Source organism: Solea senegalensis, linkage group LG1 (assembly GCF_019176455.1).
Source record: "Solea senegalensis isolate Sse05_10M linkage group LG1, IFAPA_SoseM_1, whole genome shotgun sequence".
Lineage (NCBI taxonomy): Eukaryota > Metazoa > Chordata > Actinopteri > Pleuronectiformes > Soleidae > Solea > Solea senegalensis.
The window spans coordinates 26,972,538-27,260,895 of NC_058021.1; the positions used below are offsets into that span (position 1 = coordinate 26,972,538).

General features: G+C 42.1%; 9 protein-coding genes across 14 annotated transcripts in view; 5 read left to right on the forward strand and 4 right to left on the reverse strand.

Moving 5' to 3' along the window:
• tmem108 (transmembrane protein 108) overlaps positions 1-163 on the reverse strand; it is a 51,229-nt gene extending 51,066 nt beyond the window's left edge. The window contains exon 1 of one of the 2 annotated variants that reach the window (XM_044043722.1): positions 1-160. This exon is cut by the window's left edge and continues 387 nt beyond it. The gene's annotated coding sequence lies outside the window, so the exon portion shown is untranslated. The other variant, XM_044043740.1, reaches the window with a different exon arrangement.
• A 2,065-nt stretch (positions 164-2,228) lies between these two features.
• topbp1 (DNA topoisomerase II binding protein 1) lies at positions 2,229-15,726 on the reverse strand. 2 transcript variants are annotated; one of them, XM_044041011.1, is made up of 28 exons: positions 15,311-15,726; positions 15,004-15,097; positions 14,765-14,899; positions 14,513-14,656; positions 13,679-13,860; positions 13,289-13,482; positions 12,701-12,877; positions 12,413-12,582; positions 11,711-11,874; positions 11,181-11,419; positions 10,758-11,083; positions 10,205-10,377; positions 9,853-10,064; positions 9,331-9,641; positions 9,064-9,243; positions 8,803-8,930; positions 8,598-8,721; positions 7,381-7,539; positions 7,191-7,287; positions 6,884-7,085; positions 6,569-6,798; positions 5,743-5,885; positions 5,479-5,575; positions 4,278-4,441; positions 4,052-4,180; positions 3,864-3,953; positions 2,612-2,773; positions 2,229-2,414 (listed from the first exon to the last, which is right to left on the reverse strand). In XM_044041011.1, the coding sequence occupies exons 2-28, from the start codon at positions 15,088-15,090 to the stop codon at positions 2,286-2,288; spliced, it is 4,548 nt and encodes a 1,515-aa protein (XP_043896946.1). In that variant the 5' UTR covers positions 15,091-15,097; positions 15,311-15,726; the 3' UTR covers positions 2,229-2,285. The 2 variants fall into 2 exon arrangements, with proteins under 2 accessions (XP_043896946.1, XP_043896941.1); XM_044041006.1 differs by having other exon boundaries at positions 10,758-11,086.
• A 1,395-nt stretch (positions 15,727-17,121) lies between these two features.
• LOC122770741 (dnaJ homolog subfamily C member 13) lies at positions 17,122-46,593 on the reverse strand. 2 transcript variants are annotated; one of them, XM_044027834.1, is made up of 57 exons: positions 46,426-46,593; positions 43,769-43,849; positions 37,044-37,119; positions 36,036-36,185; positions 35,578-35,619; positions 35,280-35,480; positions 34,957-35,163; positions 34,579-34,674; positions 34,342-34,433; positions 33,976-34,142; positions 32,815-32,894; positions 32,545-32,714; positions 31,610-31,709; positions 31,402-31,509; positions 31,135-31,290; positions 30,974-31,030; positions 29,895-30,016; positions 29,622-29,697; positions 29,387-29,482; positions 29,154-29,294; positions 28,337-28,354; positions 27,399-27,481; positions 27,134-27,287; positions 26,911-27,014; positions 26,652-26,811; positions 26,499-26,561; positions 26,308-26,409; positions 26,113-26,217; positions 25,701-25,903; positions 25,524-25,608; positions 25,279-25,433; positions 25,145-25,190; positions 24,911-25,065; positions 24,627-24,828; positions 24,420-24,535; positions 24,212-24,290; positions 23,978-24,113; positions 23,681-23,865; positions 23,527-23,601; positions 23,308-23,427; positions 22,312-22,707; positions 22,114-22,227; positions 21,840-21,956; positions 21,517-21,694; positions 21,339-21,430; positions 21,153-21,252; positions 20,969-21,043; positions 20,771-20,883; positions 20,518-20,687; positions 20,359-20,401; positions 20,101-20,274; positions 19,833-20,012; positions 19,567-19,707; positions 19,334-19,477; positions 19,138-19,237; positions 18,808-18,912; positions 18,193-18,253 (listed from the first exon to the last, which is right to left on the reverse strand). In XM_044027834.1, exons 2-56 carry the CDS (start codon positions 43,834-43,836, stop codon positions 18,857-18,859), a joined length of 6,744 nt encoding a protein of 2,247 aa, XP_043883769.1. In that variant the 5' UTR covers positions 43,837-43,849; positions 46,426-46,593; the 3' UTR covers positions 18,193-18,253; positions 18,808-18,856. The 2 variants fall into 2 exon arrangements, with proteins under 2 accessions (XP_043883761.1, XP_043883769.1); XM_044027826.1 differs by lacking the exon at positions 18,808-18,912 and having other exon boundaries at positions 17,122-18,253.
• A 2,807-nt stretch (positions 46,594-49,400) lies between these two features.
• On the forward strand, positions 49,401-58,056 carry lztfl1 (leucine zipper transcription factor-like 1). 3 transcript variants are annotated; one of them, XM_044046691.1, is made up of 10 exons: positions 49,401-49,673; positions 50,088-50,212; positions 51,054-51,248; positions 53,473-53,530; positions 54,171-54,242; positions 54,350-54,415; positions 54,507-54,584; positions 55,531-55,707; positions 56,302-56,405; positions 56,964-58,056. In XM_044046691.1, the coding sequence occupies exons 1-10, from the start codon at positions 49,671-49,673 to the stop codon at positions 56,980-56,982; spliced, it is 897 nt and encodes a 298-aa protein (XP_043902626.1). In that variant the 5' UTR covers positions 49,401-49,670; the 3' UTR covers positions 56,983-58,056. The 3 variants fall into 3 exon arrangements, with proteins under 3 accessions (XP_043902626.1, XP_043902627.1, XP_043902628.1); XM_044046692.1 differs by having other exon boundaries at positions 55,549-55,707; XM_044046693.1 differs by lacking the exons at positions 55,531-55,707; positions 56,302-56,405; positions 56,964-58,056 and adding an exon at positions 54,725-55,524.
• Positions 58,057-66,637: 8,581 nt separating this feature from the next.
• Positions 66,638-69,149, forward strand: ccr9b (chemokine (C-C motif) receptor 9b). Its single transcript, XM_044020313.1, has 3 exons — positions 66,638-66,743; positions 66,883-66,941; positions 67,763-69,149. The coding sequence occupies exons 1-3, from the start codon at positions 66,662-66,664 to the stop codon at positions 68,822-68,824; spliced, it is 1,203 nt and encodes a 400-aa protein (XP_043876248.1). The 5' UTR covers positions 66,638-66,661; the 3' UTR covers positions 68,825-69,149.
• Positions 69,150-85,451: 16,302 nt separating this feature from the next.
• gli3 (GLI family zinc finger 3) lies at positions 85,452-194,116 on the forward strand. Its single transcript, XM_044028941.1, has 15 exons — positions 85,452-85,481; positions 106,953-107,126; positions 128,440-128,661; positions 145,143-145,248; positions 164,326-164,531; positions 168,072-168,233; positions 172,879-173,080; positions 176,403-176,622; positions 177,654-177,767; positions 178,618-178,758; positions 186,844-186,993; positions 187,102-187,266; positions 187,372-187,662; positions 188,593-188,986; positions 189,913-194,116. Exons 2-15 carry the CDS (start codon positions 106,994-106,996, stop codon positions 192,252-192,254), a joined length of 4,848 nt encoding a protein of 1,615 aa, XP_043884876.1. The 5' UTR covers positions 85,452-85,481; positions 106,953-106,993; the 3' UTR covers positions 192,255-194,116.
• A 3,023-nt stretch (positions 194,117-197,139) lies between these two features.
• prpf4bb (pre-mRNA processing factor 4Bb) lies at positions 197,140-205,592 on the reverse strand. Its single transcript, XM_044037465.1, has 16 exons — positions 205,522-205,592; positions 203,860-203,938; positions 202,497-203,632; positions 201,951-202,121; positions 201,573-201,731; positions 201,254-201,335; positions 200,893-201,094; positions 200,008-200,081; positions 199,785-199,875; positions 199,509-199,656; positions 199,258-199,395; positions 199,007-199,160; positions 198,429-198,543; positions 198,186-198,337; positions 197,961-198,047; positions 197,140-197,371 (listed from the first exon to the last, which is right to left on the reverse strand). The coding sequence occupies exons 1-16, from the start codon at positions 205,578-205,580 to the stop codon at positions 197,168-197,170; spliced, it is 3,051 nt and encodes a 1,016-aa protein (XP_043893400.1). The 5' UTR covers positions 205,581-205,592; the 3' UTR covers positions 197,140-197,167.
• Positions 205,593-212,415: 6,823 nt separating this feature from the next.
• pxdc1b (PX domain containing 1b) lies at positions 212,416-223,718 on the forward strand. Its single transcript, XM_044045002.1, has 5 exons — positions 212,416-213,153; positions 220,406-220,497; positions 220,595-220,712; positions 220,845-220,956; positions 221,411-223,718. Exons 1-5 carry the CDS (start codon positions 212,898-212,900, stop codon positions 221,532-221,534), a joined length of 702 nt encoding a protein of 233 aa, XP_043900937.1. The 5' UTR covers positions 212,416-212,897; the 3' UTR covers positions 221,535-223,718.
• A 1,015-nt stretch (positions 223,719-224,733) lies between these two features.
• Positions 224,734-263,155, forward strand: LOC122772689 (protein disulfide-isomerase TMX3-like). Its single transcript, XM_044030904.1, has 16 exons — positions 224,734-224,818; positions 225,093-225,150; positions 226,749-226,788; positions 227,444-227,567; positions 228,425-228,470; positions 231,632-231,712; positions 232,161-232,260; positions 232,509-232,586; positions 232,778-232,844; positions 239,051-239,149; positions 242,782-242,839; positions 243,061-243,114; positions 247,957-248,013; positions 251,919-252,048; positions 254,393-254,461; positions 259,717-263,155. Exons 1-16 carry the CDS (start codon positions 224,785-224,787, stop codon positions 260,026-260,028), a joined length of 1,407 nt encoding a protein of 468 aa, XP_043886839.1. The 5' UTR covers positions 224,734-224,784; the 3' UTR covers positions 260,029-263,155.
• The last annotated feature ends 25,203 nt before the right edge of the window (positions 263,156-288,358 follow it).

Genomic DNA, 288,358 nt, shown 5'->3' on the forward strand with positions numbered 1-288,358 from the left:
AGGCAGCGTGATTTTGATCCACGGCCACACTGATCCGTGAGCGCTGGTTACAGCCTGGTGCGCAATTAAGGCGCGCAGGACGCCGGTGCCACCCACTACAGGAGGGTTTTCAGTGGCGAGTGTACGGACGGGGAATTTTAATGAGGACTGCTGCAGTTTCCTCCCTCCTCTCTCTCGCCCCATCCATCCATCCTTCTCTCTTTCTTTCTCTGTGCACAACTCCACTGCCCTGACAGGAATATCTTTAATTTATCTCTCTCATACACACACACACACAGTGAGAGAAAAGTGATGCGCCTCGTGCGAACATGAGAGGACAGCGAGGAAAGTCAGCAGCTCAACTTCAACCAACACCTGTTGAATGAAAGCATACAATTCAGAGAGAAAAGTTCACGTGCAGTGAGATCTGTGTGTTTCTCTGTGGAGTGAAAGGATGAATGACTTTGTGAAAAAAAAAACAAAAAAAAAACACAGGTGGATTAACAGCAGCTCATTATCAGCACAATCGTAGAAATAGAAGAGAGCACAGCAGGAGACAAAAGAGGGATTATGTGATTATATAGAAACACACAAACACCAACAAATAAGTACTGAGGATTATAAAGTCAGTAAAATATAATAATTACACTTCATATTATTTAAATATTTGTTTAACAATACAGCAAACACACAAACTAAACATCAGTGTGAAATGAATCTGCAATTGTAGGTTAAATAATCATTACCACAGCTTCACAAATAGCAACATTGATTGTTTCATTTATTCCATAATTGATCAAATTGTTTATACACATACATATATGTATATATACCTATCATTTTAGTCCTTAGCTGTGATTAATCAAATGTTGTGTTTTATTGTAAAATGAGGAGACCTTCCTAAAAGTGATTTAGTTTGATTTATACAATTATATATGGTAATAATACAAGAAAACTGCAACTAAATCAGAGTAACAAACAGCATAACTGATTCTTAAAACTAGTACCAAATTACTATGAAGAGATACAGTAACCTTCTGTGAAAATACAACTAGAACAGTTATTTAGTGTAAATATACAAAGTGCTTTGTAAAGAAAGTAATCCATCTATACATGTGATGCATGATTATTAATGCAAACATCTGAAAACCAAAAGTGAACCAGCTCACCGTGTACTGCCACATACAGAATATGATTTTTCATTCAGGGTTTCTTGACCTGGAAGACTGCAACGCACATTCATCTTCATCATCACTTTTTCCCTCACTGAAGTTTTCCGTTCATAAAAACACAGAAAAGTGTGAAAAATGTCTATTGGTGTCAAATCTAATCCAAAAATGACATTTGGTTTCCATCCACAAACCAGAGATGATCAATTTACAGTCACTGACAAGCAAAAGAAACAGGAATTATTCACATTTAAGAAGCTGGAATCAGAGTTGTTTTCATTTTGTTTTTGAATAACCCACTTAAACAGAACTAATTTATTTACAAATTGATAAATTATCGATTATTGGTTGCAGCCTGAAGCAAATGTTGCTTCATTTTTACACACGATTGGAAAAACCAGTGGAGAAACTAAATGTATCTTCATATACATTCTGCTTCCCCCTACTGCAGTTCCAAGCTCCTTCTCCTCTAATCCTCCACCTCACTAACATCAGCTCAAACCCTGCGTCTGTCAGCTCCTTCACCTACTCTCAGGTTAAACCACTTATCCGTCCATATGGGAGGGAACTGAAAATGAGCATCACTGTATCAAAAGCCTGAACCAACACCAGGTAAACAAAACATGATGTTTTCAGAGTGCTGGAGAACAACAGCAGATACAGGAGGCTCAGAATCACTGCATTGACAGCTATCTCGTTATTACAGAGGCCATTTCTGTTTTCAAACAATCAGTTTAACACTGCAGGAAGTCAGACCAGAGAATTTAGAAAATGATAAGATACATAACCTTAGATTTCCCAATACATACAAGAAGAAATCACAGACTCTGTCGTTTGCTTGAATCCTAAAAGGGAAGCTCTACTGCCCTCTACAGGAAAATATAACTGCATCCCATTACAAAACATGACTCCACATTTTCTCCAGACCTTCACTGAGTCATCAATCACAGCTACAGTGTCACAGTGTGCAGGCAGCAGCACCTGCAGAGCGCTGATGTAAAAATGACAGACTGACAAAAACCAGTGCTGCATTTATTTTATTATTTTTAATGTGCAATATTTATTTTCAGTTTGAAAAAAAAAAAAAAAGAGTCTAATTTTACAGGGATTATGAGGACAATATTTTAGAGTTACATTTCAGTTCAGGCGGCTCTTTTTCAGCCTGGACGTGTCGACTGCTGCTTTACGTTTGCGTGATGGAGTATCGGGAGTTTCCTCGGGGGGAGCTTCAGTCAGGCAGTACGGCTCCATAGGTGGAGTCGGCTCCTGGAGGATACGGCAGAAAGATGAAAAAGGGCAGTGACGGTGCACAAAGACCAAGATTAAGCAGCATTGCACGTGAGCCAAGTATATAGAGGAAGTGATTCTTAGGAGGAGAAAGTAATTTGAAACACTCGAAAGCTACTACTGTACATTTATTTTATATAAACATGACAAATAAACATTGAGAAGTCTCTGTTCACCTGCATGAGGTAGTCTGCGATATATTCTGGCTTCAAACATGTGACTCCTTCAGCTGTAGCCTCTGACACGTTGACTCTAAAGTCTCCGGGCTTCAGTCGACTAAAATCAGCAAACAGGTGAGTGGCTTCTTTGTACAAGGATGGGGAGGGACTGGGCAGGACCTGGAGACGAATCACAGAGAAATTACCTCCCCAAAAAAAGCAGACGTTTTGATGTAAATATCATGCTTGCTGTCGTCATTGATGTTACAATTGTGCCAACTTGAACAGAAATGATGTAACATTATCTTTATGTTTCGTCCTTCATCTGAAAACAGCCTCTGTCCAGCAAAACTATCAGACCTGACTGAGGGAGTTTACAACAGCAGAGCAGGAACAGTATCTGATCTCGCATTATCCGATCCAGGGATATTGACAAGTAACGGACCAATACACCACTATAGAGTGATGAGTTTAGACGAGGGAAACAGCAGCAAGCGAGACAGCTGATATCATTAAAAATGGATGATTTTGGTTTATAGATATTTGTAGAAACAAGATATTTGAGAACGTGATCATTTTGAAGTTTGAGAAACACTTAACATATTTCAACATTGTCTGATAACTATTGATTGATTATGAAAATAATCATTAGTTACAGCCAGAGCTGAATGTTTTTTAAAGAAATAAAAAAGCCTTCAGATTTTCCAGCTTATTAAATGTAAATATTTTCTGGCTCCTTGCTCCATTTAACAAATAAATAATTAAAACTGAATCACTTTGGTTTGTGAACAAAGCAGGGGTCAACATTTTTCAACATTTTATGGACCAAACGATTACTTGACGGAGAAAATAAACGACAGATGAATTGACTATGAAAATAGCCTGCTGTCAGAGAAAGAACATATTGTTTCTCTTCACAACAACAAAACAGAGGCAGAATAATCACATCAACAACAAAAACAATCTCCAAAAGGTATGAATTGCACCTTTTTCCCCCTTTTGAAAAATTGCATGTGGAGGATAAAGTGGTAGAAGATAAGTGAGGGTGAATGAAAAATTGCCCCAGTTTAGGAAAACTAACTTACAACCTTCATCCACCATCCCAACACAAATGTGCAAATGTTCTGGTATAATTAGCATCTTTTGCACACAGAGCCACAAGTTGATTAAAGATCTTCCTCATTTATTTTCTCACTGATGTGGTGACTGCAGTAGCAGGTAAAAGGACACACAATGTCAGATTTACTACAATAAATAAACAAGCACCGACCTTTGCTCCACCAGACTGCAGCAACCGCCTGAAGCCTGATTCTCTGCTGTGGTCAATGTTTAGCATGACTGTCCATCCACTGAAGGCACCCTGAAAAAAAATGCATGTTTATTTGGGACCACACAATAAAATAAACTGTTCAGGGAGCAGATAATAAAATACGAGTGAGCCCTGCGGTGAATAAGTACCCCTCGATCACAGCTTCCATGCAGGGCTTTCCTCCAGCGCATGGCGGCTAAAGCTAGTCTCCTCTGCTGGGAGTTGATGGAAGGCAACGCGTCCAGGATTGAGCCGCTTCCCCACTCATACTCATCCTCCTGGAGCAAGAAACACAACAATAACTCATATCACTGATTGTTTCATCGCAGTCAAGTGAGGAGGAGTGAAATTGGAGTAACTCATTTGAATTCTGACCTGGATGTAGTGACCCACAGATCGACAGGCCTCCAGATACGAGCGATGCAGGATCCATTTACCGGCTGCCATCGCTGCCAGGTACTTCTCGTTGCGCAGAGGAGTCCCCACGATGATGTGGGAGCAGCTGGGGTCAAAGGACTGCTTGTCCAGGACGACACCACCTAAAGTAAAACACAGAAACTCAAATTCAAAATGACACTTGGTGTCAACAATCATGGCTGTAAAAAAAAAGTAGTCTTTATACTGTGATTTGGGTAACAATAGTTGGACGTCTTGAAAGCGTGTTTTCTCCCCCAGAACAGTGTTATTTTGACTTGCTTGATGAACAGAAACAGCTAAAAGTAGCATTTGCCAATTTATGTTAAAAAATGTGTTCATTAGTGTTTTCTTCAAACCAGGGATTTTAAAAGAAATTTCACATTTTCTTTTGAAGCTTATTCATTTCAGGCTAAGGCCCCAGTGTTTTCTTTTCTTACAACACTAACTTAGTGAACACAGAGTAGACCAAGATGGAGACTAAAATAAAATGTACTACTTGACCTAGTCATATTTATTGTGCTATTGGAGGGGCAGCTAAATGTAGCAACTAAATGAGTTTTTGTGGTTTCTCTGGTTTTGAATATGGTTTTGTATGTTGCCGTTAAACTATTTTCACTGTCATGTTGATTGCTTTTGTAACAAATAAGTACCTCTGACATTCATAAATATTAGAATTCCAATACATTGACAGGTTTTCTCAATGTCTCAATGTAAATGTTCTCCTGCCTGGTGCTCAACACCTTAAAAGAGAATCGCAATTATAGAGACCATCGACTTGAAAAATACACGTAGGATCGCTAAACAAATCAAATCAGCATTTAAGTACAGTGAAAGGCCCGAATTGTAAAACAAGCTGTCGTCCCAGCACCAAGAAATACAGACTGATGACGCAACTACAAATGAGATTTAAAGAGGAGTAAAGGCTTCGAAACTGACACATAAATGTGAAGTTATATGTTGGATTAATGCTCTATAAAGATTGAATTTGTTACAACCACTGAAACTCTGGCTCATCTGATGATGCTCACATTCTGCTGGAGGAAATATTCCCATGCAGAAAAGGCATCTTCACTCGTACTCTTCGGGAAGGTCTTTTTGGTTTGTTTGTTTGTTTTTAACTGCAGAATGATGGAAAGTCCTAATTAGTCAAGAGACTCACCAAGCTCCTCGATGAGTTGGCTGTAATCAATGCGTTCCTGAGGGCTGAGGGAGGAGAGCTGAAATCTGGGTGGCTGCTTTTCTTTCTTATGCTCCTCCTGAGAAAAACGAAACACGCTTTTGGCTCAAGTGAAAAAGATGGTACGGGGTGCAATTTAAAAACAGTACACTCTGCAAATCCAATCAGCTGTAGTTACACTCAAACCCATGCTGAATAATGATATTAATGCATCAAATGTGTTCATGTGTAAATTTAAATCCTCACCTGTGGCTCTGGTGCTACTGGAGGTTTGGCGAGAGGAAAGGCGATGCTGGGAGCGTTTGGAGTGAGGACGTTATTTTCAGACTCTTTTGATTGAGGGGTCGTCACTTTCTGGCCCATATGCTGTTCAATGACATCACAAGCAGCTGGAAGAAGAAAGAGTAAAAAGAGTATACATGTATATCCCATGTTTCATGACTAACTGGGAGTCCATCCTTTCTTTCATCAGTACGGCTCTGGCATGAAAAGATTTTATTAATGTATAAATCTGTTGCTAGGAAACAAAAGCAACATACAGTGTAAACAGGAAGTCAGTGTAGCTTATTACTCATGCAATTAAACTTCCAAAAATGCTGTGTTCCTAATATTATTAAGCAGACCCTCACTGATGAAAATAAGTTGGGCAAAACAATAGGAACACATTATAGTATGTCATTTTATATTTAACAGTCATAGTTTACATTATGATTGAATTTGTATGGGGTAAAATGTCATCAATATCCAACTTATTCATAAACTAGTTATTAAGAAAAGATTGTTTGGTCTTGTTTTTTATTGGATTTGTGCATAAAGTCAAACTTCAGTATACTGTACATGGTGTAATCATTTATTATCTCTGTACCAAGAAAGATATGACCTGTTTCCAACATGTGTTCATGACACTTTTGCCATAGAGTAATAAAATTTGTCTAGACCAGCAGTACATGCTTCATCTTCTTCTCCTTTAATCAAATCTCATTAGGAGAAAAATCTCCTGTTAGTGATATTGTCATAATAATAAAGTGAAGACGAGACGAGCAGTGGGTGCAACTGCCTTCAGACGTCTTACCCATCTCTACCAGCTCAGAGTCAGTCATGGATTCTCCATTCTGATGACTGTTTTCTGCAGTTGGGGGAGGTGGAGGATGGAAAGGCTCTGAATGCTGTGAAGGACTACCAGGCCACTGCAAGTTATCAGCCAGCTTTGCCCTCTCTTTCCTGGCTGTGGGGTCATCCCACACTATCTGCTCACTCTGGGATGGCTCTGTGTTAATGTCCATGGCTGCTTCTCTGGAAACCCTGGAACGAGGACAGACCAGGAACATTTACACCAGGGCCAAAGTCTTAACATGCACAAGATGGAGGCCATGCTTTGTTTTCTTACCTCAGGGCCTCGAGAGTTCTCCTGTTCCCACTGCGTCCAAGTCGGCTGCCATCAGGTATGTGGGGCCTTGAGTCGGCCCCGCCTGATCCTATCCTGGCGAGTCTGACTGAGGTTCGCCTGCCTGTCGTCAACGTGGTGGCTGTCATGATCTCTTGCAGCTGTCTTTGCAGGTTCTCTCTCATTTCCAGATTCTCTGAAATATCTGGAATAGAGATCCTTAAAATAAATCACCATGTACTGTAAAAAAAGGGGGAGGGGGCAAAAGCTTTATGTAAACAGATGAGACAGATTAGAGAGAAAAACTCACCACCCTTTTCTGTTGAATCATTCATCTCCTCTTGATCCACACTTCCATCACTTACGCGACGCAAGGTTGTAGCATCTTCTGTGGTATCGTGCTCAGGCTGAGGGACAGACGATATTTAAGTGTGAAACGACAAAGGATATAAAATATTCCTGCAAAACACACACAGAATCTTCTCATCCTTAACACTCACTTTGTTGTCACTGGTCTCTGCGATGTTTCGCAGTTGTGTACGTGTTAAAGGCGGAGACTTCTGAGTGCTGTTGGGCACCTGGCTCAGGTTCAGGCTCATCTTGGGGTTGTAGGTGAAAGGATACAGAGACTCCGGCACGTGTCTCGCCTCCTCAGCACACTACACAAACAGCATGGGGATGATTGTTAATTAGTGGGGAACATTGAGTCATGACTGGGATTATAATTATTTAATCTAAGTGAGCAGTGCTTAATATGTCAGCGGCAGCAGGAGGCACGGAAGTGAAGCATCCAGGAAAATTAGATCCCAAATTAAATAAAGTGTATTCTCATATCACTCGATGTACCCTCTTACAGATATTTGTTTTAAGTGTACATGGTGGTTTAAAACACACAGCTTAAATTCTGCTCCTTTTCCTTTTCAGAATGTCTAAGAATTTAGTAGAGGGGGACCAAATTCAGTCTCCTGTTCAATGATTCCTATTCCTTTTCTGGTAAATTCAGCATGAAATCTTAAGTGTTATTTGTGATGAGCATCAAAAATATGGACAAATCATCAAGTAATTTTAAAGTTTTTAATTCCCTGAACATATAACCATTTAAAGACTTATTTAGTAAACCTCATAGACCATATTGTATAGAAAAAGTGGTAAAAATTGTCCAAGTGCAGAACTTACAGACACCACCTTCAACCAGGCACCTAGTGGATGGTAACTGTCAGTCACATGGTGTCAAGTATGTGCCATGCTTAATCACATATTTTTCTCTACATGGGAACAAATTTGGCTTTGTGTTATATTAAAAGTATTTAAACTAGTGTTAACACCATTAACTACTCGGGAAAATGTGTACTGGAGTATTTTGTGCAACAAGCTATTTTGCCCAGCTGTCCACGGTGTACCCCACCTATCGCCCTATGTTAGCTGAGATTGGCACAGCACCCCTCGCGACCCTCCTGAGGATAAAGCGGTAGATAATGGATGGATGGAAGCTATATTGCCCCCTTGTGGCTATTCAATAAAATATCACTTCCAGGTTGGACTCAAACCGCAAAAGATTACATCCACATTATATTTGTGTTCTATGGTAAATCAGAAAATCAATCACATGTAAAGGCCTTTGCATTTGATTTGTTTGTAAAAAAATAAATAAATAAATAAAGTTTGATTGACTGATTAGGGCTTGGGTTCTATTTATATTTGCCAGTGGGATTCTTACAGCCTGTAGCCAGTGCTGAGAGACCATGTGCAGTCCTCTCTCCTTCACTCCTCTGTACTCCCGGTTGTTGTCTCCCACTCGACCCTGATAGATGTAGTGTGTCACAGTATCATCACAAGCCCACCTAAATGGAAAGATATTTGAAAAGGTGTTTGTACCATGTCCGCACCATGAATGCATGTGTGTAGTTACATGCGTCACGTACCTGAAGTCAGCTCCAAGTGAGGCAGCGATGGCATTTAGTTCACCTTGCATTTTGGCCAGCTTCTTTCCCACACAGATCACAACACCACACAGGGGACCAGCTTCTTTCTCTGGAGCCTTGCAAAACACCTAAATAAATAAATACATAAATAAATAAATAAATAAATAGGACTTAAAATGATCATGACTTGCAAAAAGAGGTGCTGCTAGTCAGATAAGAATTTATTAACTGTATTGTTTTGTCTGTTTGGTTGGTTTGTACCTCCTTCTCAGCTGTCTTGGTAAACTGGGGGCTGGCTGAGACTGCTTGCATTTCCTGGTGACGCACGCTATTAGCCAGAGCCACCTTCAGGTTGCGGTTGATGAGATCTGTCAGTGGGGTGTCAACCATCTCTGCTGGCTTTGATCTCCCACCTGGAGTCTCCAAAGCTCCTAGTGCATCCTTAATAAAAGAAACAGTCCATTCATTATTTTTTAATCAAAAGATGGTACTATAACTCTAAATAAAAATCATTCAGACATTCCTGACCTTGACATTAAAAGATGGCCTGAAGAGCTGGTCTCTGCTGAGGAAACGAGAGGGAGTGTCCAACTGCAGGGAGGGCTCTTTTTGAAGATTGTTTCTTCTGCTGCCCTCCTGATTTTGTTTTGGGGTGCTGTCTTTGGGCTTCATCTTGTCCACAACAGAGCGGAACACTTTGCTCTGAAAGCGACCTAAATCCAGAGGTGTAATGGCTTTACCACTCTGGAAACCCAGCAAAGGGATCTCTGGAGACGGATGAGCCGGAGGCAACATGGTGGGTTTCTGAGAAGCACCGACAAAACTCTCCTCCTCCCTCTCTGTGGCACAAGAACATTGTGTCAGTTTGGATGCAAAACTGTCAGCAGTGAAAATAGAAAGCAAAATTAAGTAGTAAAAGTAAGTAAAAGATACAGCTAAGTATCACATGACAAGTTGTCTGTCTTATCCATTACACTATGATGTTGTACTTAATGTCTAGCCCATACAAATAAAACATAAACATACACAGTGCTACCAAACTCATTTTACCTGGCGACGGCGGCAGGTCCACCAGGAATCTCTCCTCTTTTGCTCTCTGACCGGTCCGAGCTGACTCCAGTATCCAGTTCATGGTGACAGCAGGGAGCCCCCATTTCTTTGCCGCCTGGTACTTTGTGCCTTCAGGGCTCTGCAACACCAGATGAGTGCTGGCTAACATGCCTTTCTTCTGGTTGGCCAGGCGTACAAAGTAATCCTGCACACTGCAGGTGGTGGGAGAGAAGAAAAGTTGGAGACTTATTAGCTAAAGTAGCTCAAAATGAGTGGGAAAGGCCACATGGGGGTAAAATTATGACAGAACCATGTCAAAAATGGCTTATGCGAGTTGTCAAGAGAGTCGTACTTGGCTCCAAGGTGCTTAGCCAGCTCCACCAAAGATTCTCTCTCTGCTCCAGTAAACTGACTGACGGAGAGTACACAGTCTTTAAGAGGGAAACGTCCGTCCATCACAGGAACGGGGGTGAACAAAGGGTTGGAAGAAAGCTGCAGAGCACACTCTTTCTCCACACACATGGCCTGAAAAGTAACAAGAGCAACACACGTCAGAATTTAAATGTACAGAGAGCATCCTGCATGATTTTCATTATTAGATAATCTGAGAACCTCAGACATATTTGGTCGAGACAAAAAATATCCAGAAGGAATCTTAAGATGCCTTGTTTTTCTGACAAATATGAGGAAGAAAAACCCCAACAACAAATACCATTTATTTGGGAAGATGCCATACAAAAGTGATGATCATTTTTTGTTTTTGGAACTATTTCCTGTTGTATATTTCGCATTTTTATTGTGCTGTTTAAAGGTAAACAAATAATATCTTCCATTTATTTACACATTACAAATTATGCATTAATGCTGTCATCATCCAGCCTACACACCATGGGTGTGAATCTTACCAGCCAAGTATCAGTGACCACCTCGTCCACTGTGGCTTCTACTGAACAGCCCAAGAGCGGCACCACGGCATAGTCGGCCACAACCCGTGTGCGACCCGTCAACATCCTCCCTCCATGCTCTGTCACCAGCAGAGAGAGCTGAGCTTCCGCTTCGCTGCCGAAGCCGACAAGGAGGAAACATTTCCCGGCAAATAGTCCAGCCTCGCTGGCCTCCTGCAGGGTCGAGTCTGGCTCTTGTTCTCTGGTCTGGTTCTGTGACCAGGCTTCAGCTTGAGGCTGTGCAGTTGTACTTGTGGATTGTCTCCTGTTGCTCTCTGGTGGCATGTCTACTGGAGGATAAAAGCCCAATAAGATATAACGACCAGGCTTTATATGTCTTAGACATAATGACACTATATAAACACGTGAATAACTGACACATACCAACTGTCGGATCATCATCCATGTACTGTGATAACAGATCCTCCTCTGCTTTCCTGGGTGTGTTAGGACTGACGGCAGGAGGAACAAGTGATGGCCGGGAGATGGGAGTGTGTCGGACTGGCACAGAAACAGGGGCCACAGCAGGGGGCAGACAGTCAGAGTGGAAATAGCCCGATTCTGGGACTAAACTGCCCTTAGTGAAACTGTCTAGCAGCCACTGCACTGTTACCACATGAGGCCTGGGAAGTAAAAACAGAGACACTTTTAGTAACCTTTAAATTATCGAAATCAGCCATTTCCCAACTACAATTTTGCAGTCTAGTTATGGAAACAGTTTTTAATGTTAAAGATGCTTAACTGGAACATCAGTGTCAATGTAGGCTATACTTATCCATTTTAACATTGTATTTGTATTGTTTCTGTGTGTTTAGAAATCCAGACATTCAGTATCTTTAAAATCTGTTAAGAATAAAACTTTAAACAACCCATATATTGAACTGGTGGGAGTAAATGTTCTGTGTCCTACAGACCTGTGATTGGCTTTGGAGACAAAGTTCTTGAGGTCCTGATCCAGCTCTCCCATGACCACATGTGTGAGTTCCTCACTGGGCTGGCTGAAGTGCAGACCACCTGCCGTGTTCACAAGACGCCGCAGTTTGTCCAGTTTCTTGCCTGGCAGGCCGCAAAGGTACAGCTATACAACATTTTACATGTGAGAAATTAATCAGATAAAGCCTGTGTCTATAATACATCACATTATGGTGCATCTATAGTGCTGCATAACCATAGTTATAAGAGCTTGCACTGATTTATACTAAGTAGTCGGAACAGCCCGCACTGGTGCCCATATAAGTCACCTGCCAACCTGTTGGACAGATATGCAAATAAAAGCCAAACATACAGACACCTGTTGCATTTCCTAGACAAACAAAGTCAAAGGCAAAACTGCACACATTGGTGTGTTCTTGTTACAGAACATTTAAGTGTGTAATATACTATCATGGTTGCCGTGGTTTTTGGAAACACACCTTGAAATGATGATGTGATTTTCTGACATTTTATGGACCAAAATGATGACTCAAAAGAATTGTTATGCAGCTGTAAACTGTAGATGCATCATAATGATTAGGTGTATAAGGTGTTATAATGCATTAAAGAGAAGCGTGACTCAGATTACTCTTTAACATTATCAGTCAAGATTCAAGAAGAATCTTTTTAATATTTAAACTTACTTTACAGCCGTCCAGTAAATCATCAGCTGGACAGACAGTGAGGTCCAGGTTGTCAACAGGGTCTGGAGTCTCCAGGCGACTGATGGTGGTGTTGTTGGACAGGGCCGTGTCCTGAATCGTCATGCTGGTGTTGACAGAGATGTGACTCAAGCCCAACAGTGATAGACCAGCTGGTGTTAAAAAAATGATAAATGATTTATTATATTATTAACAGGTTTGATGATGCAAATCAGAAACAGTAACACAAAAGTATTAAATGACCAACTGCCTCATCCATCTGTGGCTCACCCTCCTTTTTGTTGGTACCAGTGGGGGTGGAGGTGTGCTGTCGAGTGGACTTTGATGAATTGCGTTCCATAGTGTATCTGCTCTCGTCTTGACAAAAACCCTTCTCGATGCTGTCAAACAGCCAGTGCAGAGACACGCAATATACGTTCCACTTCCGCGCACACTCGTACTTCGGACCTGCAGTCAAACACAAACACTCAAACTAATTCTCCAAGTCCATGTAAAGCAATGAAAATATCTATCTGATTAAAACATATACTGTACAGTAAGTTTGATAATGCTAAAATTGGCTGGTTATTGGTCCCAAATCTTACAATCATGAGAGGATAACTTCCCTTAAAGCGGTATATTCCATATTCCACACATTTGGATGCTAGATGTGTGAAAATAAGTTAATATTTGCCAATATATTTTATGAAATGATCATCAGTGAGCTACTAGCAATTCCTACTATTTACATATTACTATTTTTTAATTATTATACAGATTGAATAACTCATGCAAATAAAAATGACAATCACTAAGTCCTACAGAAACCTTTAATTGAGAGAAAAAGTGCTTATAACACTAAAACTGCTGGTGACGTACCTGTTGGTTCACCAACTATGAGGTGTGTACACTCATTCATTTTGAGCTGACCAGCATAGTTGGCTCCGTGCTGTTCACAGAGCCGCTGCACCTCTTTGCGCTCTGTACTGGAAAGTCCTGTCACACACACACTACAGCCTCGCAGCACTGGACACAGATAGTCCTCAGTGGGTAAATCTGTATATCTGAAAAGACTGAAGGAGAAAAAGAAGAAAAGACAATTATTTTTTAGCATTTCTTATTATATTTTAATTTATTAATTCCATGCTACACTTATGATAAATGGATTACATATAGTGTAAGTGGAAAAAAGGTGACATTCAGATAATGGTTAAAACAAGACATAATGCAAATATCAGGGTGGATATATCAGTGAAATTGAGAGTGTACCTGTCCTGAGATTTTTCCCAGCAGGCTCTGACCCATGTGGGCAGGAGGATGGGTTTACCCAGGCTGGCAGCGACCAGGTATTTCTTGCTGCCAACTTCTCCTGCGACCAGGTGTGTGACAGATACATTCAGGTCAAGATAAACCCGTCCACCCATGAGTTGCACCAGATCCATCACTTCTGCCTGTAAAAAGGCAGTGAGCATTACCGTGTAAGGAAATTCCAAAAACATACTTTGGGATTACATGTGTTATGTCAAGTTATTTTCATGTTAACACATGAACATGCTACAAACGGATCCGGTCCAGCCTACATCCAGGACATGATCAAAACCTACACCCCAGCCTGCCCACTCCGCTCTGCATCGACAAACCGGCTTGCTGCTCCCTCACTGAGAGGATCACAGAGGCACTCGCAGAACTCGAGACTGTTCACTGTCCTCGCTCCCAAATGGTGGAACGATCTCCCCATCGACATCCGGACAGCTGAAAGCCTCCACATCTTCCGACGCCGACTAAAAACACATTTGTTCCGACTCTACCTCGACTAAGACGCTTTGGATAAAAGCGTCTGCTAAATGACATGTACTGTAATGTAATGTAACACTGTGTCCTCTCAAAGCATACAACTATAATTTGTAAATGTGAGATCACCTTAATCACAAAACATTTTTTTGCAGTTTTCACAAGCAAGTTTTCTACTGAATTGTTGTATCACAAAAATTTAACTGAATCAATTCAAAACATCCAAACCTTAGACAAACTATCAATAACCCCATTGTACTCATTACATTGTACTCACATTATACAGAGTTATTTAATGCACAGTGAACTAACCCGTGTTACTTTTTCTAGGCTGGTGCAGGAAACGGTGACATCAGCCATGGCCATGTTATAGACAGGCTTCTCTGCTTTGGGGACACAACGTTGCTGCTGCAGGCAGTACAACACCACCAGTGGACTCACGACTCGGCAGCCAAGCTACATGACAATTAGATTATATTGAAAAAGACAGTATAATCAGCATTTAAATATTTCACCAAAGCCATTAAAATTCTGGGTGTAGATTTATCAACGTATGAGTCCCACCTCCTTGCAGTGCAGAAAAGCTGGGGAGGTAAATGCGCTGAACACAAACAGAGACTTGTCCTTCTGATCCATCTGTAAAACAGCATCCTCATCGATGGACTTTAAGTACTTTTCAGACTGCAGCTCCAAAATGGCCTGTAAAACACATAATAATAATAGTTATATTATCAACTGCATACAAAAGGAAGGACAGGAACCCAATAACATCAACAAGAAATGAGACTGAGAGTAGAGTTTACCTCATAAGCCTTGGTGGCATACTCTGATTTTTGGCCTTTAACCTCCACAAACTTCACAATGAAGCCTTCCTGGTCTCCTTTGGACATGGTCAACCTGGATAGGCATAAGTGCAGGAGCTTAGCATAAAGAACAGTGGCTGGAACGTTTACAGAAATATGCAAGAACTATGAGTCAACATCTTACATTTCACCGACCTAATAAGAAACCGCTATAGACTGAGATATGCAGTAATTATAACATTAACTTAAACGTGTCTGACTAATTGTTCTTGTCAACAAAATGTCAACTAAACAGATAACTACTCACCCCTTTATGGCCTCAGGATGTTAATACATTTAAATCTGTAACTATGACAGCAATGAGAATGGACTCGTAACTAGTCATTGAGTCATTAGTTTAACAGTTCTATGACACGTCGCGAAGAAAGTCGTCGAAATAAAACACTTTCTCTAACGCTAATAATAGACACAGCCTGGACTGACGTACATGGAAGGAAACCAAGCTAACATTCAAACTTGGAGTTGAAAATACTAAAAAAACAAACACATTCTCCAAACCATAAGCTAAGGTTACTATTCTACACGTCTACGATGAAATTATTTGCAATGTTTACAATAATTTAATGTATAATAGCTAAGCGAAATTGAAATTGATTCTTTGTTGATGTTGTTCGCGCCATCTGTGCACTTTCCTGTGTTCACTGTAGATCTGACCGTGAGGAACAGGGCACCGGTAAAGAAAGGTTCCGCTACAGAAAAAAAAAATACTGCTGTGGGATTTTCAGCATTAAGTTAAATGTATACTGCCTGTGGGTAAAGTGTTGTCAGTCAGTCAGTCATCATCTAACCGCTTTATCCTCCACCAGAGGGTCGCGGGGGGTGCTGTGCCAATCTCAGCTACATCGGGCGATAGGCGGGGTACACCCTGGACAGTTCGCCAGTCCATCGCAGGGCCGGGTGAAGTGTTGATATACTTTAAATTGCAGAAAGTATGGTCATCTATGTATCCTTCATTAATCATTAATGTGTTAAATATGACCATAATGTGTGTTTGTAACCTTTTTATCTATATCACAAACATTATGTACATTTAAGATCAAAATCCCTCCATACATATAATTGTTACTATATTATTTTCAAACAAATGGTGGACTTTTTAGGATTAAGTCTTTAAACTGTATACCTGGTATACCTGGCAAATGACAGTTTAAGAAGATAATGGAGATGGCAAACAAATAAATTAAATATAATATAAATATATTAAATAAAAATATTAAATATATATAATTTCATGTACAATTAGTTGTGATAAATAACCAATCATGAGACCCTTTTTTGTGTGTCGTCTTAAAATTTTAAGTTGCCTACACAATTCTACATGTAATCTTTAGTTCAAAGTTGTATCTATTCCCAACATGTCCTGACAGTTTATTTGATTAATTAACTAAATGCAGTGTCTTATTTATTTAGAGCTTAAACAATTACTCGATTAATCAATTACTAAATTAATCGTCAACTATTTTGATAATTGATTAATCGGTTTGAACCTTTTTTCATTTGTCATTGCTTCTTAAATGTATTTTTTTTACCTTTCTTTGCTCCATATAACAAAGGTTAAAACATTAAACATTAAAAGTGAATCATTTTGGTTTGTGGACAAAACAAGACAGAGAACATCCAGGTTTGACAAACACTGATTTTTTAACGTTTTCTGACATTTAATGGACCAAACGATGACTCGATCATGAAAATAATTGTTAGTTGCAGCTCGACTTATTTCAACGTGAAAATGCATGGACTCTGTTGCTCTGACTTATTGTTGGTCAAAGGTATACTCTGTACATAGAAATAAATTACAAAACCAATTATTGGTCCAATTAATATTATGTACAAAAAAGTCCTATAATTATGCAGGAAAAAAATACTTTTGAGTTGGAAGTATTTATGTTCCAGATGTAATGTAGATGATTTTTATGTGATAACCTGGGTTTGAGTGGGATATTATAAACGGAACATATGTGATTCATTTTCAATTTAGCAAAGACATTATTTTATGCATCAACTCTTTCAAACATTTCGACACAGCTCACACGCTTCATGAGTTCAACAACACAGATGTAAATTCAAAAGAACAACACTGTGGGTTCCCTTTTATTCTTAAAATTTTATGTACAAGTGCGACCGATTTATTTTTTTTTAATGTACATTCAATATAGAAAGTTTATATACGTAATATTACATTTAACATTTCACAAATTGCACTAGTCTTTCACATAGATTCATAATCAAGAGTCAACATCATTCGTCACATCTTAGCAGAAGCTCATTTCCGGTGGTTATTATTCTTTATAAATATTCTAGTGCTTTTTGCATTCTGGGGGGAGAAGTAGAATCACTGTAAAAATGTGAGGCAGGTGGGGCAGCCTTCAAAGAGAAAGCAGAATTAAGTATTTAAGATCAGAGGAATAAGAGGCTGAACATTTCGGGAGCAGATCAGTCAAATCTTGAAAGAGGGGGTAAAAGAAAAACCTGACCAAACCAGGCAGGAGAACAGCATTAGTCTGAAGGCTCCAGTGGCATCTGTTTTATGGTGCTTTAATTTAACATTTTCCTTTTCCGAATAGGAATTAATTACATCAACAAATATTAATGGAGGAGGTGGCAAGATCCTCTGCACAGATGCATCTCACACAAGGCCAGCCTTTCACGTAGATGGGAAATGGAGATAAGTTTAGCCAATCAGGAAATGACGAAAATGAATAGGAAAGTGGAGAAGAGAAAGGTTGCCAATAATAACCCTCAGTCTTTTCATGGAGGAAAAAAAAACAAAGACAAAAAATCTAGAGTAAAAAATATATTCATACAAAAAGTAAACTCTTCTGTGTCATTGGAAACAAGAAAAGTAGCACAGAAACAAAAATGTGGTCATCTGTTAAAACAATTTCTAAGTGTTTATGAATACTTGAGTGCCATTTGTACAGAGGGGAGGAGAGTGATCCTGGAGGAGGTGTCGCAGAGGCGGCGCACTCTCCTCCATCTTTCTCTCTCTCTCCATCCCCTCGTCTGGGGAGCTGAGCAGTCCTTCTCTGAGCTGCAGCTGTGAAGCTGCGAGGCACCCTGGGTGCCTGAGCGTGACCATGTTTGTGTGTTCTTCAGCCCTGGTCTCCGATGACGTTGTCCACAGGCGGAGGGACGCTGGACATTACCGTGGTGCCAGTTCCTGCTGTAAGGTAACCTGCTACTCCTGGACCTGCAGATGAGACAATGGCAGATTAGATTCGGAGCAGGGCTGATGTGTGAGGATATTTAAAACATTAATGGTCAGCGACAATGACGCACAGAACTACAAAGACATCGACTACTGCAGTGATTCCCAAAGACAGATGTGTCACTGGGAGAAATTTTGCAAACTTCTAGTTACGACGCACAAAATGAAATTCTAATAGATGAGTTGCATGAATGTGTAAGTGAATGGCAATACTGCAGTGTACCACTAGTAAAGCACAAGACCATTTAAACCCAATGTAGACAATACTTTTTTTTATTGCCCACAGAGGGCAGGAAACCCAGAAGCCTTTCCAAAATATCACATGGGGCAGTAAAGACATCATGCGAGAGATTCAAGGGCATTGTTGTCCACCAAATGTTCAAGTTTCAAGTGAGACTGAAAAAATGGTGGTTGAGGTACGTATGACACTTATCAGCATTACAAAGATGGAGGGGTGGAAAATGGAGCGTTAAGTGATAGTTGCAGATGGCAGTTAAGAGGAAGGGATTAGTGTTAGGAGTGAGGACAAAGACTACCTGCATCAGAGCAATAAAGAGGAGGGCTGTGAAGGCCCAGCTCAGAAGTCTAGAGCCCACCTCGCAGTGGGCTGCTGGCAGCCAGGAGAGAAGGAGTGGAAACCCCTGAGAAGGATATATGAAGGACAACAAGGCAGGGAAAGGACAGAGCCAGGAAGTTAGAGAGAAGAAGGATCGCTGGGTTTGAGTACAAGTGAGGAGTCAGCCACGAGGTTTATAGGATAAAGCAAAGCAATCAGATTCGACAACAGCAGCACAGAGACAGACACTTAAGACTGACTTAGAAAGACATTAAGAAAATGGCAGGTTAAGTTCATGAGATGGCTTTACCTGTCAGGTAGCCTGCAGTCTGAGACTCTGAGATGAAAAGATCATGTTTCTGGTCTTTGAAGGCACTCCATACCGAGGACTTCGCAAGAATTTCATTCACCTGCAAAGCAGTGATTGGAGCAAGAGTTATTAGGAGACAAATTACTGAATAGACAACAGCAATAATTATCCAAAGATTTGATTGATGATATTTTACCTGTTCGCCGTACTGCAGACTGCGAGTCATGGACTTAAGGGCCTTTACTATCTGGGCCTTGGTAGCTGAAGGGTTGTCTAAAGTCTCCAGACCGATTCCTTCCAGTAACTTCAGAAGGTATGGAACCAGCTCCACTCTGAGAGCCTGTTTGGTTTGTTAATAACATGTAGTATATTTAGGCTACACACTCTTAAAAAGGATAAAACAAAAAAACTATAATGGTGAGGTTTTACCTGAGCAACCAGTTCTGTCTGCTCTTTCTGGAACATGCGGTTTAGGGCTTCACAAGCTAATCCAGCCATGTCTGCCCGAGCCTTCATCCCAGACATGAGGGGGCCGATGGTCTCCAGAGCAGCCATGGAGCGCACACACAGCTACACACAACATGACAGCTTGAGTCAATGCATCATCTTGTACAGAAGGCAACGTCTACACAAAGTAAATCAATCAGTGCTGTGTAGAGAACTGTAAATTAAAGTGAAGTTAGTAAACTCTCTACCTCATTGTCTGACAGCACGTGGATGAGGCGGATGGCACTCTTGGGAATGGCGTTATTCTTGTGGTTGAGTGCTGCCAGGATGCGAGGCAGGTGACCCAGAGGAGGAACCTGGTCAGCCAGCTGGCTCTGCGTGCTGAAGAGACACACTGCTGCCGTAGTAACGGTCTCCAGTGCCTCCCCCTGCAGGACAGCACAGATCAGTCAGTAAAGGAAGCCATGAGAAAAAAGAGAAAGATAAAGTTTTTTTCTCTCAATAAAGCAAGCTCACATTGGGATTGTTCTTCTCCAGCAACTCAGTGAGAGTCTCCAGGAGAGAAACCAGGAACTCCCGAGGTTTGCGAAGCACCCAGCCTGGCTGGGCGATGAAGATTCGCAGGAAGACACCACCAACTTCGAGCTCACCCTGTCCTGCTCCACAAGCCATGGTGAAATCCTCTGGTAACTGAACACACAAGCCGAGGAATTATTGTTACTTCAAGTCACACAGGTATTCAGCTTTATTGCAACAATATATTATTTCACCTACTTTCCAGTTCACATCAGGATTATCCTTCTGTTGTTTAAAGTGCCTGAAAAATATTTAAAATGGCATTGGGAATCTTATAAGCAACAGCTCCTCATAATTTTATATAAATTCTCAAGTAGCCATCAAGGAAATCAAGTGTCATCAAATTATTTGTCATACTCGAGCATCATCTCCCGGACTGTTGTGGACACTTTCTCCCTTGAGTTGTCATTCCAGATGAGTTCAGGGTTTTCATGTGTTCCCTCAAATATGTGCACTGCTGCCTCTGCGTTGTCTCGCATGGCGTCCATGAACACACCAGGCAGGAAACGCATCAGAGTCAAACGCACCTGGCAGAGCATCATTAAATATAGAGAAGTTATTACATTTATTTAATTGATTTATATTTTTAAATGTGTGTATATAATCTGACCTTTGGTCCAACCAGCTTGTCTGAGGTCATTTTGGAGAAGAGCTCTGCGGTCTGTGTGCGGACCTGGGGATGTGTGCAGTTACAGAAGAGGTCCAGCAAGTATATCAGGGCACCTGAGGACATACAGTTGAACATTACCATCGTAGCTGTGGGGATTCACATAAGTATGAAGCACTCGACAGGAAAACACAGAATTACCTTTGGCCATAGCCTCTTTGACTATCTTTGTGTTTGAAGTCAGTGCATAAAGGGTTTCCAGAACAATCTGCCTGCCTAAATAAAGTAGAAGAAGAATTTTAGTCAAAAAAAGCACTAATTAAGTGTAGAGAAAGATGAAATCCAAACTATAAAACAGGGAGAATTTTTTTTGTCTTTTTCTTACTGGAGGGTAACGAGTGTAGCAGCAACAGAAGGTTGGACAAAACGAGAGATTCGGCAATGTTGCTCACACATTCTTGGTTTGATGTCACTGTATTCACAACCTGCAGAGGAAAGCAATATCATCAAATATAGTGATTTGAGTACGCAAAGCTTTTTTAGAGACACAGTAATGACCGTTTCCCTGTACCTCCAAAACCAGCTGTTGCACTCTACCAGCTCCATGAACCCGCAACAACGAGAAAAGCAGCTTGAAATGACCAATGCACTCCGACTCTGAGCCTGTAATCAGACAGAGATGCAGTTCATGTTAAGAGAAGAAACATGTCCCATAAATCTACATTTTAACATGATGTGTAATTTCTCACCAGGGTTGTTCTTGATGACATTTCGTAGAGCCTCTAAAGCCATCTCGGCAAAACGGAGCCTCTCAGCGTGCTGCTGGGACTCCACCTTGTTACTCTGACTCATGGCCAATAAAGTGTGGAGGTACTGGGCCTGGGATCCCACGTAGTCCAGTAAACTGGCTGCAAATGCTTTGGGATACTAAAACGGAGGTCGTAAAACACAATGTTACAGCATCGCAAAAGTGTGTTTCGTAAATAAAAACCCACTGTATGATGAAAATGGTTGTTAAAAAGGGAATTCACACTGGTCATGATTTGTTTCATGTATCAATCAGTCTACTCACCTCAAGTGGAAAAGATGGCTGCTCATTGTAGACCCGCACAAAGATCTCCCCAACTATCAGCTCTTTGCTGTGATCACTAAACACAAATTCTGCACCAAAGCTTTCATCGTTTTCACCCTGTAGAAAGACAACAGAGAGGATACATGGATATATAGTAATAATAGTAATAATAATAATAATAATAATGATACTAATTATAGCTAAATTCAGACTCCATAAAGACCAGTTTCACCAGTCCATCTATTTCTATTGAAACATTAGCCTTTCTTATTACCCTCTTGATGTTTCCCTCCTGCTGAACCTCCAGGAACTCCATCAATTCGGCTCGTGTTCCATTGTTCCAGATCAGGTAAGGGTTTTCTGAGTTACTATTTAGCAGCTTCAGGACCTAAATGGAAAACAAAAAATATAGAAGCCTCTCCTTTTTCTCTCTCTGTGTGAATAAATGCTTCATATCGTCTGTTTCACTGACCTCAGCAGGAGACCCTGTTCCCAGCTTCCTTGAGATGTACGGCGTTAACATGGCTGCTAAGCTCTTACGGATGGTGGGGTTCTCAGGAGGTGTGCCGTCGATGCCATTGGTCTCTGAAACTGGATTGTTACCCTCTGGATTATGTGGAGTTGGGGAGTAGCCTGCCAAGCGGCTGAGAGCTACCAGGCTGAGCTTGGCCAAGCTGTTTGCAACCTCCTGCTGGTTTGTGTCCTGGCTGGCCTGCACGCCGCTCTCCTCCAGAGTGTAGTCGTAGTTGAAGAGGTTCACCAGTAGGTGCCAAAGCACACCAGCGTGGTACAGATGGGTCTGGAGGAAGAAATCCACTGCGAAGGAGCTAACGCACGTTACACACAGCGCTGCAGTCTTTGGGAGACCCTGAGAAAAGGAGAAAGGAGGACACATGAATCACTGCAGACATGAAAAAAAAGCCTCACATCTAAGACACTACTACCAGTATTTTAACTTGTAGTATTATTTTACCAAAACCTGACCCACATAAACACACCAGGTCTGAAAGATGCTAAAAAAGCGTTTTCACAAAAAGCTGTATTAATAAAAGAGTGGAAGGTCTTGCAGTCATGTTCACGAGTGAGGGGAAAAATGGAGCACGAAACAGAAAGTCAGATTGAGACGGCGTCTGCAGTAATGTGGATGCAATACCAGTCTGCTGCAATGAAGAAAGAGCTGAACCAGAGGGCGAAGATATTAATTTGCTGGTGGACAAGCGGCCAAAATTAGTTTTCTCTGGAGGGTGGAATGGCTTGAGGAAAGAAACTGTTATAAGTCTAACAGTATGCAATTTTATTGACCTATATCATCTTACTGAGGGCAAACAGCCGATGGCTGAGAGAGAACCTTCCAACATCTATGGTACATCCATCTTAGACAGTGAAAGGAGATCTGGCTTGCTTTCTCAATAAAGAAACAATAGAACACTGGGAAGACAGAGGTAAACAATAGATGAAAAACTCTCACCTTTCCATAGAATAAGATATGACAAAGGTCCCTGATGATATTCGGCTGTTCGATGATCTTTTCCCTGCATTCCTCAAATTGCGCTGCGACACTGTAGCACTTGCAGATGTGCCCGCACACCTGTGTCACATTCACAATGAAACAGAAATGATAAGAGAGGGCACAATCCTGATCTACAGAGAGAGGCAACTGCATGTGCATAAAGACCCGGGCTTTTACCTGCACAGCCATGTCATCGGGTTTACTGGATGCAGTTAATACACCAACACATCGAGAAAGAGCCTCCAACAACACCTGATTAAATGCAAACAATTTAGTCAAGTACTTAGAAAGCTATGATGTTTAATTTTTTTTTCTTAATATGCAGTTTTACCTCAATGCCATTCTCGCGGCGCAACTCCTCTGCATTTAGAGCAGAGCAGTTGACCGTGTGAAAGGCCAGTTCAGCAGCAGCAGGGAGGAGAGGCGAGGTTTTAGAGAACAGCTGATCATCTGCCGTCTCCATTGTGATTGTTTTGATGAGCATGGGGTAACCAGCATATTTGTAGGGTTCCAGTTCTGTAATAAAGACAACGCATTTGGTCAGAGGGAAACAAATGAATGCATTTCTTTTCAGCTAAACAGTTCATTTAAGATGAATAAGTAGAAAGAGCAAAACCAGACGTTATACCTTGTTTGTGTCGGTTGAACAGGATGCTCTGGGTTTTGAGGATGAGGATTATGTTTTCTGGGTCGGGCCCATCCAGGATTCGGGCAGATTTTGTGCAGAGAAACTCATAGGCTTTGTTGACTTTCTCAAAGGTGTCCTGAAAAAACAACGGGTGGAAAACAAATATGAGGTTAAACTTAGTACTTTGTTGCTGTAAATGCAGTAAATAAATAGTACATAGACTACAATACACACCCTGCCCTCTGGGTTCTTGTCAGGATGGTACTTCTGAGCCAGTCTGAAGTAAGCTTTCCTGATTTTACTTTCCTCGTGCCTGAAACAATAACCTCAATGACTCAAACATAAACATTTAAAGAAGGATCCATCGTATATTGTACAAAATGTTACTGTCCAACATTACATTTCAAAATGCTGAAAAAAGAAAAGAAAAAAGGTCACTCACTGCCCCTGTCCTTTGGGGAGGTTCAGGACTTCATACGCATCATCTACAGACATAGAAGGAGGTTTCTTTTCCACTTCTCTCTTCCAGGCTTCAAGAGTGTCTTTCAGCAGTTTCACCTGTATATACAACAGGTATTATATTAAAAGAATGTTTCAAAGAAGAGAGCATGAGCTGTACTATATAAAGAGGTAAAAAAAAGGGACATACAGCATCTCGAATAGGCCAATTGGGGAATCGGATGGTGTCGCACAGATGTCTGAGGTAGTAGATGTTGCAGAAGAGCTCATTGTCCAGCTGAGGGAAGCTGATCACGGGAATGGGACAGTACTGGTAGAGGGCCCGTGTGTTGCTCTGCAGCCTGGGGCTGAAATCAGCTATGTGGGCTGCAATCTTCTCAATCATCATGCGCCTTAAAAGAGATCAAACACAGTATGAAAATTCCCTGCCTTTTAGAGTGGACTATTTTAACAAGACAGAAACTAAATGTTTACCTCATCTCGCTGCTCCAAATGGCCTCAGGTGTATCAAACTCTCCAAGGAATATCTCAGAGAAGCGCTCAGCCTCGTAGTTCTCAAGGTAACACACCATTGCCTCCGGCAGAACCGGTCCCAGGATACTACGCTGCACAATGTCCTGACCCTTAGACTGCGGAAAAGGAAACTGATAAGAAACAATCCATTTGTTTAAAACTGTAAGAATCTGAGACTAAAATAAACCAATTTACCTCCTCCGATCTAAAGGCTTGTTTTAGATGGGTGTACTTCAGGAACCTAAAATCACAAGAATTTAACAGTGTCACTATTGTGGTTGTTCTAAACAGTAGTAAATATCAATTAAGTTTGTCAGAATTGTGTTCACCTTGCTACAGGAAGCACATTGGAGCCTGTGTACATCATGACGAAGAAGAAGATTCCACATAAATAGAGACGCTGCAGATTGGGGTTGTCTTGCATCACCAGGTACAGTACATTGGCAACTTTCTCTACCAGGATGGGGTCAAAAGTCAACAGCAGCTGGAGAAGACAAGGAAAAGACCATGGTGACGATGTTATTGAACCTTTTTGATTGAAACAATATATAGTAGACTCAATGTGTGTAATTACCTGGACAATATGTGGTAGACAGGCATTGTCACTAATCAATCTCTTGATTTTAGGTAAAGGACGGATAATGGCATTATCTTGGTCCCTGAGTAGAAAGGAAATAAATAAAAAATGGGTGAAATGTGTCAGATAACAGATGCACAAACACAACTTGAAACATTCTGTAAGGTCCCAAACCTGCTGGGGTAGTAGGAGCACATGGTAATGAGCATGTTGAGGATGAGTGTGGACAGATCGGTCTCATTCATAACTGCTTGTCCTGTGGCCAAGAGGCACCATTTCAGCTGAGGAATGGCCTGCAGGGGGCGCCACCCATCCATGCCCTGAGCCCAGCAGCGTGTCTTTGCCGTCAGGACGCCTTGGCTCCAAAACTCCTGCATCTGTAATGCAACAAAAAAATAATGCAAGTATGAAAAACACACAGTAAAATAAACAACAACTGCAAGACACATACAAAATAAAACAGAAAATACATGGGTAATACAATGATTGTTTTGGAAATATTCCTATACGATACTGCATTAGATATTGATAAGTTGTTAACTGGGTTTCGGTTGATTCTTCAGTAAAAGCAGGTAAGATTACATACCTCCTCAAAACTAAAAGGTCCTCTTCTTTCCTTGTCTGCGTTACCAAAGTACCACTCTTTCTCGCTCTCTCTCTTCATGTCCGGTGAAGCCTCGATCACATTACTCTGCAGAAAAGAACAATTCTCTATTTCACACTCTGCACAGATTAATTACATAAAACATAAAGAAAAAACAAACGGATGTGATGTTTTTACCTGTAGGGGCACAGTAGCTCTGCTGGTGTGTAGATGAGCCAAAGTCAACAGGTCCACCAAGATTCGCACGCCATTCGAGTCCATCACCTCCTTCACATTTTTCTGCACAATAAAAATGCAATTACAATATGAGAAAAACAAAAAGCACACATGTTTGAACAGTGAACATACAATGCCACGTGTTAACTCACTTTGTTGAGAATCAGTTTGTTGAGGAAGACAATGAGTCGGTCTCTCTCCAGTTTGTCTGTACACTGTAACCACAGAGGTGGGTTTTTTTAAATGTCAGCATTAAGAACTGTTGCCATGTAAACACTTGGTCGAGACGTTTTTGGTATACTTACTCGGTCCAACATGCCCACAATGAATTTTGTATCCGTGAATGGGCCAATTTCCTCGTAACACTTGCCATAGACGATGGCGAGAGCCTGCAGGCACAGGCACTTCATCGCAACTTTGGGTGTGAGCAGAAAGCGGTGGTAGAGCTCGTTGAAGAACTCGTATCTAGGAGAAGAGAAATAAAAACATAAAAGAATATGTTGGGGTTGAGATTATATTGATAATATTAGTGCAGTCTGCTTTGCTGTCGTCTTTTCAACTTACGATCTCTTGATGGCATTCGATTCTTCATTTTCGTCCTCCTCGAGCAGCAGACGCAGATAATAATCCCCAATCTTTATCTCATCTGAAAGGCACTCATACCTCACCTGCAAACAATCATTAGAACCCTCTATTTATTATTTAGATTGTATCACAATGTAGTGGTCCAAGACATGACCAGCATATGGGAATTAAAAAGTGCGACATACTCGAGCTGAGCACAAACCTCAAACTCCTGGTGGTTCCAGGAGATGACGGTGGCACTGCCCAGCTCACGGTCCACGTTGAAGGCGCGCATCTCCCCCTCAAGAGCGTCCCGCAGCTCCTCCCTTGTCTTTAGGTTCCAGATGAGGTTGGACCGAGCGTGGTCCACCTGGAATCTTGAGATCAGACCCAAAAAAGCTAAGATAGTAACTAAAAACAATGAAATAAAAGCAATCCCTATGCACACACAGGGATTCCCATAGCTGCCTCGATGAGGCAAGTTATACCTGTAGTAGAAAAGCTCCCAGTTGGATTCAATCTTTATTCTCTGACGTCTTTTCCTCAAGATGACAGGCTTTTGGTTTGGGTTCTGACAACAAATGAAAACACACAAAACATTAACGTTCCACATCCCTTTCTCATTGTTTATAGCATTTGATATGTGTTATTTTTCAGCTGATAACAATAAGAGAGTTTATTAGTTCAAAGGGTTGACAACATGAGAAGCATTTTACACAGACGAAAACACCACAAATAAATGGCACCAGTGTGGGAAGAAATGGAACAAAAATGTTTTTGAGAACGGACAAAGTCTGATATTAGAACAATGGAAAAAATTAACACAACATGTAAAAACCATGTCAATAATACACCAACAGAGAAAAAAGGTTTATGAAACACAAAAACCAAGATGGAATCCCAGATTGTGTGTGTTTTGCAATTCCTCCTGGGGGAGCCAAGTCTTTTAAATGAGCTTTATCTGTTTTTTCAAATTAAAAACATTAGTGTTACCATTTGCTACACTGGCTTAAGTTACACATAACTAATTTCTTGCAGTTGCAGATTTTCTTTCTTCCTAACCAAAGAGCAAAAACTATAATCCAAAAAATATAAATCTAATACATGATTGAAAAATTATGTGGGCAAACTATGCAAAAGGTTTGCCATTTACGGCAGTTATAGTCTCAAACTAACTGAGGCCAACTGGTAACTTCAACATGTCTGTTATTGACAGTAGGCCAAGAAAAAACAAGTAAATCTAGGCTCTACTGTGCAATACATTCATTTATCATAACATGTTTCCAGACATGTAAGGAAAGTCATCATCACCGGCTGAAAACCACACTCAATATGCCACAGGAGAATGAAAAAAAAATGTTTTGGTCTGGAGAAAGAATAATGGAAAGAAAAGACAGCATGGATCCCATTGGTCAGTCCTACTTACCAGGTTATTTCTGTCCTGCTGCATTGTTTGACAGCAGTGAAACCACAAAGGGGAGGGGAGGGCAGAGACAACACAGAGAGATTATTGTTCTTCAGATCAAACAGAGATGAATCACAACAGGGTCACAGGTCACTGGACTATTCATATTGTGACGCTGACATAAATCTGTCACTAAATCAGATTTATTAGCTAAAAATCTAATGGATTAATTTCAAAAAAACTATTTAGGAAATTGCCATCACCGCATTAACAATGTGTGCAGCAAATGTAAAGTAACAGCTTAGGAAATATTCAGTGAATGCAAGCCAATCAAAACACAAGTTGATCAGCTTCTGCCATTTGGAGCAATTCAACAAAATTGAGAAGAAGAAGAGAGACCAATGACATTCAGGAGAAAAAGCTTTGACTTGAAGCTTTATTTGAAGGGAGAATTGATTCTGAAAAGCCACAGAGCAGGTGAAGATTAAACCACATAGGTTTGAATATGTTGCTGAATATCTACATGTGCTATTTGAATAGTAAATATGCAAGACAAAAAAGAAAATGGGAACATTATTTTATCTTGGCGTGTAAGAGCTCCACAAGGTCAGGCAGCATCTGCTCTGGCAGCTCTTTCCAAGCAAAGTGCAAAACAGCCACAGCTGAATAAGGTACTTTATTGAGGCTCGTCTCTGGATTCCGCAGGACCGTTCAGCATCAGCAGAAAGAGCAACAGCTGGAGATACCAGGGCAGCAGCAGCAACAGCAACAGCAACAATAGCAGAAGCATTGACTTATCAGCTCTTTAGTCCATATGCAAAAGAAAATAAAAGCTCACCTCCTTCTGTGCTATTCCCATCTTATCTCTCCAGTGCATGAGCACGACATCAGCTTTCTCCTTGGCAAACTTTTCCACCTCTTTAGCTGCTTTGCCCGCGATCCGCTGCCAGTCAGGCACTTTGTTTCGGTTTAGCTGGTCCTGTGGAAAGGAAATGAGAAGCAAGAATTACGTTGAATGAAAGGACTATTCTTGTTGGAGGGCTTCTTGTTCCATCTACACAGAATTTATACCGTGGCGATTTTCAAGTTGTCCCGGATGTGCATTCTGTCCACATCTTTCTCTGGGACTGGGTCTGGACTTTCCAGGTAAGCCAGCAGACCTGTTGGCTAACAGCACAACGCACAGAGACACAAGTGAAATGGCTACAAATATAAACAAGGCGTGTCTAAGCAGACAGGAATAGCACCGTATTTTTGTCTGTACCACCATCATCAAACCTATTAATTTGAACATTTGAAGACCTACCAGTATTCTTTTCAGGAGGTTAATGGCAACGGGGTTTTCTGCTGTCCACAGTCCCACCAGGTGACGACTCAGTTGTCTGGTGAAGAAACATCTGTGGTGAGTCGCTGAGCATTTGTGTTATTTGACAGAGAATGCCTTCCTGTGAATTTACTGTAACAACTTTAACTTCTTTTGTTAAACATAATGAATATTTCTAAAGATTAGGAAGAGTATTTCAAATCCAATCAGCTCAAGAACTGTGTCTGTCTAAGTGAGTTAATATAGAGGGTGGACCTGTTGGTGAGCATCCTCTGATCAGCGCTGATGGTGAACAAGGACGTGTGTAGGTGCCTTGGAAGAGCACCTTCACTTAAGGCCAGCTCCTGCATCTTGGTAGCTATTTCCTTGTCTCCCTCCTATAAGAAAATGCAGATGTATTATTCATTATCAATTAATCACAAAGCAGGAACAGTAATGAGACTGGAGTTAGGCAATATTGTAAAATTTGCCAACCACCCACTGTAGAGTAGGTGTACGTGTGGGCGATTTATTTACAGCTGATCTTCTTTCTACTAACAGGTAAAATAAGAAAAAAGTGCCTGTTTACAGATAACAGCATCTGTTATCAACCAAAAGAGGTGGTTATACAATGATGGCGACACTTTTTTTCTTTTTATGCATTTCCCACATAGTCATAACCAACCATTTCAAAAACTATTTTAGAGTCTGTGCTTGGTACAGTATGATATTGAGGTTGTTGTTGTTGTTGTTTTTTTCCTTTTTCTGGGAAATAATTCTCTGCATTTACCCCATCCTAGAATTAGGAGCAGTGGGCAGCCACACTGAGCAGTGGCCAAGGAGCAATTGGGGTTGGGTACCCTTTTGACCTGGTGGAGACTTGAACCAGCGACCGTCCAGTCACAAGCCAAGTTCTCTTTCCACTTGGCCATGGGCTGTCCATCGTGGATCATTTTGGGATTCCTATTTTTCTTTTCCTCACATCCAATCCGGTGATTCTGACAAGAATTTAACCGATACTATTGATTTCAGGTCAATAGTATCGTATTGGTTCATCCATAGTTTTTACCCAGTATGAATTTTCAGATTTGTCCAACGACACTGTGGTCAAGTAAATTGGCCAAGTAAATTACTGACAGAGACAAAGAGAGTGAGCAGACAGTGAAGGGATAAGTGAATGAATATATAGTATAATATACAATATATAATTCCTTCTAAGATACTGTTTGGTTATGGTTATTAATAATGCCATCACATGGAGAAGAGTAAAATGACAAACATAACCCAAAAAATGTCCCTCCAATTACTGAACCCTAATAAGTACTGTAGCATACCTAACTCAGGGAAAGACTTACCTCAATAATGGCCTTCATAACCAGCCCAGCTCCCTTCACTATGGCCATAGAAGGATGCTACAGAAAAGAACAACATAATTGAGTGCACAAGTATCACACAGATTATATAAGATCATCACTATCATGATTAGTTTTATTTAACCGTATGTGGTGTCAGCCACCTGGAAGAGTTTGAACAAGGTGCGTCCATTTGATGCAACCATTTCAAGCAGCATGTCAAACTGCTGCCCCTCAGTGGTTTCACTGTAGGGGGCGCAGAGGGCAAACGTTAGGAAGTCCAGTAAGGAGCTGATGACCAAAGCTCCCGTTCCATGGTCCTGGAAAAAGAAAACACGAGAATTGCCGGGTCAAACTGATGAAATAAAACTTTTAAAAAGACTTCATTCCTAATTATTAGTCGATGTTGAGACAAGAGGAAGAACATGTACCACATTAGTGATGAATTTTTCAAGGAGGTTTTCCAGGAACTTTTTAGACGACAGCAGAGAGGCCTTGTTCAGCTGCTCCTGCCTCAAGTCATAATCATCATGCATCGGCTGCAAGACAAGATGGAAAAAAAGGCAGGAACTAATTCAATCAAATTTTATTTGATTTATTTGTCTGTAAAAATGTGTTGAAATATTTCATAATACTTACACACATAAGGGCACAGAGCATGTCTATAGCAGCATGTGTCACACTATTGTTGTTCCTTTTTAAAGCTTTTACCGTCTTCACTCCCAACTTTTCCCTAAACCTAGAATACAAAAACATGCATTCACATTTTTAGTAAAAATAAGACAGAATAATAAAACTACAAATACTGAATTATTTAATGAGTTCTGGGAGTGGATACACAAAGAATTCACTGCTTTACAAGTGGCTTGTTGTTTTTCTCATCATCCGTCACATTTTTCTCTTGAACTACAGAGGGTAATGTCATTAAAGAGGGTTTCCTTAAAACAAAAATAAACTATTTATGTATTTATACTGATCTGAATCTTGTGGCTTAGTGAAGGAGACACTCAACTACTGCAGCAATGATTTTTTCAGGAATGTTTCTGGCACATTCACATAATAGAGAAAAGGAATAAACAGTAAATGCACTTCCTCTCATACATCTCAGTGACCCAGGAAAGATTCAAATGTTTTTCAATACATGTGATCTACAGAAACGTAAAGGAGAAAAAGAAGAACGGCAGATATTGAAAGAGAGAAGTTCAGCCACAGCAATAACAGGATGAAACGGCGCGAGTGGGAGGTCAAGACAAATCAAGGCCGACAGCTCAAGTGAACAGAGTGAGGTGATATAACCTTCCCTGCTTCTGAAAGGATTGAGATGAAAGCAGGACGAAAGATAAAAAGAAGAGTAGGCTGACCAACAGACAGTGAAGAAGCAGTCTGGAAAAGAACAAGGATAAGATATTGACACAAAATGGCTGACTGAGATGTGTGTGTATTCATATATATGTTGCATTTGAGAGTCCAGACCCTTGACCAGACCTTGAAATGGCAGAGCATGCCAGCTCCCCAGAAAAAGTATATTAAAAAAGATGAAGAAAAAAGGAAATATGCACATGCTGCATCCTTACTTAGGCAGTTGGGTGAAAGCCTGGAAGCCAGCCTTGGAGGCTACCAAGCGTCGAATGGCCTGGAAATGGCTCTCCAGCTCAGTATTGAGAGCAGGCAGCTCAGCCTCCTGGGATAACAGAGCCAGGATGGCATTGTTGATGAGCTTCTCTTTGTTTTCAGAGAAAAGACCCTAAAGAGACAAGAGAGACAGAGAGAGAGAGAGAGAGATGTATGAATGGATCCAGACTGGGCAGATGTGTAGACAGATCACACAGGAGCTGAAGACTCACATCTTGGGTTACTGCGTGCAGCACTCCACTGTAGGATATGTTGGCGTTGAATCTGAACACGGCATCTGCAAAGTTTCCATCTGAGCAAAGGAAGGAATGGAACAAATTAGCAGAGGAATATACATCACCTGAAATGTTTTGACAGGACTTAGCGTCTACAACCACGTAAGCAGCTGTGTGAGGCTGTGCTTACACACAGAATAAATGTATGACCAATTTTTTCAAGGTGCAGAAAGTGATCTTGAAAAATCAAAGACAGAAAGCCAAACAACAAGTTATCTCCTGTTTGTGAGGCATTTCCAGAATTCCCAGATTATTTATTTTAGAAGATAAACAAGTCGTTAAACAACCATCTGGATTTTTCAAATATTTAAGAGCCATTTATCTTCTGATAAGCTTAGTTTAGAATACCAGCTCTAATTCCATGGTTACTCATGAGACTCTTTGACAATCACAGTAGTGCACTGATGTACAGTACAGTGCAAACATCTTAGGGAATTATAGTTCATGTTTTAGCAATGCTGTGATGACCATACAGTGCATAGTATTTCTCTAGGAACGTATTGGAACACAGCCAGAAAATACACAAAACATGAACACAGATTTAAAATAGAAAACAAAAGGTTTATGTGAGGAGTATTTAGTGAACCCCACTCTTACACTTGAGCAGTATCATGACCCTGGCTCTCTTAACACTGAAGTGAAACCCGAATTAATGTAAAAATTATTTTCTTTCTTCTACTATTTTATGTCGATAAATATCTGCTGTAAAAAAAGGTCTATTACACAAAATGTATGCCTGAGCAGTGAGCAATACAAGTTTTGACTCATTGAAAGCACTAATATACAAGACCAACTCAACTTAACCCTCAGACTTTTGCACAGTCGCACTACATGTGTTGGCATAATAACAATGGTCACAATTAGCAATCTATTACCTTGATGTTTGGCAAGAGTGATGTTTACCTTGCTTAATCTTAGTGTACTAGCACACTGTCAAATACTATTTACAACAAAACACAACAAAGCTGAGCCTGATGGGAATGTAAATTATGACTTAATTACACTACAAACCAAAAGTACTGCGCAAACTGAAACCTTTGTCATTTGACATCAATACTAATGAATTCAGCTTCATGGAGATTAAGGGGTCTGACTCACTAGGTGGCGCTGCCAGGAATTTCAGATGCAAACTCTCCACCTCCTCATCAACAGGCATGCTCAGTAGGCCCCATCGCTGCCCTCGTTGCGTGGGAGCCATCTTGACGCAAACGTCCCGGTTGCCTGACGCACGCACTCCATCAAGGAGGCTGGCTAACAAGGAGTCCCTGCACACACACAGGAGTACACGCAAATGTATTTAAATGTGTTACACTGATGTGCTGTGGGACAGCAAAGGTGTATGTACACGTGTCAATGCAACTTGACAACTTGAATACTATTTACATAGTACAAGGAAAAAAAGGTAAACAAACTAAGGCAAACACAATCAAAAAAAAAAAAGACATATGCATTTCATCTGTGTACCTTTCTGTGGAGGAGAATTTCCTGATCTGGCCCCTGATGAATTCAACTGTAAACACCTGGGGGTTGTCTACGTCACAAATGAGAGCAAATACCTGGGGTGGGGGGGGGCAATAAAAGACAGAAAACATACAGAGAACGCAATTAATACATCATGAAAGAAAGGAGAGGAGGAAAAAGTTTCAAGTATTAACTTCACATGTTTATCACTTGATGTCACTAAAGTTTACGTGTGTTTACCTCTCCAAAGGGTTTGATGGTAACTATGTTGTATGAAGCAGGGTCTCTTTCCACTAGACATGTCTCTGTCAGTGCCAGAATACGCCTAACTGGTTCCTGGAAGCAGAAAGCAGAACGCATGTAACTAACAATGCTAACAATTTAACTAACAATTTAAAAGCAGAAATATGCAAAGGGAAAAGATACTAATTAAGTTGCTGACTAAATATTAACTCAGTCCATCCATCCAATTACAAATATATGTTGGCACAAGACATTGTGGTACATTCTTTAACAGACATCACATTAATGATCTACTGTTAGATTCCCAGCTCCAACTCTAAGAATTACAACCATATTGCACTGAGACACAGAAAAAAAAAATCAATGTGTTCTGACCGGGTGGCGAGACGTGATCTTCTGTACTACGAACTCAGCCAGCGAGGTGATGCTCTCATCCGAGCTGTACTTCCCCAACCTGTCCGTCACGAAACCCTCAAAGGTCAGAGCCTCTTTCCTCACCCGTAGTGTGATGCCAATAAAATTCCCAGCATGCTCTATGGCGGTGCGGATGATTTCCTCTCGGTGCTCCGAGGCAAACAGATGCTGAGAGAAAAGGACAGCACATGGGGTAAAATCTTAACTTTTGCTTAGACATCACATAAAACTGCACTGACGCACATACGCAAAAATACACACTCATGCACTCATTAATTACATACCAGTCTGCTGAAGCCTCCATAGATGATGCAGAATCCTCCCTGATAATCAGAGAGCTCGACGAAGCCCTCTACATTCCGATAGTCATAGGAACATACTACTCGGTTTGTGTGGGGGTCAATCTGGTCGATGCCACCCGGGGTCACTTCTAAACTCACAGGCTTTCGCGTGTCACTCCAGTGGTGCTTGTAGCAGTTGTAACGCTGTTGGAGAGCACAAATGTTGCAAGACGCCACTCAGTTACACGTCAACTCAAATCGATGACTCATTACTTTCATTTTTAAAGATCACAGTACTTACCCTGCCAGTTATCTTTCCCTCTGAAAACTCTGTTCTGAATCTCTATAAGGGAAAAAAAAAAAGAAAGAACGGTATTGAATTTAAAGTAAATACTGACACAAACTGTTTGTTTAATTACTGAAGTGTAACACTTGTTAACACTCATCCTGTAGGGTGTATTGAAACACCTCGGGATAATGAGCTTATTTCTTAATCTGCTGATTCACACATGTAGTGAACACAGCGTATGAGTCAAAGGGCCTGTGATTTGCAAGCACTGCAAACAGAGCACTGTACATGAAGCGACTGCTTTATAACCAGCAGAGCAAAACGTGTTGCCATGACAATGTGTGAAAGTAAGAATGTGCAATGACACCAAACACCACATCTGGGATTCTGTGATATATTTTATGAAACCGATTAGTCTGACTGAATGATGGTGGTGGTGAAGTGGTGCAGCTGGGACTGTTTTTCCTCACCAGTGCTTCTGTGAGCAGCTCCGTCCGATGCTCTGTCGAGAACTTGAGCGTTTCCGACTTCTTGCCGCTGCCTTTCCGGAATGTGAGGCTGAACTCTGTTCCCTGACCTTTTCCGACTGGACCGATGCCGCAGATGTCTCCATAAGGCCACTGGTGAACACAGCAGCACAGATGACGTCACATAAATAAACATGGATAATGCATAAAAGCCCAATTTATACTCCAAAACACTTGTACTTGTAAATAGTGCCAGAATTGGACAAGATATATCACAGTCTGTATCCATGAAGACAATTCATCTTCAACTGTTGAAACATATTCTCCCTGTTTCTCACTTGATTTGTTCAACATCACATAGACCACATTTGCTGGTCCCACTCATGTTTTGCTCTCAGTAAAAGGAAATTCAAAATCATCTCCTAAATTATATCAACAAGTTGATTGAAACCCATTATTATCACAACAAAAGAGCTGACAGTACCAATCAGGATGCTACAATGTAAACTGGTGATTGAATAGCCATCTGGACGTGTGTGATGACACAGACACAGCTGAACTCATCTGCTGGAGCATAAATTGAAAACATTTTCCATGAATCGCTAGGTTTTGTTGAGCTACAGAGTATAGATCACGCTTGTCTCTCTAACAACAATAACATACAACATTTAATTAACATAACACATTATTAAATGTCTCTGTTTTGACTAAGGAATGGGTAAATTACTGATTATCACACATTCCTCATCAGCGTAAAACTGTGAAAAGCAAAGTGTTGCACATTCACTGTATTGCTAAGAGCTAAGCCTTTTAATGAATGAGGAAAATTAGCAAAATTAGTTAAAACACTGTATCTCGGCTTTTCACAAAAGATACATCACATAGATTTTTACTGGATTTTAAATGGAGCCAAGAAAAGCTCATTCAACAGAAATCTATTGCCGAGAGCTACAGTGAAGATGAAGCTCCTGAATGACACCGGCGTTCTGCTTCCACTGTTTACATACTGACCTGATTGGTTACTTCTAGTGTGGTTGGGTTGTAAGTGGTAATGCCATACGTGCCCACAGAGAAGACTCGCTTATACCTGGAACACAAGAAACGGGATGAGTCAGAAAATCTGTTTATTCCACATAAACACCTACAACAGCATAACAAGTCACTTCATATCAGCAGGGGACGTGGGAAACAGAGTGTGTTGTGTGGTTTATCTCATCTCTTTAATTAAGATCTGCTAAAACTAACTGGAGGAGATTATACAGTTTTATTACTCCTCTTAGTTTAAGTTAATAATGACAAGAGCAGGCGACATATACTGGAGCTTGGTTACCTGATGATGTAAACCATCAAGCATTATCATGATAATTTCCCCAAATGTCGAGTCAATAGCTGAGAAGAGGCATGTACGATTAAAAAAAAAAAACAGGATGAGAAAAGATTGCGAAAAGAAAAGATGAGTTGGTGTGGAAATGACAGGAAAACAGGAAGCCCCGAATTCTTGCAGTAACCCTTTCATTGAGAGCACTTCCAGTTTAGATCCGGATATTCGCCACATTTTCTCTGTACTAATCATATTCAGTCTCTCTCACTGATAAAATGACAGACCAGTGAGACCAGAGCAAACTTATTATATGATAGCAGTTACTGCAATGAGTTCAATCCAATCTAGCTTTATGTGTACGCAAGTGAACTAGCGTTCATAAAAAAAAAAAACAGAACATGATAAAATTAAAAAGAACAGCTATATAAAAACCAACACTGACACGTCCAACTACAAACACACCAGGCGCATTCCTAATTAAATGTTTTTAACAGAATAAAGTGGGGTCGTCCTAACATGGAGAGGTATTTATTCATTTGTGTGTTATTTTAGTGTCAATCCCTGACATTGAAATGACACACACAAACTCAGTGTTATGGGAGTGGGTTTTCTTTCACATAACAGGAAACAAGTGTAAAATTCCACTTTGCACATCTTTCTGCATGTTAGGTTCCAGCAGATTTAAATCATTCTGCTTGGTGTTTCAACTTCAAAATTATATTATTTATAAAAGAATATGTAATATATAAAAATATATATGTATGTAATGTTTGGAGAGTATTTTGTTAAAATTGAAGCTAAGGTGTTAAATGACAGAGTGGTGGAATGTTATGCGTATTGTCATCCTTGTACAGCCTGTTCTTTTAGCACCTCCACTGCACAATGAACATGCTGACTCAACTTCTTTCTGTCTCGTACATCCTCATTAGGATAACGTTAAGAAGTCAGGTCTGGTATGGTGATGATAACATTCAAACAACTGTGAATGTACCAAAACAATGCAGAGTAGAAGCAAGTCAAATTTAGGGGTCATCACCCCAAAGGGAGAGCAAGTCGAGTGTATTGCTTTTATCAACAGTTCTACAAATTACTACTATGAATCAAGTTATATGGGTCCACGCCTCCAAAAACGTTCTGCAACCGGATTGACTTGACTGTTGCCTAGCAACACAAACAATGCCCTACGCACAGGATATGCCCACAGGTTATGTCCACCTCTTTGATTCATGTCCATTTATTCATTTTATTTGCACATTTCCATTAATTGGGCAATCAGAGATTGGTTTGTATTCTGACAAGTTAACAGCATCGTTTCCTGCTCTCAATAGATGGTCACCAGTAAAAAAAATTTTTTTATGAACTTTCTGATATGCAAGACGGAACAAGTTTTTTTGTATGGGCTATATTTTTTGTGTTCACGACACATTATACGCCATCATGCTTATATTTAGTATCACACCTGTGCCCACTCACTTCCTCGCTGATGTCACATAAGCACAATGGGAGGTTTGCACGGAATTATCCTGCTCCTTCTCCTGATGACCATTCATAATATAATTCCATTTTCTGGAAAAATGTCTTTATAGCATACTTTTACATCAGTGTAGGTCAATAGCATGCAATATTCAGTGAAATTAATGATTATTATGAACACATGTGAAGCGGCGTCAAGCGGCCCAGAGCTGTTTTACTTAATATCAGGAACGCCTCTAGTGCAATGCAATTACTTGCTCACACTGGTCCACACTAACTTTAGCATTCGTATTTGCACATGAGAAACACACAAACAGACAAGCAGAAGCCTGAGGCAAGGACCAAGTGGGATATCAGATCCAAACTAACGGTACAGTTAGTCCCCTTCCTTCTCCTCAATTATACAAATGCTATGTCATTTTTAGACAGTATCCTCTTTCTTTTCTGTCACTGGCCTTCTCTCTCCGCAGTTATGCCATCTTGGGCAGCAAAGTATGAGAGCACAATTGATGCCGATCGCTCTCTGAGCAAGTCCATACACATTTTGACCTTGGTGCTAAGTGGCAGGCTTAATTTGGGTGTCAGCTCAAACCTTGTCAATTATTCATTCACTGTAGGTCGATTTTTTTTTACCCCCAATTCTATATTCGTAGGCATCTGTAATGACAATTTAACACCTTGATAACAAAGCAAGTTACTACAGCAGTGTACAGATTATAGAAAAGACTGCGCTAACAACCTATTTCTCTCTTGCACACATAGATTATGTGTTGCCATCATATTAAATATCTTAAAAGGAAGCAGCCTAACAAAAGCAAGTGTAACAGCATTCAGATGATCACGAAGACCATACCTTTGAAAAATAACCAAAAAAGACGAATTGCTTTGTAGTAAGAAGCAAAACAAATGAGTAGATGGACCTTTGTCTACAGATATGTAAGCTAAAATGGTGTCACCCCTTCAAGAAAAATTGAGGGATGAGATGAGAGTATATTAGTATATATATTAAAATGTGAAAGGAATTTAAGTAACCATTGTTTTGCATTCTCTAACCCATCTATAACAAATCACATACTTGACATTACAGCTAGATTTCTCTGGCTGCAAGGATTAATCAATAATTAATTGATTACAAAATGAATAAACTATTTTGGTAATCGATTGAATAGTTTGAGTGATATAAATTCTCAAATTTGTTGGCGTCTTAAATGTGAATATTTTCTGGGTTTGTTTGGTATCACAAAGAAATCATTAAAACCAAAACAAGACGTTTTTGACATTGGGGAACCACTGGTCAACAGTTTTTGACGTTTTCTAACTTTTTTTGGACCAAATAATCGATAGATGAATAATTTATGAACGCTTTTTTTTTCTTTGCAGCACTACAAACTTCCATGAAAACAGATGTGCAATCTGACAGCAGGTAATCCATCATAGAGCATACATGACTTTTATGCTGAATTGCAAAAATAACTGGAATAAAAGGTAACAAAAAACAACTAAAATTCCTCTCTTCCTCTACTGCTGTTTATGTTTACAAATTGTTGGCATTAGGTTCCCTTTATCAAATATGAGGTGAAAAACAACAAATGATGTTTTAAAGGGTGCTTTGCATTAAGTAAAACAAACTTTGCATATGTGCTTAGAGCTTGTGATGAAATCACTTTACTTTTCATTCAGGAATACTGTACACTACAGCATGTCTTTTCCTTCTGCTTGCAACGTTTCATAATATCACATTAAGCAACTTCCTGTATTGGTCTAAATCTCAACTGCCTCTCCTCTTTCAACGCCATTGATAAGAATTGGACTAATGTGGGTAACTAAAACTAAATTTCTCACTACACAACAGGTTAGTTTAACAATAAACAAATATATAAAAAAACACTGTCTGCTGCATAATTGTCAAATGTAGACTGAACAAAAACAGAGAGTGAAACATAAAGCAAAATAAATACTACACAATGGTGAATAAAGCGGCTGATTAAAAATACAGCTTGAGTATTTCTAGTTCCCGGGACAATAAAAGTAAGCCAAGCAAAGGCAGCCAAGCAAAGGCCTTCATTATCATGTTTTACAAAAGAAAACAATTCTTTACTTTGGTGTCATTTTAGTGTTTTGCTTGTGTTTACAAACTCCAGGATGAGACATCAGTATAAAATCACAGAAATGTTACTTATTACGTCAAAATCTAATAGAATCTACAAATAAGAGTCACAAGACCTGAATCAAAAAAGATCACAAGCACAGGGAGAAACGGAAAGATCCTGCTCCCACACTAAAACTGGACAATCTTCAACACTTACTGTAGGTTTAAATGTTGCTGAAAAAGCTATTTTTACACAAGTTCTGAGTGTAACTAAACACTGAGAGATCTTATTACATACGATGCTACCATAAAGTGTGTGGAATAAAGAAGCACTTGTTTTAGACATGTCAAAAGGACATGAGACAGAGTGAAGTGGAAACTACGACACCTTATTAAAAAGAAAACAATCCATTGAATTTGCTGCAAAACAGATGACCAGAAACGTCAGATTTGTCTGTCTGATTTTTAGTCCACTTAATTAAATAATGGACACAAATTTCTCACAAATTCTTGAACACCATTTACCACGCTGCATACCTATAAAACCCATGACCAAACTGTCAAGTAGGCCAGTTAGCAATAATTTACAACCAAGTGTAGACAAAAGAAGCCCACGGTTTTCAAGTTTGGTATGAAACAAGTTCAATGAGGAAATCCTGACATAACTCCTTTCTGTTTGCCCTTTAAAACTCAACACTTTTGTGCAGAAATGTGCAGAAATGCAGATTATTCAGACAGAGCAAACATATTAAACTGCATTTGACCAAAGTATGTCTTTACACAAGGGCATGAATTACTCAGCTAGTGGGAGAAAAGCATGATATGACCCATTCATATGAGGCTTCTGTCAAAAAACAGTCTCTACATGCAGACAGGCATTCATAAACATCAAGGTTTCATTTTCATTTCTCTATGGAAGTTCTATGCACGTGCTCCCTCGTCTTTCTCTTCCTCTGTCAAAATATAGTCTATTCAAAATTCTCAGTGATGACTGTCCTTCCCATCAGAAGAGAGAGTCCATAAATAAAAGTATAAGTGGAAGTGCAAGGCCCTCGGAAGATAGAAAAATAAAAAAATATCTTTAATTCATGAAAAACTTAAAAGATCAAAAACCAACACATTCCAGTGCCCAGGGTGCAGAGTGTAAGAAATAATTCTTATATTGAGTTAAATGAAGATGGAAAAAAATTGTTAGACATTTTATAAAACTATTGACTATTTTGTCAGCATCACATCCAAATGTACAGCGACACAACAGCACCTCCGCTAAAAAAAAATATAGTGGATCAGATGTGAAGCCTTTCCTTTGGATTGCCACTTCTACTTTATGGATTCTGGCTTGTAAGAACAGTCGTCAATGTGCATTTTTTAGAGCCACCTGATTTTTACTGATGTTTAGGGACCCAATGCAGCACTCATTGCTCAGTCAAAATATATTGGAATGTTAATTTAGGATTTTATGATAGCGAAGACCAAATGTTCAACCCATGTGAGGAGCAGGAGGAGGACACGGGTCTTGCAACCAAGTCAGCTGACACACATGGAATAATTAAGACAAACCACCAATGTGGGTTTACTGCGTTGTTCAGGATACAGCATCAGTCTCCACACAGTCTGTCACATACACATCAACACTCGTCTCTGCTGGACACTTCAAGAGGCATTAGTAGGATGAAGCTCGGGTGGTGGCTAATGCTCTGCAGCCCTGGTTAAGTTACCGAAGTCAATAGAAGGCCTTAATGGGGCCATTTAGAGAGCAGGTATTGGTAATATGATCCCACTGGCTCACTGCTCCAACTGGAGCTTGTTCATTCTATTAGGTTTGAGGACTAAGTAGTTCAGTCTAGATTTAGGTCTACACTGACTTAAGTATATAATATAATAAATATATAAACAGTTATCTATGATCTATAACAAGAAAACAAATGGGCATCTTATACACAAATAGAATTCAGTTACATAATATGCATTACATTTGATCAACTAAGGATACAGTGCGTTGGCTTCATTCTAATATGATACAACAAGGGTTCTCAAAGACTGGATCAGGACCCACTGATGGGTCACAAGACATTTTTTTTAATAATTTTCCAGAATTTTCCCAACCTTAAAGATTCATAACTTGTTAAGTTGGAAATTATTCATTAACCAAAACAAGTGTGTGAACCACCAATTTAGTCAAACAAGAAGAAAACGGTACCAACATCAGTAGAACAACGGAGTTCTGCGTTGTGTTTTCTATTTTTCACAGCGTATGTTTTTGTTAGCTTCAAATCTGAAAAGTTGCCTTATTGGTACAATGTTATGTTTGTCATAAAATAATCTAGTAAACTGATCTTCAGCCACCCACTGAATTTTGGTTTTCAAGATTTATTAATCCTATTCAAAATATAATACACTGTAATAGGCTAATTCATTTAAAACCTAGCTTGCTACTGGCATTTTTACACAATTTAATAATAATAATACTAAGAAGGGGGAAGAATATCCCTACAGTTGTGTGAATAAATGTGAGTGTGTTTCTCTATAATTAATGGACATCAGTATATAGATTTCCTCATCACTCATGGTTGTATTTACTCTCCATATCTGTTTCTTGAGGAGATATTTTGCAGCTGCTCATACAACTGCTGACCAGTGTTCAAAAGGCTTGCTATCCTAAGCTGAGATAAGGAAGTCAATACAATGGAAGCACTGAGTCAGATTTTCATGAGTTTCCCAAACCTCCTTTACAAGGTGATGAAGACAAGAGGTGAGGTTTGTATTGTCTTGTAAACTAATACACAGATGTGAAAAAGGACAATGATATCAGCCCTGAAATCCTATCATTGAGGCTTAAAATGTATGTCTTACTTTCCCCTCCAGGAGTGTTTGGTTGTGTAGAAGCAGGCCAGGTCCTTGTTTTCTTTGACGACATTCATCTTTTCAAAAGACCTAAACACAGACAGAGATAAAAATAATAAAAGAGCCTTTACAACATACAGCAAATATTCAGAAAATAAAAAAGTGAAATACCTTTTGAGCATTACATGGGAACATGGTTTATATTTTGTTACACTTCAGGAAATTAGCTTGATCTAGGTTAGTTAACATATGACATATATGCACCTTGACTTTTACAAGTCCTCAAGTTTATATAATACATGGCACCATACTGCTACACACTTCACACTGTCATTCAACATTTTGCATCTCAGATGAAGAGACCCCACCAGACACTCCCACAGCAACAGAACTAACAGAGCTGATTCCACTCATTCTTCACTCTCATTACCTTGGCTAAAAGCCATAGCATCAATGCAGTTTCTGGACTTGCAATTTATTACAACCCTCCCCTTTTTGGTATCTCCACTCATCTCACACCTGGGATAGAGTATGTTTAGCAAGACTAGAGAGGAACTAAAGGTCTTCCACTCAATGTTGATATCATTGGCAGGAAAAAATACAGTGGGCTACTGTCAATAAAGTGCAAAGCCTGCATGGCTTATTGATCCACTTTAGACAAAGAGACCTGGTGACTAATTTCAATGAAAAATCATTGTAATGGGAAGGAGCTTCCTTCCCATTTGGTCACAACACAAAGCTTATGGAAGATTAATAAGTGTGATACTTTGTGACAGTTTGGTTCAAACTAATCAGAGACTAAAAAGACAAACCACTGCCCAGACTTAAGCAGACAACAGGGAGAGAAAAACTGCCTCTCCTGTCATTATTGCAGTGATTTGCTTTTGGCGGCACTGTGACAAGGGGAACCTGTGTCAGCACTCTTCCAGGATCCTGGAAAAATCTGACTCCAGTTTTCCTTCCTCTCCATTTAATAACCAAAATGAGGCAGGGAGCAGAAAAATAGGTTCACATGATGGAATGCACCATTCATCAAGAGGACAAGTGTCTGGTGTTTAAAGAGAACAAGACACAAATAGAGACTAGTCTTTGGTGCCGCAATACTGGTTGACAAAAAAGCAGACAGCTGGTGAAAGGAGCAATATGAAAGCACAGAGAATGATATTTGCTGCTGCCATAGAAAGCAGTGACGTTTTTAGTAGATTATTGTGCTGGCAGTTAAAAAAAAAAGGCTGCTTCCAGGATTGGGTCATGTGATTACCCCTCCTAGCACTCCCTGCCTGTATGCAGATCAATAGCAAATAATTCAAAGGCTGAGTTTGGAAAGTAAACCTAAAATGAGTGTATTACCACAGTTTTCACAACTTTTTAAGCTATAACAATGCATAACTTGTTGCCATTTGTGTTAAGCTGTTATAATGTGTTGTGGCTCTTGTGCACAACCAAACAGCACTGTTAACAAGACTGAAAAACTGATAAATTGCAACAAAAGGCATTGTTTACAGGGTATCCAGTGTACAGGGCATCACCAGCTTTGTTGTTTTTAAGTCTGTCAAATTATGTGATCATTGACGGTTTGAAATTATGTACCAAGAAGCCTGAGTCATGCTATTGTTCATATTTTCTGGACATGTGATGGAGAAATAATTATGCTGTTCTCTGGAACAAACAAATCTTATCATGGCCTAAAACAACTGCACAGTGCATGTCATAACTAATTATCAACGCTGTGCAAACATTATTTTGTCAGAAATTTATAATTTCATATAAAAACCTTATGTATGTTCCTGATTTCTTATAGCTGCTGGATCAGCTGTTTCCCTAAAGAACAGAATACCAACAGGTACAAAGGTTAAACTGTCATGTGCTATGACATCATTATATCTCCAGTTAAATTTGTGTTGAACACAAAGCCACTACCACACCTAAACATTCACAAAATAATAAATACAATGAGGTCAATTGAAAAAATAAAGGCATCTGATACATCAGAATCAAATTATCCAAATCCCCCTCATTTCTGCAATGTGGTTTCCTTGTTTAACACTTTCTCTGTTGCAATGCCTTCTCTCTTCATTAGCCAACTATATGAAGCAATCTCTTCACCAAGACAGGAACCTTAACCCTGAAGCTTCACATAAAAATGCATTAACACACTCACTGCAAATTTCATATACACTTTCCTAATTAATCAACACATGCATTCAGCTATACAGCTACAATCAATACAATTACAAACACAAAAGATTAACTACACCTGAATATATACAAGGCTAGCTCCCAATATGTCAACCAAACCCATGACAAGCAGCATGAACGTTACCTGGCTCTCAAGTAACTAGCCAAACTCTGCTTCATTGCAGCAGGCCTACGCGATGTACAATGAGACTAAAAACAAGCACGACAGCTCTGTTTTAATGCTGTCGAGACTACCGCCCCATCTTATCTGAACCTCAGATAACAGCAGATGCATGTGTTATCGGTGTTTGTTTGCCAAACTCAGAAATAAAGGGGTGCAAGCTAATGTTTGGTTAGCCAAATGCTATCAGCTAACTAGCATATCACTCGGGTTTTGTGGAGAAGCGAAGCTAAGTCGTATTAGCAGCGGGACTCAGTCAAGCAAACATGGAAGAGAGCGAGTGGCAGGTGCTAACGGGTGCGTTTACCTGTCAGTTCGATAAAGGGTGTTATTCGTAGGCGTCCCTCAGCCCCCCACCCTCCTCTGAGTGCGGCCGCTGTTTCTCACTTTTCCCACTATGATGATGAAGTGCTCAGTTTGCGCCGTACTGCCCCCCCGACAGCGTTCAGGACGCTGCCATATTCCTGCTTCCTAAACTGAGCTGCTGCGCATGCGCGAGGCCTGCTGTCATGCGGCTGTCAGCTGATTGGTTTTGTCCGTACGCGGAATTGCCGAGGTACCTGACCCGAGATCAGTTATTGTATCACTTTTATATGCGTTTACATTAATGAATGAACCCGAAACAGACCAGGGAGCGTCCAGTCTGGTCATGGGGGCACTGGCGATGTGAAAAAATGTTCAACTATGTGGGGAAATTAGCTTAAAATCAACGATATTCAAAATTATATTTAACAGAATTTGTGTGTGTGTTGTGATATGAAAAAAAAAATATATATAGATAATAACATATGGACAACTGTAATAAACACACACACATATGCATATCATTTACATTAAATTAAATAATTTTGAAATAAAGTTTTTTATATATCTATAACCTAATGTATATTATCATTATTATTAGTAGTAGTAGTAGTAGTAGTAGTAGTAGTAGTAGTGTGATGATGTACTCCTATCCATTTTCATTATTTAAAGGGTTTTTTGTTTTGTTTTTAAATTGTACACTTCTAGCATCTCGATATAAGGAGCTTGATGTTTTACATCTGAAGGTTGATGCACTTATGCTATCTTGCTATCTGTTAATGTGACTATTGCCCCCTCTAGTGACAGTTGTCTTTACTGCAGTAGTAATTTAAGTGCAGTATTTTACAGTACTCTACTGACTAGACACACACACACACACACACACACACACACACACACACACAGGTTTGCACATTTCATTTGGAAACCTTAACCATAACCAGTGAATGCTTAGCCCTAACCTTAACCTAACCAATCTACAATTCAAATCTTAGTCCTAAACTTGACCAGTTCTTCAGAAATGAGGTTATGCCTCATTAGGACCAGGTTTTGGTCTCCATGAGGACGACTTGTCCTGACAAGGTCAGTGTTTATGACAGAAAAGCTCATAAAGAGGTAACAATTACAAGACACCACGTATAACTTCTACTTTGCTCAGTCCTAACTAACTAACAATGTACAAATGTCACTCTGAAGAATAGTTTTATTGTTTCTACAGCTTTACTTGTTTGTGTTACACTTTTGTTCATGAGCATCCCTATGCAAACAAATGATCTACAATTCTACTTCTTTAAAAATTTGTTGATGTAGTTTCTGGACCAGCTGTTGAACATCAACATCCAATACTTCTGATTCGGTCACAAGAGTGAAATTATAGTAACACCAACAGAGGTGCGTCTCAAAAACCGCCTACAAACTGAAAACCATGATTTCTAGTCCCTTTACATATCAAATTCCAGGTGACTCACCGTGACTGAAGGTAAAGGGGAAACATCTTGGCCTCTGTAACTGACTGATGTTGCACAGTGAAGTTGAGCGGGACAGCTAGAGTGGTCACATTATGAGGCATCTGATGAGCTGACCAACCATGTGCTGCCCGTTAGTCTAATTTAATTACAGCTAGAGAGACATGAGGAGGGAAAAGAGTTTCCTTCTTCCCTCTTAGGACCTTAACACACAAGATGGATAATAATGTCCTTCAAGCTTCAGTCAGAGGGAGTAAGGAAGCATTGCAACATTATCTCTATGAAGATTTTATCCAGCTCACATGGACCCACATGAGTGGATAATGGCGAAATGGCCAATGTGCCAATAAAGGCTCTGCAATGATTTGAATGACTTATCTGTTTAGCTTTATGGATGCTGCATGATCAATAACAAAAACAGTTTAAGGAGAATAAAGTAGTACAACAAAACATACTGACAAAGGTATAGATTGTGTGTCATCTTGTTTTCTTTGGAGAAATCCAACCTCAATTTGTTAAGAGGTCATTTGTTTAGTGCCTTCTTTGGAATAATTATGCCATAATGAATATATCATCATCATCATCATCATCATCATCATCTACCGCTTTATCCTCCACCAGAGGGTCGCGGGGGGTGCTGTGCCAATCTCAGCTACATCGGGCGATAGGCAGGGTACACCCTGGACAGTTCGCCAGTCCATTGCAGGGCCACACACAGATAGAAACAAACAACCATTCACTCTCACTCCTATGGTCAATTTAGAGTGTCCAATTTACCTAATCCCCACATTGCATGTTTTTGGACTGTGGGAGGAAGCCGGAGAACCCGGAGAGAACCCACACGCACACGGGGAGAACATGCAAACTCCATGCAGAAAGGCCCTTGTTCCAACCGGGGCTCGAACCCGGGTCTTCTCGCTGCAAGGTGAGAGTGCTAACCACTATATCACCATGTGGCCCCACATAACTTAATGTAAATTCAAAATATAATACTCTTATTCTGGCAACAGTTTAAGACTTATAATTTAGGTGTTACATACAGGAAAATATATATTTATTAGAAACATCATTTCTATAATACAGTCTTATATTCTGATTTCATAATTGCGTTCAGTTTATCAATTTCCCCCAGGGATTAATAAATTATTCTGATTCTGATTTACATTAGTATATTACCCATTTTTTATACTTCATTATTATGGGTTTAAGAAATTCAGCCTCCGCCAAGACAATTCCAAGTGTTTTATCTAATGATGCTCATGTACCACTGGTGGTACTCGTACCACAGTTTGAAAACAGCACAGCAATTTGACCAAGAAAACCTGCATGTTATGCACAGTATTTATTACTTTTTAATGTTTCATTTACACTTTTAAACATCTAGAATAAACTAATAACATTGTTATTACCACAGTGTAGCCAACAAATGACCTACATACGGTAGTTGTTTTATTTTGTACATAGTGCAATTGAACGCACCTCTCGTAACCAAGGTGATGACGCTATTCTCCGTTGCCAAGGCATTCTCAGTTTAGACACAAGCGGTGTAGCTAGGCTGGCTAACAGATAATCTTAGAGCAATGAACTAACCTCCGTATAACGGCAGCGTTTTAACGAGTTCAACTTTGAGTTTGTTTAGACGTACGTCTCTAGATAATCACATTTAGCTTGTTGCGATTTCGCATCGTGGCCTCAAGTAAAGGTTCAATCATCCGTTTTCCGTCGCACCAGAAGACTGCGAGCTAGCTAACTTAGTTAGGTTGACGTTAGCTGCACAGCCACCATGGTGAGTAGTTGCTAATGCTGTTATCTACCGTCTATGTCCGGCCACCTGTTAGCATGCTACATATTTAGCACTGCCATGCGAAATTCATGGTTCAATAAAGTTATACACAGTAATGTGTGCGTGTGTGTGTGTATGTGTTTGTTAGCTCGCGTGAACAGGCCCTGTTTTATATGAAAGTCCTCTTCGAGATAGCAGATCAGCTAGTTTTGCTTGCTGTAAAAATCTCCCTGAGGGCCACAATACTGTTTTCTCCACTGTTTTTGTTTTATACTGACATTACAACCTTTATTGATGTAAGAAAGCCTAATTTAATTTAAAAATGTATGTTAATATGACTGGCAGCAGCACATTTAACCAGTAGTCTGACGTTACAGTGTAATTAAATTGTTCATAACATTTTAATGCTCCACATAGGCTGAATTTGGGTTCAACGAACACCATCAGAATGAGGTCATCAATTACATGCGATTTGCACGTTCAAAGAGGGTCCTGAGGCTCAAGACTATTGATTCTTGCTTCGAGGAACTCAAAGACAGCAGGTAATTGTTCACACTTAAGTTTCTGGTGTCATTGTTTGGTATGTAAATAGAATTGTAAATCACTTAAAGGTACAGTGTGTAGAGTAAAGCAACAGTTATTTGTGAAGTGGTAGGAGGCAGCTGAATATTCCTCACCTACCCCTCTCCTCCACCTAAAACTCAAAAGATTATTTAGTTTTGTCCATTGTGGGCTATTGTATAAACATGGTTGGTTAAAATGGAACTGATCGAGCTCCTGATATTATATGTAAAAGGCTTTTTCTGCGGTTAATGAAAAACAACATTTTATACAATCATGAGATTATTCACTTATTACACTAATATTAAGGACAACCATTTTATCTCCAGTTTCCACCAAATAAAGATAATTTCACCTAAACTTTACACACTGGACTTTTAAGACGCATACTTTCAACAAGGGATGGGCATTTATTGACTTGGTTATAAGATGTTGATTAGTGACTGTGACAATCCACTGTATATTAAAAGCGGCAAAACAAATGTTGTATATGTAATGTAATGTTGTAATGACCGCATTTATGAAAACACATCTTTCTACTCCAATCACTACCTTATTTGTGGTGCAGCTATTATCACAAGGTGGCAGCAGCAGCAAACATATAGTCAGTGTACTGACATGTACAAGGTTTCTTGAATGCATCTTGAAGCTGCTCCTCTAAACAACATGCAGTAGACCCTGCGCTACTTCCACTGGAGTGTAGGGTTTTCAAATATTCAATGAATAATACCAAGGAATATCTGTATAGTATTTTTGCTGGAAATGCTCTCAACAGCCATGTACTGGGTTCCCGCATGTGTGCTTGTGTGTTTTTGTGTGAAGGCTCGTGGATGAAACCTTCACAGTGGACGAGGTGAGGGAGATGCTGGACGGGCTGCAGGCTGTGGTGCGTGGGGAGGTGGAGATGGAGCTCATCAACACAGCCCACACCAATGTGCTGCTGCTCAGGCAGCTTTTCTCCCAGGCTGAGAAGTTTTATCTTCGACTGCAGAGTGATATCTCAGAACTGGAGAATAGGTGAGCAAAAACGAAAAGATCCCCCACACTTGGAAGATGATGTGAAGATACAAGAGGTAGAGTTGTAGTTATTAAGGAATAATACCATAATAACCTTTCAGTATAATGTAGGTCAAATTCATGATTATATGTTAGTGTAAAGGACTGGGTTCGGCCTCTTAACTTACAGCTCACGTTCATATTACTTTGAATGAGGGCTTTTTTTGTCCACAAACCAAAGTTATTCAGTTATTCAACATCAAAGAATGATTTATTTGCATTAAGGAGTAAAGAAACCAGAAAATATTCACATTTAAAAAGCGGAAAAATCAGAGGGCTTGTTTTAATTATTGAAAAAAAACAAACACTCAAACTGATTAATCGATTATCAAAATAGATGACGGTTCATTTAGCAATCAAATAATCTTTGCATCCCTACTTTGAACCGTAAACCTTTTCCTCCTCAGTACTGGAGCTTAAAACCTATATTTCCACGACTTTTTATGGTCAGATCAACCAAATTTACAACATATCACATCTTTTCTTAATAATCCCTAATGGTGTTAAAAATCCACCAGTAAGACATTGTCTTCTTCTGCTGAATAATGTCTATACCATATATGAAAATCATAATTTGACGCGTTTAATCCTTCATCTTAGCTAAGTCACAATAGGTTTTGGTGATGATATTTTTTAATATACATATATATTTACATAGTCATTATGTGGAGATCTTGGTGGTAGTAGAAATTATTCAAACGAGAATGGGTGTCATTATATACACGTTATGAACACACGTGATGACATTATGTCTAACCAGAACTTAAGTGAGAGCAGCATGGGCATGTACGTGTGACACCAGTACCTTAGAAGTCCTTGCAGCATCTTCGCTAGATTCTTGATCCATTTTCGGCAAAGTAGCACTCAGTGTTTTGTTATGCAAATACAGCCAGGCCTCAGAGAACAGGTGTTATTTTATTTAAGATAACAATAATTAACAGTTTAAAGGAACGTGTATGTGAAAAATAAAGTTGTACTGAGTTGTGTATAATATTGACTTTGATGTTCATATTTGGAAGTCAAATGGAACGTGTCCTCCTCTTACTGCACCGTGCAGCGCAATGCAATAATAATTGAGAATTATTATTATTATTGTTATTATTAGAAGAAGAAGAGGTTGACGTCGCAGATTATAATTCAGCACAAGCCTTGCTTAGTCAAACAAAAAGGACAAAACATTTACAAACATCTACATTTGACTTCTTAAAAGTAAAGGACCATTTTTGAACCCTGTGGAACGCCACAGTACATGTGAAATTGAGGTGAACTTTTGACCTCTGGAGCCTTATGTCATTTTTGTTTGCAATTTGCATGTGGTGGGTGGATGATGGGGCCTCAAAGATTTTTTTTGTTTGTTTTTTGCAGGGCTCAGCCCTACGTGACAGATAGATACAGTGTCTAACGTGAGGGATACGCCTCGTGTCACAGTCTACGTGTGCTCAACTGCATAGTTAAAAACCACATTTAAGCTACTTAGAGAGCTGCTCTGTTCACCACAGGCCTATGTCTTTTAGCAAGTGTTAAACTGCCATCAAAAACAAGGGTGTTTTATTTATGTTGCCAAACATTCACAACCGCCAAATACTTGGGAAGATGACAGTTTGTGCAAAGCGACGGACAGTCAGTCACGTCAATCTGTTCATCTCTTCATTTTAACTTTACTTTACTGAGCAAGTTAACATCTGTTGACATTTATCTGGGCTTTTTATGCAAAGTAGTTGAATGAGAGGCTTTAAAAAAATGCTGGTTATTTCTAAATTTGCATGACTGGATTTGTGATATTTCAAAGATAGTGTGAATGACTTGTGTTTTTAAACATTTTTGGGAACACTTTGTTACAGTACAGTAACAACACAGTATATTAGTACAGTAAGTATCATCAGCTATTATCTACAATGAAAATAACATACTACTGTAATACAATCTCCCTCTCACCACACTATTGCAATTCCTATTGCTGTAAAGTACATTACAAAAAGACAATATTACATCTTTATAACAAAATGGTTACCATGCTTTTACTGTACTCTAATGTTAAGTATTACCCATTTTTATCCATGCCACAAAGAACAACAAAGATAAAATAAACATCTGCACTGAAAGAAAATCAACCCAGAATTTCACAATCTTTACTTTCCTTTATGTTCTTCCCTTCCCTTTTCTTTGCTCGCCTCTTTTCACACAGAGAGCTGTTAGAACAAGTGGCTGAATTTGAGAAGACTGACTTTAAATCCACGGATAAGGTGAGTATCGAGTGCAGCTCGGTCATGTGTCGACCTTAAAACATCACCAGTGCCAGAGTTGCCATTAATCATGTGTTCAAAGAAGTGCACATCCACCCACATGAAGCTCGGGTAACCTGAGAGCAGCGCAGCACGCCTGTACAGTCAACGCCGTTTTGTATGTCAGGCCAGCTGCCCTTGATCTGAAGCCGTGCAATTCAGAAGTAACACTCCTCTGTGGTCGACATGTGTGGGTTTTTACGCGTGTGATTAAAGGAAAAACAAACCGACTTTGTAATGCAACACGCTCTCACGGGTTAGAGTTAGGGCACTTGACGTCCCCTAGATGTAGCAGTAGAACTTTTTAATTGTCGCACAGATGCAGGCGGCGTAGGTTGGAAAAGTCAAACAGTCGCGCACAGCAGTGATTGAATGAGCGCAGACGGCAGGAACATGCCTGTCCCACATAATTCACATATGCAGGAAAAAGGGAAAAAAATATACATATAAACACATGGATTACACAACATGGATTTTTGCAGGTTTTCTTTTACTCAATTTACTGATTTAAAACAAAACAGATTTGTTTTGTCATCATAAAATGTCATATTAGTGACATGTGTGTGTGTTTGTTTCACTAAGTTTTTGCTTTGTTTACCAGATTAACCAGGAAATAAGCAAACCCAAGTTGGCGCCGTTGAATGAAGGTGGGGTTTCTGAACTTCTCAACAAGGTAAAGCAACTTTTCATGTACCGACTCATTTCAGGACATCGCATCATCATCATCATCATGATGAGATTCACGCGCTCATGCAGAATCTCTGCTCAATATTTCCTCAGGAGATAGCGAGACTACAGGAGGAGAACAACAAACTGAAAGCAAGGCTGCGTTCTATAGAATCACAGGTATATAAAAGCAGACCACGCACCATATTCAGGTCAACTTATTTACATTATTAACCTCCTGCTCTGGTTATTTCCCCCCCCCCTCTCCCAGGCCATGAGTGCACTAGATGAGAAAACCAGGGCAGAGAGAGCTTTGAAGGATCTGCAGAAGGTGCAAGGTGAACAGCAGGTACGTACAAGTAACGTCTGTGTTGAGTTTTTCCATTTCCATTTTACTACTTTCACTCCATAATATTTATTTAACATCTCAACACTGTCTGTCATTGTGCTTCTTTGTGCTCACTTGGATCTGAAATGGTACGTATCTAGCTGATGAGAGTGTTTCTAGTGAATAGGAGTAGGAGGTGCCCATTCTATAGTTTAAACATTCACTTTAACATAGATAGATTCCCTTTTTTTAATTTGTATCTAAGCTGTACTTCTGTCTGTGCCTGAAGCAAAAAGTAAGTAATGACTGAAGAGGAAAAAAAAACACAGTCGTCATAGTAATACCACCTGTCACAATAGACCAAAAAGCTGTAGACGAGTTTATAACACATTCAAAACCACACATAACACGATCTCATAAATGCTGAACACTATAGATACACATGATTTCCATGTTCTTTTACCATTAGCACTAATATCACCACATTTACCTTGTCGCAGAGCCCTTTACTTTTTTAAAAATCATGTTTTTAAGCTCGGTTTCTTGAGTGTAAACTCAGGTTTCTTCTATTGAGAATGTCACTGATGTCAATGTCTAAAGCAGTTTCCCAAACCTTTTTAAACCTTTTAACATATAAATTGCATAATATCGCTTTCCCCACCGGAAACCGGAATAACTGGAGTGATACTCACTCACTGAAAGGCCCTCAGTTGAATCAGTATTTGAACCGGTGACCTTCTTGCTGTGAGGCAACACTGCAGGCCACTGTACCGCCCTGTGAACCCAAATGTTTTTAGCAGATCAAGAAATCTCTATTCGGACCCATTTTGGGCTCCCAACCCCCTTCTCTGGGAATGACAGGTTTAAACAGCTGTTTTTTTTTTTATTGTGCACACGACAGTGAACAGAGCACTATTTGTGCATGTGTCTCATATTAATCCACCGTGTTGTTTGTTTTTGCTTCCAGCTTGCTGCTCAATCCCAGGAGATCAACAGTCTGGAGGACACAGTGGCGTCTCTGAAAGACGACTACGAAAGGTCGCTCAGTGCCAACGCTGCGTCCCAGAAGGACCTGCAGGAGAACCTGGTGTCTGCCAGGCACGAGCTGCTCCGAGTGCAGGAGCAGCTGTCCTTGGCAGAGAAGGTACACGGACTGTGGTCTCGACTCAGTCGTGACACGAGCGATCACCTCGAGTTAAATGCCCCAAGGAAAACATGTTTTCTGACTGTGATGCTGAAGTGAAAACAGTTGCTTTGAGTACTTCCATCTTTCAATTTCATGTCTCTTATTAAGGATGATGTCACACAAAGTTCTTTTTTAGTGGTTGAAGGGTTCGGTTTGTTGTTTATGTTGCCATGGCCAAGTCTGATCAAACCACACCCACACAGTAATGGTGATGATGTCAGTTCCTGAGAATGAAAGTCAACATGTGCACATTGAAGAATTCCTTTGCCAGGACTGACATTTGGAGTTCATTTTGATATGTATCCCTTTATTTATTTAGGCGTGTCTCCAATAGACTGATTAATATACAAAGAAAAAACGTTTATATGCTGAAGCTTATTTACTCTTACTCCTCTGGTCGTGGTGAAGTAAAATGAAGTATATATGTTTATTTCCAGGTCTAGTTTTTACATATTTCCATTAACTTACATTTTAAATAGTACAATGCTAGGTTAAACCAGCTAAGCTTTCATACCATTATTTTCATGCGTTTATTCTGTCTACGTTGTTTAGGAGTTGGACAAGAAGTTCCAGCAGACTGCAGCGTACCGCAACATGAAGGAAATCCTGACCAAGAAAAATGAGCAGATCAAAGAAATTCGGAAACGGTTGCAGAGGTGAGCTTTTGTCAATGAGGAGAAAACACTGCCAACTCCAAACATTATTCATTTATTATTTATTCTGCTCTTTGTTCATGTTGTCATGGGCCATTGAAAGTGCTTGACTTTTGTGCAAGAACCTTCTGTTTTATACGCCCTGCACTGCTTGATGTACGTAGGCTAGGCCTACACGGGACGTCATGTCGTAACCTTGTAGCGGTGTTGTGGACACTGTCCACCGTCTCTCTCCACCGTTGACGTGAGATTCCATGCAGAACCATGTAAGCCAAGAGAGAGCACATGACGTGATGCCTGGGAAATGCAAATTCCAACATCTCTGGCTCACCAAAGAAAATTGCAAACACTAATTTTGACCAAGAGCCCAAGGACAATCATTTGTCCAGATGCAGAGTGTGCTGCAAATCAATAAAAGTAGACGCCAGCAAAACTTGGAAGCAGCTCTTCCAAGTTGCATTAGTGCCTCCCTTAACCTTTAACCTTTCCCTAACTTTAACCTTCTGGCTTCACCGTCAAGATTCGCGTCTAACGTCACATTTATCCCATTGTGCGTTTCAGATACGAGCCCAGCGAATGAGTCCCGTCCCAGAACATCTGCTTGAGCACGTGTTTTTCGGGCTGTAGTGGAGGACCAACGTCTCTGACTGTGGCTCGGACGATAAAACACTTAAGACACAGAAGAGACACAGAAAAAAAAGCATTTTCCGTGAGGAATTGTGCTTCATGTGGCATCTTTTTTTTTTTTTTTAGTAGATCCAGGGTTCAAGAGCGGGAAGGTTGAGAGTAAACCCATATGAACACACAAATGATTTAGTAAGAACAGATTTGTTTGTGGACAAATCAAAACATACGACAGTGACATCATTATTAGATTTGGGAAACGCCCATCGACATGTCCTGAACCCCAAAAAACGAATCGGTTAATCAAGACGATTACAGAGAGATGAACTGATGATGATTTTTCTTCTGTGCTTGTTTTCTGCGTCTCCATTTGAAGCGGACGTCCGTCACTGCTCTATGCAAATGCTACCATGTCCCTGTTTGAAGAGGCCTTGTCCATTTTTCGCACCGTCTACAGCTTTGCACTCTGATCTATTATCAGGTGGATGTCAGTGATGTTTTGCATTAAAAGACTGGGTTATTGGTTCTCGTATCATCTTAATTTTAGTCATTTGTCTCTGTATTGTCGTTCAAGCGAACCCTAAGATAGTTTATAGTTTGTTATTAGAGTAATGCTTCCTCAATGGTTTAAAGGCATCGCTTTGATTTTGTTTTTCCACTAAACATTTCATTGCGTCATACAGAAAGCTATTTCCAATGATCTGACATTCTGTGAAAGTCTGATCATTGGAAATATACAACATTTCTTGTTTTTTTTTCTCTCTCTCGCTCTGCTCTTGTGTATCCAATGACATGAATAGTGACCTAGATTAAATTCCCTACTTCCCTAAATGAAGGGAAGTATACAGAATATTTTGTCTGGTAACTTCTGTGTACTTTCTGTTATGCTAAATAAATAAAAATGAATATAATATACATGATGTTCATGAAGTAATGCTCTTGTAGAGTGTGATACATCAGCCCTACAGAATATTACACTTAGATGTGTGCATTGTGCGAAGTACGAGGAAATAAAAGCTGTTACCAAATACATTTGTGGTTATTGTAAAATTTTAATTTTAATTTTTTAATTGATTACATCATAAACTTAAAGCACACTTTTACAAAAATATGTAAAATATTGCTCTGACACCTAAAACACTGACTTAAAACAGCACAAACGCCGCCCAATATTAAAGTTACTTATCCTGAATTATGATCTATGCCTTTAGTCTAGTCAGTCTCACTTCGGTTGTGAGTCTCATTTGATTTGAACATTTGCTTGTTACGAATTATTGAATGGATCCAAATCTTTATTTTTCAGATTGTTTATATAGGTGTCATTCCTTTCACTAAATAATTAGCTGTAAGCTTTGTCATAAACTTGAGAAAATTTGCCTCTGATTTTTAATTATACGTTTTCCAATGACATAGTTCTCAAACTGTGGTACGTGTACCTCCAGTGGTACACAAGCTTCCTCTGGTGGTGGAAATACTGCTACTTTTTGCTACTGTAAATAATAATAAATGAAATAATGATCTAATTGCACTATACCACTATGTGAAGTATATGTGAGGAATAAATCTGCCCCCCGTGAAAAGGCCGTAGCTGACTTTGCACGACGTATTTACACCAATATATTTTAGTTGATAATGATGTTACTTCGAGATCTCAATATTTTCTCACGTGGTACTTGGTATAAAACGTTTGAGAACCACTGCATTAGCCGAAGTGCTGCAGAGAAATACAAACTATAAGCAACGTCTGTCTTTTTTTCTTTTTTTTTTCCACTATACATCTTGTCATCACTGACCCCAGATCAAAGGGAAAAGCAATGTCGCGTGGGATGACAATTACAGTAAGTCATTAGAATCCAGGTTGAAAAACGCATTCATTCTGACTCACACCACACGATGAGTGAGTTCTGAGACATAAACACAGGTTTGCAACGTCAGATACTTTTCAAATATATATATATATATAAGCATGGTTTTTTTGGTCTATTTACTCCTTGCATTTACACACGATTAGACTCTCAGTTGCAATATTTGTCACAGCTCTCATTGTTTTTGTGCCATCAGAAGTTGCTGCTGCATCAATACAAGTTCAAAGATAAGAAATAGACTATGAACTGATTCTCTGCACTGATTAAATGTTAGGAAAGTACAATAAGGGTAAAGATGCATCCTTTAGTTGTTCGTTTCGAATGTGCACAATGAATACTGTGCAAATGTCTCAAGGCCACCACCAGCTTCAAATTCTTTCATTTCATTTCTTTCACAAACTGATATTTAAAATGAAATAGCAAGGAAAAACACAGGTTTTTACCAACAATTATAGCATTGTCAAAACAAAAAATCTAATGGCTGCCTGTGTCCTTTGCACAGTACTGTAGCTGCGTTCTCTATTCAGCCGTTTCTTAGTCTGTTGTAAATGTCGCGTATGTGAAGTGCGACAGGAGCAGAGAAAGAAAGTGGTCACTAACCAGTTAACCGTTGTTGTTTTCAGTGAAACTCTTCAAGCCACAGCTTGTCCTGACTTAAACTTGGTTTGGGTTTTTTTTTTAAATCAGGTGCAGTTGTACACTCAAGCTTTGCTATCTATTGGTGCAGAAAAAGGAGGCAGAGGGAAAATACGACAAAAACAAGAGCACCGTGAACTGTTTGAGGCTTTGAGATTTACTTTTTGATCCACTGGATCCATAAGATTTTCTGTTAAGATTTCGCAGAGGAATGAACATCTGAACTTGTGAAATTGCACTAAATCATGTTAAATTTGCATACACGTACTAAATTTCGTTCAAATCCAATGACTTGAGTTTTGCTGGAGATATGATTCTTTCCGGTTTTGCCCATTGTAAGAGACGTGGTATTTCCTGAAAACAGATCTTTAAGATTAAGATAGCTTTTATTTATCTCACAGTGGAGAGAAAACGGCGTTACAGCAGCTCAACAATAGATAATAGACAAACAAATAAACAATATACAAGTAAGCAATACAAGTAGGAAAGAAATTATTTACATATATATATACATATAAATATAAATATAAATATACATATGTAATAAGGTGCAGTTTCTCTCTGTAGTAAAAATATACAATGAATGTAAACATGGCGTTTACATTCATGGCGTTTGTGACAACATCTGTGTTTAGATTCTTACCAAAAATGAATGTGAACAAACTTGGGTGATCACCTACCCATCATACAAATATCAGATTGATACGTCAAAAAAACTGTAGAGAGGAAGTTGCTTATAGAGAAGGACAAACTTACAGATAAACCCACGCTGATGAAAACATAACCTCCTTGGAGAAGTTGCTATTCTGCTGTCTCACTTCTCATCCACTTGTTTATCACTATACCAAAGTCATTTGTGTGCTTGCGTGCGTGTGTGTGTGTGTGCATCTGTTTCCTTTTGACAGCAGCTGGAGGGTGACTGCCATGAGAAAACGAATGACGGGCCCATCTCACAAAGGATGCAGATGCTGATGCTGAAGAGTCGTCTGTCGATGTGTGAAATAAATCACAGCACGTAGCTACACAGGAAGTGGTGTCTCTAGTTTCTCGGGTTCCAAGCTAAATGTCTTACTGCCACGAGTGACAGTACTTTCCCACAACCTGGGCCAAGCGTTAATACACGTCTGTGCCAGTACTCATTCACAGCAGCAACTTCCTGTTCCCTTAGACAAGGCATCAAAGGGGTTTTCTGACTTTCAATAGCAAGACAATAGATTCTGTTGTTTGGCTTTTCTTCAGAATCATTGAGCAACCACTTGAGAAATCACGCACCTCGTTGCTGGAAATGAAGTGATGACCCTGGCACTGTGTTAAAAAACCCCCGAAAACAACAAATAGAGGTTTAATTCATCACAAATGTGCCCCAAAAATGCTTCCGCGCTCTTTGGTTTGAATATTTCCCTCAATATTAGGATCACACAGCTTCACAAAGAAAGCAGAGACAGAATATCATCCATCCATCCATCCATCCATCCCAAGGGCTGGACAGTAATTCAATAACAATATATAATGCAACACGATTTTCTTCAAGCTTAAGGTTACAAGAGCTCAATATGTGTCGGTGCAACATTCATGTGTTGACCTGGGACACTTTGATGTATAATATAATTATCTCTTTCATGTTTTATCCCAGACATGGGAAACATTTCTGTCTTATATAGTGTTTGTAGTTTTTGGTCCTTCAACTTTCACTTGAGAGTTTATTATGATAATCATCAACATTGACGGAGTGTAAAATGTCTCTTGTGATACTTTTTTTGGCCATATCGTCCAATTCTATCTATACCTGTTGCCTTTTGAGGGTGAAGAGGGGAGTTGGAGCCAATCCCAGCGCAGAAATGTGGGTGAGAGGCAGAGTACACCCTGGAAAGGTCAACAGAAAGGCATCAATCAAAATTGGATTTGACCTGATAACCTACAAGGGTACATTCTCAGCGTCACCCAGAACATGTCACGGGAGAAAGAATGTCCTTTTTATCTTTCAACATTTCAGTGCACTTTCAATGTTCCAGCTTCAGGTCCAATACTGAGCCTCCAGATACTCTGCAACACCTCAACAGCACAGAGTACGTCATCGTCACTCTGAAAATGACTACCTAAGCTTGTGGGATTTCAGTTTGGGAAACAAATAATAAGACGGTGTCAGTTTCAGTTGAGTTATAGGTCAATGGAGCAACAGCTCAAAGCCATCTATTGTTCACCTTCCTGTCCATTATTTTTTGGTGTTTTTCTCAATTTCAAAGGACGTCACTTACAAAGAAACATTGATAAAAAAAAGGAAGCTTTATAGATTAAGTACCCCAAAAAGTGAGGCTCAGAAGAAGTACAAATATGTGTTGATGTATGTTTTTTTTCCTTGAAGAAGATTCTAGCCCATACATGACCTACCTTTATCTCTATTTTGGTGGTGTCTGCACCTCTCTTTATCTCCATCTTATAGCTTGCTGGTGTAGGCCATGACCAGCGTTTGTGGTGGCATGTTGAAACCTTTGTGATCATGGTTTTGAATCAACACATGTAGCAACTGCACTCTATCACTTTGTAATCTGAGCCTGTTAAAGACAAGAAAGTAGAAAAAAAACGTATTTCTGGTCACTTCTGAGAATCACCACCAGATGCTCATTCTTGTCTTATTTAGTCATTTTGTGTCTTCATGCAGCTACACAACTTGCTGGTCTGATCAGTCTGATTGCAAGGTTTCCCTATTGGTGTATGCATCATATTGTGCTGATGACTAATTCATGGCTCCACAAACCATTGCAGTCCCCATAGGCCCAGAGAACTGCCAGGTTGTCAAAAGTGCACAAGTTATATCAAATATAGTGTAACATAGAACGTGTGCAGTTGGGAATGTATTTATAGTTATTTATTTTCATTCAATGGTGGAGCATTGTTATGCTAAGATTTAGGTGAAATGACAAATTTACAATGGAAAACTAAACACATTTTGAGTTGTAGTGATAACTGAAAGCTGCCATAGGTTGTCCAACATGCTTGGAGGGGGAAAGGTGAGGCAAGAGATGTTAAGCTGCAACATGTAGTTTGCACCAATCCATGTTGCTAAATCCTACACACTGTACCTTTAATTGTATTCATATGTGACTGTAACAGGTTTTGTTTTAGTCACTCTTAAATTATAATGGGTTGCACCATTTTTATTAGCAACTGCATAGAGCTTAGGAATGACTTAGTATGTACACCTACCCCATAGGTGCTTTAAATCCAGCATAATCTAGACAGCTGTCAGCAGAATGAAAGATTAGTTGCTCATTAAGGGAGGATGATGTCACTACAGGAGGAGGAGCCTGTCACACATTCACACGAGGGTTCCAAGAGACAGTATCTACCCTGTGGAGGAGATATTTAGTGTTTCAGACGAGACCAAATGCTCAGTCTGCCGCCATCTCTTCAGGTTTGTATTTGATTGGGAGAGTTTGATATGGGGTCCATGGGGAGTTCACAAAAGCACTGTGTGCCACACATGACGAGTAACCACTTCTGCTTAAGACGGTCTGGTGCTGTGGTGACCTCAAATGACCTGGGGGCCAATGAGCATCTAGTCTGGTCAAGAGGGGGCCGGTGAAAAAAAAGTGTTAAGTAACAGGTGGGCAATTTGATCTTAAAATTATAAAACAATAATCCACCATGATATTTCACTGAATTTCAAAGTAAAAGTGCTTGTTTTGACATGGAACGACACATACTTCACAATAATAACTACATATATCAAAAAAGTTAATCTAAATGTAACTCTTTAATAATGTAGACAACTTTAATTATAAGACCAAACAATCAAATCGATTAGGAGGCTACATGTGGGCCGCAAGCTTGACACAGGCTTTAGTGGTGGTTTAGTAATTGCCAAAACCTGAGACCTGTGCCAAATTGGTTCACCCGGGCCCTTTTGTTCAAGTCACTTATGTTACGTTTCCTTTTTCAACAAACACTCAACAGTAGATGCAATACTCAAGGAAACTAACAAAAAAACAGCCTCTGAAAACAGAGTTTAAGGTATATTTCCAGCCACCCATCAGGTTACAACAAACTACAGGAGTCACTGAAAAGGCTGGACCACTAAACAACGTAAACACCCACAGCGCGCTCTTCTCTCGCTGGCAACACAAACCCAAACACAGAAAGGAATCAGGAACCTCCTTATATCAGGCAGGTTAATCAGCCTCAGCTGTGTTAACTCAGCTAATTAGCCCCAGCTGGTGCACAGGTGCAACCTCTATTATCCAAACAAAAGAAAAGGTCTTTATGCCTTAATTTCATTTCTAAATCCATGACACTTTCTCATTTTTGACGTTGATTTAAAAATAAATGAACATTTAGATTTTAAGACATTTTTTGTGCTGGAGATGTTATGATAAATGTGTATAATTGAGGACACTGGCCAGACTGTTTGCCTCTTGACCTCAGCCCACCATAGAGTGAACAGGGAAAGGCATGCAGAGTGAATGAATGAACCCATTTTTGTCCTTTTCTCCTCAGCTTGGGATCTGATGCAGCATTGTCTTCTCTATTTTTGTCAACCAATGACCGAGGTTTCACTTTGACTCGCTTTGCTCTCTCTGCACACTCTCCTTTTCATGTGCTCACAGTTTCAGAGTCCTCCATCTGCACTTTTTGACAGTTAGTGTGTGAAACCTCACCGTCTGTCATGTTCCTCAACAACCTGTAACTAACAGGAAAACGCTGGCAATTCTCACGACATGGCCGTTACCCTTGCTGTGCCACACTGCCATCTAAACCACGATCCAGTGGCTCACACGCTCACCCTGTCACACCAGGTGGTCCTGGTGACCTGAGGCTGAAAAAAAAGGGAAGAGGAAGTGAAACTGTGACAAGATGGTGAGAGGGCCTGACCTTCAGAGCGACATGACCAGAGGCAAAACAGCACCTACACAACGTTTGAAAACGCAGCGTTGGCAACTTCACGTCTGACTTGTGATAGTCTTTGGCATTGTCTTAATGGAGAAAATATAAAGACAATGTAGGAGGTTGTTTTTGTTTCAGTGTTGTCTCCTGATATGAAAACACGAAACGGATCGTTTCAGTGAATCAGTCGGTGCAAAGGGGAATTTTTGTTTTGCCATGTATCGACTGTGTGGTCAGCTGTGAGCATGTGACTTTCTGCAGATTTCTTCCAACAATACGGGGGGAACTTTGTTGCGTCACATGAATTCCCTTTTATCTCTGTAGAATATCTTGGGAAACATCACATTCAATTGCACTCTGCACACAGGTTACTTTATGACATGGAAGGACTTTCCTGTGTCTAGACATTTACCAGATGCACATGAATGCTGCGAACCTCCTGTTGTGAGATTTGACTGGGCACGCCACTGTGAATAAGGTCATTCATTCATTCATTGTCTACCGCTGTATCCTCCACATGAGGCTCACAGGTAAGCTGGACAATTCGCCAGTCAAATCTCAGTGCAAACAGGAAGAGACACATTCACTCTCACACTCACACCTAAGGCCGGTCACTTCAGAGTGTCAAATTAACCTTTGCATGTTTTGGACTAAAGGAGGAAACTGGAGAACACCCACACACACACACAGGGAGAGCATGCTATCTCCACACAGAAAGGCTCTCGACCTTCTTGTTGTGAGGCAACAGTCGTTACCGCTAGTCGGCCATGTGAGCCCAGAATAAGAGAGCTTGTGGTTGTTCACAAAGGGTGACTGGCACAGGACTTCAGTCTTCTTGGTGATGGTTGTTAGGCCAAAGTTGTGATAAGCTGAGGAGAAGAGGTCCATACTGGCCTGTAGTTTGTCATTTGAACCGGCAACCAGAGCACAGTCATAAGCAAACAACAGTTCACGGACAGTGACTTCCTCCACGCCACTGTTTTGGCCTGCAGGGATTGAATAAACCCCCATCAAAACAGAAGTTGACACTAATGCTGAGGTTTTATAAACAGTAAAAATAATATATATATATATATAGATCTATCTATCTATCTATCTATCTATCTATCTATCTATATATCTCTATATACATATATTACTGCTCCTAAAATATGTTTACATGAGAATAAATGACCTGTGTGTATATAGAGGAGTGGAATATGGAATATTTAAGTGTATAGACACTTAAAATTCAAAAATGAGACTGAAAATGAAATGAAATCAGACTTTTATATGCACTTTATGCAGGGGTGTTGTTTTAATGGAGGCCACTGTTTTGTGCCGCCATGTTTATACAGCCAGAGTATGCGTTTCATGTTTTAAAGCTAAAGATTACCACGCAAAGGAAGATGAAGCACATATTTCTCTGATGGGTGAAGGCCACCATGGTTCAGGCAGGAGGGAGTGTAGGAATCCTCCGTTTGTTTCATTCTACAGTCTCACCATTAGATGTCACTAATTCTACTGGACCTTTAAGTTTTCTTGTCAAATAATAGGAATGTGTTGTTTTTTATATTACAGACTGCAATTATGTTACCTACAAACAGTATTTAGTGCTGGAGTTTTGATTTTTGTGTCTATGTTCCTGAAAAACATTTATTATTTATTATTATGATTATTTATTACTTATTATTTATTTTCATTTTCAATGAATTTTTCCTTGCTAAAAGACTCCTGACCCACATAGTGCCCTCACAGGCCACACAGGTTGAGCCTTTGACAGTGATTGACTGTTTAAAAAAAAAAAAAATGGCACTAACACCATCACTGCATCGTGTACCTCCAGGTTTCGGGCTTTAATCACATGGTTTCCAGTTTCGCGCATCACTCGTCGTCTGTGGAGTTAAGTGCTCCACCTGTGTACACATAATGTGCCAAAAGAAAATGGGCTCCAACTTGAAACTTACTCAGCTGTGGAGGCAATGTGGGTGCATTGTTTTGGCTTAAACCTGACGGCCATGGTCGAGGAGGCATAGAGTCTACAAGTCACAGCTTCCATGTGAAAGTGACTCACTGCTGTCAAAGATTGTGCTTTGAAACCAGTCGTCTGTCAGTATGTGATGCTTATTTAGATGTAACGTAGTGCAGGATATCTGCGTTTGAAGAGAGAGAGATGCTCAGCACAGGGGGATGTGTTGTTCTTTCTTTACAGGCAGTGATAGTATATCAACACGTGATCATGTGGTTAAAGGGAAACCATATAAGCAAGGGAAGATGTGTTCAACTTGGCTGCACTGTGGTGACATAGCAACAGCACTGTATCTGAGAAATAAAGCTCTTCATTTTATCACTGACGGTAAGTGCTTTGTTGCAAATCTCGACATGTTTACAGTCGATTTTCTATTTAACCTTCAAGATTTTTTTTTTACAATTTCTGCAATATATCTTATTTTATGTTGTTATTTTAATTAAATCTGATCTCTGATTCTTTGTAGATAAGATGGACGAGCCCCTCACCAATTTTGGGACCTCAGAAGCTTATTATAACGAAACTGTAAGTATTATTTTTAGATAATTCTCTGTCATAAATGAAAAACAAGGAAGCAATAATTCAGACAATGACCATGATCTACTTGTGTGTATGTATTGTAAAACTAAACAGAACATAGTTCATAGGCAAACTTTTGAACTTTTAAGTCAAGTATTTCAAGGCAGGAAAGAATATTATAAAGCTTGAAGTTACTGTTATTAAGTTGACATTCATTCAGTCATTATTTATCCATCAAACTTATATAGTACTTAATAAACACAATATAGAGTAAACCCTTCATTGGTTGTTAATTGTCTATAAAAAAAATGGGTAAAACCATGCAATACATGATCCAGGTACAGTACATTTTATCTGACTCAGACATCTAGAGCATTCAAATGCTGCAGTAAGAGGCACATCAGCATCATATTTTCCACTGTTACACAAACCCCAGCCTCACCCCGCTGTTTATCTCTGCTCTACATCTCAACTTTGTGCATCTGGGGCACTGACTTTGGTTTTGGGGCCCCTTTCTGGAGCCCCTCAGGATCGTTTATCCCCTCGCTCAGGTTTGGATAGCAACAGGAAGTTGTGCTGTAGTGTGGTTTCTCCTCCACAAACACGACATCTGCACCTGACAGCAGTTTCTCATGCACGCTCTGGTTAACGTGTACGTCACAGAGAGTGTACAGTGTCATTTCAACATGTCCCCAACAAAAGCACGCTATGTTTTGAAAGCGTGAAAGCTATTAGTGAGTTGCTATACAGAAAATTAACCCCCCTGACAGGAAATGGGAGCCACTGCCACAAATACCATATTGTCTAATCAAGGTTTCTCCTTTCAGACGGATGACCCTCTTGACTACATTTACTATGGTACAGGGCCGACTGAGAACGCGGGGATCTGCGACAAACAGTGGGTCAGGCAGTTTCGTGGGCAGTATGAACCACCTCTCTTCTGGATCATCTTCATTCTCGGTGCTGTGGGTAACCTGATGGTGGTTTGGATTTACACAACTGTGCGCAACCGCCTGAAAACAATGACCGATGTGTATCTGCTCAACTTAGCTGTGGCTGACCTCCTCTTCCTGTGCATGCTGCCCTTCTGGGCCGTCGACGCCACTAAGGGCTGGGACTTTGGCGACGCTCTCTGCAAAATAGTGTCCGCCATCTACAAGATCAACTTCTTCAGCAGCATGTTCTTACTCACCTGCATTAGTGTGGACCGCTACATTGCTATTGTACAAGTCACCAAGGCCCAGAACCTGAAGAAAAAGCGACTTTTTTACAGCAAACTCGCCTGCCTGGTCGTCTGGCTTGTCGCTACTCTCCTGTCCCTACCCGAGTTTATTTTTGCTCAGGCAAAGACAGATTCAAATGGACAGTCTTTTTGCAAAATGGTGATGTGGAACAATGAGAAGAACCGGACTAAGATCCTGATTCTGTCCCTGCAGATCTGCATGGGCTTCTGCCTTCCTCTGCTGGTTATGATCTTCTGCTACTCCGTCATCATTCGCAAACTCCTGCAGGCCAAGAGCTTTGAAAAACACAAGGCCCTGCGCGTCATCTTTGTTGTTGTGTTAGTGTTCATCCTCTCACAGCTGCCTCACAACAGTCTGCTGATAATGGAGGCCACACAGGCAGCCAATGCTACCATCACAACATGTAACACGCTCATTTATTTCGATATAGCAGGACAGGTGGCCAAAAGCCTGGCATTTACTCATGCCTGCCTGAACCCATTCCTCTACGTCTTCATTGGAGTCCGGTTCAGACAAGACCTCCTAAGGATTGTGAGGACGTGCACTGGTGGTCCAGGCTCAGGAGGGTTCAGTAAATCAAGTTCGGCTCCCAAACGTCCCTCTGTCATGTCAGACACTGATACAACCCCTGCCCTTTCCATATAAATGCACATTTTCCTATAGAGACCTGAATTAGACACTTGGTTTTAACATCATTTTCATTTAGTTGAAATGCATTACTTAGCAATAGAGCAATGACACAATGATTTAGATCATATTATCACATTCTCACAGTCACCAGCCCTGGAATCACTGTAAAAATTGTATATTAATGTAAATACTGTTTTACTATGTTTTTTTTTGTTTTTTTTACATTAATCACATTGTGTGTTGGTTGTGTGCTGTTGTTTCTGAATTTAAAAAAACTAACTAACTAACTGTATTTGCATTTCAGTCACAAAACCTCAATTAAAAATCTTTAAAAAATCTAGGGGCCGCTGATACGTCTCTTTCATCCGCCTTCATCCACACAGCACAAAAGCAGACGGCAAGGAAGTGAATCAGTACTTTCAGTTACATGCTCTCAAATGATAATAATGAGATCAGCATTTTCTGTGCGTATGTAGGCTACTATACGTGGGAAAGTGTTGGAGCGCTTTCACTGGTGAAGCTTACGCGTTGTGGTGGCAAACACGCTTGTGCATGTGGCTCGTCTGATCACCAGTGTTTTCGTTATGAGTCGATGTCCTCCTGCTGACAGTCTGTGCCACCGTCTGCTGCCGACTCAACTGTTGAACACTGAGTTTGCATATGACTCTGCAGTTTCACAGTGGATGACAGTGGACAGACAGACAGACAGACAGACAGACAGATAGATGCCACTACCTCAAAAGCTCCCATGTATATCCACGATTTCATTTTAAATCTAAGAATTTCAGTTTGAATTTTTTAAATGCTTTTCAATTTTCCTTGACGTCAGACTAGTTTCACCAAAAAGTGACACAATTAATGCCATAAAAGTCTAAGCGGTGAGCTCAATGATGAACTTAATCGCAGCTTTACGACGTCCTGCTTCGACCTGATATTAGGGTACACAGCAGAAGGTGCAAAGTTGAGGTCCTGTGGTGGAAGTCACGACCACAGAATGAGCAAAACAATCTCAAAGAGTACTGTATTCATATGTCACTTTTAAAAACAATGTGACAAAATGCATCCCATTAGTATAAAACTGTAAAACTTAAAGCAGAAGAACAGCAGAATAATAAACCAGGTTAACTGATGTTGTGAAAGTAATGAATATATGCAAGTGACTTCAAATTTGAAAGAGATTTTGCTTGTCTGAGATCGAGAGAGAGGAGACTCCACAACAAGGGGAAAAAAGGCCCAGTCCCCCTTGCTTCCGAGAGCTTCCGGTTGAGGGGAAAGAAGACCCCCCACTTGAAGATCTTAGATTATGTTTTGGCTCACTTTTTTTCCAGGTGAAATCCAGTATCCAGTAGTAATGCTATTTGTTAATCCAGGTGCAAATCTTCACAATTTAGTGTAAAGTATTGAAATTGTTGATGTTATGATCTACTGCCTCTCTGGTCAACACCAGCTACTGCATTCAAGTTTTGCCATTGGCTTTCCCAAGCCGTGTTTCCACTGAGTTTGGTACAGTATGGTAAGTATTTTTTTTTTTTGCTTTGCCATGAAGAATAGTACCAAAAATAACCCCAACTGTTCCATTTTTGGCACTTTTCCCTACGGGGAAACAAAGTTAAATGGTACGGTACAGTCTGGGTGGAGCTAGAACAGCTCCACCCACGGCAGTCGGCTTGATTGGGCGTCACACCAATGTTTCTGTAACGCCTGCAGTCTATTTTCATACAAATCTTGACATTTTGTTGAGACAAACAGCCACAAATCCAGCACGAGAAAAGAGCTGCTGGATGTCCATCATTGTTGTCTGTTGTGTCTCGCTGGATGCCGTCGCTGCACCAGTATGACGTCGCGCTACGTTTCTCGCTGATGCAGCCAATCGGGCAGGGCTTTACCATACCAAACTGTACCACACAGAACCGTACCATGATGGAAACACAGCACAAGTTCACTGGTTCACTCTCTTGTCACTCTCTTGTCCAACCAGCGTGATGTTCGTCTCACTGAGCACCTCACACAGCTGCAACACCTTTGTCAGATTTCACTATAAGACCCAACTCCATGCTCTATTCCCTACGCTTACTCCCTCTTCCTCACCCTCCAGCCACACTCCTTGGCCTTTTTAAAAGCCGAGCAGCAACGCAAGAAACTAGAGACTAACAGATACAGAGGCCAGATAAAAATGATGTTAATTGTTGGAAATGAAATATCTTCTGCAGATATTATCATGTGCCAACAGAGAGTAAACAGAGGTGAAGTATGAAAAAAAAGAGATGAGCATCACTTGTTATTGTAGTTGTGGTGACTGAGGTTGGCCCCAGACATTTGCAGCATGTACCTGCTGAGCTCAGGTGAGACCACAGACGCAGCCTTTCACTCGCCACCTTTGTACATATTTCTTTCTGTCACGACAGGAAACCCGTCAGTCAAGTCAATAACAACATGAACAAGCTGAGGCCTCACGGTGGATGCTACCAGTGACCCTGGCAGATGTTTCATAACGTTTGCCTAAACACGGCTTCAGTTCAGTGTGCCGTAACATAAAACTTTTGACTAGATTAACCAAGAGATTTGCATCCCCATCTCAACCCTTTGTGCTTATGCAGCACAGAGCTGTGCCGCAGGTGCACCCTTGATAAATTGCCATGGGAATAATACACAACTCCTTATATGGACATCCTGGGGGTGTGTGTTCTTGAGTCTTAGTTATAATTCCTTTTACATCACATTTTTAGTAGTGATATAAAGTAGCAATAGGTATGTCTATAAAATGTATGGACATTACATTTTTTTTACATTATCAGATTGTCGAGGTTGTCCTGAAAAAAAAAAGGATATAAAACACTCTATATTGCCCATTTGTATAGCCTCTGTATATACTGTACGTTTAAACATAGTAATGGAAAAAAAAGCGATGATGACACAGTTACAGTGAGAGTAGTGGTTCTACTCTGCTATATTCAGCAGCTTCTACTGCAAATTAAACCACAGTCTATGTTGTAACATCAGCTCTTTAAATCCAAGAATCTCTACCTCTTAGATGTAGGTATAGATTGGATCATTTGTCTAATAAGAGGATGGTTAAACCATTTCTTGGGATGGTTTGCCGGAACATTTTTGATATTTTTCTACACATTTTTCCCCCAGCATTTTTTTTGTATGTGATATAGTGGATGAATTGTCAATTTTGGGACTTAGATAGTGTTTAAATATGAAAGTAAGGGGTTAAAACCTCTCTTTGGGAACTACTAAAATCCTAAAAAAAATTTTTAAATCAAAATGCAGTGTAGGCTGTCCTTGATTGCAGGTCTGTGGTTATTTTAACCACAAGGTGGTGTAGCTTGCTCAGCAGAGAGAGCCTGTGATTTTGGTCTCAGCTGCAATGACACTGCTCAGAAATGAAACTAACGCCACCTAGTGGTGGTTTGAACGCAGCAGCCGGTCCAAGTCTGAGGGGAAAGTTCCTGCAGCTTGTCACAATCCTGCTGAGGAATCTCATTCAAGAGCTACTGACAAAAAAAAAGAAAGAAGAAGTTTGATTTGTCCTGCATCGCTAAAATTCCACAACCCTCATTATCTCACAGCTCTGAAGCACCACAGTGATCATCACCAGGGGAAAAAACAAGGGGGCAAAAAAAAAAACCCAAACAGGTCTGAAGTGTATTGTCGTGAAGAATGTGGAAGACTCACAAGTGGAGCAGCACCTGTGGTTTTGGGAGCATTCCATCCATCTTTGTGCACAGGGGGAATTGTGAAAGTGTGTGTGTGTGCACCTGAAGAAGATGTGTGAGCGTAAGAAAGAGAGGGATGAATGGAGGAGGCTGTGAGTAATAGTAAGCATATGTGACCCACTGATACTGAATGGGCCTGGTTTCTGTTGGCCCACGGTCCTGTCAGCGCTGCGGATCGGGCACTTTTTCTTCCTTAAAGGTGCAGTCTGTGACACATATGGGAGGGAAAGTGAATACACTGTTTGTGTGAGTGCATAATCACTTTAAAATATTTTTATAGCTTTAGAATAAGCCTTTAACACAGGGGTCTCAAACCCAGGGGCCACTGAGCGTCTTGTCTGGTCAGTAGGGGGCTGGACAAGTGAAAAAAAAACGTTTTTGGGAAAGAAATATTCAGGTGTGGGCAATATGAGCTTAAAATTATAGAACAATATGCCATTTTTAATTCCTTTTTTTAATGTATTGTATTGCCTTGTGTGAGGACTGTACAAATAAAGTCGGATTGGACAAATTGGAGAGATTGGCATTTGTTTTAATATGCAGCAATATCTACTTCACAATAGACAGAATATTTATGATGCAATATTAATCTATTCATTAAAAAACTTGATATCATTTGGAGGGCCACGTGTGGAGCACAGGCCGCAAATTGCTCTAATATATATTTGAGGTATACAGGCCTTGCTTTTATGGAGGCCAACATCTTGCGATGACATGTTTCTGCCACAGATTGTGTATAAAAGTGGTCTATCATGTGCTGCTGAAATAAAGGTGGAACTTGCGATTGACACCATCAACTCCCCCAGAAAAGAAGTTTACTGACATTATAAATCAAGTGGAAAGTAGAAGTGTATTTTATTTTCTTGTAGCCTTATGGTGCTTTTCACAATACACCAGTCTCCTCTGTTAAATATTGAGATTTAAGAACTGTCGTTGCTAAATGTTGCCGATTAACGCATGTTTTTGGGTATTTTTAAGTGTTTTTAACTGATACTGAAACAATACAATGTATTTTCCTGGTTGGAGTAACCTCTCCAACTAGAAGACTTTATCCACTCTCTGTGGATTCTACAGCAACACGAACAGACTTCTGTTAAGTGTATTTTGAAACGAGAGCTTACACGGTGAATGGCGGTGAACAGTTTTGCCCTCGTAAACCTAGTGCATATAAACCAACAAAGAAGAAAGAGGAGACAGCAGAGAGAGTGGGAGAGTGGAGTATGCAAAGGCCGCCGTTGTTCCTTCATGAGCTTTAGAAAGCAGGGGGTGAGCAGTCTGACCATTCGATATCACTAATTCTTACAGAGTGGACCTTGAAGAAGCTGCATCAGGAAAGTGGCTCGTTGATAACGTTTTGAATCATATTTTGAAGGAAGGAATAATAAGAAATGCATTGAAATCAAATGAAAAAAGGAAAGTCTCCTCGATCCAGGCAGACAGCATCTTCATATACCACTCCATTGTTGTCAAAAAAGAAATGTAATGGAACTCGGACCTCCGCAATTCCAGCCCAAACAGGGAGCTCCTTATCATCCGCCTGCATCTCTCCCACAGCTAATATTTCACTTCAGCTCCCGGGCCCACAGAATGAGAGACGTTTCCATTTCATGTCAGTCATTTCCAGGCCTGTGTGTTACCTGTGCGGTGATAAGTGTTTGACTGACTGGGAGTGTCGTTAGTCACTGTCCGGCTCCGAGTGACAGCTGCAGATTGACGCTGATGATGAGAGGAGGAGAGGTGTGTTCAGCAACAACAAGGGGAGGATGAAGAAAGAAGGGGAGGAAGCGCATTTACACACGTGTGATGACAAACCGTGCGCAAACATGCCAAGCGCATCAAGCTGGATTTGAAAAGGGAATGTGGTGCTCACATGTGTTTGGATACGTATTAAATGTTTTTATTTAATGATGTCATGTTTCCATTTTTTTCATACAGCATACTAAATAAATAACATATCCTAGATAAATGTCAAATTATGTGCACTATACACATGAAGCCTGACAATTTGTCATTATTTTTGTGAATGAAGTAGACTTTGTGTAATTATTGTTATGCAATTTAATTTTTTTTATTTGTTGATTTTTGATTGCTGTATTTGTATTTGTGGTGCCAAAAAATGGTCGTGTCGACCTCTGTCGAAACGCTTGTCGACCTCTGTTTAGTGTATCTTCTTATTTATTAAGATTTTTTTCAAACTAAAATGAACACGTATTCCCAGGATATTTAAACCAGGATTTATTCCCAGGATATTTAAACCAGGGTGAAACCACTTAATAACAGAGCGTTGTCAGCGGTTGTGTACAACACAAAAAGAGTCAAAGGAAAAAACATGACATAGTCCACCTCGGACACCGGAGAATTTGGTGTTTTTAAACCGTACACAAATGCTTTAAAACCTTGGCCCTCAAGCACCACCTGAGAAAACTGTTGAGCTCTCGAAGTAACACCATTATCACTAATGTTAAAGTGGTATAGTGAAATTAGATAAAGATTAAGAGAGAGATAAGGTTTCATTTTCTATGCACTTTTCATGCATAGGAAGCTCGCGTACCACTGGTGGTACACATACCACAGTTTGAAACTCATGTGCATTATTAGCACTGGTCAAACACCATTTCAAATGGGGATTAAACAGGTTTTGTGAAGTCTGAAGACACTGAAAGCTTTAATGCATTGCATTTACTTACACCTGGTATGACACGACCTTTAAATAACCCCAGTCATGGGAGGCAATAAAGATGGTAATGACAAGGAAAAAGAAAGTGAGCAACACTTTTTTGGAGTCTCTCAAAGACAAATTACAACACCCGCTGTTTGATTCCGCCATTAATCTCAGCATGAGTCAACCTGGAAGGGGAAGAAATGGGGAAATAATACAGCACTACAAGGCCAAGAAGTTCAATCTCAGGACATCTCTGGAACATGTTTTCACCCTCGCAGTCTCTACTCTTCCTTTTTCACCCGCGCTCTCTTCCAAAAGCGAGGCAGTAAGCTGTAAGATGGATGGGCTGAGCGTTGCAAAGGTTTCCAAAAGCGAAACGCAGTCTGACTGCTGCTCTACCTGAGGAGCAAAAACAAAAGAGTCCTCTCTACCTGTAGGACTGTGGGAGTCGAGGCTTTGATCTGGACCAGAAAGAGAGAGTAGTTTGATGAAATATTGATGCTTTTTTTTAACTGTGTCCTGTGGGAGCTCAGTCTGCGCTCAGGATGTGAGCGCTGATCCACACAGTACTTGCTCCGCGCCTCGCTAGATGAGAATGGACTTGACTACGTAGGCTCAAGGAGTCTTATTGGTCCTAATGGTTTTGATGATGATGATGATGATGATGATGATGATGGTGGTGATGATGATGACCCCTCCCCAACTCATGGCCTTGAATTTTCTTATCATCCAAAGCCCTGCATTCATGCGTTTAATCACTCGGCATGGACGTCAGAATTCACACAGTGTGTTCTCCGAGTCTTGACAGCAAAGCGTGTACCTGACTGAAATCTTTATTTGCTGTTGGATAAGTCATTGTTTGCCCTTGAAACAAAAGGTGGTCAACAGCTAGTCATTCCTTTACATTTTTTTCTTTGACTTGATCATGCAAACACAGACACAAACACAAACACTTCACGGCAAACGCATAACGGGGACAATCAATCAGCGCCTTTACCTGTGCAACCCCCGATTAATGTCAGTTTAACACGTTTGATGGAAGATAATAATAATAATTAGCTGTAACTTTCTTTCCTCCAAGTGAATGTAAGTAAGTGAGTAAGATTGTATCAGTTTGGTCCATATAGGTTGCATTGTTGTTATTTCATTCCAGACGCCTGTAATTTAGCAAATGAATAATAAGAAGAATTCTCCTTCAGCACCACATTTCAAACATTTACTGTCCTCCCTTAGCCCCCGTTTTTATAAATATAGAAGCATGTTGTTGCCTTTTTGAGGGGTTCAGATTGAGGATCTTGTTGGTATGGCCCTGTATATTCCCACATTTGACTTTTATCATGTCTCTGTTTATTAATTACTTCCTCTCAGCTTTTATATTCTGTTGTGAGTTTTATATCTAAAATAGTTTTGTCTCCTTAAATATTTGATTATATTATATATATCTTGACCGGGACGAGAAGAGATCTTGTATCTCAATGGGGCCTTCCTGGCTAAATAAAGTATAAATTATAATAATAATGGGTTATTTCTTGAACATTGAGAGGACTGTCTTCCATTTTTCCACACATCATCACAGTAAATCTCACCCTCTCTTTGCTCAATTTCATTCAAAGCAGCTAGAGTATATATATAGTTTTATAGTTCATAAAAATATAGAATCATTATAGGTAGTTATGTAAGTATAAATCCTTAAAATTGTTGGACAATTGGCTGCATACAACAAAGTGACATTGCTGAAAGCGTTGTTAAATCTGCGGTGTGGAAGTCTTACGTCTGTCACACTCACACCGCACTTAGCCTTTCAGCTCCCTGCGACTTTCTGTGTTATTTGGAGCAGTGTTTGGAGACTTGACCACATCACTATGCTGCGCACAAGAAGCGGTTTGTTTTATGTCAAGACAGACGGCGGCGGCAACGGCACCGTTGCACTAAGTAAAGTGTCGCTGCTTCAAACAGGTTCGAGAAAGATTGAAAGCACAAAAAGCGCTTTCAGACAGGAAGCGGCTCTGGTTTTGGCTCTGGTGTCGTTCTGGAGCATCAGGACCTTGGTGCTTTCTGGCGAACCAGCCCACATTCCACCCAGTTTAAGAGGAACCAAAGTGGAAAATCTCCATACTTCCTCTACTTTCCGCTCGTCTTCACAACCCACAATATGACACGCATAGTGATGATGTCACGGTTTGGCGAGGGAGAACCACATTTTGTTTTTTATTTGGCTGCAGCTGAGAATCAAAGGCTAGAGTTTCAGAAGTTAATCCCTCTGCTCAAAAAAAAGACATATTGTTCAGCAGTTTGATGAAATTTGAAATAAACAACTCTTGTCCCCACCTTCCCCCGTGCTGCAGGTGGTTACGCACAAACACTCCCACAGTCAGGTCTGATAGTATTGCTTGACAGTGTGAGTGTTTTCAGATAAAGGATGCAGTATACACATAACATTAGAATGTTTTGTAACATGTTTTTATTTAAAGAAAAAAAGCTTTGATCACAGATATTCAACATACATCTTTTGAATAAATAAATAATGAGAATAAACTCAAAAAGCACACCTCAGATGTTACACTGAAAGGATAACATTACAATGTTAACAAAAAACAAACTTTAAACCTCTTAATCAAAACCAGAAAATGTTAATCCCGGGCATTTTACAAATGAAGAAGTCATATCAGAGGAAGTTTCATGCAAATGGTTTGTTGACGGACAACTTTCACATCAGCGTTGTAAATTTAAATCCCAATAGATTTGCTGCACGTGTTTTCATTTCAGTCCAGTGTCAGACCGTGTAACGCGATTCCAACTGTGCGCTCCGAAAAGTTTGATTTGAGTTTGTTTGAAAGTGACCCACATTCCTCAAGCAACAACGATCTCGGAGCAAGAAGGCGAAGACGAAGAAGAAGAAAGAATCTGAATATTGATAATTGCCCTGAGTGCTTTTGTCTGAAAGTTAAGAGGCCAACACGCTGCAATCAGAGTAGAAAAGAGTGTGGAAAATGAGGAGGGGAAAAAAAAAAACGGGGTGGGTTATCACTCTCCCATGCTCACGTCCATATACAGATAGACGGCGGGCATAATGACTTATGTGGAGAAAAAAAAAAGCCAAATTATTATTTAAACTTAAAGGAAGAAGGAGAAAGAGGCAGAGGAAAGGGGTCGAGGGGAGGATTGTATTAGGAGGAGCCAGGGGCAGAAGATAGTCTGGGAAAGGTCTCGCGTTAAAGTGGAATTAACATGCCTTTCCATTGGAGTCCATTAGATAATCATATTCATACCACACAAGGCTCCAAACCCTCTCTGTTTCATTATTCCCTTTTAATCCGGGCCTGATAAGGGGGCGCAGGCGTCGTGGTTTTATTATGTCGTCATTTGGAATCCCACATGAAATCCCCACGGGACGTTATCACGGGGAAATTGCTTAAATAGCCCAAGTGGATATACTGTAGTTTTTTTTTTGCGTTTATTATTTCTGACGGATTGAAAATAACCGCAAATACTCCTTGCATGATTATCGGGGTGAAGGGGAGGGTGAAAAAGGGTCTTATCAGTCATTCACACTAATGGCCCACTCAAGCCACTTGATACCTCCGGCAGTGGGGGGAGGAGGATGAGGAGGAGGATGAGGAGGGAGGTGCTGTATTTACTGTCCTGTGTGTACAGGTACAGTACATGCACACACACAGAGAGAGAGAGAGAGAAGAGGGAAAAGAGGGACGTACATGAATCATAGGCTCCTGCCAGTGGAATATAGAGGTCACCGAAGCTGCACCTTTGCTGCCAAATGGCAAACAATCCCAGTGTCGGGTCACACACTTAACACCACTTGTATAGATAGAGAACAAGCAAAACAGCCTTTATCAGACAGCGACAGAGCAGATACAGACAAGACAACGAGTGAGTGAGACAGTGGGCGGAAACTGCGAGACAGTCGCAAATGTCCAGCACGTTGTGGAACAGACTCACATCAGAAAAGAACGTGCAGGATAAATGGACAATGTGCAATAACACGCTCCACAATTCGTATTGTGGGCACTAATCTAATGTAAATGTAAATGTCATGTAGGCTACTATATATTTATAAAGCCCAACAACCCACATGTGACCAGAGTGCTTTACAAAATAACAGCGTTACGCACACAAAGCAATAAAAACACAAAATATAAAAACAATTTATTTGTTGTAGGTGTCAGTGTGTGTGTGTGTGCTATTATTGTATGTTTATTATTGTTTATTGTTTATGTTACCTCAACCAGCCTATGGGGACAACAGATGGAAATACAATCTGCTGCACAAACATGTGAATGTTGTGCCTCTATTTTCAAAGTAAAATACAACTTAAATTGAATTAAACTTAGAGTCCATACATTATATAATTAATACAGTATAATAAGTTTATTTTGAGGAAATGGAGTTAGTGTGCAGGCTCTAACTTCAGCCCTGCACCTTCAGAAGAAAATATGTGATTTCTTGTCATTTCATTGTTATTATGGCGTCCACAATTTACACACAGTTTTCCTCTTTTGAAAGTACTGCTTATTATTTACACCTATACTAAAAATAAAGATACAATACAATAATTGCCCAAGGACCCTATAGTTTTCTCAAACTGTTCAAAACATAGAAGTTACTTTAAACTAGTGGCAGAGAAAGTAACCTGATCCATAAGTTAAGGTGTAGCCATACTGACATTTAAAAGACTATATTACAAGTAAAAGACCTGTTCATTATGCACTTTTGGATCTAAAACCATAAACTGTAATGGAGAACAGGTCTCATATATAATCAAATCTGCACTTAGTTATAGCAATGGATTAAATATCCTTAAATCTTTAGTTTTATAATAATAATAATAATAATATCATAATAAAACTTGCAGGACTCTAAACAAGGTTACAAAGTGCTGTAAAAATGTTTGGCAGTAAAATAAGAGAGAGAAAAGGAGACAAAACAAGATCATGTGCTCTGATATCTTTCATGGCGGCGAGTAGATTCTTGTTGGTGTTGGTCAGTGTCCAGAAAAAGCTTCCTCGTTGATCCATTTCTGGTTGTTTCGTCTTTTAGGAAACAGACACACGGAGGGGGAAACACGAGGAGCGAGAGAAGCCGTCTGACATGCAACAAAAGGCCGAGGACTGGTGTCAAACCACGTGCACTGCAGTCCAGCATGGAGACGCGTCTTAACCACAAGGCCACCAGATGCCCCGTCGCTGCTTCTCCTAATAACCCACAGCTCACTGTCTGCACGTTTCAAAGGGAATCTCTCTCTTTGGTAGGAACTCATTCCAGATGAGTAAAGATGTTTTGTTATAGTTTAAGCAAATGAAACCATCAAAACCCTTCAGATCTCTTAAAACAAGACAGCACAAACCAATCACCAATTATCTGGGAGCTAAAGAGGCAACGCAGCATTTGTACATTCGTATTCACCTCTTGTGTCACAAACATCAAAAATGGGCTAATTTAGAACAAAACTGTTGTTCAAAGTGGAATGAACCAATCACCGACAATCCAAAAATCCAGCGTTTGAGTTAATACACAAGTGTCAAAAATAATAACTTATAACTTATACAAACTTGTTTTCACATCTTAGATGTGTGTTGGCTCTCAGACACTGTGCCTCTAACAGTGGAACGCATGACCTTGCGTTTGTGACGGAGAATTGTTTTACTGTGTTTTACTCATCATTACCGTCGTCTTAAAATACTGCTCAGCTGTGAAAACGGCGGGATCGTGTGTCATCGCTCTGCTCGTGCAGCCGGTGTCTTTCCTCTTTTTTTTTGCTTTTTCCTCTGCAGCCGTCACATCTGCGTGGATATAATGTGCTCGCTCTGCTGTATCCATTTCACAGTGACATCTGTCCAGCAGCGTGGAATTAAAGGCAAAAATCCAAATGCCTACACAACAGTCTGCCAAATATTGATTTACTGTTACTTGTGTAACATACGTGGACACACTGCGAGCGCCACATATCAGTCGAGTGAGGTCACGAACTGAACGCCGCGAAACACGCTCCGTTATAGTCGGTTTGTTGTTTGAGAAATAAGCACAAAGGCTTGGAGAGATGTTGATCAATGCGTTTTCCTTCGCAGAGGAAAGTGACAATATAAGAGTGTGGGGTTGCGCCACGCTTGTGTGTGTGTGTGTGTGTGTGTGTGTGTGTGCGGCGTCTACCTTGGTCGGTGCACCTCCCTGTCTGTGGATGGAACAAACAGTAGTTCCTTCTTAATTGGGGTGAGATCAGGGGCTTATAAAGGGGCCAGGAAGGGACCTGAACCCCTTTCTTTCTCCTCCAGAATCGCTTTGGCTACAGAGATGCTTTTGATGTGTGCTTTGGCTCTGTGAGTCCTACTTTGGAATATGTTCTTGGGAGACCAATGGTTACTTGCCTCCAGGCGGAATCTCAATCCCTAGGATCCTGGCCCTCTTTGATGAAATACTTTCGGGAGCCGCTAACCCCACTGATGCCCATGTGCTCCCCCCACCTCCCTCCCTCCCTCCTTCCTTCTCCTCCCTTTACCCTCTTGTTCTCCCCCCACCTACCCACTCTCCCCTCCGCTCCCCCACCTCCACCACGTTCCTCGGATTCTCTTTGAGAGATTCATAACAAGGACTTTATCTCTGTGTAGTCCAGGCCAGATGAGCACCCCCTGACAAACTGACAGGAGAATTAGTCGTGTCTTACAGAGCATCTTTGATTGTCTCCACTCTCTCTGCCCCCAACTTCCTGTCGTCCTGCACACACACGCACACACACAGAGAAAGTCTGGTTTCCATGAATTCAGAGGATATTACATTCATTTCCTGGAGACCTACTCTAACCTTAGTCATAACTACTGGTCTAACCCTAACCCTGACCTCATCCTAACCATACAACATGTCCTCACCTTAAAATATAATCATTTACACTATGGGGAGTTGTGTTTAGTCCCCATAAGGAAGACAAGTTTCCAAAATGTGACCAGAAGTCCCCACAACATGAGCAATAGCTGAAACAGCTATTCTTCTTAGGACAGTGAAACTAAACCTATACTACAATTAAAACTTAACCAGGTCCTCAGACATTATGTCCAGGTTTTGGTCTCCATGAGGACTACTAGTCCTGACAAGGTCAGAGGTCATACCAGAAAAGGCCCAAAAGAGGCAACAAATACAAGTACTGTATATAACTGTTTATTTTGTGTCATTGTGCCATTTGAAATGTTGTGTTAACTTATATTTTATCATTTTATGGTCTGCAAGTAAAAAAAAATGCAAACATTCTCATTACTAAATAGATGTGACATTGATATTTTAGAAGATTTTCTCAAAATTCATCATCGTATTTGGAAGAAAATCAGCATTGCAAATTGGCGGATTCTGACACTGACTTACATCACAGATTATTGTACGTTTGTAGCTTTATTTTATTCTTTAAAAAACAAAAATCTTCTGATATCGACACATAAATTGTGTCATTTCATAGATGACGAGTAAAATAAGGCAGAGACTCTGCATGTGATCTTTATTAACGGATAGATTTTGGACTAAAATAAAGTCCTTTACTGAAATATTAAAAAATAAAAACGTGCACCCCCTCCATCCCCCCCAAAAAAATCCATCATCACATTGTGACAAAATCAGAATTAAACACTTTTATTGACGACATAGATGTTGACAGTTGTGACAGAAGATCTTAGTGTCTGATTGATTGAAGCAGTAATTAGTCAGCGCCGACTTAATTAGCAGAATTTGCATCAGGAAAAGTGAAAAAAATTGAAAGAAAAATAACCCCCCCCCCATAAAATCCCTTTAAAGTGCATGTCTCTTAATTCGCCGCAGCAGCAGCAGCTGCTTGTGCGTGTGTAACATTCAGGAGAAATTCACTAACTGTGGCTTTGACGGACTTGACCTCTCGGCCACACACACTCGTTCAAATCCTAGTTAAACGATTAGCCGGTGATTTTCCTCTCCAAACTCCCACCTCTTCATTGATTGAAACGGCACCCTAAAGACCTCCCTTACCACGTAATTTCCCTGTATATTGATTATGTATATTGATCACACCTAACCCTACAGGAACGCCTTCCCCCGGCTTTACCGCTGCGTTGGATATTAGTTCTGAAGGCTGAAGTCAGGAGACTGTTTCAGTCCCAGATATGAGAGTCAAATTCCCTCCATAATCAGGGATTATTGACAAAAGTACATGTACCTGGATAAAAGTGGTTCAAACAATACTTCAGTGTCACATGTAACATGTCTCTGATTAACTAACATCATAATTATAGCAAATATATCATACATTGCTGTAATTCTCAGATTTTCCCTCTTTTATGCAAACTATTTGGTCAGGATCAAAACGTTAATTATTTAGGAAAATTACAGACAGCAATGTCATTCTTTAAAAGCAGCGTTAAGTCATGTTTCTCTGCATCTGTGCACATTTACATGAAAATGAAACATGGCTTTTATAAAGCCAGTGTCATATATGGTCACCTGACCTTTTGGATTCATTCAAAAACATTCATAGCCGTATTACAAAAGGAAAAAATACCCTAAGACATAATAGAAATTGGTATTTATATTTAAAATATTCAATCATTTCAGGTTAAGAAGGCTTAAAAGGGAAATAAAGATTGGTTTAAGGTTTAATATTGCCTCTATTTGTATAATATTTAACAACAAAGTGAAAGAAATGATCCATACACGAAAAGTGACTTTTACCGCTCAAAAAACTCAGTCGTTCAGCAGTTTGATGGGATAAACGCTTCTTGAACCCGCCCACCTCTGCTCTGCTGCTGTATACACACAAACGCTCCCTCTGTCAGGTCTGATAGTTTTGCTTGACAGGGCCTGTTTTCACATGAAGCATGCAGCAACATACATCATCAAAAGTTACACACACCGTAGCTTTAAATCTACCTTTTCATACATGGACAGTATGACACAGTATGTATATTCACTGGTAATCATTGCTATCTCATTTTAAATAAGAGAAAACTTTATCTCGATATGGAACTCAAATATGTCCCAATAGAATACAACAAAATTATAATGATCAGCTTTAACAGTTTGGTAAAGTTACAATAAATAAAAAAAGCGAACGGAAATACCCAAAACTGAAAGAAGAAAGATAATTCTAAGAATTGTCAGTCTAAAATGTAGCAGAAATATGATGTTATACTGACCAAAATTAAACCTGGTCCCCACATTATATTAAATATCAGTTTTAACTGCTTACTTAAGTTATTATAAATACAACACATGTACTTAAACAATAGTTTAAAATAAAGATAACTTAAAGAGAGCGTCTAAAATAACTAAATAATAAATCTATGAGAAATAAAGATGAATCACTTTGCTGTCTGGATGAAGTATGAAGTAAGTAAGTATTGCTTTTCAAAAATGAGCAGCACATATTTGCCATATGGTTCGATGGGATGATGATTCTCTATTGATAATATATGTTATATATCAGCTTTAACACTTAGTTATCATTAATACAGAATTTTTTTTTTTTTACTGATAACTCCCCCTTAACTTCCTTTTGGACTAAAAGGCAACTAAAAATAAATACAACTATAAGAAATGAAGATGAATTCTAGCAATAAATAATTGCCATAGGGTTCAATGGGAAGGAGATTTCCTCGTGATTATCAGTATGTTTTTGGACATTTTTTTCTCCAAAAGTGACCAAAAACAAAAATAATGGTGTAGAATGGAAACAACTTTCTATTTGGTTTCGGACTTAAAACAGAAGTAAAAATCTTTAAGAAAGAAAGAAGGGGCACACAATATTGAAAAAGGAGGGAGGCAGTGAGGAAAGGAGGGAGCAATCCGAAGGGAGGAGTCAAGCGAAGGAAGGAGCAGCTGGAGATCCACACTTCACTCTCTCCCTCTCTCTCTGAAAAAAAAAAAGCGCTCTAAATGTAATAACAACTCTGCACGCGCTTCTCTCACGCTTATGTTTGTTTTTACGCACATCTGCGCTGCGCTGTGGGCAGATATTATCGGCAGGCTCATGGTGTTAGTCCGGCGGTGCTTGAACACAGCAAACTGTGAGAAGAAGGAGGAGAAAGAGAGGCGAGAGGAAAAACTCTGGCAGCGCCGTTTTGGAGTTGGAGTTGCTGCGTAAGAAGAAAAAAAAAAAGAGAGAGAGAGCGAGAGAGAGAGAGCGAGAGAAAACCGTCCCGGGCAACTCCAGAGGCACATCTGCAACTTAGAGAGAAGAAGATCAATCTTTTTCCTTTTCTTCAGAAGATCTTTTTTTTTTTAAAGAAAGTCAAGAATTAAAAAAGGGGGAAACACGCAGAAAGAAGTAAGTACACGCTGACTTTGAAGCACTGCTGCGCGTAATTGTGTCCTTGTAAAGTTTTTTTTGGTGGAAGGTAGCGAGCGAGCGAGCGAGCGAGCGAGGAGGTTTCACGTTTCATGGAGTTTCATACAAGTTTAGATGTTGACACGATGTGAATGAACTGCAGCAGGATTCGTGTAAAACACACAGCTCCCTCTGTTCTTGTTCTCATTTGATTTTGTTAAATGTTTAACAACACTGGAAGCGTTGGGTCCCAAAAAAAGAAAAAGAAAAAGAAGGAAAAAGATAAGGCGCAAACGCTGTGGCTGCAACTCTCTGCGTCTGGATGTGATTTATCCTCTGTGAAATAAGTGGAGGTGGTTCGAAACCCCGGATGACACACGTTATTAAACAAGTGTGTGTGTGTGTTTAAAAAAAGTAGTCTGAAGTTACAGGAAAATCCTCATTGTTATAAAAGAAACAAAAACACGTGTTGGGGCTTTTGAGCTGCAACTTCACGCACTTGTGTGGAACTTTATTGGACTTTTGCCTAAAGAAACGCGGGTGGGAGTGGGCGCGTGGGTTGGTGGCGTGTATTTATGTGCAGTGTCTGTTAATGATTCTGTTTTTTTCCTTGTCAGCATTACAAGAAAATGTTCATCAAGCTGTGCATGACACTTTTGTTATCATTTTTATTATTATTATTGTTATTATTATTTTTATCATTATCATTATTTTGTTTTAAATACAATTCAACCAAGAATGTGGCTGACCCTTGGCTTGACCTTTGACATTTAGGCATGATTAATTACAGGTATTACACCAATTCAACTTTTTTTTAACATCTTATTTCATTTTTCAAAAAAAGAGAAAAAAGTGGAAATGAAAACCTCTTTAATAACACATCGTTTTAATGTCCACATTTACAATTATATTCACAAGTATCATTGAACTGATATTTTTAAACAGGCTCAATTGACATTTTTGCCCCTGGTGTGAAATAATTCTTGCATGTTTTTTTTTTTGGCCATGCAGAAATAAGTGAACTCCAAGTTAAAATAAATCACTCAAAAAGTAGGAAATCATCCATTATTGGTCTTGTTTCCAGCGAATGACAGTGTCTTAGATGATCTGACCACCATGACATGAGAAGGGAAAATATTTTAGGTTCCATCAGTGTGTGCGAAGGCTCAGAGAAATGGAAGGCCATTACAGTCAGGTCTGTATCCCGGCAGGAGTCCATGTGGGGGCCCCCAAGCAAAGAAAAAAAAAAAGTATAAATCCATAATGATTGAGTTGAGTAAAAAATCCCTTAAATCATTAACATCATTTTAGTAGAAAAAAAGTAGAAGAAGAATGACTAAAACAGTTCATAGTCATTTATTTAAAAAAAAAAAACCCAGAACAAAACTCTGACATGAAGTCATGCAGAGTGGAAGAAGAAGAGAAAAGAAGCTCAAGTGCTGCGTGTTCGTTTCAGGGGTGCGGGACATGAAAACGTTAGAGCCCCCCACACCCACCCCCCCCAAACCCTAACCCCAAAACCCCCCCGAGCCTCCACATGTGCAGATATTTGTTTGAAACTTTCCCTCCTGTCCTCGCCAGCTGTTCCACATTTTATCTGCTCGTCTGCTCTCGGGTTTCACACAGACCGAGCGAGGGTCCGAGGTGCTCAGCCATGCGGTGCAGCTCAAATCCTTCCCTTTTTTTTTTTTTTTTTTTTCTTTTTTTTGACACTTGGCAAATTATTAACGGAGGTTTGAGCGCCTTGAGACGCAGCAGTGCCTGAACACACAGCGAATAAGATGTATAACAGCACAAGTTTTCACACAGATCAAAATCTCCTTTTTGGCTGTTTTTTACGAGGCAGGTCCATCATTCATCATCGCTGTGGATTTGGACTTTTGATCAGCCAGCAGATTTTCTTTTCTTTTCTTTTTTTTACCCCAGGTTTCGGTTACAGTTGTCTACTAAAAAATTAAAAAAAAGAGGGACTGTCACATAAATTATCCTTTAATATTTCCACTTTTTTTTATTTTTTTTTAAAATGTGAAATAAGAAAATAACATTTCAGTGGCCTCACATGTTGAAAAGAGAAAGCTCACACACCAGGCCTTTAACTGCACAGATTACAGATTATACGCCCTAATATCTTTAAATTACAATTAGGGCTCATGTTGTATATTTTAAATTATACAATTTAAACAAACAGGAATGTCTTTTTTTTTCTTTTTTCCTGGCATGCAGCTTGTTAATTAAGCCTTTTTAGGGATTCAAAAAAAGTACAAATATATACTATTATTATTTTTAACATATGACAATATTTTTTTCAGCATGCAAGGAACATTATGTGTGAGCAATTAAATTATTATCTCCTACATTCCCCCCACCCCCAAAAAATAAACATCATAAATCTATATTATAAATATTTAAGCATTTCCACTCTCTTTTCCCGTCTTAAATTGTATCTAAACGTGCCAGATAAGTGATGCCGATGTCAAACAGGTGCACCTTGACCAAGAATAAAAGCCTCCGCCTCATTACGATGCGGCAGCTGTGATGAATGCGCCAGTGTTTAAGATGCTAATCTGCAGGAATGAGATGCACAAACTCTCGCAAAGCCACTCGCTCTACTGTAGCCGAGCGAAAGATGTATCGACGCCGCTTCCTCCATACGTGAGGAAGAAGAGGCGGATGGCGTCCCCCCCACCCCCCTTCTGCAGGAGCGAGTGTGTCAGATAGCAGCAGCAGCAGCAGCAGCAGCGTGGTGTTTTATCTCCGAGTTAAAATATGCATTCACTGACACCGGCCCATGCAGGACACTGGTGACCTGGCAGAATAAGTGCTGTCATGTTAATGCAGTGAGATGACATGTTATTAGCGTTTGAGCTATGGCCCCTCTTCTCTTTTCTTTATTTAAAGGCCTAAATCCTGGTTCTGCCCTCGGGCCTGTTTTTTTTTGTGTTACCTGTTATTAGGTTTGTATAGAAAAAGGCCCTAATGAGCTGCGTTGTTGTGCTAATGCTGCGACCTGACGCCCTCAAAGGAGGTGGCAAATGTTTTTGTTAAAGGTGAGGATGATGATGTGAAGGAAGCTGATTTTCCTCCAGATAATGAGGGTTGTCACGTGTGTGTGTGTGTGTGTGTGTGTGTGTTTTTATTCATTTCTTTAAAGTGGGGAACAACATGAAAATCATCCATCGTGACAAAACGACAGGAGTACTTTATAGGAAAACATAACATGACCATGATGTGTCACCAGAGATTAAGGAAAAAACCTTAAATTGGAGTAATGGCTTCACTGATAACAACAATTTGACATTCATTTATGTTTATTTTAGTTCCTCGTAGTTCTGTCGCGTGATTGCTTCCTCAAAACTACCTTGAAACCTCCGTTTTTGTGGCGAGTAAAGGGCTGACAATGCAGTGCAGTACCTGTTTTAAACTCTAGTTGCTTATCTTACGTGTGGCCCCCTTTAAAGATTGGAAAATCTGTTTACTGTGGTTTGAAAAGTCAATCTGATGCGAAACATTCAAGAGCAATTATGTACATATTGTCTTAGTGAGATGAAAGAAAATGGTTGTCGAATTATGGCTCTATGTTTCCTGACAGGCTCCACACACGAGTGTGTAACCAGTGTTATTATAATGGTTTAGCTGTTGACAGTAAAAACACACCGTGACCACGTGAGCGGTGAAAGTTTGGAGTAATTTGCTGCTGTGAAGGGAAAAGCTGTTGCTTTTCATGCATATAACTGGTTGCAGTTGAATAGATGGGGGCCCCCATAAGAAATGTCTCACTTTGATGATTGGGTACTTTGATATGTTGACATCAAATGAAACAGACAGTGGGGGGAAAGAGAGAGGACAAGTGAGACAGAGGTGTGTGTGTGTGTGTGTGTGTGTGCGTGCGCGAGTGCTGTTGAGCCATGAGAAGTTGGGGCCGAGACGGCAAACCTGAGGAGCGTCAAAAATGTCCGGACGCATTTGCGTGCGAGCTGAGACAAGAAGGGGGTCTTCGGGCGCACGAGGGCTTCTCCTTGGCCTCCTAATCCCCAGGCCCAGTCATCCCTTCAGGGCATGCCTCAGATCTGGCTCTCCGGCTCTCTGGGCAGACGACCCAGCTCCGCCAGCAGATTTAATATGCTATGTGTTCCTGCTCCCCCGGCTCCCCTCCACCTCAACCATCATTGTCCCAGAGTGGGACCCCCACTCCCTGCTTCAAGGAGCCTGCTAAAGGCACCTTTCAAGCTGGGTGATGTCTTTGGATAAGGCGTATGATTGGGGGAAAGGGGGGTGGAGAGTGTGTGAGACTCAAGATATGGTACTGTAATTTTAGATATATGTGTGTGTGTGTGTGTGTGTGTGTGTGTTATTTCCCATTCAGGAATATTGAGCACACACTTACACAAAGTCATGCGTTTTTACGTTTACACTTTCTGCCTCGTTTTAAGAAAAAAAGTTTTAAATGAGTCAGTTCACTAAATAAAGAGTGAAATTGTGGTTTTTAAACTTCTTAAACGTCTGAGGGAAAACATTCACAATAAATAAGAGATGTTCAATATCATTCTAACACATAATCTACACAATACATTTATGTACAAGGGTTTTCTGTTTGTTAAGAAGTTTAAAACCACAATTAAATGTTTTTTTTCATCATTCAATCTGGAGCAAATCTCTCTTTTTTTTTTTTTTACTATTTGACTCTTTATCTCAATAATTATCAACGTGGACTGATTTGGAACTTCTTTTACCGTGATCACATTTTGGCAATTTTTAGTCTCTTTTTTTCCTTGTCCTCCTGTTGTGAGAAGAAATAAGAAATGGGAGGAAAAAAAGTGGGAGCACAAGTTGAGGTCGAGAGAGGGCTGGTTTGTTTTCCACAGGCTTCGGCCTGGTGGAAACTCCAAACTGGACCTGATAATTAGTCTGGTCAACTCCTTCCCCAAGAGTGAGGCACTGAAGGACATAGAAAGAAAAAGGAGGAAAGAACATGGAAGAAACACCCAGAATTGAGTGGTTTGAATTTACGATTGATAAAGGTGTGTTTGACAGTGAAACATTAGCCCCCGGGTCGTAGGTCGTGTTTGAGTTTACAACGCAGGTTTGGAGTGCGAGAATGCAGAGTGTGCCAGCTCGCGGCTGCCGTTTTCTTTTCTCACACACTTGAGGAGAAACAGGACATGTCGCGCCTGCATGAGGGCGCCGCTCATCCCCTCCTCTGTTTGCTGTGGCTGCTGTAAAAATGTCTTTACGTCTGCTGTGTGAAGTATAGCAGCAAGAGGTGAAGTGGTGCTTTGATTTGGGGCCCATTTGCTTGTGGGGCAGTTGACACAGTTTTTTCTTCCCGGGGCTGTTGCTGTTGCTGTTGCTGTTGCTGCAGCTTTGATGGGAGCTGGTAGTGGCATCCGTGAGGTGGACTGAGCTTCACGTCCACGCCGGTGATTGGGGGACAGATGAACTGGCCACTCGCTGTGAACAATGATCTGTCACTTACCCCCAGCTTTTTGATGTGTGAGGCCGTGACTCAGGCTCCGTCCACACCACACTTTTTTCCTCCTCCCACAATTTTTTCTAACAACATGTTGGTAGTTTTACACGTAATTTAAAGCTGCAGTGTGTAACTTCTGATTTGTCATTATGTTTTTACTCAGAATTTGTGTGTGACATTATTTCTATGCTGGCTCCGTCAAGCAATACTATCAGACCTGATAGCGGGAGCGCTTGTGCATACATAGCGTGAGCAGCACACATCTCGCTTTAACTCGCACAACGTTGCCGTCGCCCTCCGTCTGTCTCGACATAGATCGAGTCACTTCCTGTGGGCAGTGTGGGAATGTTGTGTGACATGACATCTAAACACCTCTACACTGAGAAACACAGAGAGAGAGAGAGAGAGAGAGTCATGTGGGGTCATGTGAACTCATTTGACAATGAATGTAAAAGGACTTTTGTCCATATTTAAAAGTCACACACCACGGTAGCTTTAAACTAAAACCTTGTCTTTACATTTGCGCTGAAGTAATGCATTATTATGCAGTAATGTGAACCCCATGTGTTTGTAATCCCATGCTGCTGCGTCTTTGTCTTTCCCTGAGAGTTATCCCCTCTTGTCTTGTCGCGTCCCGGAGTGGTGGTCGAGGAAGGCCCTTTATTTGAATGTCAAATGTAAATCCCAAGGTTAATACCTGAAAGAGGCACACACATTCACTCTGCTCTCCGAAACATGTTGAGATGAGCACCTCTACCCCCACTCGGACTAAACTCCAGTGTGTTCGTCTCAGTGGTGAACGCTGACAGACCCCGGCTTTAATGCTGCTTCATGTTAGAAAAACAAAAGGGGGAACGCTACTATCTGAGAGCAAATTGCTGCCCCAACCCGAAAGAACCCTCGTTTGACAGTGTAGCATTTGAAGACTAATCGTTTTTTCTCATGCAAAACATGCTGTTTTAAGAGGCCGGGCCATGGAAAGAGAAGGGGGCTGTGTTTTAACAATACTCTGCAGGGAGTTAGGAACGGGGTTTGGGGAGGGTAGGTCAGGCTGTGCATGTGTGTATGTGTGTTGGGGGGTGGGGGGGGGCTGTTTCTCTCTCTCTCTCTCTCTCTCTCTCTCTTTCTCCTTTGCTCCTCAAACAAAGCCTAGTCCCTTTCAGGGTTGTGTGGGGGGTAGGGTGCACGGGGTAATAGGAGGGAACATCCAAGAGTTTGAGTTCCTTGAAAGAGAAGGACTCCAGTCGTTTATAATGACAGTTTGTCATCGCGGGCTCCTCCACCTTCCAGGGGTAAAAAAAACGCAGGGCCAGCCTTGCAGTGACAGGCCAGGAGAGAAGAGGGCCTTAGAAAAATTTATAGAGAAACAGAAATATTAACGTGTACATGGGGCCCTAAAACGGCTTTGGCTATTCCTGCCAGACTAGTGTTTTTATTAAGAGGGGTCGACATGCTTTGGAAATATATCTTATTCATGAAGAAAGCCAGGTTAGACTTCCCAAAGAATTCATTATATTCCCCCAGATGCGGCTTTGTGGGTTGCAGCCGTCCCTCGGAGGACGTGGAGCGTGGAGTGCGACATTGTAAAGCCTCCCTCAGTGGGCACAGGAGTGCGAAGGGTTCCATTTGTCAAAAGGTGCTGGAGTCTTTTTCCCCTCCTCAACACTTTCCCGGCTCAGCCTCAAACTCATTGTCTGAGCAAAGGCAGGACATTAGTCACCGCAACGCCGCGGGAGCCTGCGGGGCTAAGGACCAGCGCTCTGGAGCCCGGGCCCTGGACAGAGGGGAGAGGGAAGAATGGAGGGAGGCGGGGTGGGAGGAGAGTGACGGCAAAAGGTGAGAGAAGGGCAAGAAAGGAGGAGGAAATGTGCAGAAAGTGAGGAAGAGAGAAGATGAGAGTGCAGAGTATGTGTGTGGGAGAGGGAGAAAAGACCATGAGGGGGTTAGAGGGAGTGGAGTCTGTAGCTCTACCTCGGGGCTCAGTGTGTAAGCCCCTGTCTACCCCCCAAAGCTGCTTTCACAAAGAGATTTACAAGACAGGTCTCCGGTGTGCTTTGCTGCCCTGCATTATGAGTGAGTGAGTGTGTGAGCGTGTAAATGTGTGTCCATGTCTTCCTTAAAAATGGACCTGTCTGGTTTCTTTTATGGCCTTGTTTTCTTTACTTGCATCATCTATGCAATAAACATATTCAACCAAATTTACCAACCCGGGCAGGTCGGACTCACAACGGCCCCAGTGGAGCAGTGTGAATAACCTATTCCCGCTGGTGGCAGGGTGTGTGTGTGTGTGTGTGTGCATTCATGTGTGAATGTATTTCACAGATTCACACATACAAGGGATCCTGTTAGCTTTTGGAATTATTTATAAAGCCCGGCTTTTGTGTGGTGCTCTAAGTCCCTGTCTCCTCCCATTACTGCCTATGACTCTACCTGGGCTTCTTTCAGCCCCCAAATGCTCCCTCAGCTGCCCCCACCCCCCTCAAGAAACTGAGTTTGGTGTTATGACTAAAAACCCTTTAAGGTTACATCCACACTACTACGTTTCCATTTTAAAATGCATGTAAGCACAGACTACATGAGCAACGACAGTCACTGGTTCGAGTCCTGGCCTGAAGGTCCCTTACTACATGGCTCTCACCCCATTTCTTGTCTCCACGTCACTTTTTCTACCCTGAATTAAAGGTAAAAATGCCAGGAATGATACTGAGAACCTAAAACAGAGAAGTTTGTAATCTGTGGGGCTGTATTTCCTGGATGGCATTAGCTGTGATGTATGATGCAGGTGCTTCCCGACAAGTTATCAGTTTTCTTCTTTCACCCGTTTCTAGGTCTCATATCAGAAATCCTTGGGGTTACTTTTCACCATGATTGTTCCTCATTAGACGCGTAGAGGACGCTCGAGTTGTGGCCGCCGTCCACGTTACCCCGGTTTTTTAAAGCCTGGATAATGGAGAAGCTTGAAAACGCAGCAAACTTTGTTGTGTTTGAAAACTCCTGGACTTGGATTTATTCTGGTTTGGCAGAAATGTTGATCTTTAAAAACAATGATTGAGTTGCCCACATTGTCCTCCTAAATGGGTCCAACTTTCCATTTCGGTTTGACCTCATCAACAACCAAAGAGAAGGAAAAAATTCTCGAATTTTTCATCATTGCTATTTCTTGTAAGTAAGTAAACAAAGCAACAAAAACTACGGGTACACGGACTCATGCCCACTGTACCTGAATGATCAGGGTTTTTTCCAGATATGTTGGTATGGATGCAGATTACAGATTACTTCTGATAAGGAGCTAAAATGCCAATCGCAAATGGAGATCATACTGTATTATTGAAATAAAAATATTATGGTATGGATGAGGTCATTGGTTACATGAGACACTTTTACTGGTGTCCTATATGCGTGTGTGTATATATATATATATATATATCTATATGTATATTATTGGCTAAAGGGTTTCTAATGGTTAAACTCATAATATGTGGAGGCCAACATAGTGTATACTCATCAGAGAGACACACTCAGTTGTGCAGACCCATCACATATGGCCCTGATTACCCTGTAATCCAGCAAAGTTTTTTTTCTCCCCCCCCTCTTCTTCTTGCACGGACCAAGTGGGGGCGAAGGTTTTAGTGTGTTTGAGATGGTTTATGTTAATGTTGCTTTTATTGAAACAAGCTGGGATGTGATTATAGTCCTGCTCCGTACACATAAGCAGTGAACTGCTCTAGTTTCCCTCATCTCCCTCTGGCATAGAGATCAATGCAAACCAACTAACGCGGGGTAATAAGCCATTAGTACACACATTGTTGGGGGAGAATTTACATACATCGAGCGGTGAGCTGATAAACTGGGTTCCGTGTCCTAGAGGTAAGAAATACTGTGCGTGTGAGTGATTAGCCTGAGTGAATGTCAGAGGAGGAGAGCGCGCGCGTTGGAGTGTGTGAGAACCTGGCGCAGTGTGATCTCTTCCCCGTGACGACCAGTCCTGTGTGATAGGTGCCAGATTGTGTAGCTGAGAGCCAGGTTGTCTCTGCTTGTCAGGAGAACGAGGTGGAGGAAGGGGCGGGGGCGAGATGTGAGGATGATTACAGTACACTGTTCCTCTGATCTGATTCATCACTAACTGTCTCTCCTGCAAAGGGTGAACTTATTATCCCTGTCTCTACTTCCACGGTGGAGCCAGCTGCTCTCCATGCTTCCCAATTAACCCCAGGCACCCGTCAAATGCTCCAATTAAGGCCTCCTCCTCCTCCTCTTCTTCTTCTTCTTCCTCCTCCTCCTCACAAATTTATTTGCCTGCATTTTCCGGTCCCAGCTCTGGTCGGGATAGCTCATTCGTGCAGGGGTGAGCGAGTGTGCCGGCAAACGTTGAGCATGTTTGTTTAGGAGCTGTCCTAAGCAATGGTGCTACAGCTCCCAGATTTATTTGAGGTGGGGTTGCAAACAGCTGAAACGAGTAAATGCGCCCAGATGTTTGGCTTCCTCGCGATCAAGTCAGCAGGCCTGAGGGGGCTGCTCCTCTAATGACAGTCTTGTTCCTCTCTCTTTATGCCAGGGATTTTCAGGGGGCCATTTTGTGATGGCATGCTTCGGAGTTTATGGGAAGTTTTATTTTATTTTAGTTTTTGTCCAACACTTAAAAGAAAAACAAAAAACATGGCACCTCATCGCAGCAGTGCTGCTCTGTGTCGGGATGGTTTTTTTTTGTTTTTTTTTACACTGAGCTTAGAGTTTCTTTCCAACCCAAGTCTTTCAAAATCCAAAATATTCAGCTGTGTGCTTTTGATGCATCAGTTTCTGATGAGCAACAGTGTGAGCGTGTGTGTGTGTGAAGAAGTGTTGCTGTAGTCGGTGAGTCACAGACACTGCCAATTCCTCTGAGACTGCATGTGATTCTCTATCTGTGTGTGTGTGTGTAGTCCATGAGCTGCAGCAGAGGGATGGGGGGGCTCTGAGGCTGATATGAAAGTGAAGGGAGAGAGTTGTCTCCCGACGCTGCCGTTGGAAGAGCCGTCAGGGAATGAGAAGTGTGCGGGACTCCCTCTGAGCCTCAGCTGTCTTTGATCTCGCACCTCCACTGTGGTTCACTCCACATCGCTTTCTACGCCACAGTCTCACCGGCCGCCAGTCCTGCCACACAGACCGGGTCACACAGATGAGATTGTAAACATCTCCGTCTGCACTATTTGGTCAGTTACACCACTTCTCTGCACGGTCAAACGACTCCTCAATGCATGCAGGTTTTTATCCTCTTTGGCTCTTATTGGCGTTTGTGGGAAGAAACAGTTTGGGGTAAACATTCCCAACACAATGCTACACTAGTTTAGCCCTTAATATTTGTGATAAATCTCACTTTTTTACAACTTGGGACAGTACTGAGCAAAGCCTGACCTCCATGATGTTCTGTTCACAGCATATTAAGTGAGTCATGCACAGGTGATGCATGAATCACCTATAAATCCACTGAGCAAATACACTCATTTTAGTTTGAAAGAGGCATCACACAACTGAGAAACTTAAAAAAACCATCAACGACAAGATCGAATAGCATAATAATAGACCATAATCAATTAGGAATGAGCCAATATCAGTATCAGCATCAGTCCGAGAGTGTTACGACCCCGGCTCGTCAGGGAGGGGGGAGCGACATGATTAACCAGGTGTAGATGTAGGTAGTTCAAAAATTAAATATTATCTTAATGAGGAGATAATTCTGTAAAAGCAGAAGGAACTAAGGGAGGAGGATGCTATTCAAAATAAAAGGGTACAGGAAAACAAAATAAAAAAACTAAACAGTAGCATCCCCAAGTCTGGCCTGAGTAGACAATAAATATATGGTGCACAGGCCAAACAGAAAGGCTAACAACCTGCACTAATCCCCAATACTAAAGCCTTCATCTAAGTCAAAATACACACATAAACATACAGCGGCACAACAAGCACATTCATGAACAGCGTGACACAGCTGACTGAGTCTCAACTGCCGGTATATATACAGGTGTGCTGATGAGGAGATTGGTGACAGGTGAGCTGGAGGCGGGGCAAACCAATCACGGTGGTAGAAGGGCGGGTCGACCGAGGGGCGCAGGTGGTGGAAGAGAGGCAGGAAGGCAGGAAGCAGGAGCACCAATAGGGAAGGAGGGATGGCACACAGCAATCTGCATACATGGGAGTCCTCCACACACAGAGGAAGAGGAGCATAACAAAGATGTGGCCTGGATCACATTATCAATAAAATCATAAATAAAAAAATTAATACTGATACTGGTCAAAGTCATTTAAAAAACCCATATTTCACTGTAAAGAAGGGCTCAAGAAACCAAGTGCATTTTTATAAAGAATTATGATCGATAATGTTCATAATCGATGGCAGGGATGGCTGGAGGTATCAGTCAGATATCATCTTTTATCAAAATTGTTCTTGACGGGTGTTTTGTTCTTCTCTTGACATGTGCGCATTCTGGTCACATAATGTTGGTGGAGTCTGTGCTTAGTGAAGCATTTATGTGATAGAGAGGGATTTTCGAACTTCTAAGGAGCTGGAATCAACACATTTTTGAACCTTTGGCTTTTTGACCATCTCATATCCAGACAGTATACACACACAGCCAGGAGTGGGTGACAGAAAGGTCAATATGGTTAAAAAAATACGTTCAATCTATAATTGTGGCGATGTGGTGATGTCACACCCCACTAATCCAAGGTCAAATATCCAAGGCAATTATTGTACGTGTTATATCTCACACGCGTGTTTGCACAAGACATTTACATTATATCAGTGCATTATTATTATTGAAGAACATTGTATTGTGATAATTATTGTTAAATGAATTATAGGAATTTGACTGAGGTGATGAAAACGGACCCATTTAGTCATGTGCTGTGTGATTCATTGTTGTGTTGGTTTAAGACCTGTACGGCCCCGTCATTAAGAGCATGTTTTTTCTCTAGGTGAACTCTCCCCCCACCCCCTTTCTTTTTTTACCTCCTGTCTATCAGTGACATGTTGAATTAAGGCTGCCGTGCTGATAGAGTGACCTTATTCTAAAGTATTCCTCAGCCCGCTCTGATGAAAGACAAGGAGAATGCAAAGATGCAACAGAATAATCTGTTTCTGCATCTGTGGAATGTGTGACCCGGTGTTACCCTTTTGGAACGGTTCCCATCCACACAGGAAGTCTAGCATTAAAGTGATGCCATTTTTTTCTTTTTTTATTTCCTCCTCCCTCTCTTCTCTCTCCCTCTCTCTCTGCATTCTTCTGACGGACTGCAGCACATCTCAGGACAGCTTCATTCAACATTCCTTTACATCCCGATGCCTTTGCCCACCACTCTTGTTTTTTTCCAGTCCTGCTCTGTTTAGGTTTGTCTTTATCATGCGAGAGCCAAACACTGAGACAACTTCATCACATCCAATTTTTAGCCCCTTTAATTCGGTTTAAATGGCATGGCCGCGAGGGCCAAGGCGGGAATTAATAAGAGCCAATAAAGCTCACCACTGGGGCATTGAGGCCAGTCTTTAAGTAAACATTATGACTTCTTGAGGGGGGGACTCAGGGGCAGCACTTGATGAATTGTGGCGGGGCTTGGGAAGGGCTAATTTCTCACTTAGCCGTCCTGATGGGGCTGGCTAATAGGCCTTGCTTTGCCTGGCTGATTGTCTGCTGGCTTTATTATTGTGCATTATCGCGCTGCCCCCTGGCTGTTGTTAGCGATCAGCCCCGGAGACGCCGGGTCCTGTCATTAATCACATCGCAGCACAGACTCACTCTGCTTCCACACTTATCCCAGCGACGCGGAGGAATGAAGGGAAATGGAGGAGACGTAGGAACGAGGAGTGAGCGCGCAGCGAGTAAGGCTACATCCGCGCGGCTGCGTTGTTATTTTAAAAGCACGCTCCAAGGAACCTGCCTTCACGTGAACCATGCGGTTCTGAATTCATGTTTTGAAGCCTCTGGTCCTCTGGTCCAAAGTCCAAAGGCATCACTTGCCAATATCGGCTGTCAATTTATTATTTACTTTCCTCTAAATTTGAAGCATCATTTACATAATTATTCTGTCGATGAATGCCTCTGAAAAATGTTTACGGCCGTTATAATTCAAGTGAGAAGCCCCCTTGTGGCTATTCAGTATATTTTTACTTCCACATTGGCGTCCTCAGGAGAACTGGAAGACTTTTTAAATACGGTCCATACATGTGACCATGACAACAATGGTGACGAGTAAAACACAAACTTCTGTTAATAGACCAAAAACAAGATAAAACTGAAAGTGAAGAAGTGTTTGTGTTTTTTGTTCACAGCTGACAGTCGAGTCACGGGCTGATAAGAACCAAAGGTCTCCCTTTTTTCCCGGTTTACACCGGTGTTTTCAAACAGACAATGAGCCAGCAGTGTTTCATACATACAGTACTCCAAGTGTGGATGTAGCCCATAAGTAAGCAGAAAAAAACGAAGAGAAGAGAACGTGAACTTCAAACCCAAGTGGGCAGGAGAGTTTGCGCTCTGACTCCATCACCTGTAGCTGTATAGTCTCTGAAATGCTCCCAGTTTCCTTCAAACAGCGCAGCTCTTTGTCGCACACTTCAGTTTCAGGCACAGAGGATAAGAGAGAAGAGCATATTCTCCAGTCCCCTGGGCTAAGTGTGAAGACCTTCTGTCGAAGCCATACCTGCTGCCACTGCGCTCACACAGGACCATCTATCTGCTTGATCCTTCCCTGAGTGCACGGGTGAGCAGGGGGAGGAGGAGGGGGCAGAGAGAGGGAGAGAAAGATGTGTGTGAGGCTTTCATCAGTACAGGAATTTCTCTCCCTCCACTCATCTCCTCCCTGGGGTTCCCTTTCTTATTTATGTTCTGCACACAGTGTGATCGCACTTGCATACTGAAAGGTGCATCTCCTCCTGTCCTCGCACACGGTGAGGCTTCAACAATCGCAGCAGTTCCCCCTCACTCTCCCTGTGCCATGCTCTCACACGCAGGCATTACACGGGAACCACACTCTCAGACAACACAGCGCGCGGCGTAACATGTACTCTTTCGCTGCAAAAAAAGAAAAAAAGAGAAAAAAGAAAACACACCAAGAAGGATGGTGCTGTCGCGCTCCGGCTGTGGCGTCACGCCGAGCGCCTTTCTAAAGCCTCATATGAAGAATGCCTCCACAAACACAAGACTGTTTTTACTGGAGATGAGAGGCCCTCTGACAGGATACAGACCCCGCTCTCCCGTGCTTTACACTATGTGCCATGAGCAGGGGCCACTAGAGTGGAAAACCTAGCTGTAGTGTATGCGGCGGCTGCTGCAGGAAGTCTGTAATCTCGCTAATGAAGTGAGGCTGCATCCATCCTACTTTGTTTTCATTTGACAACTGTGTTTTTAGTGGAAAACGCTCCGCGAGCTCCATTTTCAGGGCTCAAGAACACAGGGGTGATGTGGAATGTGGACAGCGAGAGCAGAATTTATGCATTTTGTTGTGAAAAGAAAATACATAGATAGTAGCATTCGTTTTTAATAGAGTATGTGGCAGCTGCTGCAACAGTCTGTAGTCTTTCCCATGGATTCAGGCGATATTCATGCTGCTACGTTTTGGTTTTTTTAAATGTAAAAAATGGTCTTTTCAGAGGGGAAAAAAGTCTGTGAGCCAGCATCTCCTTTCAAACTTTTCCATTTTCAATACTCAAACGGTAATGTGGACTAGGGCTGCAACTAATAATCTAAATATAGTTTACCAAACCTCAAAATGACGACGTTCTGGCCACAAAACCAAGATGAGTGACTTTTCATGGCTTCTTTGTTACATGGAGCAAAGAAACCACAAACATATTCACATTTAAGAAGCAGAAACATCATATTTTGATTATCAATTCATTTACTCATCGATTAATAATTGATGAATTCAATAATTGTTGCTGGCCCAATGTGGACTGAAGCAGAAATGATCCATTTTAAAATACATACAGTATTTGTGCATGAAGCCCTAGCGATACAGTATAGCTTCTTTCACATTAAATAGTTTTTTGTCTTTTACAAAAGATACTTCAATTCACCCGATTAAATAAAAATATTGAATGCCTAGGAATCAGGCAGACAAAGACAAACTCAGCAGGTTTAAACATGTTTTTTTTTTTGACGAGCAGGATTGTATGTATACTGTAGTACAGAGTTTCAAGGTTTAGTTTTAAAGTTGACAATAAAGTCAAGTCAAGTAGTTGTAATCGTGCCGCTTTTCATATATAATTCACAATAAAGACGACTTTTCTGCTTTCCCTGAGCCATCGTAGTGTTTTGCGTAAAACAGTAATACGTTGCATTGTTTGCTGTGGCCACCAGTAAAAGGCTGATCACGCAGCTTTTCCCACCTTTAGAGAATCAGTAAAAGTATCCGATCAGACAAAAGCTCTACATTTTTATCATGGGAAAAAAAAAAGGAAGAAGAGGAAAGAACCAAGCGGGAGGAAAGTGATACTGTATAACTGGGCCACCGCAGCAATAAAGCTGCCTGCATTATCCATTGTCTCTGTCTGCACACAGCCACACTGTGCCCTGACACGAGTGGCTCACAACAAAATGCAAAGTCAAAATATATAAATAAACAAACTAATAAGCGGCGGGGCTGTGGGGAAAAGAGGCACCATTTCCATTGTGGAGCACGCTTTATTTGGCCCTTATCTGCGGCGTAGCGAGAGCAAAAGAGGCGTCGTGTAAGCATTACGATTACATCGTGTGGGTTTGTTACCCAGGAATGTAAGATGCACTCAGCTCATTCTGCTGTGAAAATACACAGGGTCCCTCACCAGCTTTTCAAAGCATCTTAAGTGGAGAGGTCTGCAGGACCAAGACGCACACGGGGATAATCTTATTAGTGCTGCTGAAAGCTATTGATGGGCTGTGTTTGTGTTTGTCCTTGACAAAAAATACAAACACTCCCCCTTCATTTGCACACGGTCTTTTTTTTGTGTGCAGTGCATGCTTATGGAGTTTTGGCTACATGATGCCGTAGCTAAAGACTTGAAAATGTAAAGATAAGTGAGTAAGAAACATAATTAAAGCTACACATTTCTTTGTTTTCACGCTTGTTCGAGACTCAATAATAGTAAGGAAAAACATGTCTCCGTGTCACGTGCTTGGTCGCTTATAAATGAATGCAGTCACTTTACATAACCTTGCCCTCACACACTGGTAAGAAAACATGGTAACGTTTGCCTTGTAATCTGAAAAGTTTAACCAAGAGAGGTGAGAAAGCTGAGTACTAAAGCAGTTTGTGTGTGTGTGCGTTTATGGGATTTGATATGTATGTATTTGGTGTGTGTGTGTGAGAGAGAGAGTGTGTGTGTGGCAGGGTGTGACTAATTCCAGCTAAATGGCCCCTTACTTGGAGGGGCTGGTCCCCATCAGCTGTAGGCCAGACTTAGTGCCATCTGGGCACAGTGTTAAGTTTTGCTTGTGAATGGAAGCCACAGCCACCAAATCCTTAACCCACCCAAAAGCTGCCCCCCACCCGTTATTCCCAGGGCAGTCCATAAGTGCAGCATTGAAGACCGCATAGAAACCTAAGTAAGTCGGAGAGTTTGGGAACACCATTTTTGAGGCAACGGCAGGTCCTCCAACCTCCAGCGAGCACTTCCACTGTCTCCTTCAGGGGCCTCATCCCCGTCAGTGACCTGATCCAATGCAAACACATGTAGTCCGAGCCAGCCAGTGCGTTCTGTTTTATTGCTCGAATTCTTATTGCTAATCTCGCTGAGGCAATTTAGACTCCTCCCCTTCCCCCTCCTCATCGCCCCTCAGTGTTTTAGTTATTCCAGCTGTGCAGGAGCCCTTAATGTTGTTGGCATAGCTGTGAAATGTGCAAAAACACACAGGAAAACATGTGCAGGCACGCAGGGGAAAAGTGCAACACACACACACACATACAGTATCACACTCCTCCACCCTTTCTTCATTCATTTTCTCCCCCTCTTATCCCACTTTTACCCACAATCTCGTCTCCATCTCCCATCTCTCCCCTCCCCTCTAACTCGCTGTGCTGCGGTGCGTTTGTGCGGCGTTGATAAGCCTAAGATAGCAGATCTCGGTGGTCGCTGATATAATGATGATGAATGCCGCGGCGCTGCCAGTCTCCCCCCTCGAGGGGCCCTCGACACTGAGCGGCCGCCCTAATGAAATGAACACAAATACAGTAACTTGCGTGTGTGTGGGGAGGGGAGGGGGTCGCCAAATCTAAGACGACACTTCAAGAGTTTCTATAGAAATGTCCCCCAGTTTCCGTGGAGCTGCAGGTACGCACCTTGAGCCGTTTCATTTAGCAGGCTTGTAAAGACACGGACCCTCTGAACAACAAGCGGCAGTGATTTTTGATGCTGTTAGCGGTTGTTTAAGCTCACATGAAGGGGAGCGAGGAAAAAAAAAAAGAAGCTGAATTCTTCTTCTATCAAAGGCAAAAGTTTATTTTGGTGTTACACTTTGATGTGTACAATTTCCACATGACTTTCAACTCGGCGCCTTTGTCGCCAAGGCGTATAATTTATGTTAAATTGATTTGCTTAATGTGCTTATAAATTGAGAATGTTTTTTTTTTTTTCCCTCCTTCTTTCTGCGGAAACAGTGTGAATTGTGGTATTTTAAACCTGTTAAATCGCCTCCCTTTCTGTGTGCAAGGATTAGAGTTGAGCACAAATAGAGATACGCCCTCTTTTCGCTCTTCTCTAATTTGGTCTAGGGCAGACAATTCACAGGAAATACATTAATATGAAATTAACATTTATTTTGTGCCTCTAATTCCTCCATTTGTGCCAGGCCTTGATGACACACCGCTGATGCAGGGTCTGTCCTCACACAGACGGTTATGTCTGTCACATTTCTGCGACTGGTGTATGAGTAGATTAGAGAGTAGCTTAAACTGATTCAAGAATCGCTGTCCTCAGATTAACGGTTTTTAATGCAAAAAACGGCAAACTTCAGGACACCCCTCCCCCCACTTGATGATGTCTTGATGTTCTGTAAACACAGATGCAAGTGTCGTTTGTGTCAGCGGGACGGGGAGGAAAACGAGCAACACCAAAGGCGAGAGCGAAGACCGGGACATCTGCAGGACTGGGGTTGTGGGCGTCCAGGTCAGAGGGATTATGGGTGAAAAGGTCCTGCTTTTAATTGCTGCTTCGGAACTGTGGCCTGCCTTGTGGAGCACAAAAGGCCGGTCAGACACGCTTCAGTGGCTTGGACTTGTGAATATTTCTCTGACCGGTGGAATGCCCCGCTATTCTCCCCACCTCCCTTACAAAACCCCAGTCCTGACCCCTCTTATTCACTGCACTGTCAGACATTTTTTTTTGCTTAAATCGGACTCACCTGGAAGCAACAAGAAGACTCAGACACACACACATGCACAGTTATGCTATGCAAGCTATGGACTACACCATTTATTACAACTCTCCTTGTCCCAGTATACAAACACCAGTGGGGAAACGATTTATTGAATGAAGTGTGTCTGCCTTTGTTACGCTAGTTAGTGGTGCGCCCTCTATCACCTTGTCAGTATCAGCCAGTTTCTGGTTTGCTGAGCTCCCTTCTGAGTCTTCTTACTATCCATTAACTTCAAAACAGATCATTTTTTAAGCTGACAGAGCACAAAATCAGTCTCCTTCAGACTTAACCACCATGTTTTTAGCGCTCGTTTCTTCTTCTATGTACCTGCTTCTTCCAGGTCAAAGGTCAGCGGTGGGAATGGTGACGCATGCACAGATCGCTTTGGCCAGTTCAGGTCCAGATAAACACATACATACAAAAGTCATTCATCTATGACTATGAGAAGTTATTTTGGACAACTTGGACAGTTGGACTAACATGTTAAACATGTTAAACTGTCTGGCTTTTGTCAGACTAACACAATAATGATATTTTTTTATGGTGGTTACCATTTTTTATTTCTTCCTTTGGTTTCTTTTTCAAACTCCGTGGCTAGGGAAGAATGTTTGGGTGCTAATAAAATGAGAAAACCACTCAAAATATTGAAAAAAGGTAAGGTTTGCTAACTACAAACTGCAGAAGATGAATGAGCACTGAAATTTGCATTGCTGCCAAAAATGAAAAAAAAGAAAGAAAAGACAATGGAGATATTAATGTGTTCACCCAGGTTTTGTGTTCCCACCAATGCTGATCAGTGCCAACGCCAATAAAGGTGCTTTCATGTGGGAGTGAATGCCGATTCAGCACATTCCCACTGGTCAAAAACCTGTGAAAACCCAGGTGTTAACAGGTTTTTAACAAATGGGAATGGTGTATTAGCAGCTGTTCAATAGTAATTGTAAAGTAAAGTCCTCCTCTCATGGTGCTTTTTTCCACCGACACTGCTTTTGCCCAGGTTTAGTCATTGGCATGATGTAATGGCAAAAATAGACACTCAAAAGTTTCCTTTCTGATCATTTCAGTTCCTCGGAGTAGAAGTAAGAGGCAAAGAAAAGGTGCCTGTGATCAGATATGATCAGAGAAACTGACAAATAACGTGCACATGCAGACATTCACTTGCCGCACATACTCTATCAATTAAACTCGCTTGCACCGCAAAGACCCCCAGAAATGAAAGCATCTCCTCTATCAAATGCACACAGCAGTGATTCGAGATGATATCTGTGCAAGTAGGACAAAAACCTCTTTGGTTGTGGATGACGGCTACACATGTATGCATGTGGGAGTGATTAGAGGACAAGCTCTTGTTTAATTCTGTTTTGATTGGTAGGGGAGTAATTGCATTGTTTTTTTCCCCCCCTTTTTTTTTTTTTTCATAAACCAGCAATTGCTTACAGATGTTGTTGCCAGGTCAGAACGGATGACAGACTCTGGTTTTTCAGGGGGTTGGGAGAAAACAAACAAAGCGCACAGTGTTTGTCTGAAGTTTACCCCCTCACCACTTCCCCCTTGCCTTCCCTCCTTGGGGAGATGGTAAAAATCGGGCCTGCTCCTCCACCTCCCCACCACTTTTCTCTCATAGTTCCAGCAGCATGCCTCTGTTTGCGTTCTGCGTTGCTTGTGGCCTTTGCATCCATGAATGTTTACAGGGTGGAGGACAATTAAGTAGTACAGGTAGGGAATTAGCTGGTCTTTATTGGAAGGAAAATGTCACTCAGACTAAATATCTCCAGTAATCGTCCATGAATTATGGCGTCTAAGTAAAGCCTCTGTATTGGACCATATGAAGCTGTCCTGTACTTTGTGTAAATGGTCGGTTGTGGTGTATCACCGCGCAGCCTCCATAATCAGACACCTCCGTGACCTAGATAGAGTAGAGTTTGTAGACGGCCTCTGAGGTGCTGAACTGAGCAGCATGTCTGCTAGACTGTTGGCTGAACCCCTTCTAAACCCACAGACAGTATTAACTTGAACCACCTTTATTCTTTGAAAGAAAAATTGCCCGACACCATGATATTCCCAAAAGGGCCTTCAAACAATCCCTGTTTTTTTTTTTTTCCAGGCCTGTGAACGTTTCTCGCTCTGTGGTATCCCCTTAAGGTTTTTTCTTTCTCTCTGGAACGACTGCTGCAGCAGGATTATCAGTATATCCAGTGTGTTCTCATATATATATACATATATATATATATAATACAAAGCTGTCCTGAGGTGTCCTGCTTTATAGGGTTGTTTTTAAGTGCGGAGATAAGCGCGACACCGTCAAAATAACCTATATTTTAGTTGGTGGACAGGATAACAGCCTATACTCACAAGCAGCTCACAGCCCAGCAGGTATGAGTTAAAATAAATCAGGGTGAGCTGGTGGATCGACCCCAGGTCTGCTCTGGGCATCCTGGAAAGACAGGATTGGATCTGAAGTTTTCCTGACAAGGTTCCCTGTGTTGAAGTCTTGTCTCGAGGCGGTCTATTGATAAAATGTTTAACGTATGGCAGATCAAGCGCTAGAAACAAATAAACTTAATACGCATTTATTTTGATTTTGGAAATGGAACGGTGTTGTGCGAATGTGATCTGATTCGTCTTCCCTCTCTTTCCCTCCAGTTATCTTGTCTCCATGAGGTGTTAAGGAATGAGCAATCGCCATGGAAAACCAGTCGCAGGCCAGTTCCGCAGCTGAGAAGAAGAAGAGAGTGGAGACCATTGTGGCGACCAAGGGCTCGTCAGTGCGCAATGACATCAGCGAGAAAGCGGTGGCCTCCAGCACCACCTCAAATGGTATGCATCGCCTCTAAAGCCACACTAAAATCGGTGGCTAAATCCTGGTATTTTTTTACCTGGGTGAACACGCCAAAGTCTGAAATGTGCTGTTTTTTTTGGTCACCCCTGTGCCATCTCTGTGTTCATTTGTCCAAACTCAACAGCTGGCGAGTGTTTTCAAGGCACCAACGAAGTAAAGTCAGAGAAAGAATAAGAGAATTTGCCTAGCTGCCAAAAAATGAAGCAGACGAGGGCGATTATGAGCGTGTTCACGCGGGTCTTGTGTTCCCATTTATGCCGTTAGTGTGCATCACAGAGTCATGTGACTCGGGAGGGAATGCCACATTCTCACTGGTGAGAAACCCGTTTAAACCCTGGCATAAATGGGCTTTTTTTTTGACTCGAGGGAATTGAATGCAACTGTACACTCAACCGCCATGTTTAATTGGTTTCTTGGAACACAACCAGTTTTTTTTCTGGGGGGGGTTGGATCAGTCCATTTGACAGCTTACCACCTAAGTGATAGCAACTTTGAGTCCAAAAAACATGAGCGATGACTACACAGCTGCTATTTAGGTATGTTGTTTTCTGCACCGTATAACCTTTTTTTTCCAAAATGTGGGTATCTACAGTGGTTTAGATTGGCTTCGACCATCAAGAGGTCATTTGAGTCTGATTATGTTCTCAAAAACACGCAGCATCCCTTTGATGTGTTCCAGGCCTCTCTGAGTTTGGCTACAACACTTCACCTTCTATCTTCTAACATATTTGAGTGTCTGGCCCAGTCGTCTACGCTGAGATACTGCTTTAAGATGAAACTGACCATCTCTCAAAAAAGAAAGATTTAAAGACCTGGACACTGAAATATTTTTTGCCGATGACTGTTTACTTTATTCACTATTCTCATGCTTCACATCCAGCGCTCACTGGTAGCAGGACTCTGGCATGTTTACATAGCAATGTCTTCAACACATGCTATTAAAAGTGGTGTGGAGCTTACAGTTCATTAGGCCCGTCGCCATTCACCCTTTCATTCTCGGTCCTGCCGGAATGAGGAATATTAGAAGCCAGTCTTTTTTTCTTTTTTTTTGGACTGGAGCATCAAGCTTAAGTCATAACAAAACCAGAGTTGAGATCACCACAGCATAAGCTGCAGCTGTGCTCATTAGCAGTGAGAGGATTTTGGAAAGGTTTTGTGGATGGAGTGTTGGCTCCCGTAGTTGGAGCTGGTGGCCTGATAGAGTTTTCCGTCAACTCGACCCCCCCTCCGACTCTGCTGTCGTCAAATATGATCACCGCAAGTGTGAACAAGAGGCAAACAGCCCGGGGAAGGGTAAATAAGCTGCTGTGACTCGGTCCCCATATGGGAGTTATCACAGGAAGTGGGTAAGGTAATGCATCCTGAAGCATCTTAGGAACACTCACTCTTTGTCATTCCCAGATGGCCAGCGCTGTTTTTAGTTATTAAAAAGGCAATGAGGAAAAAAATGTTTTCTGTAGATAAAGCATGGATGTAATTTGGCTCCATGATTGTGGATTTTTGTCTTTCTAATGTGCTGGTAATTATCATGGCGAGATTTGTCTTCACAACCTTGCATAGGAGTCTCCCGATGCTGATTCCGATGCCACGTCAGAAAATGTGCCACCGCTTTAAGCAGTGTTGTAAAAAATACAGTCGACGTAATTCACTTGACGATGTGGAGGGATAATACTTATAAGCGTCGAAAGGTACCCTTTAGATCCCAAACTGCCTTTTGGAATCACAAGATAGCTTACACATTCTTTGTGTGGTTATAATTACAGCACATTCCCAAGTCGCCCCCAGAACTCATAACCTCTTATCAGGTGTAACCCTACACTCACCTCAACTTTAACCCCCGTAGCCCTTGCCCTGCTGCCGCTGTGCAAACAAAAGGTAATTGTGAGCAGCTGTGGAACCCTAGTGGCCAAATATTCTCCCCCCGTCAAGGAGAGTAGCCGCCCCCCGATCTCAGCACAGCGCAAATCCCGTTGTGTGAGCGGCAACAGTGTGCTAAGTTGGAAAAGTGCAGAGAATGTGAAGAGCAGGTGGAGCGGACATGGTGGATGTCTCGCAAACAAATATTGAGCTTAGTAGCCAGTCATAGTCTGCATATTAGCTCTAAAATGTCCTACTTCAACGCACTGACCCCTCAGCACTCTCTTCCTCAATATGTAAGTTTTGTCCAAGTTGAGCAGCCACAGAGTAATTATTGAGTCCTGGAAGAGTGCTCCCACATGCTTGGCTAAATGGTGGCTTCATCCTGTGTGCCATTCATGTCTGTGCCCCCTCCTCTTGCACTGACAGCTCAAAAGGGCCGACTGTGCCACAACAATGCTGTGTTTGGTGCTCTTTAGGAGTTTTTTTTGGGGGGGGGAGGCGTGGGGGGGGGGTTTTGCTCCTCTCCCACCCTCATCATTCGACAGGCAGGTGGACCACAAAGTCCTCTGATTCTTTTGTTGGGTCCTGAGCTAAAGAAAAAAAAAAAGATGTCCATGCTCCTTGGCTGAAGAAATCCTGTCGTCATGGGATAATTTGCTAATAAAAAAGAGAGGAAAAACAGGGCGGGGTATGAAGGTTTGAACAGGGGAAGACGTTTCTGATTGGCTGGACCTTAAGGATTCGGGTGCTGCTGATTTGAGGAAAAGGAGGGGAGTTAGTGTAAGTAATAGGATGAGACTTGAAAAATGGAGGAGGAGGAGAAGAAGTGAATGCAACTCAGAAAATTGTCAAGGAAATGGTGTTTGAACACACAACACAACAGAGTCCCTGTGAGGCAGTTCATGGCGTGAATGAGATGACACCTGTTTGTCGTTGTGCTTAAAAGGGCAAGAGCAGGGGTCACAGAAACAAAAAAGTGGAAGACTCAAAGGGCAACAAATGTTAGGCTTCAGTGTATGTCACGGGAGAAATCCCTAAGCAAATAGAGAGTGTGGATAAAGTGTTAGGGGAAAAAAAGAACTCTTTATTGCTTCTTTTCTGATGGGAAGAGTGGGAAGAATGACTCAGAGAGAGGGGGTGAGATAGAGCAAGAGTGAGGGGCCACCTTCTTTTTAGGCAACCATTTAAATGATCAACAGTAAATAGAGGGGAATGTCATCTGACAGAAATAAAGTTCCCGCTAACAGCGGGGATGGAAAGTAATTTACAGATACGCTGTCCCCGCCATCTTTGTGCCTCCCAGATAAGGTTTCATTTCAGAAACGGATAGGAGACATTTTCACTTACGGGCCCCCATTCTGGGACACCTGTGATAACAGCTTGTGGACCCCTAATTGAAAATGGGTTTCAAAATGGATTTTCACTTTCCTCCCTCCCCCGTCTATCCCCTCCGTCCCCTCCCTCCCTTATGACTAACCCCCCTCCCCTTCACCTCCATCAACACCCAGCTCCATCCCTTGTTTCCTTGGCGTTCCCTTGTCATTGGCAGAGGGAGGCATTACTGGAAAGACATGGAGGGAGAAGGGAGAGGGAAGAGGGAAGGGAGGGAGGAAGGAAGGGAGAGTGGGGAAATGGAGCATTGGGAACGGATCATCCCTCAGCTCGTGTCACAGCTATGACAGCCGCGCGATCCGTCTTATTAATGAAATCATTGATCACTTGATGGGGCTCATAATCAACTGTTTCTGCACTGTGTCCTGCCCAGTCTCCTCCTCCTCCATCCTCATGCTGCCACCTCTGCTTTTGACTCAAGCCTCTTTCACACTACAATTAGCTGGGATTTTTTTTTTTAACCTGGGTGAACACGGTAAAGAGAGACGATTAACACCGTCGCCAGTCGTTCACCTGCACTGTGTTTTTTCTGCGTGAAATGTGACATTAGGAATGTGCTGAAAACAACATCACAATGATAGTGTTGTCCTTACTGTCTTTCATTTCAGTCCCCCATTTAAAGTCAATAGCAAGTTGTAAGGCCCTGTATACGAAATGACATGAAAAAAAAGTGAAGTCTTTGCTAATGGTCTAAGGATAAATATGCATTTTGGTGCCAAAAAATGAAACAGATGAAGAAGAAATTGGAAACCCTTAAAAACGTGCATACATTTCAGTCGTTTTTAGCAGGGAGTGAATGACGATTAAACACATTCATACTGTTCAAAAACCCATTTATATCTGGGATTTTTTGAAAGGGACATTAATAAGATTGCTGTTTAACACCCCGAAAAAGACTAATAAATGTATGTTTGAGCATAAGGGGGATCTGGAAGGATGCACAACATGGTGGTTTTTATTTTTCAGAAATGCTCCAGTTTTGTATCACAACCGCCAAAAGGTGATGTCTGCCATCTGTATTTGTGCAGTATGTATTTCATGGGGGCCAGAGGAGGAAGTCGGGGCCCCTCTGTGTTGCCCTACTCTGGGCTCTCCCTGTGGTGGCTAATGAGAGAGGACTGATGGAGGGATAAGGGACCTCATGGGAGCGCTGGCTGCCCCACAGGTCAAACAGCACAATGGAGGAGGCGTTATAGAGCCTGACACACAACCCCACACAGGAAAACTGGCCTTTAGTGTCAAAAGACCTCTGTATGGTACATAAATAATACATTCAAATACAAGTTATCCAATAAAAAGAATTATACTGAAGAAAATAATGTATCCCAGAGTAGGTGACCTTACAGTGGTATCATAGACTGAATTCTTGAGATTTACTTAATTTGACCGGAGCCATGTCAGGTTTTGAATCACCTGCAACCTGGCACCAATTGGACGCCCGCTCACATGTGCTGTACTTTATCGTCTATTTCCAGCTAAATGGGAACATAATTTACAAAAGTGACATGATTTCCTATTGAAGAAGACCTGAAAGTAGCGATTTGGACCATTAACTCAGTAAATGTTGTAAATCAAGAGAGAAGTGGGCTTGTTTTCTAATAGACTTCTATTGAAACCTCCACTTCCATTCAGAGTTCATTTTATAACCGGCAGAGTTGCTTCCTGGTGTATTACTGATACTTCCGTGCCACTTCCAAGGCTTCAAACCAGAAGATTACATCCATGGAAGTTAGAAAATATGAGATCTGTTACCATCAGTCACTCTTGATCCATGTGCACGCACAGTGGCTTGGTCTTGGTGAGTCATAGCCATTTCATGGACCTCTGCACTGAAGGCAATTTCCTGCAGCAGCAGGGGGACAGGCATTTGGCAGAGCCACCTCACAGGGGCCTGAGGCGCCGGATTAGCTTAGCTTCGCTGCTAATCAGGGTGGAGGGGAACCTTAGCTGCTCGGCCCACTCCAGCCCAGCCTGGGCTCCATTATCTGGCACACTTCCGCCCGCTCTGAGCTCCCTGCTGGAGCTCCTCTGCTCCCTCACTGCTGGAGGATGCATGTAAGCCTCCTCCTCTAGTCTTTAGGATGCTGCCGAGCTGCCGCCAGAGCTCAACTGTAGTGGAATTGCATCTTTCTTTCTTTTTTTTTTGGTCAGTGCTCGTCCTACTTGTTGGAGCAAATCTTCATAAGTCAATATACGTCGAATGAGTAAACTGAAACTGTAATGTTCTACAGGAAGTGCTAGCAGTAGTGCTTCAATTGTCCCGACATTCGTTAAATGAAGAACGTATCCGAGATGGCGCAGCAGAAAGAGCGGTCAAAGCATGACAGACAGTCTGGATTTCCAACTTGGAAAGAGCAACCTTGTTATCGACTGGCATTGTTAACAATGGGTAGCCCAAAATATGTTTGCGTTCATGTCTTATCCGACTTCTCAACTGGTACATGGTCAACTCGGGGGTGACCTCACACCTTAAAAGGTGCCGTATTGACGAACGAGGACTCCAAGGAACAGGTCTGGCGCCTTTATTATGAAGAGTGGAAAAATACACATCTCTTTATCTGTTCTGCGACTGTCTGTGGTGAACATGGATGAGTAACTAGAAGCACACATGCTTGCACTTTTCTCTCTGCGGCTTTAGCTGACACCATTTGAGCAAGAACTTCATTTGAGTATTTCATTTCCCAGAATTCCTCGCAACCCCGTTTCCCTAAAGGGACAGACTTGGGTCGGAGTATATTCTCAACCAGGCTGAGAACTTCAAAGTTATACTTTGCAGTCCTGTCAAATATAACTCAGGTTTAATTGTTAAGGTTTTAGTGATTGTTATGGGAACATCGAACTGTGGGAACATGACAAGACAAGAGACACGAGACGCCAGATGATGGGAGGGATTGTAAATAAGCAGTTTAGCCAAGTTATAAACCAATTTATTTGAAAGGTAAGAAACACAAAGTCAGAACCTCTGAAATGTCAGTAATAATCTTTTATTGCAGTGGAAAAACTGTGGATACACCACCACAATAAGCACAACTCATAAATCCCTAACCACATTTGGATGTTCAAGTAACAACTTAAGCTCTTGTTATTCTTCTCTCGTTCCAATAAGTTTCATAACCCCAAACACTGAGATTTTTATCACCACTGTGACATTCCCACATATCTCCCGTTATTTTTATCACGGATAGGAATATGGAAACACGACTCAGTTTGCAGGAAAACAAGATTTCATTGTTCAAGTATTAAAACATTCAAAAATCAACTGCAACCATCACCAGAATGTGACGATGATGTGATGTGATTTTTTTATGTTGACACTAATTTACAATCCCTGTCCCATGTCATAGTCTTCCCTCAGTCCAACATTAGATTAGATTTGACTTTATTGATCATTAACTGCTACTAAAAACCCAAACCTGTGTTTCAATCATTCTATCGCTGCAAGATTCCTCCCGGTTTATGTGAACACGAACAACTTTCTACGAATATGCCGCCCCCTACATGTGTGAAGTAGTATCATTCGAAAACATTCAACCTTTTTCCAACCACACACACACACACCATCCCTTTAATTGAACCCAGTATTCACAAGTGCAATCTTAATTCAACGATTCAGTCCGTCACAAAGGTTCTGCTGAGAATCCGGAGGTCATTTTCACTGACACACTGAGAGCCAGAATGACCCGGGAGTCTGAGGTCACTCGTGAGTCCCTGAACCAATAACCATCCTCCCTCAGCGAAACCCGCATGATCGCATCAGGGTACATCGACCGGGCTCACCCCGCTGCGTCCCAGCAGCACGGCGGCCATGCCAGATCTCACCTCTCTCCGAGAGGGAGGCCCATAAACTCGTAAAGCCATAAAGTGGAGAAACAGTAGTTGATTATTCTACCACTCTGTCCATTTGTCGTCAGGCATCAGTGGCCTCCCTCCTGCCAGGCGGGACAAAGCAGGAGTGTCCTGACCCTGCCAGGAGGATTTATTTTAGTGTGTTTTTATCCGCGTCCTCTCTGTTTTGTTCACCCAGTCACGCCTCCTTACCACAGTTGGGTTCCTGTTGAATGAGAGGATGAAGTAGCAACTAGTGGCGTTGCCACCAGAGTTGGAGGACGGGCCCCCGCAAGTGAGCTGATCTCAAAACACAGTGCAACCAAGGAAGCAAGGTTTTGAAGACCACAACCTTCTTTGACGTTTTAAAAGCTTAACACAGAGAGAAAGAAAACACCTCCTTAAAATTAGAATAGATGTTTCTCTCCAACATGATCAAAAAATGAATCATTATTATCATCTGATAAAGGTCAGTGAGATCAAATGTTGCCTTGGTCATTTAAGTTTCTGGCCCTGGTTAGATAGGCCGATTTTTGCCATTTTGTTTTTAAATAATTCGGCCAATTTATTCAATAATAATGGTAATAAATACACCTTTTCCCCCTCAGACACCTAATATATGCGCTGCAAAGTCTCTAAAACCTTTAAACTAAGTTCAGTTTTTGAAAGCTGTTCTCAATTTGATTTTTTGACCCAGGACATTAGACATAGTTTTAAATGTTTTCTTTTTTTTTGAATTTAGATTTTTTTTAAAGTCAGCATTCAAACACAACTTATCCAGTATCTAGTACAGCAAACATTTGTGTTATATCTGCCAATGTTCTGTATGTTCCAGGCCATTTTCAGCTCATTTTCAGATTTAAATCGAGACATACCTATAGGTTTGAGTGAGAGCAAAAAGGCCTTATACCGCCCTAATCTCTCTCTCCTGACCTCTACACCTCCTGGGCCCGGACTCTCACCCTTCCCTCTGCTCCCCCTTGTGTCTCCTCAGCCAACTCTCTCCCTCATAGTGCGAAAGAGGAGCCAGGATCAAAGGCCATAAACCATGGCAATGATTTCTAGTGATTGATTAGAAGCAGAGGTTGAGAAGCAGCGGCTCTGTTCTCTCCACTCTTCCCACCCTCTGGTGCTGCGCACGCATTCTCCCAGGGCTCTCATAAATAGCTCAGGCTTTAAGTGTGAAAAGAGCAGCCGCGATTGGCAGACAGAGCCCAGAAACACATCCGTGCCGAAGCGGCTTGGCCAGTTTTTCTGCCTCTTCCTCCTGGATGGCAGGGGGGTGTCAGTTGATAAGAACCATTTGTTGTCTTGCTTGGAATCAGGGGGAGGGACACCGCGTAATCCCCTCGCCCTGGTCTGTTCGTAGAGCTGGAGGAAAAGAGCAGAGAAGAGGAGGAGGAATTGATTTTTAGAGAGAGGGCATGCGGAGAATTGAACTCAGATGTGTAGCAGAGACAGGGTTTGAAAGAAACATTCTACTTGCGGGGAAACAAATGTCTGTAGCTTACAGCAGAGGGGCCATGCAATTTGAACTTGAGCAAGTCCCTCTAATGTTAATCAATTGCATAGCTGTCTTTCACCATTCGCGCCCCCTCCTCTTTCTCCTCCTCCTTCTCTTGTCCTGAGCGCAACTCAGCCTGGAGGCCTCTTGACAAGCAAGTGGTCCTGTAAAGGCATTTTAATAGACAGTGGCCATTCAGTGGCAGTGAGATTAATGCTCCCACATGCATGCTTCGGCACAGAGACACAAACACGAAGCGCAGCTCTCTCCGTCTTCCCTGTATCCTGCATGATCTCACCTGGAGCTGTGAGTCTAATGATGTTCAGAGTGTGGGCCTCGCAGCGACAGCTCCAGTCCCAGGGAGATGTGTCTCATGTCAGACTTTGCGCCAGACAGACTCCAATAAGAGAAGCGGGGAGGCGGCGGGGGTGGGTTGGGGCTGGGTGTTCTTTAGCACAGCTGGAGCGAAGCCAAAACTACAAGTGCAATTCTGCGACGGTTTTGTTTTTCCCTCCGTGGTATTTACAAAAGTGATTGAGCACATTTCTGGGTGTCACGGAGTATCTCATTACTCTCTTAAAAGCTTTTTTATCCATCCACATGCTCTTAGATATGCACATGTGTTCCTGCATACTGCAGATGCTCTGTCATGCGTGCACGCAGACACATAATCTCTAATTTTCTTTCCGTTTTTTTTTTTGTTTTTGACACGCTCGGTGCAAATGGAGGACGAGGTCGTGATTATTAACTATTTGGTAACCTCATGACTTCATCTTCGGCGCTGTCAGAGGCGCCGCACATTACGTCTCCTCTTGGCTCAATGGGCCCTTTGTTCTGGCTTGGCTCTGGAGCAGCTCAGCATGGGGCTGCGTGAGTCCAACAGTCCCACTGCGGCTCTGGAGGGAGGGAGGGAGACGTATGGATGGAAGGGAGGCAGTGGTTGAGGAGCGAGTGGGAAAAAAAACCGGGCGAGTGGGAGATGCAAGGGGCTTCAGGAGATTTGGGAAAGACATGGGAAAACGGAGAAGACCTGAGAAAGTGAGGGATGACAGCAGGAAACCCTAAGTGATTAGCACGGGGAGAGAAAGGGAGGAGGTTGGATGTCAAGAGGTAAAAGTGGGAGGATGAAGGATGGTGGTGGTGGGGGGGTGGGGTGCAACATGCTACAGGTGAGTCCTAAAGCAGCCTAGAGCAGCTGAGTCTCTTTCTATGATAATTCCCCGCACCGCTCGTCTCCCCCGTCCCCTTGATTCATTCAGTGCGGACACCAGATTACAGAGGCAACATGTCAGCCGAGCTGCTGCAGCCATCCTCGTGTGGAATGTGGGATTAATGGCAAAGTAATGCAGAGATTAGAGGAGGAGGCGGTGTTGCGGTGGGAGCAGAGGATTCCGCTGGCGGGAAGTGACAGGAGAGGTCATACATGAGGGGAGCTCATTACCGAGAGCGGACAGCGGCAGAGGGAACGCGAGAGGACGCAAGGGCAGAGAGCGTCAGAGTAGAAGATATGAAGTGGAGAACGGAGAGGTGAAAAGATCAAGGGAAAAACGACAGATAAAGGAACGTGTCCCATGTATGAAACATTAAAGGAGTATTTTATCTGCGAAATTGTCCCCCGATTAAATTTGCATTAAATTCTCTCTCATAGTGTAGTCTTAAAAGTTTGAGACATAGGATCCCGTGCTCTTCTTACATAGTGTTACTTTTGCCGCATACAGCCCCTTCAAACAATGGATGTAAGGAAGATGTAACTTCTCTGAAAGCAGGACCAGTTTCTGACAAAGAATCGTGTTGTCGGCTTTCAAAAAGCACCAACTCTGTGTCTAAGAAGTGATGTGTACACACGACTAATCGGCAACAGCAAATTCCAACAGTGAGCGCATTCTCTCCTCGTAATGAGGAAATGTTCTTCATCAACATACTTGTTCACAGATGAAACAGTATATTGGGTTACCAGCACTTTACCAAACCCTTGTTGTAAAGCGTCCAAGTTGAAGAAAAAACTTGTTTCTGTACAGAAAACAACACACAGAGAAACACAAAACACACATTCAAAGGTGTTAGGCGTGTTATACGTCAGCGAGTGCAATGCATAAACTTAGTTGCCCAACTTGCAGAACTTGCAGAAAGTTAGGGGAAACTTTGAAGTCTGTAGTTTAATGTGTACCCTCCAAACCCACAGCCTTCACCCTATATTGTGCTTTCTTTTGCATTATAGAGGCATTTATCTAATCACATAGAAAGCACCCTTCCCGCTCCCCTCCTCACCTCCAGCCTCTGGCCTCCACCCAGCTCACAGTGGCTGCGTCTGTTTGGCCAACACAGCAGATCCTCTAATCTGCAGAGCTTTCCCTGCCTGCTGCAGACACTGTAATGAAGGGGTCCAGGTCTCACCTGCATTTTAAAGTCACAGAGGGGGTGAATAACCCTGTTATTTTATTTTTTATTTTTTCAAAAGCAGACATTCCCATTCACGTTTAGGGCCAGCGAGGGTCAGGCCTGAAGTTGTGTAGTGACTGCTGTAATGATGATGGGGTTTTGGAAAGCAAACGATGATTGACCGGTTTATAAAGGATCCTTTGTGAGGCGACTTGGGACTTTTATTTTTTTGGGTCCCGATGGAAAGAAAAGAGATGTGGAAAAAGAGCAAATGTTGTTTTAAATAACTAATGTGTAAAAATCAGGATTTTTTTTTTAACACCAAGCAACTTATTGCACGTGCAGAATGGCCTCTCTCCGTGGGAGCAGGGCGAAGGAGTCACTTAAGTTGTGTTATTTTTACAGTGTTTGGCTTGTAGTTTGGAATTTGATTGTCATGCTCTCCGGTAAAAAGGCCTGACGTCCAAATGTGACGGGTTATGAACAGTAAGTGTTACCAGCTGCCGTATCAAAGCCCTGGGCGTGCTGTTCATTTAACCCAGATCCGTCACAGTTTCGTTTAGCCCCGGATTCAACCTGTAATGTAGACATTCAGCACAGAGAGAGGCATCGGACTGAGACTAATGTCGCGTGATTGATGCAAATCAACTCCCAGCTACTTTCCACCTGTGATATGTTAAAGGTAACCGGCTATATTTGGCCGCGGTACTTTCGAAAATGAACAAAAACATTAAATAATAATCAGAAAATGTAACCCACGCTACACGTCCGCACCAACAGAGTGAGATCTCATCCACATTTAGTTTAATTATGGGCCTGGCCAATTATCAAGGGCCGATATTATCGGTATTGTCATTCTATTTAAACAGTCACCCATATTAAATGATCACAAAGTGCATCTCTTCTTCTGGGCAATTTGCTCTCAAGCTCCTGTCTATTGGAGGACAGCTTATGCATCATTTTATTTTATTTACATTTCCTATGAAAGGGTAGGTTTAGGTATTGATAAATATTAAAGGCATTGAAACAAAGTTTTGCGTTGCAATTTGTGAAAGATATTTTTATCTATGTGATTCCAAATATCGATTATCTGTCTCATGAACTAATAATAATCAAAGCATCAAAGCAATCGATGACGCTGCAGATTGTAACTCCTCTGCTTAACTATTTTCCATTTTTCCCCAAAATCCAGAAAGAATGTCATTCTTCATTTACATAATAAAACTTTCCTTTTTCTGCCTGTGTTGTCCATCCAGGCTACTGAAGAACTCGATACCGAGCCCCTTGCCTAAAGTATATGTAAAAGGCTAATTCTTAGGCTATGAAAACCAAAGAATTCTTATTTTAAAGAGATTATACACTTACTATAGAAGCATACTTGGATGGTATATTCAACATGTGCCAATAAATCCTCTTAAATGTTACACACTGGCCCTTTAAGCATCACTAGAGGCTGTGTGGTAGTAAACATACTAAGCATGTGTGCTACATATACTGTGTATGAGGGGTTTGGATCTGCACTGTACTGCAGGAGTTCATCTGTCTGACGGGTAGCGTTAATGACTGGAATCAAATCCCTGTTTCTCAAACAGATAATCACAAACAGAAGGAGAAAAAGAACCAGACAGGGTTTGGATGAAAGTGTGGTTGGAAATCCCTTAAAATTGTTCACGTCAATGCTCATGATTTTTAACTTTTGGAAATCTGCTTCCTCTTTTCCAAGACAGTTTTCACTTCTCTCTCCTAAGCTGTGGAGCAGGTGTGAGAGTGGATGAGTGGCGACAGAGCAGGCCGTGAATTACAGCATCCAAACATCCACAGGCCTAATCACCACAGAGAGAGAGAGAGAGAGGGAGAGGGAGGGGGAGGGAGAGAGAGTCCACTCTGGACTCAGACGTTCACCAGTCATTGATAAAGTGCTTAGCAGCAGGAAAATTAATGAATCCGGCCTGACTGGGAGAGGGGGGTTTTGGGGGGTTGAAGGGGAAGGAGAGGAAGAGGAAGAGGAGGAGGGCTGTTGGGGGTGATAGGATGGGTGGGTGTGTATTTGCCGGGGTAATCCTGTTCCAGCTAAATGGCTGATCCCTCTCATTCCTTAGATATCAAATGTCAAAAGTTAAATTAGCCTGCTAGCCTCAGATAGGAGTTAACATGCTCTTAAATGGGGGGGGGGGCAGCGGTGTATGCCCCTATGAGATGGTGGGCAGGTGCCTTTGAAGTGTCTAATTATCCAGCTCCTAGTGAGTGCCGGCTAACTGTCTTAATGATGGCTCTGCTCTGCCTGTTCAGTGCACCACACCGAAAATTGTGAACATGCATTTTGACGGCGGCAGAAACACGCAGCATCATACCATGTTGACATCAGAGTAATGGAGGAAGGGGGGAAAAAACCCGCCGTAAAAGTCTGAACTATTAAAAGTGAAGTGAAAAAAGTTTATGATATCATCCTTTACTGTAAGGTGGAAACATTCCCAGTGGCCTGTTTGGATTTGGATTTGATGTGCTTGAAATTGCTGTATTATTTTTTCTATTTTGTCCCAAACTGTTGGCTCTGTATTTCTTTGCTTTGGCTGGATATCCATTTTTCTTGGCGTGCGGCTCCTAATCTGAGTGCCACAGACTTGGTCCGAATCACTCTGGTGTCAGAAGTGGGATTCCAATGCTGAGGCCCAGTGGAAAGCTGGCCCACTCTGGTCCATTGGGCTGCATGCCCAAATTCACCCCTAATAAACCCAACAATCCCAAATGGACACAATTCGGCCCTATTCGACCCTGGCACACAATCATTTCACATTGTTACAGAGAACAGCTTAAATGACCAACAGGTTAGGGCTGATCATTGCTGGACTGTGACTGTCTGAAGCAATGCTAATGCGGTCTATAAGCCAATCAGAGCCCTAAGTGGTTTTCTTTTTTCGCTTTAAAGCCTTGATGAAATGCATCTCTTGGTTTCTGATTCCTCAATGAATGCAATGCTAAGGTGACATGTGAGTGCAAAACCTTAAAAGCTGTAACTCTCCACGGTCAAAAGTGCATCAATGTGCATTTTAGAGTCAGACCTTTCAGCTCTCTCGCTGCATTGCTCATTGCTTCCTCACAATGTAGCCCTGATGAAATGGTAGTGGGGTTTTGAGCTGCTCTATGGTGGGCCTGTGCCCCCAATGGGTGAATAAGGTGTAGCTAGGGGCAGCCGGAGGCTTGGCACGACGCGACCCTGCTGTGAGCCTGATTTGAGGTGAACGCAGGGGAAAAATGGGAAGGAGTCACGCAGGCTTTGATTTGCCCCTCCCCAGCCTCCAGGCCTGGAGGCTAGAACTGTGAGATGCTAAGTTCTGGGTGCATCCCTGCAGACACCCAGCGGCAGAGAACAGGCTGGGACCGCGGGGCCGTGCAGCTGGGGGTTGGGGCCTGTGCTGCCGAGAGCCAAATTGAGATGTGGGAGTCGTCAAATTTGCCTAGATGAATATTAAGGAGGGCATTTGTGGGCACTGAGTGGGAAATCAGGAGCTGACAATAGACTGCTAACCAGGAGCGGGAACATCCTGACCTGCTCATGCCTCTCTCTGCAATTCACCCAGACATCAGTCACACGCCTGTGGTTAAATAATGCACCACTATGGATTCACTCTTCAGAGACAGAATCAAACATGAGCGCAAAGTTAGAGGGAGTGAACTTTATGTTTACTGATGTTCCTGAGAGCCCTGACTGATATAACAAACTATCCTGCCCACAGATGTCTGGGTAATGATCTGGTTCTTTCTAGTGACATTCAGAAGATTTGGGGCTACTTCAAATAGTGTTTTCAGGTAGAAATGATCAATAAATCTATTTGAATGTAATTCAATAAGAATTGTTTAACAAGTGCTTATGGTTTTCTGTCGATAAAGAATTTTAAAACTGTAATATCTTGGTCAGGAGCTAAACTGAATTTGTGCGAATGATCGATATTGACTGATTTGAAACCGCATCACGTGACCATCCAGGTCCTCCAGGCATGCACATGCAGGTGTAAACAGGAAGTTGATTCTCTCCTCTGCCGTTGTTTGCATAGCTTCAGAGACGTTTACTACAAACAGTGGTGAAAACTAGCACAGAAATGCCTGTTCTGTTATGAGACTGATGACGAAGTGAAAGTGTTTGCACTGAGCTTGACATGCAATGCCGATCGAGTTGAGTCGAGCTGATAAGAACCAACCAGGAAGTGGATTGTTGTCACATAGATTTATTAAAAGAGATTGAAGCCAGCAGTGTTTTTAAACTTTATTCTTGGAGCTCTAAAACGCTGGGATTGTGTGGACAGCAGGCAGATCCAGAGCAAAGTCTATGCATTTTTTAAAAAAATGTTTTAAACAAAAACAAAAGTTGCATAGATGCGGCCTCGTTTGTGAAGTGAGCGTCCCCAAATGTCACCATGTTTACCCAGACACAAACAACTGCATGAGGACTCTGTAACCTTCACATTATGCAGAACTGAACTCAGTTGCGGGGAAGGCACCAAGCCGTTTGTGGCACGGAGCCCAGTAGCCAAGAAGTTGATCAGAAAAATACCTCACACAATTGCAGTAATCCCCCTCTGCGCTCTTGTCATGTTGGGTTTGGTGGAGTTTGAGCGCTCTCTCTCCTCCCTCCCTTGTCTTCCAGTCTGCACTAATCGTGAATGATTCCCTCTGTCTATAGCATCAATGCCAGGGCCGGTGAATCAGGTGCATAAGCCTAAGCTGCTTGGAGAGGTGCTCTTATTAAACTCTAGCCAGCTGCTGGAATTTTTCTTCCCCCTCTCATTGTTAATTGGGGAGTCTTGAGTCTTTCCTGGGAGTTGATTTGCAAGAGAAAGAAAAAAAAGGAGCAAGAGATTATTGCACAGGAGGAGAGGGCCTTTGAAGAAGTGTTTTGTGATACCACTGTATATCCGCCACTCCTCTCCTCCTTGTTTCACTCTCCAGCCAGAATCTGTTTGTGCCACTGACAACAAGGCTTTGAGAAGTTCGAAGGTGGAACAGAGCATATGTCTGGCTTTGGCTCAGAGGTGCAACAACATTCTTCTGATGTTTAGGCACTAACGGAGAGAAAGCGTTGCGGTGAGCAGTGGCCCTTTGTGCACCCGGGAAACACACATGTCTCGGCTTTAGATACTCGCTGTGTGAATGAGTTCGGGCTGGAGGGCAAATCAGATGCTTGAGAGTCAAGGACAGTTTGGCATGTGGAGGAACAGCAGTCCTTGTTCTTAACCTCTGCCTCTAGAAAATACCTTCAAAAACAACAAGCCGAGGGTTTTTGTTTTCTCTTTTCATTTCTTTGAATTGCCTGGGCATCCTTAACTTCAGCCCCACCCTTTGTCCCAGAGCCCAACTCTTAAAAAGGAGCTGGCCCCACTCCATATCTCATTATCTCTTTTAAAATTTCATTTTGTCATTGCGTCCATGCTCGCTTTTAGATTCCGCCATATTAAAGGCCAAGCATAGGGTTTTCTCTGAAGGTATTTGAACCCTGAGTTTTACAATAGAGACTCCAGACAAGGGGAGAAAAGGGGGAAACCTGGGCTTTAGGAATTTAATGAGTGGCTTGCTAGGGGTGAAAGGCGGATAAAAAGCAAGTGAGGGAGAGTAAGAGAGAGTGCATTTGTAGAGGGTTAGAGAGGGAGAGGGGAAAAAGAAGTAAGGAAGAATGCAGGAATGGAGCACCAGGTACCATTATAGTGGCAGAGAAAGCTCCTGAAATACTAGAGCTGGGGCGTGTGCTCTGATCAGGATGGCAGTGAGCACAATTACCTTCTTTTCAAATCCTTCAGTGACACTGCAGGAGGAAGGAGGACTTTGAAACTTGAAAGGCAGGAGCTCGCTTTCAACCTCAAACGCGAGCAGGAAAGGGCTCTGAAATTTGTTCAGTGCTCCCCATCCACCATTAGCTTGTTTCTTCCTCTCGCCTCCAGGCATTTAAGCGCTTTTTGAAAAGATGTTAAGAAATTCAATCACCATAGAGAGAGAGCAGGATGGTTCTTTTTTTTTTTTTTTTTTTTGAGAGGCATGCTTTCCTCTGGTCCACAGAGGACCGGCCTGCTGCTTTTGTGTTGGACTGAATAGACCTGCAAACTGGTAGAGGACTGGATGCAGCAACCATGGGAAAAGAGGAAATAAAAGTGGAATAAAAAATGAGGGAGGGGAAAGGGGAGCGGGTCTGTTGGGCGGATGGTCAGAGTTAGAGAAGTGTTGCAGGGTTGAACTTTTCAAAGTTGCACGTGTTTACCTGTGTCTGCTCTTTCTTGATTACCCCATTTTTGACAGATATTTGACATGTTATGAGGATACAAAGGTTTCCGCCAGCAGGTGTAAGAGAGAAACCTTACTTGAGACTCCTGCCTGTCTTCCTCTGGTCAGGGGAGTCAATTGACCCTTGTGCTGCTGAGTGTTTGTTTAACCATTTAAGGTGCTATGAAGGAAAGCAATGAAGCCCCTTAAGGTGGTATATGGTCAAATGATGAACCCCCCTCTGTGAGTTCACTGTGGTGACGGGAGGGGGCTGGTGGGACTGTGACACCGCTGTGATTGAACTGTTAGTCGCTTGACCTCCCTTGGAGGAGAGAGTCATATCTGAGTAGCAGTGGGGGGAAGAAGAGAAAAGAAGGGGAGACAGAATGGGGGGAAATAGTGGAAAAATAATATTTTCAGAACTGAGCCGTTGAATCCAGTTGTGTTTTATTAAGTTTGGATGAAGATATTTTATGGAGGTATTTACACGTTGTCAGCACTGACTTCAGCCATCGCTGAGATCCAGCCTGGGACATTAATGCACGCTCTCACTGAAAACACTGCTGCCATAGGGAATCAAGGAATAACTGATTTTAGCCACTTAACCAATGGCTCAATGAAATCAACGCTCGCCTAAGTCTGCAGTACATTAAGAATGTGCTCACCATTTTATCTCAGCATTGGTCAACCTTTTCTCGCTGGAAAATGAAGTTTCCTACTGGCTTATTTTCTAGTACCAAATCCCATAGAGAAAAACCATCACAGCTGCCTCATTTTATGTGTTTGTGTCATTGCGGTGGATCCATACTGAAGCCCAAACTGTGACACCTCAAATAATTCTTAATTGTCAAATATCAGTATGAATGCAGGACAAAGTGCATTGATATGCCGGATGTGAAAGAGCAGAGAGCACACAGTGGCAGGCAGCACCATACACACAGCTACATGCTCTGCCCTTAGCAGTGCTCGCTCCCAGCATAGTTTACAGTTTCCACTTCTTTCATTCCATGTCAAGAGATGAACCCAATTTTCAAATCCCTTTATGTTAATATTGCGCTTTGCAAGAGCAGACCTATTAATCCAGCTTTAACCGTATAAGTGCCATTATTCCCTTAATAAGATCACTGGCTGTGCCGTATAGGATTAAATACTTATATCATAACTGACACTGTCATTTCCTGCGGATGAGAGAGGTTTGCCTCTCTGGCTGTCAGTTCCGCATTAAGAATCCTTGAATCTGCTGCCAGTACTGTGCCAGGGCACGTCTGGCCCCCGAATGCAGGTAATGAATGTGGGAGAGTGAGGGGAATAAAATCGGGACCCGTGGGTTGCTCCTCCTGCTCTCTTCTCTCCTCGCCTCTCTCAATCTTATTCTCTCTTCCTGTTTGTCTCTCTCTTAACCTCCCCCCCCTTTCTGATCGCCTCTCTTCTTCGGTGAAGTGGCACAGCATTATGCTGGTCCTCCTCGGTACTTCAGGTAGTGCTCTTTAATCTGGCCCTCTGCTCTGTTCTTAATTGGCAGTTGGATGCTGTTTGGTTGCAGCGCATGGTGGGGGAGCTGCAAGTGGCACTGCAGTGTTTCGCAAGGTTTCCTGTGAGCGACGTTAATGGAAGAAAGGGCATCAGAGTGCACTGATAACCAACACTGTCGGCGGTGAAATCATAATTGCATATAATCAGGGCTGAACACTGGGACTGTTTGAAGCGGCAGCTAATGAAGGAATCGGGGCTTGAATATAGAGACGAGAGCAAACTTTGTGGATCAGACTTGATCAAAGAGTTGATTATGAGGAGTGGATTCTACAAAATACAATTTACACACTACTAACTGTAATTTTAACATGTTACTTAACAAGGTACAGAAAACAAATGAACAGAAAAAAACTTGAAGTTCATCCAAACCAAACTAAGAGAGTTGTCTTAATAAAACTTGCTAACTTCTTCCACACACTTTTTTTAACAATGACACAGAAAAAAATATACATTTAAGATTACTGTCAATATAAACGCACAGGTTTAAATAAAAAAAAACAGAAACAACCTAACTTTATATTACAGATTTAATCAAGTCTGTGAAGTACCACACCACAGAAAAGTCTAATTCCAGGTCAGGAGGCTAACTAACCTTTATACATGTCAGTTCAAAGGTCACGCCACCAAAGGCGGAAGGTCATATTCTTTGTGGTGGAGCTCAGCCCCTGAACTCAACTCCTTATTTAGCCCTTTTACCCATAATGCCAGTGAGTTTTCTCCAGAAACCCCACTCCTTCTAGTTTTGCCCCCAGAGAAAAAAAGAAAAAAGATATTTTGAGAACAGAGAGAGAGAGAGAAGGAGGGCAGGGTTGAAACTACTCATGACGCTGGTTAATGGACAGTTCGGAATGCAGGCCTGCGTTGCCTCCTCCATGGGAATTAATTTCTTTATCAAAACAAAAGGCAGAGCTCAACTTAAGATCAGACCTTTGGGGAACTGTGCCCAAATTTCTGCAAAATTAAGAGGTCGGGATTTTTTTTCATCAGTGATGCCTCTGAACTCCCATGTCTGGCGCTGCGGAAGGCAAACCCTGGCAGATTTAGGCCTGTGATGCTCAGTAGGTTTCAGGTGTACAAAGCTGATCCCCTTCTCCTCCCTTTAACTGCTCACTCTACGTGAACTGACTTTCTTATCATATTTTTGGGGGCATTTTGTGTGTGTGTGTGTGAGAGAGAAAAGCAGTTTTCAAACGTAAAAATAGAAATTTCCAGAAAAAGTCAAAGCCAAGTATTAGCGACTACACAATACCATATTTTTTCTTCTTTAATCTTAAAATAATCCCACATGGCTCATATTACTGCAACCCTTACTCACATTCTCTGGTGCTTAATTTATGATAATAAGGGTTTTTGGATCATGTCCGAGTTTAAGTTTTTCATTTTCCATCATCCAATTAATTGATTTTGACTAATGGCTCATCTCTACCAATTTTCCAAACAGGCTGTATAATAGAGCTGCAACGATCGATTAATCTGTCGATTATTTTCTCGATGAATCGTTTGGTCCATAAAATATCAGAAAACCTTAAAAAATGTGGATCAGTGTTTGTCAAACCTGGAAATGATGACGTTCTCAAATGTCTTGTTTTGTCCACAAACCTAAATGATTAACTTTGAATGATTTCTTTGTTATCCAGAGCAAAGAAATGAAGAAAACATTCAAATTTAAGGAGCTTAAACAATCAGAAATCTTGTTTTAATCATGAAAAAAACTTTTATCGATGATCAAAATAGTTGTCATTTCATTTAGTAATCAATTAATAGATTCATTTTTTCAGCTCTACTGTACAATAACTGTGTATGAGAACATCAGGCTAATTCAGCAGGAGGGAAATTCAGGCAAGAGTAGCATGGAGGATGCATCAAGGATATTTGCCCTTGTTTCAACCAGGCCTAGGGGGAAACCTGATCACAACATGAACAAGGAGACTCCCTCTTTCCAATCTCCCACTTGTAGCAAAACATTTTTAAAGGTTTTTTTAAAAATCAAGTTCAAAATGTCTGCTGGCAGTCTGGCTGTGAGTGGTTTGATGAAGTCCGGTGCAGCTGGGATGATCAGGCCTCTTGTACTGGCACCTCCTGTGCAGGACCAATCAGCTCCCAGGATCCACCTACACTCTCCCACACATGTCATTCACTCAATCATGCACACCTGTAGCCCATCTCACACTCACATGCACTCTTGTTTGCTCTGAAATATCTAGAACTTTCCCTGTTTTGTTCTTGCATGGGCTGATTTGATCCAGAAATGTACCAATGGAGCTTGCAGGAGAAATTCTGAAAATTGTGAAGAATGACTTTTGCGGACATCTGTGTTCTAACATGCAGTCCCTTTGGTGCAATTCTAAAACTGGCAAACCATTATGGATGAGCCGATTCAATACTCAGTATCAGTATAAAATCTGATAAATAAACCTAAAACCCTTTAGGAAACAATTCATATATGTAAGTCTTCTTCCTTGCTATATGATACAGAGTAGTATCACACTTATATCGTTTACGGTAGATACTCAACATCAAATTCATGTTCTCCTCTTGTTTTTTCCTAACAGAGGACGAGAGTTCAGGCACACCTTACCACCGCGAGCGGCGCAATGCGATCAGCTCCCAGGTCCCGACCAACGAGGAGCCCTCCACCTCCACAGAGGAGCGTCCCTCCCTGCTCAAGAAGGAGCTGCACAGTTCCCTGCCCCACCTGGCTGACCACGCCCTGCCGTACCGAGGCACTCTGTTTACTATGGACCACCGCAATGGCTACCTGGACTCACACTATCGTAAGTCCACTTGTCAGGAAATAATTCTGAGTTAATTTATTCAGTAACGTGATTATAGGACATGATTATAGGCCATTCTCTACTCTGTAGGTGAGAGGCAGGACTGCAAGATGCTTGATTAAGTCTGACAGATTAGCCTCTCTCTCTTGTGCTACACACACACACACACATACATACACACTTGTCTTGTGCTAGGGAAGTTAGTATGGGGAACGGCCAGTGTTCGCTTCTTAATTCCCTCATTAGGGGCCTGTCTGAGCACAGTGCTGTGCTTTCTCTCATCAACACACACATCAAAGCCTCTTAGCATCGCAGATAGAGTCAAACCTCACTGCTCCCCACTCTGCCTCCCTCTCTCTGTGGGACTCTGTGAGAGACTGTGAGAGAACGGCAGCGAGCGAGCGATAGAAAAAGAGCTACACTGGGAGAAAGAGAGGGAGAATAATGGCTCGAGAGATTGAGGTGAAGCTGGAGAGCTGTGGCTTGAATGAGATCCTGAAGATAATTTTGAGAAACAAGGTGAAAAAGAGAGTAGTGTAGTTAGATAACATTGCAGCTTTGTGTTTCTGCAAAGACAGAACAGGAGATAGATGATTGTGGAGTAAGGGGCTGATTAGAAGGTTAATTCAGCAGCCACTGTAGCCAGGACTTAGGCCCAAACCCATTTTTACCCTTAACCTCTTTTCTCTTGGGGTAGTGTTAAGAATCTAGCCCTACGAAATGGTACACCCCTTCAAGAACGTGATCCATCATCACGTACGCAGATGTGACGTGTTTTTTTGCCTGAGAATAACCTGCCGTTATTTTGCTACCGTGGACTAGCATTAATTATCAAGCTCTTGTCTCCAGCAAAGTGGAGACAGGTCAGAAAATGTCGTCGTTGTCTGGGAATACTGGTGGACCAGTTTATGGTTTGTACAAGAGCCGGCAAACAAGCTGTTTTTGTGGATTGCATAGCCACGCAACATGCTAACCAATGCGTTTATGATGGTAACATTAGGGCCAGATCATACTTACTGCATTCATTTCCACATACATGCACATGCACACTGTTCTGTTCCGCATTCCACACTTGCATACTCGATCTCACATTCCATTTGAATTTCCTCGTTCAACCTCAGTCAGGTTTATGCCATGCCGACCCTTGCAGACCTAGAAGTATGACCTGGCTCTTAGTTTCCTTGAATTTGGTCAATCTTATAACCTTCTGTTTGAGAAATCTCTGTTTAAATGGCTAGTTAGCATTTACATTTCCCTCCCCCCCTCCACCTCACCAAGAATCAAGACACCCTACGCCTACCTGTGCAAAACTGAGGGTTAGGGCTAAGTGGTAGGGGTAAGGGGTGGAATGGGATTAATCCTTAGCCTGGATTTGATGTGATAGCTTGTTTAGTTTGGTCTTTGAATTGGGACAAACTGAGTGGGACAGAGTGATTTTAACCCGCTGGCTGTAATGAAAAGTCCAGTGGACCCCAGCGTTATACTGTAACTCTATTTATTCAGCCACTTCATTAGATTCTGCTCCCCCGTGCTTGGGTGCCTGATAGTCACCAAGGTGCCTCTTTAAGGGAAAGGTTACTTAAAACCAGGCAGTGGTGCCGTGGACAGGACGCTCAGGGCCAGAACATTACTGCCCATTACAACCTGACCTAACTCAGCAACACTGCCACTTCTCATTTTATGTATGTGTGTGGGTATATGTGAAGGAGCTCTGGCGGTTCCAGACCACTGAAGCCATTGGGGCAGGAGCAAAGGGGGAGGAGGAGGGTCACTGTGAGGCTTGGGGTCATATGGAAAAGTCACAGTCTGAAATGGAGAGTTCAAAAGCAGCAGGAAAAGTCAAAAGGGCCGTAGAGCTTCAAGGGGATTTCTTTGTGCACTGTGGCTCAAGAGGCTTGAAGTCTGCAATCATAAGAAGCAATAAGTGGAGCAAGTGTTGCTTACTGGGAAGGTATAGTGATATAACAGTGGAATCATTTTTTTGATCAACAGCAAATAATTATTATCTTCTTGAATGTATCAAGCAAAGATAAGAAACATTTGCTGATTTTGTGAAATCATTATTATTATTATGAAGGGCTGCATTAATTAGTACTAGTAAGTATTTTCACTCTCAATTAATCTGATAGATGTGTGGTTCACAGAATGTCACAATTTGTAGGTTCATTAGAATTTCTCAAAAGAATTCTAGTAAGATTGGTTACCGGTGTCTTTAAGAGGAACAAACCAATAAAAACATAAACAAGTTGGACTTAAAAACAAAGCCTAGATGGCTTGTTGTGTTTTTCATTGATCCTCTCTGTCACTTCTCTGATCCTGACTCTGCTCAAGAGGAACTGTGATCTGAGATGTGAGAGCCTTGCTGTGTAAAACACCTCCTCCTGGCCCCAGGTGTTGAAGACATGGGGCGTCCCTTAAGGCGGCGGTCCCATTTTGTCTGAGTGAACCCAGTACTGCAGCTCAATCCCCAAGAGCTCCAGTGGTCTGAAGGTCAGCAGCGCAAGAGGGCTCCCCTTAAACCTCCACTTCCCCTTCCTCCCTCCTTCCCTTTCTCATCTGCTTTGAACCAGAGGCCGGTAGCATCTGTCGCCACTACACCACAAGGTGTAAAAAAGCGACTGGCTCCTGTTCTGGTTCCATTACACATGTGAGCACACATTTTTTTTATAGACTCACATGCAGCCCTTACTCCACCAGCGGCAGTCCCTCTCCATGAGGGCTTTGTCACCTCCTAAATTCATCCCAGGTGTGTGCATGTGTGTGTCTGTGTTTGTGATGGAGAGGGGGCCCTAAGTCTTTGTGCTGTGCTTGCAGAGTGCACCACGCCAGGCAGCAGACAGCCAGGTAAATCCGATTACTCTTAGCGCTGCTGTGTGTCAGTGCTTAATGTGCCTAAATGCGATGGCACCTGCAGCCTCCCCACACCTGGGTTTTCATAATGGTAGCGAAGCTGCGGGAAGTGTGGGAGTTGAACAACGGGAAGAGAGCAAGGAGGGGTTAGGGGGGTTTATCTTCAGGGGTCTGTGCTCTGGGTAAATCTCCGCTATTCACCCAGACTTGTGGTCTCCCACTCCTCTTACGTCCGTGGCCTAAGACTGTGTTTACTCTGGTTTTTACACCCACTTGAGTGCAGAAAAGAGGAGACACTAAGGAAACATTGCCCCATTGTTACCATTAGCTAATCGTTGTGTTGCCTGAGTCTTAGCTGCCTTTCTCTGGCAAACACTGGATAAGAGTCCATATCCGTCTTACCACAATACTAATACATGGGGCTTTGCTGTGGGATAAGAAGAAAGGATTGAGATGGGGATTAATGGGAAAGAAAATGTTTTCTTAAGATCTTAATTGTGTTGAAATGTAAATGGGATGCACAGGGCTGACATCTGTTTACATTATGTGCTGATTAGCTGGTCAGTGGTCCTGCAGCAACAGTGAACCCACTTGCTGGCGAAGCAGCTCTGCTTCTTTAGAGGCGCTGCTCTTCTTTAAAGTTTCTCTTTCTTAAACACTTGCCGTCTTTGCAAGACTAAACACATCCACGGAGGGACTTAAATCTTTTCAATTGCACTCTCTTGCAAAAGTGCAGAGAATGTTAAGTGAAAGGGAGGGAAGCACTGAGGAAAGTCAATTTGCCAAGCCTTAAAGACAATGCTTGAGGTTTTGTGGCCAAATCAGTGATACAGTAGATCACTGATAGAAAACCAGACACATTGTCTTTTCAAACAAAAAAAGATCTGTGTCTAGACGAGTGTTCCAGCTCTGTCTCAGACGTAATGTAATCATTCCATGTGTATTTCATGTGGGTATTCTCCTCCGCAGCTCTTTCCTTAGTTTAAAAAAACATTTCTACCAAGAAACAATAGTGAAGGGTCATGGTCAAGAGACAAACAACAATGTGAAAGTGAAACTGAAAGTGTTTTTCCACATCTGATAGTTGAATTTTGGCTGATAAAGAGTCTCTGTTTCTTTCTCCAGACTAAAATGCTGCCCAGGCATTTCAAATGAAAGTGGTCGCAGCTATGTTTTAAAATGTACCCATTTTCATTGGCTTAAAATCCTGGGGGTAGTGTGGACGACAGGCGCATGTGTTTTTAAATAAAAATGAAGTGGTGTGGATGTCCTTTGAGTGTGTCTCTAGACTCTTATGGCTGCCTATCAGCCCTGCAGTTGTTGGGTTAGCTGTGCGAACAAAATCCCCTCACTAAAGCTTTGCTTTCCTTGACTGATCTCGGGATCAAAGCTTGCTAAGAAGTGGGCAGTGAAGATATGGGTCTCCTGGCTGAAGTATTCTTTCACATGTATTACAGTATCCCAAACCTCTGAGCCTGGCCAAAGGTGACCGCTACCTGGATCATGTGTTCTGGGAAAGCTAGTAAGAACACAGGGCCATGGCATGAAACGTGTTCCAGGGTGTTATGGAGCAGTGGGGGTGGTGGGCTTCCAGTCCTAAGGGTTAAACTCTAAACTGCTGTGTCGAGCTGATCTCAGGTCTACTGGTCCGTAGCACGTCAGCCTCTGCCTCGGCGTCAGTCTGTCTGCCTCAATATCAAAATGCAGCTGACCACTGAACTGAATGAGCTAGCTGTCACCAAACTGAACGTGATCTGCACAACAATGACCCTGCACTCGCTACAGTTAATTACAGTGCTTGGTCATTCAGTTCATACGGCCGTTTCCAGATGTCTTGAAAGAGTAAGAGTCGTGAAGAGAGCAAGAAAGAGCTCTTATAAAGAGTGTGTTTGTGTTGGAGGGAAAAGAAATTAGAGCAAACTTTCCGGCCTCAGGTTGGTTTTATACATCATAAGTAACCGGCTGTGGTACAGGTTCAAACATCCTCCCCCCCCCCCAAAGACCGGGGGAAGCTCAGAGGAGAGCCTGGGGTGAGGAGTCATGTGCCTGTTTCATGGGTAAGTGTTTGTCTTTGTGATTGTTACAATATTGGCTTTTTGAGCGTGGTGGCACGGTATAGTCCCCCAGCGGTGTGCCGGCACAGAGAAGCCTGCGGCACACTGCAGGCAATGGAGAGGGATTCCTTCCATCCACCTCCTTTCATCAAGAAAGAACAACATGGGCCTGCGTTCTGCTGTGGCCCCTTGGACCAGCGCACCAGGGATAATCAGATGATCCCCTTTTATACAGCTTATTAGAGGCATCTCACGCTGTACGATAGGCCATATTCTCACATGCATGTGCCCCTTTGTAGAGCTGGATGATTTAAGGGGGTTAAGCAGAGTTTGAAGTGCTTTGAGAATGCACTTTCATACCATCTTTAAGGTCATGTGGTGCTCTCACCATACAGCTCGTGTGTGTGTGCACACTGAAGGTTAGGGAATAATGGCGGTCCCTATTAACAATGACAAGATTAAATGTGAAGGGGCTGAGAGGAATTAAGACGAATTTCCAGAGAACTTAAGATGTTCAAAGAAGAGTACTCAGCATTTCTTGGTATCGCTACAGCAACATCTGCCACTGCGCTTTACTTCTTCTCCAGTAAGACTGGTTAATCAGTGAAGTCACAGATGTAAGCAGGAACAATAGCACTTTACTGTTGTTTTTGAAAGCTTAAAATTAAGATTTTGCCGGGGTTTTTTGTGTCTGTCCAGAAGCAGCAAACACCACCGCCAACAATAAAACCAAGCACAATACTAAAAAAAAAAACCAGGGAAACTAAAGGCTCATTGGGGCACTCATCTTCAGCTAGATGGTTAAACCCACATTATATTAAGCTTTTTCTGTCCTCCTTAAGTTGCCCTGTAGTCTCCAGGACGATAATCACCTCTGTGTGCTGCGGGACAGTTGTTTCATGTCTTTCTGTGTTTGTTTCCAAGTCTCATCACCTCTTTTTATATTTGCTTTCCTCTCTCAAATAGAGTAGAAAAGATAAGCGCTCGTATCCTTTCAGCCAACAACCCATATCTTGCTCTTGTCTCCGGAGGGTGGCAAGTGAGTATTGTTCTACACGTATAAGAGGAGGCTGATGAACACAGTACAATTAAAATGTTTGTAGTAGCCCGAGATATCACAGGAGAAACAAGAAGGCGGTCAGGGCTGAGTGTGAGGGTATAAGTAAGACAGAGGGTTAAGAAAAAGAAAGAAGAGCCACAGAGAGTGGAGAGGAAAAGAAGGGGGGGTGTAACAAAGCAGAAAATGAAGAGAGACATAAAAGAATGGGAGCTGAAGGAGGTCAGGCCCATCACAGGCTTTAGTGTTGCCTTCAAAGATGCCTGGGACAGGTGGCAGCTCCAGACAATCTCGCACCACAGAGCAGCATCCTCTCAGGAGGAGATAAGGGATTCCTCCATCCAGGCGCCCTCCTCTCCCCCTCCTCCTCCCATTTCTCCTTCACTCACACTCTCCACGTCCCCTATGCCCACTCCCCCACCTCCCCCTCCTCTTCCTCTTTTTCCTGTCTTCACTGGTTCACCCACTCTCGCACTTTGATGTGGCTCAGTGTGAGCGGGCAGCTGTAGGCCACGGGGCTGCAGCAGCGCCGCTGGGCCACTGGGCTGCTGGAGCGCTGGGAGCCGAATCAAGCGCGGCTCAATCAGTGGGGCTCTCCGGTGCCTGGCACTTTCAGGTCTCATTAAAGCGCTCCGGCAGGGTTAATCCTCTTTAAGGTTTACATGGGCCCCAGTTTGTCTCTCTGCCCAGGCTGAGGGGAACCCCTGGGCGCCACCTGTGTGACAAAGACTCAAATCACTGTGACACAAGTTCCCTCCGTCTGTTGCCTCTCTCCTATACTCCCGTCTTTCTCCACGGCCCTCGCTCGCCTTCCCCTGTGTATTCTGCCCTTTCTCTTCCCTTGATAGTACCTAGCCCTGGTTGTAAGTCTTTTAGGATTATTTGGGCGGAAACTGTTGACAGGGGGTGCAGTAAATGGATTACAACTTTGTCCTTGTTTTTGGGATGCTGCAAGGAGGGAAATGAGGATGCATTTTGAATAATTATAGAGGCAAAGAGAAAGGATAAATTGAAAGAATTAGCAGGATGATGCTAGAGAGAGGGTGAAAGAGAGAGCAAGGTGACAGCAATGAAAAGAGGAGCAGAGAGTGGAAAAGGAGGAAAATCACAGAATTCCAGATGTTGCTGGGCCCATAAGACCTAATTGGTAGAGAGGCATCAACCCCTGTCTGGCCTTGCAGAGCACAGCAGTCATTTGTCTGATTGCTGACACTGGGCTTTGTCTTTGCTCTGTGACACACTGTTTCCTCCATTAACCCAAATAATGGCCATGTACCTCCAGAGGCCTGTCTGGACTTTGTTTAATGTCTGTACAGGTTTGTGGGGAACTCGGGAAAAAAAAGGATTTTACACACAGGTGCATGCCATTTAATTCTTAAATCAATGAAATGACTGCATCGGTTCTGAATGTTTAAGCTTTTCGGGTTTTAAATCCTAGGATACATTATGTTTCTAGATGGATTTCCCACCTTCAACGCAGCCACTGGTTGCCACTAATTTAAACTCCATATGAAAATCAGACGCAAAACTAGAGCTGAACCTTTTTTTTCTTTTTTTATACAACTCTTGAAGCTCCAGAGTTGGCTTATTAAATGGCAACAAGCTACTGCTTTTGCAAAAGGCAAAATACTTTGCAATTTACTCCCTGAATTACTTTCGGGTATGTTTTGAATGCATCACAAAGGAGAACTTTTACACGGGGCCCTCTATTAACCACATTACCATGCGCTAATGCATAACTTTGACAAAGCTGAAACAAAAAAAAAAACCTCACTGTGATGGATTACCGCTCATAATCAAGATGGCAAGTTGACATTCAAAGAACTGAACTGAGAACAATGGCTTCACAAGAAATGTTTGTTTTTTGCAAAATTGCATTAAAATGCCACATTTGGTCAGTGGCCTCTCGTCTCCCATCGTGTGTCATAATAGAGAAGCTGCCCAGGTTTCCCCCAAACAGTGTCGCACCTTTGTGTTATTAATAACACAGGTGAATTACCCTCCCAGTCACAATCGCACAGCCACATGCAGTGTCATAGAGGCCCAATGAGAAGCTGTGATACACATGTGCCAGTCCATCACAGAGGAATTGGGTGAATCATGAATTCTATCACTGACATGACCTTAGTTCATATATACTGTATGTATAGTGTATTATTCATTTGATGACTCCAATTTCTAAATAAAGATCTCAACACAAAAGAAGAAAAAGAAAAAAGAGACCCTAGAGTGGTTGTGTTTGAGTAGAGGTGGAGTCAAAGCTAAATAAAAAGTCCTGTTGAGTCAACCAGAGGTTTAAATCTACTCCCCTCTCTCTCTGAGAGGTATCGCTGTTTGCAGAGTGGGAGACAGACAGATGAGAGATAAAGACATGGAAGTGCAGTGCGATGTTCCAGTTACTAAACTGCGGCGTAAATCTCTCCCCAGCTGGGTGGGGAGAGGAGGCCAGTGGGTGGGGTAGGGCAGAGAGGGTGCAGAAGTGAATGGAATTGGACCAGCGCTGAGTGCTTTGTTCTGCTCCCCAGCTTATCCCGATCTGGAGAACTCCACCAAATGTGGGCGATAGATCAGTGCTCCACAGAGGCTTTGTGAAATACTGATCCACACCAGGATACAGGGAGGTGGAGAAGGGAAGCAAATTGAGAAATGGTGGGGAGGGTACAGGGTGCTGCGGGAATGTCACTCTCTAGTAATGCGATGGTCCTTGCTGCGAGTGTTGAAGAAACACCGGTCGCAAAGTAGTGATGTTTTTCTGTCGTCCAGTCAGCTGACTGTCGTGGGCTCCACCCTTACCATGTCACAAGAGAAGGGTGCCAAAGAATGGAACAGTTGGTGCTGGTTATTTTGGTACTTTTACCAACGCTACACCAACCTCAAGTGGAAAATCACGTGTGGAAGTACAGAATGTTGTCTTCTACACCGTAGAAAGCAGCGCAAAGAAAGTTCAACCTCAGGTAGCTCATAGTAAGAGTAATAAATAACGTTGTGACATTTGTGCGCGTGCGGGCAGGGGAAATATCTAAATATCTTCAAACCAACCTGTCCTCCAACTGAAACGTACATCAAACCCCTGAATGCGACATAAAGGTATGTTTTTACTAGTATTTTCCAACTCAAATATGTGCAGATGTTACTGAGGGTAGGGTTAGGTCAAAAAAGACAGGGTTAGGTAGTAAAAATTAAAAAAATATTTAAAAGGTGGTATAGTTAGGAATCGTACCATTGTCGACCACGCTCCGGCGTAGTGCTAGTCTAAGGCGGAAGTGGTTGCTGTTATGTATACAACCACTAGGGGCGCTGGTTTTGAAAACGTAAACATAGGTCGTAATTCCTGCATACGACCTATATATACGTTTCTTTGGAGGACAGTCTGCTTCAAACGAATAGCATGTCATATAACAAAAGGATGAGCACACAGAAGCCTTGAACAATGATCTCATACTTAACTTAGATGGTTTGAAGAGATAACGTTGCTTCAACGTTAAATCCCAGTGCAAATATGCAAAGACCTGTAGCACCACAAAGAGAAAGGATGGGCCTTGACCAACTTGTTCAGTCTAGACAAACAAATTAGCTCTGACAGTGAGTAGTGCTGGTATGTATACTTGAACCTCTTATCGTGCAAAGACGGCCTTTCTCTTTCTACCACTCACTTTCTCTCATCTCTCCTCGTTTTTCTTTAGAACCGTCACTTTTAACCACATAAAAAAAACCCTCAGAGTTTTTGCATTTGAAAGCATTTGCCATACATGTATGGGGAACATGCAGAGAGCTTGCACTTAACATTCTCGTGCTATTTAACATCTCTGCTTGCTTTCTTCTTCTTGTTTTTAAATGAATAAAGATCTGTTTTTATCTGTCTCTGTTCTTGTGCCCAAACATTGCATACAGTAGCGGAGTCTTTGCACAGCAAGAGCGTGCAAAGACTAATTTATACAGTGGTAATTAGGCCATTAGACCTGAAACAATCTGGGACCTGTAATTAGGCAAAGCGCTCCAAAAGTCAACAACAACTCCCATTGAGCTTAGCTAAACAGTCGCCGAAAGTGTTATTTACATGTCCAAACAGCTTGAGGTCTCGGTGTAAGCAGACATGATGAGAAGCTGGGTGTTAAGGGATTCATCACAGGGGGAGTTAGCCATCACAAGCGAGCCAGCCTCTGAAATACTTCCACTGAGAGTCTGTATGAGGCTCCATCCCCTGCTAACCACATAATGATGAGAGGCCTGGTGTCATATGTCATGAGGAAAGCAAGATCAAAAGTGTTAAGGCTACATCCACATTACTCCGTTTTCATTCAAAAACGCATAGATTCCGTTCCCGATGCTTCTGCTCGCTGCACTACCCAGGTGTTTTACAGAGGTTTGAACAAAGCACACTCTGTGTTTTTTGAGGCTCTCGGAGGCTTTTAGTCCGGACAGACAGAAATGGAGACGCCCATATTCACTCCTTTTGAACTTAATTACGGGTAGTACTTTCTTCAGTGGATGCATGCCTAATGTTGACCTTGTGATAGGCTGATGACCTGTCCTGATTGTACCCGCCTTCCTGTCCAATGTTAGCCGGGATTGGCCCCAGGTGAAGCCATGACTTTAAAAGTATAAGGCTGCACTCGGTATGCCAAAAAATGACATCCTTAATGCCAGCGCACTGGGTGCAGACCCTACAGAACTTGTCGCGGTGCTAATTTGGGCAGCAAAGGATGGATCGAGGGAAATGCAGATTTGTCTTCATAAGCAGCCCTGTAGACCTATCACACATTTTTTTTAATGCTTCAATGCAATTTATTGTTTATGTGAGTTGTAAACAAAAACAGATCAGGGGAGATTATAATGTTTGCCAATCACTGAAATAGTGGCACACTGAATCCCCTTTTTCTCCTGATAAATCCAGTTTCCTTGTATGCTGACATGCGGTTCAAAGTATATTGACCTGTGTTGCACGCAGACCAATGTGGCTGTGCATAAGGTGCAGGGTTTGGGCTGCGTTGCCTCACATACGTAAACAGTAGAGAATGAATGAATGAATGGAAAGTTGGGAGCCACTGCTCTAAGTATCTCAAGGTGGCATCTTCAGGAATGAACAAAGCCCCAGTACACACAGGTTACATTGTTCTTTTGCACAACATCCGCTTCTACTCATTCACAGAGAGTAGCGACACAAGTTGCACACATATATATACTTGCAAATAAGCAAACAGACAAACTCTTGAGTGCCTTTCATGCAGTTTGCAAAGACTTGTAGAGAACTGGTGTAACTGTGGGCCTCGCTGCAGACGACGAGCGTGCCTCAGCAGTGAGATCATGAGCAGGGGAAAGAGGTGGCATAATGAAATCTGGCAGTCACAGCCTCGGCACAGGCTTCATATGTTCCACATTAGCAATTCACAAACCTCTGGAGCAGGCCCCAGCAGCCTTTTTCTCACTCCGCCTTAGTCGCTTATGACAATCTGTCACTGGCTCTTTGTGCTCTCGCAGCGGCGCATTGATGAGAAGTGCCGTGTTTATGGAGCCGCGTTTCGTCCTCGACTCGCGGGTGACACTCGGTTAAAGCGGAGTCAGTGAACCTTCACCAGAACAGAGTTGGAGCCAAGGTTTAGCCGTCAAGACAATAAACTCACAGTGCTGAGTTGACGACAAGATGACAAGACGAAGACGCAGAATTGTTTGTGTTATCAAAACCCAAATCAGCATTGTGAGTGACAGCTCAAATTCTTCCAAAATATCACAATGCATACAAAGCCGAGTGAAGATCCTCTCACACTTCCACTATGAAAGGAGATTAACCAATATTGCAAATGATATGCTTTAGGCTTTATGCTTTCCTTGTCCTCCGCCTTCTTTTGAAATTAGTGAAGTGTCCAATAAAGGACAAGGCAATTACCGTCCTCTTCTCAATGAAGGAGAAGCTGGCTTTTGCTCCTGAGTGTGGTGTTTGTATAGAATTAAATTTAATGAGGCTGGTCAAAGTTTGTCTCTGATTGCCCTTTCATTAAGACCCATTTGTAATCATGTCTTAATGACTTCCATCCCTTCCCCCGGAAAGAAGCAAACTGGGAAAAAACTCAAACTTGAAATTAATAATGCTGCACTGAAAAGATCCACTGAGGTCATTAAAGTGTTTTGAGTTCTGAAGACATGTATTTCAAATGATGTATGACTGAAATGTTCCCCGTGTTCCCGATTTTCATCATTCGATTGGCTCTGAACGTACAGAGCACGGACAAACTGATGTCATTACACTATGTGGAGCTGCTGTGGTGTGTAGCTGCAGTGTCGAGGTAAAAAACTGTGACCTGTGTGTCGGATTCCTGTGGGCCTTGTGTTCTATCTTAGAAGACAAGAATACCCCTAAATATCCAGAAGAGCAGGGGCAATTTAGTCTCCGAGTAAAAAGTGAGGAGTCCCGACAGGAAACACTGGAGACGGATTGCAGGTTGGAATCTCTCCCCCTCTCTCCTTCACCCTCTGGTCTTTGCGACTGTATACATTCCCTTTAGTGACACAGGGCTGTTTGCCTTGCTAATGGAGAGCTGCGCTGGCGTAAAAAAGAGGTGGCAGGCTCTATTTAGATAGGGCCATGGTAAAGTAAACTTCTGTGTTAGATTTAAATAAACCTCAGCGGAACTGTTTGCCATGCGGCAAAGTCATGGGCCACAGCAGTAGGAGGGAAAGAGTGATGAAGGAGGAGGGAGGAGGGGTCCAGTCTAGGCGCGGGGCTGTGCTGAGTGAGGAGCTCCAGAGACATAAACATAGCAGGGATCTGGGTAATTCAATGAGGAGTGGCGGATGTGGGAATGAAGGGGTGGAGTCTTTAAAAATGACTTCACAGTTTGTAATCTCCACAGTCGTCCCATGTTGCCCAACAGGACAGAGGTCAGCGTACTGTTCCTGCAGTGGGAGCAGGGATCAGCAACAACAACATGAAGCCTTCACTCCCATCAAGCTAGAACACAGTGCATAAACCTGAAGGTTTGTTTCCGACTCTGACAGCCAAGGGCCCACAGCCTGGGAGTGGAGCTGTGGAGAGTAAACAAAGCAGACTCTGCCTTTATCTTACACCAGCCAATTTCTCCACCTCAGCATCTCTCCTCATCCCTCCTTCCCTCTGCAGCTCTGGAATCAGCTGAGGTGAGCCAAGCCAAAACTGAGTCATCAGGAGGAAACTATTAAACAGACAGAGATGGAGTGGTCAGATACTTGCCAGAGCTGCATGGAGGAGGCTTTTACTACTTATCTCTGCTTTTGTGAAAGCAGTTTGGATGAAAACCCTCAAATGGTTTCTACAAGTTGGTTTTGAAATGTTTGCTTTTTGCCAATTGAGAGCAGTATACATACCATAGTATGTATGTATGTGATATGTAAAAGAGTTTGAATCTGGAATTGTTTGTGTTTTTGTTTGACTTGATTCCTCACTTTAAATGTCTTCTCTTTTATTAGTTCATATTCCAGTTTTTAAAACACGTATGTAGCGCTTGCAATACTGTAATCGGGGTTCCCACAGGTCCTGGAAAACCTTGAAAGTAGGTGAATTTGGGAAAAAATGTACAAGGCCCTTGAAGGTTTTGGAAAATGACATGGGTCACTGAAAATGCTTGAATGTTCTTCAAGAAAGAAGTTGATATTTAGGTAAACGACTCCCTTGTTTGTTACAAAGCCACCTGCTGTTTCATGCGCCCTGCATTGCTTGTGATGTACGTGGAACTACTAGGACTTTAGGCACGACTCAAAAAACAAGTATGAGTTTTAACAAAAGGTTTATCAGGCAAAAATATCCACAAAAGGCACTCACAAGGAGGATCAAACTAAATCTCAAAGTCAATAAACCAAAACATGACAATCTGACTAGAACTTCTTGACAACATTAACACATGGACTGACCAAGACAAACTGGCAACAAGACAAGTGGAGACAACGACTATTTATACATGAGGTAAGTGAAAACAGGTGAAACCAATCAGGGGCGGGGCAGACAATCTCAAAGGCGGGAAATCACACAAAGGGAGGAAGTCAAGGGTCTGAGACAAGAGGGAAAGATGAATACAAAATAAAACAGGAAGTGCACAATAAGACTAGACATGACTAAACTTAACATGACTAAACTTAACAAACTTGACGAGACATAACAGGACTAGAGCTGCAACTAACAATTATTTTCATAATCGATTATTCTGTCGATTCTTTTCCCGATTAATCGATGGTGTTCTGAATATCAGAAAACCTTGAAAAATGTTGATCAGTGTTCGTCAACAAACCAAAATGATTGACTTTTAATGATTTCTTTGTTATCCAGAGCAAAGAAATTAAGAAAATATTCACATTTAAGAAGCTTAAACATTCGGAAATCTTGTTTAATCATGAATAAAGCTTCAAACCGATTAATCGATTATCAAAATAGTTGTCAATTGATTTAGTAATCGATTAATCATTTCAGCTCTAAACAGGACCAGGAACAGGACCCAAAGACAATCACTTGTCCAGATGCAGACCTATGGTGAAGCGGCTCTGACAAGTTGCCTTCCCATCTTAGGCTGTCTCAGAACATTCGGTCCTTGAGTTTCAGGGAATTGGTCTAGTTGGTGTTTCTGTCGCTAACGGACCTGTTCAAGCATTCACAAAATGTCCAGTTCTACACAACAACATTGTTTTGGGGGCAGAGTTCTGTGCGGGATGTTGCGTTTGCTGCATTTCGTCAAAGCGTCACCTGCCGTTGTGTAAATCTACCATATTCATAAACCCTAGGGATTGCATCTGGTGCAACTGACCCTTGGCTGACTACGTAGCAAGAGTTGCTAATGTTGCTAAAGTGATGTTGTTGTAATGTCACTTCAGGTACACTTTGTCCAAAAAGAAAACAGAGCAAATGGGAGAACAGCCGTGTGTGAGAACTCTGACTGGGCTGTACGGTGAGCTCAACGCATTTATGTCATTTGATTGGCTAGCACCTGTTTGCCTAACATGTTGTGATTGGCCAACGCTCGTTCGTGGAAATTTGAATTTTTACAACTAAGGCACTCATCATGAGAAGAGGGAAGCAACGGACCCACAATGCAGTTTGGCAACACTTGACACACCTCCCATCAACGTGAATGAGTCACACAACTGAAACGAAAACATTTAGTGTTTTCTGCCAGAGGTGGAGTTCATGCGACTCTTCTGCTATTCATCAAATACTACCAGCAGTTTATGCCTTAAAGGGCAATCCACCGGTTAGCATGTCAGAGTCAATTTACTGTTGTTTCGCCTGAAGCCGTGGAGAGAGGCTCCTAATGTCTCTGAAGACACAAGGTTTAGAAATCAGAGATGCACTCAGATGATTAGAGATGATTCCTTTTAATTGAAGCTGTGTTTGCCTAAACTGGCAACGTCCAACCCACTGAAAGAATGAGCGACCAGGTAAACCGGCCTGAGTGACACCGGGGAATCACCACCTGCTGAGTTGCCCAGTGATGCAGCTGCATTTTGCCAGGGGCCAGTACACGTAAAAAAAACAAAACTGTTGAGCACCTCACCGTTTGGCCATCTGCCCTCTTGGCATAAGCTTCCAAATGTTTACAAGCACAAACACATAGCTAGCAGCCTCTGAGACTTGTTGCGTGAAGGTATGCAGATGCTGACACATGCTTTGCCCCCGGGGTGGTGATACACCACTTGGCAACGTTCTCAGCAACAGGCAATAAAGTGACATGTGTTCTGGCAGTGAGATTTATTCAGAGTGAATGGGAATGAAGAAATGATTCATTTGTTTCTCAGTTCACTCAACCCTGCATGCAATAGTCATTTATTGTTTCTGACTCCCTGTGGTTATTTTAACACATTTCAGTTTGACACCTCGGCCTTCAGGTCGGCAGTGTTGCAGAAAATGAAACCCACTCATGGTTTTGCTGTTGAAACTTGTCCAACAGACAAAATTCCAGCATGAGTTTTTAAGATCTTGGTGCGGAGAGGAGGAGGAGGAGTTAAAGTTAGAAGATGAGTGCCTACAAATGTGGATGCAGCACAGCAGTTTCCACTTCAGGGGTAAAAATAGAGAAAAGCCTGGAAGCTGATATTATGCAAATGTTTTAATGTTTTATCTGGAGGGGGGAAAAAAGCGTCTTCATTCTCCCTGGCAGTTGTGACAAAACACTGAAGCGGAAAAGGATGTTTTTGTTCTGATTTTGTGCGTCTCAGTGGTTCTACTTAAACATTATCCTTTGTACAAAACCATATTATGTTTGGTATGGTGAGAACTGTGCCATCTGTGGTAATCACTGTTTATTTTGAGTTCTGTCGGCCTTGAGACATTCACAGAGACTTCCTCAGCGAACATTTTGGTGCCGTGCAGCTTTTAGTCCATTTAATGAGGTCTCATTTGGGCGGGTCTGGAGAAAGATAGCCATCAACCACAGCCTTTCATTATAGCTGCTTTTTAGATTAGATGAGGACACAATGCATTTGCATGAAAGTATGTTTCAGAACAAACGTGTTTCATGTGTCTTCACTCTTTTTTTTTTCCCCCTACCTGTTTTTCTGTACAGCAGCGCCACAGTTCTTCCCTGCCTTCCATCCTCCTGTTCCAATAGACGACAGACATGCCCAGGGTCGCTACATCTACGAGCCCTCTCCTGTGCCCCCGCTGCACATGTAAGTCCATCAAAGTCACCTCACACACTCAAACACACACCCACAACTGAAATATTGCTGATTATTCCTGAGAGAACGTTAGATTTAGCTGCATCACATACAGCACCATGATAATAAATCAACCCCCGAAACATCCTTATGCTCGTGGGCACGGAGCACCCTCCTCATGGGTGCCGGGCTCCGCTCTTTACCCCCCCCCCTTAAGTATCAAAAGCCACGGGCCCTTTTTACACGTGCAACATGATCTGCGTGTCAGAGACACACAAATGAACATGTGTCAGGCGTGGAAACGAGAGCAGCGCGAGGGGAGCCTGGGAGCGTGTGCGATTCTCATAAGAGCAGTGATCAAGCCCTGTCAAGAGCACGAAGCAGTGCCTCTGCTGACATCCACCCATCTACGACAGACACAGACACCTGCCTGCGCTACACAACTCACCACCCTGCCTCATGCAGTCACATGCATGTGCAGGCTATCAAATATGACGTTAAGTAAGACAACATGGACTGTTAGTAAAGCCAAAGAAGGCTTTTAGTGAAGCCAAGCAAGGATTTTATGGTCTCAATCTGTAGTTTGAGGTCTTCTTCAATAAAACATGTAAATCTTGTTCCCATTTAGAGGAAAATAGACAATGATATCTGGTTACAAAAATTGACTTGGCACCGGTTAGATGGCAAATCTTGCATGTGTCTATAAAAATATCCACTTTTTATACACAGTCAATGGTTAAAAATGTAGTGTCAGGCCTTGTAAAATAGTGGTAAGTATGTTTGTCCGGTACAATACCAATATCAGAACCTTGAAGTCTGATACCGTAATTAAACGCTTTTAAACAACTTGAACCTAATGATGCATTTGTGTTGATGCATTTACTGCCAAGCTATAACCATCCATTTCAAAAAATAAAATAAAAGTTTGTAGGTTCGTACGGCGGCTTGTATTTGAATGTTGTGTCAAGGTTTGCCAAATCAGATCACAAATAGTTTTCTGTTCTAAAAGGAAAACGGCTCTACCTATTGCACAAATTGCATTTTCCTTACATCTTTCTGCTATTACAAAATACTATATTCACTGCTTATAGAATAAGAAATTATAATTTTTCCAGTATTAGACCGATACAGAGCATAGTATCGGCTCATCCCTAATTCTAGATCTCTGTAGTTCCTTTTAATGGACTTCATTCCTTCAGCTCACTCTCGAACATCACTCTTTTCCCCCTTCTTACTTTCAGTCTGTCTCTTTTACCCCCGCCGTCATTTGTATTCTTTGTGGGTAAACAGTGAGTACGAGGAGGAGATGCTTCATTGTCCTTGTGGAGCTTGTTTCTTACCCGTAGACACGAAGGAAGCGATCAGCACGCGACGAGGACAAATTGGACGGGGCAGCTACTTGGGCCGCATTATGTTTGATATTCTTCATCATTATCAACTCCCCCTTCCTTTCCCCAGGAGTCATATCTCTCCCTTGCTGATGTGCCACTAAGCGTAATGAATTTTTTATGTTGCCCACCACCCCCACCCCCTCCCACCTTCGGCCCACCCCACCTCTCAACCCCTCATCTCCTGCTCAGGGGCTGCAGTGGAGGAAAGGAGAAGAGGAAGGAGCGTGAGGGGGGGGTGGGACGCGAGGAAATAAAAAAGGGAGGTGATTGATGCCCCGTGTCACCGCAAACAAAATGGCAAATATAATTTAGCATTTAGCTTATGCAGAGATAATGGGGCGAACGTGTGCCGGCAACATAGGTTTGAACAAACAGCAAAGGCTTGTTATCCGTCAGGAGTGCTTTGGTACGATGAGGAGCACAGGTTAGAGGAGGAGGGAAATGAGGAGGGGGTGGAGGGACAACACAGAGCCTGGGAATTGAATTAAGGGGGAGACGTTACGCTGAGTGTCTTCAGTCATTCTGTCCGGACAGGAGTTATCTGTACGCTTGGTTTGCTGTCACTGGAGACATGGCCATGCTCTGCCATGCTACTTATGGCCTATTTATCCAAGCCATTAAGCATAGAGCTGTTTAATATGACACGTTATGTTGAGGGAAACCGTTTGTCATTATTACAAGACAGCTGTTTAGCACCCCTACTTATTTAAATCAAGCCTGTGAACTCACCGTCATTCATGCTATCTATGCAAAGTGTGTGATTTCCATGCAGCAGTGTTTGGATTTTTCGTGCAGCAGCAATAATGTCTGCTTGATTAAAAAAGCAGCACCAAATTCCTGAGCGATCGCAAACGCTCATCAGTCAACATCTGGGGTGCAACCACCTGATGGCAAATTGGAGTTAATTGCGCTTCCAGATTTGTGCAAAAAGATTTTTTTAGCTGCGGCTAAACTTTATGACCGCAGAGCTGCAGCCGGAATAAGAATTCTGTAGAAGTGATGTATTCCGCTCGGTTACGTTGCTTGTAGCCAGTGCCGGGGAAAGAGAGGCAGTCAACGTGTAGCTGTCGCTTCAGGGAAATGGAGGACAGGAGCTGGCTTATGGAGAAATATTGAATTGTTTTAAGACAAGTTTTCCTCGGTGAACAGAATTAATTGTTATTAGCTGTCCCAAAGATATGCCTAAGTACACAGAGACTATTATTGCAGTACTTCCCCATGCAGCCTCTCATTACGGCCTGTAATTACAGTTGGGTTGGCCCTGCGGCAGTTCCATCAATCCAGCCAGCTTCCCCCGCCACGCACACAAGCCAGTCACCACTGGGCATCCGTGGCCGGAGAGAAAAAAACCACCACGAACTCCCTGCAGCTTGTTTCCTCTCTGCCTCAGTGACACATCCACCATCTATACGTGGCAAATGAGCAGAATCATATCCTATTACTGTGAAGGGCCTAATTGAAACATGTTTATTTATGGGCCCCGTTCTCGAGACGAGGAGCGGGCGTTAGCCGTGCGACTAAGAGGCTGCGGCGTTATGAGGCGGTGGAATTAAATTAAAAGCTCATAAAATGAAATATGCTCTGTATTAGCTGTTTGACACTTAATTTGCCTTCAAATGAGCAGAGGAAATCACAAATTAACTGTCCTTTGTTTTTTTCCCCCCTCTTTACCTCACCTCCCCTATTAGGCAAGGGAGAGTGCAATTACAGACAGAGGCTAATCGTTTAGTTTATGAATTCTTGTGGGGAAGGTACCAATGTGCCATTCAATATTAACGCCTCGGGTCAGGAAAAGGGGGGGTGGCGGCGGTCCCTTCTTGTGGGTGCCTAGCTCTGAGGAACTTGTTTATTCACATCAAAGAACCGCACTTGATAAAAAAATAGAAAAAAGTCTTGGCAGCCTCAGTTTGAGCTTACAACTGGCTGGATAACAACAAGCACCTCCTGAGTTTCTATAGCCTTCCAATTTAAGCAAATCCCTATTGTCCTGTGTTAATCCTGGGCCAGTGAAAGGGATTTGTCCTGGAGCCAGTAGGTGGGTTTTTATCGGCCTGTTAATCTATGCATTTTTCATTTATGCATAAAATCACCTGTAGGAAACCCAGAAATGAATTACAAAAAAAAACTTGAAATATCAATTTATTAATTTATTTTTTTACTCTCAGTGGATGTGAACAGTGGGAACTGTTCCAGCTAATTAAGGAAACCTTTGAAAATTATGTAAGTTGGCATGTATGTTCAAAGTCCAATTTTAGTCGGACTAAGACAATTCAGTTTTCGTAATGTCATCTAAACAAATTAGTGAGACTAACATACCTGGATAATGCAATTTATAGTCTGATTACTCCTGCATGTACTGTATATGCTTAGTTGGACTGGAGTCGGACTGGAGTCGGACTTGGCGTTCCACACATGCAACAAAATGTCCTCCCTGGTCTGACCCGGAAGTAGAAGGAGACAACGTATAAACTGTAGTACTGTTGCCAGAAAAGAACAAACACGATAGCGGAGAAGACCAACTTTTGGACTTTTCAGGCTTAACATGTACAGTAGAAACATACAGAACCATGTCGCTGTTCACTTTTTTTATATGGCATCAAGGTCAACAGGAAACTGATTCAAAACGCTCTAGCTTATAGAGAGATACAGCGCCGCCTATGGAGGCGGAGTCAGACATACACGGCCAATAAATCAATTTTCTCCTCCACATGTATACTCAGACTCGGCAAGATATCCGATTGCCTTTCTTAGTCAGACTACGGCCTTAGTCTGATTAAACTGTGCATAGTGATCGGTGAAGAGCAGGCGCTCCATGGGAGTTCTGGTCTCTTGTCTCAAAACCATTATGTGGGACTTGCTTAATGGGACTTTGGGAGGGGTGTGGTGCGGGAGGGGGCCAGAAGATGGGCCAGCTTCTTTCATTGCAGCTTTTTTTATTGCCTGACCACAGCACAAAGCAACACAAAACAGCCCTCTCATGCGTCCCAGCGCCGGCTGTCGGTCACCGGGAAACCGCTCAGGACAAACAGAGGTATTCGTCACAAGTCAATTATCAGCATCGTAGTTTACTCTGGAGTCCCCGGCCCTTGTGCTGTGAATGGAGCCACAAAAACAACAAAACATTCTTATGGGATAATTGACTCACAGCCTTTTGCCCAGTTACCATATGTGGATTTAGAGAAGAATCAGTCAATGAAAGAGTTTATAAAGTTGTATAAAGTAAAGCTTGAGCTTTTAAGGTTTGACTTTAGCTTTAATGATTTAAGTGAGTTTCCAATGGATATATAGACAAATGCAACAATCTAGAGCTTTAAAATATGGACTTTTTAAAGAAAACTTCCCCCTTGTTTCTCCCGAACAAAGTCATGGACTGTACTTTTATGTCACTGTAGAGGTAGAGTGCTGTTTGGGGGCATTGAGGGTGTGTTTCCGTCCTCCCAGCCTGTGCAGTTATTTCATTCAGGAGTGTGTTTGTTCAGCTGCGGGCCTGTGGCCTGACTGGAAGGTACTTGGAGGTACCAGGGAGGGGGAGAGTTCCAGCACAGCTCTGTCATCGCAGCACATCCTCAGCTCGGAGACGATGAACCGACTTGAGGGGCTGTCTGCATGAGCCACGTGAGACGTGTTAACTAAAGATCCATGAAAACCAAACAAATTACCTTGTTACCTTCTGATTTCCTGTGTAGTTACTGTAGGGATCTATTTTTGTGTGCTCTTCCCCCCTCTGAACACAAAATTCTTCCCCTCCCTTTTTTTTTTTCTGGTTTGGGAAAACGATGTGTTTACTGGTGTATAATTATTTACATAATCTGTTGTCAGAGCGCCCAGTCTGGGCATAAAGAAGATCATGTTGCTTAGCATAAAGACCACAGTTTTATCTCAACACCTCCCTACGGATGAGTCAAGGCCGAGCATACACACACACACACACACACACACACACACAAGTCTGCAGCGTAGCTTTTACAGTTAATATTATAAAGTGTGTGTTAGCCATTTATGATGTGATCGTGTCAATGCCTCATTTAAAAGTTGATATTCCAGTTTCAAGTCCCAGGTTTGACTCCAGGGCTGTAAATCAAGTTTTCCCTAATCAGTTTGATTGATTATTAAAGTAAACTGGGCTGGTTTAGAAAACTTGTGCCACCTTCTTCAATTAACCCAGTTAATAATCGACAGAATAATCAATTAAATGATTCTGGAATGATAAATAAACAGTGACAAATAACAGGGGTCATTGCTCTGCATATGACACAGCAGCAGGATTTTTTTTTTATTGTTATTTACGAGCACCGCATTCTTCTTTCGGGTTCTCAGAGATAATAGACCGTTGATATTTCTTTCGCATTTGAATATCGTCTAGACCAAAAAAAACACAGAATGTGAAGCGGAGCCATAAATTACATTAGGAATTGATGATCATTTCGTAATCGCATCTGATAATCTCCGTCCAGATATGGCTGCTGTCAGTGAAAAGCAGGCGAGAGAGACCAAGGCCACTTTTTCATCCTCCGCTCAAACTGTCCAAAACCCATTCTGTGTGACTTCGTAGGTCACCCGTCTTTGGTGCAGTCACTGGTTTCCCTCCCGCCGTCTCCCCCGCCCCCCCCCCCAATACTTCCTCTATGGAGTAAGTCAGGGGGACAGGCGGTCACGCAGTAGCTGGCTTCATGATTAATGGTGTTTATTCTTGACAGAAGGCTCCTTTATTTATCTGCATTGCAGTTTCACTGATACTATCAGTCACCTGAATGAAAAATATTCAGTCATACCAATTTTGCAGTATAATTGAGTAGAGTCACTTCCTTTCAGTTTTTTTTTTTCCCTTCCTCTCCCCCCTCGCTCTCCTCTCCCACTCTATCTGGCAGCCTTATCATCACCACAGTAATTTTCGCGCTGCGTTGTTTGATATGGAGAGGCTGGCTTTAGCCGTATTTGACATAAAGCCTCTTCAATTTTCACTGGAGAGGAGGAAAAAAAGGGAGGAAGAGACAGAAAGTTGTGCACCACTCTGTGAAAATGTGCGAGGAGGAGAAAATATCCCCCCCATCACCCACCCCCCCCGCCTCTTTTTTTCTTCTCAGGCAATTTCAGGATTTAGAGAGAAAGGAGATAAATGCCTAAGCAGAAATGTGGGCAGATTGAAGTTCCAGTGTATCTACTTTTTTGTAATACACCACTTTCTGAAGCCTAAATGGGCAGTGAAGTCATTTTTTTTGTATTCAGCCTGAGTGCAGGGCAGTGATATTTTGAAGGCACCTGTGTGTTTCGAGAGTGATGGATCCAGCAGGTACAGGGGAAGAGGTGGAAGAAAAACAACTTTGGCACAGCAGATATTTGACAAGGCCTGTAAAGATTTTAGGGTTGAGTCATTACCCGTGGAGATCTCTAAAGACATGTTCCAAAACACTTCTTACCAGGCTAGGATTTCCTACGCCGCGGCTGCACCAGCTACTGTATCTACTCTGTATTTGTATTTCCCCCCAGTTATTAAATATCACATGCATTTTTTATGTTTTCTCTTGCTGCGCGTTAAATGGTTTATGGCTCATTTAGCGTACCAAACAGTAATCTCGACTAAAGACTCGACAAACAAGTCCTTACATAACACTTTATTTATGTAAATCAAGTCCTTTCTGCTTATTCTGTATGTTCGGCAAACACTTCCTATCCATTATTATTTCTTCTGTGGTTGGATTTCATTTTAGGGCACATTAATAATGGCCTTTTTTTCTTTTTTCTTTTTTTTTTTAAAAAAGGGGTACATTTTCGATATAAAGGGGAATCCATTAATCGGTGAATTTGCACATGTAACACATTAGTGGATTTAGTTTTCTCTACACAAAGTCATTTGCCCCCTCTTCATGTTTGAGATCTCAATTTGTCGCTCACCCATGGAGCACAATGGAGAAACCAGGTCTGAGGGGAAGAGATAACAGGCAGGTGCCAACAGCTCTTCGCTCTGATTATGTGTGTGTGTCTGTGTGTGTGTGTGGGAGTGTGAGTGTGTGCGCGGTGCCTGTACATAAAGGCTTAAACACACACACACATTTGAAACATTTTCTCATCAGTCAATTGATTTATTCCTCTGTCAGTTTTTCTATTTTCCGATTTAAATTCGTCATCTTTTAATCTCTCTTCAATATGAAATAAAAATAAGAGAAAATACACGTTGCTGCATTTTTTCCCCCCCTCAATTTTAGACTCTCAGTAGTAATTGTTTGCAAAATAGTGATTTTATTCACACATTAGAATGAATGAAATGTGCAGAATAAATAACACAACCATGTCCTTATTATTTAACAGTTAAATTGTCAGTTCAGTGAACAAAATAAATTAAGCTCAAATTATATAAATGTTAACACACTGAAGATATCAAAAAAAAACATATTACACTTAATTTATCCTTTTATTTTGTTCATTTTTTAATAGTTTTTACTCTTTTCACATTTATTTTTTCGAGTATGAATCGAGTGGCTCTGTTACTTTGATCTCACCCTATTTACAGAGATTTTTTAATATCTTTATTTCACGTATTATCATGTTTGTCATGTGCAAATAATCTGTCTTGACTCGATTTAAATTTTTTTGGGGTAGTTTAGCTTCAAAAAGCATAAAGTCTGAGTGATGTATTGCGTTTATAAAAGAGCATTTAAGTAAAAGCTCATTGGGTTTTTGTGGTAACATATTTGCGGGGCGTGGAGATGAGTGTCAGTTTTATGAGCTGTGTCGCTTCATAATTGGCTTTTGCGAGTAAAAGACCCTCCTCTCATTGGCGGGGAGCTGTTAGAGAGCGGCAGTGACTGTCAAGATATCAGCCGGCGCTGGCAGCTCGCCGCCTCGCATCATCTCCACCACCTCAGGCAGCCGCGCTGCTCAAGTCTGCTTCTCAGCGGCCGCGGCGGAATCTCGTTGCACAATTTGAGGAAATATTTTGGTTTGCTTCTTATTCTATGCACAATAATCAAGTTTAGATTAAGAAATGGCGTTTTCGGTTTATGGGTTTTTGACTCAGCCTTTGCCCCGCGGGCGTCACGCTGTATGTTGCAGTGTATAAATGTGGAATTTCCATTACTCTGATCTCTGGGCTCGGGGCTCCAGACCCTGCGATCCCACTCTGGGGGCCAGTTACAGCAAGTAACGAGACCAGGGAAGCAGGGTCATAAATCCTCTGCAACTCTCCTCATTTTCCATCGGCCCTCTTTTCCACCTTTTCCTTTCCTCCCTCTCCCTCTCCGCTTCCATCCATCCTAGTCAAGCCTCCAGTAAATGATTTGGGAGAACGCTGAATGCAACAATGTAAAATATTACCACATGTTGGTTTACACGGGCGCTTTCATCGAGCTAAGAGCCACTGACAGTTTTAATGTCGGAGGAAATGAGTTCATTACCCCACTGTACGGCGTCTACACCCTTCTTTTCTGTTTGTTAATCTTCCGAACCGCAGAAATGTTCACTCCTTTTTTTTTTTTACACTCTCCTCACCAATGAAAATGAATTCATATCGCATTAAAGGGATTCTTTTCCCTCAGCCCTTTTGTTTTTCTCCGTTATCAGATGTGGCGTCCATTACATCTGATAGCGAGATTCAGACGATGGTTTCATCTAATAATGTCGTCGGGAGTTTGGCGAATGAGCCAAAAAAAGAAACAGAAGTTGTCCAACAGTAAAGACAGTTAAGGCATTAAATAAAACGAGCAAACTTTTTGTCTTCTTCTTCTTTTTTAGAAACCAGGGTTGGACATATGCCAAAGAAAATGATCCCGATATGTTAGGGAGGGTGAATACACTGCTTGGAGATTCAAGAGTATTTACTGTTTTCTCTTGAAGAACAAAACAAGGCATATTCAAAATCACTCTCTTCTTAAAAGTAGAAAATAAATTAGATTACACTTGGCACTTGGTGTTCTCTTGGAAGCATAAACGACACACTGGCACGTGACAGAGGAATTGGGGACACTATATAGGGAAGAGGGAATCAAGGGCAGGTGCGAGTGATTACTTAAGGATCACCAGGTGAAGTGCATGAGGGAATAAGGAGAGATGTGTCAAGACTGATGGCGAAACAACACGACAGGAAGACATGGACGTTTACCAAAATAAAAGGGGAAGTGAAACTCAAACCCAACACCAAAAGTCACGTGACGTTAAACATAAACTAACACAAGAACTGACTAAACAGGACTAACACTAACAGATCTGACGCCTCGTGACACAATCACATCAGTCATTGTCAGTCAGTACTGATCAACCTTCCATCTGACCTCGAGATTTCATTGTGCAGATTTGGTTGTATATTAATAACAATCAAGATCAATCCATTTCATCCAGTATTGATAATTGACACAATGAAATGGCAGAAATGTTGAGATGAAGTTTCCTTTTTTCGAGTGAGAGTCAAAGGAAACCCGAAAACCACACTTGGCAAAACATTGAACAGCAGTTGTAAATGGATTTTTGTTATTGAATCATTGTCCAGCCCTATTACAGACCAAAAACATCGAAAGAAAACATTCAGAGAGCGCAAACCTTCACCATGGCTGCACAGTTTCCCAATACGCTCCCTGATAAAAGAAAAAACAAAATCACACCACTGTAAGAATTTTTTTCCTTGGGTCATAATCTGCACCCCCAGAAAATGTAATCATAATCCTTTACTTTTTGACTTGATGCTGCTCACAAACAAATCTTTGGCAGAGGTAATAACAACAAGTCAGTTTTGTTTCCCTTGTGTTGCACGTTTGTGAAACATCCTGCTTTGGGTGTATCCAAAAAAATGTACACAGGTCTGGTGTTTAAGCCTCCCCGAGCTTCATTAAGCTCGAGCTTGGCACCACCACGCACTCAGCCCCTTCATGATTAAATATCAAGGAACTCCACTTGACATTTTATTAGTCCAACAAGATGGATGAAATGGCCAGAATAAAGTAGGCTGTGTCTGTTCACTTTCCCACCAGCGCTTGCCTTTCTTCTGTCCAGCTTTTCTTTCCTTCCCCTCCTCTGTGAGAAGTATGTATTAGGAAAACGTGATGGATTTCATTCTGAAGAGTGCAGAGAAGGAAACATTTATTTCTGTGTCTTGTACCTGATGCTCCTGTTCTCCTCCCTCTGTGTCTCAGCTCCCCCTCTCTTCTTTCCTCTTTTTTTCCCCCTGTTGTTCTACCTCAGATCCTTGTCGGAAGGATTAACCATCTCCAGCCGCGTGTCTCCGCTGTCTTGTAGCGCTGTGTATTGTTTGTGATTTGCTCAGGCACATCCGTGCGGCTGCTCATTTCGGCGGCCCAGTGTGACGCAAGGAATTGAGGTGGGGGGATCATGCGGAGCCGTAGCTCTTTGCAGCCCTGGGCCACACTCATTCTCCTCACCTGGGATGGGCTGCGCACACGCCGACGCGCATGCTCATTACCTGACTTGTCAGGGCAGTGAAGGCGATGGGGTGTGGAACCTGAACCCTGTTTAGCTGCAGGCATCAGGAAAGAGATAGAAAAAGGAAAAGGAAAGGTAGATTTTGCTTCCTCCTTGTTTTCAGAAGTTTAACACTTCAACACCCTGGAGTCCATCTCCTGTCTACTCTATAGCCTGGGGCTTGCCAGAGGAACTCAAAACATTCACTGTGAGCAGCGCTAATTCCGACTGAGCTGGTTTGAAGAAAGCAGCTATCAAGTGCGTCATTTGCAGCAAGCGCAGTTAAATGCATGGCAAGTGAGTCTATTTGTAAAAAAAAGGGCAAAAACAAAGGACCTGGAAATCTTTCGGCCCCATGTTTGTTTCCTGATTGCAGCCTCGTTGAACTCGGGTGCACTTCACTTTCATGCTTTCGTTCCCTTGCTGTATACTTGTTTTGATTCTTATCTCAATGGTTGAAATTGCATTTAATTGCGGTGTGGAATTTACTTGAAACAGCCTGCCCTGAAAAAGAAAAACACTCCTGCTGCGCGGCAAGGAAAAATCAACTTTCAAAAAGAAAAAAAAAAAGGGGGCAGATGTGTACAGTTCCAAGTGTAAATCCTGTGATGAAGAGCCTCGATACATTTTCTCAACATGTGACACACCTTCAGCAGGATTGTGACCTGAGGCAGCAGTTGGAACAAGAGCCAGTGACACCTGGACCTGTTTGTTTTGACTTGAGCCCGTCACACTCAGTAGCTGCTGTTGATACACATATGTTATCACTCGGGTAGCGTGGAAGTGATCCGAGTCGTCTCTGCTGCTTATATGTAGACAATGTGAGTGTGACGGAAACGCACAAGAGGAAGGAGGTGGAGAGCTGAAGTGAGAGTGCTGGTGTGTGTGTGTGTGTGTGTGCGAGAGAGAGAGAGAGAGAGAACTGGCTGTGCGGTGCATGGGAATGTCTGGCACGCCTCCAGGAGTATCCAACAGAGAGGGAATCCTGCTTGATGGGACCATGAATAGAAAGTCTTCTCCACCCCCTGAACCCACCCAGCCCCTTTGATGTCAGGGGGTCACACAGAGCCCTCGAGGCTCCAGGGCAACATAGTTACCCTGAACGCCTGGCAACCTCACCCTGCCCTGTCCTGTCCTGCCAGGCCGAGGCTCCGCTCTGCCCTGCAGAGAAGAAAAGCTTAGATTGGAGAGAGAAGGATATCCAGATTACAAACAAACTCAAGGACATGGTCATGTTTTTAATCCCTTTGAACTTGGGGTGGGGAGTTCAAACTTCAACTTTAAAATCCCATTAAAGATCAAAATGCTCAGCCTAGAAGTGCATCAGGCTGGGATGCTGTAAAAGTGGAAGACACAAGCAAATCTGTCCGACTGAGTGGACAAAGCGTCTGAAAAGTGACATGAGGACACACCAACGTAGCTAACACATCTGCTGACTCGCATGTTAGTCCAGCCGTTGGCTCCGCCCATGTGAGGCGGCAGAGAGGACATCACAGAGCATCAAGAGTTCAACCACACATGACTGATATTAAGCCGATGCTGAGATATCTGAAATACTTCAACATCCTCACAGGAATGTCACGTCGTATTCATTCAAACTGGAGTTTTTGGAGCGAGTTACAGTCCTTCATCATTTATCACAGAAATGCACTAATTGGGTTCTCAGACTTAACAAAAACTTAATTTCAAATATTAGGACTGCAGCGGGCGTTTGACGGATTACGTCGTCCCTGCAAAATCCGTTCTGTTCAGATGACCTTGAGCAAGATTTTGACTCCTGATAACTTTGGTCTTTTTGAAGAGGGGAGAGTATAAGTTAAATACAGCATAAGTCTTTCAAACTGAGCGATAGATCAACACGTGTTGAAATATCCTCTTGGTTAACCTTAAAATAAGCTCTTGTAGCTTGCTTTACAGAGGACACCATCTTGTGCTGCCATGTTTCTACAGAGTTGTAGTTACTACACAAGCTCCAACCACATCAATCTCATGCATTAATTGTGGGATTAGAAAGAAGAGATTAGAAAAATTCGAAGATCATGCACGCGCGACAGACAGGTGTGAGCGCATGAGTCTTCCGTTTGTTGCATTCTGCAGTCTGACCATTAGATGTCACTAATTCTTAGACACTGGACCTTTAACCCGGCTGCCTTTTATGTCGACCACAGCTGTCAAAGACGTAGACGTAGTTTCTAAAACTGCTCGAATGGAAAATTTGGATTTCTACTGCTCGAAGAAAAATCCATATTTGGATGACAAGCGTACGAAATGCTTGAAAGCTCTAAAAGACCATCAAACGTGAACCTGTTTGACAGCAGAAATAGACAAATAATGTATCTGTCACAAGCGTGATCATCAGACTAAACACAGAATTTAAATGCCGGCCTTTGGGCAGACGCACGTCAGTCATGTTACTGAAAGATTTATTACGTGACAATCATGCGCCATATCTATATTCACCGCGCGCGCCTTCAACTTTTAAAACACCACTCCACTCTGTTTCGCGGGAAGGAAAATGGGTCTGAATATAAAACTGTGTTGAGTTTAAACTGCTCTGTAATTATCTTTACTAATGTGGAAGGTCGTTGGAGGACTTTGTTGTTGTTCTTCAGAGGCAGAACTTAATGAAGACTCCGCCGCTGAATCATTAAGAACTCAGACTCTGTCTGCCGTCCTCTGTTTGTGCGTCTCTCTGTCTTTCTCTCGCGTCCCTTGTCTCAGCTCTCTTCCCTCTCTCCCTGGGTCTCAGCTGGCTCTGTTCCTGTGGCCCTTTGATCTCAGTGAAAGGGTTTGGAGCTTTAAAGTGCCTCTGTTTCTGCTGTCAGAAGCCTCTCTCGCTCTCTTCCTCCTCTCTGGTTTAGGCTTTCAGAGCAGTGGCAGCCTTGTGCTGTGGTTCAGTGGGTAAGGGTGCTGGAGGGGGAGTGCGGGGTTGTTTTTTTTTACGATGAGGGCGTGATATAGAGGTGAGATGACTGGTGGGGAAACGGGTGTGTAATGCTGTCATCCTCGGTCAGGAGAGCACCTGACACCTCACTGATCCGTCCTGTGCCATCCAGAACTGCAGCTCCAGTCTCACTCACCTCCTCGTGGCCTCGAGTGTAACGTACGTATGGTTTTTCTATAAGTGAGCACCATTTTTAAGGGTCATTTGTCAACCTGGATCATATTGGAACAACTTCCTTTACCACCAAAACTGCATCAAACATAGGTACATGTGTAGTCGCCGGCTCAACATAGCAATGTAAAAGTTAACATGCTTTGAGGGAGAACTAGAGTGATTTCTGCAGCACATTTATACTTGGTGTCCAACCTTGAAGGAAATCTGGCCCAGAGTAGTAGACTTTGACCAATCGCAGCGTGGTTCAGAGAGAGAGAGTGCTCCCACTGGTTGCTATTCAAGCATTGGCAACGAGTTTCTATGATGCAAATTCAAGCAACAAGAAAACAAGTGGAACTTTTCAAAGTTCATCAAATTTTCTGTCAAGTGCGTCTGTTTGCACTTATCCGGTGGGTGGAGCTCAGTGACCTGGGGATGAATCTCAACAATTGACTGTTTTTTCTAGCAATCCGTCCCCTCAGAGCTTTTAAGATCATAACAGCATCTTTGGAAACATTTAGGCAGCATTAGGAGTCGCCAATTGTTTTCTGCGTCTCTGATTCATCCATACTTCCATTGGTGGATCATCAGCGTTACAGTAGTCAAAATAATTGGTGACCTCCATGTCACACAGAATGAGCGGTTGATTAAAGCCACATTATCCACATTTCATGTTTCTTTGGCTACCTTTTTTCCAGAGCTGTCACATGGGAAGCATTCCCATCTGTTCTCTTGATTGTTGATTACACTCGCCGCTCAAAGGCCTCAATATTTTTTTGGCATCGCTTCACTTGAGCGTCGATGTTACATGGACTGTCCAAATAAAATGATTGGGTTTAATCTAATTTCTGCCTTTTTGACTCTAAGCTTTCATGTCCTTTCCCCTCTTTCAGCTCACATTCGAACCAGTTCAGCCGCTACAAATGAAAAATATGATAGTCCATGCAACGTTCACAGTTGTGGGATGATTGAATTTAGTTCCGCCAATTTCCTGTACCCTTCTGTGGCGTACACACATCAAGAAATGCTCCTTTTGTGCGCAACCATTACATACTTGAGCTAAAAGTATTTTTTTGCAAAGCGCAGTTCCTGTTTTAGCAGAACCGCTGGGTCAATACCACCCGGCCTATGCTGCCGAACCACAATGATACCTTGTGTGCTGAATGAAGTCGTCAGCGTTCGCCGCGACTGTGTGTTTCTACTGCAGCATTCAGCCTTAAAAAAAAAAAAAAAATGTATTAGTGTTGATATAACCTTGTTCCAAACAAAGTTTCAAGGACTGTTTACATGAACGCACACCCCTCCGTTTGAAACCTCAAAAACCTTCGGGGGCATACTGTACTTACACTTGGCAAGTCTGTATTCTTCCGGTGAAACAAGACGACAGTTTAAAATCCACAGACCGCCCCCGTGTAAACATGCAACGTCTTAAAGAGGCGCTGACTGGTTTAAGTGAGGCCACGTGAAAGGAAATGGCTTCCATATGTCAGGAGCTGAGTTTTTTTTTTTTTTCCTCGTGCCCTGTTTGGAGGACGCCTTTTTTTGGAGGGTGAACAGGAATTAGAAGCTCACACACACACACACAAAAAGAAGTAGCAGAATGAGAGGAAAGTTTTCTCTCTGGGGGGGAAAAAGCCTGCAAACCCCCGCGGTACAGCTTTGATGTAAATCTCAAATCAGGTGTAACTAAGACGCTATTTCTCACACACACACGCACGCACACACCTCCTTAAACACGGACACACACATTCCTGCACGCACACACCGAGCACTGTCAGATTACTTCCTTTCGTCATGTTGATTAATGCACGCTGGCAGATGCTAAGGCGATCACGACCCTGCAGAGCGGCCTGGACGTGGAGGATCGGACCCTCTCTTTCGCTTTTTCTCCCTCACATGTGCGGAGACCCAACCTGCTCCTCGGGTCCATCCATCTCGCCGCTGTCCTCCTCAAATCCCCTCACACCTGGCTCTGCAACCCCCCCGAGACCTTCTCCACTCCCCTCCTTCTCTACTCTAACGACTCTCTGTCCCTCCCAGTCCGTCGCCCATATCTTCACTTCGCTTCGCCTCCTCTTTTCTCTCCTCGCCCTCAAGTGTCTTGTTCCTCCTCGTGCCACCGCAGTCAACATGTGTGCTCCCTTCTCCTTTGTTTTCTTTCAGGCTGCCAGTAGCGCTTTGTTCTTATTCGCTAAGTTAATTGGGAAAACAAGGCAAAGCAGAGGCATTTAGCCAGGGTCAGTGAAGGCAGACGCAGCCAACACATGACAGGGTTAATCAGTGTCATGGCAGCCAGAGTGGGCGTCTGGCTCTCCTCAAACAGGCATGTGGAGAGCCAGTCGAGGAAAGGAAGTCATGATTTTGCCTTTCCTCTTGGATTCTTCTTCTTCTTCTAGAATGAAAATGTCTAAAATATCATACGTAACCATAGAAATGTGTTTCACATACTTCAGTACTTGTGTGTGTAAAATGTTTTTCTTTGTCTTCTGCCATGACAAACCAGATTTGTGTGCGCATGAGTGTGTACGTGCATGGTCGGCCATGTTGACATCAAAGTAAGTGCGTAAATGAGGCATGCAATGGTGGCACATGACGTGCTTATCGTAAAAACACACACACCTGTTTTGAAGTTCACGCTTGCCCTCAGCTTGGCCCGTAAGGTGTGGAGGAAGTAAAGCGCTTCTCCCACGTTTGTTTGCCAAAGCAGACGTGCAGAAACACACTGAACACATGAAGGGCGAAAGGAAAATACCATGACTGCTGTTTCGCGCCGTCAGATGGGGTCACGGACGACTAAATGTTTCAGTGCGACACATGACACTGATGTCATCACCTGGAGTTTCTACCGATATCAGTCCGACACAGTCAAACTACAAAGCTGTTCATAGCACAGTTGTACTGAAGCGTTTGCCACCTGGCTACAACCAGCCATTTCAAAAGCATAATACTCCAAATAGAGGTCGACTGGGGTTTTGAAGGCTGACAGAATAACGGTAGCATGGAAAAGCCACAAGCAGATGAATCGGCCTTAATTTCAACCCTCAAATGCAAAAGTTACAGAACTGAGCAATGCTTTGTTGATGATTGCACATAAAAACTGACTAATGGATACCTCTTTAGTAGTCTATCTATGACCACAAGGTGGCAGCAACAGCAGCAAGAATTAGGTAATACAAAATGACGGGGTTCCTTGAATGCATCTTGTAGCTGCTTCTCTAAGCTCAACGTGGAAGTGATAGAAATGTGTTACATTAAAGTTTTACAGGCTGTGTTCAGTGAGGTATTTATAGAATATTTCAAGTTTTTGATCAGATTTGAAGTGTTTATTTCCTGATATATGCAAATCATTGATTTTTGGCAGTATCCCTCAGTACGGTCCCTAAATCTTCCACCTTTGCACACTTTCACAGTGAGGCTTTTACTGAGTTTCCTCTCAGGAGTCTTTCTCACCTTCACCTTCGGCATCAGTGAGACATGTTGTCATAAACGTGGACACAGTGAAAGGTCTTAATATCATCCCTTAACCCCTTTGGGTTAATTACAGAAAGACAAACGTTTGTGTGTTTGCGGAAGCTCGTGTGTGTCTGTCCTCAGGATGTGCGTGTGAGTTGTTGGAGCTCCTCGGGGCTCATTATCGACTCTGGCCTGAGCTCTTTCATTACGCGGCCTGTGAAACCGTGAGGCACGAATGGGCCAGTAGGGGATCAGGGGACGGGGTGGAGGTTGTAATTGGGCTGTTCCACTCCCCTTGCCTTGTTCAAGGTCACCGCGAGACAAACTCCGGGGCCAGGTCTCGTACTCTTTCTTCCTCCTCCTCTCTTTTCCTCACCCCTTTTCTGTCCGTCTCAAACCCCCACTTTTCCCTCTCCTTCTCCTGGGGTCTTTTGTCACAGTAGACTGGTCCACTGGGGAGCCACAGAGAAGTGGAGGGGCTAATTCAGTCTAATCTCTTAGCCTCTTAATGTCTGGCTGATATGTGGATTTCTCCACATCCTCGGGGGACGGTCTTTGTGGTGAAGGCCATCATTATGAAGTTTCCTCGCCCTCCTCGCCAATTATAAGAAGAAATTATAAGGAGGCAAATTAGTTCATCTCAGACTTTGCCTCGGAAGAAGTTTCCCTGACCGATCTGAACTTTATTTCACATCTCACACAATAGAGACAGTTCACAGAGAAAGATGTTTTTGATCGAGAGAAAGAATATTTTACTGACGTGTTTGTGCAACATTGCGCCCATCCTGTACTTTGGTTTCAGCTCAGAGTAAAGTGGTGTAGCGTTGCTTGTCTGGCGCTGGTCAGCGGTGAGCTCAGGCTAAAGTTTCCCTCTGATTAAGACGCAGTGGTGAAAGCTGCCTTTGATCTGAGGAAATGTCTGCGTAGGGAGCAGTTGGAATGCAGCGCTCTCCTCTCTGTGTCGCAGATGGAGGGACAGAGATAGTGTCACAGTCCATTTTGTCTGTCCCTCGCTGCTCCGCCGGGTCCACGGCGCCGTAAAAGTGGATTTTCAGAGCTCTAATGAAATGTGCATGATGTCCCCGTTAAGTCTGCGGACACAGACTTCACAGTTTGCACTGAAATGTGCGACACGAGAGGCGGGTTGAATCAAAAGATGTTCCACATGTGGTGAATTAGTCAGTCAGACTTTAAAACAGTTATGGCCTCTCGGAGGATTGACATCCCAGTTTAACTGCCTTTTTTTGTTGTTTTATGACCACGGTGACATGTTCACACTGGGTTCAACTTTAAAACTGCTGTCATAGTTTTCACTGAAAATTTAATTTTCATGCAATTACCCCCCCCAAAAAAAACCAAGAGATTTTTTCAAGTGAAACTCAAGTGAAACTGTCGTGATCCAATTTTTTTAAGTCAAGCTTCAGAGCAATCTTTAAAATGTAATAGAACATGGACCATTACACCACGAGATACCATCACAAAATATTACACACGATACTATAATGCAAGGATGAGAACTTATGAACTGTTTTAAACATTCATGTGTTGAATTTTAGATTGGCATATAGAACAATGACAAACAGAAGAATTAAACTGAAGCCTGTTTCAAATTGATTCGAAAATGATTAATTGTTCAGGACTCTTCCCGAGGCGTTCCGTGTGATTGATTGTATGATGAATCCATGACTGGAAGTTTATTAAGAGAACTTTTAAAATATGCATGTTGTTTTTTTGTCTCCGCAGGCCTCCGACACTGGCGGGCAGTCCAGCGTTCTCTGACATCTCCCTCATCCGGATCTCGCCCCAGCGGAACCCCTCCATGGGGGCGGAGTCGCCCTTTCACCCTCCGCACCCCTACATTAACCCATACATGGACTACATCCGCTCGCTCCACAGCAGTCCCTCCATCTCCGTCCTGTCCGCCACACGAGGCCTCAGCCCCGCAGATGGTAAAGTGAAACATACACCAGTGCACATTACACACACACACACACACACGAGGCACAGATGTACGCTCCATCAGTGGAGCAGAAACAGGTGATAAAGCCTCACGCGGACCCTTAAAAATAATTGTTGGAATCGATCAGCGAGGTTCGATTGCTATTAGGTGGAATCTTGATTCTCTACATGAGTTTAATTCCTCTTTGAGGTCAGAGCGGGTCAGGTGAGAGGCAACCAGATCCATCTCTATTAAGACCCAGGGGTTTGGTGAGATGTTATCTGAGTGAGGTGCATGGGAGTATTATGAGTGCGCCGCGGTCCGTGTGGCTGTGTGTGTGTGTGTGTGCAGGATGGAGGGGGGGGAGGGGTTGTTGGGCGGGGAGTAATCCCTTTGATCTGTGAGTCATGTCAGAAACCTCTGGAGGATGCATGGGTGAGCGGCAGGGTCACGTACAGTTACATCGCACACACGGAGGGAGGGGTCAGATTCAAGTTCAGGGCTGGGTGGTGGTGGGGGTGGGGGTTTGGTTAAGGTGTCCTACAGGGAGCGTTTGCTTCCTGAGATCTGAGGACGGATTTGGGCTGGGAAATCAATTAAAGTGGACACTGGAACCTGTTAAATCATATGTGAAATACAGTTTTGAAATATCAATATTGGAGGGGAAAAACGACTCCACCGCCGTATTTTATCAGCGGCTGTTGAGTGAACGTTGACAGAAAATGAATTAGTGGCGATTTATAGATCACTAAGGTGTGCAGAGCTTTTACTTTAGACTTATTCTAAAGATTTTTAGTTGATCAAGCAGCAGTCTACATGGTTTTCACTTTCTATTTTCACATCATTTGGCACCACACGAGTGAAATGTATGAATTTGATTTGATGTGAAGCAAAACTAACTATTTGCTTTTTTCTGAAGTGAATCCTTTGAATTCTGGCCATTTTTTGGACAAAATGAAATAGAAATGAAAATAAATGATAAAAATGGTCATTGTCATTGTTGTGAAAAAAAAACAAAAAACATTTTAGCTACAGGTAAAACACAAACATAAAATCAAACACAGTATCATGAGAAAATGCAGATTAAAACATTATTATTATTATTATTATTATTATTATTATTATTATTATCAACAATAATAATAATAATAAAATTAATAATAATAATAACAATAATAATAAAACAAACAAAAAATACGCTTTTACTTCGTCAGGGGTGTCATAAATAAACGCTAAAACCAGCAACTACAGGCTGATAAATCCTCAGTTGTTTTACAGGAAAATGTTCTTTTATTATTATATTTTACTAATTATTTTCATTTTCTTCAATTATTTTTATTAGTTCTGTTAACAGGGCAAGTGTACAACGTCTTGGATGTACTATAGTTCACTATAAGATAACATACAATAGAGCAGAAATATATCCATATAAATCATTAGGAGTGATAAATATAAACAAAACAAAAATAAAAATAAAGAAAGAAAATGAACTGTGTGAATGAAGCTATCCCAAATTTCAAAATATTTTGCCATTAAAAACCGACTGATCAAAGCTCATTTGCCACTCTGAAGTCTTCCTTTTTTTCTTTGTTAAATAAACACCAGGCCTCTCAGTATCTCCTCGTCGAGTGAAGACATGACTTCTTTTCTTTTTTTTTGCAGCCTTTCTCTCGCCCTCCCGACATTTCTCTGCGCGAGCAGTGTGTAAGTGTAAGCTCCAGCTAAAAAAACTCCCAACCCTCCAATTTTCCATTACCACAATATAATGTGCACCAGCTTGCCTTAAATCAAAATAGTTTCTCCAACCTACCACATGATCCCCCTCTTACTTCATAATGCCGTGAATCGTGAATGAGGCACCTAATTACTCCTTTAATCAATGCGGTGATTAATTAACCCATCAGCTTTTGTGTTGTTAGTATATCACGCCGCTTGCAGGGAGCCTCCTCCCTCCTTCAGTATGCAAAGATTTTTTTTTTTTCCTTTCTCCCCCCCTTCCCTACCAAAAAAAGTACATTTGAATAATGATGAATTAATTAACACAATCTAATGGAGGTTTAAAGTGGGTGGGATTTAGTGCCACCCTCTTGCTGCCACACATTTGCTTTCACTTTTTTTTGTGCTCCTCCCTCACAATATTTCCTCTTTTCCATGTGAGATGGGGTTCAGACGCAGACCTTCCCCTCGTCCTATTGTGCTGCAGGAGCACCTGGTGGCTCACCAAGTCCTGAGGCACGTCTCTGCCTTCCTCCCCGTCGAGTGCCACACTCGCTGCACTTCCCAACCCCCCATTTTTTTTATTTTGCCCCCAGGATCGCTCTCGGATGCCAGCGTTTCTGATTTAGAAATTCCGCAAAGCCCCCTTTTCTGTGCGTGGATACTGAAAGGGGCCACATTATGGGTGAATGCAAAAGCAGAGCAAAGGCGGAACAGAGGAGACAATTAAGAAGCTCCCTCCTTCCAATAAAGACATAATACCCAGATCGAATTCATTTAGAATTTCTTTCTGACATTCATTCAAACCAATCATGGATGCATATTGCAGGCACACAGGCCCAGCCTTAGGAGGAAATCCCCTCATACAGTGTTTCTTTATTTTTCCTCTTCATTTCTTCAACTGGGGGGAAAAGATGAGAAGTGCTGCTCTCTGTAGGTCTGAACCGATTCCATATCCACATCCAAAACCGCAGTGTTAGGCTTCTCCCTCTCTTTCATAGTATATTTGCATAAGGAAGCCCACCGCCAGTTGTTTATTTTTAGGCTACGGTTCAAGGACTTACAGCACTCTTTAACTGAGGGAATGACTTGGAATAGAGAGGCTTTTTGAGAAGAGAAAAAAAAGAGGAGAGAAATGGTTCACCGCATCATTATGTATGCAGATATATCTGGGCAGATTTAGGGCCTTTTGTTTTCCTTTAGAGTTCTGAGTCGAGGAGCAGGTTGCATATCTGCAGGCTGCAGCCTTGACGTGTGCAAAACACACAAACACCGTCTCTGGCAAGAGATGTGTCGGCCCGCATACTTTTACCCCACACACGTGCATGTGTACTTGAAATTATCAAGGAAGTGAGAGGAAGAAGAAGAAGAGCGGTTTAAGAATCATATTGTAAGGCGATCTGTTATGCCGCACTCGTGCATCAATCAAACACTAATGCACACTCACTGTAATCTGTGAGCAAGCATCCATAATCCCCCAGCGAGGCTCTCCACCGCAGGTGAAGCTCCCCGTGCAGCTGTTTTTCTCTACCTTGATGGTGTTGCTAATGTGCTCATTACGGTTCTGCTGAGCTGATTATCATCTAAAGTAAATGAACGCAGGTTTGTAAGGCAGTGCAGGTGCTCTCCCTGTCAACTTTTACTCACCGCCTAATATTTTTCCTCCCCTCGTTTGTCTCTCTCCCCTCCCTACCTCCCTCACTTCCTCAAGGAACCTCCACTCCATCCACAATCTCCTGGAATGTTTTCCTGCCATGCTCACCCTCATCTCTCTTCTGGTGAACCTTCTTCTCTGACCTGGATGTTCTCTCTCTCTCTGTCTGTCTCTCTGCAGCCCCTCACACGGGCCTGACCACAGCTGAGTACTACCACCAGATGGCCCTCCTCACAGGCCACCGTAGCCCGTACGCGGCCGACCTGCTCCCGACCGTGGCGTCCACGGCCGGCGCCAGCAGCGCCAGCGCCCTGCACATGGAGTATCTGCAGGCCATGGAAAGTAAGTCAGCACACGTGCAATCCCAGAGCTGACGTTTCTATAATAAAATGTATATCGTGATGTGTTTTGTGTTTGGCGCTTTCTGTCTGTGTGAAAGCTTAAAACCACTCTTTTTCTTTCACTCAAGGGCAAAACTCAAACTGTTTACATCTGATCATTTACTGCAGATTTGAAACCTTTTTATTGAGATCACGTCGTCCGTAGTCCTGATTCAGAATCACACTACTGCTGGAGTCTCTCAATACATTAATGTCATATAATGTGACATGGATATTAAGCGTGATCAACATTCGAAAGGACTTTTCCTCTCTAATGGATTTTAATAACCACGGGAACATTGTCCAAAAATCACACGTTCATGAGCTTATGAAATCCGCCCCGTTCACAGATTAGTGACAATTTGTAATTCATTCATTTCACTCCACGGCCGAATCATCCACCGCAGCTATTTAATCGTAGTTGCCTCTTTGTTATTTAGCATTCATGCACCGTTTAGTTTATTCATTCATTTGTGTAGTTTTGTTTAAATTTCTTTGACATGAGACACAATTACCTGAGTATTAAGTCTTAAAGTATGAAATGTTTTATATAAAAGGTAGATATGTTCAGTTAAAAATGTAAATCAGCACTAAATATTGAACACAGTGAGGATAAAATATGGTACGCCGAATATAAAGACATTGTACATTCGTTAAAAAATTCTACACATTAGTTAAGGGTCTTTGTCGTAGGCGTCATTTATTGTATGAGTAATTGTTGATACGCCATATGAATACTTTATAAATGTATATCAGCTATTTTTTGATTTATTTGTTCATTTTTTCATCACCCTTGTTTCCTTTTATGTCTATAAACTGAGAGTGATAAAAAGCCAAAGATTTGAAATCCTTTATTGGATTAAGAATTACATCTAATCTGTTTGTAGAAGGCCATAACTACACATTTAAAAATTAAATTGTCTTTTTTAAAAACCCTTTACTTTTTAATCCAAATGTGGCCGTGCAGGTGTGAAGACACCTACCACATTCATCCCTATTGGGACCAGACTTTTGCGTATTAAGAGTGCTTCCCTCCACATTACAGCATGGGTGGCCCCCCGGGGGAATTCAACCCTCAAAATGCACTTTTATTCCACACCTACACTGTTGTGTCTTCATCTATATATAAATAGACGACGGCGAAGGAAGGACCTGCATCTTTTACGTCAACATTATTCAAATGAGCCACTGTCTCGGGCTCAGGACCGTGTGCAGAGAGGACTTATGCTAATGAGTTATTTTAAAGTGTAAATAGGAAATTAAAAGCACACTAAATCTTCGAAAGGTCGGACAGCGTCACCCCCCGCTCTCTTTGATGAGAATGTATTTAGTCAGGCAGACGCCGCTTCCATGGGAATCTGGGGGTGAAGTTCCCTCCGTTTCCCGAGAACAAACTAATTAAAACTAAGCCAAACTTGTGCGGGTATCAGAAAATTAATTGCTATTAAGTGGGAATTGGAATGTCCCGCCATTCATCACTGGCGCGATCCTTTCTTCTGTGTCACTTTTCTTAAGATTAATAGACTGAAACAAAAACAATTAGGGCCAAATTTAAGTGGAGATGCGGCCGCTTCTCACGTCACACAAAAATCGCCTGTGATCATTGTCGGTAATAAGTCATCACGTTTCAGCGATGTGTGTTCCGACGCCGGAAGAATTAACACTTTAAAGCTGTGCCGAACACAAAAGCAGAGTCTATCATGAGGCTTTCACTGATAATCTGGGCTACAGTGTCACTGCGGCTATTTTAGTCTGTTTCACATCAGTGTAATTACCTTCACTGAGAGCTGTGCTAATGAAACTGTGCCTATTTGTGCTTTAATGGACTATTGTCTGTGTTTCTCGCCGAATAATTAGTGCCTCAGCTCCCACAGATCACGACAGTAAAGTCGTAGATCGTTTTTATCTTTTTGTCATTATTATTTGTTGTTATTTTTCTGTTAATATTTAAAAACAATGTAAACTTTTAATCATTTATTGAAGCATTTTAATCACTGCCACAGTGTTGTACTGTGTATAATCTGAATTATTACAGCTGTTAATGATGTGATAATAATAAATGATGTTAATGTGCCTAAAGATCAGCATTATTAATTTTAAATCCTCATAAATCCTCATATATATTGCTTTTTTTAAAAACTACATAAATAAAATCTATTATTATTATTATTATAGGACTTTTAATTATCGGCACAGCTTTCTACTGTATATATACAGTACAACCAGAATTAGTGTCTGTGGTAATGATACAACAATATCAATGTAGCTATATACATTAAGTCTCCCTATGTAATATTTGTTTAAAAAGCTATCTATAACATAAAGTATAAAGTGACTTTGAGTATGGTTTTTAGTGTTATATAAATAAAATGTATATTCATTGCTATTATTGATATTAATAATTATCATATATATTAAACAGCTTAGGAAAACAGTTATATATGCAATTTAAAATATCCCAGTTAATGCATACAACTACATTATGGTGCATGAATCACTTAAAGTTGCATTATCTTAACTAGTAATAGTCTAGTAATAGCAAATTACTTAGAGCTTTATTTATTTTATTAAAAAGGTATTTATTTTTTAGTTCCTCGTGTTCCACAACAAAGAAAAAGTCCTGTGCAGTTTTTTCGCTTCTCCACAGCCCTCCCTCGCGATAGCCTACTTCTCAGGTGGCCCCCAGGTGTGTCGGCGAGGGTTCAACCCACAGTTTTGGACTCAGCTTGTATCGGCCGACACCGTCATTCTGGCCTGTCTGAACCCTCCCCGGCCGGGAGAATTAATGACGCGGCGCCTAACCAGCCGTCGCATCCATAAATCAAGAGGAAATTAGAGGGACAGTCCTGCGACGATCCAGGACACTCCTCTCTCTGTCTCCCCGGTTGGCCGATTTATCATTTGGTCTGTGCATTAATAAATACCACTCCCATGAGGCTTTGCAGCGGTGGGAAGCTGCTGGTCCTGCGCCACAGCAACACACTGCCTCCTCTAATTCCCCACAAGTGGAGTCTGTCTCTCATGTGGATTTTAGTTTTATAAAACGTTTAAAACATAGAACATTTTCTGATATGTTGTTGGTTTTAATACGATCCGAGCTGAATGAACCAGTGTGTACACTTACAGTAAATCCAGCTACAACTTGACGAGATTAGAATTCAATTGGACTGTTTTTGTAGCGGTTTATAAGCACTAGCGGGGGAATCAGTCCATGGAATAAAGTGTGTCCACCTCAAATACGAGCATAAATCTCTCTTTGTCAGTCCAAATAAATGCATCGGCCTGAAATGTCACCATATTTTCCTCAGTTTCCTTCCGTGTACTGGTGTCTTCTATGATTTGCGGGTCAAAGCCAGAGTGACTAGGCCAGTTTCCGTTGATTGCTAATTCGATTCCCTCAAATCTGGGTATGTTAATCCCAGATTTAGTACCGCGTCGGTCAGTCTAAAATGTCAACATGTATTTTAAAAGTCTGGTTTTAGTCGGGACAACACAGTCATTCGTGTTTTGTAACCACACGCTGATGTACTGAGTGGAAAAGTGGACATTCCGATGACTAAATTGTGCTCGTGTGCGTGCTCAGGGTTTTGTATACGTACGTGAAAGCCCACCTTCCCAACACTCCGCTCTTCCCTAAGACATTAAAGAGACAGATCTTCCCATACAATGTCGACGTAAAGGAGGTGTTCCTCGCCCGCACGGCTTCGCGCTGCAGCCGTACATCTCGGGCCTCCTTATGCCAGAACGCCGCCGCTGCCATTCACGCACTCACACTCACTCACATCCGCACACTCTGATTACCATGTGAATGGAGCGCTCTGTAATCGTTGGATGTGTCAAACGAGAGATGGAGCGTTTACGTTTGGGAGACGGATGGATTGTGGGGGACGTACAGTAAATATGGAGGGGGGGTTATCGGGGGCGTAAGATGGTTTTGTCTGTCTTATGAAATAACTCAAAATGTTTTATTTCCAAGTCTTGAGTCACAAAGTCCTTGTGTCAGTTCACACAAAGCGACATCCCCTCAGTGCTTTTCTCCCCCACCTTCTTCTGTTTTTCCCCCGTCTTGTTTTGTGACATCTCCATGTGAAAAGACAACAAAAGTCATGTGTTAATCTCCACCCCGTGGCTCATTGTATGTGCACAGAGAATGGTTGTGCCGTTTCCGCCTTTTACCTTTTCAAAACCCCTTTTTTCCGTTATTTCCAGTCAACATTGATTGCATTTGAATAACGAGTCAAATTGGACTTGATTAAATATTACCATACACAGTCAGAGCATTTCTCCAAAATAAAAGGCATGTTTTCTCTCGGCTGAAATGCAAGCAGTGCATCAAGTGACAGCTGAGCACTCGCTCAGACGAGCCCTTTGTCTGATGATTGACAAAAGTGTCATCTGTTCGGGTTAGATTAGGTTAAAGTTTGGATGAAGTCTGACACAAAAAAAAAGAAAAATCATGTAGAAACTGTAGCTCATCTGTAGAAATTTCAACTGATGTTTGTTCCGTCAAAAAAATGCCACAAAGGAGCAGATAACGGTTCATTTGCCGTTTTATCGTCATCCCTTTCCTGTCACTCAAAAGAATCTCCTCTCTCCTCTTCCTGCAGACTCTCGTTTCCCGAGCCCGAGGCTGCCGTCGCGGCCCAGCAGGAAGCGCCCGCTGCCCATCTCGCCGCTCTCCGAGCACAGCTTTGACCTGCAGAACATGATCCGCAACTCGCCCAACTCTCTCGTCACCATGCTCAACAACTCGCGCTCCAGCTCGTCCACCAGCGGCTCCTACGGTCACCTCTCGGCTGGAACCATCAGGTAGAGCGAAATCGTTCCTATTACAAAGGGTATATTATAAGAAACCTCTTTTTAAAAAAAGAAATGTATGGGAATCAAAAGGCATTCTACCCCGACTATCTCTACAATTGACATGTGAACATATCTGGCTCAATCAGGACTCCCCTGCTTTTCCCGCCAATTATTTCAACTTTTATGTAAAACATTTAATTTTTTTCGGACCCTTTATCTGCATTTGATCTGAACTGTGGTAAATGAGTAAATTACCAAAAAAAAAAAAAATGAGTAAACAAGAAAACAGCGGTTGGGGGGAAAAGCTGACTCAGCACTTCAACTATGAAGTTGGCAACCAAATAAGAGTAATAAAACAGGGGAAAACAATACTTGGAATTACTCAACGTTTTTTTTGTAATATATAAATTCCATTGTTCATTGCTTTTAAAAGGAATCACACTGGTTTACTTCATCACAGAAATGACCACGAAGTCCAGGAAAGACGTTCTGTGGCTCACAATTTGGAAATAATTACCCCCCGATGATGTCATAGTGGTGTCAAAAGGGCTATTTTGGCTTTGCCACATGTGCTGTTTCTGGCTTAAGATAATGTTAAGACCCACTGATGCACAATAGGAGGTAAAAAAAAAAGCCAATGGAAAAGATGTGTATATATTTCAACCTCTCCTGTCCGAGTATCCCACTTTTATGGATTATCCCTTTAGTTTTGTCAGGTTGTCTCTCAGGAGTTTTGATTGACTGTGGTTTCGTCAAGGTGGTCACCCAGGGACTCACATGTGCCAATAATATAGCCAATACAGGATCTATCCAAGGGGGAATTATGCTATAAATGATTTTCAGAAGTCATTGATTGGTATTTTTCATACATACACACACACACATATGCACTTTACACACATTTACCTTAATTAATAATCTGGTACTTCTGGTTACTAAATCTGTGCAGCTTCACTGGTCTCAAGATTTGATTTGTGTACAAATACCATAATGAGACTAGGGCTGCAACTAATGATTATTTTCCTAATTTTCTCGATTAATCAAGTACTCGTTGAAAAATGTCAACCGGTGTTTACCGAACCTGGTAATGACGATGTTCTGAAATGTCTTGTTTTATTCACAAGGCCCCAGAAGGATTACACTTTTAATGATTTCTTTCTTAAATGGAGCAAATATTAAAAACAATTTTAATTATTGGGGGGAAAAAAACACTCAAACCTATTATCGGATTATCGAGAGTTGACAATAAATGTAGTAATCGATTAATAATCGATTCAAATGATACTGAAATGTGGTGCAGAGAAAGAGGGAGAACAAATTGTAGTAATTATCTAATTGTGTAAGTGATTATATATTATAACAAATGATCAACGTGTGTTAACTCACATTTTCAAAGGCAACTGGTGAATTTTTGTTTCCAACTTCTACAATGTGAAGTAGTTTATCGGTCAATACAGGCAGATAAATGTGAACGTGAACTTAAATTTCAGTTTAAATACTTGTTAAAGACAACTAATGCCTCTGGCTGTGTCATCTAGCGACTGTAAAAATCAGACATGTTACATGGTTTTAATCGATTGTGTTGCTTCTGTATCAATACAAAAAAAAAAAATCCATCCATGTCTGCATCACGATGGACCGTAGCAGCGATTATATTCCACACCACATATGCACTAAAGAAAGGGATCAAAGAAGGTGTGTGAATAAGTTTATGTGTGTGCGTGTCGTCCCTGTCAAACCCTCATGTGGGTGATGATCTCCCAGCCAGCCAGTCAGCCGCTGCCTCCCCGGCGGCTCGTGTCAGTCATCACGCTCCCCTCGCGGGAGCGTCACATACATCACACCCCCTGGAACCAGAGACGAGTAAACGGAAAGTGGAAAGGGACAAAGATGAGAGAGGAGAAGAGCAAAGATCCATTGCCCCACCCACAGCCATTGATCAGCGATCTGTACGGGGAACCTGATCAATCACGCCTGCTTGCTCGGCCACTGTCTCGCTGACAGGACCCAAATAACCTGAGCCAACAGAGTGATGAGTGATATGACAAGCGTATGGGCCCCCAAATGTGTCGCGGCCCATTGATTTCCACTCGGCTCATAATAAGATCAGCAGACATATGGGTCGCGGTGCGAGCGGAGCGTCAGCGGTCAGGATGAATGGAGGCCGCTGCTGTGGAGCCACACAGACCTGTGTTTATCTGGCGGTTCACCTGTGGTTACACAAACCCCGGAGGAGGCTCGGCGGCTTCTGGGATCTTTAGAGTAAACACACTCAGATCAGAGCGAGGGTAAATAAACATGAGGGAAGAGGTCCGATACTGGATTAGGGACAGCATTCTGCCTTACTTACACGGCTTTTGCGACACACTCCGCGGGTTGTTTATCGCGTGTCTCATTTGCCTGGTGGAAGTATGACATACTGCCTTCCACGGAACCACACGATAATTCACTCTGTGTTTACAAGCTGAACGGGGATTTTGCCGGCAGCCAACGTGGTTCCCACATTACCACACTGTCTCCTGTCTGATTGTCCTCAGGGACGAGGAGCTGCACAGAACAATCCATTTATTCACTGCCTTTTTTTCTTTCTTTTTTTTGCCTCATTGCCTCTGGAACTGATGTTTTAGGGAAGTTGAACTTTAAGTTTTATTAAGGATGTAACAATATAAAAATCTCATGAGTCGATAATGCCTGGTAAAAAATCCACAATATGACATTTATTGTGATACTTTGGCTGCAGTGTGTTTACAGTCTATATGAAATCTTTAATGTCCTGAAAATGGCCGTAGGGTATACATTTACTGTAACATCCAATTTAACATCCTTATTGTTATGGGGGAAGTAACTTAAGAGTCTTTTGGTCTGGCTGGAATTTGTCTCCTTGCATCTTCTCAAGTCTTTTCTTGGAGATGTTTTGCCAAGTGGCCCCCCCCGATGTGAAGGTCACCACAGTCTGGCTGTGCCTGCATTTTTTGTTGGTTTGTTTGTGTGCCACTGGAAATGCTGAGAGGATCCACAATTTCAAAGAATGCAAAGGATGACGATTCTACACATGGGACAATCAGTCTCAGTCACTTCCGTCCGCTCTGCTCATCTGCGGCTGCAATGAAAAACTTGCTCGATAGACTCTGATTGACGTGTTAGAATGGTTGTTTGTGTCATTGTGTTGGCCTTGTGACTCGCTGTCACCCATCCAGTTAGGATGGGCTCCAGCTCTTTAGAGAATGACTAATAACCTTATTGATGTGGTACTTTTCAAAACTCAATACGATATCGCCGTCAACACTGAGTATTGAACTGTTTTTTGTTGCCCTCTTTCTGCTCTCTCCAGCCCGGCGTTGAGCTTCGCCTACCCTCCGACCCCCGTGGCTTTGCACATGCACCAGCAGCTGATGGGCCGTCAACCAGGCCTCGTGGGCTCAGCGTTTGGCCACAGCCCGCCCCTCATCCACCCGACGCCAGCCTTTGCCACCCAGCGGCCCGTCCCTGGCATCCCCCCCTCCGGACTGAGTGCCAGCGAGCGCTCCGTCGTCTCCAATGACTCCTCACAGGTGAGCGTGTCGGCAGGCGCCCGTGCGATTCATCATCACGGGTAATAGATAGCGGCGTCGGATGCCAACGCGTCTTGAAATGTAGCGAGCTAACGTGATACAGGCAGGACCCCCCCTCCATGTGCTCATCTCCTGGGAGTTTTCCCTCCTACTTGTGTTGTCTCTTGTTTTTCCACTGCTGAGCACGACCCAGAATGTGCCTGCAGCAAACAACAAGGGGCTTGTTAGCATAGAATCCCACTGCTGACTCCATTAATCACTAGAGAGAGAACAAGGATATAGAGAGGGAATATTGACATGGATGGATGGATCCAAAGGGGCTTTTTCTCTCCTTCCTCAACCCTTACTGTATGTGCGGGCCCACTTTTTAAGTAAATATTCCGCGTATATTACCACTCCTCCCTGCTGTTTCCCATTTCTTCACTTTTTGTATCATCACAAATGAGGCCTCACTCAAATTGGGAACGCCAAAATTGCCTTTTCCTCCCTCTGACAAAACAAGAATATTGCTCAGGGGCCACAGATGAATCTCATGTCTTCCACCGAAAATAGCAAGGCCAGTGTGTTGCATCATGTTACGCATTGCAAGAATTTCCAGGAACAAAAGTAAACTTGTTTTCCTTCTAATAACTTTAAAATGTATGTGTTAATACGACTATTATAAGGTGGGCTTGGTTCATAACAAGAATTCCAATTTCCCGAGGGCAAATTTAAAGCAGGGCCAAATTCAGGTCATCCATCGGTTCAGAGTTTGGTTCAGGGAATTGTTTCGTGAGTTTGTTTTAATTGCAATGATTAGGGAAGCTAATGTGATACAGTGAATTGCGTCGTTTTTCATTAGTGCAAAGCTGTTGTTGGCTTGGTCTGAGGATACAGAATCATTATGGTTCAACCACAGGCTGATTAAGGTAATGATGTAAGGTTAGAAGCCTTTTTAATAGAGCTCTTAAATAAGAAATAATGGGAAATTAGAAAACAAAAAAGTAAACTGTCTGCATCGTCAACAACCTGCTGTTTTTTTCTTTCCACAGACCAAACCAACGAGCGAGTCTGCTGTGAGCAGCACAGGAGACCCCATGCACCACAAACGCTCCAAAATGAAACCGGAGGAAGAGCTGCCAAGCCCTGGTGCAGTGAGTGTACAGGTGAGAACAACGTTTATTAACCAATTAATGACTTGGCTAATATCTGCTCAGAAAGTATCACTCTGAAAAGTGGTCGGTAATCCCAGAAGTGACCCTTTTTACGTGTGATCTACCCATTTTTGTCATATTTTCCCTCCTATGATGTATGAAATCAACAGTCCAACAGAGACTACACTCACCATTTTACAACAGACCTCGTTGCAAGTTACCAGCCACAGTCTATAGCGTATTTATCTCCATTTGTTGGCATTTCCCCTTTATTTTAGTTTCCGTTGCTAAGTAATTCATTGATCTTTGGGACACTAGAAGGAAATAGTTTTTTTAATTATTATTTTAAATGTTAAAAGATGATAAGTGTTTCCATCTGGAGGAAAAAAAAACCTTATTAGAGCAGCAGATACAGCATGAGGTGCGTGCGGTGGGAGCTGCAGCCTCTCCTCGATGAGCCCACACCAACTCCTTACGCCGCCTCAACCTTCTAGCTGTGACAGTGAAATATGTCTGAGCTAATAGAGCAACCTACAGCAGGAAGAGGGGGGGCGAGTCTCCTCACATGTTTGCCCCCGATCTCGTCGTAGAACAAACCTCGAAATACAGAGCGCGGCTTTCAGCGCTCCATTTCCTGCTCCACACACTTTTCTCCCAGACAGGCAAACAAGGCCAGATTCACTGGGTCACTGCAGCCGAGACCTGTAACCAAATCATTTTTGGCAGGTGCCTCTACTGTAAAACATCAAGGCGGTGAATAAATTACTTTTATGTGCAGAATTGAAGTGACATTTGTAAGAGCAAGGCAGCTCTTTTAGCGTTTGCAGCTCGGGGAGTTTATTTACATTATTTACTCTTTCAGGACCATCCTGATGGCATGACGCTGGTGAAGGAGGAGGGAGACAAGGACGAGAGCAAACAGGAGCCGGAGGTGGTTTATGAGACAAACTGCCACTGGGAGAACTGTTGCCGCGAGTTTGACACACAGGAGCAGCTAGTGCAGGTGAGGAACGCACACACACACACACACACACACACACACACACCAAATTGGCATTGCAAGGCAATTTTATTTCATGCAGCGGCGAGGCCGTCCAAAGTGTTCGACAGAAAGCAATCAAAACAGTTTTTGAAACAGAGCAGCAATCGCGCAGCTGGAAAAGATCAAACTGGGATGAAATCGGTTTTATAACTGTTTCAAAACAGAACAGATAAAACCTTAAAAAGGTCATTGAAAAATAAAAAAGTACAAAGATAAAATCACAACTAAATAAACAAATAGAATACATTACACTGGAATTTTAACGTGGCCAATTTTAAAATAATGTTAAAAATACAAGAAATACATTTATAAGAGTGAACTGTGGCTCGCAAACAATAATCATTCTCATAGCACTTTTCATGCACATAAAAACTGATCATTACGAGTCTCACTAGTTTGCAAATGAGGAGACCAGAGGCACCAGGGTAAATAAATAAAAAATTAAACATGAATAAAGTCCCAAAATAACACTGAATAAGCAGAATAATAAGCAGATTATGTTAAGAAAGAACTGCTTATTATTTCATTTTGAAAACAAAACAAAACACCTGATCTGCATTGAAGTGTGGGATGGGTTTGACCTGAAAGGAACCCCCCCCTGGTGGATCTTTAATTTTACAGGAAGTGAAGGCTGCGTTGAGTAATGAGACAGTGGAATCACAGCGCTGTGTAATGTCAAAAAAAAACGCCTTCCACGACTGCCGGACTGCAGCCCAGACACCAACAAACGAACAATGTGTTTTCATTTCTGTGGCTGTGAGAGTTTTCACAGTTGCAACATCCCTACAACATCAACAGCAGCTGCACTATTCTGGACAATGCTTCCTGTCAGGCCACAACCCCTGCCTGTGTGTCTGTGCAGCAGCAGCAGCAGCAGCAGCAGCAGCAGCCAACAGTAGAGTCAGAGCAGCAGGCATTGACTGATACTGGCTCCGGATTCCTGATTGGATCCGGGGACGGTGGTAATGGGCTCAAAAGCTGGAGAGCACATCTCACAGCTGAACTGTGCTAACTGATTTTGGTGGTTTAAGCCTCCCAGAGTCAGGATGTGAGCTTTGTGGGCTACACTGGTCCGACCCTCCTCCTCCTCCTCCTGTCTCTTATCAGAACTCTCACACAGCCCGGGAGATGGATGGCTCTCATCATACAGCGCCCGAGGGGTCACTGTTAAGCTAAATATTAATGACATTATGGCCGTATTGCCCCCACTATGGCTACTTACACTCATGCTATTAGCGCTGCTGCTCGCTGGCGGCCTGCGGACCGCGAACCCGTCAGCCAGACTGAAGTTAGAGAAATGGTGAAAAAACACCAATATGATGCTGTGAACAAGGGATGCTGGAGTGCACACACACACACACGCATGCACATGAAACACACACCGGCACACATCTGATAGAAAGATCCTCAGCTCTCCACAAGCTGTCGACTTGCCGTCTTGACATTGCAATCCTCCGCTGCGGTGGTAACCCCTATCTATAATTGATATCCTCAGCGCGGAATGGGCTGCCTCCCGCGTTTGAAGGGCTCGGCTCAAAGGTTGAGGATCTTGACAACTTCCTGCCCCTGTTTCACGGGGCCAGATGGGTTAAGGTTGGTGATGGTGGGAGAGGAGAGGAGAGGAGGGGAGGGGGGAGGCTGGTTTCTTAATAGAGGAAAAGCTGGCGCTCATCCTCTCTCGCCTGTACTGTAGTCGCACCAGGTGGCCATCTGAACAAAGACATCCTTTTCCATGCACTGTTAAGTCGAGCTACGATAGTAGGACGTTTTAAATGTCCTTGTGTTCACGCAATTAGCGAGACACAACGTTGGACTTTTTGCTGAGTGTGTGCTTGCACGCGCTGATAACAGATATATACTTGTGATTTATTCTCTTCTGCAGTGAAATTAACATGATATCCTGCTCATGGAGCAGCAGAGGTGGCTATAGAATTTCTTCATTGTGAAAAATGAAAGTTGGAAAGTGTGCAAGCATAGAAGTCAAGGAGGTTTTAGTCAGTCAGTGTTTTCCAATAAGCTAATGCTGATATCGCACTGATAAGCAATAGCTACACTAGGTGGCGACTTAACCCCCTCTCAGCTTGTTAATATTAAACCCCATATTAAGAACCCAAAAGCACTTCACTTTGTCCAACAGTCAGTATCAAAACCAGGAAATCAGTCAGGCAAACAAATCTGACAAGGGGCAGGTCTAAGACGGGCAAACAGGGTCAGAACAAAAGGTACTCTAGTAAATGCTGGAACACTTGGCAGAACAAACTAACACACAATACAATCTGGCAGGGGTCGAATGAAAATGGACTAGTATATATACACAGAGGGACTGATGAGCAAATGGACTGCAGGTGAGGAGATGGGCGGGGAAAACCAGGTGAGGGAAATGAGTTGATTGCATGGCATGGAGGAGAGGCGGGATCTGAAATGACAGGAGAATTAGTGACAAGACATGGGCACAAATTAAAAAGAAAAGCAAAACTAAGAGCGAATGCTGAATCCGTTGAAGGTTGCGATGCACGCACTGCACTCGTGTACTTCCAAGCGTCTGTTTTTTTAGTCCTGTCATTTCTCCATGAACCCCATCCAGCTCTACCTTCACCGACCCGCGCCTATCCCCCGATCTCCGTGTAGACAGACACCGACCAAATCCCGATTATAGTTTCTGTCTTGCAATTGTTATTGCTACATTCCCAAGCATGCGACGCTCTGATTTTGCATTTCATTCCTCATTTTATTATGCACATGCAGATATGCAGAGAGATGCCAATAAAAGTCTTTCGCCTCCAGAATCCCTGCCCTCTAATTCAGCAGAGCGGACGGGGAAAATGCTCTTATCTCTCCAAACCCCCACCCCCTCCTCAGTAATAGGATAAGTACAGTATTTGGACCACAGTGGCTCTCGTCTCACACTGGGAGGGGTGTTAAAGGGGTGGTGGTGGTGGTGGTGGGGATTTTCATATAACCAAACAATGGCACGTCCTTTCCCTTCCCCTGTACTTGTCTTCTGAAATAGCTTTGGGGGGGAAAACATGATAAGGAGAAAAAAAAAATATGCAAGTTTCTCCTCGGTTGTGACCATTTTATACCGAGAGCTTTTGTCAAACATGGATTCAGATTCGGCAGTGGACGTCTTTAAAGAATCAGTACGTTTATATGACATGAGTATAAAAAAAAAGAAAAAAAAAGACGTTAGTCTGACTAATGCTGGACTTAAACATGTTAATCTGACTCATGTGCCACCCTCACTACCCTGGTTTAAACTAGGAAATGGTAGAATAATAAGACATCAGCGACAAAACCATGACTAAATCCAGGCTGGTGCATTTGTCGGACTGATGACGGGTCAGATTTGATGCTCAATCAGTTTTAGGAATTCAATATTTTTAAGTTCCGAATTAAACCACGCGCCTATTGGAGGATACCGGCTTCCCTCTAAGGGGGAACATCATTTATGAAATAATAAACGTAATATTCTCATAAAGAAGATCTGAAACTAGAATTTGAGACCATTAACTCCTCTGGAAAATGTACTGGTTTTATAAATCAAGTGAGAAGTAAGAGGCAATTCATTTTAAGAGATTTGAAGCAGAGTCGCCCCCTGGTGGCTTTCAAACCATTTTTATATACGATCTTTGGTGTTGAGTTTACAGTTTAAAAACGGCACTGATTCAAGCGTCCTCATCTTCCTTGCGGTTGGCCTAATTTTAGAATTAAGCCTCCGCCCCACCCTCAGTGCTCGCCACCTTGTTCAGAAGCACTCCTGTCGCGCTCGCGCCGACGCATATTTTTGACACTCTCAAACACACTCCTCACCGTGACACACCACGGCGTCCCCCCCCTTTATCGCCTACGTTTAAGCGCTCTCGGTAGAGCCGATAAGATAATCATCAGATCTATGCAATTTAGCTCACTTATCTGCCCGACCCAGTCAGCAAAAGCGAGGCGGGTGTCAATTTTAGTTTGCTGTATTTATTTCATTTATTACATTTCAACTCCGTACCTCTCTATCTCCCTCTTCACTCAGCTCCACATTCTTTTGCTTCCCCTTTTTTTTTTTAGGCACAAACCTCTCCCTCTCTCAGTTTCTCTTTCATTTTTTTCCCTCCCTCCCCTCGTTTCCCCTTGGAGGGAGCACTTTTTAAAGATAAGGCCTGGTGGCTTCTTTAATGTCTCTCTTCTGAACTGGGCTCTTTTTTTTCCCCCACTCTAAACTGCCAACCCCACACTCTTATAATTCCCTAATATGGCCTGGCTCAACAATCTTTTAGCATTTTCCTGTTGATCTATAAGTGATCGTCCACCGTGGAGGAATCTGTAAAGGAACCGTCTTCAGTGCACTTGTAGATGAAAGAATAAAATCATGTCGCCCACATGAGACAGCAGTGAGACGTGACATGAAGGGGGACAAAAAAAATGACATTATCAAGTTTTAAGAAGCATAAAAGCAGTTTTTTGACGAGTCTTTTTTAAATTATTTTCAGCTTTTTACGGTTTTTAAGTGTATTTATGTGAGGAACAACTCTTGAGTTGTGGTCTCGTGTACGTGCACAATGAGATTTTGCACTGTTGTGCACTTCATGAGTGAAAAAACAAAGCGATTAATCAGGAAAAGAATCAGTCGTGAAAATAGCCGTTAGCTGCAGCTCTAAAGTTCAGAATCCAGGCTGTTATTGAAAGCTTGCATGTATCTGACATTGGAGGATGCTGAAGACCTCATGTGGTGTGTGTGTGTGTGTGTGTGTGATGGGGTCGGTGAGCTGTATGTGTGTGTTCTGACAGCTCATCACGTCTCCTCTACCCACCACAGTCGACCATTCGGTCACTGGTCGTCTAAATTGGCAGCGTGGTGATGTCCCCCGTCCGTAGGTGGGAGCCGGCTCTCCCCGTGTCGCAGGCCTTGCCGAGGCGGTCGCTGTGCGCTTCCCCGGTGTTACAGCGAGATAAACGCGGGCGCCGTCTAAAGGCGGCCCCCCTCTCTGGCTGCCGGCGCAGGCCTTTAATTGGCAAAATGCAGATTTTTTTTGATCAGGAGAAGGATTAGGGCCCTTATCTGTCTAGAGTATCTTATTCTAAGATGAAAAGACTGTGCTGAATTACACATGCCAATTCTAGCTCCCTGCCCCCTGCTCACTCACTTACATCCTCCCTCCTTCCCTCCTTCCCTCAGCGCTCCCCCTTTTACTCCCTCCCCCCACCTTTGCCTCTTTTTCATGCCTTTTCCTCTCTCTTTACACAAAGCACTTCAGCGACTGACATCACAAAAGAGCGTATGATTTATTAGGCAGTGTTTGATAAAGCTAAACGGTGTTGCGGGTCCCACAGCTTAGTGAAATTGCCTTGTAAACAGGCCCGCTTTTCATGCACACTTGCATTCTAATGCATGCGGGCTGTGTCCCAGAGAGGGTTTGATAAGGGGACATGGAGATGGATACTGAAGTGGGCGAATGCTGGGAAAGACTAAAAACAAACACAAAAGATAGGAATCTGTGTATTTCAGGAATGCATATACAGTGACATAGGGGACGGAAAATAATTTGAAATCAGAAGCTTTTTTTTTTTTTTTAGAAAAAGTTTAAGTTCACATGTGAAATATGTTGTGTGTGCTTTTACAATGCACCTAGTGCACCTCAGAGGGTAGGACAGAAGAAACCACCAGAGGGAGACTTATAGTTCTCATATAGTTCTCTCTGGAACATGGGGTCAATTTCGTAAACTATGTTCCCATTTAGAGCAAAACAGACACTAAAGCGCCAGTGTGATTGACAGCTGGTATCGTCCAATAGGAGCCTGATCGCATCTGTTCACTTCCTCTCTCAAAAACTGACACGGTGCCAGTCGAAATTGATAATCTCAAGGTTTTTTCATGTTACCGCAGAATGAGTAGAGCTCTGATTCCCTTCTCATCTCTTTTAGTTGCATCAGCTGAGACTGTATTTTTGTATTTTTTTTTTTTTTTGCTTTTTATGTTAAAGAGTATTATGGCTCGGAAATGTGTCTACACCTGTGTGTGTGTGTGTGTGTGTGTGTGCGCACCCCCTGTATGTTACAGACAGCCTCAGTGTCCCCTGTGTCTGCGTCGCCGGCGCTCCCCGTCGCGCGACTCCCTCCTAAATCCATCTTGGTGGCGTTTTTACAGTTGTTGGCCAATAAGCTGGCAGGGGGAAGATGAATAACCTGCCGCGCTGCCGCTATCAGCACCTGTTTGTCGATTTAGCCGGCCAACGGGGCCTGTCTGCTCAGCATGGAGATTATTGATTCAATAAAAATTGCCATTAGATCATGCCATTAGGTTTCTCAGAGGCCCCCTCTCCTCTCATGCTGCCTGTCCTCCTCTCTGTCAGCTCGGAGGCTCATGCATCACACCCGTCAACGACCTCCTTCATTTGTACAAACACGGCGCGCGTGTGTGTGTATCCATCACTGCGTGTGTGTGTGTGTGTGTGTGTGAGAAGCCGTGCCAGCTGCCTGCGTGATCCAGCACCACTGCGCTCTCCCATCGCTCTCAGCGCGGAGATATTGAACGGTGCTCACAACAGACCGATCGTTTGCCACAGGGATTCCCTCACAGAGAGGGAGAAAGGGAGAAGACAAGTCAGGTTGTTCTGAGGCTCTGACCGAGCCGCGGAGGAGATCAATCTTGGGGAAACTTCACTAATGTCCGCGGTCGTCCAGTCCCCAATCATTTCCCCTGGAATTAGTCTTGTTTTGTCACTTTAAAATTAAAAAAATGTCAAGTGAGAATAATGGAGGTCCTTTGCGGATATATTCGTGTCAGTTTTACGCTTTTGCTTTTGCTGCCGCTCCCCGACACTCCTGCGCTGACTCATTTGTCGATACCCCTCCATTATTATCACTGGGGATGTGTGTGCAGCGGTTTGCGGTTAGGAGAGACTCAGGGTCAAAATGGCTTGGAAAAAAAAATAAAAGATTAAAAGGGAGGGTGGTTTCCATTGCATGTCATGGTCATAGTTCTGTGTCGGGTCATGACCCGGCCAGTGGGCAGGGCAGTAGGAAGGTAACAAAGACGCCATTATGAGAGCTGCGTCATGCCTGCAGGCTAACTGACCCTGGATACTTTATGTACTTTGCAAGTAAGCGCTCAAAGAAAAAAATGTCTTTCCCCCAGATATTTAAGAGCATTCAGAGTCAAGTCTCTATTTATCTCCCTTCCATCTCTCCTGTTGCCATCCGTCTCTCTCCATTCACCCCCGAGGTAAAAAAGATTCTTCTTTGCTGCTCAGGAATGTAATTATACCAGTTTCTGTTGGTCAGGATATTGTGTCTGTCTCTCTGGGTTTAAATTGCTCTCTGAGAGGCACTTCAGAGGCCACCACACAGTGTTGTGTATGAAAGAGGGCCAGATGTTGACTTCATCCCCAGAGGGTCCCCGTCTGCATGTATTGTTTCTCGTTCATTCTTCTGTAACATCCACCATTTACCTAGTTTTACAGGACAGTTAGGAATAAAGATGGCGAAAAGGGGGTTGGAGCGAGAGAAAGGTGCTCGCAAATACTGTATAATGCTTGACTGGAGTTGTAAAGCCCTCACATTTCAAGTGTCTTGAGTGAACTTCAGATTTCTCGCCGTGTCCCTGCACCTCCCTCCCTCCACCCGTTCCTTCTAAGCCTCAGATTGGAAGTTGCCACGGCAGCACAACTGTCAGCACTTGTCATGGAAGGGTGAGGGCCCAGTGTGATGCCAAGTGACGGGGTTTTATTTGAAAATCCTGCTCAGATTGGACAGTGAGGTTCACAAGTCTGCCTTCTTTGCCTTGCCTTTGTGAAGGTTGCAGCATTTCAGTGAGGTAGAAAAAAAAAAGAAAAAAGAATGCCTGGGAAGGAAGGAAAAGACCTAAGGGCGAAATAAGATGGAAGAAATGAAAATAACCTCACGCAAAGAAATGAAAATACAGAGATTGTTTTATTTGCCTTTCCACAACAAATCGTTTTCAAGTCAAAGTTACATCGCAATGAGTCCTTATGCCATCCATATGTGCAAGAGCTTTTGATGAATTTGCTCTGGTTTAACTTCTTGCATCTTCTTTGCCAGCACATCAACAATGACCACATCCATGGGGAAAAGAAGGAGTTTGTGTGCCGGTGGGAGGAATGTTCTCGAGAGCAGAAACCCTTCAAGGCTCAGTACATGCTGGTGGTCCATATGCGTAGGCATACTGGGGAAAAACCACACAAGTGCACAGTAAGGATTCTCCTTGTTTGCACAGTCGACTTTGGGTTATTTGCAGATGACAAACCGCTTAACGTGTAACCTGTCCACGTTCTCTTCCTGCACGCTTTCCTCTCGCAGTTTGAGGGCTGCGCAAAGGCCTACTCCCGTCTGGAAAACCTTAAGACTCACTTACGCTCCCACACTGGAGAGAAACCATATGTGTGTGAACATGAAGGCTGCAACAAGGCCTTTTCCAACGCCTCGGATCGGGCAAAACATCAGAATCGCACGCACTCCAACGAGGTACCGGCTAACTATTCCAGACGTTATTGACTTGTGCTTCAAAAGCAACATGCTGCTCATATCTCATCTTTTTGTTTTTTATCTCCTCCTCCTTTTCATTTTCAGAAACCATATGTGTGTAAAATCCCAGGCTGCACCAAGCGCTACACAGACCCCAGCTCCTTACGCAAGCACGTGAAGACGGTGCACGGCCCGGAGGCGCACGTCACCAAGAAGCAACGTGGAGATTACCCACGCCCTCCGCCGCAGCCTCGGGAGCCAGGGGGCAACAACCAGGGCAGGTCGCCGGGGCAACTGCCCCTGGGTGGTTATGCAGACCAAAGGGAGTACAACCACGCTACCTCAAAACAAGACGATTGTCTGCAGGTCAAGTCCATCAAGACGGAGAAACCTATGGTGAGACTTAACGTCAGCGTTTATGTCCGCTCTCTCCTTGATACTCACATCCTCTTTAATACTAATTTCTTGACTTAATATTTGAGTATTTCTATCCACATGTAACACTGAAGTCTTCTAACGAGTGAATGTTTTCTTCTGTTCGCTGCTTCGGCATGTCTCTCCCTTTCTTTCTAAGGACAGTGGGTAATCAGGTGAGACAGATAGGTGTCCCTTCACGTGACATTCTCGATCATCTTTCTTTTTTTTTTACCATCCGTTGTTGACTCGTGTCACTCTACATAATTTGCATGATGCTCTCCACCCAGATTCTCCTCATCCCTCACGTCCATAAAAAGATTGTCCATAACAAGGTGATGCATTTCTGTGAGCAGTGGCCTCGGCTTTGGCAAGAACGGAGCGCTGTCCAAACTATGCCTTCTTTATGAATACCATCCAAACACCGCTTGCATTCGGTGCCAAAAAAAGAGATCCCATTACTCCTCAGTGCAACATAGTTCCTCCAATTCAGTAAACAACCTCATTAGGCACTAGCCAGTCTCACAAGAGGCCAATGTTATCCAATTTGTATTCTCTGAAAACAACCCAAAACACGATTTTCTCTTTTAAAGATCCTGAGTGGATCCCGGGGGAGGCATTACTCACGCCTCAGTGATGTGCAGAACAGTGTTTACCAAACACCTCTTGTTACAAAAAGAATAAAGCGAATGTTTCATAATTGTCAGTAAATACTTCTTCAATAATTATCCTGCCTTAGATTACAGGAAATGCATCGTTCAAAGCATCACATTTTACTTTTGCGACATGAAGCTGTTTAGTTGAAACATACATGGAAGTTGATTATCATCAAATTTGTGTTTTTTCTTTTCTTTCTCTTCCCTCCCAATCGTCTGCCTGTTTTGTCTTCCTCTCCCGGTCTGTGTCCGTCAGACGTCTCAGCCAAGCCCTGGCGGTCAGTCTACATGCAGCAGTGACCAGTCCCCCATCAGCACCTATCCCAGCAGTGGAGTCCAGCTTGCTGTGAGCGCCGGACGCTCACCAGGGGAGGGGCTGGAGGAGGACGAGGAGAAAGAGGACATCGAAGAGGAGGCAGAGGAGGAGTGCAGGGGTCAGCGAGCCCCCATTATGGACTCCACGGTCTCCACAGCAACCGCGGCCATGCTGACCCTGCAGGCGAGACGAAGTGTTGGCCGCCCCCTGCGCTGGATGGAGCACATCAAGATGGAGCGGCTGAAGCAAGTGAATGGAGCGCTGCCCAGGCTGGGGCCCCTGTCCCCTACACCGCCCCCCAAAAGCTCCACTCTGCCCAACATCCTGGGGAAGGGTAAAATTCACTTTTTCAACTTTTTTTATGTTGGAAAATCCTTCAGAATATGGGAACCTTTGTCCAATTGCGCTGATAATATTTTACTTAAGCCCACAGCCTTCAGAAAACAGCATGTAGTGGCCTTATTGCGTTAAAAAAAAAACACCTGCACAGTGTGTACAAATCACATTTTGAGAATGAATTATCCTGGATATCATCTTGCCCATTTTGCTGAAGCAGATTCTTGAAATTTATTTCATGCTGGAAAATGGTATCAGGCCCATATCAAGCTGTGAATCATATCAGAGAGAATAGCATGTAACAATGTTTCATGGCTGAGCGCTGCCAGTTGTCTCTGGTAACATCTGTTTTTCGGGATCTCGCCGCACTAAAAGTTAAAGAGATAGTCAAGGTTTTTGAAGTGATCACTTTGATCGAGCAGGGACACATAAAAACGGATTTTAGCCACTTAAAAACAAGGGACTCAGCCAATCAAGTCCACGTTACCTTTGTGACTATGTTAACTTTATCTTCCTGTTAAACTGCGTTTTCTGATTGGAAACTGCTGAAGTTTGTATTACTTTGTAAGCCGGAGAAAATCAGATATTATACATCCAGGCACACAGGAGTTATTGATCCACCGCTGCCTCCATCAGTAAGTTAAGCTGTGTTATTTTGTGATTTGGGTTTCTGAAATCCTCTGGTTAGATTTTATTTAAGTGGCACAAATTTACCAAAAGGAGCAGCAGTGAACTGGAAGCCCCTGTGTCCCTGAGATCTAATAACACTGATATTCTCTATGAAATTTGGTGTGGGTGATTGAACAGTGAGAGAAAGCACCTGTGTCTCAGAACTTGAATATTCCTTCAACTTATTATCTTCTCTCCCAGCCTCCTGTTATCTACTATTAACTTCCTCTGTTCTCATTTTCTGTTTCTTCCTAGGATCCTGTCTGGGCAGGCAGTCGGGGGTGCCTGCTCCTCAGCCTCCTGTGCATGCTGAGCTGGGAAGCACGGAGCTAACAGTGCTCAATTTGCTGCGGGATCGACGTGACAGCAGTGGTAGTGCTACCAGTTCAGCCTACCTGAGTAGCAGCCGGCGCTCATCAGGCATCTCCCCCTGCTTCTCCAGCCGACGCTCCAGCCAGGCTTCCCAAAATGAGGGTACAATGGCAGCCGCCCACCACCGCCGCCACCATAACCTTAGCTCCAGTGACTCTTATGACCCCATCTCGACTGATGCCTCCCGCCGGTCCAGTGAGGCCAGCCACTATGGAGGTGGAAGCGGGGGTGGAGGTGTATTCTCAGGTGGAGGCTGTGGAGGTGTAGGAGGAGTCGGCATTGGAGGAGGATCTGGCTCTCGGGGGATGCTCAATTTAACCCCAGCACAGCACTATCACCTTAAAGCCAAGTACGCAGCGGCAACTGGTGGCCCACCCCCCACGCCCCTACCAAACATGGAGCGCATGAGCTTGAAGACACGCATGGCCATGATGGATGACGGTGGCAGCAACCACTGTTTGCCACCTCTTGTCAGGCCACATCACTGCAACGAGGGCACCAACGGGTACACTAATGGGTATGTGGGCCATGCAGGATACAGGAGGAGGGTCTTCTATCCTGGTGAAGGACCACTGAATGGAAACCGCCGGGCCAGTGACCCAGTCCGAACGCAAACTCTTGACACTTGCAGTTTGCCCCCAGTCCAGCGATTCAACAGCCTTAACAACCTCCACCCTCTTCCACCTCTGTCTCATTATTCCACGCCTGAGACTCGCAACTTTAGCTTGCAGAACTACACACGCTCAGAAGGCAACCTGCAGAGAGGTACTCAGCACTCACCCTACACTCCCAGCATTGCAGAACATGCAGCCTTAGAGGCCCTGGCCATGGAGGATGACGGGGATGCTGGCCTGTTGCTTGGGGATGAGGATATGCTGCCTGACGACCTTGTGCAGTATCTCCACTCCCAGGTTCAAGTGGATGGTGGCCCCTACCTGCACATTGAGGACCAAATAGCTTCTAGCCAAAGGGACAACTCGCATCCATCGATTGAGGAGCTTGAACAGATGCAGACATCAGGGTTGAGTATAGACTTCCCTGGGTGCCATAGTCTCCAGCAGATAGCAGAGAGGAAGAGTCCCAGCAAGCTTCCCATCCAGTGGAACGAAGTGAGCTCCGGCAGTGCTGACAGGTCCCCTCAGAGGGAACTAAACCACCAAACACAGTGTGCGAGATGGTCAGGCACAGAACATGGACCCATATCTGCACCATTTGGTCGGTTTGGAAACATGGTAGTTCAACAGCAAGTGCCCCCCGATTTCCAGAACAGTTGCTCTTTAACTAATCAACCTCAAAGTTCTTGCTGTGTGAACCAGGGGGTTAAGCTAGAGACTTCGCTCAACTCCTGCATGGACATGAGAGGTGCAAGTCACAACTCTACCAGGCCCAGCTTCTCACAGACCATCAATCAGCCACTTCCCCAGAGCTTCAAACAGCAGGTCTCCAATGGACCTCAAAAACATGGCCACTTCCAACAGAACCACAACAGCAGCACCTCTTGTCAGGTTGGGAACAACCTAAACCTGAGCAGGGGCTCCATGGACAACCTGCCGAGCCTCTCCCAAGGATCACCCCATCACAATCAGCATGTTCACGTCCCTCGCCCTCCCATTAACGGTTACAGGAACTTGGTCAGGAACCAGCAGTACCTCAGTGCCGCGAGCGCCAATGACGTCCAGCAGCAACAACTGCAGAGAAGTGGGGACCACTGTTCCCTGGCACATCAGGTATCTGGGCTGAAACTGGAGGCCCCAGATCATGGATACTTAGAGCAGGTGACTGGTGACTGCCTCTCTTATGAACCCGCAGATCGTAAGGCCTCCTCATTCCCTGTTCTGGACGAACAGTGCTTGCTGGACTCCATGGCTGAATCAGTGAGTCAAGGGGGCGGCAATGGGAACTCGGTTGCACTTCTCTCCCCTGGTGCAGACCAGGTGACCAGCACAGTGGACGGCAACGTACCCAATATATTAGACGAGGGGGTAAATCTAGATTTCGGCGCCATGCTGGAGGATGGCTATGATCAGGGTAGCTTGGTGTCGGGGGTGTTGAGTCCTTCCATCTTTCAGGGTCTGTCCAGGACCTCGTCTCGCCTGACCACTCCTCGCGGATCAACAACCTTTCACAGCGTTGCTCCGGGCCTGAACAACATGGCCATCGGGGACATGAGCTCTCTCCTTACCACACTTGCTGAGGAGAGCAAGTTCCTGGCTATCATGCAGTAGCTGCTCTCTCTCTGCTTTCTCCTCCCTTAGATAAAAATGTTGAAAAAAAAGACGAGAAGAACTCTGGTGCATGTGAAGATAAAGACAAAAGTGGCAATTACGAGAACTTTATGATATACTTAAAAGTGTTCTGGAAAAGGCAGTTGCCAAACTTGTTTATTTTGTAGAAAAATATCATCCTGCACAGACACGGGATGTGACAAAATTATGTATAGTTAAATAGTTATATTCCTTTTCTGGAATGAAGGCTATTTTTTGGACGCCCTTCTTTGTATTACTATGTGATGGTGAGCAGAGGCTCACGTCTTTGAAACAGTATTCTGTGTATTGTCACTGTTTTTTGCTGTACACACTGTTAGTAAAAAAAAAAAAATGCATGCATTTAAGGCTGAACATTGAACACTGTCTATATAAGTACATAGACTAGCCCATGTGCCAAGTATCTTCTGTTCTGAACCCACAGGTACAAAAAAAAAATCAATTTTTGTTCTAGCAGGTGAGACATGGGCCATTAATGATGACTTTATAGTATATCATACTTGTTTTGTTTTTTAAATGGTATATTTACATTTGTTGTCATTTTGTTCGTATCTTACTTTTGTGAATCTGTAAATGCTTCTTCTGACTTTTACCAAGTGGTGTTTTTGTCAAGATGGTATCGAGTCCAATAATTGGACCAGGCATTTAAGTCTTCAAGGCGCCATAGATAGATTGTCTACTTGATATCTAAATGGCTTGATTTAGTCTTGTAAGGTACTCACAAGTGTATATAACAAGTGGTTTTTTTCCTATTGTTTGTGATAATCTGTTTGTTTTGTTTCGTTTGATGATGGATTGCACGGTCATTTGGAGCTGATTTGGAAAAAGGACATTCTCTCCTTGATGATCAAAAGGTCACATTTGGTGCTTTATGTTTGCTTTAATGAACTGATATGAGAACTTCATGGTCTGAATCTGTCTTAATGACCACCAGTGGTCGGTCCACAGCACATGGATTAACCCACTCGTGACGATAAGTGCTGTAAAGTGATGTGTATTTGTTCCATAGGAAATCATCTGTATTGTTTTCTCCAAAGCTCTTAAATTCAGAATGTGTCCTGCAGAGAGTTATGCGGCGACTTCATTGACAGTGTTAGTGTTGCCTTGCAGTCGTGTGCGACTGCGCACAGAATATTGAGTAGTTTACCTTTTATTCAGCATCAAAGCAATGAGGTACAAATTGTTTTACTGCTCTTTGGTACTACTTTTGTCATTTTTGTAGCTGTGCATTGGTGGAGTTTTGTTTGTTTTGGGTTTTTTTTTTCCTTCAAAGAAGTAGAAATCATTTCCTTTGAAAGAAGGAAAGTACACAAGGTATGTGCCTTATTTGCCTGTCGGTAAAGAGAAAGATCACTGCCAATCTTCCATTGTGAATTATGAAAAAAAAAAACAACAACAACTACAAAATCAAACATGTAAAGTGTCTTGTGAGGCCTGAGGAAAAAAAAGAGGAAAAGAAACGCTAGAACATTTATATGAGAAAAGTCTGAATATCAGAAACGTTTGTGAAATGCATTCTACTTTTCTTTTCTTTTATTCTTTTTTTTTTAATGTTTTCACATTTATTGTGCTTTTATATATATAATTTGTAAATACAATACTCATTCTGTAGGTTTAGCAGAGGAAATGGGGGAATGTCCCTGGGGCCAATAAAGAACTGACTTTGAAAGCAGGGATTCCCAGGCCCTGGGTAAAGGCCAGACAGATCTGGCTCAGAGCGGAGCTTCAAGTGCCCAGCGCTGCCCCTCCGCCAGAAGAGCCACTTTGCTCTTTTATAACTGACTACAAATGTTTGTATGGTTTTAATAAAAACGGAAATTATATTTTAAGTCTCTTTTCCTCTCTGTAAGCTGGTTTGGGAGTGTACGAAATGGACTGGTTCGAATTACGTCCTTGTTTTTTTTTTATAAGATTACTAACCCAAGATAGAAGATAAAATGGTAAACTATCTTATATCATCAACCATGGACCCCCTACAAAATATAAAAATGTGTGCTTCCTTGAGAATAACTCAACTAAAAATGTTATTTTTTTTAATCAGAAAGTTGTCTATTTTTAGTCATTTATTTCAGATAAGCAATGAAAATTAATGAAGTTTTTTGGGGAAAATTAAAATGACTGTACAGCCATATATATGTATATATATATATATATATACATATATATATAGACATATACATATATACTGTATATACAATTTTAATAGTCACAACCTCATTTGAGAAACACTACCTTTCATTCCTGTATACAATATAAAAGTACATTTAAAACATTATTATATTAATATATATCTATACTATTTTAAGTATATACACGTTAAATATAAACACTGCTTTTATAACATGAGTTAAATGCATGCATTCATTCACGGAGAATACCTAGTGCTTCCTTCTGATGCCCTCTTCAGGCCATCACAAGAAATGACATTCCCATTGTGTCCTCAGGTGAGTGAATTTCATCCCGTTTGACAGCCAAGATAGAATTCACACGATTACTCAAATTAAAATCAGTCTTAAACTTCGTCTCTCTCTCTCATGTCAAGATTAAAGCGAGACTAGTTAGTTGTTAGTATCCCGGCACAATCATGTTCTCACCCTCTTTACCAGTGGTTATTTCACTCGGGCACATGTATGTTTACAGCCACTATAAGGCTGACAGCCCATCAGCTCCAATCAGAAAAGTCCTTTCAGTGAGCTCCATGCAAGCACATTGACATCTTGCATCATTCTCCCAACTTTTCCCGGTCGGGGTAAAATGGTAATCTTTTCTAAGCGAGTCTCCCATTATGCTCTTTTTAGTGCAATCACGCAGAGGAGAAATGAAGGGTACAGTTAGGGCCTTTTTCCACCAGCAAGAGAGCATGTAAATTGTTCCAACTGCATACAAGTTAGGTCATTTCTTTACTACTTTGATGATCTGAGGCTGCGGATGCTTCAGTCAAAAACACTTACAACCTTTCCGACACTCTTTCCATCCTCAGACTCAGGCTCTTAATAAGATACAAGATTCTTCCTCAGAGGAAATGTCAGAAGCAATTTTTTGCAAGCGTGTGTCCAGTTATGAGATGTGAACGTATGTCCGGTGTTTGTCCATGTGCTTAAATCGCATGTTTAATACATTTATATTATATGTACATATTATGCGTAGCAGTGATTAACTGATTTCTCTTTTCTGGCAAAACATTTTGATAATCAATTGATGGGTTTTATTGAAATAATTCAAACAAAATCCCTTTTTTTCCCAGATTCTTAAATGTGACTATTATATGGTTTATTTTGCTCCATTTGACAAAGAATGAATAAGTTCAGTTTGTGTAGATTTAAGATCATCATTCCTGATATTTTCTGGACCAGATTATTATTATTATATTATGTTATTGGAGGAAAATAATCCAAAAATGAAATGATTATCTTTAGTTGCAGCTCTAATGGGGAACCACTTTTTAAAACCTATCCCCTAAATGTACAGAGTAATATAGTCACCTCAGAAGGAAATATTTATCCACTTTTTATAATCTCATTTAAGAAGAATCATTTTCAATAACACCTTAAGCAAAAGGGCTATTTTATAAAAAGCCTGGAAAAAACTCCTACAATTTATTTGTTCACCACAAAAATATCCGAGTCCTGAGCCAGTCGACTGAAATAACCCGACGTACATCACAATTTCCACAGCATGTTGGGGATAAAAAGAAGAAAAGGGTTTTTTTTTGGTATACAATAGGAAACATTTTATTACTAAAAAAAGTCTTATATTGAAGGTGCTCTTTCAGCAGCGTTTCCACAACTATTCTTTATTGAAATCACAAGATTATTTTTTAACCACTTCATGGAGGAAAAAAACAACAAAAAAAAGTCAAACATGTAATGACAGTAACTATTGACTATTTACAGCAGTGGGAGATGAGGAGCCACATGTATGTATGTGTATGTATAAATGTGTGTGTGTGTGTGTGTGTGGCTTGGTTGGGCCAGCACTGTTCGGTGTTTAAAACACGAGGCTCGTGTAGGAGGCACTTGAATGTGAGAGCCTTTAGAGCCGCAGAGCTGGAGAGAGAGAGAACAAATCAAAAACATGGAAAGCGATGGAAAACAAAGACTACCAGCTTTGAAATTAAAAATCTAAAAAAAAAAAAAGGTTGCAAAGAGTACATAGACGGCATCTATTCCTTCAGCGCAGACCTCAAGGCCTGGAAGTATGAGGGACGGGGTACGAGGGGGGGGGTCAGTTGCTGTCACACGTGGGACACTGATGTACATACAGAGCATTTACACAGGCCTGCACCACAGAAATCTAGAGCACAAAGGGTGCACATTCAGAAGCATGCATCGCCCCATGGTGAGCAATGTGGGTTTTTTGTTTCGATTTGTTTTTTTTTTTTAAAAAAGAAAGAAAGACCAACGTGTTCAGACGTCTGCAACTACGACAAAGTCAACTGTCTTCTGCTGTAGATTGTTAATGCAATAGACGTTTGGTATTTACAGGAATTATATTCTTCTTTTTTGACATGTGTCAACTCCAATGCCAGTTAAATAAAGAAAAAGGGAAAAAAAAAAAGAAGAGAAAAGATCATAACTGCATCAGGTACGGGGGCAACGATATAGCGCAGAAATCTATGCTTTTTCAAGAATGGCTACCATTTGGATGATCTATTTACAATAAAACACAATTATGTATTCATTAACAAAACGATGTGGAGGAAGAACAAAAACATTCTGAAGAGAAGTCTGTGAGTTGGCTGCCTCGCTGCAGAGTCCCTGCTCAGAGCTGCTTTAGTGGTTGGATCTCCATCTGCTCTGGGAGTGTGTGTGTGTGTGTGTGTGTGTGTGTGTGTGTGTAAGTATGTGTGTGTGGGGGTGTGGCATTCAGGGCCTTTAAATCTTCTCCTGGATGAAAGGATGCTGCAGAGCCTGGTTGATGCTGATGCGTTTGGCCGGGTCCAGCATCAGCGTGCCGTCCAGCAGGTCCTTCAGCTGCATGACCTTCTTCCTCTGGTCCTCGGGAAGCCGCTGGCCTCCGATCATGTCCGTCAGCAGATCTTTGGTGGGGTTGATGGTGCTCATCACCGTCACCTTCTCCTGATGGCGCAGACCAATTGCGAAGACAGTCAAACTCAATGGTCAAAACCAGTTAAATAATATTTTAGGTGCGTGTTGAAAACGTCAGAGCAAGTTCAAACCCTGTATCCAGAAAAGTTGGGACACAACATTGGGGAACGTCTTGTATTTTTAAAAACACTTCTGCTTTAGGTTGTATTTCTTGATACAGGCTGTGTAGTAATCCTGACAACCATGTGGGTTTGTTCATAACGTAGCATGACGGTTTTGCATACAAAACAGCCCGAGGGCTCCACGTTCACACCGTTCAGCAGCGGTTTCACCCCTAGGCCTCTAAGAGATCTTCCCAAGTTGTTATAAAAACGAGATGGTGAAATACCTACTGTAAAATCTGTAAGTATTCTCTCACAGAGTTAGGCACAAAGTGGTAAACCATGATCTATCCTTGCTTACAAAGACTTTGTTACCAGTCCACTTACTAATCGAGTGTATCGCACTGGTTGAAATCTTCTTCTCTTTGTAATTACATGTTCAAGTAACGCAACAAATTATAGACTTGAGTTGTGCCAACTTTTCTGGCAACAGGAGTTTGAGAGTCACATCATCTTACCCTTTCTGTTACTTTGTCCACTTCAATGTAGAGGAAGTTCAAATTCTGATCGAAGTGCTGGTCTTTGAACAAACCTTTACGGATCATCTGAGGAAACAAAAACCACATTGTTGCATCAGGCCAAACTTCTTGAAGGCTGTTTGGATCGGCCAACGCGCTGCACTTCATCCAGGAGAGGGGAAACAACAACGACAGGAACTGAGATATGATATGATGAAATCTCACCTTGTTGGGCATCTTGCCCTTCAGGTCCATGGCGAGTTTGATCATGTGATTGTTGGAAGATCCAGGAAACAGGATTTTGCCGGTGTAGAGCTCGTACAAAGTGCAGCCGACAGACCACATGTCGATGCCATAGTCGTACGGTTTCCCTATGACTGAGACACAACGGAGGAAGAGGATCGTGAGGATGGTCCACGTATGCTGGTTCCCAAAGTGATTCAATTCAAAACAAGTGATGCAACATACTGATTTCTGGAGCTCTGTAGAACCTGCTGACCAGGTATGGTGTGATGTCGTTGTCAGCAACATGGGATGCAGAACCAAAGTCACAAAGCTTCAGAATGGTCTTTGACTCATTAACCTTTCATGAATGGACACAAACGGAAGACGTCTACAATGAGTATACAATTAACCGGCTCATAGTTAGCTCTAGATATTCTCAGATAATCCGTTAACCATTCAGTCGACTTGATCAATGTGGCAATATTTTGTCCTACAATATTAAATAAGGCAGATTTGACAGTTCGGTTTTGCCTCTTATTTCATTTAAATAAAACGAAATATTTTAATGTTTTCACTTTTTCATCAATACATATCATTTCTCTTTGAATCAATACATCAATCATTACTGCCCTACAAGGTACTAGTTCACTGATCCTGATTAAATTGTGCTCATTTCTGAATATTTTTCAATTATGCAGTAATTAAATGGTCTAACTGTCTATTTCCATATATCCAGCAGGGATATAAGTCAGGAGAAACATCACAAGTCCATGGTTACACCACCTGTCTCAATTCTATCTGTGTGAAGATTTGGATCATACCAGGATATTGTCTGGCTTGATGTCAGCGTGGAGAATGTTGCATCTTTTAAGCAGCTTCAGGGCCAAGAAGAGCTGCTGGCTGTACGAGCGCACAGCCTTGATATGGAGCCCAACGTCTTTGCCGTATTTCTTCAGCACCTCTCGCAAATTCATGCTATAAAACACAGAATTCGAGGAGTTAATTAAGTGAGACCATTGTGTGAATGTCATTTTAGATTCAAAAACAAACAAGTGTTGCCCTTTTTAAGTACCTGAGAGGCTCAAATACCAGACACAGGTGCTGCTTGTGATAGAAGTGTCTGAAAAGGCGAAGGCAGTGGAACTTGTCATCGGGATCTGCGTCATTCAGCTTTTTGAGGAACTCCAGTTCTTTCAAACCAGTCTTCTGCCTGTTCACAAAAACATTAAATCAACACACGGACGATTATTGTGTTGCATTTTTCACCGTCGATATTTGAAAGTCACATGAAAATTCAATGTTGCAGGCTCTCAGTTCACTCACATGAGCTCGTTGTTTCGGATGATCTTGACTGCCACCTCCTGGCCGCCCCTCGCAGTGTCCCTGGCTCTGATGACATTGCTGAACACACCCTGGCCAGTGTAGCCATACACATCATAGCGCTTGTCCAGCGTCTCCCCAATGTTCACCCCTGTTTAACCCAGAAATAAACCGTTAAAAGTGAGGAGACTTTATGAAAACAAACTAGTTGAAGATACTCGACAGCAGACACAAAGTTAACAAGCACTCGTCGTCCAAAATTAGACAAACTACACTTACGGTAGTAACCCTCAGCATCAGTCCAGTTGTCCCTGAGGTTGGGGTTTTCTTTAAAGTCTTTTCCGACACCTGCTGCTCTCATCCTGGCACTCTGCACAAACAGCACAAACACCAGGTCAGTGTTTCTTCTAAAACTTCAAGCTAAACCCAGTAAAATGGGTATTAAAAGTCAGACCACATTTTAAAACCCGTGCAGATGCTGAATAGACTTGTGAACACTCACATCAAAGTCAGCGGCAAACATGTCGTCTGACTCCGTAAACATGTCGGGGGCCGAGGGCTTCTTTGGATTGGCTCCTGGAACAAAGAACAACGATAAAACACCACATGATGGGTTTCTCCTCGTCTTGCCGTTTTGTAAAACAGAATATCTGGAACATGTGTTTGATTCACATACTCTGCAGAGATCAAAACATGCTGCAGGTGGCAGAGACACCCAGGCTTTGGATTACAAGCCAGCAACTGAATGAACACATGACAAGAAGACAGAAAATTAAAAACCCCTGCATCACACAACTCTGCAGATCTCACACAAATGATGCTACTTGTGATTTTGACCAGTCTATATGTTGGAATCACAGTTTGCCAAATGGTTCTTTAAGTGCAGGGAAATGACAATATGAATGTACAATTATAGGTTGGCAGAAGATCATACCAATCAGTTTTCACCTTTAAAAAAAATCCCTCTGCTGTCATCTGCTGAATTCAACAGGATAGAACTGAAGGGGGAAAAAGTCAGAGTACTGAAAATGTTGCTTATTTTCCTTCCCAATTTAATTTTTTTTATCAAAAATAAGAGGGAGTCCAACTTGAATCCTGGAAGAGATTTAAGCTTTCAGATGCGGTGATCAATCTATATATTCTACAGTGAAAGTCTTACATGATTGATGACGCTGATTTTGCAGTCTTATCTTGCCAAGTCCATATGATAAGAACAATGTGCCCCATCAGAAAGCGCCAATTCATTGTTTACACCAACTTTCACAAAATTGAACTATTCCTGTGCATCCCCTTTAAAGAGAAAGACAGCAACTAGACCCATAACAGCGCGGTTCATTCAGTTGGCCTTGTACGCCAACAAAAGCGATACTCTTGAGTGGGAATTTACCATCTTTCTCCTGGGGGATGAGGTTGTGCTTGGCTTTGATGTTGGCCTCGAAGGTGTTGAGGTTCTCGCGTTCGTACTCCTTGACATCGGCAGCCACTCGCTCGAGGATGTCATCAGGTGAGGGTGAACGGCTGCGAGTACTGCTCTGCGGGCTGCTGGGCTCTGACACCATGTTGCTGTCATCATTCCCGACTCTGTATTTCTGCAAATGTGAGTAAACATTGTTTACTTAAGTGGATTAGCTGTTACTTGCATTTTAAAAGTTGGGAAGCAATAAAATAATTTATAGCAGCAAAATTATTTTATCATTATCAGAGAAACCAAGCCAGTACAGCTGTTTAGGGCAGAAGTGTGGACAGACCTGGACAATGGCCAGGCGCTGCTGCCGGCGCTGTTCAATGAGAGCTTCTTCATCTACTTCCTCACCATCAAAATCCTCCAACCTACGAACACAAAGCTTTTACAATGATGGCAACACCGCGATTTCCCATAAATGGAATCAGTGCATGGGTACAGCAAAAGCAGATTCATTAGTCCATTAATGAAATCTGACATCGAAATACACTTTTAATGAAGTGCAATGAAGTCACACACAATTTTCTTAGTTTTCTGGAAGTAAGCGTATTAGTTTGTCATAATAACTTATTGGCCTTTATAATGTCTTTCACTCATTCACTCACACTTCTCCCTCTGAGGATTCCTGGTCAACTTTCATGCCCTCTGAAAGGCTGCCCTTGAACTTGTCTTCATCTCTGCTGCGCCTCCTCCTCCTTTCCCGATCACGGGACATGGAGCGCCGATATTGCCTGAGCCTTCCATACCTGTCTCTCTCTCCAGACCTATGAGGCCCAAAGGTAAAGGAAAGACAGTTTATTAACTCATGACATTTTTACCTGAAAACGGTCATGCCACAATATGACTGGTAGAATTGGCCAACACTAGTTGGCACTTAAAACAATTCCCAGCACTAAAAACACAAAAAGAGTATAATATTAGCTACGTAAACTATATTGGTTATATTATATACTATATTATACTATATTCATCAGTGACTCCACCTGTGTCTCAGTGGAGACCTGCTCCGTCTGCGTGGTGAAGAGCGGGAGTGTCGTCGTGGTGATGGGGACCTGCGTCTCAGAGGTGATCGACTCATCCTGCGGCGAGAAGATGCTCTTGGACTGTTCTCCCGTGATCTGTCTCTCGGCCCCAAGTCTGGCCGAGGGCGTTTCCTGGTAAAGGTAAACAGACCGGTTTAACCATACCCGGTTGATATTCTATTTAAATAAAACTGTTCCACTGCAGATAAATTAGAACACTATCAGCAAAAGCCTTAAAATACTGTGTTTCTTTTTTAATGTTTTATTTTTTACACTTTACTGAAACTCAGAAATGTTGCATTTCACAAAACTCCAGTAAGCCCCATGTTTAACAACAAAAAAAAATCTATTATCCTATGTTGACCTTGTAAGAGCAACATCTAATCTTAAAAGCATTTTAGAATTAGTTTGACTGTTATAAATCTGTGCGCCAATTCAATAACAAGTCTTTTCATGTCAAATTACTACTATTTATTTAGACAAGTCAAACCAATCCCATTAACCGACCTTAGCGGTGAGTCCTGCCTGTCAGCATCCCTCCTTCTGGAATCTGGTGAGCGACTGCGACCTCTCCTGGGTGAGGACCTTGTTCTGGAGGGAGACTGGCTCTGTTTTGCTATCCTGTCTGTGGCACTCGCCGAGGGGTGGCGCGTGTCTCTGTGGCGAGGGGAAGCACTGCGTTTCCTCACAGGACTGTGAGGTGGCCGTCTGTGAGGGGAACGGTTCTCTTTCCCTGATGAAGCATCCTTGGATGGAGACTTGGTTGGCCGCTTGTCGCGGTCAACTTCTGAGCGACTCGGTCGCTCTCGTCCTGGTGATCTGGATCTCCGGGGTGCTCTTTCCTGGTTTGGTCTATCGTCCCGCTGTGGAGAGGAACGTTTATCAGTGCGGCTGGCTTTCTGTTCTACTTTCCAAGAAGAGGGAGAGTTGGACTTCCTTCTCTCCTTGGACCTATCAGTGCTATCTGAACGCTTTCTGTCTTTTGACCTGCTCCTGCCACGACCTCTGTCCTTTACACCTGTGTCCTTGGTGCTTTTGGTCACCTTTTCCTGCTTAGGCTCCTTAGCAGGTCTGTCCGCAGATTTACTCCGACTACGACGCTTGGAGCTGGATTTACTGCCCTCAGTTGAGTCCCGTCTCGATTTCCCACTTTTTCCTCCTCTGGGAGATATGGGTTTACCTGAATTGCCTCTTTGACGCTGTTCTCCATTTCGTACCCTTGCGTCTCCATCCTCTTCTGATCCAGAGTTATAGCCCTGAAGGATCAAGCCCATTCCAGACTGAACCTTCCCTTCCATTAACTGGCTGTCCAGCTCTGCTTTGATCATGGCCCTCTGTTTCTCCAAGTCCTCCAGTAAGGCCCTATCATCCAGACTTGGATTTCCAGAGGAGGGAGAAGATTCAACTTTTTTGTGGCTGGAGGAGGCAAAGAGAGCAGCACCAGTGGGAGAGGAGCCCTCTTTGCGTTTGTGTTTCCTGTGTTTATGACGATGTCTGCGTTTGCGGTCCTTGTCCTCATCTGAGGCATGTTTGTGTTTTTTGTGCTTACTACGATGCTTGTGTTTTTTCCTCTTGTGTTTGCCACTGCTGCTGTGATGTTTGGGCCCTTCTTCCGTCTTTTCGCCATTAGTTTCTGCCTCCTCCTAGGATGAAACAACAGATCAGCCTGGCAGATGACTCAAGGGTCAGATCATCGTAACATTCAAAACTGTACATAGGTAGTAAACATTTAACAGTTCTCCTTTTTTTACTTAGTTTTACAAGATTACACTCAAATATAAGTAATTGAAAATTTATGTGTAGAGTTTACGTCACAGTCATGACATTACATCACTCAAGATATTTAAGCCTGCTGTTTACCATCCCCTACCTCTTCCTCCTCTTCTTCTTCAGATACATCTCCACTGTCCTCATTCCCACTTTGTTCATGGCTTTCCAGATCTTGTTTTCTGTTTGAGAGAGGAACATTAAACCTTGAACAGACAATATCTTTCATTTGTTTTTAAACCAACATATCTCTAGATTAATAATTAGATGATTGGCACAGAACTTGATTAACTGAAATTAATTTGAGGGGAAAAAATTCGATGCCAGTTGTGAAATGACAGATCCATAATACAGATTGAATGTCTACATTTTTTAATGCCCATGCCTCGAACCATTGATGCCAGTCATTCACTGGGGGTACTATACATTAACTGGTTCATCTCATAACTACAGATGGATTATTTTTGGACAGACAGTTGTACAAACCAAGAACTTTTGAGAAGGGATAACTGACCAAACAAAGTAATATACATATATAGTTGACAAGTTATAAAATCTGACGACAGCATTGACGATGAACACAGACGAAAAATACACAAATACATTTCAGAAAGATCTGTTGCGAAGTTTATGCAATATCCTATTGTTTTACACAATTTATTCAATCAAACAAAACATGTGAAGGATTCACAATAAGATTTGGCCATTAGGGATTGCCATTAATCAGACAAAGCTTAGGGAAGAAGCGTACCGTTATCGGGTCTCATGCTACGTTACCGATGACAACCTCCAATGAGATTGAAAATCATTAAAAACATTTGAAATAAAAAGGTAGCGCTACCACTCAGGAGGCAACATGTGCACCAGTGGTCCTCGAAACTTAAGTGCCAACTGATAAAATATTGAGCTCTGGAAGTAACACCATTATCAATCTCACATCATCCTCCTCTCCATCACATATATGTTCAGACAGTGGTGTGTGAAATTACATTACTCAGCTCCACTCCGATCACATACATGTAAACAGTAGAACAGCATTTCTGATTTTCCAGCAAGTATCACCAGAGGAGGCTAACGTACCACTGGTGGTCCACATACCACAGTTTGAGAACCACTGATTGTAGATCATTCAGCACAGGAACAAATGTATATACGTGTGGCGAAATGATACTACTAGATAAAATGGTTTTGCAATATCTACCAATTTACAGGGAAACTATAGCTAAATATTACATTTATTATCGAAAATCGTAGGAATCTGAATCGACCCATTACTCTAGCAGACTCGGTGAGTGTAGTTCACTCATCCAGCAAGACGATTTTCACTCATAATGTATGGTAACCCGCTATTAGCAAACTTGAAGCTAACAAGCTATATCTTCCGGTGGCTGCTAGCCATGCTAACGCGAGTGAGTCCGGGACATTACTTGTGGTAGCCCGACACCACCGTTTGACTGCATGTGCTCTAACTGAGCTGCTGTAGAGTTTAACGGTTAACAGTGTAGTTATCGTTTATGTGAGCTGCGTGTTTAGCGAAATGTAAACGCTACGTGACCTGCAGAACATTAGCCGTTAGCTCACAAGGTTAGCATTAGCAGTTGATGTGTAATTTAGCTAGCGCCGGCAACAACGTGAACCTGCTGCTCAATTTATCCGTTTAGCCTCAGCACTTCTAACAAACAAAACTATTCTCCTTCGATTCCGGGTCGTAAGTGCGCGTATGCCATATAAATATTAAAAGCCTACAATAATATAAATCACTTACACGTGTTCGTTGCCATTATTCATTCTGCTGGACGTTATGTCCATCTCTACGTCGGCCATTTTCCTCAGCTGAGTGGCTTCTGCTTTTTCGAATATTTGGACTACAGAGCAACGGTGTCAACACCTTAGCACGCCGCCTGTTGCTCTGGCGGCGCACTGCATTCCAGATGTTATTGCAGAAGTCTGCCTTGTGTCCACCAGGGCGTGCATTTGTGCAATTAAACGTTATCAAGCCAACATAATGTCTTCACTCTATCGCTGACGTCAATTATAAAGGCAACACGATCCGTGATTTTGTTAAATGCCCTTTTTGCGAGTAAACGTGTAAAATACAGTACATGTTTTAAATTTAGGCAAACATTTGAAGTAGTGGCTGGAACTGTACAAAACAATTTTCTTACAGAAGGGCAGTGTGATGTCCCACAAGTATGTTGAACATATCTCATGTTAATGATTTCGACATACCACTCTTTCAGTCTGCAGAAACAAGACTACTTAGTGTTCAATAAAGGAAGGTATGAAGGAGTGTTCCTCTTCTGTACTCATGAGGGGAGCAATTAGTTGTTTGGCAAAGACATGTGACAGCATACTTGACCTTATTCCAGTGATAATCATTGGAACTTACTATATGCATACGTGCAAAAAACCAGGACCATTTTCTGTCTTTGAAATGCCACATCTCATTCAGTGTATTGCTTCATTCAAAACAGAGAGGTATTTGTGTGGTGAAAAGTTGCAAAACGTGTCAAATGTAACAATTGCTTCTCAGACTGCTCATCACATGGCATTCAAGGACGCAAAAACTTTCATTGGGCGCTTATTATCCAAGCCTGACAGTTTAATATGAAGCTGTAAATCTTGTTATTGTGAGGCACCTGTGGGTGCTTATACACAGCAGTGTGAATGGAGTGGAGGCGTGTATGCATCACATCACTAATGTTGACATCCTGGCAGATGGTATCGCAGATGATGGTCCTGCAGGTGTTGTCATTATTGGTCCGTGTTTTCTTGAAAAGATAGACCAAAAAAATGAATTGATCTCAGTTTCCGATGAAAAACATTATCTAAAAGTCTAACAGGACTTCAGTTTTTGCCGACTCCTCTGTTCTACAGGGTGAGTTTCATGTCTCTGACTTATGGCCAAGGCCTTCTGCTGTGCAGCAGTGTGTCTCAGATTTATACGGCAAACATGCGAGCACAGATTAAAGTGTCAGTTGTGGAGACATTAGATATTACAATAGTCGAGGCTTGAGTCTCAGTGTGACCAGTAAATCATGGAGCTCCACAGTATGAATGTTTCATACTGGTCAGTGTTCAGTCCGGGTGGAAACTCACTGTGTGTGTGTTGTACAGTTGATGATTCACAATGTTGTGTTACATGATTGCAAAAACTGAGTTAAGGATCTTCCGGACATTTATCTTTCCACATGTATCTCAAAGATAATACAACAACTTGCTGGCTTTGGGCATTTAAAGGTGCATTTACAAGAGTTCATTGGCAGAAATTGGAAATACTTCCCATAACTATGTTTAACTGTATAGCTTTGAAATAAAAATTGTTTGGTTTCTGTGGCCTTAAAAAACAAGCCCTTTTAACGTATGTTAGGCAAGGGCCTTGCTGTAGGGAGGCCACCATTTTGTACAGCAGCTGGCAAGGAACAAAGCAGGACAGCCACTTTAGAAAATATAAATATTCCTTTTGCTGTGCTTGCAAAAAGCAGCTATGCACTTTTTAGGGGAAGCTAATCATGGTACTTGGTACTTGATACCAATTGTGTATAAACTAAGAACTAACAAAAAAGTGCCTAGAATGATTTGACACATTAGCTTGGATACGATCACGATTAACAAGCTACATCTTCCGTTAGCTTCTAGCCATGCGATCAGGAACAGTGTTGGTGAAAAGCCAACAGCACTGCATGTGGTCTGACATTAGATGGAGCTAAAAGTGCATCAGTGTGGTTAACTTTAGGGACGTATGTGTGCAGTCTGTTAGGTCAACTACAGAACATTATCTTGTTGGCTAAAAAAGTTTAGCATTAACAGATGATGTGTAGTTTGACTTTATTCCAAAGAACCTGCCGCTCAGTTTAACCTCCACTATGCTAACTAATGAAAATGTGTTGTCCATCCATCCGTCTTCTATTGCTTTATCCTCCACATGAGGGTTGCGGGGGGGCGCTGGTGCCAATCCCAGCTGACATAGGGTGAAAGGCAGGGTAATTTAGAGTGTCCTATTTGTCAAATCCCCAAATATGCATCTGAATGAAATCTCTAAAATGTTCATTGCCATTAATCATTAAAAAAAAACTGATGATGTGACATTTTCAGGATAAACTGCACAGATTTCTTGATGCTCGTACTGGGATGAAGCAATCAAACAGTCTGCCTTGACTCTTGGAGCCTCCACTCTCCAAGCTTCACTGCAGACAATGATGATGGAGCAATAAACCATCACGTCCAACAGATGCTCAGTGTAGACGACCACAGTCCATTATAGAGCCCGTTAAAACCACTCTCTAACCCACCGTCACCCCAGCCCCTGCACTCTTCTTGGGGTTTTGTCTTCTGTTGCGGACGAGGACAGAGTTATTGCTCAGGATGGCTTCCTCTGAGTAAAGTTCACAATGGTGCTCAATAAAAGGGGGGGGCGGACGCCTGCCTCCTCCATCACAGATGTTCTTTTTCCTCTGGCAGACGTGTCCATCTTCATGTTTGTCTTTCTCTTTCTGAACGGCTTTGGTTTATGAGCCTCGGGTGTTCAGTTTTTCTCAGAAAATAAAGGCCGACATTGGACGTTCACGCGTAACGTAAAGACGCAGGTTTGGAAACATGTGGACTTGTCCAAGAGCGAAATTTATGTGTGATTCAAGAGAAAGGGACGAGGGGGCAGGTTTTCTTTGTCGTGCCTTATGATTGCCAGAGTAGACCAGAGTAGATCATAGAAGATTAGAATGTTCCACAGCACCTCTTTTAATTAATGTGGTGTATGATTAGAGCATGTTCAGGGTTTGGCAGCTCACGGAATGGGCGTGAGGGAGTGACAAATTAGAACACAACGCTGTGAAAGACATCATTTTCCTCCACGCAGCTGTAAAAGTTCACTCGAGTGATAATCAAGGCTCTAAATGTTTGCCTAGAAAGTTGTGCTCGAGGAACACCTCCCAGGTTACAAGACAAATACTGTATATAAACTCCCAAGATTACAAGCCGTGAACTGCAACTTCTTTCTTGTAAAGGTTATTTTAAATATTTCTCGTCGGAGAGTGGCCTCATCACTGGCTGGATTATATCGTTGCATAAAGCTGCACATTAAGTAGAGTGATAAAAACTCAAAAGCATATGTCAACTCAATCTCTTGAATTAATCTGCCTAAACCAAAACCCAAATTTGTATGTTAAACTTAAGACCTAAATTAGGTGGTAATCCTAAATTAGACCATTAAAAAGCATGAATAATTATTTTTCCACGTTAAAAAAACTCACCAACGTCCCTCTATCTGCGTCCACAAGTCTTACATTTCACAAAACCCAACCGCTAACATTTCCTCCCGCTCTCTTCATTTTCCCTCGGCAGCGTTTTGGCATTGCCTTTGTTGTAATGGGACACAACTGCGTTTAGAATTCTGCAGAAGTCGCTCTTTTTTTCCGTTTTAAAGTTTACTCTTTCAGAGGAATTACACTGGAATGAGGTACCGAGACAGAATGTGCTGACACTGGAAATGTGGCCCAACCACACATTTGAAGTTCTGCTCCAAGAAAGACTGATCCTGCGATTAAACAAGGGCAGAAGGAGAGGGTTTGTGATAACATGTAAGTGGTTTCGCCAGATATTACCATCATTCTCAAAGCAGTTGTGCTCAAAGGGAAATATGCAGCATTCAGCTTTTGCACATGAAGAAACAAACCACACTATTATGAGGCACATTCCTTTATTTGTGGGACATTTGTTTTTATTACTTTCACACACACTATTTATTATGTTTAAATGATTTAAATGAGTTGGAATGAGAGACTGAGATATCTTTGTATTTTGACTAATAAAAGGGTTTAATCAACTTCATGTCAGATAGAAACAAGTATTTGGCTTTTATGATGTTTTTACATATAGAAAATGTCTACATACATTTTTAAATTATAGTTAAAAAGTGCTGCCAAACTAAAATAAATGAAATTTTTACGTGTCATCGGTAACGTTGAGAAACAAACTGTGAAACGTGTTACTAAACACTTTAAGTTGTGTCAGCTTAACTTTTTTTAAATGTATTATTTCACAAAAGCCCCACAAAGTTAATGACAAACAAACGCATGGTCTGCAGATGAAGAATGATCTTGTTTTTCCACGATGATTCAGCCTCTCACACCTCGACCACAACGCGACAGTTCAGCATTCAGTGTCGATCTGATCTGAACAACAACAACAACACAGTGAAAGAGCATCAAAGTCTCTTTCTTCTTCCCACCGCGTCGTTTCTGCCACGGTGAGGTTGGTACTGTACGAACAACGACATCTGAAGGATCTCGTATGTAACCTGAATCCTGCTGAAAACAACCACTCAAATGAGTGATCCTGTAATTTATCATCCATTTGAGAATATTTTCCATAGTCTGTAAAGTCAAGGACATTGGACAAGGACAGGACAGTGTAATTTGACAACCGAATTACACTGGAAGCTTGTTAAAAATGTATATATTAAGTTACTTCAGACAAGAAGTAGCTGTTTTCTTTTAAAAAAGGGATGGTTTTTATTTCCAAAATAAAAGTCCATTGTAATGTCCACAAAAACACCATCGCTAAGAAGGTGGAAGTGGAAATCACAGAGAAATAGCACGACATATGACAGTGAAATGTTGAATGTGGTTGACCATGTGGAGCGTTGGAGGCACACAGTGAGATATTTTCTGCCCAGGCAGAAGTTACTGGCAACAAGGAATTACGACACATCTTTTTTTGACGGTTTAAATATGGCAAAATAAACCTTTCTATTTGTGTAGCCTCACAGTGGAGCAGCTACGTTTGACACATCAAGACCCAAAACACAAAAGAATCCCTGCACATTGTCCGAAATTAAGTTCACAAATTCAACACCACATTTTTGACGAGACCTTCATCAGACAAAAGGCTTCATGACACTGAGAGACCGTCTTAAGTAGTAGGAGTAGCTGTGACATGTGATCGGTCGCACAGGTGTCAGTAATTGCACATCACGCTCATCAGTTATGAAAAAAACAACAACCATACAAATCCAAAACATTGTCATACAAAGTCCTTCAACTAATTTTGCTCCACAGGTTACTGAACTGAATTGGCTTTGTGCGACAATGTTTTGCATTCTCGTGGAGTTCATTTTAGATTTAATTGAGAGTGGCACCTGTGTCTGAGCAGCTAATCACAGGTTCTCAGCCACACCTACTTAAGACGGCTTCTCACATGGAGGCAAACTTTTTTTTTGCCTGATGCAGCGCTCATCCCAAAATCTTGCAATACACGTGTCTGTGCGAGTGGGACAAACTGAAAAAACTCACTGAGCGACAATTTCCATCTTATTTATTTCTCATTCACGAGGCTTATCAATGCTATAACTCCCTATACTAATACGGCTACGTGTGCATTTGTTTGCATGGGCACTATGGAGCGTAATGTGATTTTTAACATGATATTTCCTGTGGTGCCTTAATACAACTTGCTTTTACCGTAGCAGTCTGCAGAGAGCCGTGTTCCCACAGTGCAGGAGTTAATTAGCCAACAGCTGAATGGTCATTACTTCACTTGGCCACGACTTCCTGTAAAGCTCCTCTGCTGCTGTCTGCAGCTCAGTGAGACATTATTGCCGTGCTGCTCAGTGGAGCGACGCACCATGAATCTGCTCCTTTTTTGGTCACTCCGACCAGAGACGAATGATTTTCAGCAGTTTCTCTTTTTTTTCCCCCCCCTTTACTGTGGTTAAAGTGTTTGTGAGGTCAGAAATTGCAAACTCTGCAAATGTTCATGCTCCAAAGCTGGCAACAAAACCAAAAAAAAAAAAAAAACCCCGACTTGTTGGACTTTCAGCAGCCTCAACTTGAAATCTATTTTCCTTGTGGTTATTTCTCAAACATCTCATTTCACGATAGAGTTTTGGCAAACCTGACTTGAGTGAGACGTGGCACTGAAATGCAGTGTCATGATTATAGAGGTTCTCAAAATGTGGGCTGCAGCCCACTGGTGGGCCTTGGAGGTACTGCCAGTGGACAATGGTCAATTTAGAGTGTGCAATTTACCTAATCCCCATATTGCATGTTTTTGGACTGTGGGAGGAAGCTGGAGAAAATCCACACACAAGGGGAGGACATGCAATTACATTTACATATAAGTCCTGTATATCACATATGGAAAAAACTCTTTTTTTTAAGTGATTTAAAATGTTTGAACATTCTCTCCGGTCCATGTTTACAATACAAAATACGAAACAATACAAGTTTGTCATTGTTGTTTTGAAATAGTTTCTCTTAACATACGTCTTATGTGTGTTGCTTGGTACAGCAGATTGATATATTTTAATTTTGTTTTAGAATAAAAAAGAAACGCACGTCAAATCACGTATGTTGTCCCATTTTCTGTTTTAATGTTCGCTTGACATTCCATTCAACATAAAGCTCCTCAGCTATGGCCTAAACTGTGAGAATATCAAATTATAATGATAAAAAGAACACATTTTAAACCAGTTTTGATCAATGTTCCGAAGGCTCAAATAGGGGAAAAAGTTTGTTTTTTTACCTCTTGCTTTTAACTAAAGTACATGCACATATCTGCTTTTGCAGTCCCCCCTTTGCAGGCTTTGCATAATAATACCCTGCTGTCAAGGAGGGAGGCAGGAAGGAGGGAGGGAGGAGGGAGAGGAGAGGGGAGGAAACTATGCTGTAAGAAAAGCAACTGCTTCATCCAGACAGTGTGAAGTGAAATGCTGTGGATTTGGAGGAACACACATGACAGGAAAGGAGCGCTGGACTGTGAGACATTACATCAGCAACAACAGCTGATAGTTATTTGTTTTTTTTAATGATCGTGCAGATTGTGATGGGGAAAATAAACAGTTGACACGGTTAAAATCGATTCTGAGGGGCGTTATCTTCTCAAAGTCTTGTTTTTTTTTTTCCTAAATCATGCCACGTTGAGATTACGCATGTGATGGGGCTGAGCAAACACTAAGATCACCCTCCTCCGCGGCTCAAACTGAGGGAGGACTCGCCGAAAAGTTATCAGACTTTGTCTTTTTCTTTCACCGCAAACACCTTGTTTTTCCACGCTTGTGCGTCTTTTTTCGACTCCGTGCGTCGGCGCGCCCCAGCATGCTGCTGCTGCTGCTGCTGCTGGACACTGGACACTGACGCATGAGGAATGGCATCGGCTGTGTTTGAGGGGACATCGCTGGTCAACATGTTTGTCCGGGACTGCTGGGTCAACGGCATCCGGAGACTGATCATCAGCCAGCGCGGAGAGGAAGAGGAGTTCTTCGAGATCCGGACCGAGTGGTCAGACAGGAACATTCTATACTTGCACCGGAGTTATTCCGATCTGGGTCGGCTCTTTAAAAGACTTGTAGAGTCCTTCCCCGAGGACAGAAGAGACCTCTCCAAGTGTCCACTCATTGAAGGTTGGTATGAGGGAAGTCGAGGCAGAAATTTACAAATTCTCAGGGACGTAGCTACAACTTTATGGGGCCTTTTGCACAGGAGGCACCCCAAGTCCACCTCTCAAAATAACTATTTCTTTGTATTTTCTCCACCTTACTAGTGTTTTAACTCCCCCCAAAACAATTAATTAGTTAAAAAGTCTAATATATTGATATTACTTTAAAACTGCAGTGAGTAAAACTGTCATTTTTCTTAATAATTTCTTGAATAGTAGGTTAACATTTCGGATTTTAAAATAAATCTAATCAAACTCATTTGTTTTGAGCACGTTTTAGAGTTTTTAAAGGAATTCAAACAAGCTTTCTGCCTTTTCAGCTTCTCCGTTTTCTCCATTTGCGCCACTTGACAAAGAAATCATTCAAACTGAAACATTTGAAAACATCATCATCTCGGGAAACATCGATCCACATTTTATGGACCAAACAAATACTAGATACCAGAAATTATGTGACATTATTTATGTGCTGCGTCCTTCATATTCAAATTAGCCGAGGGAGCATTTGTGTGTATACAGTAGCAGCGCAGGGACGGGTCGGGCGGGACAATAAACATTTATCACGTTAAACTGCTGCGATCGTTGTTTTCAGTCACACCTCAACCTGTTTGAAACCTTTATAATATCCCTGTTACGTTTGCCTAAATTCACGTAAAAACAAACCCAGTCCTGTGCGAGAATGTCACCCGGTGACACAATATTTAAAATAAAAATTTTATCAAATATTTTCACAAATATTTGCTCGACCTCTTGTGGAAAGAGTACTTGCTTGTTTATTTCAAGCAACAACATTTTCCTCTCTTCTGAACTTTGCATTGATTTCACATGTAATCTCACTTTTAAATTAGTCAATTTTAAAAGAAAACGCACCAGGTTCATGTTGCTCATTTAAATAGTTTGCTTGGCTGAAACATAAATGCACTGTTCAATGACTTTTCTGCTCACTCTTTAGCATCTTTTGGACAGATTTGTGGAGGAAAACTTTGCCGCCTTCTCAGGAAAACTCTCTGCAAAATAATATCCCTGTTTTGTCTCACCTCAAGTAGCCCAACAGCTGTTGTTGTGTTTTTTTTTTCCTTCCTACATTTTTGTGGAGAACAGTCAGACACTGTTTCCAGAACAGCTGCATGGAGTAAAACTACAAAATGTGTCTAAATTTACCATCATATTATATCTATAAACCACCTGATTGAATGGAGGAAAACATTTAGTTTTGGGGATAATCTGAACAAAACGGCTTCAGAGCTGTACATGCTTTTGTTTGAACAGCTTAATAATTAACACAGTTCTCTCTGGGATGTTACATTAGCAGACCTATCACATAGCCTGAAGACCACAAGGCCAACGTGGTGACAGCATGTTTTTAATCCTTGTCAATATTTAGAACCTAAAATGCCAGTGGGAATTTTTCTTTGGGTGCATAAAATGTAATTTCATGGGAAAATACCAAAAGCAGCCACTCGGATTTCCATGTGGAAATTTCCTCTCTGCATAGCAAGGGTTATGGGCTCGGGGGGTAAAAAAATAGTACAGTTATGAGGCCAGTACATTGATCAAATATGGCAGAGACTCTTAAAATGACAAATGCAGGTGTGTAACATGTGAGTGACACAGAAACACATGCACCTTTCTTATTTAATGTGCCAAAAACGTGAATATACAGATAACTCTTGGTCATAATTCTGCATCTGTTTGGTCTTTGCGAACAGAAATGATGTATGCTGTGTCTCTGTCACGCAATACTATCCGACCTGACTGAGGGTGCGTTTGTGCGTATACAGCAGCAGCGCAGTGACGGGCGGAGATGACAATCAGTTTGCCCACAGGCTGCGGGATTGTCGCTGGGCGGCAGGAGATCTTAACGCCGTTATACTGAGAAATACAGGGAGAGCTGTGTGGCGCTTGATCAGCGTTGTGTGAACTACTTGGAGGATGATTTGAATTTAGAGATGGTCCTATCCAACTATTACTTTTGTAATGTTGATTTAAAAGGTTCTATCTACATCTGCTGTGACATTAGAATGCAAAATATTATGTTAGTTTTACAACAGACGAGACTAAATGACCTCAAAAAGTTGCCGTGACATTTACTTGTGACCTGTATTCATTTCTAAAATGGTATCGAGGGCAGTGCTGTTATTTTGAGCAAATATTACTCAAATAACTGACAGATTAATTTACAGATAGACTAAAATTTTGTCATTTAAAAGGTACCAATTCCATATAAAAGACACTGGCTAGTAAAATTGGTGTTACTATGAAATTTAGAAATCTTCAACCACTGGCATAAAAACCATGTCATCATTGATAGTGTATGTTTACGTCATTCGCCACTGTCTTATTTTTTAAAGATGCACAAGAGTGCATCTGATCTGTCTGCATTGATGGCACATGCAAATGCACGTCTGATTTATTTCCACATACAAATGAGGCCTGAAACTGATCGCATATCTGAATCCAAGTGCTTTTTTTCCTGCTTATATCTTCATTGGTCATTTATCTTAATTGTTCCTCATGGCAGAAAAAGATCAGAATGAGGTCACTTGCACCGTTCTGGGTAAATGCAGCCTTGGGCGTTTCGTTACTGGGCAGTGTTTGCCATACAGTAGTTTGAAATGATGGCCCTCTAAGTTTGGATTTGACACTGTGGTGCACTCTTGCCAGTGTGTTTGGCAGCGCTCCGAGCACACCGACCACTCCCCCCCCCACACACACACTCTCCTTGGCACTGCCCCGTTTTATCTTGTCGCACAAAGCTTATATAAATATTTTGGAAACACCCCTTCAGTGGCGGCCGGAGAGCTTTGCTTCTGCGACTGCAAAATAGCGGACAGGTTTGTTTGACAGCTCGCTGCTTTGCCTCTGCCAGTACCGCGTGCGGTGCATTTTGGGAAGAGACATTTCAGATGCCATGACTCACTTTTCACTCCTGTCTGCCAGTCGTCATATTCTCATTACAGCTAAAAGGTAAAAGGGGCAGTGATATCGACGCTTAAGCAGACATCAGCGTTACTTTAGCAGGGACTCGAGCCTGTTTGACATTTTCATTGATGGATTGCAAACCACAGGGTTGCTAACATTCCCTTAATGGCCCTTCCTTAATTCCAATCTCTGCTCAATATTTCATTTACATCCTGTCTATATACCATTCAGACTGAACGTCCTCAGACTCTGGTCTTTCTCAGTCCACTTTGCTCCCGGTTTCTGTCTCTGCTCGTGTTTCCCTGTTTCTCTGCTGCAGCCAGGCAACAGGGAAGGCGTGCAGCGCCTCCGGACTTATGTCATGATGAGACGGCCAGTGGGAGGGAAGTGGACATCCCATATTTAGTCCCGCTGCTCAGTGAAGGCCTTTTGACCTCAGAGTGAGCACAGACAGGAAGAGTGTGAGCCACTTATGAGGAATGTTGACCGTGTATGAAATCATTCCCGCAATATTTATTCACTGCTCCCTTCATAAATTCTCAGTTGTTTACTCATGTGTGGTTATCAGTCAGCGTCCGTCGTGAATCTTAGTCATCACATTAATAATTTAGGCCGCTATTAAAGCGGAAGCATTGATCATGTGATTTATTTTTTTGTGATTCACATCCGTTTGTCTGTGTTTACAATGGAAAGACAACAGGGACGTGTTATGTTAGTGGAATCATGGGACATTATAGTCATTGCTGCTAACAATAAGCTTATTTATTACCATAAATAATGCTAGTAAAATGTGATTTTATTATAATTTGTGTGGGAAATGTATTAAAGCTGCAGTTGGCTGGCAGGAAGACTGGAAAAGTAGTCGAGTTTCACCCACAGGTAATTAAAAATACACGTGTTATGGGAATGTAGCTCTGTCTTGAGCTCTTTTTTTGGATGTTTGTGTTGGTGTAGCCAATCAGTAACTTTTGTTGGGTTTAATTGAAATATGCTCAAAAACATTGTTAAAAACATGTAGATTCAGTGCTGTGAGTATTTTTATTTACCTAAGTGAGGATCGTGGAAAAGAGGCTCTGTTAAAGCCCCTGAATCTGCACTGATCGCGAACACAGTTATAAAAAACAACTTTAGTTAGTGACAACCACGAATAATTGCTGTACTTGACATTTGAATACTCAGTAGTCGGCAGTAACTCTGGTCACACAGACACAAACAGTACAGTGGCCCGTACATGCAGTCCAACGAGGTGTGATGTCCTCGGTTTTCCGACGGAGCCTTCCAGAAATAACATGATGACAAAACTGCGGTGAGTTTGTGGTCAGATGATAACGTGTTATGCTGCCGACATTCGCTTATCGGATCCATGCAGAAGATAGTTGTGAAATAGCTGTTGAATAATCATCTGATGATGATGACTTGGACACAATGCAGTTCCTCTTATTGGACTATTATTATAACTAATACAATAAATAGAGTATGCCATGCTTTGGGAGAATAGGTTGGTCAGTTTAGTATAGGATTTGTAAATTGTCATCTGGTCTCATAATAATAATGAATAAATAACAATAATAATCTTTGTTAGATTTAACCATGTTGGTTGGACAAATACAGATGATTTAGCCAGTTCTCCAAAAAACACAATCCTCAGTTGCCGTCAATACAAAATGTGTATTAATTATGTATTGCTTGAGGATCACTGATGCCAACAAGCTGATACAGGAAATAGGCTCTCATAGTTTAATGGCGGAAATAGACTCAGTGACCTTGGCACAGAAAACGGTTACTTTTAGTTTACATTTTCCAGAGCCACCCGGTAATCATGACAAACATAGCAAGTCTGACATTAGATACACACGGATGAAAAGTTTGGTGTGCAATAGCCAATGGTGTGCAGGGATAACATCCTGAGGTAGAGTTGTTGTTGTTTCACTGCCTTTGTCAGTTTGTATTTTGGTGATTCACTCTTTCACAGCAGGACAGGAGGTGCAGTTGGAAGCTTTTCCACTAATTAGTGGCGGTGACTCATGTGAAACCCACATATCCTTTATTCCAGGTTGTTGCTCTCTGCACTTCTCACCCACAACACTCTGAATGCTGAAGAATCTTTCCAGGTTTTGCATCCACGTGATGGCAAGAATTATATATTGAATCTGCGGCCTTTTAACGTTGTCTGCATTGTGAAACTGCAAAGACAAATGTTGATTAAAGCTTGTCTTTATAATGCAGTTTATAATATTACATTTGATTTACATAAACGCTGAAAGAACTAACCCTAACAGGTTGGGTAGATGATCCAGATGCAGTTTGAGGTTCAGGAAAGGTTGACGTGTTACTGGGTTTCTAGTCATGATACAATCGCTCCTCACATCCCCCTGGGAATGATGTCATCAGTGTGGTCCATTTTAAATGGATGAGCTTGTGACTGTGTATAGTGTTGGCTTTGGGCTCTGACTCGGTGCTTCTATAACCAATCAGTGTGTCACCCAATTTCTTCTGAAGCACTGACATCAGTCCAGTTGCTCCTCCTCATCATCATCGTTCCTCTTCCTCATTGTCACATCCTTTTTTTCTTTTTTATCAATGTGGCAGTAAATTGTGCTTAGCTTGCTGTTTACCCACAGGAAGTCATTTATTGAAAGTGCTTATTTTTCTACTTCCATCACCTCTTAAATTACACTCTCAGCATCACCGTGGATTAACGTATCACTCAAATACTGTCATTTTGTGTCTCTACCCGATGTCATTACTTTCCTCTAGTACTGCTGTGACACACATTTTAGCATTTAAAGTGGGAGATTGACAGCATTACCGAAAAATATGGTCTATTTTTTGACTCTCTATACTCTGGATATATAAATATCAGGGGGTGTTGTTCATGAAAAGGTTATGATAGCAAACAGACCACCTCCTTTTCTGAAAGTGCATAAATCCAAACCATGGCTGGCTTTGTGTGCCCTGGCCTATGGATAGATAATAATAGGCTGATGCTAGTAAAGGTCAGAGTAGCTGCCCTTTTTTATCGGCCATGCACAAAAGTAGTGTGGAATTCAATATTGCTTGCCATCTGGAGTAGGCAGGTCATAAAAAAACAAACATTTTTCTGTGTAAGACACTCCAAAATACCAGAACACCATGGTTCCAGCACAAACAATGCAACAACACAGTGCTTTAAGGCTTCATTTGAGCTAAATGCTAACCTCAATGCAATGAATGATAACGCACCTTGAATGCTAATATTATTATGATAACACACTTTCACACTGTTAATGCCAACGTGGCGATAGTTGGTTAGTAATGTTAGTCAAAACTAATATCTACAATAATCTGAACTGTAATGCTAAACTGTCATAGTTTGGCATTTTAGCATGCTAATGTTCGCTAATAAGCATTCAAAACACAGTTTACAAGGTAGTATTCACTCATATTGGATGAAAAATTAATCACTTATTCTATCAGGTACCAGCATAATTGTCATGGCGGTATTGCAAACACATTACTATGAGTTATTATTATTATTATTATTATTATTATTATTAATAATAATAATAATAATAATAATAAAATAAATTTTATTTGTTGGCGCCTTTCTGACACACATGGTCACCTTACATAAAAACACACAAATACAACAAAAAAATAGAATAAAATACAGTAAAAAAAAATAATAAAAGTCAATAAAATTTGACTGTGCTGTGTGGTCAGTGCGAGTATGCTTTTCTAAAACGGTGAGTTTTTAGTTGCGATTTGAAATGTGGGAGGGAGTCTGTGTTTTGGAGGTCAGGAGGGAGGGAATTCCAGAGGTGCGGGACAGAGTGGCTGAATGCTCTGCTCCCCATGGTGTCGAGACGGACAGGAGGGACAGTGGATGGAGGATGAGGATCTGAGGGTGCAGGCAAGAGTGGATAGGTGGAGGAGATCTGAGAGGTACGGAGGTGCAAGGTTGTGTATGGCTTTGAAGGTGAGGAGCAGTGTTTTATAATTGATGTGTTGTGTGATGGGGAGCCAGTGGAGCTGCTGTAGGACGGGTGTGATGTGATGGATGGAGGGGGTTTATGAGATGATACGGGCAGCAGAGTTCTGAACCAGTTGTAGTTTGTGGGGGGGTTTTCTGAGGGAGACCATACAGAAGTGAGTTGCAATAATGGTGTGGTGTGAAGAGTGAGATAGGGGCGGAGACGGTTGATGTTGTGGAGGTGGAAGTAGGCGGACCGGGTAACATTATTGACATGGGATGTGAAAGAGAGGGTGTTGTCGAGGATGACGTCTATTTATTTATGTATATTTGTTTGTTTCAGGGCTGGTAAAAATCAAAGAGGCAAATGACATTGAGGAGAAACTGAATGAGGTGGAAAGACTACTGAAGAACGCTATAAACATGCCATGCAAGGTAAATGATTATGTTATATCAGTGCTTTATTAGCATATTCAGTGTTTATTTGTCGATTTGCTATAAAGAAAAATCACTTAAACTCATCTCTCTATAGTATTCCAGGTCAGAGGTCATGTTGACGTTCTTCGAGCGGTCACCACTGGACCAGGTGCTGAGGAACGACAAAGTCCACAGAATCCAGCCGTGTTTTCAGAGTCCAATCAAGATATCAGGTACTTTGTTTGTTTTTTTTTGTAACACACAAAGACGGGGTCATCATGACATGATCCTAAATCATCCTAAGTCATCCTAAATGTCGCGATGAGTCGACAGTTGATTTAACGTCGCACTCTGTGCCTTCTTAGAAATCATGCGGTCCAATGGATTCTGCCTGGCCAATACAGAGACCATCGTGTTCGATCACAGTATCCCTGAGGAAAAGGAGAGACCCTCATCTACAGACTCTGTGGAGCACACGTACGTATAAACAATACATTATGACAACATATAAAACACAAGTAAATTAAGATCAGTGCCAAGATTATGCCATTGCACCCCAGGAGAGTCACAATTGCAGCATGACACACATTCCTCGCGTGTTTTCCACATATGTGAGGATTTCCTAGTTTGCACTTGAGTGTACATTAAGTGCTCTGTTGATTGAAGACGTCCTTGAATGTGAAAACAACCAACACCCCACCCTACCCCCTTAAACGCACCACAGGAAGTGTGTCTGTGTACAGTTTCCTTCCCTGGGTGTGTGTAGGACACGAAAGAGGAACACATTCCTCTTGGTAATTCACTCTTTTTAACCACTGCAATGTTGTGTTGTTAAAAAAAGAGGATGTAGACGGTAAACAAGAAGCGCTCAAAGGCATGTCTTGATCCCTTGGCTCAACTACATGTGTTCTGTCTGTCACTTTATTGTCAGGTATGAGGACGGATCAGAGTTTTTGCCGATGGAAGCAGATGTGTGCGATGAGGAAACGGAGGCGTATGTCACCAACCTTTCCTACTACCATCTGGTCCCATTTGAGACGGACATCCTGGAATGAGGAATTTACACAACATGCCACTGCAAGTGGAGAGTGGATGTTGTGACTGAGGAACACACACATTCTTAAATGGATACAAGCTATGCACATAGCTGCTCCGAGATGCTGCTGCTGCTGCTGCTGTGTAGTGTAGTGTAGCATCCTCAAAGGTCGCTTAAGGTTTTACAGGTCATGTCAGAGTCGGGCGGATGAACAGAATGCACCGAAACGTTGAAAGAATTCAACAGCAAAACAGTTTTTCCTCGATATCACCAGTGTGCCTCATCCATGGCCTTATTTGAGTATGAAAACAAATCAGAGCTAAGGCTTTCAGCTGATGCAGTGCAACCTCTGGCAGCCACTTTTAAAGGCCTGCAATTGTTTGGACCACTTATTCATACTTTGTATGAATTTACCAGCTCTTTTTCTTTTTTTTAAATGTGTTTGTCTTTAGTGTTTAACTAAGTGGTGCCTCTACTTTAGTCCACTTTTGTCAATATTGAGATAGGAGATCTGCTTCTTCTCTTTTCAGTTTTCCCTTCAAGGTTTTTCTCCACAGTGATGCAACCCTGCTGTCATGAAGCTCAGTGTATGATGTTTATTCATGGTGTATTTTCCACCAGCATTTAAAAAGTATTTTCTTTTGTGTGTGGACCAACTTAAAATAAATCATTTTATTAAATTGCCTTAATATGCAGTAGATACTTTGGTGAAAGTAGGTAAGAAACAGATGTTTTCGTAGTCAAATTTAGCTACCTCTAAGCTAAATGAATAAAAAACTATATGAATTTTAAGATAAAAGTATTTTTTTTGTGACTTAAAAGCTGCTGTTAATTATTCTTTGTAGGTGCATGCTTCCCTTTCATGTGGTTCATGGACCGCTCTCTGTTTAAAGTGCCATTTTCGTGTTTTGTTTTTAATGACACATTTAATACCGCGTTTTGAATGTCATTACAACGTTTTGACTGAATGATGTGTGTGTATTGTTGCATATAATTGTGGCTTGTTTCTGTTGATAGTAAAGCCATAATTTAACATATCGGAGCAGAGAATGAGTGTTGACGTTCTGTGGGTAAGTGAATTGTTTGTCTGCCATTTTTGCAGTTTTCTGATGAGTGATGAAACGGGGAAAAGGAATCTTTGTTTAAATGGGTAAGATGATGGGAGTGGATTCCTCTCAGACAATTGACTCTGAATGTGGGAGTCTGTGAAGGAGGCACACATTCTTATTTTCTTCTTATACGACAAACTTGCTGTACTATCTATTGGAAAAGGGTGGACTAGGCAAACATTAAAATTTCCGTCTTTTGTGTGTTTTACGGCTGCTCACACAACACATAACTGTTTTCACTTCTGTCAGTGAAACTGTGGAACAAAGTAAAGCATTATGGGTTTTGAATGCAACTGAAATGTCAATAATACATTATTTGTGTAGCATCAAGTGTAAGACATTCCATGTGAATTCATTGTTTCGGCAGTGTCGCCACCGCTGAGGTCATTGTGGCTCGACAATGCAGGCGAACAGCTTGTGTCCAGTTTTCTACACTCCTAAATACAAAGGCATTCAGCCTGCGCACTCTTGGCACACAGGACTTCTACGGGACAGTCCTCTGCATGAGGCTGTTTTGTAACACAGTCATGATCACTATGCACCCCCGTGAGAAAGTACAGCTCCTTCTCAGTGTGTGAAACCATTTCATGCTCTTTCCCCCGTCTTTCTTGTCTGATGTCTTGAATTGATGGATATTCTTTGAACATAGAGGTTTCTGTTGTAGAAAACAGCATGGATTAAGGCATTGATTAAGATGATTCGGTAACAAGGAACTCGGATTTGTCATTTAAATGTAGGTCAAATTTACTCTAAATAAAGAGCCGCTCTAATTGTCCTTATATGAGCTTGTATTCAAAGATAAATGTCTACTCTCTTCTGCAGTCAGTGCTTTATAAATAAGCTGCCACAGTTTCCATGAAGTTGTGACTAAAATCCCCGAAAGGCTGGTACTCAGTTTTTTGTTTAATTTATTTGTAAACTCCAGCCATACTCTGTGAAGCCAACCATTCTTCTTCACTTTTCTTTTAACACTTTTCTATGTTAATTTTTTAATGTTTTTTTTTTGCATGTGATGTTCTGGTGTGTAAATGTGGTTAAAAAAAAAAAGAAGACGAAAAGACTGACTGAAATAAAGTGTATGTTTGATAACTTTATATCCAATGGCAGTATTAGATACAATTTATTATTCCCAGAGGTTCTCAAACAACTTAATGTTTTCAATAAAACAAATGTGTACAATGTTGTGAAAAACATGGCAGGAATTCATTTATTTGAGCCTTCCTGTTTGCCAGACAGAAGGAAACTTGCAGTTTGGATTTTGCTTTGTGTTAGACTGCCACCTTGTGGGGAGAGTTGATCATCAACATCACATGCAATGTATTGTATTGTTTTTACATTTAAGATCTACAAACATGTCTCCAGTTTCAAATACTTTCTGTATTTTCATGACAGTGAAAGGCATAAAATCCAGGTGTGACAGCAGTATAACATGTACATGACATGGTACAAATATTGCAGGCTACAGTGTGGTACAAAACAATATACGTATACTATAAGTTATAAGATCGGAAATATATGAACAATTCATTCAAATAATTCGAGAAACGTAAACGTCTTTTAGTGCAGAAAATCTCCCACGTTAACCAATAATGAGTTCCTGCAGACTGCAGTTTCAGGAACCTATACTCCAGTCCAGTAGGTGGCGGTAATGTACCTCTAAGCAGGTTGGCCAGCCGCAGTTTCACGCATATGGTTTCACGACCCCACTTTTGAAGGGTTCATTCCACCCATTTATTATTATTAAATGCTTCTAGTTTTAAAAGGTTTATTGCTTTCGGTCTTGCATGTTTGTGCAATTAGCACAATGAACATATTATCGGGGGAAATTGAATCATGTGCTATCCTCTTTGCCATGTAGTTATCAGATCTCAACCATTTCTTTGAATGGAGAGAGAGCAGACGACGCATTTCTTTTCTCTTCTCACATTTTAATGATACGTCACACGCACACGTGGGTGGATATTGTAGGAATTGAAATTGTGAGATGGGTAAAGCTCGTATGAACTGTTTACTTTACTGTTGTGGTCCTGACCGGACCAATATGGCGGCGACATCGACGTACAATTCGGGGCCATTGGCGCTTGAAGCGTAACATCGCGCATGCGCATAAATACCTGCTCTATCTGCTGAATTTCCTGCTTGCTGTTTCCACTCGAAGCGATGGCAGAAGTGAGAGCTTCCCTGGTTTGTGGAGGTATGTTTATGTTCTTTTTTCAGTACACGTTGACCCGTTTCAACCCCTGATCCTCTCTATGTTTATACGGCATCTATTAAAAAATAAAATGAAAGCTGCTGTTGGAAGTACGGGGTAGACAGATGCTCAGTTAGCCGGGGCCACAGCTTTAGCAACAGCAGCAGGATGCTTCAGTCATGAGGTTTCAGGCTGGAAAATAGACAGCAAAAGCTGCTTTTTTACATGACCACCAGTATGACCTCTTCCTGATTCCGTGTCTCTTTTAATGTTACAGTTATAGCGGCGTTCCTCAGTTCAGCAGTGCTTGCATTTGTTGAGGATCTAGATGACACGTAAGTGATGCACTCCTGAATGAATTTGTGCCTCATAATTATGTGTTTCTACCTTCATGCTTTTCAAGTGTCGCTCCGAGGTTACTTCCTTCCCTTATAATCATGCTGCTGTTTTTTGGTTCCTGTGATTATTAGTAATGACACGTTCATTGAAAGAGCACACATAACAAATTATACACACAATTCCTAACCTAAATGAACATTTACTAAACAACACGTATGATCAGTAATCTCTGTGAAGTGCAATCAAGAAATACATTTAGCCTTGTCTTTTGGGTGAAAAGAATAAAGCATTAGTGGATCTGGCAGCAAGTATATAAACAACAGATATGTGTACATTTACAATAATAAGGAACTAGTACACTATAACTAATATAAGTATTAGTTTTTACAGTAAAGACAGTAAAATGCATTCATTGGACAAACTGACACTCAGTGTTGGGCTATTACACACTCAGTTGGCTCTTTATAAGTCATATCTTACCTAAACTAATGACTTGCTGCCATAAATGTTGAATTTATTGAGATTTTAAGAGGTTCAGAGAGGTGCTGATTAAACTTCATGTACACGTTTTGGAAGGCTGCAGTTTGTGGTGTGATATGTAATGACACTTTTCTGCACAATGCAGAACAGTTCTCCAAAAATGACAATACAATTATGTAACCCTCAGAGACCTTGACAGCTAAGGTTTATATTACATTATTGTTGTGTTACAACTGAGGCTTTAACAAGTAAAGCAGCATTTTCATGCACAGCTGGTTAATAAGAGCTTATTTACCTACTTCATAGACTGCGCTAACTGTGGTTATATTTACGACACTGCATCACATTTTGTTTATGTACAATGTTAAGCCGCAAAAGCTTTAGAAGAGATTTTGTGCAGACAAAACGAGTACATTCAGTCTCGCTGAAATGTGGTTGAGTAGAAGAGCAAATATGCCTGAACTGTAAATTCCATTTAATTACAATAAAATTGCACTGAAGCAAAGCATTTGAGTAAATTTAGCACTTTTAAAGAAGGAAGAAAGAGAGTAATTTATCTCCGGTTCCAGTCACACTGTTACCTTTAATGACATGCCTGTGATGGGGGGGTTCTCTGGAGGTTAGATCTCCTGTGTGTATTTGTGTTTGTGGGAACTTCTAATTGTGTCTCTTCATATTTTTTTTTAAACCAATGTCTAATGAGCGGCAACTGCTTTGATAATCAAAGGACCAAATTTGTCCTCCGTCTAAGTCCACTTTCCTCTCAAAACAGATGAGGTTTTCGCTTCACTGTGCAGAGTTTGACAATGCGAGACCTTTATTTATAGTCATCTACTCTGGTTCTGAGTTTATGGAACAAAATGAGAGCGAGTGCTTTATGTCAATAATCATTTGCAAATCGCACTGAGCAAACAAAGTAGAATTGAGTTTTAACAGACAAAGCAAATAAATTGAGGAAATAATAGGCAACATAAAATGGAATGTTGACAATAAAAATAACAGTTCGTTGCAGACCTTATCATTTTTAGTGTTTTATATCCATATAGCCGTAAAACTGGCAAGCGTCTTCACTAAACGATGAATGTCATTTTTTTTATTTTTTTTCTTCCGACAGATTTAAAGAGACTAGAGTGAACGACATCTGGCTGGTTGATGTAAGTCTGACACAGACGTGGACATAAAAGTCTGTGTTTGTTCATCTGTGCATCAATGCACCGCCGCCGTGATCATCATCATCATCCCTTGCGGAAGTGTAGGAAGGCCGGGGCTGGAGGGCGTGTGCAGACTGTGCTCTGTATTTGTGATTAGTGAATGAGAAGTCATGCATGCCAGACAAAGCCAGGGGTCTCAGATGGGTTTATAACAAAGGGGAGTCTGGGTCTTTATAAGCAAATCTTGCTCGCTGCTTGCACTGCTGGTTAGGATTTGCTGGAATGGACCTCTGACGTGTAGGGAGCTTTAATGTATTGACACTGTTTAACACAATTGTTAGATGTTTACAGTTCTCATCCATACCTTAACCGTAACTGAATATCTTTAAAGCTGTAATAATGCACCAGTAAAGGCCTGATGTCATTTAAACCATTCCAGAATATACACACAGCATTAAAGAACAGCAGAACCACTGAGTTAATATACTTTTAAAAGCTGTTTTTGACTAAAGTGCAGCTTATTATTGGTGAAAAGTTTTCGGATGTTTGAATATACAAAAATGCTTTATTCAGTTATGTATATGTATACGTAGTATGTGGTTAATTTGTAACGTTTACAGTGTGTTGCACAAGTTCTTACGAGTGCTTTCTTCTTCAGTTCTATGCACCGTGGTGTGGTTACTGTAAAAAGCTAGAGCCAGTATGGCACGATGTGGGCATGGAGCTGAAAAGTTCGGGGTCGCCAGTGCGTGTGGGAAAGATGGACGCCACTGCTTACTCCGGTCAGTACACGATACAGCACTTCTGTGTTTCCCTTTGGACTGTGTTGTTGTCGCTTTCTCATGTTTTCTCGCCGCACAGATCTTTCCGACCGTAATACTTCTGCTATGACCGCCATTTACAGTAGTTCAGCTGCACTTGTATCCATCCCTAATTCCTCTTGTAAATGACCATTAATAGACACAGAAATTGAATAAAACGCCCAGCCAATGTGACAGGCTGGCATAAAGAATGACCATTGTAAGAAAAACTGTCGCTCCTTCTTTTGCGATCAGCTCTCGATGCTGTGCACCGTTCAGTGTTGTTAGAGAGAAAACACATAATGACATTCATTGTGCACTTAAACTGTGCAGTTGCAACAACCGCAACAGCCTTCACTTGAAAGCCTCTCTGTTTTTTTATTTGACGCACCACAAACAAAGATGAATCGGTTTTGAATGTCATTTAATTCTGTCTTCTATGAAATGATCATTATTTCTACCCGTCTCAGTTACTGTAATACGTTTGCCACAATGCTTTTACAGTAAAAATATTGAGTGTTGAGGTAAAATAAAATCTTATTTGACTGACAGTTAAATGACACCACTATATTCCACTGTGCTTTTAAAAGGCATAGTCCCAACACTTTGATAATCATGCTTAATACATTTCCGTGGAGAGTCCAATGAGACTCACCCCATTTCATGTTTGCTGCAGTTACGAAAGCTGCTTCTTCAACCGTCACACTTAACAATTGGCTACAGACACTTCCAAAACTGTTTCATGCACATTGTAACAGGTTACTTCAAACATATTTTAAAGGGCAAATGTTTGTCACTTTCTCTTTAGAGTGACATGTTTTTGTTATTCTGTGTTGCAGGAATGGCGTCAGAGTTTGGTGTCCGTGGTTACCCCACGATAAAACTGTAAGTGTTACGCAGAAGCGTTTGTTAAATGAAACAAATCTAATTTTGACATGAGGATACGTGCTCGGGAGAGTGCATACACCTCTGTGAAGAGTAGCGCCTCATTTTACGGCATGTTGTAGACATTTGGGGAATGACTGGAGCCGACCATGTTACATTATGTGGATCTCAAGCTGAGCTGAATGGATTCTCCCTCGGGCCGTGCTCCAGCTCTCCAGTAAATGAAAACAGTTAAAAAAAAAAACCTTCTGGACAGACACAATTGTGTATATTATTTATTATTTATTTTACAGCCCTCGCTCCTTTGATCAGGCCCAAAGAATTCCATATTAGAGAAAAGGCTTGCTGAATTTGTGTCAGGCTTCTAATATTCAATCCTTCATTATTCCTAAATCTGCAACCACTGTTAAGGCTGTAATTTGATTGTAATATTTGTTTTATTATCTACTTAACTACATTGTGTACAGCTATTACTTGGCTCCCTTCTCTCTGAATCCCCTCAAGTGTCGTTATTTAAGAATGTCGTCTTCCCCCCCGACGTTTTGGTCCGTTGAGATGAACTCAGGAGAGACTAAGGTGTTGTTGCCGTCTCTCTAATGCATAACCCGTGTTCACACTCTCTGTACTTTAATATTATTAGGTTTCTCATTCATGAATGTTGTTAATGATGCATTTCTTGGGTGGGTAAATTGTTTTTTAAGACCAGCTTCAGCAGATTTTTCAAGGTATATCCACAAGTCACTTTGATCCGTCTTGAGATTTCTTGAGATTTATGCTCCAGCAAATCAAATCTGCGTGATTTCTTTTTTTCCGACTGCGAGATGTTCTAACTTATTACAAATTGTCTTCTGAGTTGTGACCGACGTTGTTTTGTATAAAATAAATGCCTTTAGGTCGACGCCAGCTGCTCAGCGGCGAAGCTCCTGTTGACTTGAGAGAAATGATCGTTTTTAGACGACACACACACTCTGGGTTTTCTCCATACATTTGATGCAAAATCATTTATCTTCACACTGCCATAATGGGCTCCTCATTTAGTTTTCACCGCACTCATTTGGGAAACTGCCAAAGGATCACGGCAGGGTTCATAACATTGAACCAAGCAAGTGATGAAACATCCATCGAGGAACACGAGATACCTCCCCCCGGTGACAGAGGGAGACTTGATTTAGAGTTCTGTTTCCCCCTGAGTTCATTAAACCCTCTGGGCTGATGCAACCCAGGCAATCCTTAATGCATTCTGCATGTCGCGCGCGCGAGCTCGACTCGAGTACTTGTCTTAGCTGAAACTCAATTAGAGAAAGTCATTTGTTTTTGTTTTTTTCATCTAAGCTGTGACAATTTAGGTTAACTTGACCTTTACGGTGAATGAGCTTTTTTCCCTTGATAGGTTTTCTGTTTCCGACAGAACATCTCGTAAGAGACAACTTGCCCTTCCGTGCTCGGATGTCATGGAGCGGAAAGACAAGTTTGGTCTTTAATGGGCTGAAGTAGCACTGTCCCTATAGAATACTTGCATTACTACTACTCCACAGAAAGTATTATTATTAAGTCTGTGCGATTTTTGAATTATAGGTTTGAGAGTGCCTTTTTTTATTTTCATTTTTACTGATGCACCCACTTTCTACTTTAGGATTTTTTTTAATTTGCACACACACACCAATAAGTAATATTACATTTCTCATCCTTCCCATCCTTGTTACACACCAGTAATGAGAGTTCAAAGGGAGGCCTCAGGTTATTCCCTTGGCCACTGGCTGTCCAGCTTTTTAGTTATTTTAAGTTTATGTGAAGTCAATAATATGGCAGTAAGTAAGCCATGGTATGATATTTCGGCAGTCACCACGGTTGACAGCTACTAGTGTGAGACGGAGTGGGTGAAAAATAGAAAAAAGAGAATGCTCAGGTTAGGATTCATGACGTCGGTTCTGTAGATGATACAACCACGGAATACATCCATTTTTTTTTTAATACACAGTCCATGAGAGGAACATGATGAAAAACATAGAAATGGGGAACAGGGAACTCTTGGTACCGACTCGGGCTGTTTTGAACAGATTCCTCTTTTTAACGTTTAAAATTAACCTTAATTGTGAAATAAGTCATTGCTAATGGAGCACTGTAATCACTGTTCGAATATGCACAAATGTGTTAAAGGTGAGTTGTGTACTGTATAGATACAGTACATCATAATTGCACATGTGGATTGGCCTCAATTGGACAGAATATGCAACAACCACTTAAAAACATTTTTTTTTAATGAAATCGATTAGAAGAATCGATCAAAATTCCAAATATATTTGAGTGTTAAAGCCTAGTTCTGACTCGACACAAGCGGGCAGTTGAGGACTGCAGTAACATCAATTGGTCTGTCAGCTTTTGATTATCTGCTGCAACAAGCTAATTGTATTAGTCCACAGACCGAACCTGCCATATGCCTTTCAAGCTGCTGCTGGTGGTGTGTGGGGAATATTTTGTCCTCGTGCGTGCCCTTAATACCATTTCAGCTCTGACTTTAAATGCCAAAGCCTATGTGACTGGATCCGAATCCAGCAGAGCACCGCTGGGATGAGGTGGAATGCTGGAAATTCACATTAGAAATGTGCAGCTGACAAATGGGCCGGCATCTCCAAGGAACCATTCCTGCTCCTCGGTGAATCCATGCTACGAATAATTCCAGCTGTTGTTGGGAGGAGTGCAATGCAGGGTTAGAGGGGTGTTGTCAAGAAACGGTCTTAGGCCACAGACTTGTTTTAGCAATGCTGTAATGACCATACGGTATAATTATTTCTCAATCACTTTACTGGCACAGAGCTGCTGGGAAAAAGGTCTGTTATACCAGATTTATTTGAGCATTACATACATATTCGGCATGAGTTAAACTCGTTGACTGTTTGTGAATATGTCGGACCAATCCAAAGCCGGATCAATCCAATCGCCAATGATCACAGCATCTGACAGCCATAAAAACAACAAAGCTGACGGTGCCCTGAGTCTTTTGCACAGTGCTGTGCGCGCGAATATAGATGAAAGGATAATTTTAGAAGCGAGAGAAATATTTGAAAGTATTTGCCATGCATTTAATCATTCTAGCAGCGGAATAAAGAAACGGTTTGCCAGCTACTCATCAGCCTTTCACTCCCGCTTTGTTTCCATCTCAGATTAAAGGGCGACCTTGCCTACAACTACAAGGGACCAAGGACAAAAGATGACATTGTGGAGTTCACAAACAGAGTGTCGGGGTAAGTCACAGTCACCGCTGTCTAAAGGAAAATAACGGGAAACTGCTAATTTAGTGGAACCTCACCTCGTTTCACGGAGACACATTATGAGAAACTTCCCGATGCACACCACATTTGTTTCGATGCTCCGTGGATTTTAGCCAGTGACGCTCACGTTTAAGCCACTGTATCCACTGAGCTTGACAGATTTTCTTCTCCTTGAGGGAAATCAGGCTAGATCCGTGACAGAGGGCTTGATCAAAAGCTTGGCTCTGATTTCTGTGCAGGCCTGCAAGTCGTGGAATCACCACAGGGTGGTGCTAGCAGCGCACAAATGAAGATCAGAATTGGTGGACTTCATACATTAGATATTACACTAGTGTATAGTTTCTATGATTTTGTTTAGAACTTTTATTTTTGACACCCAGTAAAAACTAAATAATAATCTCTGTGGACTTTACTCCTCCAGACCTGCCGTCCGCGCTCTTCCCAGCAAGCAGATGTTTGAGCACATGATGAAACGACACGATGTGCTTTTTGTGTACGTCGGTGCCGACTCGCCCCTGAAAGTAAGCGTCATTAACACCCAGCCATAATTCACTGCTGCTCTTTTATTCTCAGCGGCCTCCTCGGAGCATCCTCTGTGAAAAAAAAACTGTAAATATTGATCAATCGATGGAAGCTCTGTTGTCATATTTGAGAAGAACTGTTGGTTTTGTGTAATACCTTGTAGTGAGTCTGCTCTTTAGAACTGTTAAACACGGATGGATCGAAAGCCGCTGTGTAAAATGCTCAAAGACTCATTTCGTCGTTGCAGGAGAAATACCACGATGTCGCCTCTGAGCTCATCATCTACACTTACTTCTTCTCCGCTTCAGAGGAAGTCTTGCCCGAGGTAACGCCATTCATCCTTGTATTAATATTTGACTATTGCATAGTGCATTTTTGAATTATATGAATGCTTTGTAAATGGCAGAAATGTGTGTATTTTTGGCGTCGTACCCTATATGTTACTGCCACACATTCAGAAAGTGAAGATGAGCCATGGCTTTTAATAATTAATATTTTATGGTTTTCTTCCATCAGTCACTCGCTTTACCAGAACTTCCTGCAGTCGTAGTCTTTAAGGACGGAGGCCACTTCGCCTATGATGGTGAGTATTTTGTTGTTGTGGCATTGTTTGGAGGTGGCTTTCTTCAATAAGTCTGGCATAAAAGTTCTCTTTCGAGGGCCAGCTGGTGCCGTTGTTGTCCGCTGTTCCTCTCGTCTATTCGCCCCCTTACCCTTTTCTCGAATAAAGCCGATGAAGCTGCAGCTGTGTTACTTTAGTTTTCTTGTCACCGCTGCTGCTGCTCTTTCATCTTCCTCACCACACAGATTTGTGGTGTGCCTGGCCCATCATAAAAAAGCACCCCGGTTTCTGCCCACTATTGTGTGTGTGGCCACTACAGGGATGTTGTGGTGGTTTTGTCTTTTGGGCGGACACGCATAGCAAACCAGGGTGGACAGACCGGCCTGCGTGGGTGTGATAAACCACAGTTTATACCCAGGGGCCCAGTATGGAGCTGGTGCTGTATATAGAGTCAAACAAAAGCCAAGAATGAAATCCCAGAGGCAGCCGTCAAGTATCAGCAAAAGATCATGCGTGACATGTGAGGTTCAGAGGAGCTGCTTTTTCCTTTGTTGCCTAATTTGAAGCTTCTAACCGCAGCAGTGTGAGTTCACCACATTCCTCCATGATGTCTTGTATACTGCTGCCAACGTGGGCCTGAGACTGGAGGCGAAAGCGGAAGTGAAGAGCATCGAGGCACAAAGTCAACACAAACGGCCCCCAGTAGTGGCTGTTAGGAAGGTTTGATGCGCGGTGTCGCACGTGTAGAAGAAAATCCATCTCCACTTCTGTGTGTGTGTTCACCGCCGTCTGTTCCACTTGACCATTATGGAAGGCGGGCTTCCTGCACCAGAACTGCAGCAGCCGAGGCTCACCAGAGTAGACGGTAATGACAAAAACTCCACACTCTGCAGAGTCCTCCAGGACCCCGATACGGAGGATGTGGTGATCGTCTAGCATTGCCATGGTGACGGCATATTAAGCTTGTCAAGAATTGAGACGGAGAGCAGCACAGCAAAATGACACATTTGTGCCCTTCTTCACGCACTGTATTTCTCCTTTCCCTTTCAAGCATCTAGAAAGTAAAGCACTTGAGGGTTTGTAGGCAAAAAAAAAGGCTCCCGTCAAAGATGGGTTAAGAAATTTCAGAGAAAGTAGTCGTCTTTTCTTGCAATCCGTGGTCTTCATCAGGCTGCTGTGCAGCTGTGTCTAGAGAACTGGACTCCGTGAGAATCCACTGACTGGATGTTGGATTAGGAGGTAAATAAGGCTCGGGCAACTGATGCCTTTTTATGATTCATGCTCACTTTGCATGATGTGTTTTTGAGAAACTCTTGTTATTGAATGTTAGCTGGCTGGACCTCTGAGACACATTTGCATGGGAATGTGGTGCCACAGTATTACGACACAGGTGTTTATCTACATCTATATGACTGTACATACATAAAACGTCTATTTATCTAGCAGCACCTGAGGCTGACGGTTCCCAAAATAAACCACTACCCACACTGCTATCTTTTTCTGTATTTGTAAAGAAACAGACGCAACATAGTCGCATATTTCACTTAATATAGATATATATCTAGTGCTTATACATATACATACATTATTCGTAATGGTCAGGTGTTGCTCTGCCTTCAAAGCCACTGATCAAAGATACGCTGTCCAAATAAATCCCCTCGCTTTGTGTAGAATGATATTTGACATATTGTTGTTCTGCTTTGATTGCTTTAGCTCACATCACAAACAGCAGCATTCCTTCTGAAGAGTGCTGCTGAAGTGTAGTGCAGCACAGAGTCTCATACATATTTAATTCTCAAATCCTCAGTTTCATACTGCTACACAGGTTCGCTCTGTTTCAGAGCTCGGATCTTTTGATCACGGTGTGTCTTCAGTGAAAGCTACTAGCCCACATGTTAGCGCCATAACAAAACAGAAAAATCATTAGGATGAATGTCAGAGTACACAACATGCTACATGCAAATGCTTTACTCGCCCACGCTTTTTTCTTTTTAAACTTGTTTGTGGTTTTTTTTTCCTTCTAAGGCTTTGTGTTTCAGTACTTTAGTGCCACTCCTTGTATGGATAGTTGCTGTACAGCTGACAGCAAACTACTTTGCATTCGTGAACTGGGAGCTCAGGCCAATAAACAGTCCATGATTGTGATGACAGGATGGCTTCGCACCTAAAAAGGTGTTGACAACGTGTGACGGCACAATATGTTCATATTTCTGAATCGGGGGAAGATCATGAGGAATTAAAAAGGTGAAATAATTGGTCACAAGTGTCAACCATATATACATATATATGTATATATACCCTTCCACTGTGTAATACTGGTAAATTGGTCTATTATCTCCATGTCATGCCAAACACTCAGCCTGCATGACACTAACATAACATAACATTTAAGGTTTTATACACAAAACTAAAAGAAAACATCTTAGAGCAACTGTTCTGACCAGGCCTAGGGGAAAAACCTGATTGCAACATGAATAAAGAGATTCTCTCTTCCTAACTCCCAAGAAACCAACAGCAACAAACTAAACAAACCATTTTGAAGAGCTTTATTTAGAAATAAGCACACAAATGTCTGCTGGCAGCCTGGCTGTTGAGTGGTTTGATGAAGTCCACTGCAACTGGGATGATCAGGCCTCTTAAACTGGCATCTGCTGTGCAGGACCAATCAGCTCCCAGGATCCACCCACACTCAAACAAGCACACCTGCAGCCCATCTCACACTTGCATGCAGACGCAAGGAAAGGCTAACCCTTACTTGTTTATTGTGACTAAATAAGATTAAATAATCTGAATTAAATTTGGAAAGTGCAAAAATTGATGAAATTGTAAAGAGACACCCAACTTATCAGGACATAGCCAAGCCTAGCTTGTCTTCAGTGGCTTGCCGAGCTTGAGGCGACTTTGAATGCTGAACTCAGTGCATCACTGAAGACCAGGTGTAGTCAACAGCAACACTCTGAAGCGTGCCCCCACTCAGGATTACCACCAAAAATAAGGAAGGCAAAATAATAAAGGTTACGACACCTGCCCGGCAGCTAAATTGGGTGCTCAAAATATAACTAGAAACTAACACAGTCAAATAAAACGCCCCTCTGGACAAGCCCCCAATTGTTACAACCAGGCCTAGGAGAAAAACTGATTGCAACAAGACTAAGGAGACTCCCCCTTCCCAACTACAACAAGAAAGCATCAACAACAAACCATTTTAAAGGATTATTTAAACACAAATGTCTGTTCAGTGTGAGTGGTTCGAGAAAGTGCACTGCAACTGGGATGATCAGGCCTCTTAAACTGGTACCTCCTGTGCACGACCAATCAGCTCCCAGGATCTCACACACATGTCATTCACTTAAACAAGCACACCTGCAACCCATCTCACACTCACATGCAGACACACAAGGAAAAAGCAACAACATTCTTCTGACTTGGAGAGGAAACATAATCCCAACTAAAACATAGTAGCACAGTTTTTCTTGCATGCTACTAGGATATAATAATAGTTATTATTGTCTGGATTCATTTATTAGTTTGGTCAGAAACTGTTGAAAAATGTTTTATATTCTTTCAAGAAGCGGTGCAATCAGAGCGCTTGTTTTCGTCATATGTACAGTCTTTCATGTCTTCTCTTGAATCGTATATTTCCTTTGTCTTTCTTGTGCAGGATTAGGATTAGGAGGTTGTTTGTCATTTAGGTCAATCTGTCCTTTTGTATATGCTTATATTTATGAGCTGACGATATTGTGCAGTCTCCTTTTCTTCTTTTTGCACAGTTGTGTGCAAAAAGTTGAAAGTAGAGATTCGGAGATTCTACCTAAACGCATAATTCTGTCTTGTGCATTTTCTTTACGGATTGAAGTGTTGTATGGAGACGCGACACCAAACGTGTTATTTATAGTTGCTCTGTGAGACTGTGTACATGGGCCCAATGGTGCTGCATGCTCACAGGCTCACAGTGACAATACTACCATGTTTATATTCTGCATATTAACCACAAGGATGAATTAAGAAGAACAGAATGCTATGATCAAAGATGAATCATCTGGAAATCCTGAGGGACCAGAACGCTTTCGATCCAGTCATTTATCAAATGAATATGTTTCTTTTTCCATTGCATCATGTAGCGAGTTCTGTGAGCGAGCTGCACATTTTTTCCAGGAAACCTCACGGTGTTCCGTTCAGCGTCTCTTACTGTAACTCTTCACAAAGCGTGTTTACTTTTCATGGTTTTCTTCTGTTGCTTTAGTCATTGAAGTGACAAGAGATCGTGTCACACTCTCCACTTTACGGCCCGTACAAAAGACAATGAGTTCAGGAGAATCCGCTTAAGTTTGTCATCGACACAGAACCAGCGTTTTAGGGAACGTCTCTCGTGTTTACTTTATGATTACTTTTATTTTCTTTCCTCTGGCTCGCCCTGGCTTTTTTCCATTCTGTCTCTGTTTTCTGTGGTTATATACATTATAATGTAATGCTTATTCAAATAAAGCTGCTTTATGCGCATGCTCAACGTATCTGATTTCGGTGCATATCTGGCATGTGTATGTATTTTTTACACAAACTTTAAGAACGCAAAGGAAAAATATTGTATAGTTCTGTTTCTGTGTGGGGAAAGACCTCAAATACATCAATCTCGTCATCCTCTGCATGCCACCTCCTTTCAGTGATCGTTCATGATTATAGCTTGTCCTTTTTATCTATGTTTCTCTCTCCGTTTTTATTTTTGCCCTCTTGGCATTGTCTTGGAGGTCCTCTGTGCCATTAACCTTCATCCTCGCGATGTGTCAGAGCTCCCTCCTCCTTCTGCTCGAAACTCTCGACACTAGATCATCCACACTCCACCCATTGTCTGTTTGTACTCCCTCCTCTCCCTGCCCGCCCTCATTTTTCTCTCATCTCTCCTGCTGTGTGAACTCTGGGCTGACAGGCTCCTGTAGGGCTGCACGGCGCCCAGGAAGAGAGCAGCTCTAATTTGTTTCAAGGTGAAGCAGGCACAGTCGGTGTGGAGGTTCATCAGGCTGCACAATCCCAGTATGAGGCCTTCCTCTCTCTCTCTCTCTCTCTCTCTCTGTCTCTCTCTCTCGCTTCTGCAAGAAACGTGTCAAGCAGCTGCATGCTGTCTATAAAACCACAACATCTGTGGAAGGAATGCTCTGGAATGTCTACCAGATTTACTGACTCAGCAGCCTGTACATCTACATGGCCCCGCCAGCCACAGCAGCCGCCACACAGAGACTGTGTTGCATTAAGGTCATTTGGATTTTAATGCAACCGTAAGCTGCGACCTTGGGGTTTTGAAAGTGTGCTCCAGGTTCTACGCTGTCATGTTTGGCATCGCGCTCGCGGCTCCTGCGGATCCCCGCAGCTTAAGAACCGTGTAAAAGTCATCATTGTTCATGTAATTACTGTAATGGCAGCAGAAAGGTCACGATAACTTATTAGCATGTCATAATGAGGTCCCGACTACATTTGACATCAATTATGAGCATCCTGTAGCCTCTCTCAGGCGGAGAAAACACTTTTTGTATAAGCAGCTTTCGCTACACCCCATTTACACCCTCCAGGGACAGACTCTGGTTCCCGTTAGCATTTAGCCTCCAGATGTTAGGGGATCAACAGCATGTGCTTCATATTCAGGAAACAATTTGTTATTTTACTTTGCTTTATTTATTTATTTTGCAGGTAATGATTTTATTTTTTTTCCCCTCATGATGCATCTGTTGAGTTATGCATTCGCTCCAAATGGGCTCCAAAAACAAATCGACCAAAGTGGGCCTTAAAAAGAATGCGTGTGTGTGTGTGTGTGGACAGTAATTTACAAACCAAATGTGTTTTGATTTTTTTTTCTCCCCTCTTTTATTTTTTGAAGGAGAAGGAGGAGGAGGCGGCATAATTGTCCCATCTATTGTGAATGAAAATTACTGTTTTTAACGTCTTTGACAACCGGCTATTTGATAAATAACCTCTCTGGCTCTTTAATCTGGAGGCGGCCTTCAAAATAATTTCTGATTGTTGTTTAGCTGACTTCTGTCAATGGACGCTCAGCTTGTGCCCTGCTCTTTATTCTCGAGAGAGCATACAGGTGGTAAACACTGTGATCTTACAGTGCTGCCGTCAATACGCTGTTGGGCTTTGCATTCAATAGAGAAAGGTTGTGTGCTGAATGTTGATTGGCTGTTTTGTGCTTCTCCCCCCTGAAAGAAGATTCTCTCTCTGCGTGTGTGTTGCAGAGTATGAGGATGGTAGTTTGTCATCATGGGTGAACAAGGAGCGTTTCCAAGGCTACCTGCAGATCGATGGCTTTACGTTGTACGAGCTCGGAGAAACAGGTGGCGTATGCATCAAATTTATCAAGTTTTTTTTTTTTTCTTTTCTGCCAAGTTACACATCCATTTTTGGTCTAAGTGTGATTCGAATAATCGACCCCTACGTGCGTGACGTGGTACATACACGCAAATAAACAGGTTGCTATGACACTTTGGTGCAGATTCATTTTAGGTCAGCAACATTATTCATCATTTCTTTGAATACATTTCCTAAAATAGTGACAAGAGTTCACCATTCAAAAATGCCTCCTTTATCCTCAGCATTTGTTTTGATGCCCTGATTTCCCTCACTATTTTATTGAATAGATTTAGCACTTTAGGGTTGCCCTCTGTAATGTAACTCTAGTCTTTTTCCTGTGTTGTAAGCTACTTTGGATAAAAGTGTCTGCCAAAAGAGTGCATATGTAAATGTAATGGCGTGGTCAGAGCTGTAAGAGAAAACAGTTTTAATTACCTCTACAAAGACCGTGTTACACAACTTGTTCGGCGGTACATTTACTTCTCCTCCCACAGGAAATGTAGGCTCAGTGCTGAAATACAAACTGTCTCTTAAACAGCAGTAAATTGATGCTCTGTGCAGAGAAAGCTGAGCTTTCTAATGTTAGATACAGTGTTTTACCTCTTTATGTGCAGTTCATTGAGATCAATGATGCTCCATGTTTGGATATTGCTTACATTTGTTGCTGCTTACGTTCAGTTTTTTTTTACCAATTTAAGCCAAATTTGCAGCGCAGTACGGGTCGTTCTGCATACTAATGAGTCTCTAAAGCATCTTAATTGAGTCTGACTGATTAAAGACGACATAGTTTGTGGCTTCACTCTGTTGAATTAACTCAGAAGAGATTCAATTAAAGTGAATTTGTGAAAACAGTGCATGCCTTGTCTCTACAGGCATTTCATTCGAGTATCAGATTTCATACCCTTGGGGACATTTATGCCGTAAAAACCCCATCTTACACATTGTTAAGTCACACTGACACAAAACTTGATACCATCTCTTAAAGCAAGAAGTAATGGAGGAGGCATTTCAACCAAAGTAGAGCAATTTTGTCTTTTTTGATGTTGGCATTCTGTTCTACAGATAAAGCCTGATGTGAACAATATGAAAAAAAACCTTAAAGTGAAACTACATTACCCTTAACAATTGAGCCTAAAGTGTTGCTCAATTACACAGTGAATTTCACAGCCAGACCAAAAATGAATGCAAAAACTGTGAAAGTCACTCTCAGACTTTGACCCACATACATCAAACTGCACCACATTACTGGATTTAGACACATAAATGAATAATCAATAGAAAAAAACGTTGGCGGTATAAACAACATAGTCCCCAAACTGATGGATTTAGAAATTGAGTCCACTTTATATGATTTCAGATTTTAGGTAATGTGCTGTGTGATAAGCAGAATAATAAGGATAAAGGGTAAACTAAAGGGGAAATGTAAGAATAATCAAACCAAATAAGATAATAGACAAATGGAATATTTAAAAGATATTAAGGCAAAGAAAAGAAAGAAAGAAATGTGTTTTCAGACAAGATTCTAAAGGTTATTGCATGTTATTGACTTGATGTGACAATTGACAAATTTACTGTTTCAGGACATTAGACTAGATGATAACAGGCAAATACTTTAGAAGTATACTTTGTGGTCAGACCATAAAGAGCTTTAAAATGTATCTAATAAACCTGTCAATATAGATAGGACATAACGTGGGGGAGGTAGTATGAACTATTTTCTTGGTTTTTATACCACAGTGCAGTATGTATGAAATAACTCACAGTCATAACCTCATTTGGAGCATAACCTCAAGTGGGAGCAATGAAGAAAAATAAATGGTCCCAATATGGAGCCCTGGGGCACACCGGGGTAAAAAAAAGTAGCTTGGTTTGATAAGTTGAAGATGCTTCACTTGATACTTTTGTTAGACTGTCCCAGTACAGTACAGTGCAGATACGTTTATTAAAATGAACTGAACAAGAATTACAGTCGGCACATATTCATAGATGATTGGTCACTCAGTGTTGGTATTTCTCTGATTCCGTGGACATTATTAAACCACATTCATGGATCAGTTTCCTTTATGAATAGTTGAACGTTGGTGAATGGTCTGGATGACTGTGTCATCTTTTTCAAAAATGACGCATTTTGTTAGATGATTAATAGTATTAAAAAGAACGTTGGGACTGTGCTTGTTTCACTATATTGTAGGGAAAAAAAAAAATATAAATAGTAATTGTGTTTTTACTCTGACCCACTGTAGGAGGTCATCACCCTTCTTCATTGATAAAGCACCCAAGGCTATTGTTTTTTCCTTGTATGCTCAACTTGCCTTTTTCTTTGTAAATGTTATTACAATATTCACACAAGCAAATAGCCCCTTGTACCAAAGGAACTTGAGCTTTTTAAGGCTTACAGGCATAGAAGTCAGGAGTATGCCATGATTTAGAAATGCTTACTAAGGTTAAACCGTGGAGCTAAATCTTTATTCTGATCATGTTCTAGCACTTGAACGAGTCCTAAACTTTATAAATGTGTTTTCTGGGGCATTTTATGATTTTATTTGACAGTCCTAGCGAAGACAGGAGACCTGATTTATGAAGCATGAGTAAAATAATAATTTACAATAATTAAAGACATAAGATTGGACTCGTAAATCGCTATATGGGGGACATTTTAGAGCCATACACTTTTTAAACTGCTCCTTTTCTCAAAATTATTAAAAAAAAAAAAAAGGAGACATTAAATTTCAGTGAATGTCCTCTAGCGAGAGAAGATTAGCTTTGTTCTCTCTCACAATAATGAATATGCATGTCTGAAATACCCAGGATTGTAGTTAATTGATGTATCCTGGAGTCTGTGCACCTAGTCAGACACCGCAAGACTGTACAGAATTAATTATGCACATTTCCACAGGTGTTATTCCCATAAAGAGGCACTGAAGACAAAAAGTAGTCCACAAAGTTAACCATAAACAACCACTTAATTTCATTGCCGTTTCAATAACCACACAGGAATGCAGCCAAAGCTAGTCAGGGGATGATGTGTACAGGTAAATATTCTACATAAGAGGTTATAAATGCTCTTTTTTTTATGGATTAACTGCCTCCTCCATTTTCCATCCAATCTTGTGTAATAGAAATTGTATTTGTATGGAAAGTATTTTCCCTTCATGATGCCAAGCTTTCCACATAACCTGAAACTTCACCATATAATACCTCAAGTCATCACCAGGGGGCAGACTGGCACTCTCAAACAAGAAAAAGGGGGGGGTTCAGGTTCGGAGCTTGCAGATCTGAATAGCAGACCCTCTTAAATTGTGTAACTTTTTCTTTTAAGTAGATCCATTTGTCATGTTGTGGTTTTTGGTTTTGTATAGCACTGAAATAGCTCTTCTACTAGGAAGTGACCACTTATTTCCAGTTCGACCAAGTTAAAAGCAGGAGCTAGTTTAATGTTTTGAGTGATGAAAGACTAAAGAGCTCTTGGTGCCTCTTCCTTTATTTTCCCTCCTTCAAGAAGTGATGCGTCTCCTCCAGAGCCTCTTATCTGCCTGCTATTGTCTTCACACCCTTATTTTGTGTGTGTGTGTGTGTGTGTGTGATTGTAATTTGTACTCCCCGTCTGCCACTGCAGGCAAATTGGTAGCGATTGCCATCATCGATGAGAAGGACCCCACTGAGGAGAGTAGCAGGTACAAAGAACACTGAAATTAAAAAAAGCATGGCTCTGTGTTGATTACTCCAATAGACTTCCACACTTACCACGATACTTGTCCTTCAAGTGCGTGGCTTTTACATAAAGATAAGACTTGCCGCCATTGTTTGGATCTTCCCACAAATTGCAGGCACTGGCTAAAAAAAGGTTCAGACTGCGACTCCTGTGGTATTTCACAGTCTTCTCATTTTCTTTCAGATTAAAGAGCTTGATACAGAGGGTGGCAAAGGAGTACAGGGAACATTTTAACAGGTAAGGCATGGTCAAAATGCATTTCCAATTAATACATTTATTCTGGGATAACGCATTCACTGGGGAATGCTGCCTGTCTGCTCGCAAGTTTTCTGCCTTTGTCGGGGCACGTCTGTTTTTGTTGAGGTTCAGTTGAAAGGTAATTATGCAAAATGTCAGCTTCCAAATATGGGTGTTCTTTTCAGCTGTCAGTCACAAACTCAGCCCGGCTTGTAATAATGTCTCATTTTCTGTTTCCTCCTGCTCCGACTGTGCAACAGCTACGGGAAAATTAGATGTTTATGTTGCGTACCGACTTGTTCGACCTGTTCTTTAACTGTAGAGGAGCTGATCTGACAAGCAGCCATCTACAAATGTAGGAAATTCACTGAAATGACATCAAATGTTATTGCGCAGGCGATGACTGTGGCTATGACCCTATGCTTTCTGCCCCATACTTGTGGACACAATATCTCAAGAACGTCTTGAGGGAATCCTTTCTAATTTGACACAAACATTCATTGGATTGAAGAATGAACACATTCGATTTTAGAAGTCAAATGTCAAGGTCGCTGGCCTTCTACTCATAAACCTTTTTTTGCCCTTTGAATGCCGAAGAATGCCTTGAAATAATCCTTTTGAATTCGGCACAAATGTTCACTTGGACTCATGGATTAGCGGCTCAATTTTGAGTGGCCAGAGACGAAGGCAACAGTGGCTTTAAAAAGCATATTTTTGTTCTGTTGAATATTTAATGTCTTTTAAGTCAACATACACGTGTCATATGAACCTGAGGAAACAAGAGGCATACAACTGGTGGGTGGTAATTCTTGTTTCTAACAATCTCTAACAATCTGTACATCACATCCGCGCCGCTCTTAGACCCGTGGTTTGGATGAGGAACAAATCTCCTTTAACAAGGAAAAAAAAAAGGAAGAAACCTCAGAAATATAGACAAACGAGGGGTCTCTTTTCCAGGATGGACAGAAATAGAATAGATGTGTGTAGTATATGTAGTAAATGATCAGACTGGAATAAGTGTGTGCCGTATGAAGTTTGTATGCATTGAAGTATGTAGGTTATCCTCCAGCTGGAGAATCCAGGTTAAAGCTGAAAGTGCTTTGAATTCAAATCACGTCTCTGGTGATGGTTCTGTAGTCCCTGTAGATCCTTATCTCTGATTACCCTCAGGTAGGCTGTCGGATGACAAGCGGCTTTCCCTGATAATGATTAATACGCACATGTATCGCGGTGTCGTGGTTGTGTTGGGCTTAAATCCCTCCGTGTGCCCCGTCATTGACCATGTTGCTTCATCTGATGGATTTCTGTATCTCAAACCGCCATGATCAAAGTGCTTCTTCCTCTCCAGGCGTTCCCATTACCACTGATTGAATCACACAGATCCCTATCATCAATTAGACAACTGTCAGTCACACCTCCCCCTGCGTGATTTATAAAAAAAATTTTTTTAAAGACTTTTGAATGTGAGACACCCTGCTGAGATCAGAGCTGCCTGTGGTGTTCAGACACACCTAAATTGGTATTTTAAATTACAAGTCTCATCTGTTGCCCCCCGGTGGTGGGTGGAGGCAACGCAGTCAACAGAGAAGAGGCAGTGACTGACATTTGAATGAGCCGTCGTCATTCGATGCAGTGATAAATGTGGCTATATTCATGCTCACCCACCATTTGTAGCATTTAAGAGGGAATAAGTGTGCGTGGAGGCGGAGGGGTGCACATGTCTGCTAACCGGACTTGTGGGAAAGTCAGCTGTTTGTCAGTTGGTGGGTGTGAACAGTGTTGAAATTCAGCACATGTCATAACTGTCTTGGCTTTTATGCACAGATGCACAGAGGGCTGGTTGCAACAATACTAGGCATGAATCTTTATCATGGAGGGAGCCAGTCACAAATTGAAAACCTTAGACCTACCAAGTTTCTGTCCATAAATGAGTCTGCAGTAAAGATAACGAGACCTGGAACAGCATTAACATGTAACACCTGAATTCTGCTCCAATCAACAGTTTTCTTGTGAAGCAGGTGAAAAAGTGTAACCTGAAAGATGTCACTCATGTTGATTAACCCCCAGAGAATTGTCACCAATTCTAGTCTGCACTTCTCCTCTTCTTTAGAGAGATTTAGCTTCGAGCGCATTCTCATCTGATAAAGTGTTGTGCCGAGCAACAATATGAGAAACTATCTGGAGAACATAGTGGAGAAGCCAATGGGACATAAATTAGACCTCAACTATAGACTTAACTTTTGAATTTGGAAGTAATCCACATATCTGCTTTCTTGACAATGTCGCCCAAACACTTGAAACTATCGTTAACAAATTGAAATGACAGGTCAGTTCCATATCCATGTAATATTACAGCGGGAGGGAGGAAGACATGACGAAGTGATCTCATATAAAGTATGAGGATATATACATTGAGACACTTTGGTGACTTCTTCAAATTTAAGGCTTGTAGTCACAGCGCGTTTCCTTATTCCTTGGAGGAGGAAAAAGGTTTGTACGGCATTGCACATCCACGTTTCCTTCTTATTTGTGGCCGATTCCAGTTCCAATAAAGTGTCTAAAAGTTCTAGAAGTGATGTTATCTGTCAAAGTTGTTGTCCTGCATGCTGCGTAAAGCTAGACAACTACCAAACCATAAATCTCTCACTAACACGTTTTTGCTAAAAATAAGGGCGATAGGGTCAATAAACCAAAAATAAATGTTAGGCAAGAAGACCCGGGTTCGCAACGCGGATCGGAACAAGGGCCTTTCTGCATGGAGTTTGCATGTTCTCCCTGTGTGTGCAAGGGTTTCTCTGGCTTCTCCGGTTCCCCGCCACAGTTCAAAAACATGCAATATGGGGATAAGGTAAATTGGACACTCTAAATTGACCGTAGGTGCGAGTGTGAGAGTCTCTATGTTGCCCTGTTGGCGACCTGTCCAGGGTGAACCCTGCCTGTCACCTTATGTCAGCTGAGATTGGCACAGCACCCCCGTGACCCTCATGTGGAGGATAAAGCAGTAGAAGATGGATGGATGGATTTGTTTGCTTTCACTTTGCTCCGTGCCATCTTTCAGTTATTGAACAGTTAGAAATGTGGACATAAATTGTATTGACAACATTTTCTCTCTGCCTCAATTTCACATCCCCAGGCCAACAGTTAAGCCATGTTAAACTAATTTTGATCCATAAGTCAATGTTCTGTAGCCCTCAGTAACAAGTAGAGGTGAACCAGTATGGGTTTTTTTGCAGGCGGTGCTGATCTATAGAAAGGAGAATTCAAATTGCTTAGCTTAGATAAACATTTATTAAACACTTATTGTTTGTCTCTCTTAAAGTGCTTGAAGTTTGTGCAAGAAAGAAGTTAACTTGATATTTAGGTAAATGTCTCCCATCGCCCATGTGCCCTTGTCAAGTGTACAGCGGTGTTGTTGACACTGTACGCTGGCTCTCATTGTCAAGCTGTTCACATGAGTGAGCAACGTTAAGCAAGAGTGAACAAATGGCGTGGTGCCTGGGAAATGCAAATTCTAAGATCTCTGTCTCACCAAAGAAAATTACAAAGACTTGACTTGCCCAAGATCCCAAGGACAATCACTTGTCCAGATGCAGAGTGTGCTGCGAATCAATACAAGCGGACGCCACGGGTGAAGCGGCTCTTACAAGTTGCCCTCCCATCTTAAGCCGTGTCAGCACGTTCTGACAAGATGGTGCCCTCTGTAAAGCGAGGCCCTTGCCTAAAGAATATATAAAAAGGCTTATTCTGAGGCTACAGAAGCCAGAACAATTATCTACAAACATACTCGTGGGTATTACATACGATATCTGCCAATAAACCATCCTCAGTGTTACACATAGGCCCTTCAAATAATAACCAGCCACTTTATTAATAATTGGCCAGTGTCAATTGTTAAAGATGTGACAAAAATCTGTCATTTTAATCGGTCAGGCTATAAATCACACACATTTACTGAGAAGCAGACTCCGTAATGACATTTATTCCCAGTCTTGCCCACTATTGTCTATTTCTGGTCGATCGCCCACTCAAAGCACTACACAATTGATGCCGTTAATTCACAGACACATTCACACTCTAATGCTTTGAGAGCAGTAAGAGGTCCATTGTCTCGTTCAAGGACGCTTTGACACGGACTCTGAAGGAGCCGGGGGTTGAACCGGCGACCCTCCAATTCCAAGATGACCGCGCCACTTCCTGAGTGACACCGCTTTAATGGCGGTTATTACCACTAACACGGAGTGATTTTATATTGCATCCACTGGATTTATGATATAGTTCACACTCTTCATAACTATGTCATTGAAATGAGCACAGGCAGTTCTCTTTAGCACCCAGGGGACAAACCTACTGTGTGTGGCTGTGATTTAATATGAATAGAATATATACTGTGTATAGGACGCCCTGTAATCAGTCATTCAGTAGAAGTCACTGACTTTCCCAGACCCTGCTTCCCCTTCCTGGAAGTCTCTGCTCTGACACAGTGCAGTACAATGAGAAACAAATTCAATTCCCCCTGCTGCCTTATCGTTTAGATAAATCACCTGAGTCTTTTCTGCGGTGGAAAAGATGAGGAGAAAGAGAAGATGCCATATGACGGAGCTTTGAGGGATAGACAAAAGTGATCCCAGGCTTTTCACGTGGAGAACACACAATTCCTTTCAGTGTGGTTTCACATTTGTTTCCCATTGTGCTGAGTTATTCTGTGTCCCAGTTTGTTCTAGGTTATGCAGTCCGTGGAGGGTAGCAACAAAAAAACTGCTCATTTCACTCTATTGTGTGTATGTGTTGATTCCGAAGCACCGTTTCGCTTTCTAACACCACTGATTTGTTTCGCACCTCCAGAGACTTCCAGTTTGGCCACATGGACGGGAATGACTACATTAACAGCCTCATTATGGGGTAAGTGTCTCATAGCCAGCCTCCTTCTCTCCTCTCATGTCACCCTCCCTGTTCTCTACCTCATGTTACCTTCTGTCAGCTACTTATCCAGAGCCGCTCTGACTTGTAATGCCAGCCTCTGCCATTAAAGATGCTCTACTCTTGAGAAGTCAATTACCCAGGTGGACTGTCATTTCTCTTTTAGTGCTCTTGGCAATTTTAACCCCCGCAATCCTGCACACATGAAGGCGGGGGAGCACACAAATGTGTCGTGTGCACTCTCTCGCAAAGCTGCTCTTGTGAGGTTAGGATAGAGAGAGGGAATTTACAAATAAGGCTAAGCATGGATTAAATCTATAGTGTGAGGCTGTATGGTTTAATAGTTTCCCAAAGAGCTACACTAATGATTCAGCAAGACCTTGGTGCAGTAGCTTTTTCTGTCAGACTGAGGCCGACTGTTGAGGTGTCTTGCTCTGAAAGGCCCCGCTTCTGACATCCCACACTTTTAATTAGACAGAACCTCGCTAGTGTTAGAGGCCAGGAGTCTGCAGCACTTGGCATGTATGTTTTGTGTCTACCAATGCGCAGCGTCTAATTGCGTGTGTCTTTGTGTTACAGTGTTGTGTTTATCTCTGTGTGACAATCTGTTAGCATAATGGACCGCTGCAAGATGTTATTTTAATTTGAGCATGTTATTGTTTGCATGAGGGAGATTATAGCGTACATGGTCCCCTAACTTCTTTTGTAATTAAAAGGAAGTGTGTCAGTGAGTACAGTCAAAGTCGCAATGGAGACGCGGCCAGGCGGTGTTTATATTTAAGGTTGAAAGGGATGATTAGCTTTACTAATTTTGTATGAGCACATGCAGTATGTGTCTCATCGGGTTTTTTACGCGACTGAATCCGGCCGCTGTAGTACAGGATTAATTGCCCTCCTTTGAGGAATGAAATCCTGGCCTGTCAGTGTCCACTAATCCGCTCCCTTAGGAGGACTGTGGAAATAAATCTGATGGCTTGTTATCCCTCTTTCTGTCATCACAGCGATTACTGTGTTCTGGCAGCGGTCTGTCTGGTGTTAGGCTGCCCCTGCTTTTACCAGACGCACACTGACACACTTAAAACTACATATGGACACTGAGAAAAACAACATGAGCCCCGCTCTTAAGTCCAAGGCCGCCTGTACCTCCGTTCAAACATGGTATTACGGCTCGCCCCTCATAAAGAATGAGTTGTGGGTTATGAGAAGCTAAAAGTGATGTCAGGTGACCAGAGAATCTGTGTGTGAAGGAAAGACGTGTAAAGCACAGAAGGTCGACGTCGAGAAACATCCCAGTGTTTTATTACCAACACCAAGGAGGTTATGTTTTCATCAGCTTGGGTTTAGTCTAATGTATGTAAGGCCTTTTTAACTGCTTATTCAATTAAAAGGAATGGTGTTCTATAGTAATAGCGACAGTTATGCGATTCACAGACAGACATTCCCTTATGCATTATACATAGCTTTTTCAGGATAAGTAACCCTCATAAACTTTAATGTCTGTATTGATGAATACCTTCTAATTTGCTGATAGGTCAGTGATAGACCATAAAGTGAATATCGGTCAATAAATCTGTGCGTCTCTACCAGAAATGTCATTATTGTAACGCAAACTTGGAGACTTGAGATAACTTTAACTTTTAATAATTTTGGAGATGACATCCAGTTTGATAATTCTGTTTGTCTCATAAACAAACAAACAAACAAAAAACTCGTGTGATTGTCCCCATTCTTTCAAAATGTCCCCATTCTTTTTTTTTTTCCTGGTGGTCACACTGTGATCTTCATGATCACTCTTTAAAGTATTTTTTTTCTAATTAAGCCCTTTTGCAATAATTAAAGTTCAGGAAATGCTTCAGGTAACAGAAAGAGAGAACATGAAAACGTGCAGAAAAAGAACTAATGAACCGCTGACAACTGAGTCCCACTAATGAGTAAAAAGTAACCCAAAGAAAAATCTAAATAAGGAAACTACAGAGTGTTTGCACTTCAAACACGTGGTTGTTTTGATAGTCATTTCTTATACTGGGATTTTGACAGCATAGTCTTCTTGTTTTTAGAGGTTTTTGATTTGTTAGGGAGCGTTAGATTCCAAACAAATTATACCATTATTACCAATAAACAATTAATAATGTCTTAGTGCAGTTGTTTTCACCATAGAATCTCACATAAACACCTCAAATGGTTTTCTTCTGACACTAAAAGAGCGACAACAATCGCCTGATCTGTACAAACGAGTGTTAAATTCTCTTTTTTACATACAACGTCACATCACAATCATGGAATCTGTCATGGAAATGTTTTCAGCAAGCACAAACAACCAGATCCGACGTGGAAATGGCATTTTATTATAGAGCCGGTGAGAATTTAGTAAACAAGGTGAAATCTATGTTGATTACGATCATGTGACGGGGCACTGAAGGGGTTTTGCCTCTTCGATGCATCCAGTAACATCAAAACAACATTTTATTAAAGCAAAAAAAAAAAGAAACGTCTACATGGCAGCTGCGGCGTTCTCCACTCACAGAGGTGAATAGGCTAATCCATATTTCTTTGAAATGGAGGCCATCTGTTTGGAGTAAGCTGAATGTGTAATGCTGAAAAAATATAAAATATATATATATATATATATATATATATATATATATATATATATATATATATATATATATATACATATATGTGTGTATATATATATATATATATATATATATATATATATATATATATACATATATGTATATTGTATATATATATATATATATATATATATATATATATATATATATATATATATATATATGTATGTGTGTGTCTGTGTTAGCTCTTTAGGACTTTTTCTGGCACAAACACTGACCTTGTCAGGACCTCTGGTGCACACGGAGACCAAAATCTGGTCCAAATGAGGCAGAACCTTATTTCTGAGGAACTGGTGAAGTTTAGGGATACAATTTTAAGTGTGGTTAGGTTCGGTTAAGGTTATGAATGGAGTGTTCTAAAAAGGACAGCTGCGTGTGTGGGTGTGTGCGTGTGTGGGTGTGTGTGCGTGTGTGTGTCCACTGTAATTGCACATCTCAGGAGGACTGAGTAGTCAGGTGTTGCTCCCCTGGTCTCAGCTGGGTGGCGGATTGGGACGGTGATGGATGCGTGTGTGTAATTTGTTGCGGGGTTGAGTAACACAGTTGGGACGTGAGGTTGCAGCACCGTGATGGACGGTTTGTGTGTTTGCGTGTGTGTATCAAAGCAACATGGGGTACTTAATCTAAGCCACGCTTTGGCAGTGGATGAGACCTGCGAAAGAGGGATTGCCTGTTTATATGACCTTGTTTGTTATCTCACCGAGGTTTTGCAATTCCTCGGCTGACTTGTCGGAATTAGTGCGCCCGCGCTGCTGAGTGTACAGCATGGAAGTCTCTGTTTATGTAATTTCCTCTTCAAATGAAGCAAGATCACTGGCTCACAGGGCGTCTTTGTGTATATTGTCTGTGTCTCAGAATGGATGCTGAGTTATTTTCCCCTGCTCTCATCAGCTCTATTTTGTTATGGTCTCCTTGACTGTGACTGGCTCAGACTTGTAAAGCCCCTGAGTTACACACTGTTTGTATGTAGAATTGAAGAAATGCCACCCCTGAAATAGGCTAGGCTACATTGCCTCTTTCCTTTTAGGAGAAAGAAGTCGTCCTTTTGGAAAAAAAAAACACCCATGGGAAATGTTTGGTTGCTCCGAGCATAAATGGTTTGTTTATCTCACTGTTGTATTCGCAGTGTAACAATTTGTTCTTTAAGGAACTATTTGTTAGCATCTAATGATGCACTTTGATTATGTGCAAGGTGCTGAGGTTAAGGAGATTAAGTTTCCCTGTGTTTTTTTTTTTTCTTCTCTTCCTCAGAGAGGTGACCGTGCCCTCCGTTATCATCCTCAACACATCCAACGAACAGTACTTCCTGCCCAGTGAGCCGACTGAGAGCATGGAGCAGCTGGTCCAGTTCATCAACAGCGTTCTGAACGGTTCTGCACAGGTCCAAATCTCCTCCTCCTCCTCCTCTTCCCTCTCTGCTGCTTTCTGTCTAGACATTCATGCTCAGTGTAGCTTCATCCGCTGGCGTGGAACCATTGTAATCACACCAGTGGTCTTCATTAATCAAGCATGTTGCCTCACATTTTAAGTCCTTTGTGGAAAATAGGTTTTCACCACATGAGGTATTATTGTGCAATTTCCCGTTTTACATGTTTGGATTTTCGATTGCTGCCCCTCCTGAACAGATTATCCTCATAATTCTGTCAAACACTGAGATTACTACATGTCTCGGTATTATAGTGTGTACACTAATCTGGGCAAAGAAATGCCATCGCTCTTCATGCGCTACAGTCACCAGATGTATGAAACCATAAGCCTAAACAGCCAGAAGTCCTGTCCTTTTTTTTTTCCCCCTGGAAAGGTCTGGGCTATTTTTGCTTGGCTAAACAAACCACCTCCCACCGAATAAGCAGCAACAGAAACCTCCATGTTTCTGCAGCCACAGTTTCTGGACAGTTTCACCCTACCTCACGTCACGCTGGCTGTGTCTAGCGGGGAGGTCCCTAAAGGCTGGTCTGCGCGTAGAATGAAATGTAATACAGGCATTTAATGAAACCTCGAATAATGCCGATGGTGCAGAAACATAATAATAAGCTGTTTTCAGACATGAATATCTGTAAAATGTCCAAAGAAACGGGAGATTGTCTGGCTCAGACATGTTCACGTTGCAGGTGAGGGGGTTGAGATTTTCCTGCATTGCTCTTCCAAACGCCTGCAATTTGGGAAACAAATCCAATTTCGAATTTTGATAGCGATATTGCAGTTGCAGCACTCCCTCTCTAGGGATCACTACAGCGGACCACCTGCTTTTCCAGCGATCCGCATATGATTTAGAAGCCAATTTCCCTTCCCACTTGGCCATGGGCTGCCCATGCAGTTGCTATTTGATTTTCATTATGTATTTTTTGGAGCCAAGGTTCAGTTCAGTTTTCACTGCGTCATAGATTGAATTAATTCATTATTAATAATGTAATTGGCCGTAATACTAATACTAATACTAATACTAATACTACAGTCAAAACATCAACTACTCTACATTCTATTGCATGTATGACATGATACATGTGAGTTGCACTTTTAAATTTATACAGAAGATAGAGCGATAAAAAAAAGAAAAAAAGATGAGATTTAAATTGCCGCCCTTTGTGATTTTGATTTGAAACAATCAAACTACTCCTTACCCAGAGCTAATCATAGTCTAATCTTAATCTTTATCGTAGTAAACTGAAATCAACTACCTCAGTCCGTCTCAGCCATGCCATCTCCCTTTTTGTGTGGTTGAAACTGGCGTGAAATGTGCATCTACTCCCGTCCCACATTGACTTGTAATGTCATCATGCAAAAAAAGTCACGTTGAGTTTGGATCTGGCAGGAAAATGTCTGGAACAACGTTTGCAGGAATTTGCAGTCTTGCATACAGTCTCCCCGGATTCTTTGAGGATAACGTCTAGACTCCAGTATGTGTCTGAAAGCGGCTATAATGCCTACTACTTGGGAATGCAGGGGCCCTATTTTTCCCACCACATGTGGCTAAAAAAGTAGAATTTGAGTCTTTTCATAAGTGGCAGGAACACTGAGTTATACAGACGACACGTTTAGCCATGCATGAAGCATGAACCAGCCAGAGGAGGACAGAGCTGACAGGCTGTGGCATCGCTCAAGCAGCTTTTTTATAAAAAGGCATAGCTAATTTTTATATAGTCTATACTTAAGTCCCCTGGCTTTCACTCTTTTACAGTTAAGACAGATCTCATGAGAAAAAAGTTTCCTTCAAAAACTTGCGCAGCCACTTATGCAGTCCACGCACAGCGTCGGTCTGTGCAACAGCTGCTTCCATGGAAATCATCTCATGCCCACCTTCAGCTCCTTCACAGAAGTCCTGCTTGGTCGGTGCTCGCTAATTGGCCGTCCTGATGAATTAACATCAGGACACATCAGTCATCCACTGTCCAGGTGCCTTTGCCAGAAAATGAGCTCAGACCGAGCGGAGCCACTGGACAGTAAACAAACCGGAGACTTTAGTGCAGGGAAGCGGTTAATTACACAATATTTTACATATCTTGGATTTACCGAGCGCACCGGCCTGTGTAACTGAGAATGAAACTAATCAGTGTACAATTTTATTGACGTATCGGTTCGTCAGTTGATTTGTTACTTTGGGACAGTTCCCAAAGTAATTGCATCAAATTCAGACCCGGGGAATGCTTCTTACAGTATGTGTTACATAGGTGGTGAATATAAAGTTAAGATGGACCAGAAATAGCAGCTCCTCTGTCTCCCTGCAGGCTCATGGAGGTGATGGCTTCATTCAGAGGATCAAACGTGTGGTCTTTGATGGCAAATCCACCATTATGGTAAGTTACTGACAATTCATTCATACACATGTACACGTGTTTCTACATGTGTATTTGATCATTACCAGTATAGTGTATTTTAATATATTAAAAAGTACAGTAAGTGCTTACATCAGGTTGAAATGTGATTCGTTTAATATAAAATAATCACAAAGTAGTTAAAAATGACTACTTTCATTTGAGATCCAGTCTATGCGTCTGATACACATGAATGAATTCATTTTCAGTAAGGAGATGTGGCTCGACTGAACTTGCATTCATAGATCCTTTTTGGCTGCTTGAGAGTAGCAGCCGAACACGCTGTTAACACAACATCCACAAAGCTGAGGCGGTGAACCTTGTGGAGTTGTACATCGCCACGGGCCACTTCCTTGAAGTTGTTTCACGTCTCATCCAAGAGGCCTCTTCAAGAGGTCTCATCTGATCTGGAGAGGCCTCAGATGAAAGGTGAAACATCTTGCAAGAAACTCAAGCAAGTCCAGTCGCCTACAGCTATGTACACGTGCCGATGATACCGTGACCTGGATGACTGAGGAAGAGTGAGAGTCTTTACACGCCTCTACCTGAACTTCCGAACTTTATTCTTGGAAACTGGAGACAATGTTGACATTAATATTGAGCTGACTTGACAGCCCGTTGACTTGGCAGCCCATGGAATTGGGAGGGTTGCTGGTTCAAATTTAAGGTTGGATTTGCCCCCTGGGCAGAGATAATGAAAGTGCTGCCCACTGCTCGTGCACCCAGCTTGTTTTGTGTTCACTACTGAAGGAAATATCTGCCTCGACATGTCCCAAAGTTGCTTATTTTGTTACTTAAAGGCTTTTCTTTAAAGTGTCTCTAGCCTGGTTACTGTTGATGTCGGCAGTAAGAGTTGACCAAAACTATAATTTAGTGGCCCGTAAAAGCAAAACAACAAGCCGAACAAGACTAAAATGTCTTGCAGAGGTGAGAGAAGCTGACACTGTTGACTGAAATGCCTGTTCTCGTTTAACCTCATCGCCATGCCTCACCTTGACTGTGTTTACCATTTCGGGGTAAATGCTTTATATGTATTTATATGCATCCTGTTCAGAGTTGTGTAACACTGTCGAACAAATGCCCAGCACGTTCCTTCTGGGAGTCGAGCAGCATACCGAAAACAAGACCAGGCTCACAAATGAGCATATGCAGTAAACACAGCACATGCACAGAGATACAGGCAGCAGAGGAGGAGGAGGAGAGAGATATTCCGGGGGCTGAAGCTGCTTTTCCTCCCACTTTTACTCTAAGTTGTTGCTTCTTTTGGAAGAACTGGTGTTTATTTTACCAAGGGTGTGCTAGGAATGTAAATACAGCTGCGATGCCATGCTCCTCACTTGCACTGTAACCCTGGGTGAAGCTTAACCCTGCCCTTACAAATGTCCTGAAACGAACACCGAGACCTCCTAAAGGGAAAATTACAGAGATGGTATAGTGACATCTGCCGTGAAACTCTGAAGCATAAGAATAGCCTTTAGAAATACTTAAAAGTTACAATTATTGAAATCAAGTGGTGAGATATTTTTCTTCATTTGTGTAGTAAACTTCTGCTTCAACATGTGAAACGCATGCTCTGGCTGGTTTGTCCATTTGGGCAGAGGTTGACAAATGGCAGTGCAAGATGGCTGCCTGTGGAATAGTAAGACCCCTGTCTAAGGTTCAAATAAAAGGCGCATTCTAAAAGGCTTGGCCATGCTTACTGCATTTCGACATATGGTTCTGTTCACTGAGGGTATGTTATTCATATTATTCATTGAATATTCTAATTTTGTCTAGTGAAAGTAATGCGGGGTTCCCAGCATGTTGAGTTAACAGGATCAGCCTCAAGATGCATTCAAGAAACCCCTTAAATCTCATCACTTCTGCAAACACACACTCTAAATGCTTGCTTGCTGCTGCCACCTCATCAGAATAGATGCACCACAAAGTAGGTCACTATTGGAGTATTCAATATTTGTTTTAATATCCCTACGAATAGTCACAGTAACTGATTATAACCGAATAGTAGTAGTTTATTACATTTTTGCCATTCAACCTTTAAAGACCTGTTAAGCTTTTGAGGTTTCAAAGTTTACTTTAATTGAAACCGGTTTAGTAACGACTCCTATCCAGAATAAGTGAATGTGATTTTGGCTAACAAAAAAAAAAAAAAAAGTGAAGGAAGGATTTTATTCACCAATAATTTGCAGCTGCACAAAAGTCAGAATCCATGTGTGAGCAGCTTGTCTTACACCTGTTAGAGAAAGTAGACGCTGTTCTTTTCTTGCCTTTCCTAAATATAGCGAGCCGCAAGCGTCACCAGAGCTGGTCTTGCTCACAATGTCATGATATGATTCAAAGCAGATCGGCAGCAGCCATCACCTCGCCCCTGGAGAGCCAATCTAAACGCAAGTCTGACAGAAGCGTGAAGGAGCGGCCACATTAGCCCCAATGGCTCATAGCCAGCTGTGTTAGCATAGCATACACATCTCTACCTCATCTGGCATCACAGAGCCCCGGCAATTACCATCCCTCTTCCCGTGGCAATGACCGGAGGCGGCATGAATATTCTTCTTCTCTGCTCAATAGCTGACAGAGGTTGGGACCAAATACTCCCTTCTAGGTGCATTGGATCTGATGGATCCTGCTATATTCAGGCGAGATGACTCATTTATCATCAAGATCATTTAAAGGGAGAACTTGCAGAGTTGTCCTTCACTGACTCTGCTGTTGTTATGCCCACAGGAGATGAGGCATTGTGGTTTTCTTTTTTTTTTGCTTTGCAGCAGCAGTATAAAAATGTTCAGTTTTATATGCAGGTTCAGGGCATGGGCATGACTGAGAGGAGCTTTAATCATGACCAGAGAGCAGATCAGCTCCGTAACAACTTGTTGGCTCTGTGCACTCCCTGTATTTCACATAGTGACACATCCATTTACTATGTGCAGACCCCTTTGGGCATCTGACTCCAAAGCAATTTAAATTTACAATATACATGTTGTAAATATAAAAGTATTGACAATGCGGACGTTATTGAGGCTGTGATTTATTCTCAGGAAGCATTCAAAAAATAATGTGTGTGCTACTACCTTTACTCTTAAAGAAAATAAGAACATGTGTATGAAGATAGCTCCGTCTCTATCATACAAAACGTTTTTTCCCGCATGGTCACCAGTGTGTAACAAAATGATGGCACAGTACAACAGAGAAAACAAACAGTGTAACATATAAAAGGCCTCGTGAAATTATGTGACATCAATTTAATTAATGCTAAAATATTGCAGCCTGCCCGTGTCTCTGCAGAAGATTTGCGATAGGCCGCGGAAACATGCTTGCTTAATGTGAGTTTAATGGCATAATGCAAATGACCGAATACAAATGCAGTGCATCTCTTCTCCAAGTATAAAAACGCCTGTTGATTGCGATTTTCCCAACAATACTACTTTAATGTGTTGGAACGACTCATTCGAAAATGTCGGCTTCCATTTCCTCAAAGACTTTTTTTTCCTTTTCTTAATAAACGTTTCAAACTCATCAAATTCAAAAGAGCTTTGCTAGTGATTGAAGAAAACATAGGGTGTTGAATTTGAATAGTTTGACATTCAGCTTTAGAGACTAATGCGTTTCTAAAACAAACCGTAGATAGAAGGACAGGAGTAAATGACTGGTAGCAAATAAAACATTTAGAAATAAATAAGAAAAGTACAACGTCATTCACTTGTTATTCAGTCATTCAGCCTCAGGATGTATTCATGTCAACTAATAGTTGTTTTGCTTCAGTAGTAATTACTGTGAAAATGTAAACAGTAAGTTCCCTAGGTGTTTTTCAAATATATTCTAAAAATGTGTCCGCAAACAATTTTCTCTGTTTTCAGTTAAGAGTTGAGGTTAAACGAATATAAATTGTGCATTTTGGATTCTATAGCCGATATTGGATTCTCAAAACAAAGTTGAACCTTGAGGTTTGTGTAGCTTTCTTATAATGGACCCTTGCAGCAAATTGAGTGAGTTTACTGTTGCCTCTAAATGTTTGAATAGTGTTTGTCCAGGTATTTAACTGGTGTGCTAAAGCTCAGTTGTTTCTATGACCATGTGAAATGATGATTTTTAATGTGTCAGTGTGGCGTCATGATGGTTTGTGGTTACGGTTGTACCACAACACACTCCCACCTGGTGTTAAGTCTTCTTTTCTACATAAAAAAACTACACTTTGACAGAGTTTGCAAGTGGAATCATGTTTAAACTGTAGTACGGTGAAGTATAGATGAGACTTTATCAACTGTGGGGGCACAACCTCTACCATGGGACCCCAAAGCTCCTCACAGGGTCACAAAACACTTTAGATTACTCAGAATTCAACTTGTTTTGTGAGGGGAGACAGCATATTTTAAGGGTGACTTATTTTATTTATAAAAAGGACTTAAAAAAAATTTTTTATTTTACTATTTATGAGGGCATTTCCAGACGTGTACACCCGCAATAATGTAGCAGGACACGCTGACTGAATTACTCAACACGTTCTCAAAGTGTCGCCTTACAAAGAGACACACTAGGCTTTCAATTGACTCCAGAGTAAACCCACTTTAGATGCTCAGAGCAGAGCAGGGGTAGAATAAAAGTCAGAGATTGCAGTTAGGGTTAGGGGCCAGGATAGGCCCGAGGTTGAGATTAGGGCCAAGAAAGGGACTGAGGTTAGGATAAATATCCGGGTTAGGCTTAGTGGATTTCCACTGTCGGCTCACACTCAGATCTGAGTGTATAAATGCACCGCCCGGTGCGTCTCTTTCAGACTCGGAAAGGAAACCTTGTGTGTCTGTAAGGCGACGCCGAGAGCGCCGTTATATGACGCTCTCGGAATGAGAATGGGCAGAATTACCATATCACAGAGGTGCTGATAGCACAGCTTCAGGGAAAGGAACATGCTGAATTTCCCCTTGATATAAAATCATTAAAAGATGGGTCCCATCAAGCGAAAGTGGAGAGATTGTGTTTCCCAGTTTTTTTTTTGTTTTTGTTTTTTACAGTAAACAATATTACATTTGTACTGCAATGTACTGAAGTAAGAAGACCGAACAATTATACATTTTCTATCAACCAGGACATTGTATCCTCAAGACTTGCATATATTGTTTTACTGGTTATCTCATTATTTCAGCATTTTCCCTCTGTGTCACTTTCGTCTCCGTGCTCGCCCTCCCTGACCATGTCCTCTTTCTTCTCTTTCCTGTCATGTCTCCCGGTCTCCTTTCCACTGTTAGTCAGTGTTTCGCAGCTCTCCACTGCTGGGCTGCTTCCTGTTCGGGCTACCGCTGGGTGTGATCAGCCTGATGTGCTACGGCATCTGCACAGCCGAGTCGGACGACGGCTCGGAGGACATCAAGAGGGAGGGTCTGACCGACGAAGAGGAGGAGGAAGAGGAGGAGGAGGAGGAGGAGAGGCGCCGCACCGCTGAGCTGGAGGGCCGCGAAGAAGGGGAGAACGAAGAAGAGGAGGAGGAGGACGATGAGGAAGAGGAGGAGGAGGAGGATGATTTAGGAGAGAAGGATCCTGGAGAGAAGAAAACAGATTAACACAGGGGCTCCTGCTGGATAGGGCATGACAGGTCTAGTCAAATGCAGTGAAATGAAACTCAGAGACATATCGATGTATTACTCCTCTGCTTCTTTGTTTTTCATCTCACTCCTCATCAAAGCCCCTTAAGCACAGACTTGAGGTCAGTGTGTAAGGTCAGCTGCTCAGTGAAGCCAGCGAATCACATCTACTCTTTAATGACAGAAAAGAGATCCAAATAAGTTGATAAATAATACAAAAAGATAGAAACCTCACAGTGGACACAGGATTAGAAACATTAAGGCAAAATGTATGACATGTAAGATAAAACAAAGCAGCAGAAGCTAAGAGCAGGAAATAAATGTAAATATAAAGTGTGTGTGTTTTCGAGAAGCGACTTGAAGTGGCGAGCCTGCTCAAGTTCTTCTGGCATGGCATCCCAAAGTCAAGGAGCCTGAGCAGCAAATGCTCTGTCACTTGTGGCTGAACTCAGGACGACTGTGAATCAAAAAAAAACCTACTCATTTATTATGATTCGACCGATCGGTCTGTTTCATACGACGTGTGACACTTCCTTATTCTAACTTACTATATCCTTCAGTCGTAGAAAGACAAAGAATAATATTGCCTTCAAACTGAATTGAAAACGCAGCAACATTTTCGCTATCAATACCCAACTGCGAGCCAAAGTGTAGGCTTATCGTGTTTAGTGATTGATTTGTATACATAGCATAGAAAGTGCCCAAGAAGGAAAATCTGCCATAAATGAGTCATGCTTTTTCTATGTTATTGCCTGTAAATATTTCCTTTTTTCTTTTGTCATTTTTCTAACCACCTGTTGTTGTCCATTTATGTAAGCATTTGATGGAAAAGAAAAAAAAAAAGCTGAAATGATAATTGGTGTCGGTCTCGTCTGATATCAGCCGGTTTACACCCCAGTGTAGGTGAGTTGTGCGTGAATGGCAGACTCGTATAACATGCATCAGTAGCTCCTGGGTCTCTTAACAACTCATATTCCTCAGATAGAGTGGTTGTGTCTGTTTCTATATTTCAGTCTGTCCCCATCACTGGTTTTTATATTGAATTCTGTTGGCAGTTGAAGTTTCCATCCCGAGACACTGATACTTCAACCGAGTTTTTCCCCCATTCGTGTTAAAATAGACTATTTCAGTAGTACCCCAAATCCTTCCCTGTCCCATTTTCATACTCTGTGACTAACGTTTAAGTAATAGCTGAAATTGAGTTAGAGTTATAGCTTTTTTTCCTGAATTCACATGGTCGCCTATTTTGAAAAAAAAAAAGTAGAAATATTGGTACTTTTACAACAAATCCAAAACCATTGTCATGGGGGAAAAATGCACAGTCAAGAGCACCTTGTTGGGATTTGGGGTCCAGTGACGCTTCATCAGCAGCAGTGGCAAATTAAAGCACCTATAAACATGTTTTATTATCTACTGTATAGAATTAAATACATGTGGGGAAAGAAGGAATAAAAATTAAATAAAAAGGTAATATAACCCTTAACACTGAAGTGTGATTTTCAGATTTGGTGCATGTACTTGACACCTATCTCCTCCAAACAATGAGACGAGCACTGTCGAAACACACTGTACAAAGCCTCTTTTCTGTTTCAATAACCACTCTATTAACATATTACAATCCACGGGCTCAGTAATTACTTTGAAGTGTTAGTTTAACATGTCGGTAAATATGCTTACTCATCCTTCCTGTCGAAAAAAGCCAATTAACCTAGCGCTAGCAACTGTTTAGCTTAGCTGAGCGTTAAGACCGAAAAACGGGGGGAATAAAGGGGAATTAAATCTGCCTCTAAACCCGCTTTAAAGCTCCGGAAAACAAGCTAATCTCCATTTATGAATATATTAATTAGGGAGTGTTAGAGGTTCTGTTTTCTGTGAGCTAAGCTACACAGCAGCTAGCTCCAGTTTCATATTTACAGGCATGAGTGGTGTTGATCTTCTAATGTCGAACTCTCTCTTTAAATCCATGCAGTGTGTTTGCTCATCATCCTTTTCTAAATGTGACGTCATATTTATTGTACAGAGAGCGCAGCCTGTTTTGTAAAGTTTGAAATGAGAAAAGAGGATTGGAGGGGAGGGGATGGAAAAAGGATTCTTCTCTCAAGGCGACGGTGATTTTATGCTGATGAATGAGCGCGAATGTTCGTCCTTCACCTTGGGAACAGGAATTGAAAAGAGTAATCTTAAATCAAAGTCCAATTCTCTCCTCCACAGGCTTTCAAACTGCATTTCAATTCTTCAAAGATGAACAAAGTGGACCATGTATTGAGAAACATTCACTTAAAGTGAATGCTTTGAGGTGTTAATCCAGGGCTGGGGAACTGTTTTCTTCTCTCGGACCATGTTTCACTTTGCACAACATGCTTAACAATGGCTTGAACTTCTGATGTCAGATGGCTGTGGTGATGAATTCACGTCCTCTTCTAAATGAGATTTCAGCTGCTTATACTTATAACTCTCCGTGTTGCTTTGATTTATCCTTGCAGCTCATCCAGTTCTGCTCCATGTTTATTTTTAAAACTATAACAATGCTCGTGGTTGGCCTTTTCAGGAGGAGGACCTCGCCCCTGCAAACTAGACACACTGGCTCCTCTTTAATTTACAATTAAAATTGTCATCTTCAGTATAATAGTCGATATGATGCTTGTTAGCGATAACCTTCACCCATTTTTCTCAGAAAAGAAAAGTGCTATTTTGCAAGTTGGATCAAATGATCTTGCGAGCGACAGGATCTATAGAACTCTCCCCACTCCTGCCCCCTAACCTTAACCCTGTTACAACTGTTTCCAAAAAAGTGCAGCTGAGTAATAAGAATGCTTGCGGTTTTGTTTTTTTTCCTTTTTGGTTTTGCTCATTTCACTGTGCTTTTGCAGCTCGGTAAATGTGAACCTAAGCACACCTGTTGTTTTGAATCATACAGAGGATTTTTCTGTATCATTATTATTATTATTATTATTACTGTGAAACTGCACTGAACTTGCCCCCCGTCTTGACTCCCGGTCTCCGTGTTTGCCTGCCATTCTCTGTCAAACTTCCTCGTTGGGTTTGAATTTGAGAGTGCCACACTTTATTACAGGTTTGGAAGATTGAAATAAAGATTTTACTCTTTTTTTCGTGCCGCCTCTTGTCTTTCCTGTACATTGACGCTCGTCTTGATAATGTACGCTCATCCCCCGCCCCCCACACACACACGTTTTGAAATCTATTTCTGCATCAAGCTCCAATTATCACCAGTATAAATTATCATTTCCTCCGTATGAGTTTGTCGCGGTGTCAACTCAATTACGGCTGATAAAAATCACATTCTTGAAAATCTGGGTTTATCCAAGGCAGATCGCATTACTTGATGTGGAACTCATTTATTTCTTCCCTGTAGGGAATGACGGAGCTCACAAGTCAGAAACGTGACTTCACATAATGAAGCACAATGTCAAAACACCAAATCTGACCCTCGCGCAGTTAGATCGGGGGGAGGAGGAGGGGGAAAAAAAAAATGAAGGGAAATGTGGGGAAGTTTTGTTGTTTTCACCTCTGCTAAGTGACGAGAATGCTTGTTTTACACTGAATGTCATTCTGTGGATAAATTAGGTCACCCCAAAGGGGAGATAATGTATTACTACATCAGAATCACTGTCACTGAGTGGTGCTGATGCAAAAAGTAATTCATCGCTCAATTACCTCGCTGTATATTCCGAGAACAAGTGTCGCCGCGTGGCAAATGAAGGAGGCCTGCTTGTACACCAGACAAGGGCAATTACACTCCGCTGCTCTTTCTGACGCCTGCCTCGCGTTGAAATGGCAAATTAAGGCGAGATAGTAATCGCCTCGTCTCTGACTCACGCGAGCTGTCAAATGGTTGCAGGTTGCTTGTAAGGTCAAGGTAAAAGAGATGCAGTCGATGGTTGTCGCAGTTAGTGCTTCGAGGGTGTGATGAGCTCAGGCCTGTCACTCAATCTGAGAAGCGGCTGATGAGCTTTGAGTCACCGCAGGGACGGAGAGAAATTATTTTCAGATATAACCGCAGTCAATTCAGAAACAACACACACACACAAAACAAATGTTGCCTAATTACACAAACTGATTTGAGAACATCCCATTTTTTAAAAAAGCAGCACTTTAGTGAAGGTTTTTTGTTGTTGTCTTGTTTCATCAGCAGCAGCAGCAGCCGTTAGATCAATCCTCCCAGCCCTCGTCTGACTATTTTTTGCTGCAACGACTTCGACGTCAACAGTTGGAGCTGGGTTTAATAGCCGCTTGTCAACTTGTCAGTCGATAGATGCTGCTTGTTGCTTTTGTTTTCCTCTGAGTGGACTGACATCTTGGGGAAACTTTTCTTTAGGGCAGCAGACTGTGCCGTTACAACTTCCCCTTCATCAAAAATCACCACACACACACACACACACACACACACTCGAGCGAAATAGGAAGGCTTCATTTTACTGCAGCTTTAATTTCACGTTTAAGTTTTTTTTGACGACGTATATGGTGAAGTCAATCAGGAAGTGGGAATATATTTAATGGCCAACAGGGGGCGACTCCACTGGTTTCAAAATGTATCCGTTTTAACTGAAAGTCTATTGGAAAATTCACTTCTTGGTCTTGATGACTCATTTCAGATCTTCTTCATTGGAACATGATGTCAATTTTGTAAATCGTGTTTTCTTATTAAAGAAAAATAGACCGGCCAAATTGCCTTGGGTGAATTTAACGACTGGTTGCAGAACACATGACTGCACTGTTTGTTCAACCTCTCTATACCAGGGGTGTCAAACTCATTTTTGTTCAGGGGCCACATACAGCGCAATTTGACTCCTTTGTTTTACATTTAATGAAGGATATTTTTACAAAACATGAAGTTTCTTGAGAAATATAAGTGCAGTTTCAACAAAATCGTGCCTAAATGTGCTATTTACACATCACCCTGGCACAAACATTTAGTCACAGGTATCTGGAAGAGATTTAGATTGTAATCGTAGTGTGAAGTTTTAACAAATTCATCCTGTGGGCCGGATTGGACCCTCTGGCGGACCGGTTCTGGCCCCCGGGCCGTATGTTTGACACCCCTGCTCTATACTGTTACCCTTTTTACGACTCTCTTCTAAAACTGTCGCTAACTTGGAAACATAAGGACCCAAATGATCCAGGTAGAATATAGCCTCTATAAATAAAACCAACTTATCGTTAGACGCCGTAGCCGAAAGCTTACCCAGCTCAACAGATTGTCAATGTGGTTATATAAAAACAGAATAAAATGGACAGTTGAGAAACCTGCTGACACTCTCCCCGCGTAGACATGTCATTATTGAATGTTAAACTGTGCAGCTTGTATAAGAGCAGACAAAACTGCTGATAGGTCACTTATTAAAAACAAGGGCTTGAAGCTAAAATAAAGACAGGAGTATTTTCTGTCTTCACACGCTGAGCATCTCTTACTGTTTAATAGACAAACGGCGAATTAGAAATCATAAAACTCCTCAATCCATAGTCCATTTCTTGGGCTATTGGCACATGTATTTATAGCAGCAGCAGTGCACAAATGATGCACACAGTTGAGACCCGTATTATCCCTGTCACCTTTAAGTGCACTCTAAGCATTTCCCAGTCAAGTGTTTCTGCTTATCACTCTGCCGAGGAGCCGCTGCCACACAGCAAGTTCCCCTAATGATGTTGCCCAGGTTGTGATCATTCGCTGAAGGGACCTGTCCCCTCCGGGTGGTCGCGGTGACTTTGAGAACCCGACACGTAACCGCTGCTAAAGGGGAGGTGACAGGTGCCCGAGCACAGCTGCCGGTGCCGTCACTCCCACCGCTGCCCGGGGGGGCGATTTCCATCCTCCGACCTGATTATCCAAAGAGAAAGCGCGCGCAGCAGAACACAACGGCTTCATCAACACACAGATGAGCTTTTGTCGTAGACTTGTGCGCTTCGCCACATCCTTCATCAAAGCTTGTGTTTTAATCTGATCCTTCTACTCGCAGATGTTGTTGTGTGACTTCGCCTGCCGGGGCCTACAGCTTCATTTCAAGACCGTGATGGGGGACTGTAGCCAGCTGGGCTTTGTTGATGCTACATTCACAACAATCAAATAAACTCATCATTGATCCTGGTGCTTCTTTAACCCTCTGTAGTATCTCTGGAAGTTCTACTGAGGCATGAAGTGAAAGTGGGATTTATTGCACAATAATCCTTTCAAGGGGCCTGTTGAGGACATTATGGACGGGTTGGGGGCCACAAGTTCAGCGGAGAGGCACGACATGGTTCTCAATCTGTGGTACGTGTGCCACCGGTGTTACGCGGTCTTCCTCTGGTGGTACTTGGAGGAAAATGAGAAATACTGTTCTACTGTATGTACCAGGATAGTGGAGCTGAGGAATTGTGAACGGAGTGTGTAGAAAATTATAAAAAATACAATCTTAGCTTAACGGGAATAAATCTGCCTCCTGTGAACAGCCTGTAGCTGACTTTGCTCTGCCTATTTACACTACTGTAAGTTTGAGAACCACTGTTATAGAGCGGACACCAGTGTGGTCACTTCTGCTGCTGTAACTCATCCGATTCAGGGATTGATGCGTTTTATGTTCAGACATACAGTACAAGACTCCCTTGGTTGTTATGAGAGTTTATTTGAGTTACTGTTGCGTTTCTATCCGGTTACGGTCATTGTCCTCTGACCTCCTCTGACCTCTGGCATCAACAGAGCATTTTTGTCCTGGGAACTGCTGCTCACTGGATATCGTCTCATTTCCGGACCGTTCTCTGGTTGTGCATGAAAATCCCACCAGTTTCTGAGATACTCAGAACAGTCAAATTCAAAGTCACTTAAAATCACATTCGCCAGGTAGTCTTGACCATCTTCTGCATGTCATGTGATTTTTGGTATTTGCATAAACAGGCAGTTGCACATGTTTTCCATAACATAGCTGCCAGTGAGTATATATTAAATCAGGCTCCCAATTTTCTGGAAAACAAACCCTTTAATGTTTGCTTAACTAATTTTGTTTTCATGCAACGACCTTATATTAATTTACTGGTGCACTTAAATACCCTCTGCTGAAAGTTTGTTTTTAAGGGGTTTAATTAGAGTTTGGTACTGTTAGATTTTTTTACGACCCGTTTGATGTCTGATATTATCCTTTTATCTTTTATAGCAGCTGCACTGTTAGCAAATTTCTTCAAGACTTAGCTTTAGTGCACATGGCAAACCTCCAAAATAGTAGAGTTGAAGTTTCAAGTCACAGCTTCTTTTTTTTTGAACTGAAGGAAACACAGCTACATCGAGCCTGGCTCTGTTCACTTCTTGTGGTTTAGGGCGATGCTCTGGTTGCCTCCACACAAACACTCTTAACGCTGAACTTGTGCAGAAGTCACCCAGAGGAGCTTTATGTGCGGACACAAACTGTCTGAAACAGTTGAATTAGCCATTAAACAGACTTTACCCTGCCCGCTTCCTCGTATAAAGCCTATGTAACGTTCCAATCGAGCCCAGGTGTGAAAAGAGCTGGTAATTTGTCTGGAGAATTCACAGTGAAGCCACTGGGCGTGTTGTCGATGTCTTTATCATTCCTCCTGCACTTCATCCGAGTGCTGCCCCTCACCTTAAACAAGTGGAGTATTGCTTAACCGAGAATTCTCCATAGTTTTTTTCCCACCATGACGGAAAACATCTGAAGGCTGTCTTTCATTTTGACATATTGAACACTGACTGTCAATAACCACTTGTAAGACCACCTGTAATCCTGTGCAATTAAATCTACTGATGGACATTCCCCTCGGGAGCATTTGGGCATCACCTCTGACCTCAACACCAAACTCACTGCCTCTTTCTTTTCCGGGCGCTGACAGCGCATTAAAGAGCTCCGCGCATTAAAGGGGCCTTGGAGCGCGTCAGTGACGGAGCGGATGCTGCGAGATTTTCTGCCGATGAAGCGAGCTTTTGCCGGATACCGGAAACCCCACATTGAGAGAGAGTCTTGTCAACTTTAATCACTTCCCTTGAAGAAATGTTCCCTGACTTTAAAACCGGAGCCAAAGCGGCAGCAGAGCGCGGTCTCAGTCTTCAGAACATCAATGAGAGGTCATCTGTCCACAGATAAAGACAGAGAATCTAATGACAATCGCCTCTGCAGCCAGTCTCTAACTTCCTTGATTATGCTGAAGCGAGCACCAATGTTAGGTCCCAGCAGAGCTGGAGGAATTTTGACTTCATTCAGGGCAAGACTCACTTTAAATGTCTTGTGAATAGTTCGCCCACATTTTAATCATCATGAAAAAGGAGACTCCCTCTTCCCAACCACGAGCAACAAACTAAACAACCCATTTTAAATGATTATTTAAAAACAAGCCCAAATATGTTTGCTGGCAACCTGACTGTGTGCGGTTCAAGGAAGTCCACTGCAACTGTGGACGATTAGGCCTCTTATACCTCCTGTGCACGACCAATCAGCTCCCAGGATCCACCTACACCCTCACACATGTGTCATTCACTCAATCATGCACACCTGCAACCCATCTCACACTCACATGCAGACACACACACACACACACACACACACAAGGAGAAAAAAACAAACTTAACCTAATTCTGTATCGTTCATATTTGGTGTGTTTGTGTGCCTTTAAGACTTTAAGCCCTGCAACTGTAATTGTGGTCGAGTTGTTTTTGAATATGAAAATACTATTAGAGAGACAATGTGTCATTATCATAAAAACATCTTCATTAAAAATGAAAAATATCCGTTGGACCACGTCTTGACAGTTCAGTGGGTTACCTCGACTAAGTGCCCACACATTTCTGTGTGCTCAACTGCACAAAAACTTAAAAATAAACAATAAAAAAAAACATATTTACTTCAGCCAGAGGGAAAAAGCAGGAGAACTTTACTATTACTGTGACAACAACAATAAAAGTTCAAATGCTTAATTGTGGGGTGACATATCCCACCCTTGCCCTCACCTCTCCCTGCCTCCCCACCACAGGAAATAATGCATTTAACACTTTGCCAGATTCCTTCGAGAGCTCTCACGAACAACGCCAAGTCAAATATCATCGACGCCTTTCTGATGTGCTCCTTTTGGAGCGGCGGTGCTTTTAGTGGTCATTACTGAGCCCACTTTAGCGCCTCGCGCCGCGGAGGAACGGCGACGCGGAGCCTGCAGAGAGCAATAACATCTTAGCGCGCCGTGTTTCCGCGTTGAGCTCAGGCCAGTGGTTAACTTTGCAATCTAATAGGAAATGTCTCCTTTCCCTGCTCCCTGTGATAGCTTTTTAATTGCTTTCAGTGACACTGTCACCTCTCCTCTCTGTCAGCAGCCTGGAGACCTTGTTGTGTTTGCTACGGCGAGGGAGCTCTGTAATATAATCATGAAATAATCATAATTAGGGAAACACAATTGCGAGCTGTTATTTGGTTTGAAAATGACCCACAGGTGCAAACTAATCTACTAAAACACATTCATGCTGATAGTAGACGGCTCGAGGACTACTGTGGTTCGGAGGACCACGGCGGCCACGTGTAACAGACTCCTCTAAGGCTTCTTCTTAATACTCGTCATAGAAACCCCTCAGGGTTTTTGATAATGCACTCATCATTTGTTGAGTGAATTTGTTGTTGCGCTGAATTGTTGTTATTGCCTTAATCTAAAAGTTGTCGTAATGACAATGTAGTAATAATAATAATAATAATAATATTATTGTGGCAAACAGAAGGCCACATCTAACAGGGAAATTCAGAATGACATCACTGCGTTGCTGGATTAAGAGCACGAGTAAATAAGATGTAATCTGATTCATTTCACATTCAGAAAACAACAGGAGGCCTCTTGATGCCAACAAGCCTTCACTTGTTTTTTCTCTTTGTGAAATTTTAATGACAACAGACCACGTCGGGACCTTCGCAGAGACGGCTAAATGCAATTTCCCTGTTTTGAACTTCTGCCAAAAAGGAAACAGATTTCTACATTACAAATGGAAAAAATCTGCACGGGTCGCTGCATATTAGCTCACCGCTCATCCCGCTGCGCTATCTGGGCTGACACGCCAGCTATTTTATGTTATTATGATAAGAAAGGTCATTGTACTGCAATTTCTTTTTCTTAGCACTTCAATCTGTTGAGTTTGCGCGATTGTTTTTGCCTCACAATTGTGTGGTTAAGTGCGGTTTTGCGATGGACGACGCAGCAGCCGACTGTGATACAAAATAATTTCCCCCCTTTTTGTTTGACAAAATAACTTCCGCCTATGTCGACCGGTGCGTCAAACTAATGGGAGAGCTCAATATTTTTAAATGAAATGATCAATATCTGGCAACATCAGTCGGGATTGCTGTATCAGTACAGCCTTACTTACCCCTAGTAGACAGCTTTGTATTGTCTTTTTTTTTAAAATACACACTTGTGAGTTAAAGTGCATTGTTAAAGACATAATGGGGAACATTTATAATGTTATTTATTTGGCGTTTTGAGGCGTGTTCTTGCATTAGCCACAAATATTCAAACACTCTTTCAATCTATAGAATTCCAAGTTCTGTTCAAGGTTTCATTGTTTAATGACGTGCGTTACTGACAATTCTGCACGTTAACCTAGATTTTTAAATTTCATTGTCACTCTTTGATCGTCACAACTCATCGCCGTTTGCTGCAGTTAATGTTGTAAAGTTAATTAAACGGACAACAAACCCCATGATGCCACACTGCTTCCCGACATCAAAGTTTTTGGTGCTGGAAACGACACACTGTGCAATTAACATGTAATGAGTAGCTGTCAGGGACATGAAGCACATATCGGTCTTTTTCGTAAGAACAAACGTACAAAGTCAAACTTTTCGTAGATAAATAAAAACAACATCCATTGTCAGAAAGCATGGCTTTTAAGACAGAGACATGTTCTCTCTGTGGAGACTCGGGCAGCCTGGATGAGTGGTGTAGAAGTTGTCAACCATCCAGATAAATCTTCCCCGCTTTGACCACCCAGGAGGATCTAGCCTGGAGGTTTGTCAAGGACAGCCAGAGGCAGATTTGGAACTGGCCCTCAGCCCTTCTCTCTCTTTTTTTTTTCCCCCCAAAACTGGGTTGTCTTCTCTTCTGTGGCTCCAGTTTAAGGTTGCTCCCCTTCGCGCTCTCCGCGTATGACGTGCGTGCCCATGTGTTGCAGCTGCATATGGGGCAGAGATTGCCTGTCACGCATTTCCGACCGATCCAAATTTGGTTTTTAACAGAGCAGAAAGTGAAGGAGCCGCTCAGTGTCGGGGGGTGCACGCTCGACTCTGGCCCCCGATGACAGAGTGGGGGAAAGATAGGATGCTGCACCTGGAGTTAATGAAAAAAATTTAACGCTCATACGCAACATGAAGGGTCCTGCAGGATCACAGCCTGCCACAGTCACTTAGAGGCTGTATTTTTCAACAGAGGCAAACGAGGGGAGCGGGCAGGCGGCGATGCCTTTTACAGAGTCCTCTGCTGCACCAGTTGGTATCAATCAGCTCGTTCCTGACAGCGGCATGAGACAGAAAGAGAAACAGATGCCAGCTTCTCTTGGCTTGAAAAAAAGTGCATGTGTTATCAGCAGCCGTCATCAAAGATGCGTTTTTCAGCCGACATCCTCGTCGAGGGCTTTGTCTCTCAAGTCTTATCTGTTTGGGAGCTGCGTTGATACCTGATATGAGTTGTTTCTTAATTCACACGACATTAATAACCACGTCTGCTTTAAAACGAGTACTTCGAGTGTCATCAGAGCAAATCAGCTCTTTCAAATGGTGGATACGAGTGTAATGCCAGGTATTATATTTGTGGGTTTTCATAGTCCCTTTGTCCCATTCTTTTATATTCTTTAATATCTCAAAAAGCTATTGAAGGAATCCTTTCCATTTTGTCACAAACAATGAGTTGGATTCAATGAGTTGTTAAAAGTGATTAATGGTCCCCACTAAGGCTTTTTTATATTATGTTATTCTTCACTTGACTGGCATGAGGTTTCGATGCAGTATAGACGCATTACACAATTCCATATTCAATACACTGCAGAGGATCTAGGATTCACCCCGAATATCAACACATAGCAGCGAGGAAAACACATGTGTTCACTGGTCTTTACTTGGAACACCTACTAGATATTTTGGGATACTATAAGGAAGGTGAAATATTGGAAATGTCTTCATCCCAAAGAGTCATAAAACTCTTATGTAAACATCAGAATGTTGTGTGCAGCTTTCTCTGGGCATTTCAGTATCTGAGTATCTCACAATGAAATATCTCAAGTGTATGGGAAATTTCTCACTCCCCTCGTCTTTTGCGACAGACAATATTCGTGCCCTTGTTTGAAAGAAGTCTCCAGAGGCATTCTTTGACTCCTGTATTAACTGCGCAGGCTTAGGTGATCAAAGGTCAAGGTCGCCGCAGCACGTTTTACACGTCTGGAAAGAAAATGTGCTGAAAAAAAGCTGCCGGGTGGTAATTGTAGTCGCAGAATGATAAAGCATCCCTTTGTGTGTTCCTGGAATCTGCACTTTACACTAATATTTTATTCATATACCACAGAAGAAGACATAAAACCTAAAGCAGATCCCGGGCTCTGCTGCATTGCACATCTCTGAATTATGTGGAATAATCCACAACACAATTAAGCAGACAATCCTCAAAATGATGAATGCTGTTGCTTTTGCTCCATTGCTTTATTCATTTATTTTTTTCTGTAAATGACATTTCCTTCTGATATTCTCACCCCTCTTTATCAAACAGAACCGCGGACACTAAGGACTATTTGTTCTGTTTAGTTTTTTCCCTATATTGTATCCATAGTGTGTCAGCCGGCAACATTCAGAGTAATACATCATAGTAACGTGACAGCGTGCTGATTAATGCGCTTTGAAAAAACAACAACAGTCGGAGTAAATAGCAAAAAGTTGATGTGCAAGTAAAGAGGAGAAATCAAACCTCTTCAAATAATTGTTTTACTAAGTGTCACCACTTTTTCAAGCCTTTCACTGTAGCACAGCAGCAGTGTGGGGGGGTTACCATGACAACAATGGCAGATCCGCCACCAGAAATTTGTAATAGTTTCTGAAACAATGCATCTCTGATTCCTCTGAGAACAAAGGCAACTTTCCCGGTTACTTCCCAGAGTCTGGATCTCTATCGACTAAATTGAAAAACATCAGCGGCACATTTTTATCAGCTGTCGCACGCCACCGTCAACTCAGCGTGAATTAAGACGTTTTTACCCAGCTGACTTTTTTATGACTTGGGGGAAATGAAAAAAAAAAGAAAAAATCCTGAGCACAATTTACTAATTTGAATTTCAAATGACAAAAAAAAAAAGCTACTTACAGTTGAAGGAGTAATAGTAGCAGTGATGAAAGGAAACCCCCACTGACATTCTCCCAAAGATTTATTAATCAAACACATAAGCAACTGCAAAACTGTAGAAGAAAGCAAAAGAAATAAACTCTTTCCAGCCAACTTTGTATTTTATTAAAGCTGCAGGGCGTTATTTTATAGTATTATTCTGCCTTTGTTTGGTCTTAGCGAACAGTAAAATGATTTGTATGGTGTGTCCTTCATCTGAAAATGGACTCTGTCAAGCAAACTACCATCTGACCTTAACCCCATTGAAACTGAACGTACAATATTTTTCTTTCTTGTTCTGAATAAGTTTGGGATCCGTTCGAGTGTGAGGCGGCAGGGGGATGAGAATCAGTGCCTCTAAATCGGAGGACCATGGTTCTCAGAAGGAAACCGTTTGTCTGGATTGTTTACTCCGGGTGGGGAATGAGTCTTTACCCCAAGTGAATGAGTTTATGTATCTCGGGTTCCTGTTCACGTGTGACCAAACAGCGGAGCGTGAGATTGGTCGGAGAAGCAGCGATGTCGCTTTCGCTCGGCTGCACCGGCGTGATGAAAAGGCAGCTGAGCCGAGTTCTCGATCGACCGCTCGATCTTCATTCCTACCCTCACTATGGTCACGAGCGACGGGTCATAGCTAAAACAATGAGATCTTCAGAAGGGCTGCTGGGGTCTTCCTCAATCGTCTGGCAGTAGAGCCGCTGCCTCTTTTGCCTCTTTTGTGTGGAAAGGAGCCAGTGGAGATGGTTTGGGCACCTGGTAAAGATGCCACCAGGGTGCCACGTTAGGGAGGTGTTCCCATCTGGGAGGGACAAGGTGGAGAGAAGATAATAGAGCACATGGGGATCCCACAGTCAGAGTTGACCAATGTGGCCAGGGAATGGAAAGCTGCTACCCTCACGACCCGATCTCGGATCGATGGAAAACGTTTTCCGTTCTCACGGTATTGAGACTCCAAAATGGCGTCCAGCGTGGATAAACAACCAATATAACATAACATTTTTGCAGATTCTCCTAAATGGGCCCCTTCGATCTGACTCAGGGAGCATTTGTGTTTATACAGCAGCAGCGTGTGGGTGCTTTTATCCCATTAAATTGCTGAATAACCAGGTTTTTATGAGCTGTAGATCTCACTTCTGGAACTCTTTCGTGGGCCCCCGTTGCCTCCGTCCATCTCGACATCAAATGAATCACTTCCTGTGTGCGGGGTGGGAGTGTCACCGGGCGTCACAAGCTCTAAACACCGCTATACTGAGACAAAACAGGGAGGAGCCATGAGGAGCATGACAGAATGAATCTGATGGGCAACTGCTTGAGTGAATTATGTTTATAAAAAAAAAGTTGGCGTATTGTTTTCCTTTATGAGGAAGAAGCCAATTGAACTGCATCCCACACTGTTACTTTATACTTTCTTTGCGGCTTGTTTGGGTGCAGCAGGCGCAGCAGACAGAGCCTGAAATACAGTCGTCTTGCACCACAAACTGTATCAATTGGAGAGCATGAATTATTAAACTGTATATTAAACTGTGCACAACACACACACACACACACACACACCAGACTCAGCATTAATGTTTTCTGGCTGACTCATTAAAAGATAATTCAGGAATTGTTTGGGCGCTTACGCTGTGGAGAAATAATTACTGAACAACAACGTAGTTACGTTTATGCTTTTAAAACAGGAAAAGTATTTAAGGATAATGACTCTAATGATGATAGTAAAACTAATGATGGGTTATATAACAAATCTAGCGATACATGCCAGACAATAAAAACTCCCTAAATAGCAGGACAGAGAAGCTGTTGTGTCTCCCTCTGATACAGTATTACATATATACACGTATGAGATGCTCAAACTTTTCAGTGTCTCAGAAAAAAAAAAGTATTCACAGAATTTGAATCCTCGCACCACTGTGAGAGGCTGTAATTATAAACTATATCATATATAATACATAACTTTACATTCGACTTTTATTCTCTATCCTGTTGGCTATTATATTCTGTTTATAAAAACCCTTGACAGGCAGCACATTTTACCAGCCAATATCCAGTGTAGTCAGGCATCAGGTTTTAACTTTCCCTGGGCCTGTGGTGTCATTCATTAATGTTTAACATCAGTCGTACCCTCTAGAATCAGTGCACTTTTCCTGAACTTATTTGGCTCAGAAAGTGGCCTCCTGCCCTCAAGAAATAGAGAAGGGTGCGTTTCTTTTCTGCGTCTTTGTGCCCCCTCATAACTCAGCTGTCAAAGAGACACAGCTCCCAAAACGTCTACCCGGTTTTTAGACAACATTCTGTCCAAAGATGAGGAGAGAATTGATGGAAAGAACCTGAAGCATCCGCCGCTCGTAAACTGCCCGTTTTTATATCCAAACTCAAACTGTAGCAGCATGGAATTGATAAATTCAGACATCAGTGTGTCTGGGAGAGATAAACACGATGATGGCTGGTTCCCCAGTGTCAACTACCGCAGTGTCTCGGTGGTGGTCTCAGCCAGTGATAATGAGGTGTTGTTGTATCGGCTAATAAGTTCTCCCTAAGTGCCGCCGTGCGCCGTGCCATCTCACTGCAACGCCTCCGAGCACTTGGTCACAAGGCAGCGACGTGTCAGAGGCATCAGTCATGTTTTGACACGTCTCTGATCAGAGCAGGAGGAGACTATGCTCTCTTTCAAAATTGGGTTTTTTGTCTCACACACACACACACGCACGCACGCTGTTCTCCAGTGTGACTTTCTGTATCCACTTAATCTGCTCCGCTAATGTCAGATTGTGTGTCTCAGCAGGAATTTTATTGGCGCTACTGCAGATACTGTGGCATTATTCACTGGACCAGATGAATCTATGAGCTGTGAAATCATTCAAGGGGTGTAATGATGAGCTATCACTGACTCGCTCGAGCTTTTGTAGCAATAAAGCACGCTGATAGAGTTGGGAGTGCGAATATGCTGACACTCCGGAATAAGAAAAGCTGCAATAGCGGCGTTTGGACGAGCTGCGTGTCCTCGTTTCTTCCTCGTCCATCTTAAAAAACGGATTTCTCCAGAGCTCGTGGACACTTTCATTAAACCCCAAAAGCACCAAATGCACGCGATGAATAATGTACCTATTGGATTTCACATTCATACATGACAACAGCTGGCAACGGCTAATATTTATGACACTGCAGTGTCTTGTTTACAGCCGTAGAGAGAGTTCACAAAGTAGACGTAGATCATTTTTCTTCACTTATTTTTGTGAGCAGCTCATTGGGCAGTGACTAACAGGCCTGTAATGCTTCTAGAGCTGAGTGATATTGTGGATGAGCCCGAGCACAGATGCGCCAAAACATGCCCCACTTAAAGCTGCCGTTTGTGACGTTTAAGTACAGTATTTGAAACCATTATCAAATGAGTTCACACAGTGGTCACTGAAATGGAAATCTATGGCTCCAACAGTTTCTGGACGAGTTTATGGTCTCGGTCACTGGTTTCGGCTCTTTTTTAACAGAGCCCGATTCCAATTTAGTAAGTTATGCTCACATTCCGAGGATATTGTACAGCTGGTATTGTGACGTCTGTGAACTTTAAAAATGACCGGTCAAATTACTCGACGAGAGTTTATTTTGAAATCAGAACACTAGTCAAGCCAGGACAGCAGGAGTTGATCCAAAGTGCTTTATAAAAGTAAGTAGTTTCGACATGAGACGTCTTTTTCTATACAGTCTATGGTTGGGAGTCTTTAATACTTTGCACTCTGGAATTGATACACACAACATGGAGTCAGACTCAATTTGCATCAAAAGATGGTTAAATGGGGTCAAACTGGCAGCTGGCACCAGTGTGTAGTCCTCCTGTTATGATATGATCGGATGTGATATGATACGCCTCTCCTCTGGCAGCGTGTCTCATCCCCAGCTTGTGTCTGTCTGCCTTACATGACTGATGCTCCTTGGTGAATCACAAGCCTGTTGCCTAGCACTGCATCGTCTCCCCATCATTCTTCTCCACACACCATGTCCTCCTTGTCCTCCCCTCTGCTTTATGGGTGTCTCATTGCTGTCACCACACACCGTCTGTGGGGGAAGTGACGGCCACACAGGTCTCCGCTATCTCAGCGCCCATCTGTCATAAGCGGTCAGCTGCTGCTGCCTCACTGTGTCCAGGGAACGTCAGGCGTGGGCCGGCTGTCCCACCCCGGTGGTGGCTTGGTGACTTCAGTGCATACGCTCCACACTTTCAGAACTGCCCCGAGATTGGATTTGTGTCAAGTCAAGCAGCAGGTTTTCCCAGATATCAGCTGGAATCTTTGTGTCTTCGCACCATGGAGCCACAGCGCACTGATGGTTTTCAGGCCTCAGCAGTTATCACTGTAATTAAAGATGTCTGAAGACCTCATTCTCAGGATGCAACTAAATGGGACGGCTGTGGCGCACGATGTATACGGAAAATTGAAAAACTATAGAGAAAATATCCAAAGTGTAAAACTCCACCAAGTTTCCCAGCGTGTCAACACACTCCTTAAAGGGTAACAAAACCCCCTACTAAGGCTAACTCTGAGTCACTCTCAGTCGCTCACACCATGCTTCTAGTGATGGAGAGAGAAAGGTCATGGAGTGGGAGGAGCAGTAAGATAGGCTATAGTATGATCACTTTTCTTTACTCATTTACATTTTGGTAGTGATCCATGTCTGAAACAGCTGTTGCTCCATGTGAAATGAATCATACCTTCCTTGAGCCATTAGCGCATTTTTCAAGAATTGCACTTTTGGCGTAGCAGATAAAGGTCAGTACCATTTCATGTTCGTATTTTGTTGTCGTGTTTTTAGAAAGTCCAATCAGCGTGCAAAATATGACTCAAACATTATACCACTCTGACATCTGCCAGCTATGACGTCGATGTTCTTTTTTCACATTTTGAAACTGCAGGGAAACATTCAAACCACTATCAAATGGCATTCATATAGTGCTTTGTGCATATTCATGCATGCATTTTTATTTGATCGTGTTATTTCCAGCTCAGCTCTTACAGTTGGGCTAGTGTTGCACTCGTACCGTTAAGCGCAAAAAATGTGCCATTGAAACTCATTCAAACTGCAATTTCTTTTGTCTCACCCCTCCATGAAAGCATACAACGTGCATGGGTGTCAATCTGGGCTTTTGCCTAGATGCCACTGTCACATGATGTACTGTAGGCGAAAAAAAATCAGCTCAATTAAAGTAAAATATATGATATTTTTTATAGCTTGCTTTAAAAAAGCAAATATTTTGTGCTCAGTGTGTGACCAACTATAGAACCGGCACTAAAGGTTAAGCCTATCACATCCACACAACTCTATTTCTCAGTACAGCTGTATTTAGAGCTTGTGTCGCCTGGCAACCCCACGCTGCACACAGGAAGTTGATTTTTTTTATTGTTCATGTGAAGACATGTGTTTATTGTTTATTGTCTCATTAATTGATAGTGATGAGTTGAAGCTGCAGTGTGTACGTTTTGTTTGCACTGTTCACCCTCCTCCCTCTGTTTAGTCTGTATAATCAGAAACGATGTAATGACTTTATTTGTGTGCCGTCATCTTGAAACGAGCTCTGTCAAGCAATACTATCAGACTGAGGGAGCAATTGTGTGTATACATGAGCAGCGCAGGGGCGGGTGGGGACAAGAAGCACTGATCCTGTTAAACTGATGGGTTTGTGGAGCAGTAGAATTCCGTCCGACTGCAGTTTTAATGGAGGAAATTAAGTATTTTTCATTGTGCCAACTTATTATCTGAATTCTTCATTTGCCCTGAATGTTTCAGCCATGTATTTATAGCTTCCTTAGACCTTTTTTTTATATATATTTCTATGTCACGATCAAAAGGATTTTGCATCTTTTTCGAAAACGAATGTTCCACTGTCAGGAAAACACGACCAGTTTTTGCCGCTCTGCTGAGTAAACGAACCCTAAGCTCCAAAATGTAGCGCTAATATTATTAAGACTCAGTCAGTTTATATCAGGCCAGTGCATGGATCCTACTTTCCAGCAGCAAGTGCTGAACATGTGATTTTATCAAAAACCCAGTTGCAGTGGTTTCAGCATTTTAAAATGACCCAGATTTGGTCTCTGCTGAATTACCAACCCAGATCTGGGAGTTTTGTCTGTAGCCACTCTATAAAACACTGAGTGAGTGATTTATTAGTTCTGTGGAGTGGCGAGAAACGTAAAAGTAAATCTTGATCTTTATGTCCCAGGCTCTGTCACTGCCACTGCCGCCACTTTTCTCTTTTTTCTTTCTGTCTCTTTCGCTTTAGAGGTCATGCCAGTGAGGTGTAACCTAAAGCATGATGGGTAATCCTAATATATCCCTGCCCTCTGTGATCCCAATGAGCTCCCATGGTGGCTCAAAGCCCCGGATATACAGTATGTGACATTTATGTATTCATGGTTTGATGGACGTGAACATGCTCTCTCAGCACACACACACACACACACAGAGGAACCGCACAGGACAGTGTCAAACTGAATTAATGCACGGGCTGACGCACTGCAAATGCAACTTATTGCTTATTTCCCCTCTTCCGTAGAGAATGTGGCGATGAATAAAACATCGGCGAATAAACACATATTTATTTAAATATAGCTCTATGAATAAGCTAAAGATTGCTCTTGAGATTTTGTCCCCTTTCATTCCCTTTACCTATTATTCCATAATCACCAACGTTAGCATATTTCTCCATCTGTCTTTTTCCATTTCACCCCTTTTCTCGCCGCGGAAAAATAAATTGGACTATTACCGCCATGCAGTCAGGAAATGCGGCCCGAGGATATAAATGTGAGTCACTAAGTCGAGGATTTGGGGCCTTGACAGTTTAAATCACTGTCACTCTGGGCAGAGAGAGAGGAACAGGAATAGAAAGGAGGACGCAGAATGAGAGACAGAGGAGGAAAGTGATGAGTTGTCACATTTCCTTTTTGTAAGGCTGTGTAAAGGCCACGGTAAATATGAACCAAATTGAAGCTGGTCCTGTGTGGCTCCGTGCCAGTTGACCACAGTTTGGCTTCATGCCTTTTCCATGAGCGCCTGTTGATAAAAATTCACAAACCTGACGTGCATTCTCTGATCAAAAGAAGAACGCGCGAACAGATCGTCACCTTGTCTGCGATCGGCGGCGTTCCACAACGACGAGTGCGGGGAGGAACCACTGCAGGACGCGGGCGCTCTTTCAGTGTGGAAACGATACTTGAAAGGCGAGAGGGGAAAAAAAATATTCACCAGAGAGAAATATGAGGAGGCTGCGCATCGCCTTGAGCGAGCAGGGCTCCTGCTGCGAGGGAAAGATGAGAGAGAGGAAGCTGGGGGGGGGAATTTGGAGGAATGGAGTGTGAGAGGGAATTTACTAAAGAGCAGATGAAGAAAAAGTGTCCAGTGGGCAATTAACACCTCCTGACTGTAAATCACAGTCGCCATTTAGTTCTACTATTTCCTGAAAAGGTCACATTTGTTTGCAAATGTATTACAAAGTTTACCAAGGGGAGATAACACATCCTGAAGGCACGGTGCATTACGCTCTTTATCCATTTGCATGTGTTCACCTAAAAATGGAAGCACTTTAGCTCCCTGTGCGGCAAAAGTACAATCAAAAGTGACACTAATTTGCCGAATGACATTTTTGTCTGCACGAGCGTCAGAGACAGACGTGTCACGGAGATCATTAGATCGCTGGAGAAAAGCATGATGCATTGATTCGGGACATGAAATTCTAGGTCACCATTGATTAGCAGTAGCAGTGTTTTTGCTCCCCCCACCCCCCACGTCGTTGCAGGGCTCTGGCTTTATTTTTAGGCGCGCGTGCTGATCGATAGGAGGTTTCTTTGTGCGAGTCTCAGTGGCACTGTTTGTCCCCCCGTAGAGCCGGTGCAGGTCAGACCAAAGCCCCCCGCGAAAGGTTGAGCCAATGATGGGAATCAATGGATGAGAAATGTCAACGAGGAAGCCTGTTTACCACGCTGAAGGACACTTTTCACATACACATTGTTTCATGTGAACCGACGTCTGAACCCCATTTTACACTTGTCATCCCTTTTAACTTAAAAATGTGGGACAACTCGCTGGGGAGAAAACAAATCATAGTGACATTCTCAAACAAGGGCGGACAAACGTGAGTTTATTTACGCTGTCACTTGGCTCCCATCCTGCTGCCGCAGCCAATATTTGTTATTGCAGCTTTGGTTTCAGTTGCCGTGTGTTGATTACCTTTCAATCTTAATTACTCTGAATAAATATCCCAATTATTTTTTACACATTGATGGGGGAGGGGGGAGGACAAAAAAGAAGCGCCTCAATAATTGATACAGATTATGATGACAGTGACGATAATGAAGACTCTGCGTCACGCACATAAATAGGCCCATTAAGCTTATAAGACACAATAAATAAGCTCGATACGTAACACACTGCATGGATTTTCAGATAATACCACAAAATATCCACACATACACTTAGATGTGTGTCCAATATTGATCATGAGCTTAGGTTAAAAGGTTTTAATGATTATGTGTCCATTATTTTAACTGGTGTAGTTTTCATATACAGGCGCTGCGGCCACGTGCTCATGATTTTTTTAAATATTTTCTTTTCTGTCTTGTATTTATGTGTGTGAAATAAATAAAAATAAATGGATTAAGATTTAAGACTGATGCGTGCACGGAGAATTCATAAATCATCCCCCCTTGCTCTGTTTCCTGAGCTTCTGGGACAAAACAAATAAAAGCATTAATCCATCATTCCACTTTCTTATCATTGGCATTTATTATTTAGTTCAGCCATTTCATAATACATTAGGTTACATACTTAATTTGATTGTGCAGTAAACCGGTATACATTGATTTTTTTATACTTTTGCTTTTCCTACTGTTTTTCTGTTTCTGTCTGTCTGTCTGTGAGCTGCACAACTCAAAAAAAGTTCAATTCAGATTTTGATTAAATTTACAGCGCATGCAGGTTACGGTCCAAAGGCAGAAATGATAAAATTTTGATGAGGATCTGGATCTGGGAAGCCTTGCTGGAGGCTGCATTTTTGAAAAAAAAACGAAAGAAAAAAAAAATCTTGTATCCTAGACAACAAAGAGTTGACCGTGTAAACATCCCCCCTCCTCCCCCCGAATCAAAGCAGTATTAGCATTCGTCTGAAGTTATAGTTGTGCCAAATGTCAGTCCAACATTTACTTTCCTGTCAGCTCTGATTGTCTCCACCAGCTCCTGAGGGAATATCAGACTCAAAGCTGCTAAACGCTCCACCGTGTTTCTCCAGCTGAAGGTGATCATTCTGTCTGGTTTGATGATGGACAGGTAGAACACAGTGGGTGTATCTGAGACTTTCTATTTTTATTTGAAGCACTGCGGTGGCGAGTATAAACCAAAATTGATAATAATTCTCCTGTCGGTTTGTCTCTACTTTAACTCTTTAAAGTTTCAGCTGCATATTTGCAGTATAAACACAACCATTCCGTGGTTTATTACGTGGATTAATGTCAGAGGAGATTTGAGTCAGAATCGGCTGCTTCACAGCAAAGGTCAACATTTATTTTTAATCAAGTGTACAGTAATAATGTGCTTGAGAACTAAATACAAATCTGAAATGTTTTTGAAAACACATGACTAAATCATCATACGTCATCATACTTATGTGGTCAGGAAACTTCTGTTTTCTGACACATATATATATATATATATATATGTACTTTTTTTTTGCACTGCAAACCCACAATTAAATAAATGTTGGGAACAAAGGAGACCTGACAGCCCAATTATCACTCCAAGCTGTTTTTGCGCTTCGCTCTCTTGTCCTCACTCATTTCCATGCGAGAGTCCACTCATGCAGCACACACCCGCCCACTTCTTGGAGCTGCTTGAACTGCTGGATGACTCAGTGGCGTTACTCACTGAAATCACAATCTGTTTTTGAGAGGCTTTTAAAGAACCGTAATCCATGCCGAAATTGGCCCCCCGATGCAAGTGGCTGTTGTGTCACATCGCGCTTTTGCTGTGACAAATTGATTGTTTATGCTTCCACACTGGGGTTTTTTTTCGAAGTCACTTGTTTGTTTTTGTGCAAAATACTGATGCAACTATGAAGGAAACTGTACCATTTTTTTTATTTATGCCGACGTTAGCATCTTCACACATTTAAGGCTGCGGGGGTTGAGCGAAGGTTAAAAGGAAGTTATGAAGTTTGAAAATTGAATGCGTTATGGATTTATGTAAACATTGCCCGCAAGAAATGTTGCCGGGTTAAATTAAGGTTGTAACGCAGGGGAAGAAGCTCACATTAAAGCCAATCAGGATGAGAAAGAACATGTTGCATTTATTATTGATTTGTTGATTTGTTTTTCTCTTTTGGCTTTGAAAAATATGTACGAAGTCGTCTACGATTGTCGGATTAGCATTTGTTTGGGTTTGAAGGGGTACTAGTTAAAAATACTCTTCAAAATAAACAGTTTTTAATATTAATATTTCAATTTGAGTTGCGCCGTGAAGCAATACGTATTTCTTGCAAGACCTTCTGATTCGGACTCCAGGACTCCAGGACAGCAGCCCTGATCTTTCAAGGCTGGTTTTCCCAGAACAGACAGTTGGGGGAGTGGACACAGCCCCCCAATCAGTCCCACAACAAGCCATTTAACCATCACAATGACTCCGAAGCTGTTAAATAAAACATTTGAAGTAAGTGAATCTGACAGCTGGCGCTGCTCATTTAGCACAAACCTTTCCTGACAACATTCCGGCGTAAACAAACTGAGGCACCACTTTGACATCTTGTCAAAGTTCCGCCTCCAATACTCTTGAACTGAGAACTTTTGCTGCTTTGTATTCCTGTTTATTTGTGAATCAGTTATAGAGCAGAGAGTTTGTGCGACTCGCCTCGGCACATCACGGTTATTTTGCTTTTCCATTAGCGATGGTAGCTGGTTTTAAGGACTTAAAAATCCTGAAAACGGGCGTCAATCTCCAACATTTAGCACGGAAATGTCTAAAATCTCAATATTTAACAGAGGAGTCAGCGACAGCACTGCTAAGAGCCGCCGGTCACAACCCCATGCCGCTGTATTTCAGTCCAGTGTCAGACGGAGTCTGTGCTCCGGTCGTGCACTGAACAATAACTGATTCTAATGATTCAGTTACACTGAAAACCACTGATTTACAAGACACTTGTTGTGTGTGTGTGTGTGTGTGTGTGTCGTGTTTAAATGACTCCGCCCACATTGAGGAGATACTACACTGTAATGGAAAACCGACAAAACCCTGCAGAGCCGTGTCGAGCCGAGGGACGGACTTTGAGTAAACAATTCTTCACCTCCCTACATGGAATACACTCCAGCTAAAGTTGTGAAGGCACGGCACTCAAAAATGACTTGTTAGGGATTTTCAAACACTTTGAACTAATGATAGCTGCTGTAGCATTTGCACCTGTGTGCCAGGTTTGATTTATTTCCATACATAGAAGTTGGATTTCCTTGGAAGAAGAGCATATAGGATCCATAAAGTGCAATGCTGCATTGCGAACTCACCATGCTCTGCAAGCTTTGGCCTGTAAATCAAGGGCCAGCCTCATACCACGTCCAGACTGGCCCTTCTTTCTCCCCCCAACATCCAGCTTTCTGACACTGACAATCCAACAATCCTCGCTCGTGAACATGAGAGCTGCTGAGAGAAGACTGTTTGACCTTCAGTCACCTGACCCGTCACAGAGAACCCAACCTCTCTCTCACTAAGCTCACTTTCCACAGCTATTTGTGGCACATGTCATGTGGATAATTGAGTGGAACAATAAAAATATCCCCCGTGAAGTGTCTGAAAAACATACGCCACCCGTTTTTGTACAATATCATGTGTGTACTCGCTCTATCATGGAAGATTTGGTTTTTATTCCCTCAGTTTGTGACCGTTCACACCAATTATGCATTATTTTACATTAATATCCAAATGTGGTCAGATAGCACATTGTAAAAACTAGCTGTATCACAGAGCGAGTGGCCCTTTGGTGTCAAGTAAAGAAGGAACTGCTTTATTCTCCAGCCTGAATCATTATTCTGTATAACCTCACTGGGGAGGATGCCAGCAAATGTGGAAACAAAAACATAATTCAGTGTCTGTCCTCATTTACTGTTGAGCACATTGTTAAACACAATAGCTTTAGTTACACTACAAGGAAGAGATGGAGAGAATTGTCGGTTTGGGATTTTTTGTGTGTGCCTTTTTTTTTTTTAGGTACACTTACACTTTGCATTGCAGCTCAGCAATATGATAATAGTGTGGTGTTATTGTGGGGTAAGATCTAGAAGCCTGACTTAGGGTTGTTATACAGAAACGACTATGTATGTTTCCGTATAATGTCCCTCCATTAAATGTAATTTGATCAGTAAAACAAACAACATACTTAACAATAATTACCCATTTTTAATGCCAAGCATTTTCATATGAATGAATACAGAATCTAGTGACTGACATTACCTGGAAATTACATTAGAAGTGAGATGGTATTACCATAATAACCAACCCCTATATAAAAAAATATGCATCTCTCCTTTAGAAAACCATTTCACTTGTGTGTAGATACACGAACCACAACACAATTCAGGGAAGGCACACTTTCAATGTGGACCAATTAGAATCAATATGATTTTTAAGGCAATACAATTCTTTGTTTAACCCAGACACATCATTTTTTCCAATTGTAACACATTAGAATCAGCCATATCATTCAGTGCTTACCTTGAAAGAGATATTTCATAAAAGAGCATTAAATGATATACTTTTTTTTATCATATTATGACGAAAACAACACAGCACAGGTTGACAGTTAAGAACACAACTTATGTTGGAACTACGTAACCGCTACCGCGTTTACTTAACATATTATAAGGTTACACAGAAAACACAGATGCTTTTGACATTGTAAATATAACAGTAACAACAATTCTCCTCCCGAGTGAACCTCGAAAGATGACCTTTATCACCTTCAATAAACTGATTCATAACATTAAAGGACCATGATCATAGTGCATTTAAATGGATGCGGTGGTTTGTTATCTTTTACTTACTAGTATAATAATAATAATAATAATAACTCCAGGTACATGCACAGTAAAAGACTTAGAAGCAAGACAACAAAACCTATTTCACCTTATTGTGCATAAGGGATAGTAGTAGTTTAGTTTATTTATTTGTATTAAAGATGACGCGATATTGCTTTTTTTGGTTACTGTCATTTTAGACCTTTTCACCACCACGTTCACCCCATTTTAAGACACTTAAACCCACAGAACCCCATGAAAGATGTGCGATTGAATGGGTGTGAATGGTTGAATGGCCAAATTGTAGTACAGAGCAGCTTCGAGTGGTCATGAAGACCAGAGAAGTGCTATGTTATATTTATCATAACAGGCTTAAAAATAAAGAGTTACTCATAGATGGTTGAATGGCAAAATTGTGGTGTAAATGAGCTTGGAATGGTTATCAAGTCCACGAAGGCTCCATATACAGACCCTCTTAACGCATGACAATCATGCTATTACTCTTATGGAAAGAGCTTATTAATATAATTATACTAATTACATGTTATAAACCACATTGTTGTGATGTCTACAGAGTATGACACCAGAATGTGTAAGACACACACAGTATGTGAGGCTCAGGTGCAGCAGTGACAGAGAAAACAGGTGATTATAGACACATCGACACCCATGGACCTCATGTCACCCCGTAAGTCTCTGCAGTGCCTGTGTCAGCAGCACTGCGGTGCTCGCAGGAGCAGTGGCTGGTCAGGCCGGGGCAGCTGGGTCTGTGACTCACAGCTCAGAACACACTGATCCCTGCTGCCGAGTCTCCTCACACTCATTAGCAGCATTACTCAGAACACTGCAGGGGCCCAGGGATCCCGCTCCACTTGGATGGCAGCACAAGTCAGCGGTCTGAAGAGAAATGATAACATTCCCCGTTCTCGGGCCAAAGAGCACACACACACACACACACAAGGTCGAGGCGGATTTGAGCGAGGCGCCGTCTTGTTTGGGCGAACAAAAAAAGTGAATATAACAATCTTGCAGGCCAGCTGGTCAACAGCACTGTATATCAGAGACTGACTTGTGTATCCGTTGCCCGAGGACATGTTGACAACAGTTTTCAGGCAGAAAATGAAAATAGCACGTTTTAAAATGGCCTGGAAGGAGGAAAAACAATGACATTTCTCTCTGCGATTGGCAAGTAGTTGCCACCTCATGTTTATTGCAGCATTTCACATTCACATACTGTGAGGGCCACATTCAAACCGCCCCCCTTTCTCCCCCCCTCCATGTGCTTATCTGCTGATAGACCTTCAGTGCTAAATTTGATACGCACTCACCTGTGGCAGATGGGACGTGAGGACTCCTCTTTGCATATGAGAGTGCATATTTACATATTTTCCTGAAGGAAAACATTATCGATATAAAGTGTAAATTGCTTTATGCAGGTACACGAGTGCATGCATAGGAGAGTGGGTTTTTCTTCCGTCTAAAAAAACACCCACAAACTGCACCTTTTCCAAGCGCTCTGGTAATTTAACAAGTGTCTGTCACTTCCTTTGATCCGGGACGATCGGTGATTAATGAGACGACTGCGGTAACACAGAGAAAACTCGCCTACCTGTAAACAAACTTGTCACTATTACCGTGACAGCACCGATTTAAATGTAATACATGTTCAGGATTACAGCTTTGCTGACTACTGCACTTCTCGTGGTGGACTTTTAAATGGGCTGGATGTAAAATATGTATGTGGCCATTAGCATTAAAAATAAAAAATAAAAATGGGTACTGCAACTCAAACTCAAAACACTTCTCCTCCCTAAGACTCGAGGCTCCTGTGGGTTGCCAAAAGACAGAAACAAGGAGTTGCACTCACACCAGGGTGTTAGACTGTGTTCATGCACATACAAATAAAAGGGTACAGAACTGTTCATTGTTTTAATCACCAACAG

What these genes read in the sequence shown, in the direction of transcription:
- lztfl1 (XM_044046691.1), top strand. An exon ending in ACTTTAAATCCACGGATAAG is followed by an intron (nt 53,531 to 54,170) that starts GTGAGTATCGAG and finishes TTTGTTTACCAG; the next exon opens with ATTAACCAGGAAATAAGCAA. An exon ending in AGCTGTCCTTGGCAGAGAAG is followed by an intron (nt 55,708 to 56,301) that starts GTACACGGACTG and finishes TACGTTGTTTAG; the next exon opens with GAGTTGGACAAGAAGTTCCA.
- LOC122772689 (XM_044030904.1), top strand. Translation starts at nt 224,785, where the DNA reads ATGGCAGAAGTGAGAGCTTCCCTGGTTTGTGGAG. An exon ending in GGTTACCCCACGATAAAACT is followed by an intron (nt 228,471 to 231,631) that starts GTAAGTGTTACG and finishes TTTCCATCTCAG; the next exon opens with ATTAAAGGGCGACCTTGCCT. An exon ending in ATGGCAAATCCACCATTATG is followed by an intron (nt 254,462 to 259,716) that starts GTAAGTTACTGA and finishes TTCCACTGTTAG; the next exon opens with TCAGTGTTTCGCAGCTCTCC.
- gli3 (XM_044028941.1), top strand. Translation starts at nt 106,994, where the DNA reads ATGGAAAACCAGTCGCAGGCCAGTTCCGCAGCTGAGAAGAAGAAGAGA. An exon ending in CTGGTGCAGTGAGTGTACAG is followed by an intron (nt 177,768 to 178,617) that starts GTGAGAACAACG and finishes TTACTCTTTCAG; the next exon opens with GACCATCCTGATGGCATGAC. An exon ending in ATCGCACGCACTCCAACGAG is followed by an intron (nt 187,267 to 187,371) that starts GTACCGGCTAAC and finishes TTTCATTTTCAG; the next exon opens with AAACCATATGTGTGTAAAAT.
- ccr9b (XM_044020313.1), top strand. Translation starts at nt 66,662, where the DNA reads ATGTGTTCAACTTGGCTGCACTGTGGTGACATAGCAACAGCACTGTAT. An exon ending in TCTTCATTTTATCACTGACG is followed by an intron (nt 66,744 to 66,882) that starts GTAAGTGCTTTG and finishes GATTCTTTGTAG; the next exon opens with ATAAGATGGACGAGCCCCTC. An exon ending in AAGCTTATTATAACGAAACT is followed by an intron (nt 66,942 to 67,762) that starts GTAAGTATTATT and finishes TTCTCCTTTCAG; the next exon opens with ACGGATGACCCTCTTGACTA.
- pxdc1b (XM_044045002.1), top strand. Translation starts at nt 212,898, where the DNA reads ATGGCATCGGCTGTGTTTGAGGGGACATCGCTGGTCAACATGTTTGTC. An exon ending in CAAGTGTCCACTCATTGAAG is followed by an intron (nt 213,154 to 220,405) that starts GTTGGTATGAGG and finishes TGTTTGTTTCAG; the next exon opens with GGCTGGTAAAAATCAAAGAG. An exon ending in ACAGACTCTGTGGAGCACAC is followed by an intron (nt 220,957 to 221,410) that starts GTACGTATAAAC and finishes CTTTATTGTCAG; the next exon opens with GTATGAGGACGGATCAGAGT.
- topbp1 (XM_044041006.1), bottom strand. Translation starts at nt 15,090, where the DNA reads ATGTCCAAAGGAGACCAGGAAGGCTTCATTGTGAAGTTTGTGGAGGTT. An exon ending in TGGTACCAACAAAAAGGAGG is followed by an intron (nt 12,583 to 12,700) that starts GTGAGCCACAGA and finishes TTTTAACACCAG; the next exon opens with CTGGTCTATCACTGTTGGGC. An exon ending in TGCAGTCTGGTGGAGCAAAG is followed by an intron (nt 2,774 to 3,863) that starts GTCGGTGCTTGT and finishes ATTCGTCTCCAG; the next exon opens with GTCCTGCCCAGTCCCTCCCC.
- prpf4bb (XM_044037465.1), bottom strand. Translation starts at nt 205,580, where the DNA reads ATGGCCGACGTAGAGATGGACATAACGTCCAGCAGAATGAATAATGGC. An exon ending in AGGTCTCCACTGAGACACAG is followed by an intron (nt 201,732 to 201,950) that starts GTGGAGTCACTG and finishes TGGGCCTCATAG; the next exon opens with GTCTGGAGAGAGAGACAGGT. An exon ending in AGCGCCTGGCCATTGTCCAG is followed by an intron (nt 201,095 to 201,253) that starts GTCTGTCCACAC and finishes TCACATTTGCAG; the next exon opens with AAATACAGAGTCGGGAATGA.
- LOC122770741 (XM_044027826.1), bottom strand. Translation starts at nt 43,836, where the DNA reads ATGAATGTCGTCAAAGAAAACAAGGACCTGGCCTGCTTCTACACAACC. An exon ending in ATCCTGATGTGAACTGGAAA is followed by an intron (nt 20,275 to 20,358) that starts GTAGGTGAAATA and finishes TTGTGTGTTCAG; the next exon opens with TTACCAGAGGATTTCACCAT. An exon ending in GACTGCAGGCTACCTGACAG is followed by an intron (nt 18,254 to 19,137) that starts GTAAAGCCATCT and finishes TCTCATCTGCAG; the next exon opens with GTCCAGGAGTAGCAGGTTAC.